This window comes from Vicia villosa, linkage group LG7 (genome assembly GCF_029867415.1).
Source record: "Vicia villosa cultivar HV-30 ecotype Madison, WI linkage group LG7, Vvil1.0, whole genome shotgun sequence".
Taxonomy (NCBI): Eukaryota; Viridiplantae; Streptophyta; class Magnoliopsida; order Fabales; family Fabaceae; genus Vicia; species Vicia villosa.
In genome coordinates this window covers 84,131,174-84,419,531 of record NC_081186.1, presented here as the reverse complement: position 1 = coordinate 84,419,531, position 288,358 = coordinate 84,131,174, and the positions used below count along the sequence as shown (strand labels likewise).

General features: G+C 34.8%; 17 protein-coding genes, 1 long non-coding RNA gene and 1 other non-coding gene across 21 annotated transcripts; 14 read left to right on the top strand and 5 right to left on the bottom strand.

Annotated features, from left to right (window-relative positions):
• The first annotated feature begins 10,144 nt into the window (after positions 1–10,144).
• LOC131619550 (protein FAR1-RELATED SEQUENCE 5-like) lies at positions 10,145–10,988 on the top strand. The gene is made up of 2 exons (XM_058890639.1): positions 10,145–10,614; positions 10,697–10,988. Exons 1-2 carry the CDS (start codon positions 10,145–10,147, stop codon positions 10,986–10,988), a joined length of 762 nt encoding a protein of 253 aa, XP_058746622.1.
• Positions 10,989–12,975: 1,987 nt separating this feature from the next.
• Positions 12,976–13,474, top strand: LOC131617639 (uncharacterized). Its single transcript, XR_009288641.1, has 2 exons — positions 12,976–13,154; positions 13,255–13,474. It is a non-coding gene; the product is annotated as an uncharacterized LOC131617639 (long non-coding RNA).
• Positions 13,475–18,149: 4,675 nt separating this feature from the next.
• Positions 18,150–19,393, bottom strand: LOC131617638 (transcription factor MYB73-like). The gene is made up of 2 exons (XM_058888896.1): positions 19,206–19,393; positions 18,150–19,048 (listed from the first exon to the last, which is right to left on the bottom strand). The coding sequence occupies exon 2, from the start codon at positions 19,030–19,032 to the stop codon at positions 18,280–18,282; it is 753 nt and encodes a 250-aa protein (XP_058744879.1). The 5' UTR covers positions 19,033–19,048; positions 19,206–19,393; the 3' UTR covers positions 18,150–18,279.
• Positions 19,394–20,563: 1,170 nt separating this feature from the next.
• On the top strand, positions 20,564–26,134 carry LOC131619549 (uncharacterized). Its single transcript, XM_058890638.1, has one exon. It carries the CDS (start codon positions 20,564–20,566, stop codon positions 26,132–26,134), a length of 5,571 nt encoding a protein of 1,856 aa, XP_058746621.1.
• Positions 26,135–35,564: 9,430 nt separating this feature from the next.
• Positions 35,565–49,181, bottom strand: LOC131621029 (clathrin heavy chain 1-like). Its single transcript, XM_058892233.1, has 30 exons — positions 48,841–49,181; positions 48,366–48,570; positions 46,595–46,683; positions 46,418–46,496; positions 46,142–46,269; positions 45,840–45,938; positions 45,621–45,729; positions 44,390–44,469; positions 44,085–44,312; positions 43,931–43,996; positions 43,237–43,353; positions 42,558–42,755; positions 42,300–42,416; positions 42,065–42,124; positions 41,791–41,877; positions 41,567–41,650; positions 41,336–41,470; positions 41,185–41,247; positions 40,989–41,093; positions 40,800–40,912; positions 40,449–40,701; positions 40,229–40,365; positions 39,868–40,146; positions 38,784–39,786; positions 38,004–38,489; positions 37,745–37,915; positions 37,479–37,664; positions 36,916–37,038; positions 36,331–36,441; positions 35,565–36,128 (listed from the first exon to the last, which is right to left on the bottom strand). The coding sequence occupies exons 1-30, from the start codon at positions 48,880–48,882 to the stop codon at positions 35,970–35,972; spliced, it is 5,112 nt and encodes a 1,703-aa protein (XP_058748216.1). The 5' UTR covers positions 48,883–49,181; the 3' UTR covers positions 35,565–35,969.
• A 10,690-nt stretch (positions 49,182–59,871) lies between these two features.
• LOC131621027 (anaphase-promoting complex subunit 1) lies at positions 59,872–84,472 on the top strand. 2 transcript variants are annotated; one of them, XM_058892230.1, is made up of 37 exons: positions 59,872–60,332; positions 60,516–60,579; positions 64,024–64,108; positions 64,738–64,976; positions 65,125–65,230; positions 65,321–65,481; positions 66,431–66,618; positions 66,695–66,764; positions 67,676–67,846; positions 68,166–68,656; positions 69,872–70,331; positions 70,677–71,015; positions 71,272–71,355; positions 72,460–72,552; positions 72,665–72,724; positions 72,832–72,930; positions 73,512–73,652; positions 74,828–74,908; positions 75,703–75,774; positions 76,122–76,193; positions 76,742–76,835; positions 76,919–76,998; positions 77,154–77,207; positions 77,333–77,410; positions 77,636–77,757; positions 77,844–78,004; positions 78,212–78,288; positions 78,365–78,478; positions 78,572–78,673; positions 79,715–79,855; positions 79,955–80,128; positions 80,297–80,360; positions 80,469–80,608; positions 80,691–80,848; positions 82,441–82,519; positions 82,876–82,974; positions 83,757–84,472. In XM_058892230.1, the coding sequence occupies exons 1-37, from the start codon at positions 60,106–60,108 to the stop codon at positions 84,132–84,134; spliced, it is 5,418 nt and encodes a 1,805-aa protein (XP_058748213.1). In that variant the 5' UTR covers positions 59,872–60,105; the 3' UTR covers positions 84,135–84,472. The 2 variants fall into 2 exon arrangements, with proteins under 2 accessions (XP_058748213.1, XP_058748214.1); XM_058892231.1 differs by lacking the exons at positions 59,872–60,332; positions 60,516–60,579; positions 64,024–64,108 and having other exon boundaries at positions 64,839–64,976; positions 65,141–65,230.
• Positions 84,473–84,574: 102 nt separating this feature from the next.
• On the bottom strand, positions 84,575–87,520 carry LOC131621028 (xylan O-acetyltransferase 1-like). Its single transcript, XM_058892232.1, has 5 exons — positions 86,595–87,520; positions 86,332–86,503; positions 85,639–85,847; positions 85,373–85,531; positions 84,575–85,247 (listed from the first exon to the last, which is right to left on the bottom strand). Exons 1-5 carry the CDS (start codon positions 87,245–87,247, stop codon positions 84,899–84,901), a joined length of 1,542 nt encoding a protein of 513 aa, XP_058748215.1. The 5' UTR covers positions 87,248–87,520; the 3' UTR covers positions 84,575–84,898.
• A 5,345-nt stretch (positions 87,521–92,865) lies between these two features.
• TRNAT-UGU (transfer RNA threonine (anticodon UGU)) lies at positions 92,866–92,937 on the top strand. Its single transcript has one exon. It is a non-coding gene; the product is annotated as a tRNA-Thr (tRNA).
• An 8,045-nt stretch (positions 92,938–100,982) lies between these two features.
• On the bottom strand, positions 100,983–103,524 carry LOC131617637 (probable 1-aminocyclopropane-1-carboxylate oxidase). The gene is made up of 2 exons (XM_058888895.1): positions 102,649–103,524; positions 100,983–101,625 (listed from the first exon to the last, which is right to left on the bottom strand). Exons 1-2 carry the CDS (start codon positions 103,441–103,443, stop codon positions 101,320–101,322), a joined length of 1,101 nt encoding a protein of 366 aa, XP_058744878.1. The 5' UTR covers positions 103,444–103,524; the 3' UTR covers positions 100,983–101,319.
• A 16,607-nt stretch (positions 103,525–120,131) lies between these two features.
• LOC131621026 (uncharacterized) lies at positions 120,132–137,966 on the top strand. Of its 2 annotated transcripts, XM_058892227.1 has the most exons (24): positions 120,132–120,388; positions 120,634–120,767; positions 121,135–121,219; positions 121,464–121,517; positions 121,663–121,754; positions 121,862–121,965; positions 122,745–122,817; positions 123,669–124,128; positions 125,698–126,033; positions 126,418–126,624; positions 126,950–127,048; positions 127,133–127,205; positions 128,023–128,150; positions 128,271–128,559; positions 128,638–128,861; positions 128,940–129,064; positions 130,828–130,945; positions 136,039–136,094; positions 136,401–136,494; positions 136,576–136,759; positions 136,852–136,917; positions 136,992–137,101; positions 137,176–137,238; positions 137,653–137,966. In XM_058892227.1, exons 1-24 carry the CDS (start codon positions 120,341–120,343, stop codon positions 137,758–137,760), a joined length of 3,330 nt encoding a protein of 1,109 aa, XP_058748210.1. In that variant the 5' UTR covers positions 120,132–120,340; the 3' UTR covers positions 137,761–137,966. The 2 variants fall into 2 exon arrangements, with proteins under 2 accessions (XP_058748210.1, XP_058748212.1); XM_058892229.1 differs by lacking the exons at positions 136,852–136,917; positions 136,992–137,101; positions 137,176–137,238; positions 137,653–137,966 and having other exon boundaries at positions 136,381–136,494; positions 136,576–136,715.
• A 6,073-nt stretch (positions 137,967–144,039) lies between these two features.
• LOC131621024 (pentatricopeptide repeat-containing protein At4g30825, chloroplastic) lies at positions 144,040–148,913 on the top strand. The gene is made up of 2 exons (XM_058892225.1): positions 144,040–146,809; positions 146,898–148,913. Exon 1 carries the CDS (start codon positions 144,131–144,133, stop codon positions 146,483–146,485), a length of 2,355 nt encoding a protein of 784 aa, XP_058748208.1. The 5' UTR covers positions 144,040–144,130; the 3' UTR covers positions 146,486–146,809; positions 146,898–148,913.
• Positions 148,914–150,547: 1,634 nt separating this feature from the next.
• LOC131621025 (zinc finger CCCH domain-containing protein 29) lies at positions 150,548–153,499 on the bottom strand. Its single transcript, XM_058892226.1, has 2 exons — positions 153,343–153,499; positions 150,548–152,935 (listed from the first exon to the last, which is right to left on the bottom strand). Exon 2 carries the CDS (start codon positions 152,923–152,925, stop codon positions 150,844–150,846), a length of 2,082 nt encoding a protein of 693 aa, XP_058748209.1. The 5' UTR covers positions 152,926–152,935; positions 153,343–153,499; the 3' UTR covers positions 150,548–150,843.
• Positions 153,500–188,020: 34,521 nt separating this feature from the next.
• Positions 188,021–189,170, top strand: LOC131619548 (putative F-box protein At3g25750). The gene has a single exon (XM_058890637.1). It carries the CDS (start codon positions 188,040–188,042, stop codon positions 189,168–189,170), a length of 1,131 nt encoding a protein of 376 aa, XP_058746620.1. The 5' UTR covers positions 188,021–188,039.
• Positions 189,171–208,847: 19,677 nt separating this feature from the next.
• Positions 208,848–209,969, top strand: LOC131619547 (putative F-box protein At3g25750). Its single transcript, XM_058890636.1, has one exon. It carries the CDS (start codon positions 208,848–208,850, stop codon positions 209,967–209,969), a length of 1,122 nt encoding a protein of 373 aa, XP_058746619.1.
• Positions 209,970–218,686: 8,717 nt separating this feature from the next.
• Positions 218,687–219,820, top strand: LOC131619546 (putative F-box protein At3g25750). Its single transcript, XM_058890635.1, has one exon. It carries the CDS (start codon positions 218,687–218,689, stop codon positions 219,818–219,820), a length of 1,134 nt encoding a protein of 377 aa, XP_058746618.1.
• Positions 219,821–220,594: 774 nt separating this feature from the next.
• LOC131619545 (scopoletin glucosyltransferase-like) lies at positions 220,595–223,583 on the top strand. Its single transcript, XM_058890634.1, has 3 exons — positions 220,595–220,750; positions 221,828–221,834; positions 222,862–223,583. The coding sequence occupies exons 1-3, from the start codon at positions 220,595–220,597 to the stop codon at positions 223,581–223,583; spliced, it is 885 nt and encodes a 294-aa protein (XP_058746617.1).
• An 11,439-nt stretch (positions 223,584–235,022) lies between these two features.
• Positions 235,023–236,145, top strand: LOC131619544 (putative F-box protein At3g25750). The gene has a single exon (XM_058890633.1). It carries the CDS (start codon positions 235,177–235,179, stop codon positions 236,143–236,145), a length of 969 nt encoding a protein of 322 aa, XP_058746616.1. The 5' UTR covers positions 235,023–235,176.
• Positions 236,146–260,394: 24,249 nt separating this feature from the next.
• On the top strand, positions 260,395–263,558 carry LOC131621022 (jasmonate-induced oxygenase 2-like). The gene is made up of 3 exons (XM_058892224.1): positions 260,395–261,091; positions 261,957–262,287; positions 263,043–263,558. Exons 1-3 carry the CDS (start codon positions 260,589–260,591, stop codon positions 263,289–263,291), a joined length of 1,083 nt encoding a protein of 360 aa, XP_058748207.1. The 5' UTR covers positions 260,395–260,588; the 3' UTR covers positions 263,292–263,558.
• Positions 263,559–264,223: 665 nt separating this feature from the next.
• Positions 264,224–265,039, top strand: LOC131619543 (uncharacterized). Its single transcript, XM_058890631.1, has 2 exons — positions 264,224–264,576; positions 264,661–265,039. The coding sequence occupies exons 1-2, from the start codon at positions 264,224–264,226 to the stop codon at positions 265,037–265,039; spliced, it is 732 nt and encodes a 243-aa protein (XP_058746614.1).
• Positions 265,040–288,358: the final 23,319 nt, after the last annotated feature.

Below are 288,358 nucleotides of genomic sequence, written 5' to 3'. Positions count from 1 at the left end.
AGCTTAGCAATGATGAGAGACTAGTATGCTATTTATAATAAAACCTAACATACTAACTAATGGGCTTTTTCCACAAGGCCCATTACACAAGCCAACTTAATAAACAAGCTAACTTAACAAATTAGGGTTTAAACACTAAAACCTAATTTAACATGCTAACAACCCTAGCATCTTCGACACAAGCATGTGAACAACCTTCGACTTCATGCTTAACCCTATTGAACCAAGAAGCTACCCTTCGGCCATACTAGAGTTCGATCCAATATCTCACAGAATTCAATAAGGTTCATCTGGTTTATTGAAGTTTTGAGATAAAAATAAAGACTTATTTCATCTGAGACTTATCTTAATATTATATTTGCTTGGTTTGTTAATCCAAAGGATTGGAACTCTCCATTGACTTTTTTATGTCAAGTATTGGTTTTTTGTTGGTTAGATATTTCCTTACCTTATCTTTTACTTTATACTTTAGGATAGTCCCTTCATCTTCTCCCATCTTCTTAAATTTTCAAAACTCCTCCCTCCATTTCAAAATCTTATGTTTGCAAGTTTTTAAAACACTTTTGATAAAAAACTTTCTTTCAAATTTTTTGCCCTTTGTGTTTTTTTTCAAAAACATTTTTTTAAAAAATTTTAGGCATGAATAATCATCATGGTGGAGATGTAATCCCCTAATCCCTTGATATTGATTGATATGATTGATTTTTTTCCACTTGAAAGAGTTAGTGGCATACTTATTCATTTTATCCAAGTTGGAGCCCTTCATTCATTTGTGATGGAAAGAATCCATCTCTTCTCATGTTCAAGTATGGTTAGCTAAGTTTTCTCCTCTGGGATGATAAAGTGTTTATTCATTTTTTTAGAACAAAACCTTTGTTTCCTTTTGAGCGAAACTAAAAATGTTCTAAATTCTCCAGTGTACTCAGGAGGTATGTGGGCATAAGATGCTATGTCTTTCCGAGCATAATTTTAAAACCAAACAAAACTTTCTTTTGCACACAAATCTTTTTTACACAGATTTACAAAAAGGTTTCTGTGGAGTACCACAGATGTGATGGGTGCTAACACCTCCCCCTTGCATGATCAACCCCCGTACCTAAGATCTCTGCTTTGTTTTTATTAGTTTTGATTTGATAAACTTCTTTGAGTTTTATTTCGCTTTTTCCCATTTCCTTTGAAAATATAAAGCGCAGTGGCGACTTTCACTAAAATAATAAATCAAGTCAATCTAATGGCTTCAATCTCAATTTTCCTCCGCTACAAAGAGTGATCCTCAAGAATATATTATTGCTATTAATACACATATGACCATCGTTGGAGCTACTAACTCCCTCAATTGCAAACTGATGACGTGGATATTGAATGATGTAACCCTCTGATCGGAAAAATAGCAAGTGTACTATTTTCACCGATGTAGTAATAATGGGTTTTACCCCAAGTATCGATCACGAGGATTGCGTAGAAAAGATAAATTATTATAAACAGTCAATTAAACAAAAGAGCATATGGGGGTTTTTATATTGGAATAATAAAATTCAAATAAATAAGCTGAAAGTAAAATAGCTTTTGTGTATAAATTTAGAGTAATGCCAAGGTAGGTGTATGATCAGCCTTCTAATGACTCTGTAAGAAGATCTCTTTAACAAGTTCATATGATGCAACTATTTATTCTTAAGGGTGTTTTCCTAAGTCCTTAGTGAAAACCTTTTGGTTTGCAATCCTAATGCCTAAGTCCTTAGAAACAAAGGTTTGTAAACCAAAGATGTAAATAATCAAGAATTTTTCAAATAACCTTACGGTATCCCTAGGCCTAGGTGATAACAATAAGATTTAATTGTTTAAAAACCTTAACAACCGTAGTCCTACAGATTGTTAACCGTGGATCAATCTTGTTTTGCCGACAAAGAAAGCAATAAGAACATTAAACAATTAAATTGCAAAATATGAAAGCTTGATTAAAGAACAACGATATTCAGAGTCATTACAATGCAAATCAGGGACACCCCCCTGGCATTGGGGGGTTTAGCCTCTCATAATATTCAAGAAACCAAAATCACAAAGTTTAGACATTTACAAAGATTAGGAGAACTCGGATCTTCAATGGTGTCCACCGTTGAATCTCTTCGTCTTCCAACACCTTGAAGAAGCTATCTTTTCTCTGCTCTGGAATTCTATCGTACGATCAAAAGTCCCTTCCCCTTGTCTCTCAAGCCTCTTTTAATCCCTCTAGGTTTTCAGATTTTTGCCACAATGCCCAAACTGCCCCCGGACTTTAAAAAATTGGAAAAACCACAAATTTAGAAATCCTACCCGCACCGCTGACACGGCCGTGTCCCTTGACACGGGCAGACCGTGTCCGCTTCTGGTCTGGGAGATCAATTCTTCTTGAGGCCTGACACGGCCGTGTCAGGTGACACGGTCAGACCGTGTCCGCCTCTGCCCATATGCTTTTTCCTTGCTTTTTGCTTCTTTCTTCACATCTTTTGGCCACGCGATCTTCCATCACTCTGAAGCTAACCTGAAACCATTACCAAACGAGATCAAAAGCACCTAATTGACAAAGAAAACGACATAAAAATACATTGCTCATAGAATAACTAGAATTAGATGAATTAAAGAAAAACACTTAAAAACAACCACAAAGTGTTACCAAGTATGGCGATCTTATTGCCGAATGTATGACGAAATTAAGTAGAAATGGTGACCGATCACAACCCCAAACTTATCTCATTTCTTGTCCTCAAGTGATGCAAGAGATCAAACAGAGGTCACCTTAAACTTTTCTTTTCCACAACATAGTCGATGTCTTTCGCAACTTACTTCTATTTCTTGATTAGGCGTTCGGGCTTATCGAACCTTGTTGTCCATCACACTTCACAACAGAGTGTATTTCACCTGCAAACTTTTCACACTTCTCACATTGTCTCTCAGGGTTAGAGTGTTTTTCGCTCAACATCACGATATGCAATATCAACCCTTGACTTTGCATGCATCCTACTTTCACTACACAAAGAGAATTAACACACTTTTGAGGACTTTTTAGGTTGTAACGGGGCTGAGGTGAAAGGAAGGATAAACAAGAGATTGATATGCAAATGGTTTATGAACTAGCACTTATGTTATTTTTCTTGTCTTTGTGTTCGATTTTGTGTGAGGGGGTTTCTTCTTAGACTCTCCTTTTTTCCTAATTACCGGGTAATCAACATTGTTTGAGTCTTTCAAATCTTTTTTAGGCAAGTGTTTCAAACTATTTTTTTTCTCTTTTTTTTTTCTTGTGCTTTACACACTTTTCTCTAAATTTTTTTTTTTATATATCACACTTGCCCTTTATTTTCTTAAGCACTACCCCAAACTTACAATTTCACACAGATTCAAAAGAAGCAATAATTACACAAGTGCCAAACAAAGATGATAGAATGATGGTTAAGGATGACATGTGCGGGTTTAACAAACAAGGGGGAATGGCTCAACGGGTTTAACGAGGGATAAAACAAAAATAAATGAAAGACGGAACGGCTCTGGGGAGAACAAACAAGTGCCTCAGTGTGTGATTTCATAATTGTACTGTGTCGGTAGGACAAACGCAAAATTAGAGAGATAAAGTCATACCTGATTTCACTCTCATGATGATACATGTGTTTGGCATTTTATGTTCCTCACCATGTAGGCTAAGTTTGCAGCTTCAACACACCCTTTATGTCATGTGACTTTCCTTTCCGGCTCGATTTCACCACTTACCTTCTCAGTCCTGTTCTTCAAGTTGCGTCCGACACTTTCGGCTATGTCCACTTCCAAAGTACCTCGAGAGATTAAGTTCAGGTTGCACCTTTCATCCACTAACTACCAATCATCATTCATTTGGCATCCATCACTCAATCTATAACACAATGTTAACACAACACACAAACAAAAACAAAAAATGGAAAACAACTAAAAGCAAATGCCACGAACCCCTCCCACACTTGAACTAAACATTGTCCTCAATGTTTTAGAACCAGCCTCAGAGAGGTTGCTTACAGAGGTATTGCATTCCAATATTCACTTCCCAGATTCCACTGGAGATGCTCTCTTTTATTTCCTGAAAATAAGACAAACAACCAGAAAGATTTATTATTAAAACCGTGGGTTGCCTCCCACGAAGCGCTTCGTTTAACGTCGCATGGCTCGACGGTCCATTACCCTCTTTTATGGAGGGTATTTCCTTTTCCAAACCTTGTTGCTTGCCACTTCCGCAACCGCGAACTCATGAAGATGAAAAGCCTGGATAACTTTTCTCTTCAATTTGCTATCCACTTTCATCTTCTCACTTTGATTTGCTTCTTTCTTTTTCTTCTTAACTTCTATAGCGACCTTAGGACTTTTGATAGAAACATGAGCTAGTTCCACCTGAGAAGCTATGCTTGAAACTTTTTCTTGGAGATGTTTAGGGCTTTTGTATTCTCCCTCACTTTCGATCATACCAACAGAAGCTTGATCATGTACACCTTCACTTTGTTTCTTGACTTCTAGCATCTTTAAGGTTAATTCTTCATTAAAGGCTTTCACCGTCAGAGTCCCTTTCTCAATGTCAAAGTTGCAACGACTTGTCAACAAAAATGGTCTCCCAAGAAGGATAGGAGTTTCTTCATCTTCAGGAATGTCCATGATGTGGAAGTCAACAGGGAATACAAACTTGCCAATCTCCACTAGTACGTCTTCAGCTATCCCATATGATTTCTTGATGGTGTGATCAGCGAACTTCAACTTTGTCTCACTTTCACTTATCTTTCCCAATTCAAGCTTTTTAAAGATAGATAGTGGCATTAAACTCACACTAGAACCCGAATCAATGAGTACCTTTTTAAACATTCTATTCTTGATAGTGCATGGTATCGCCGCCGCTCCAGGGTCTTTCTTCTTGATGGGGATCTTCCTTGCTGGAGAGACTATACTACACTTTTCTGTTGCAATTTCTGGTTCTCCCCCCATTGGCCTCTTTTTACCGATAACCTCCTTCATAAACTTTTTGTACAAAGGCATTTGCTCAAGTGCTTCAAAGAAAGGTAGATTAACCTCTAATTTTTTAAACAAGGCTGCAAACTTCTCAAAATCCTTCTCTGTTGAATTCTTCTTTGTCACTCTAGAGGGAAAAGGAAGCTTGATTGCCGGTTTAGCATCTTTCTTATTTTTCTCTTCAAGTTGCTTAACCGGTGGTATCACAATTTCGGGCTCTTTCACATTCTCTCTTATCTCCAAATCTACCTCAATCACAAAGGGGTCATCTATTTCCTCTTTTTCTTTTTCCGATTCTGCCACTTTCTTACTCCTTGTAGTAACAGCATTAATCTTCTCTAGATTTTTCTGATCTTTCACAGTTTCGTTCGGAAAGTTTCCTTGTGCCTGTAGAGTGAGATGTTGTGCTATTTGACCTATTTGAACTTCAAGATTTTTGATTGAAGCCGTGGTGTTCCTGAGGTTGGCTCTTGTCTCTTCTTGAAACTGAGAGTTTTGGGTTGCCACTTTTTCAAGAGCGATCTCCCAATCTTCTTTCTTTGGTACCTGTTGTTGAAATTGTTGAGGATGATGTTGGAATTGTTGTTGATATGGAAGTTGTTGTTGTGGTTGCGCTGGAGTTTGAAATTGGGTTGATCCTTGCTTTTGAAAGTTTCCTTGTTGGTCCTTCCATGCGAAATTAGGATGATTTTTCCAACCCGGATTATAAGTATTGGCGTATGGATTATTTTGCCTCAACATATGAATTTGTTCCACTTGTTCCTACGTTGCCACACAATGCATAGCAAAATGTGGTCCACTACATATTTCACATACAACTGAGGCAGCTGGTTCAATTTGTGCTACCTTTTGTTCACTAAGATTCATCTTCTTCAGTCTTCTTTCTACTTCAGCTGCAATTTGGTCTTCCATTTTAACTACCTGATCAGCAAGCTTCAAATCAATTTTACCTTCCGGTGGGCTCATTGCACGGTCATATAACTCGATGTGCTCATTAGCAGCAATAGCTTCTATGATCTTCTTGATACCCGTGGCTGTTGAAAAATTAGTTGAGCCACCGGCAGCCGTATCAATAAGCTGTTTTGTCTTAATTCGAAGACCATTTACGAAAGTCTGCATTTGCTCGGTTGGGTCCATATTATGAGTAGGACATGCAACCAAACATCTCTTGAACCTTTTGTATGCATCCCCCAACGATTCCCCTTCTTTCTGCTTGAAGTTTACAATATCATATCTTTTTCGGATGAAAACTGATGCGGGGAAGTATTCGTTCAAGAAAGCGGTTTCCATCTGTTGCCATGTTGTGATGCTTCCAGCTGGAAGTGAGTAAAACCACTCTTCTGCATCTTCAGATAAGGTAAAAGGAAACATTACAAGTCTCTTAGCTTCTTCAGAATGACCTTCAATCTTTAATGACGTTGTCGTGGTGAGGAATCTTTGTAGATGCTTATTTGCATCTTCATTGATTCGTCCCGCAAACGGCTTGCTCTCCAACTGTCGGATAGTTGAAGGATGAAGTTGGAAGTGTGCAACATTGACCGGTTGGTTTACAATGGTCATTCTTCCAAGCGGTGCATTGGCCCTTCCATAATCACCCAAAAGTCTCTCTGGAGGAGGTGGATCAGCTGCCATAGTTTCAGGCTCAGAATCTGACTGCTCGGACTGAATAGATATTACTTCTTCGTCTTCAGATTCTGAAACTACAGGGGAGTCTTCTTTCGATGCCAGTCTTTTTCGCTTGACTTCTCGGAGTCGTGCTCTCAATAGTCTTTCTGGTTCTGCGTTAAAAAGAAGTTCAGCTGAGGCTTTACCTCGCATACAAGATTAGAAATCGATTAGTAGATAAGTTAAAAAAAATTAAAATTAAAATAAGCAAATAAAAATTTCAGCAAAAAGAATTTTAATTGCAGAGCAATAAAATTTTAATTGACTAAAATAAAACTTATATTTTGGCAATCCCCGGCAACGGCGCCAAAAACTTGATCGGAAAAATAGCAAGTGTACTATTTTCACCGATGTAGTAATAATGGGTTTTACCCCAAGTATCGATCACGAGGATTGCGTAGAAAAGATAAATTATTATAAACAGTCAATTAAACAAAAGAGCATATGGGGGTTTTTATATTGGAATAATAAAATTCAAATAAATAAGCTGAAAGTAAAATAGCTTTTGTGTATAAATTTAGAGTAATGCCAAGGTAGGTGTATGATCAGCCTTCTAATGACTCTGTAAGAAGATCTCTTTAACAAGTTCATATGATGCAACTATTTATTCTTAAGGGTGTTTTCCTAAGTCCTTAGTGAAAACCTTTTGGTTTGCAATCCTAATGCCTAAGTCCTTAGAAACAAAGGTTTGTAAACCAAAGATGTAAATAATCAAGAATTTTTCAAATAACCTTACGGTATCCCTAGGCCTAGGTGATAACAATAAGATTTAATTGTTTAAAAACCTTAACAACCGTAGTCCTACAGATTGTTAACCGTGGATCAATCTTGTTTTGCCGACAAAGAAAACAATAAGAACATTAAACAATTAAATTGCAAAATATGAAAGCTTGATTAAAGAACAACGATATTCAGAGTCATTACAATGCAAATCAGGGACACCCCCCTGGCATTGGGGGGTTTAGCCTCTCATAATATTCAAGAAACCAAAATCACAAAGTTTAGACATTTACAAAGATTAGGAGAACTCGGATCTTCAATGGTGTCCACCGTTGAATCTCTTCGTCTTCCAACACCTTGAAGAAGCTATCTTTTCTCTGCTCTGGAATTCTATCGTACGATCAAAAGTCCCTTCCCCTTGTCTCTCAAGCCTCTTTTAATCCCTCTAGGTTTTCAGATTTTTGCCACAATGCCCAAACTGCCCCCGGACTTTAAAAAATTGGAAAAACCACAAATTTAGAAATCCTGCCCGCACCGCTGACACGGCCGTGTCCCTTGACACGGGCAGACCGTGTCCGCTTCTGGTCTGGGAGATCAATTCTTCTTGAGGCCTGACACGGCCGTGTCAGGTGACACGGTCAGACCGTGTCCGCCTCTGCCCATATGCTTTTTCCTTGCTTTTTGCTTCTTTCTTCACATCTTTTGGCCACGCGATCTTCCATCACTCTGAAGCTAACCTGAAACCATTACCAAACGAGATCAAAAGCACCTAATTGACAAAGAAAACGACATAAAAATACATTGCTCATAGAATAACTAGAATTAGATGAATTAAAGAAAAACACTTAAAAACAACCACAAAGTGTTACCAAGTATGGCGATCTTATTGCCGAATGTATGACGAAATTAAGTAGAAATGATGACCGATCACCCTCCGTTGGTACATGAGCCTCCCTAGGCTTTCCATCACATGTTACAAATATTTGAAAGGGAAATTAGTACACCAATGTTCAACCAACAAACATAGAAAGATATTCACCACCAGCCTCTTTAATGTCTGCCAAGAGTACTTGATAAGTGCCAAAAATATTTTCATGATGTTGCAACGTCCACGTGGACGTTGATTTGTAATGTTTGATTTATGTTAAAATCCTTAATATATTTTCTATGTTTATGTTATGAATTGTATTTTGAGTTTGAGATATTGGCGGTGTTCAATGATATTTTTCTGGTTTCTGTGTAGCACAAAATCATAATTACTTCTCCGGGTCAAAATCGGAAATTAAATTATGGTTCTATTTAGGGGTGGCAAAACGGGCCGCCCGCCCCGCCTTATGCCCGCCAAAAAACGAGCGGGGCGGGCATGCCCGCCAAGTAAAATGGGCATCAAAATCATGCCCGCCCCGCCAAGATGGCGGGCGGCGGGCTTACCCGCCTATTTTTATTTTTATTTTTTTAATAGATTAATATGCTTTTTTTACCTTTTAATTAAACTTTTCACTTATTTTTTAAAACAATTTTTTATAAAAGTAATTTTTTAACAAATTTACTCTAAAATATATTACATATATTTATAAATAAATGTATAAAATAAACCATCAAGAATTGCAATTACTAGAATTAACTAAAAAAAGAGTGAGTTTTGGAGGAGGAGCGGGTTTTGGCGAGCGGCGGGCTTTGGCGGGGCGGGTATGGCGGGCGGCGAGTTTTGGCGGGGCGGGCTTTGGCGAGCGGCGAGCCTAAAATCCCAACCCAACCCGCCAATTTTTGGCGGGTGCGCGGGCGGCCCGGCGGGCCCCGGCCCGTTTTGCCACCCCTAGTTCTATTCTAATGTATAGTTTATCAAATTTTGATGCGGACCGAAAATATACTTTTCGATTTGAAGGACATTTAAGAAATTTTGCTTGGTGCATAAGAAAAGCAAGAGGTGGAATAAGAAATCTTCATTCTCTATTTTAGCAGCTAAAAAAGCCGAGAAATCTACATGTCGCCTCCTTTTTTATACTTGCCACCCCCCCAATTTGCGATATTCTCAAAATACCCCTATACTATTAACTCAAACTTTTTACCATTTTAAAAAAAAAAATTATTGTTGGGAAAAATCAGCCTAAAAGTAAATTTTTGGTAGCCTTTAGCAAATTTCTGGTATCCTTTTTTGTGCGATACCGAAAATTATTTGATTTTACAAAATTTCGGTATTTATATACCAGAAATTCCAAATTTCCGGTGCGATTTACTAGGGATTTTAAAAATTCTAGTACTTTTACCAAACTCCTTACCCCATACCAAAAATTCACAAATTTTCGGTATATAACCCACTATCGGAAATTTCAAATTTCCGGTGTGTATCGGAAATTTCTTTAAACTTGAAATTTCCGGTATGGTACATGAAGTTTAATATCTTTGCGGTCCTGTATCGACAACTTTAGTTTCTTGTACGGATTCTTTAAGTGATCTTACGCAGTACTTCGTGACAGATACGGTATGTTTACCTTACTTCATACACAATTTTTTTTTTGTTTTTATAAATTGATGTAGTTATGTAATTGTACGTTTTTGTGATTGTCAGATTTTTGAATCATGAGATAAGGTTCTAGAATGGGCACGTGCTATTGGAAGAAGTCATGGTGGTGTTGTTGTTACAATCCGATATGATTTTGCTAATGGAATGCGAGGGAGGGAGGATAAATAGATTATGTGTTGTGACCGAGAAGGAAATTATAAAAGAAAAAATGAAGTTGCGACCCCTTCTGATGTCAATTCTACTATGAGGCTTAGATGCCAATTTAGGCTGAGATCTGCTTCGAGTGTTATTGGATGGAAGGTAGTGGTTAAACGTGGGATGCATAATCATATACTAGATAAGGATATGTTAGGTCATGACATCTTGGGGCGTCAGAAAGATGATGAAAGAGAGTCTGTGAATGACATGAAGAAGTATAATATGGCACCAACGTACATCGCGTCTTCTTTGAAAGACAAAGACCTAGAAAATCTCACGAGTATTACCCAGATATACCGAGCTAGAGCAACATACATATTGGGCAAGAGAGATGCACTGACAGAAATGCAAGTGTTATTGAGCCTTATTCACCAAGAGAAACACACGTGTTGGTCTATAAATAAGGAGAATTTAGATATTGTGGCTGATATATTCTGGACACACCCTGACTCTGTCAAGTTGTTGAATATGTTTTCTCTGGTGTTGATTTTTGATTGCACGTACAAGACAAATAGGTTAGAATATTAATATTAATTTCTCCTATCTTAAAAGTATAATGAGTGATCTAGTTTTTGAATGTGTTTTTTAATCGTGCAGGTACCGACTACCACTGCTTGATATTGTTGGTGTTGCATCAACAAAATTGACGTTTTCAGTTGCTTTTGCATTTTTGGAACACGAAAGAGAGGAGAACTTCACATGGGCACTAGAGAGGCTCAAGGAGTTGTTTTATTCTGAGAAAGTGCTACAAGATGTCATGGTGACGGACCGGGAACTTGCATTAATGAATGTCATTGATTCTATGTATCCAAATGCGTCTCATTTGTTGTGTGCGTTTCATATTTCAAAAATCGTTAGCATGAAATGTAAAGAGTATGTCAAATCATAAAGACAAGAATATGTCATGGATCCATGGAACAACATGATGTATTCAAATACAGAAGACGAATTTGATGTGCATCTCAATCACTTCGAGAGTGTATGTGGTGATATTCCATCATTTGTCAAGTATGTGAAAGAAATGTGGTTAACACCATATAAGGAAAGATTTGTTATTGCATGGACTAACAAAGTCACTCATTTAGGGAACACAACAATAAACAGGTACATTTTAAAAGGAAATATGTTTATGTTTTCTATTTGTGAGTTGTTTATTTAATGTGTCTATGATTTCTAGGATGGAGTCTGCACATCAGAGACTGAAGAACATGTTGACGACAAGTCGTGGTGATTTTTGTGCAAGTTGGGAGGTTGTGAACACAATGTTGAATAGGGATGGCAAGCAGACCCAAACCTGCAGGGCCCACCCGCACCCGAACCCGAGTCAACGGGTAAAAACCTAAGTTGACTGAGTTTGGATTCGGATTCGAATGCCACCCGATATTTTGGGTGCGAGTTTGGGTAGTGTGAAACACGCACCCGAAATCACACTCGTTTATATATATCTATATATTACGGAAAGGTGTAGGAAAATTGTATTTTATGTATTTGCTGCGGGTTCGGGTTTGGGTGAAAAAACCGAACCCAATGGGTGTGGGCGTGAGTGTTATTTTGCCACCCGAACAACCTTTGAGTTTGGATTCGGGTGCTGATTTCGGGTGCAAGTTTTGGTAATGCGAAACTTGCACCCGACCCGTTGTCATCCCTAATGTTGAAGTTGCAACTAGGTTCCATAAGAGTGTCGTTTCAAAAAAGTATCGTCAACATTGAGCATTATTATAACACTCCATTCTATTCTAAATTGCACAATTTTGTTTCAAGACAGTGTATACAAATCATTGGAAATGAACTAGAAATAGTCAAATTTATTGGTGCGAGCAAGCAGAGGTGTGGTTGTTACATTAGAACAACACATGGGTTACCGTGTGCGTGTCAGCTTGTCGGCTACCATATTCTAGGCATACATATACCTTTGGAATCTATTCATGTGTTTTAGACAAGTTGTTCTATGACACTGTCTCTGATGTTAGTACCTCATTACTCGTAAAACACTTGGGTGAACAGGATAAGGAGAAATGGATGTCGATCCCGGATATGGGTTACCCTATCGATTCTAGATACAGTGTTGTATTTGTTTCTCTTTCGATGTTAATGAACATAACTTTTGTTCCCGCTTCACATAGCTCCACCCCATACACGAGTTAACATACGATCATTGTTGTTGCTTTTGTCAACCGTAATTATTGGGTTCAGATAAAGTTGAGACTCAATTGTCCATTGCCTCCCGTCACTGATCGTTGGAGGAAGAACTGTTCTTATAATGCAAAAGCATGTGAATCAACATATGTGGTCGGTTCAAACAGACATTGAGAAGAATGTTTCTAAGGATGCATAAACTGTTGTGATGTTGTAATGTTGTAATGATATGTATGACATTTATTCTATTTCTATATTAAGACGGTTCGTTATTTTACCGACATTTATTATATGTTATTCAAGTTTTTAAAAAAATTAAGTCCGAGTATTACCAGAAATTTTAAATTTTTGGTATTTTTCTTTTACCGAAAACTTAAAAATTTCGATAGTTTTATACATTGAATTCATACCGAAAATTTGAAATATCTGATAAAATTTTCGGTACCGTATATTTCAAAATTTTCGATATTAATATTAACTGATGATACGTATCGGATATTTCAAATATTCGGTACCGGAAATATAATATTTTCGGTATGGGTCATCATGCACAATAATTTGGTAAATCCAACCAAATATCCGGTACCTTTGTGAAATTTCCGGTACAGAATCAAAAATTTAATAAAATCCAATATTTTATAACAGTAATATGGTAAAAACGTATCCCTTGAAGGACTCACAAATATAAAAAAGAGTGTTGCATGTAGATTCCTCCTCAAAACCTAAAGCTTAATGGCCCACGTTTTTTTCTGAAATATCTAAGCCCATTGGGCTTTTGAATTAAAGCCCTATTCATATTTGTTATCTATTAGGGTTTCTAATATCCACTATAAAACGTTGCTACCTTGTCACATCTTAATTCAGCTGCTATCAACTAGGGTTCCGGCAAATCGAAACACCGTTCACGATGAGAGCCAAGGTGAATCGCTTGTTCCATTTACTCAATTACCTCTCATAATCATCCTATTGTGTTTTAATCGTAAAGTGTTTGTCTGATTCGAATTGTTTATGATTTTCAGTGGAAGAAGAAGCGTATGAGGAGATTGAAGAGGAAGCGCCGAAAGATGAGACAGAGATCTAAGTAGAGCGCCATTCTCAGTCGATTTCGGTTTTTTTTTCCTGTTTGTTTCTGTTGTCAGATGGAACTTTTCAATAATTGTCTTTACTTTTGTTCTTGTTTTGATACATTGTTGGTTTTACTCCTTAACAAAATTAGATTTTGTTTAAACTGTTATTTCATATCTCTCTGCACCTTACAATTTTGTTATTTGCAATTTTATTCTCGTCTTGAATCTGTGGTTGTTGTTATTTTGATTTAGTATAAATAAATTTTATCGAAATTTTTATTAAATAATTGTCTTTACGATGTATTGTAGTATAATCAACCAGTCTATCTTTATCGTAATATTTTAGTCGATTTTAATGTTTTATAAGAAATCTAGCTGCTTAGTTCAGTCAATAATGACTCTCTAGTCTTCCAGCAGCTTTTAGGTATAGTTAACTGCTTGTATTGCATTCTTCTAGTTTGTTTAAGTGACTTTCACTTTGTAAGTATTGCATTCATTTTTCATTGAAATGAAAATTTGAGTTGGGTTTTTCTTGATTTCTATCTTTTGGTCATTTATCTCTAAGTCAAAATTGCAGGTTTATTAACATCAAGTATAAGATTTTTCAGTAGTCATAGTAAAATAGTTAGATAATTTGTATTTTTGCGACTTCTATTAGATCAAGATTGAGTAAACATTGATGTTCTCTTAAGTGCATGTCTCTACCATGTCTGTGAACAAACACTTGAGAAGTTTAGTTTAGGTTGAGGAAAGTCTTAAGTTCATAACATAACAAATTAGATTTGAGTAGAGGAATTTCAGCAAACACAAATTGGTGATTTTGTTCTGTAAAATCCATCAATGGTTTGTTGATCTCTCTTGTTGATCTTGTTTGTTCTGTATCAATTCTTCCACAAGTTAGGTCATGTTAGGCATTCTTTCTTGATCCACGGACTTAAAATTTACTCGGGAATACATTTTTTAGATCTCAATTTCGGTATGCAAATTCCAAAGGATCTGTGTCAAAAATGTCATAACGTTTTCCTCACTGACGTGAATCCACACTAACAAGGTCATTTCACTAGATGCCTCAAACACACAACATATTGTCCTTGTCTAGATTTTTATCAATTGCTCATTGGAAATAAACACGATTTAATTATTCACAGTAGACTTCATGCGTCTTCTATTACCTAATACTCCAAATTTCTTGCTCTTTTTATTACCAACTTTTTTTATTAATGTGGACAAGTTTGCACAACACGAGGCTTTTTACGTAGTTTCTTAAATTATTTGGACAAGCCATAGCCTATGTAGTCAAATTAAAGAACAAAGGTGATTTATATGTCAAAAGCAACCAAAATGGAAGGATAAAGACATGGTAAGCAAAAACAGAAGCCAAAGCCCCTTAGAACTGAGGCTTAACACTAACCTCTAAAAGAGGTCATAGTATGCCACTACCTAAAAGAACTGACCACCAAATGCGCTAAACATGAACAACTCTTGAGAAATCATAGTATACCCCTTGCATCTGAAGCAATTCATTTGACAGGTTCGGTCAAATTTATCCATAGTTACTGTCTTATTGGGAAAATGAGGTTGTTTCAAGAATTACAAACGTTCCAATTTACATAATGTCAAATCAAAGTCAACCTTACTCTTATCCCAAACAAAATATCAAACTAGCCACCCAAAAATATTAAAGGTGACTTGTAGTCTTTGGTGTTCTCTAAAAAAGTCACATGAGATCTCACCCACTAATAAAAGACACGAGATCCCAGCCAGATTCACAATCACACAGCGCCTAAAGATTATTCTTATTGTTTGTGGGAGCCCTATTCTAAATTAACTATCAAGAAAAGCCTAACTCTTCCAGACAAGCGATAGAATCAGAACAAAAATAAGTATAAGAAAAATAATCCAAACACAAATAACTAATAAAAAACAAGAATAAGTATAAGAAAAACAATTTAAACACAAATAACTAATAAAATATTTGTAACCAACTTATACTCTTAGACTAACTACCCCTTCTCCAAGTAAGATCTTTAATCCAAACATCATCCTCTCAACAATTATATTGCAATCAACAATATCGTGGAGCTATAATCCAAGAAGGGAGATACTATGTCTAGAAGTCCACGTGAATCTAACTTCCCTAGCTCCAACAATATAAGTGATTACTTGGGCCCCATATTTAGCATAAAAAATATGATCTCCACATACCAAGTCCATTCAAAATTAATCTCAATTACTTAATGTCAAAAATCCTTTTACTTAGGTTTACAAACATCAGACCTTTGAATACAAGAAATTTTTTACGACTCTATAACACCACCATAAAAAAACCTCCTGAGTGTGACTCTATGTAGTTAACATGTATAATAGATTTTGATAATGACAAAGGAAATAAAGTAAAACTATTATGAGCACCATCAAGGAAGAAAAATATTGAAGTAAATAAAAAAGTAATAAAGTTCTTATGTCTGGCACATCAATTACAAAGATAAACATTGAAAGAACTGAATTAGGGAAGACTCATCTGATACCACACCATTGTTTTATCAATTATTGATCAGAAGGGTATGAATAAGAAAAAGATTTTTTTTTTGAGAAACTAACACAATGCACACACTAAAGTATTTACAAATCATCATCTATTTTAAAACCTCTTGAAAAATGGCGTATGACCTTTACCTAATCGATTAGGAAGCAACCCGCCCAATTAAGAAAGTAAAGTCTCGTTGTCTAATCGATTAGAATTGTATCTAACTGATTAAGGAGAGAACTTTCCACCTAATTGATTAGGAACTATATTAATCAATTAGGGTGGGGACCTAGCTTAAATGTTTCCTCATTTGTTAGAACTAATCGATTAACGTCATAAGCTAATCAATAAAAAAGACAGGAGCTCATAGATTATTTTCTTTTAGAGTCAAATATTTTCTCCTATACAAAGGAGTCTTGTGCACTCTTCCTAAGTACTAATTTTTTGAGTTCACACTCTTGTTTTCTCTCATTATATTCTCAAAAATTATTTTTATTCACTATATATTGCTTTAGTGTTAAGAGAGTGAAATGCTTATATTGAGAGTTTTGCAATTCTTCTGTTTAATTATTGAGTTGTAATTGCAATTCAAAAGCATAGTTCTCTTGTATCTACGTAATTGACATTGAAGTTGCAAGTTAAACCTATGAAAAAGCTTGGTGTAAGAAAGATTGTTGAGCTAATTTTGATGTAAAAGTTCAAGTTGTTTCGTGGAAATCTCAAGTAAAAATTTTTGGGGATTGAGTTAGGGTATATGGTATGGTGTGCTCTTTCGTTCTCTCTTTTTTACTTTTCTGTATTTTATTTTTTGATACTTAATATCTTATTCTTCTTCTCATTTCTTAAAATCAATTGTTTACGAAAACTTTTTCAAAAATCAAATAACACAGTCCATCCCTTTCATGTGGTTGAAGTCAATTGATTTACACTCTGAACCCTAATACTCAACTTTTAAACATTAACTGACATCTTAAAACAAGATAGATAAAAGATAGGGATCAAGTTAACGACAAACTTTATGAAGACTACTCACCATCCAAAACGGGCATGCCTATTACTACACATATTTAGCCTTTTAGAGATAATTTGGATGGAAGGCTCCTAAGTTGACACTTTGCAAGAGTTTGCTCCAACTAAAAATCCTAAACCCTTTAAAGAAAGATGCTCTTGCTTTCAATGCAAAAATCCTTCAGCCTTTGACATAAATTTTTGAGCAATATTAACCCTTTTAAGAGTTTTCTGGAGAAATTAACTTGAAGGTCATAGGTTATCAGCAGCCTATCAAGCTCCCTATCATTATCTAACTTAAAAGAAACTTCTAACTATTTGTAAAATGATATGGGTTTAATTGTCTTCTCCCTATCATTTAAGCCCATGAAAATCTCCAACAAATCATCCTCCGAAGACGATCGTCGAAAAGTAGTTTGACGAGAATACTCTTTTATTTGGATGGTTATATTTAGACCTTACACGCTCTAGTCTCCTTAAGAGTAGACAACATGACTCCATTTTGCTAACGAAAACCAACATAAAATATATATCTAGAACAAGAGAGGTATAAGGATTATTGTTTGGCAACAATAAGTGGTTAGATGTGTATTTGATTCATATTAAATTAATTTTGTAAAGTTGATTATGACTAAAAGAGTTGAACATAAAATAATTTATATTTGAATAAATTTCTGCAAAAATAAATTGAATAGAAAATTCAAGTATAAAAATTATATTTAGACTCAAAATACAAATCTTATTTTCAACTATAATCAATTGTACTCGAGAGCAACAAAAAATGTTAAAATCAATTATGCCCATCTATAATCAATTTTAAGTGCTCCTCCAACCACAAAATCAAGCATACACAAAGTCGGTTTCAATCTCCCCCTTGAAATTGTTTGATACAAGTTCTAGTTAACTCAGTCTAGAAAGAATCCATCTTCAAACTGGTTAGTGTAACTGTTGTTGTGAACTTAGACCTAATAAAATTCCATCGATTAACAGCAGGTAGTTGAAATATTGTCTCTAAATCCCCACCTTATGTAAGTAATATCTACCCAAAACCTTTTGAATGGTAACAATGCTAATATACAAAGATTAACTAACCATAACTAACTGAAGCTTACAATGCAAGCAGTCTATACATCGTAGAAACTTTTTAAACACTTTTGGTTCAAACTTACATTATTTTAATCCCATTGCAATTCAAATAATATTATAAACATAACCGTTTTAATTAAGAGAAAAGTTTAACCTATGCAGAATGTTTAATTGGTTACTCCAAACATACACAGAACAGAAAACCTAAACGAAGAAAGAAAACGTGTAAATCAGAAAACAATTGTTAACTATAGATCTTAAAATAAAATTAATCATCCAAAGGAACTCCAAAAATATATAAAATCAGAAATTGTCATGACAGAACAAATAAAAGAAAAATCATCAGTAACTTTTTTTCACTTTCGATGTGTTGAATCAGGAGCATGTTGAAACCCATCAAAGCGCATGTTATCAATATAATTCCTAACTTCCTCTGCTATCATGCGCTGAATAATCGACCTCAAACTATCATTCCCCGACAACTTAACACCGTTATTCATCTCTTCTTTTTTCTCTCTTTCTTCCTTCAACAATTTCTCACCAGGCGGAAACAAACTCAACGGCGTCATAACGGCCACATCGTTACCAACGTCTTCTTCTTCTTCCGTAACCGTTTCTTCACCGTCACGTGAACGAGAACCGTTATTCTCCAAACAAGGCCGTTTATAACGATAACGGAGATCTAACAAATCGTTATAACCGCTTGGAGGACGCTTCACGATACTCACGGGGGAAGGAGTCAGCGGCGCCTCCGTGAGACGACGGCGGAGGGTAGAGTTCCAGTGGTTTTTTATCGCGTTGTCTGTTCGACCGGGGAGAAGACGAGAAATCGTCGCCCATTTGTTGCCGTGAACCGCGTGCGCTTGGATTATGATGTTATCTTCCTCGGGGGTAAAAGCACGGTGTTGAACGTCGGGACTCAGCTGATTGCACCACCGCAGACGGCAAGATTTTCCAGAACGGCCGGGGATTCCGTTGCTTATCACCGACCAGTTTCGTGGACCGTATTCCTTCACCAATCTCCTCAATGTGTCATCTTCTTGCGGACTCCACGAGCCTCTCACTTTATCGCCGCTCTCGTCATCGCCGTTGGAATTCGAGCTAATCATCGTTGAAAATTGAAACCTGTTTGTGAAAATGCCAAAGAGAAAGTGTTTGTGAAATTGTGAAATTGTGAAATTATGAGATTATGAGTCTGTTTTTATGATAAAAAAATGAATGAGAAAAGAAGAAAACAGAAAAACTGTAATTGAAAGATGTGAATTGGAAATTTGGAACGAACCTTATAAGTTAAAACTGTTTTTGTGTTGTGTGTGTATGTAACTAACTGCTTGAAGAGTTGGATTTCCAACGTGTTTTCTTCTCTTTCTGGTTTCTGAATCTTGAATCTTGAGTTATTAATTTTTATTTTTATTTTTCTATTTTTAAATGAATAGAAGTTGGGTGTTTTTTCGTTTGGACTTAGGTAGGTGGAAGTTTATGGGTGGGTTTTTATATATTTAAATTAATTAATTAATTTGAATTAAGGGTTTAATGAAATTGGATTAGGAAGAAGTGGGTGATTAATAATGGTGGAAGTTATAACTTCCACGCACCTTTATCTAACTGACTCAAAAAAACGTTTTTTATGGAAATTTTTTGACCAATTAGATTTTTTTAATTTAATTATTAATTTAATAATCTGATTTGAAGTTTATAGGTGGCAGTTAGGAAGGAGTAATCATTTATCTAGTTTTAAAAAAAATAAAAAAATAAAAGAATTATTTAGGTGGGGCCAGGGAGGTTGAAGTAACTGAATAGAAGTCAAAATGAGGAGGAAGTTGTAACGGACGTCGGTTAGTTAAGTGTGGTGAAATATAGTTAGAATGGAAGGAGGAAAGAAAGGGGTTTTGTAACTGTAAGTTGTTATTGCAGTTAGACATGTAGATGGTATTTATGCGATATTTAAGGAGTTTTTTAATTTTGAATAACTAACTGGGTTTATTATTTATTGGTAATAACCGTTTTTATCGTCTTTTTTAAAAATGGGGATTGAATAGGTTAGTTGATAGAAGCTTCTTTCGTGGTAACTGTAAACTCAAAACATGTGCCATTTTAAATTGTTTTTTTCTATTAAAATTAAAAAAAAAAAAGAGAGAAATAGGAATGGCGTATAAAAAGTATACTAGTTGTATTTTTACATGGAGCTTTTGCTAATTTGAGATCTACACCGAATTATATACCGTATCAATTATCAAAGTAAAATTTTCTTACACGCAAATCAATATAAAATAAATTATTAAAAATATAAATTTGTATGTATTATGTAGTGTTTTAGATGTAGGTGTTTGATAAGAAGCAGCCCAATAGGCCCATTAGGGAAAGGAAGCCTTCAATTTTACTTAAAGACTTTTATTATTAATTATGCTTTATTATGGATGTTTTAAGTATTGTAGAAGTTTTATTTTACTTGTATGCTGGCCCATGGCCCATTAGTCCTTAACAAAACCCTACTATATATTTGTATCCCTTTGGTTTGTAGAAGGCAATGAAAGTCTGAAAAAGTTATCTCTTATGCTTTATCTTCTTATGCAATTTTAGATCTCTAGTAGCTTAGTGTAAACCTAACATTGGTGCTTTCATTTGCCTCTCCATCCTCCCATGGCTCCCCCTAAACCACCCAACCCTTCTTCTAAAGATATCATAGAAGAAGTCATTCAAATATCCACCCTTAACCTCAACAATGCAATGCAAGAAACCCAAGAACAAATGGATGAAAGATTTGCTAAAATCTCTTCTGATCTATCAAACCTACACACAAGATTGGAAAATGACAAATCTGTTGAGGATTCTAGATATGATGCTCTTATGGCTGCCATTACTAAAATTTCTTTTCAAAAAGAATTTCAGCAAGCTCTTGCTGCATCCAGCAGCAGCACTGTTCATACTCCAGCAACTACTGCAGCCGCAGCTACTGTTCACGGAACAACACAGCACACAGATTCCGTTACTGTTCATCACTCAGGTATGGTACTAAACCCTCCCTTTAATCCTAGGGTTTCAGCACCAGTTGCTACTACTCTCTCACCTTCAAACACACCCCTTAGACATTCTGCCACTTTCTCCCACACACAACCCACACCCATGAGATACAACACACAAATTTCCCAACCTTTCCCACAATACCCTTCCATCCCTTCAATTCTATCAACTTCTCAACCGTTCAACATACCCTTCTCCCAACAACTCCCTAACCCCCAAATTTCACACCAATCAACATACCCCAATCTGTCCCATATTCCTCAACTTCCACCTATTAGAACCCCAAAACTTGAACTACCTATGTTCGATGGGTCGGAACCTCTTGATTGGATGTTTCAAGCTGAACAGTTTTTTAATTTTTATAATATGCCACCGGAAAACCGTTTATCATTGATTTCGTTTTACATGAAGGGTGATGCTTTGTCTTGGTTTAAATGGATGTACCAAAGTCGTTTGTTAACCGATTGGTTTTCTTTTCTTAAAGCCTTAGAATTACGTTTTGGTCCTTCAACTTTTGACAACCACCAAGCTGAATTATTTAAATTGAAACAAGATGGTTCGGTGGTTGATTATCAAACCAAATTTGAAAAGCTAGGGACCCAAGTGATTGGCTTACCATCGGATGCCATATTGAATTGTTTTATTTCCGGCCTAACAAATGAGATTCAAAATGAAATGGCAATTCACAAACCCACCAACATTTCTCAAGCGATTGGTTTAGCTAAATTAATTGAATCTAAGTTGAAAGATTCTAAACCCAAATTCCATAAACCCTTTGCAAACACTTATCATAAACCTTCTGCCTCCCCAGCCAACCCCATACCCAAACCATCAATCATTCCAAGTTCCCAAATCCCAAACCCATTCAAAGCCCAAACAAGTTCTGCCCCATCAAAATTACCAATTAAAAGACTCTCCCAGGCCCAACTACAAGAGCGTAGAGCTCAAGGCCTATGCTTTAATTGTGATGAAAAGTTTTTTATTGGACATAAATGCTCCACAAGAAGATTTTTAATTCTTATGGCAGATGAAGAACCTATTGGGGAACCCATTCATGTGGAAGATAGTGTCGAAACTGAAATTGAGCAAGACTTGAATGATACTTATTTTCAACTCTCTCCCCAAGCTTTAACAGGACAATTCTCACCACAAACACTTAAATTCAAAGGCAAAATTGGTGGTTTATCCGTAATGGTGTTAGTGGATACCGGTAGTACTCATAACATTTTACAACCCAGAATTGCTCAACATCTCAATCTCACATCGACACCCATTACTCAATTTTCTGTTATGGTGGGAAATGGTTCCCACTTAAAGTGTGAAGGCATTTGCAATAACGTTCCAATCACTTTACAAAAAGAACTTTTCCATCTTCCATTCTATCTATTGCCAATTGAAGGAGCGGACGTTGTTCTTGGAATGGCTTGGCTAAGAACATTGGGTCCTTTGCAAGCCGATTTTTCAATTCCTTCCATCTCTTTTACCCATCATAACAACCTCATTACATTAAAAGGGGATCCCACAGCCCACCCTGCCCACACTACTTATCATCAGCTAAAACACCTCATACACACCAATTTTGTTGCCTCTTTTCATCTCATGTTTTTCCAAAACCAGAATCCTGATCCACTTACTCCTAACCCACTTGATACTTTACCCAACCCAACCAAAACACTTTCCCCAAAAATACAAACACTCCTCACCAAATACAAAACTATCTTTCAACCTCAAGAAGGCCTTCCCCCAGCCAGACCACATGATCACCATATCCCTCTTTTCCCAAATACCCCACCCATCAATGTCAAACCATATCGCTATCCCCATTCCCAGAAAACAGCCATGTCTTCAATTATACAGGACATGTTACAAGAAGGGATTATTATTCCTAGTCGCAGCCCTTTTTCCTCCCCAGTTTTACTTGTGAAAAAAAAAGATGGAACTTGGAGATTTTGTGTAGACTATCGCGCCCTCAATGCAGTAACCATTAAAGACCGTTTCCCCATCCCAACAATTGATGAACTACTCGATGAGTTAGGCAATGCTACTTATTTTACCAAGTTAGACTTACGCTCTGGCTACCATCAGATCCGAGTTGCATCGGAAGACACGCATAAGACTGCTTTTCGGACTTTCGACGGGCATTACGAATTTCTCGTAATGCCTTTCGGGTTGACAAACGCCCCTTCCACCTTTCAATCAGCTATGAACGATTTACTACGACCCTATTTACGCAAGTTTGTTTTAGTTTTTTTTGATGACATATTGATTTACAGTGCCAATTTCGATGATCACTTAGCTCATTTGCAGGTTATTTTTGATCTATTGAAGTCTCATGCTTTTGTGGTGAAACTACCTAAGTGTGTTTTTGCAGTCAAACAGGTTAACTACTTAGGACACATCATTTCAGTTGGAGGAGTTGCTCCTGATCCAGAAAAGGTGCAGGCCATGTTAGATTGGCCTACTCCTCGTTCACTCACGTCCCTCCGCGGTTTCTTAGGCCTCACCGGTTTCTATCGTCGTTTCGTGAAAAACTACGCCACTCTCGCCGCTCCTCTCACCGATTTACTACGTTCCACTAAATTTGTATGGAGTACAGAGGCGGCCGAAGCCTTTACAAAATTACAAAAGAAGATGACCGACATGCCGGTCCTGGCTTTGCCAGATTTTACAAAACAATTCATCATCGAGACAGATGCTTCAGGAATCGCTGTTGGCGCCGTACTTTCACAGGATGGGCATCCTATCGCTTTCTTCAGCAAAAAGATGTGTCCACGGATGCAGGCTTCATCAGTTTATGTACGCGAGATGTTTGCTGTAACAGAGGCAGTAAAAAAATGGCGTCAATATCTCATAGGGCAAAAGTTTCACATCTACACTGATCAGAAAAGCTTACGAAACCTACTACTGCAACGCATTCAAACTCCGGAACAACAGAAATGGGCAGCAAAGTTACAGGGATTTAACTTTGAAATATTTTACAAACCTGGAAAATCCAACTTGGTTGCAGACGCGTTGAGCCGAAAATTCCACACCAGTGACTGTCTCTTGCTGGCATTCTCTTCCCCCATTCCAGATCTGTTGGCGACTCTTCAACAATTTTATGCACAGGACACAGCAGGCAAACTCTTAGTTACACAACACACAGTTGAAAACAAGTCAAGTTTGTATCAGTTTACTAAGGGACTTTTGTACTACAAAGACAAATTGTTCATACCTGACATTGAGGATCTCCGTCTAAGAGTCTTACAGGAATTTCACCATACTCCAACAGGTGGCCACTCAGGTGTTAAGGCATCCCTTGCACGTATTTCAGCTTCATTTTCTAGGCCAGGCCTTTACAGAGAAGTGAAAACATTAGTTCAAAGATGCACAATATGTCAGCAGAATAAGTATTTGACTCAGAAAAAGAAAGGACTACTTCAACCTCTTCCAATACCACAGCAAGTTTGGGAAGATCTCACTATGGACTTCATTACAAGTCTTCCAAACTCCTTTGGCCACACAGCAATCTGGGTTATATGTGATCGTTTAACAAAGTTTGTTCATTTTATTGGCCTGCCTACGAAATTCACTGCTAAAGATCTTGCTATGCGTTTTTCAGTTGACATAGCGCGACTTCATGGGATTCCAAAGTCTATCATATCTGACCGGGATTCTCTCTTCCTCAGCAAATTCTGGAAACAGTTTTTCAAGTCACAAGGAACCACATTAAAATACAGCACATCATACCACCCGGAAACTGACGGTCAAACAGAAGTAGTCAATCGTTCTTTGGAAACTTACCTCAGATGCTTCGTGGGTGACCATCCTCGACACTGGTTTAAGTTCTTGCATCTTGCAGAATTTTGGTATAATACTTCCTTTCATACAGCTATTCAGATGACGCCTTTCAAGGCTTTGTACGGCCGTGATCCACCCAACCTTCCGTCATACTTATCCGACCCCAACCTGGATGAATCTTTGGTCGTTTCTCTACAAAAACGACATAGCATTCTTATGGAGTTAAAAGAGCACTTAAAAAAGAGCCGCATTCAAATGGAAAAACAAGCTAATAAGAAAAGAACAGATTACGCTTTCAAGGAAGGTGATCTGGTTTTGTTGAAGCTTCAGTCATACCGACAGAGCACCGTTGCCAATAGATCTTCGCACAAGTTAGCAAAGAGATTCTTTGGGCCTTTCAAAGTAATCAAGAGAGTAGGAACGGTGGCTTATCTGTTGGATCTACCGTCTTCTTCGCGTATCCACCCGGTGGTACACGTCTCACTTTTGCGCCCTTACTTCTCCGACCACCTGCATGAAACCAACAAACAGTTAGTCATCGGAGTAGACCCACTGATCAAAAATCCAAAACAGAGTGCTGATAAAATGGAGTCCCTGACCAGCAAACGGAACGACGAAACCCTTTCTACCCTCGAACAGCCTTCGGTACCTGCAAACACCGAAAACAGAGTCATTAGTTCCAGATCTATGGCGTCTAACAACGTGTGGAACAAATCACGTAACAACCCTCTTTCTGATGTCGGTCCCTTGGCTCAGATCCATCGCAGTGAGAGGAAGAGTGTTGGTTGCTCTCAACAGACCCATAAGATTCTCAGCTGCAAAGAGTTTTGGAATGCAAATGAGGAACTTTTGAGAGGAAATATTGAAATAGAGAGAGAAGTGAAAGAAGTAGCAGATTCGGATCACAATGGGAGTTATGTACCAAATGGCTCTCAGAAAATCTTAAGTAAATCTCTGGAAGCTTCACGTGACATAGGGAGTACAAATACAGCTGTTTCCCCACTTACCCTTGGTACTTTCCGAGACCAAAACACGCTTCACAAGGCTCGAGGCCTTTTTCCCTGTTCGTGCACGCCTCCCAACCACACGTGTCACGATCCTGCTGCCTTATCACCTGCCCACATATCCCAGCCATTCATTCAAAAAGCTTTCTCTTCTGTTCCCAAGGATGACCGTTGCAATTGGCTTCCTCCCTCACCAATTTCTGCCTCCACCGAATCCTACCCCTTCCAATTGGGCTCAACCCAATTTTCTTCCCAAAGCCCAAATAATTTGGTGTCCAAATCTCACTCTTCTATGAACCTTGAGGACAAGGTTCTTTGTGACCCCATGAGTATTGATAAGAAGCAGCCCAATAGGCCCATTAGGGAAAGGAAGCCTTCAATTTTACTTAAAGACTTTTATTATTAATTATGCTTTATTATGGATGTTTTAAGTATTGTAGAAGTTTTATTTTACTTGTATGCTGGCCCATGGCCCATTAGTCCTTAACAAAACCCTACTATATATTTGTATCCCTTTGGTTTGTAGAAGGCAATGAAAGTCTGAAAAAGTTATCTCTTATGCTTTATCTTCTTATGCAATTTTAGATCTCTAGTAGCTTAGTGTAAACCTAACAGTGTTGAAAATTGATGAATAACTTTTATCTTTTGTATGAAAATAAAGTGTAATATTAAAAAAAATTACCGAAAATTGTAATGTTAACAATAACTTTCTTGAAAAATATTATGTTAATATGGGGTTTTAAAGATTTAACATACTCAGTTTAGGGGTTGGTGTGTTTTAAAATAAAATAGTTTTTTTATTTGATAATTATTTCAAAATAATTTAAAATTAGATTTATTAAATATTTTTATTCTGAGTCGTGACCCAAAAGGAGGTTGAATCATTCGTTCAAGTCACTTTACCAAAGAAAAGAATTGAAGGCACAATGGTGATGCTCTGAAGCACCACACTCGAATAACGTCATGGGTTACTGCCTGTCGTTAGATTACATTGGAAAACCTCTCGTATTTCGCGTCTAAATGGTAGAAAATGTCTATAATTGTCATTTATATATAAGACATTTCACGTGAGACTTGAGGCACTCTCTTTTCAATCTATAACTCACTTTACTCCTTATTCTCTTATTGATTTGGGTGTTGGAGAGCTAACCTTTCACATCCACTATCGCGTTGTCGTGCTGGAGATGTAGTCCGCTGTATCAAGACTATACTCAATCGTTTCACCAAGCATTTCTGACTTCCTAGCATAATAGTGGTGTCATATGTGAGAACTCAAAGTTCGCATGATGTCCCTTAGCCTCAACTGGGGGCAACAGTTCCAAGCTGACCAAAACAGTCTTATATTGCTTGAGAATCGAGGTTTAGAGTAGTTTATATAAACACTAATACACCTCAAGTCAACGATGGGCCTTTTCTAAAGGACAAAGCCATGAGAGTTCTCACACCAATAAATAGACTATATCTCGCTGTCATTGTGGCTCAAGCTTGAGGTCGAGTGAAACATTAACGTTGTATATGGGAAGTCGTCTTTCAATGACTCTTCCTCCGGAGTCAAAGAGTTAGAGGCAAAGGCATATGTTTTCGGAGCATGGAAGAAATGGTGTATGGCCTAACATTTCTGAATCTCGTCTTTACATTTCATCCTCTCTGAACAAGGTGAGCCAAATAAGGAAAAACCGCCTTCTGGAAGGATGCAAAAAGAATAGTGAGTCTCTTGACTCTAGGGGATCATCAAAAAGTAATGGTCCTTAAAGTTTGTTAGTTTCTCAAGGTAGATGTTAAACATCTTCAATGGGTGTCGAAATGAGAAGAACCTTTGTCTTTGATCTTTGTTTGCCGAAGTGAGCGTCACGTTGAAGACATGGAAGAATAACCTCAAGGTCAACATATTTTCCCAATACTCACACCAATACTATAACACTTTGACAAAGGACCAAGCTACCGGGTGCAATTGAAAGGGGGAATTCCTCAAGTGGTTTAACACACCCTCTTCGAAATTGTTGAAAGGCAACTTGAATCTTAGCCTATAAAACAGACATTCATAGAAGGTATAAAGCATCCCTCGAATGAGATACATATAATTTTTCTCAGGTCGACATGGGAAACAGACTAAGAAGAGAATGTTCTCGGGTCTTTGTATGCATCCTTTAGATTCTGAGTGTTGTTGAAGAAGGAAATTGTTCCCACTAACTCCACCTCCACCTAGTGGTAATGAGTAGCATCAACATGCATGACAAGACCTCAACGATCCTTTTGAATCATCTCTTCCCAACCGCCATGGAAAAAATAATATATATCATGAATTAGGAAATGAATATGAAATTTGAGATGATCGCTGACCTCTTTCATACTAGTTTCCCAACCATTTACATAATAAAAAGATGAGTTCCTAGTTCATCCCGATGGGACTCAACAGACTCTAGAAAAGAAGGGCCAACATCAGTATCCCTAGTAACGAGATCGAAAAAATCATTTCTACTTCGACAAGATGGGAACTTGAGGGTTAGTTGCCATCATCGATAACCCCCCCCGAGTCATAATTGTCACTGAGAGCAATGAGGTTTGCAATGGGCCGATTAACTGCTAAAAAGAAACATTTAACATTTTTAGGTCTACTATTTCAGTGTGAGATGAAGTGTCACTCGCATGACTAGATATGTGTAGAACATCTGCAATGTCATCGCCCATATTAGCCATGACTAAAATAAGGAAGGGAAAAACAACAAGTAGTAAACAAGGATAGAAATAGTACCCGAAAAAGTTGAAGCTTAAGAAAATGATTAAAGCAGAGAATAGTTTTAAGGGTGCAATGAATCAAGAAAATGCAATAAACAGAGAAGAAATAGATGGATAGAACATGAATCACTAGAGCTCAAGGAAAAGCAATTGGGGTTCGTAGAACAAGAAAAAACTTACAATTTGCGCAAAGAGTGGAAACATGGTTGTGAAGGTAAAATAACTTTTATATCATATGGTGGGACATGTAAATCAATGGTCCCAAATAAAATAAAATGGATGGGTGAAAAACAATAGTTTAATTTGCCTCGATATTATAACGATACTCTAGTACACTTGAGCACCCTAGAGGGAAACACCACACCCTAATCTAAAGAACTAGGGCAACATGCAAGAACAATCTTGAGAGACGTTTCAATGATGAGACTAACATTTAATGCACTTGTTTTCAATGTCACTCATGTCGACTCCAAAATCTTTTTCACTTTTCCAAGTAATGGACTCGGCACAGTAAGCCCAACCTCGTTTTCTTAAAGACTTCCCATTGTTGCACCACAACAAGTCGTGTGAGCGACTGTTTTGGGTCGGCCACTGGCACAAAAGAAGAAGGCTTTGTCATTAATCCAAGAAAATCCACCACAATACTTAAGGTATAGTGTAATCCTTCTCTAAAGCTTCATACTAGATCCACATCAAAGATTGTTGCATACCATTGGATGTCATCGGACGACCTCTTGTCATTTAAATATAAGACATCCCACGTAAGACTTGAGGAAATCTCTCTTTCTCTAATAAAATAAAGAGAAAAAGGTATGGAGGTCGGTTATGTAAGGGGAAAGTATTAGCACCCTCACACTCAAGGTAGTCCATGGGAACCTTTTTGAAAATTTGTGTTATGAAATAAAATAGTTGTGTGCAAAAAGATTGATGGGATGAGAAAAGAACTTATTTTATGGTTTCATTTATGCTCGACAAAACGTTGCATCTTGTGCCTTCATATCCCTTGTGTGCAATAGGGAAGTCAGAGCAATTCTGCTTACAAAGAAAACACATTAATTTGTTTTGATTGACTTTAAATGAAGAGGCATTTTGTCATCTTAAGAAGAAAACTCAACTATGTATTAAATATTTTTATGTCATTTTACATTTATAAGTTAGTTGAACAATTAATTTTAACCAAACACTTTAAGTAGCTTATCAACTATGTCATCAACATCAACCATAAAATATAAGCTATAAATCATCGGTCATCGGTCATAAACTATAAACTATCAGTTAACTTATCATAGCTTATCAGTGAACCAATATTTTTACTAAACAGACCCTTAAATAAAGTGAATAAAAAGATTATTTACAAATTTATTTGCTGACCCATTTATATTCATACAATAAAATAATTCATATACTGTTTTACACAATATTATAAAAATTACATCACTTTTTTTCTTCCCAATTTTCAAAAGTAAAAAACAAAAACATCTAAAATATATTTTAATTTTGTAGTTTTAAAACTTATAAGTAGTGAATAATTTTATAAAGAGTAATGCTATTTAGTACGAAGAAATTTAAACAAGAAATACGAGAATGTACATGTGTAATTAGTTTAGTGGATAATTTTTAATTTATTATAAATTAAATTTCCTTCTTAATAGGGATCATGGGGTGGTTGTGATAAAGAATGGTTGAGAATTATTCTTATTTTTCTTGTTTTTACTTTTTCTTACTAATAAGCATTTTCCTTTTATAAAATTAGGGGCCAAACAAGTTTTATTATTTTTAAAACATAAAAGTCAAAAAACAGTTTTATAAAACTAAGTAAAGAATTCTAAATTTATGAATTTATGATTTTTACGGTAAAAATAATCTATTATTATGCATTTATTTTCTCAAATTTTCACTTATCTCTTATAAAACCCAAACATATACTTTAACTAATCCTGGTGTGTTTTTGAATTAATTTAGACCAACCCAAAATATGTTTCTAGATTAGGAAATAAGCTCTTTAATAGTGCAAGCCTATGCGTTTAGATTCAATAACCATGGATTTGAGTATTTGATTGAAGTTAGATGTAAAAACAGGTACAACAAACTCAACCGAACCTAACCAAAACCAAAGGTAGTTAGTTACATTATCACCAAATAAATATAAGGTAGTTAGCTAATTAGTTGGAATTGTAACAAACTATCGTATGACCAAAAATGTACCCGTTTGGCTAGAAAGGGTCATAGTTGTTGAATAATGATGTTAAGAAATGGTGCATAAAACAGAAAATGAAGGTTGAGGAGGAAGGTTAAAACTTAGTTGTGACAATAAGGTAACAGCAGATAGTGATTTCATAAGCTGCCAACTATTTCATTAGTGGTTACTAACCTCCACGATATTGTAAATTAAATATTTAAATAAAAGAATTCTCACATTTTTTTTTATAATATTGGTCCTTAATATTTTTAGGTACCATTTTTTTTTCACATAAAAAATCATCAAAAGCAAACTAGTTTATTTTACAATTAGACTTATTTTTGAAATTGTACCAATAAACTCTTCTATTGTGAAAAATTGTTGGGCTAGACTATGGGTTTCTCGGTTTCCATTATGGCTCACATGTTGAATCTGGTCTTTCTTGATGTTATCCATCTTAACCTGAATTTGGTTTATCATGTAACCCAAATGATCGCGATCTTCATTGACGTTTCTCTTAACATTATGAACCCTAGCCCCTGCATGTTCGTCTTCTCCATGTATACACGCATGTTATCGTAATCCAACACTTTATCCACTACATATTTACAGTTCGTTCGAACTAGGATTTGCTCCGCTTGCATCGCAGTGGTCAAGTCTATAGCATTGAGCACCAATGTGTGCCCAGGTACGAGCACAACATTTGAAACAAAAGGCAAGTTTCCGCTCTCCAGACGAGCAGATTCTGAGCCCGGCGGGGAACCCTCAAACAAGTCCCACCGTCATCGTGCCACGATGGAAGAACACCCAGCTCGTGATGGGAAGTTCACACCGCAGAACTCGAATCACAAACGGGAACCGAGCTCCGCCCTTTGCCCGGAAATATACCCCGACCATTTCACTATTCCCACACGGTCAAAATAATAATGTTGTCGAGCAAACCCCAAAACACTTAGCAAAATATTAACGAAATAAATGTCTCAAGCAAACGAGCATACAAACATGCAAAGATTAGAGATAGTGAATCATGCACGAGCGAGATAAATAAAGGGCAAACTAGATAATAAAGGGCCACCATGGCCTGAATGATAATCGAAACAACGACCACGAGGGTCATGATTTCCAGTACATTACAAAAGGAGGGTCAGGCCCCCATCAAAAATAATAAAACGACCACAAGGGTCAAAATCGTACAAAAATTACATAAATCGGGCAAAGCCCATTCAAAAATCATTACAAAATATGGCACGCATGATGAGCACACAACAAACAAAATAAAGATCAAACAGTATGGGTTAACGGCTCCTCCTGGCTGGGTTGATCGCCACATGTATCCTCTCCCCTATCTTGAGGAAGTCTAGGACGATGATGAGGCCTTCTTTCATGTTGTGCAAGACACCGATTTCGATCGCGGTAAACTCGATCCCGGGGTTCGCAACCCTCAACTGTGCCACAGCGTTGTTGAAGGCCTCCTCTGAGGATGCAAAACAGTCCTCCTTGAGTTGTCGAATACGATCAACCAGGTCTGTATAGGTCTTTAGACTCTTTACTTATTTAGTTTCATCCTCGGCTGGAGCCACCTCTGCCTCCAGGGAATTTCTTCTTTTCAAGGAGAAGTATAGCATTGGCCTCCTTCAAACCCAACACCTCCTCAGACGGCTTGGTTTGTGCGACTTTCTCCCCCTCTACCTTCTCCTTCTTAGAATCCAGCTTCGTCAGCCTCTCCTTGAGAGCCAAATTAGATGTCTGGATCTTCCTCAGCTCCATCTCCTGAGAGGTCCCTTCTTCCACATAGACTACCTCCATGCCCAAAACCCTCATTACCGCCGCGACATCTTGCGCCAGAAGTCTTCTCTTAGTCGGACAGTCTAGCTCCTCAAGGTGTGGAGACTCTTCCCTGTGGGCTCTCAAGGAGGAGCCTTTAAAGAAATCCCTCTGATGAAAGCAGGGAAGCAGCTCATACTTGTCCTTATCCTTCTCCCCGATCAGATCTACAGCCTCCTCCTGACGACCACGCTTCATGTCCAAATTCACCGGCTTGGGGGAAGATTTGTTGATAGCAATAGAGGATGAAGAGTTGCCTAACCCCGTCATAGGCAGTACGGTCGTGTCGCCCAGACGACTCTTGATCAGCTTCTTCCCCTTCTTTACCCTGTTTGCAGCCATCCTCGTCATGCGCTCCTGTGCTAATGACATCTTGCCTGCAAACGCAACGAGCACGAATTAAAAAAACAGAAGTAATGAAATGTGTGCAAGTTAGCAAGAAAACAACTACCCAAAAGCTCCAAGGCCTCCCCGAGTGTGGCACATTCAAGGAGTTCTTTGGTGTTAATAAGTCGGGCCTCCAACACTGATTCCTCGTCCTCGTCACATATAATGTCCCTACTCTTAGTCACGCACTAAGCAGGGCCAAAACTATCAACATAATTCACCAGCTTGTCATAGCTAGCCCGATCATCCTCGCCCTAACGATCCATCCGGGCAAGATACTGCTCAGTGGGCCGATCAAAATGGTCCTGGCTCCAAGCAAAATGGAACTTCTGAATCTGGTGCCTCCTCGGCCTGTCGTCCTCGATAATGAGAAGATTCCCTTCCACATCGGTCATGACCTCCCAGCTAAACGAGGAAGCAACAACCTTTTCCAACACCGGCTGAATAACGTAGTACTTATCCTTGAATATTCAGATGGACTCTGAGAAGGCCTTGAGCAGCTTCTTCGTCTGCTTCAAGGACACCCAGTCGTACAGCCCGTCCAAACACTGGCGTTGTAGATGGAAGACAACGAAGAAGAGGGAGACCGTGGACCTAATCTTTAGATAGTCACAAACAATCTCGAACTCCCAGATGAAGACTATTGAGTTTGGATGAAGTTGTGAAGGTGCCAAGTCTAGGTGGGCAAAAACGACCACCTGAAGATCAGTAAAGGGCAAGCGAAACCCCATCTCCTTAAAAACAAACTCATACATTGGAAACCGATCGAAATCAAAGCTCGAGCAGATACGGTCTTCCTTGCTGGGAAAATGGATCAACCAGTCCCCCTCATCATCCGGCGAATCTGACGAGTCTGGCTCCTCCCCCACATCAGTAAACGCTTCGTCGGGAAAGGAAGCAAAGTACGAGGCTACCTCCCGAGGCTCGGGAGCAATCCATTCCTCCTCGGAGGTATCGTCCCGCTCGGTCATAATCTCGTCCTCGGCGTTGTTGGCCATTTTTCTACCTGAAAAGCATAAGGGAAAAAGTGAATTTGACGATCAAATCAAATCCACACATCCACTATTAGTCAAGTGAAAGGCGAGAAAAGGCATGCGGACGGTGTCCCTGGTCAAAGTCCCTACCCAACAGGAAACCTTTGAAACCCTCGCGGGGAAAGATCTCCCCGAAGAATGAATTCTGGACTTCGAAAAAGATTCATCAGAAACTTCATACAAAGCCACCGGAGACTTCATCCTAACAGCATGCATTTTAAGCAAAATCAAAACTTAAACTAGCAGAAAAACATAAGAAAGATCAGGAACTTACGTGGTTAGAGTCTGGAAATGTGCTCGATTGATCATTTGGAAACAGCTGGCGTTTGCGGTGAGGCGAAAGAACGAATAACGCAAAATAACAGAGAAAAGCTCAGCGCAAAAATAGAGGAAATGCAGGAGAGCGAAAGCAAAAAGTGAAAATACTCCCCACCCCCACACACGCACACTCTATTTATAGCCAAATCCACTGTGCACGCGCACGCACGGCCTAGGGGCCATCATTACGCCCTAGCTCCTAGCCTAGCCATCCAGGATGACGAGCACGACCCTTCTGTCCCTGCTTTCACGCAAAAATTCCTGGCAATCACCTATTTAGGGCCTGGATCCTTGATGACTATCCCAAAATAAGGACTAATAGCCATGCGTTGGGGACATTATAAATACCCACCCTCTCATTTGAGAGGGTCTTGTATTCAAATTTCACCCTAAACATTCCCACGTATCTCTGCATTCTTATTGACTTTATCATCGGAGTGTCCTGCAGGTACGCCCCCTCCTCCTTGATTCCAACATTGTATGCAAAGTCTCTGACCCACTTCAAATTTTGATCAACCGGTAAGATTAGTGTTACAAACAGATGTTGTGCTCGACTTTGATGTGCACAAAATCTCCATCAATAGAAGTGGAACAACAATACTTCTTTTTGGTTTAAAAAGACTCAAATTTATCGACTTTGATGTGCACAAAATCTCCATCAATAGAAATGAAACAACAATACTTCTTTTTGGTTTAGAAAGACTCAAGAAAATGAAACATGGCAATTTAAATTAAAATAAATGGTATCTCACTTACAATATATGTGTTGGTATCATTTTAGGCGCGTCCGAAATTTAAAATTTTTCACTATAAAAATTTTCGCTATAGTATGAAAATGGAAAAACATATAAGAGTGAAAAGAGCTACCTTCTATAAAAAAAAAAAAAAAATACACCAACTTACATGATCCAATTCATTATTTAAGTCTATTTTCTTTCATAAATGCATGGTTAATAATAGTTGAGACGACTGAACTCGGTCACTTAATAAATTGTTAATATAATAAAGGGTCATGTTAACGAGTGCCCGTGCCCCAGGGGCACTGATTAAGCATTTCAAATTAAGAAAATATTCTAGATTCAATGCATTAAATACACCTAATCTTCTTTAATAAGTTAATTATTTATATTTTTAATGCATTTAATACATATATTTTGGATAAAAACATATCTATTTACTTTATAAAACAATGCTCAACTTACCTTTTTAATCTCTTAACCAGTGCCCCCGGAGTACTCGTTAGAATTACCCTATACTAAATAATAGTATTCAATTCTATTAATAAATATAGAATGTATCACAACTTACTAATCGTCTATTAAAATACATTAACAATTATAAACTTGAATAACCACAACTTTTGAAGCGTTTAAATTTATATGAAGTTGAAAACGCCTTAAATTGTGGAGATAAATTTGGATGTTAAGTTGCGAAACTTCGTATTATACTGAGACCAAATAATTTTAATACAAGAAAAATGGTAGAATACCGAAATTTATCGATTAGCTCAAACCAGCAGCCTAAAAAATACCTCAACTTAGCTACAACCCGCGAAAGAAGAAAAAAAAATACTTAATAGAGACTATTATGACAACCTTCACAAGAAGGTGAAATTAACTAGAATGTCCACCTCCACCTGAAGCAAAGAAAGAATGCTGCATCCAATTCGCACAGAAAATCTACACAAAAATTTGAAAGCAGCAGCTATATTGCTCTCCACAAAAACTCAGATTCATGCTTTACTTGCTAACGTTGCATACTGGTTAGTAACCCATGGGTGGCATCCCAAAAGGAGGCATTTGGGGCATTCCCATTCCACCCACTGGAGGGGGAGGTGCATAGTTTCCTGCAAAACCTGGTCCTCCCATTCCAGGCATTGGTGGTGCAGGCAAAGCAAGAGGCAACAGTTGAGCATACATGTTCTGCAACAGAAAACGCATTCATATCAGTACTATAATATTCAACTCTTGAGAATGAAGACAGAGATAAAAAAAATAAAAAACAATTTATCAAAGGGAAATTACTATGAACAATGAAACTGCTGACATGGCATTGTCAGATATACTCTTCAAAGGCACAACAAAAAATAACTTTAGGGCAACAGAAAATAAGCAAGATAATTACCTGTTGTGCAACTACATCCTTTTCTTCTTTCTCCTTAGACTTCACTTCATTTTGTGCTTCAATTCTGTCTTTCACTAGTTCATCAACTTTACCTGTGTACTCACGGATAAACTGCAACAACAAAGAGAAGATGGTGAAAGAGAGCTAGATAAAATGCCAATTAACATATCCATTTTGGTCCATTGAAAAATAAAGAAATACATTTGTCAATATCAAATTCTTTGGATAACCCATGCAATACCATAATTACATAAGACCATCCACAACCTGCATTAGCTAAGCATACTAACTCGTGTTAACCCTATTTTAGTTATCAATTTTATCAATATGAATTTGAAACCCAGACGTTTATCTAAAAGCAGTCCAAAGTGCCTCTTATAAGACTGCATATCTTAAACTACCGTACTTCACAAAGACAGCCAAACTCACTTTTAAAGAGAAAAGGAAAATAACAGTCAGGAGTGGGAGGGGCAATATACAGCAATTAGTTTCTTAAGCCTGATACCAACAGAGTTGCCGTAAAAAAAAAAAAACATATATGTCGAATAGAGTGATACAAATCAGCATTATAGACAAAACACAAACCTGCAAGAGGTATGGGAAGGCAAAGTCGATCATATTGTGCATCCAAGCTAGTTCAAGAACAATGTCTGCTCGTATTAAATCATAGCAAACAAATAGACATGAGGCAAAGCATTCCTTCTTTCCCTGCATAATTATGTGAAAAGAAAAATTAGTAAACTCTATATGCTCTGTATGCTCGCGCATAACAAATCATGTCATCGTCACATGAGGACGAAGGAAACAGCTTAGACCATCAAGCAAGAATACTAAAAGACAATCCTTCCGTAAATTGTTGATTGTGAGGCTCTAATATGCAATTGCAGAACAAAATTACTAGGTTTGATGAAAAAACAAATACTAATAGGTGTCAAATTATTTCTCTACATGATTTAGAATTGCACAAGCCACAAGAGAAACCACTAGTATGCAATATACATACTGAACATGTTAGTCATGATGATTCAGATCCTCGTGGTTTTTAACAAAAATGTGTTGATCAAGAATAATAGTAAGCCTAAGCAAATGGGATATTGAAAGGAAAAAAAATGAAACGTACATGCATTTCAAACAGAACTATGTAGTACCTGATCAATGAAATAAACAAGCAACTCCTCAGCCAGTTCACGCTCGCCAGATTGTGAAGCTGTCTCCATGGCATCTTTGTAAAGGTTATCCTTCTTTGACAAAGCAATGGACTGCTTCCATCTTCCCGCCTTCTTGTAAATATAAGCAGCAACCCGTCTCATCTCAACAAGCTCATGCTTCTCAATCTGTTTCATACGTAGTTAGTCTATTAGTTTTCCCTAATTTAAACAGAAATAACTCAACATTAAGAACAGATGTAGATCACCTTTTGTGCAAGACCTATTTGATCAAAGTTATCATGCAAATCAATTGATTCACGCAATCTATCATAATCTTCCTCCTCGACATATATCTCGTTCAGGGCTTCATTAACAGCAGACACATTGTTGCTCTGAACTGCAACCATGTATGGCTTCACAAGACGCAGGTGACCAGCCTATAGCACATTACAGGGAAAATATCCATAGGTGTTATAACAGTCACATCGCAAACTAATGTCTAACAAAAATTTGCTACGATTCTACCTTACGCATTATGTCAACAACACGGGCGTGGTCCACACGAAGTGCAAGGACATTCAGAATATCATTGAGGAGATCTGGATGTTCTTCCAAATAGAAGTGAACAGCCTTGTAATACAATTCAACATTAGCAACTTTGACAGCAACATCTTTGAATTGCATGTGATCCCATGCTTCAGGTGAATGGTTCATGATGGTAGTTGCGGCATTATCAAACTCATCATATTGGATATACAAAAAGGTCAATTCTTTCCAATGCTGTTGTTCATCACATGCTCTAATGAGTTTTGGGATATTGAGGCGGGTTGAGAATAGTTTGATATGCTCCATAAGCTTCTCAGGGCGGTATCTAGCATAAAGAACTCCCAACTCGGTGAAGATGCCCATATGAGCTCGTTCCAACCCTAAACCACTCTCCATCAGAGATATTAACTCATTGAAGTAACCTCTATTTTGGTAATATTCACTGACCTCTTCCAAGTCATCCACCTACATAAATAACAAACAGTTTGACACAGTAAGCATTGGAAAGTAAATAAGCTCGCTACTAGTAATAGCAGACCAGCAAAAGGTCCAGACAACAAGTGCAAAAGCCCTCCAATGACCAATCACTACACATTTAGATATTTGCAGCATACTCTGAGGGACAGAGATTTACACTATAATATGAGCATGTTTTATTCAAGCTCTTTAAATTGAAATCAGATGGAAACATGAATCAAGAAAAAGCTTCCTAATTTATTTTTAAAAATATCTTTAGTTCCTATGAAATTAACATATTACCTGAACAATAATGTTGAGTCCACATATCTGGGCCAAGCGAAACTCCTCTGCATCAACACAAGCAAAACAAACTTCCTTCCATGTCTTTGAGCTATTAGCTTTCCTTGCTGCATCAACAGCGCCTTGGAATTGTTGTAACTTGACCAGTGTAACAGCCAACTTGGCCCAGTTAGATATAAAGGCATAAATGATTTTTGCTGCCTCATATAATGCTTCATCATACAATCGGTCTCCAACATTTTGCAAATTAGCAACATTTGGCATCAGAATGAACTCTTCAATGTCACTAAGCCTATCAATCTTTGCATATGCATAAATGAGCTCGCCGTCAACCTTTGGTTCTTTTGCCTTCTGTCTTACCATTAACAAGTATTTGACCAAGTCATGGTAAACATTGGCATCTTCAGCAGCACGGATAACATCCAAAAATTGTGTAGTATCATCTGCACGTATAAATGACTCAATTGCATCGCTAACAAGCCCCTCCCTGAGTTGAGCCTTTGCAACCTGACTCCAAACAGCGTCTTCTTCAACTCTGAAAGCAAACTCAACAGCTCTATCAACACTACGAATATTATCAAGCAACACATTGACTGCTTGAACATTCAAGTTGAACTTCTTGAAAATTGCAAATGCTTCCTCATACAACTGTGCTTCTACAGCCATTTCTCCAACTGCAGGCCCGTCAAAATTATCCAGTCTATTGATATAATCCATAACTCTGGATGAATCAGCTTTTATCGCTGTCAAAATGAGAAGATTCTGTAAATTGAAGTTCCCACTGAATGCAGAATTCTGAAGCACAATCTTCTCAAGAAGTTCAATCAATTCATGAGGCAGATCAGCTGTCATGAAAGCCTTAACAGCTGCAGAAACCTGTTCGGGGCTTGAGCTTTCAGGCAGAGCAGTAGATACAACCTGATCAATAAGTTGCCTTCTATATTCATTTTCAGGATCAAGAACTTGAGCCCACAGATCGCCATCCATTCTCTCAACAACATATCTATCACAAGTATAAGCATGTGAGCAATGAACATGAGAAAATTAGTTTGATTGAAGAAAGACCTACATATACAATACAAACCTTGCTTGAAGTTTGAACAAGGAATTTTTACTAGTGACATTGATAAGTTCTTCATCACATTGTCCTCGTCGGTAAGCTACAACTGCCAAGGTCGGGTCACGTTTCTCACAATATTTGCCCACAACTCGAGAATCATAGTATGGGTTGGTTGTGAGAAAATGTTCTGGGTTATTATTGCTATCAATGATAATTTTACCCAGTGCATTGTGAACATGGACATCTTGGCTTCCCTCACTCACAAGATGTTCCAAAAACTGTGAGAGCAAACGAAGTCGATTCCTGCATATAAAATAATAATGGATTCAAAAATCATAAATGTGAATTCAAATAAACAATACATTAGATTAAAGGACAAACCCACCTCTTCTCACACTCCTCCACAAGGGGCTCCACTGGCAGCAAGGACCGAACAGAAAGAATCAAACCTTTGATAAAATCTTCTGGGCACTCATCATCTAGTAGCTGCCCAACAACTAAAGGAGCATTCCCTGGGTTCACCTATGCAGAAAAATACAAATGTTGACAGGTGGAAAAAAAGAGGGTAGATATTACGCATGAGATAAGCAAGGCTACTTTGATACCTTCTGAACATAACCCTCAATGTAGCGAAGCATGTTGTTTGTGTATAAGTAGTGTGTAAGATCTGGAACAAACCCAAATCGATCGCAGACATTGATTAAAGGTCGGGCATCTGGAAGCTTAGCCTCCATTAGGAAGTTCTTAGTTTTTTCGGCATCATAGAAATTGGATTCTCTTGTCACACGCTCGACCTCCTTGATTTGACCAGTCTTTGCTGCTGCCTCAATATACTTGAAATGAATGTCGGGGTCCTCACTATACCATATTATTCAGAGAAGCATGCAATATATCAACATTGGAAAATATATCAGGTATAACCAAGGTCAATTACCAACAGGAAAAAAGATACAAACCTAGAACTCAAGTAGGATCCAAGAAAAAAATACAGCCCTTCATATGATCTAAACTGCTCAAAAATCTTAATGCAGCCATCAACGCCCAATTGTTCAGAATATTCTTTAGCAACCTGAACAGATAAAAGCAATCTTAGTTTTCAATTATAAGTAAACTCCAAATCATAAAAGATAATGACTTTATTATACCTGCACAATAATCTGTAAATTGCCCCTTAGATTGGCTAGTAATAAGTCTTTCATGCACTCTAATGCCCATTCCCGTGAAAGAGTACCGAAAAATTCTACAAGTGACTGCAATAACCAAATAACGAGCAAGTATTAGGCTTGTGTAATATAATTGTAAACCATAAAATAGATAAAAGCAATAAGTCAAAAAAAAAACCTGAGGCTCAATTGCATGTGTATTAACAATCACACGTTTTATATCTGGTAACTCTGTGTAATGCTGCACCGAGAAAGATGTAATCAACATAAGAACTTAAGCTTTTTGAAGTAGGGAAAGTACAAGAATAAAACATTTAGCAAGTCATTACTTGCAACGCTCGCACGTAAAGGCCAGCTTTTTCACATAGCTGGGCAATACGAGGACAGTCATAATGGCTGAACATGCCATTAGCCAAAATAGCATCAGCAACATTAGGGAAAGTGACCAGATTTATCTCCAAAACCTGAACAACAATCCACAAGAGAAATGTATCACTGCAAAGAAATAATTATTAACAGCGTAAAATGCCACATAACAACTGGGAAACAAAGGCCCTAACCTTTGTCTGAAGGAATCCATGTTCTGGTAAATTAGGTTTTAAAACATCCAGGAGAAAAGCTGTTGCCTCGCGGATCAGGTTTCTCTGAGCAGGCCAAAGTATAACCATGACAACAAAAAAATGTCAATAATGTTGAGAAGCATAATGTAATAAATTAACGATGATGAAGCTAAAACATTAAATGACTATTCGTCATAATTGCCTAATTACAGTAGATAATCAACCTGAAGAAACAGATCAGTTATGGTGTTGTAATCAATTGGGCTACCTCCCTCCATTTGAGACATCATTAATGCAAAATTAACAGCACCCTGAAGAGCAAAATCAAAAAGAAAACTTGTAGAGCTTCTCCTTGGAGAAAAAAATTATAACTTAATGTACAAATGCTGTTAAAAAAAGCAGTTACCGTGCATCCAAAATGTTAGCACAGAATGGGGAAATTACAGAAAATGTTCAGCTAAAATAATTAAACATAAATTGTAGAGCTTTCACTCAAACCTGAGGATCAGTTCGGAGAATTGTTTGCAAGAGGAAGAGGTAGTCTGGTGTGTACCCAACCTATAGCAACAAATAAGAAATGAAAAATATTCAGGACCAAATGTTTCCAGTAAAGTGGAAATGTAATACTCGCAGTGCTAATGATTACAGGCTGGGAAAAAATGTTTAGCATGCTGTAATAGCATTGAAATAGCTTTGCATCAAAGTCAATATTCTTTAACGAGTCAATAATCACCTGCTTAGAGTAGACCAGAATCTTGTCAAACTCCCTCCTCTCAGCAAAAGCAGCAACAACCTTCGGAGTAGCTCTAGCTTTGATGTATATTTTTAAAGCAAGATCGTTGTCCACAGTCTATAAAAGGGAGCATACCCATGAAAATTAATAAAAACTCACCATTTCAAGAAATCAAATGAGATAAGCAGACAATTCGAAAGATTAACATAAAGACATAAAACTAATTTGAATTCTTTAAAATGTTTAATCCAACTAAACCTTAACAAGATCTCCTAGCTCCTCGCTGCATTCAAGCTTGTCCTCTGCCAACCAGTTTTCCAACAGATTTTTCTTGTTCTGGTTCACAACCAACCGAGACAATTCTAATGATTCAAAGGCATTCAGCTTTCCCCTCGTTAAAAGTGTTCCAAAATACTGCAGCAGCGGCGGAGTTTGACCAGTTTGCACGGGAACACTCTGCCAAATAGAACAGATAATCACATTTTTAAACACTGATTAAAGTTGAGCAGAACAAAAAATATAGGAAATTGATGGAAAAAGCGAGAAAAATTAGAGTAAAAGAGAATGTTTTCAAAAACTAAAACTAAATCCATTAACTAGAGAGAAATTACAGCGATTAATCAAAATATAGAGGTCTAACTCAGATTAACTGATCTGTACTACTGAAATGAAACTGATGTCAGAATTCTTAACTGATCTGTACTACCCAAATGAAGCTGATATCAGAATTCTGCTATACAGCTTAACAGAATTACACATGCGTCCAAAAGTTAAACAAACAAGATAGCTACAGTACACTAAAAGCAAATATATTAATTTAATTGACCAAACAAAAGAACACCCATCGGCAAATGATAAACCAAAGATTACTGTATCAGTTGATGTGCAGAGAGAAAATGATAGAAAAAAAATCCTGAATAGCTACATATCAAGAAACCTGGAATTTGGCAACTGTGTCAGGAGTACGAAGGATCCCTTGTGGAGATTCAGCAGCAAGCTCTGCTGCTTCTTTATACTTCGTTTGGGAAAATAATTCATGAAAACGCTCCACCACCTGTAATGACAACAAGTATTGCCATTATGCTATAAATAATAAAAAACAAAAACACAACAGTCGCCATTTCTTAGGAAGCTAATGCACAACACAATCAAATTAGCAATTCTCAAATAAAACATGAAGAAGAAAACAGATTAAGGCTTGTAGATTGTTGGTCAAGTAAATGACAAAAGCAGCACTAAAATTGCAGCATACACCACCAAGGTCTCTCATGCAACCTCCCTCATCTCAAGCATATACATTTTATAAACATGAAATAAAATATCGAAGATAAAATGGATCACGGTGCAAACCAAATTACAACCAGTGTTAGTAAGATAAGGAAACGTATGTCAAACACTGTTGAAATGAAATGAACAACAGACAGGCAAAAAGAAACACTAGTAATTACCTATCAAAATACTGCACTTTTTATATAACCAAACTTCATGCAAGTTAGTATTTCACAGTTATGTGAAACCGCATAAGATTAAACAGTCAATACGACAAAGCTCTTGGGATTCCCCTGACCAAAAACCCTCAATAAAGAAAAATTAATAATACTAAATTTGAGTTCAACACAAAATTGACATACCAGCTTTTCAGCACCAGGAAGATTTCCTCTTTTGGCAAGACTAACAGCTAGCTCTAAATTGTTTAACTGCAGCAGTAACCAATATGAAATGTATTAAATGCCAACTCATTCCCTGCTTCACATCATACAAGTGATAAAAAGGTCAGAAACATACTTGACCGCTGACAAAATTCACAATTGTTTGTTCATTAACAGTGGCCAACAAAACTTGGCCTCTCCTATTAATGGCATAAAATCCACCAGCTGATGTGGCTTCTGAAGTCAAAAATATAGGATCTGGACTAATTCTGTTCCTATATACAGCAGTAGCTGTCTCCAAGTCGTATACAAAAAGTAGGCCAAGTTTGGTAATCACATAAATCAAACTATATTTGTGGGATATCTGAAAAACAAAAATCAAAATAGAAATCAGATATCTACAGCTTTTTATAAAATCAACAGCACTAGCAACTTATGTACCTGCATTGAAACTGGAAAATCATCAGCAAAATCTGGGGGGAAGAAAAGATCTGCTTGTTTCTTTGTAAATGATGGCTTCCCTGCCAAAAATTTCAAAAGATAAACTTCAGAAGTATGACCAATTTAATCACAGATGATACAATGATGCACACAGTTCAATTTCACTATACATCTCTTACAATTTCGGCTTTAGGCCTAAAAGTGAGGGCTATCCAAGCTTTATAAGGACTACTTTGGCCATACCTCTAGTCAATGTGGGATCTCAAAACACCCCCTCACACTTAGGACTAGACATTTAAAGGGTGGAAAAGTGCGGGTGGAATAACATGGATCATAGCCCAATTACAAATTTAGTATGTTAGATATAATCTTAGAATTTACAAGTTGGGTCTAACTCAACCTCAAAAACTCGATGAAGAAATGGGAATTACCCAAGCTTTTATAAGGACTAATTCGGTTTAATCACTAGTTAATGTGGGATCTCAACAACATGAGCCCATCTTTAGATGCCTGATTTCAATATATACAGCTTCTTAGATTTATGACATTCGTTACAAAATGGAATTGATATATATTACATGTAAATACTTACTGCTTCATCTACCTCCCACTTTCAGGACTACGTATGTTTATCACTACAGTTGAGAACTCAACATGGAGCCATTATAAATGTAAAAGAGGGGGGAGGGGGAACACATCTGTCACATTCAAATTTTCCAATCAACCAAACACATAATAACAAGCAGAAAATGATTCTTGAAGCATGAAATAACAAAAAATATTATGCATCTAATCGGTCAAATACATGGTAACAATTGGAAAAATAATCCATGAAGCCTGGTCAAACGACAACAACGATGCATGTATTCGACAGAAATCGTCAGCAATAAAGAGTAGTTTCCCCCACCATCCACAAATGAACTTTGTGAAATTCTTCTACTTCAATTAAATTATAGCAAGACAAAAGTGCCATTGTAGTCTGTAGAGACATAAAATAAAGGACCATTCTAGTCACTTACATGATCGCTCCACCTCTAGTAATAGATCAAGCATTATAAAAACATATTCATGTAAATAACTATTTTAAATGTAAGATTTACCATAAATATTAAGTTTTAAACTCCAGATAGGACAACTAGGTTGGCAGTGCAATATAGATTTATGTTGAAACCATATTGCCCATAAAATAAAAACATGAAAGATAGATGTGAATGGGATAAAATATGCAGACCTGGCTGAGCGCCCAGTTCAATGACGTGTAACTTGGATACAACTTGACCAGCATTAAGTGTCTTTGAGGCAAAAGAAATCAAAACAGAAGGATTTTCATTCCCGGGAACCTGTTCAAAAAACAAATAAAATTTGCCCAACAAAGTGGTATTCAATTAGTCAGGTAATATTTATAATAATAAATATATGAAGATGAACACGGAATGATAAGAAAACACACTTTGAATTGGGCAAATGATGCAGCATGAGCTTCAAGAGCCTGACTGCGCTGCTGATCCACAGAGAAAAGCTGCATGTTCCCTTTAACCAATTGTGGCCTCTATAAAGCAAAAGAATATGAAGAAACAAACCAAATAGATTAGGCTAGCAAAAGTCACGGTTGAGACTTGAAAGATTGAAATTGTTATATAATTAAACATGATATAAACAATTATGCTCTGAATGAAAAAGTTAGGTATGGTTGAAATATTGAAATGTGTTCCGCAATGATAGACACAACTATGACAGGAAGCAGAGATGTACCTCGGGGTTACCAGGAGCAATACCAATCAAGACCAACCATTTTTCTGTTGGGTCACATCGATAATTGATTATCTGGTTGTTTGCCAAATTTGCTGTTCTCTCAAATATCTTAACAGGTTCAGAATCACCTATGAGATATAGAAATCAGGGACCATATATCAGTCAAAAATTTACAAAAAAGCTACATACATGCACATTAAAAATGTGTGAAGCCAGAAATATAATAGTGACAAAAAATGTTGGAGTATAAACGGATTATAACCATCATTATTTTACCTTCAACTGACCAGTGGTATACAGAGGTTTGTGTCACGAGGCCCAACATTTTGGGGCTAATCCACTTCCAGAAGACTACCTATACATGAAAAATAAAGGCACTCCATATAGATTAACATTGTCATTCTTAGGGGCCTATTATGTCAATGCTTATGTATCGTAACACATTATAATTACCTGCTCGGGCATCTGATGAGATTTTATCTTCGTTTTCAATTCAATATTAAATATTTGTAGGTGATCCTGTGTAGTCCCTTGGAGTAGAGCTTCAAGAAAATTATGTAGCTTGTAAGTGAAGATAATCCAAGAGCAAAGAACATTTCAAAAATACAGCACCAACAAAAGCACATGGCACAGAAACAAACAGAAGATTGCTAAATATTAGGGAATCGGGAGACTTGTGATTTATAAATGCCATAGGTATCTAACTACTGACTATTTTTTCTTTTAACCATTCCGAATCAAGTCAAGCAATGACAATGTGAAAAATATTTTTTTCTGGTCTATATACAAGTAAAAAAAACTACCTCACCTCACACTCTTTAAGAAAAATATTTAACTACATTTAATTTACTCAAAGCAGTAGAAAATAGTCGTATTCTCTAAAATATCCATCATGGGCAGTGGGCACTTGCTCCAAGAATATTAAAAGAGTCGTTGAAAATAAGTTTTAAATTAATTAAAGCCTAAAGGGTATTTTAGTAATGATAGCATTAAATATGATAGAACTAGTCGAGTTTTGCTTACATTTGAGACCACAAAACAAGATTTTTTTGTTGCTTAAATTCAAGACAGAAGAGAGCATGTCTTATTACAGCATCTAATATGCCTAATGTGAATTGGGGGTGATTAATGCATTAGCAGAAGTAAAAAGTGTGGAGAAAATATATTTATCAAATCAGACGCATTAGGAAGAGGAATAAACTCAAAATATCTCCAAGAAATTTGACTACAATACAGTCATAGGTTAACCCTCAAACCAAATCTTTCTATTATCTACCAAAATAAACTCCTCATCTAACAGGACTTCCTTCATTGCATACCCTAAAAAAATAGCACACCTTAGTTCTTACTAAGAACATAAACCTTCCAGTCACTATTATAAGCAAACAAAAAAGTGGCATCAAATATTGGTCACTAGTAGTATAAGCAAAGGTTTACAACTTTTAAACTATTTAATGCTACTAATTTTATATATCATTGGATTAACTGAAAAACAATTAATGCCGATAGTTGATCCATTAAATATAACAATGACATTTTAATAAATTTAACTTGTGTTTTACATGAAATCTAGAAAATTAATAGCAAATAACTAATTTTCTTAATCAATGTGAATTTTTTTTAACTTAAAATAGTGACCGGGGAGTAAAAACAAAGGTGAGTTGATTATTTTTTTCAAAAAATGTTAAAATAGCTCTTAAAGACCGTTATTTTTTTTATGGCCTCTAACTTCTTTATAATATGGAATTTAAAAATAAGGAAGCCAAATGATTTCAGTTTCTCATATTAATCAACCATCCCAACATCACAGCTCTATCTCCCTACCAATCAGGGTGCCTATAACAGTTGACCAGGCAAGACACGATCCGGGTTTGAGGTAGTTAAGGTATCTTAAGTACGGGATAGAAAAATAATCAGGTGGCCATAGTCTTGCTCAAGTAAACATACTAGTATACTACAGACTGTTAGACGCACTCATGTGCTTCTTCATGTCAAGTCAAACTAGTCAAAATTAAGCAATTCGTTTCATTTCACAGTGGCATCAACTAAAAGATACAGCTATAGGAGGGGAAAAGCAAGAAGAATTCGAGTATGCTATTATAAAGCTTCAAATAAATTTTGATATCTATAATGACAAACAAACTTATCAATGTCAAAATGCTAGTAGATGAAGAATATACAAGATAACAGTATCAACAAATCTACAAACAAAAACAAATCCTACCTTTCAAAGCAAGGATTCTAGAATTAGGATTCATAAGAGCGGAATCAGCAGTAATCGGCCTCCTCAAAGGTTGATTTGGCATGCTCATATCAACGATAACCACGCTATTCTGTGGAGTTGTTTCTCTAACACATATATACTTCTCCGATTCCATAGTCACATGCGTGAAAGTGATGTGTTGTGCATTGATGCCAACACTCGGCAACTGTAATCATAAATCAGATCACACAAATCACATCATTAAATTCATGAAAAAACAATTAAAATTCTCACTCTCTAGTTCATAATTAATCAAAAAAGAGGGAAAAAACTCAGATCTGCGTGAAATTCACACTGAGCAATAAATAAACTAGTATCCAACTACAAACACAAATAATTGATAATTCAGTATTTATTTTAAGAAATTAAGTGCTAGTGTTTTCGATTCGGAAGTGGAACTGTGAATGGAAATCGAAAGCTATGAAAAAGGACTTACGGTTAGGACTTCCTTCATGGCGATCGGAGCGTTCGCCGCCATGATGGCTTAGATCGAGGAACTGGAGGTCAAGGAGGTTGATCTGCAAGCAGGTATTGAATCCGGTTATGGAGAGTGGGAGAGTGAAGGAGAGTAGAGTAAGGTTGAAGAGGATCCGAATCAGTACGAGATCTGTGAATTGAAAGGGAGAAGACTTGGACCCTCTAGAGAGAGAGAGGGAGAGGGAGTTGTTGAAAGTTGAATTGCGGTCTGACACACGAATGAGATGAAATGGGGGAGAAAGAAACGGGGTGGAATGAAATTGATTTTACTAGAAGAAAACCATAGATCTCGTTCTATTACTCTTTTCTTTTCTTTTTTTTATATTCTATGATTCTTTTGGAGCTAAAAAGAATTAGGATAACCTATTTATAAATAAACAATCATTTAAAATGATTATATAATATTATTATAATAATAATAATAATAATAATAATAATAATAATAATAATAATAATATAATAAATTAAAAATCAACTTACCTTAGTCAACATGTGAAAAGTATAAATATAAATAAATAAATAAAATATGTATTAATATTTTTTTTCTTCGAGAAACATAATTTTTATAATTTAATATAATCATAAAGTTTATGTATTTTTTCTATTTTAAGTTTTTATTAATATGAATCGGTGATAGGTTCAATTTATCAGCTTATAAAAAAAAGTTTCAATTTATCATAAATTCAACGGAAAATGTATAATTCACCTAAAATTAAATTATAATATTGTATTATTAGGGTTTATTGTTAAGTATATGGATTTCGCTCATTTGTCTTATGTATTACTCTTTTTAACCTATTAATATAATATTATATTATTAATATAAATTGAGGGTTGCTATGCATTGTAGTGTATCTAATTGACTATTCATATTCTTTATCTCTTTTCATATGGTATCTAAGGTCTATTAGGGTTTGCCATTAAAGTAAAAATTGAATTCTACCAGCAGCTTTAAAGAAGACCGATTTAGCATGCTGGAAAGGTGGAAAAAAATTGGCGGCCACTCATGGAGAAATTTACAAATTAGTGAAATTGCTCATTTTAAACATTTTTCGTGTGTGATTTGAAACGCATGTTTTTTAGCAGCATATGGGTTGTGGTTTTGGGACAGACTAAGTTTCAAGTCAAAATCGTGTGTTTTATTATGTTGTTCGTTAAACAATGTCGGCCAAAATTGAAAATAGTGTTGAAGACAACTCTAAGAAGTTTGTTACCGAGTTTGTTACTGCATTCACAAAACTCACTAACATCAAGTTTGATGGGGATGGTGAGAACTATGTGGAGTGAAAGTTAGAATCGAAGGAATAGGAAAGGATGGACATTTAACAGAAGCATGTCCAAAGTAAACAAACACGTCAACAATTGGGAATATAAAGGATAAACATATTTTGGCCTTACTTGTGAATTTTGTTGACACACAAATTCAGTTGGTTATTACTACTCATTGTGTAATGCCCCAATTTATTTAATTAATTATTTGTAACTAATTTGTGTGATTTTGTTTGTTATCTGGTGTTTTGGTGTGTTTGGGGACCCATTGATATAGGGTGACAACCTTTAAAAAATTAGAATTGGAGGTGTTGGGGTGTGTGAGTAATTGTGTAAAAATATAAGGGTGAGACGGTATGTTATTACTAGAATTATTTAATTAAAATTTAAATAGATTAAATAACATTAGTAATAATATAATTAAATAATTATTTAGTTTTAATTTTATTTATTTTATTAATAAAGAATAATAATAATAATAATAATAATAATAATAATAATTAATAATAATAATAAAAGAGAATTAGAGATTGGTGAAGTCATAATTTGATAGTACGTGAAAAGAGAAGCGGGAAAGGGAAGAGCAAGGCTAGGGCTTGAGGAATTGTCTCCATTGTTAGAGGGAAGAATAATATTGCAAGGAATTTCAAGGTAAGGTTGGAGTTCTAATCTTCTAAAGTATTATATAATAATCAATAGGTTGAGATTATGATTTGTCATGGTTATTGTGTTCTGTTCGTGTTTACGGTTGTTCATATGTGTGATTGAATCCAATCGATGAATAATGATATGTTATTTGTACGTGAATGATGTGTTGATTGATGAATGATGTGATTCTGTATGTTGTTGGGATTGAACTTGTATATTCTGATTGCTCAAGGTTATAGTAAAAATTGGGGATTTTGGGTGGGTGAGAACTGATTTCCATACTCTAAAATAGCAGAATTTGCCTTTGTCGCAGTGGTAACAAATTACTACTATGGCGTAATGGGTTACAACTGCGATTCCTTTCAAAAATTTGGGAATTACGAAGGCATAATCGATTACGCAGTGTTTTGAAAAATATGTGTTTTGGAAAATAGGCGTAATCGATTACGGCTTCAAAAATTTGAGCATTTTGTGAGTGTGTAATCAATTACCACCTAGGGTGTAATCGATTATCACCTCTGTATGCAAAATTTTTATAAAACTTCAAAAATTAGTATCTCGAGTTTCGGGTGTCTGTTTGACGTCTCGTTTGATACAATGTACTTTCGTGTAAAAATGGTTCCATGTTTCTGGAACTGAGTTTGATGGTGTGAAATGGCTTTACGTAGTGAAAATTGTATGTTGTGGTATAATACCAGTGCTCGACTACGTAAAGTCACTTCACACCATCAAACTCCATTGAAATTTAACTTTGTTTTATAACTTTCATGAGATACATTTGAAAGTCTAATTGAAAAATTACTCCGTTGAAATTTAACTTTGTCTTACCATCTAAATTTTTAGGAACCTTACAAATTTTAACGAAATCGTATAACAAAAACTACTAAAAGTTGATACATTCCCATCTTAAAATGATTACACCACATGCAGATTTCATTACACGTGTTATTTTAGTAAATGTTGTTATGTCTCCAACAAAAATGACTCTAATTGCAAGTGAATTTTACTGCCATAGTTCCTACAGAAGAGACAATCTGCAAAATACAAGATGATTTATTTCAAATTAAATACTAAATTCATATATTGTAATACCAACACAAAATGATTATATTATGTTATGTTACACCACCATGCTTTCCATCATTAGTATATTACAAAATGCATTATGATAAATATTACTTATTGAATTATGCTAAAGATATATTATATAATGTGTTGTATTATTAGGGTATGATGCTTATTAGTTCACTATTAGAATAATAACACATCATGAAAACATAATAGTGATATCAATCCTTTAACGAGTAAAGCACAGTGGCAAAAAAAACTAAGTAAGTTAGAAGAGTATAACAGATACCATATTCACACAAAGAGAAATGCTAAGAACACTCTCTTAAACACTCCCTTTCTTATTGATTGAAACAAGTGTATGTCTTACCACTTTATGTGGGACCTATTTCCAAAGTGAGAGACTCACACATGTTTTAACCAATAAAAAAGTGAGTGTTTGAGATAGTGTTGAAAAGAGAGTGTTGATAGCACTTCTCTTCACACAAATTCCTTACCCATCCACTTTAACCAAAAATAAACTAACATCAATCCAATTAAAATAAAGTCCATCAATAAACAAGAAAAATAAAGAAGGTACCTATTTATCATTAAGGGAGTAATGTAATTTCTGTTTGCACATGCTCCACCTATTAATAAAAAAAAAGTAAATTTCAATAAATTATCAATGTTATTTTTCAAACTTTATGTTATACTCAATAATTAAAATAAAGTATATTTCTTTAGGGAGTAATGTAATTTCTGTTTGCACATGTTCCACCTATTAATAAAAAAAAAAGTAAATTTCAATAAATTATTAATGTTATTTTTTTAAAGTTTATGATATACTAAAAAATCAAAAGAGAGTATATTACCTTAAGTTTGTTCCTAATCACATGCAATATTCGAAGCCAATCACCACCACAAATTAAAGCTTCGACAGTAGATGAATGTAAAGAAGCTCGAAGGTTGACTCCGAAGCCACAATAGATACTGGAATGGCAAGGACATTTGCTGCCATACGAGACAACACTTTATATTTTCCATTGTTTTATTTCCACCACTATAAGGCACAAAATGACATATGACCAGTATCTTTAGGCTTGTAAGTTAGCTCATTCAAATACTCTTTAATATTAAATTTAATGGATAGAATTGCTTGTTGTTCTTCGACATAATTCATTAATAATAACCACCCTGAGGGTTTATGTGGCTCCAAAATAAACTCATTTTGATCAACACTAGTTTTACTAAATCCATTTTCACTGTGCTTGCTAAATATATCAACATACTATTTGTACATATCATTAAGAGCAATAAGCACATTTTCTATATTTTTTATAGCTTTATCTCCCGGATAAATTAAGGGAAAACACATGTTAACACCCATCATTTTGTACATAACAAGATTACATTTACTCCGATATTTGTCAAATTTTTCCATCATCGCTTTTGCCATTTCTTTCATAAAATCAAATTTATCTTGAACAACTTTATCTACAACTAGCTTGATTCGAAACACCTCAGCAAGATATATGTTAGTAGCTGGATATTCACTGCCAGAAATAATATTTGTAACTACATTAAATACCTTTAGTAAGGGATGTGTTGATGTGCATAAGGTATATCCTTATGCACGGTGCATAAATACTAAAATATTATTTATATTACTCAAAGTATTATATTTATTATTCAAAATAACATACAAATTACTCAAAATAGTATCAATATTACTCAGAACAATGAATATATTACTCAAAATAGTTAAAATTCGATATTACTCAGAATGGTGTAAGTATTACTCAAAATAGTATACTCATTACTCACAATTAATAAATACTCATAATTAATAGATGTGTACAAATAATGCATATATTATTCATGGATTATGATATTATTACTCCTTTCTAACTAAAATGTTACTCTGAACAATTTAAATATTACTCGTACGAGACTTATGCATCGTGCATAAAGATATACCTTATGCAAATTAACCTGACCCAAATGACTCGGAAACTTTTTCAACCTTTTCCCAATCATCATCATTTGGAAGAGTTGTATAGCTTGGTTCTCGATCTTTAAAACTAGGGAAGACTTCTTTGAACTGCATTGCAACCGACAACATTTGATAGGTGGAGTTTCAACGAGTAGGGCAACCATGGATTAATTTTTTACCACCAAGCTTTAATTGTTGAACTATTTGTGAGATTATTTGCAACCTTGCTTCAGACTGATTGATGAACTTCACACTTTCAAGCATATTTTCAACTATTTTTTCTATTTTTCCAACACCATCTTGAACAAGCAAGTTTAGTATGTGTGCACAACAACGCACATGAAACAACTTTTCCATCTAAAACTAATTTTTGATGCCTTAAAATTAGAACTTTTAACTTTTTCAAACAGCAATCGTTATAGTGTGCATTATCCACTGACACACTACATATTTTATTTTCAATGCCCCGTTCTTTAAGTCATTTGAATATTAAATCAACAATATCAACACTACGCCGAGGAGGAGGAATATGAATAAAACTAAGAGAGCGTTTTTGCAAAACCCAGTCAGCATCAATGAAATGGCCAGTTGACGCCATGTATTCTATCTTCTGATTCAGGGACTTCCAAAATTATGTGGTTAAGCAAATCGTTTTTACCGTCCTCAAAGTATACTTCAACTTTTTTCCTTTCAACTTCATAAACAGCAATACAATCATTCTTCAATAATGTTTTTTCTACTGATTTTCTCATATGAAATTTAGAACATTTCATCATAAAAAGAAAATCTTCTTCCTTAACAATACTAAATGCATGTTCATTTGAAGTCCTGAAAGTTTTTTTATAAAAGAGAATAAGAAGTGTAAATTTACAACATTCTCTTCTTTGGAACCTAACCCAAAAAAAGGAAACTAAAGATTTTTTTTAAAATATAATATTAATAAATATTAGTATATATTTAAAGCCTTAAAACAAAATCAATAACAATAAAGCTAAAAATAATATAAAAAGTTATATGTTTAAAGGTAACGTAAATATTGATACAGATTTTTAAAAGTATTATTTTCTTCTTAAAAGGTAGTTTAAATGTCAAAACGTTACTAATGTTATTTTACAATACTTTTTAAAAAATATTTAATTCAAAAAGGTTAGAAGGTTTTTTAAAATTATTTTTAACATGATTTGTTACTATAACTTTTGGTCAATATTATTTGAGAAGTATTAACATTTCTATGCGATCTAAGTTGAAACATAAAAGCTTTATATGTTAAGAACGTGTACATGCTTTTTTTAAGTTAAGATTATTCTTTAAAGTATTTGATTCAATAAATTAAAAATGTTAAGTATATATATTAGATTTTTTAAATGATAAATTTAAGTATACAATTTAAAAAACATAATATATTTATAAACTCACAAAAGCGATTTAGGTGGATTAAAAATCCAAAAGAGCGATCTAGGCAAAAGTTAGGGATTTTAAAGGCAAAGAAATTACATCAGGCAACATTAACCAACACGAAAGAACAAGAAGCACCAATCCAATTGCTCTCTTCAGAAGCAAGGTTATGTGGACACATGGTTATAGTGAAAGCAGTGGTTATTGTGATTCAATGTAAACCCCATTCCCATTTCCATTTTCAATGGTCCTCTTTGTAATCATCTACACGGAGCTACAACTTCGTGTGCCACCATTCTATGAATAAAATTCAAATTTACCTATCAAAATCTTTTCAATCGATTTTTTCTTTGTTTTATTTCTTTTGTAAAATGTCATTTATTTTTTATGATAAAATTTTGAAATTAAGGGATGATAAACATATTGAAAACTTAAATGCTTTGACATTTGAAGCGATTAAAGGAAAATCGATGGTTTTCAAAAGGGAACTATTGGATCATCTTAAAAGGAATCACCTCAAAAGGAAAATCGATGGTTTTCATAAAGCACAATTGGATCACCTTAAAAGAATCTCCGTGAGACACAACTCATCAATTTTCTAAAGGGAACATTAGCCTTGTAAATAATCGGCAAGCTTGACAGAAGCGCCTCGAAGGCATCTATCATAGGCAAGAATTGGTAGAGTTCCATGTGTCGGGGATTCAAAGTTCAAATACCTCAAATTTAATCATGCTTGGCACATTAACCCAATCTTCATAAACATTAACATTATATGCATTGATCATTCATATATCATGCATGGCTTGAAGTGTGCTTCACGCTCATATGCATTTTCGAAGGTCTTGTTGCTACCAACATTTTACCCTTTGGTTAAAGTTCAACTTCGTTGGCACCTAGAAGAACAAATGTATGACCATTAAGGTTCAAATTCTCATCTATTCATCCGATTTATTTCTGGATATGCATTTTTGTTATGATGTGTTTATAGAACCAAATTTATCCGATGTATTTCCAAATGTATCTTGTCGTTCGGATGTATTTCCATAACCACATTTGTTTTCTATCTGAAGTATTTTTGGATATGTCTTTTATTTTGAGGTATTTTCAAAAGTTGTGTTCCCTTCTATCCGATGTATTTCTGGATACGTCCCTTGTTCTGGTGTATTTACAGAACTCCTTTCATTTTTATCCAATGCATTCATAGATTTTCCTTTTTATCCAATGTATTTCGAATGTGTCCTTCTTGTTCCGTTGTATTTCTAGAACATATCTTTTTATCCGATGTATTTCCGGATGTTTCTTTTTGTTTGATGCATTTCTAGAACTGCCTTTTCCTTTTACCCGATGTATTTCTGAATATGTTTATTTTCATTCCGATGTATTTCTAGAATTTGTTCCCTTTTATCCCATGTATTTCCACATATGTCCCTTGCTCTGATGTTATTATAGAAATTGTTTCCTTTTATCTGATGTATTACCGGATGTGCCTTTTTATCTGATGTATTTCTGGATGTGTCCTTTTTGTTCTAAGGCATTTCCATGACATACCTTTTTATCCGACGTTTTTTTCCGAATGTTTCTTTTTTGTTCTAATGCATCTCCATGATTGCTTTTGCCTTTTAGTCGATGTATTTTTTATTATGTTTCTTTTTCATTCTGATGTATTTTCAAAATTTGTTCCGTTATATCCGATGTATTTCCGGATATATCCCTTGTTCTGATGTATTTCGATAACTTGTATCTTTTTATCTGATGCATTCCTGGACGTGCCTTTTTATCTGATATATTTTTGGATGTGTCCTTCTAGTTCTGATGCATTTCTAGAACATACCTTATTATCCGATGTATTTTCGAGTGTTTCTTTTTGTTCTGATGAATTTTTTTGAACATATCTTTGTTTTTTCCTCGGTAAGTCTTTTTCGCCTTACCTCATTCAATCTGCAACATACCTTATTTACATGTTATCTCAATAATCCCCAGTGAATCCGCCTTGCATTTTTTGTACCTAATAAAGGCAGTTACCAAGACTCATGCCATTTCATATCCCCAATATTCTATTGCATTTCCATTCTAAGGAAAAAATTTAGGTCATTTATATTTAATTATCTTTCACAAGTCACCACAATTATACGTAGACAACCGTCATTCATACTCTCAGTTCAAAGGTAATTAAATATGTGCATCTGTCACACCCCAATTTTGTCTTTATCACCTTTTCATGTCATCTGACTATAGGAAATGAATTTTCATCTAATGATAGGATAATAAGTCCCTATGTCATAGTTTCATTAACCCATTCATAATTCATGATCATACATCATCTCGTGTTCATTGGATTATTTCCTCATTTAAAAAAAGAAGTCAAAGTCAATCATAAGACCAAAAGTTAACCGTTGACTTTAAAGACCATTTTCTATGTTTATTCCATTTCACCCATTACCATATCATTCATCTTTTTTATCAATAAAAGGTTAATGTCAACTTTAGACCAAGTAAAAGTCAACCAAAATAATGTTTCAGTTATGCATACAGTCCGATTGAAGCAATTTTTAATCGCGTGTAAAATTAGTGGGCTCAACAACTGTCTGTTTTCCTGAACTATAGTGCACGTAGATTATTTTGGTGCGCTCATTTTTTTGTTTTTGTATCAGCGCATCTGCGTTTTGATCAGTTTGATCCTTTTCATCTGTGGATTTTCAAATGCAATCTGCACCTATCTGTTTTACTAAACTATGTTACGCATAATATAGTTTTGTGCGTTCATTTTTCTCCGCATTTTGCGCATATTTGTGTTTACCTGATTTAGTCATTTATTCGTTTTTTATTCCAAATACTTAAAACAAAATTAAGTTTAGTTATTATTGTTATTATTTTGTAATTCTCTCTCTTACGTAAATACCACAACATGACAAAATAACAAAAATAAAGTAATAACAACCAAGTGCAAATTGAATTTTCATTGAATTTAAGAATTGGTTACAAATATTGAGAAAAACCAATATGCATAACATGTTGCCAAATTTCCCACGCTTTCATCCACGGTTTCATACATATCCACTCCACAAAATTAGGAGAATTTCACAACAAATTCCTCCCATCCTCACTCATTTTATCCTAACAGGTTACGATCTCACACAAACACTCGCATGAAGTTCTCACAAATTTACATAAAATATCTCAATTCTCACACGCTTGAAATCACTCCCACACACTTGCACCTAAACCTAATTGAAAGATATAAATCCTTAGCAATTTCATTGTAAGAGAGACCCACTTTTGAGAAAAAAATCCATCTTTTCGAAAGATTACAACAAGAGGCATATACGAAGAACTCTCATATTTCTTCAATAGACCTTTATTGAAGGATCCTTATCGTCTTATCAGGAAATCGATCGCTGGGCCTTTACTGAAGGATCACTGCTGCCTTATTCGACAATACATCATTGGACCTTTACTGAGGGATATTTGCCTTCTTATTAGGAAATACACTGCCGGTCCTTCACCGAAGGATCCTTTGCGCCTTAATATGAAATACATTGTTGAATATTCACTAAATGATCCTTCCCATCGTAACAGAAAATTTTATTAGATCTCATGAAGGAGTTATCGTCGACTTATTGGGCTGTTAATACCCGACATCGTTGGGAGCTAACACCAACTCGATAGGTCGTTTACTCAACGCCCAAGGGGAATCGTGCCCCAGGAATATGACTTGATTATATAAATAGTAAATTCTAAGAAAGCTATAAAACAAAGCTTCAAAAGACGTGAAGATATTCCTTAGAACCTCGAAGAGTGAAGAGCATAATTAAGAAAGGGCATGCAAGTGGTGGAATATAAATAGCAAGCAAAAGTAAAAATACCTAAAATATTAAATGCTTCTAAAGCAACACTTAGAGTGTCTCCAATGACAGTTTCTTAAGAAGTTCTCCAATGTGGCAAGCAATTTTTTTCAATTTTTGAACCATTGGAGTTGGCTAGGCTGGGCAACCGTAGTAATGCAATGTAACAAATGTTTGGAATAAAATTATAATAAATATAAAATTGGGCGTTGCTGAATGGCTAATTCTTTATTTTTAATAGAAAGTTGTGGGACCCTATATGAGTTCTTTAGATTTGCACCATTGTAGTAAAAATTAGATGAGTTGTTTCAAGATGATGTGGCTTAATGAGTCCAAAAAAAAAACGAGTTTCACCATTGAAGATGCTCTTAAGGGACTCGCCCTAAACAACTTTTCATATATTTCACTCTACCCCTTTTTAAACTTAATTATTAAATTGGGTGTTGGAGTGCTAACTTTGTTGATTCACTTTGCGTTCAACCGCTTTAGAGACTCACACTCTATTATACTTGCCCCACTTCGATGTTTTGAAGGTGCATATTATCATGAGTTTTGCAATTTCACCCTATAAGGGTGCAAGACCAGTCAGGTCCGTCCCACCCTTATTTTTCTGCGAGACAAACAAATATCTCAGACCCGCACTCTCTGATATATTCTCCCCGCCTCACCTTTTACGTGTTTTCTCAATATAAATTCAAACGGCACAAATATGCTCATTTGCTACCCCTAATTACACACAAAATACTCGATTCATAAAGAAAAATAAATAGAAGTGGTTAAGAAAAAGCAGCGGTGCAAAAAGTAACTCACTCAGACCGTAGTAGAAGCAAACAAGCAGCCCTAGGGTTTAAGAACTGAGCCGCTAAACCCAACTTCCCGGTTCGGTGGCAAACTCAAACTCAACCAAAAACAAAGAGCGGGAATTGAATGCTCCGTTCATCAACACACTTCATTTTCATCTAACTCATCTCTTTCATTTTCACCACCACTAAGCTCAAACCAATCAAATTTTCCTCCAGCTTCAACAATGTCCATAGGCGTTCGTCGCTTAACACTGCTTGGCGAGTTCAAGCCATTTGGACTCATCGCAGAAGCTCTCGACGGTAAATCCGCTGAAACTGTCACCGAGAACTATGAATACTTCCTCTTCGATCCAGAAATCGCTCGCGATAGAGACGCCGAAGATCATTGCGACGAGGTTGCTTCTGCTTTAAATAACCGCGGCGATCATGAGCTTTTTATTCGAGGAAAACGGTAACTCATCTCTTACTGAAAATTCAAAATCACTCGTTTCTCTATGTTTTAGTTTCGTAAAGAAGAATAAGTTGAATCTGAAGTTTCACTTTCAAATGTCACCGTTCTATGTTACTTTGCATTTAATTAATTCACTGATTTGGTGTACGGTTTTGTTTAACACTGTATTCTGATTTGTTAAAGGATTATATGGTCGATTGATGCAAGAGTATTTAAGAGATTTACGATGGAGTCCTCTATTGTTAAGGTTTGTGAATTTTATTTTCATGAATAGGAATAAGTTTTGCGGATTCATTATTTTATAGCTTCTGCCGAGCTGGTCTTAGTTTAGTTAAAAATAGTGATAAAGGAAGATATAGTTGTTTTTCATTTCACTCATTGCTTGAAGTTTAGAAGTTTGAGAGAATTTATTTGCAAATTGATTTAAGCTAGAAGATAAAGCTGTTGGTCTGAGTTTGCTTGGAAATTCTCTACTGTTTCTGATATGTAAGAATTTCATTGCTATACCTTTGGGTTCATGGATGTGGTAAATTTAAGTTAGGTTTAGGTTTAATGCTGCTGTCCGGTTTCAGTGTACTTGCTTTTATTAGTTGTTAGTATTAGTATCTACTTAAAGAGAAATGCTAATATTTACTTTAAGGGAAATGCTAACGAGTGCTCCAGGGGCACTCTTTAAGTGCTTAAAGTGGTAAAGTTTTTTGGAAATGCGTGTATTCAATGCATTGGAAATTGAAATAATTGACTTTTTAAAATAATATTTTCTTTATTTAGTATCCTTAAAGAGTGCTCCGAGTCACTCGTTAGCATGACTCCTTAAATTTTCTTCATTATTTACTCACAGAAATTGAGTATGGGGTCATACTATTTACACATATAGTTTGAATTCCTACAGTTTGGACTCCTACGCAAAATGGATGAGATATATAGTGGGCAATGGGTATAATATTGTGTAGTTGCTTTGTGTTTAGTTTAACTGTCAAAGCAACGTGGCCTGTATTTGCGCACGTGCCTAGTTAGCATAACTGATTCAAAGTTAGTTATACTGTGTATAGGGTTAGCCTCTTCTTGGTGTAAGTTAAGCATTCTATACAATCCCTTTGTAACTTGTTCTTTGGATCAAGATATATTCATTTCAATCAATGCAAAGAATATTTTCCCTCTCTTTTTCTCACTCTAATAGCATAGAAGCAGTTTATAAAACTGTATTTGGTGCGGGTTAAGCTTTCTATACAACCCCTTTGTAACTTGTTCTTTGGATCAAGATATTCATTTCAATCAGTTCAAAGAATATTTTCCATCTTTCTCTCACTCTAATAGCATAGAAGCAGTATATAAAACTGTATTTTAGAACATGAATGTTTAAATAATTTTCACATAAGTAGTAGGTGAAATTTATGGTCTTCGATGCTGAGATCAGGAAGGTTGGATGCCAAGGATTAGAGTTTTATGTGCAATTTTTCAGTTAAAAAATGAATTTTTTTATGATTGATCGGTAAGTAGGTAGTTACTTTAGATTAAGAAAGATGTTATGTGCTTAATTTCTAAGGCTATTGAGATTGATAGGGTTTTGGGCTTTGCTGTGTGTGTGCATCCGGAAGATCATTTTGAGAGATACCCTATGGATGCTTAATTCCATACCATGACAAAATGTCAATTTTTTTTGGTTCTATTCTTGTCTTGCATGATCTTTACCGCCTAGTTAGTTGTTTTTGAACATATCACTATAGAAAGACGGCCGATGATCAAGAAAGGTATAGGCATATTAGAGTATCAGAACATGCATCAGTATGTAGAGAGAAATGTATTTTGTCAATGGCCCAACGTACATAGTTTGAAGCAGGGTAGATGTCTGACACTGCTAAGGGTTCTCAGCGTGAGTTGGGATCGCTATCCCAATCCCATGGCCAGGCTTCTCGGTCTCAGGGTAGGCCTCATGTTGTTTCCATCTTCCAATTGTCCTTAGAAAATAACATACCAAAATATTTTCCAGAAGGCCACTTTATCCTCTATTCAATGATCTAAGCCTTGAACATTTTCCACCTTTCGGTAAAGTCCCTCTCACAAGCCTAAACAATATAACGATACCTACCTCGATTTGAGGCATTGTGTGACATGAAATGGAAACAAACTGTGGGCTTGGAGATGGATGCACTGGTTAAGAATAATACGTAGGATTTGTTTTCTTTACCAAATGAAAAGAAAACTGTAGGGTGCAAATAGGTATACACTATCATATATAAGTCTGATGGATTTATTGAGAGGTACAAGGCAAGATTGGTACCCAAAGGGTTCACTCAAACTTAGGGAGTAAATTACTCATAGACATTTGCTCCTATTGTAAAAATGAATACAATCCATGTGATATTATCTTCAGCAGTTAATTACGATTGGAACTCAGTCCAATTTATTGTGAAAAATGCCTTCCTTCATGAAGAACTTGAAGAATAGCTATAAATGGATGCACCCCTTAGATATTGCAAACATACTACCGACTAGACTGTGTGCAAGTTACAAAAGGATTTATATGGACTAAAGCAATCAACACGAGCATGATTTGAAGATTCACTGAAGTTATGGTTGGTCTGGGCTTTAAACAAAGCTAAGGAGACCGTACTCTATTTATCAAACATTTTGAGACAAGGGGGATTAACAATGTTATTGGTGTATGTGGACGACATTATAGTGACAAGTGATGATGGGAAGGAACAACAACTATAAGGAAAACACTTAGCCAAGAAATTTGAGATTAAGACCTTGAGAAAATTGAAGTACTTTTTGAGAATTGAAATTGCACACTCTAAGAAAAGAATTTTCATAACAAAAATGCATTATCAATCTTCTGCAGGAAATTGGCAAGACAACATGCAAGCCTGTAAGTACACAAATTGATCCAAGTGTATAGATGGAAACACAAAAGAAGATAATGCAATTGATAAGGAAATGTAATAAAGGTTAAGCGAAAAACTAATATACCTATCACATACTAGATAATATGTTTCTTTTACTATAAGCTTAGTCAATCGATTCATGCACCAATCAAAAGATTCATTTACAAGTTGCGCTTCGAATTGTGCAATATTTGAAAGAAACCCCAGGTAGAGGAAGTTTGAGTGAATGGAATGAAAGTGTGATTCCTGAAGCATATACTAATGCTCACTATACATGGTCAATTATGGATAGAAAATCGACTATAATACATTGCATTTTTATGTACAGGTGTGTGATTGTATGTTCTATCTTTAATTCGGGAACCTTTCCCTGATAATATCCTATAATAAACTGATAGGTTTTCTTATGATATGTTCGTGATGTTTAGCATAATGTTTCTTTTGGGGGACTTATTTGGTAGTTATGCATCTGGGTGTTGAGATGTTGTTGGCCCTATTCTATTCCTTTTTTGGTTCGTTATTTAAGAAGATTATTTATGTTGTTTTATTTTGATCCTTCTTTCTTTTTAAAATTCTCTCCTTCATACAAAAAAGTCTTACATGACTTGTTTTGGGTTTTCAAGGAGGTTGAAATTTATCCAGTCAGCCAATGGTTGCCAAGTGTCTGTGCAACCATTAAGTGCAGCATCAGAGGACTAAAAGCCTAAAATTAGAAACTTTTTCCCTAGTAGTAGCAATTGATGCTGTTTTTATGTTTCATTTATTAAACCGTTTTGCTTTAACTATTTTTTTGCAACTGTTAGGTGTGCTGGTGTCATCTGGGTCATACAGCTGAAGCTCTTTTATGTATATTACAAATTGATCGTTTGACAATCTATAGTACATCTGGTGAGTTTATTAACGGAGTTCAACTATCATATGATGGAAAAAGAAAATAAAACTTATGATATGGGAATTGATTTAATTTATTGTTGTTGATAGAGAAGAAAATGAAAAAGGCGTCTAAATGAGTCCATGTGTTTCACATAGCAGATCCTTACTGCACACACATACTTTGACTATTTATGTGTCGCTATTTTGATTTTGACAATGTGGCGAGGTGGAAAACATGTTTTTGTAAACAAGTTTTACTGCGTTCAAGTCATGGAAGATTCATTTAGTTGTTTTTAGCAAAATTTTCCGTGTAAATGCAGAACCTATCATTTGCAAAACAAACACTTAGCACCACCCCACTTAAAATATTTATATTATTTTGTACAAAACATAATATATAACAAAATATCTGGGGAGCTAAGGCTCCCGCTAGTCACATTAGGCTACGCCAAGCAACAGATCAATGGTGGTTTGTCTGAGGTTTATTTTGTATCAGATGGTTCTATATGGGTCAACAATAATGTAGGAAGTCTCATACTCCTTCACTGTATTTGATTTCGTGTTATTTTTATATCTTTACTTATCAATTTGAAATTCTTCATATTTCAATGTTTTATCAACTCAAGTTTTCTATTGTTTAATAGGTGAAGTAGTTTCAGTTCAACTTCCTCGTACAATCACATCTATATGGCCTCTTCCATTTGGTTTATTGCTCCAGCAGGAAGTTGAAGCAAGCACATCATCACGTCTTTCATTTTCATCTACAAGCCCTTTGCTTAGCACCCGTGATGTGTTGCTTAGTGCATCTAATCATATCCAAAAGAGAGATGGAAGTTTAGTATCCTCTCATTTGATCTTGATGGATCCGTTGGATGAACAGCTAGTAAGTTACAACAGTCTATGAATTGTCACTGAGATTTAGTTCTTTATTGATTATGTCTTGTGAAGTTGACATTCACTGTGATAGATTCTTATTCTGTTATTACTGGATTTTGTTTTTTGATTTCATCCTTTTTTTTATATAATTGGAGCCAACTTTTATTGAAGAAAGAGGGAAATTGAACGTTATGAAGGAATATGACGAAAAGACAATTTGGACAAGTGATCAGGTCCCGCTTATGGCATCTTATAATAAAGGTTTTTTTCATTAAAGTTCTTGCACTTAGTTCCTGGTCTTTTAAATGATTTCTTGTGTTGGTAATTTTTGTAATGGTGGCTTAAGTTCAGGCAAGATGCAGCACTCTTTGTGGGTTGCAGAAATCATCAATTCAAACTTTGATGAGGCAGCCTCTGGTTTATTGAATGTAGATCCTATGGGTTTATCGCCAAAGCACCTGTCCTTTCGTAGATTATGGCAGGGAAAAGGCGCTCAAACAGCTGCTTGTAAGGTTGAATAGGCTTCCATACAACTATCTCACTATCTGGCTATCGTTGGGGTTGTGTATATAATTAAGATTTTTTTTTTTTTTTAAATTTTAAAAGGGAAGTACAATTCATCAATTGATGACATACTTGATTCCTTTGTTCTTTTAAGCAATTAATACTCTCAAATATGGATGCTTACTGCTATATGGCCTAAATGCTGTTTTACTTGTATTTCTAGCATAGCAGATATGAATTAATAGTTAAAATTGTGTTAGCTTAAAATCTTATTAAATTTATGTACTAAAAGTACATGTAATATATTTGTTTTAAATTTATTTTAATATACTGTTTGAATTTTTATTCCTGTTATAGCAGATGGCTAGATGCGACCTTATTGTGGTTCCCTGCCTTTTATTGTATCCACACATTATTATAGTACTCTCCATTTTTGTTTTTTCTCACTTAACCCTGTATCTCCACTTTTCTTTCTTGAATTTATGACACTATGTATCTCCCATTTTTAAAACACTATTTTTTTATTTTACATTTTCTTTGGTAGCCTCTACATCATTCTGTAATTTGCTCAAATTTATTACCTTTTATTATTTGGTTTCCGGTTATATATTTACAGTTAATCTTGTTAAGCTTACTTGACTCAGATTCTGTAATTGTTAAGGAGGTTTTACTTTTTTACCACCCCCCAATTTTATTTTTTGTATTTTTTTAATACAAATTATTATGAGCACAAAATAAACTAATCCAAACGGACAAGATGATTTGTATAAATACATTGTTTAAAATGTCTGATTGTTTTTATTATCCAACTAGATTTTTGGATTTTTAGTCCAGAACAGTGAAATCCTAAGACCTTTAACTAATATCTGTATTCAATTCTTAATTCCTTATTACATTATTATCTGTCTCTACTATTTCTCCATAATATATTGTTTTTCCCCTTCAAATGATTACTAGGTCTTCATGGCCACTGGTGATGATGCAGCTCCTGTTGTATGCTTTTTTCACCAAGAACAAAGAAAGTTGTTGTCTGTTAGTCTTCAAACTGTTGAAATAAATAATGAGATTGTGTATGATGTTAAACCTGATATGAGCTGGATCATAGCTGCAGTTGCAGCTTCACCTGTGATGGTGACTCGTCCAAGGTAATATAAGAAATTTCCATTTTTCTTTATTGCCATTGTAATGTTGGACATAATTTTTTTCAAATGTGTTTTCCAGGGTCAAAATTGGACTACTTCCACATTCAGACATAATGGTTTTGACTCCAGAAAATGCTCTGCTTCTCTATGTAAGCTTTTAGTATAGTTGGGCATTAGAATCCTACTATAAATCTCGATCAATGTATTATCACATGCCTACATTTCCTTGCAAATATATTGTATTTGGCATATGATTCTTTTCTGAACTTCCTTGTGGGTTAATGGTCAAGACTTTTTTCAAAATTTTCTGTGTTACACAAATAGAGTGTGGATTAAGAAGTTCTTATGAAATGATGGCTTGTATAGTTTTTATTATGTTTCTGTCAGGACTTAGGGGGTTTCCCGATTCTCCTGCTCTCTTCTTATCTTAATTTAATTCATTTGTCTTTTTTTTTTTGAAAAATGATTTCTTTCAATTGTCTGTCCATCTTCTAAATAACTGAAATTTTAATTTTTTTTTCTTCTCAAAAAGTATTTCTTAATAGACGAAGGGGAGCCTAGTGTAACATTTGGAATTGCTGCTATGTGACCAGAGATCAGGGACTAATACCAAAACAAGGACCAAACTCAAATTTCCTATGTTTCATGGATTAAAATGGACTAGAATTTTGCTTAGGGACTAAACTGATAAAACTGTATACCACAGAGACCAACATTTATTTAAATTTTTCTTACTTATTAAGTTGTTGGCTCCCCCTTTCCTTAGTGGTATTTTACTTCTGGGCTTATTCATCTGTATATGACTAATTTTGTAGAGAGGCTTTCCCCTTGATTAGTACTAAGTGCTACATCTGATAACTTGCTCTAGTCTTTTGGAAATGTTTTTTTATATGTTCCTGTTAACCCTCTATGGACTGATCTTTATTGCTTAGATATGTTTTCTGAATTTTTCATTCTCTCTCCCCTTGTGTATATGACTATTCGTAATTTCATTTCAATCATCTGGCGTCATACTAAAGTTTGATATATCTTTTTGTATTATGTCTTGCTAATATTGCAGTCTGGGAAGCAATGCCTATGTAGATTCGTGCTACCTTCTTGCTTAAATAAAGACAAGATTTTGCATGATTTGGAGCTTCCAGAAACATCCTCTCTTTCCAATGCCTTAAAGATTACTGGCCTTTCTGATGCTGTTGAAGGGCGTGTCAATGTGATAGTAAATAATAAGCAGGTATTTATGGATTATTTCTCTGGGTGTTGCTAACCAGTGCCCTCAGGGCACTCTTTAAGCATACTTAATAAAGAGAATATTCTTTATAAAAGTTAGTATTTCAATTTCCAATGTATTTTCAATGCATTGAATACACGCATTTTTAAAAAAACTTACCACTTTAGTTACTTAAAGAGTGCCCTGAGGGCACTGGTTAGCATTTCCCTATTTCTTTTCCATTTTCACTTTGGAATTAACACATAAGGTTCTTGGCAAACACAAAATGGTTCTTGTTTCTTTGAAACTGTAAATTCTAATATTTCTGCATTTTGTGTGACAGATGTTTAGATGTGCATTACGACAAAGTCCTTCTTCATCATTAGCTAATGATTGCATCACAGCACTTGCTGAGGGGATTGATTCTAGTTTCTACAAACATTTTCTTGGTCTTCTTTGGAAAGATGATTATCCCGCTGATTTCTCAGAAGCTGAATCTAATGTCGATTCAGAATGGGATTCTTTTTGTCGTGTAATTATGAAACTCTGCAAAAAATCTAACATTGTATCTCAAAAGCGTTCTGGTTTGGTGCCACAATGCGCTTGGGACTTCCTTCTCAGCAGCCAATTTCACAATAATTTCTGCAAAGTAAACTCCTTGTTTGGAAAATCTTGTGCTGTGCCTCTTGATCAGCTGGAGTCAAGTTCTTCTACATCATCTATAGATGGTACACAAATTTCTAAAACGCCATTTTACACCGAACTGTTAATAGAATGTCTGGAATCTCTTCATGCACTCTATGAGAGCTTGAAACTGGATAATCTTCGCAAAAGGTATGTCTTTATGCTTTCTCTGATTGATTTTAAAATATTTTTTGTTGTTTTTTCATTTTAGTCTCGACCAGCTTGCTAAAGATTCATCTTTTATATCTATTCAGTTACGCGTTTTGTTTAGTTGTACTGCCCTGGTTGACTGGGTTTGGTGAACCAGCCATTAATCTCTATTACTTTTAGTTCAGTGTTATATGTAAGCTTGATACAACCAGAATGTGGATAAGCTTAAGCCAAGTAGCCGCCTATTGCTTTTATTTCATTTCTCAACTATGCACCAACATTTTTCCGTCAGTAATACTTCACATGAATATTCATGGTCTAAAATAATATCCATTTTATACCCCCTCTCCTCCTAATTATAAGATCCCTTTGGAACATTTGTTTGTTTCTAAATATAAGCCACTTTGCAAATTTCTAGATGCATTTATTATTCTTTTTCTAAATAGATCCCTTGTTAATACCACAAGTTTATATTGAAATATGAAAAGTCAACAGTGAATGCATCTATACACTAAAAAGTTTACTAATAGTCATTATACACATTAATTACACTACACAATTTTCTTAATATATGTGAAAAATGCTAGAGGGTCTTATAAACAGGGATGAAGAGAGTATTGTACTTTAGTTTTCAGGTTTATTTGACACATGAGTGGCTTAAGATGTATTCTTCTTATATTCCACTGATTTGTTGTTATTTAAGCTCTATGTCCCGGGGCAGCTAAAGGGATTTAACACCATAAATAGGAGACAAAATTCAAGAATTTCACATTTAAGATTTATTTTTTCCCCTCACAACATAGCTGCTTTCTTAAGTGTAATGATCTGGCTATTGCTAGTAAAAGTTTGAAACTGCTGCTAAAAGTAAAGACACTTCATCAGTTCATGGTCTGTCTTAGACCTCTTTTATATTGCAAAGTTTCTCATCTGTCATATTCTACTTCATTATGTTTTGCAAAATCTTTAGGTTTAGCTGTGAAGTAATGGTATTAGACTTGCTTTACTATGCTTCCAAGCCAAAATAAATTGTGCTGTGCGTGAGTTTGACCACTGTTTTATTTACTGTCATTTTGGTTGTTCCCTAATGTGATTCTGCTTTATGCAATTTATCATAATCTTTAGAATGTATTTTCCTTTGTAATTCATTTTCCATTTTCTTTTTCTGTTAAAATATATTTTGCCTTGATTCTATACGATAGTTGTTGGCAAGTGCAGGGACTTAGAGCATCTAGCAATTCTCTTATGCAACATTGCCAATTTTCTCGGCGAGGACAATTACTTGGACCATTATATCCGCGATTTCCCCCTCTCCTGTAAAAAGTTTCTGAAATCTGGAACAACCATTTCCCCTAAAATTCCTCCAAGTTTATTCCGATGGCTTGAGAACTGCTTGCAACATGGATGTAATTCTGCTAATATTAGTGATCTTCCATCTCTACTCTGCAAAGATGGATGCCATGTTGCTAGTTTGGCGCGGAAAATAGTTTGCTTTTACAGTATACTATCAGGTGCTAATTTGCTTGGAAAGAAGCTTTCATCTGGTGTTTACTGTAACATTATCACGGGATCTTATTCTTCAAAGGAGGAGCTTACTGTTTTAGCAATGGTTGGTGAAAGGTTCGGACTTCAACAACTTGACTCCTTGCCTTCCGGTGTATCTCTTCCACTTCGACATGTAAGATTGGTTTAAGCGGTGTGAAATTTTTTTGAACTTTTTGGCCATTAATTTAAATGATTTTACAATTATTTTTCATAGTGTGTATTGTGGCAACTTATCTATTAGTCCTATGTTTTAAATTGCCTATTATTTTACTTCTGCTTTCATGATTCTAATGTTCGTCAAAATCACTTAATCAGGCATTGTCCGGTGTTTCTTCGATTCTTTTCCATGTCTCACCTCACCACTATTTTCTGCGCATAATTGCATTGCTGCTGTAGTACTTCTGCTCTTTAAATGTTATCCTTGACAGAATATCAGTACTTCCCTTACTTTTAAATCTTATAAATGTTATGCTTTTAGGCATTGGATAAATGTCGAGATTCTTCTCCCAATGACTGGCCAGCTGCTGCTTATGTCCTTCTTGGTCGGCAAGATTTGGCGATGTCAACTTTAGCACGTAAATGCAAGTATAAGGAAATTGAAACACCGACCAATGTGAATGTTATCTCTATGTCCACACCTTATATGCTTAATCTGCACCCTGTGACAATATCTTCTACTATTTCTGATGCAATTGGATTGGAAGGGACTAAGCTTGAGGACACAGATTCAGTTGATGGGTCTTTGTTAGATGGTATGGAGCATATTTTCAACTCCAGCACACAGTTGCGTTATGGTCGTGATCTGCGGTTGAATGAGGTCAGTTTTGATCACATAAGAATTTTGGAGAATTATCTGATTATTTTTACTTGACATACTTTCACATCCCAGCATCAGCATGGCTTGTCTTTGGATTGTAAAAATGGGTGCAGATTTTGCACATCAGTTAATTAACAATCATTTTAATAAAAAACGCACTGCCGCTTTATTGTCATTCCAAATAATGAGTCCAGAGGATTTTATCTTTTCAAAACATAGTTATTTCTACTTAGTCTGCAGTTGCTACCTATTCTAGGTTAGACGCCTTTTGTGCTCTTCAAGACCTGTGGCAATTCAAACATCAGTTAACCATAGTGCCTCTGATCAGGACCTCCAGCAGGTACGCCTTTCTATGATATTTGACTCATTTGATGTTTTCTACTCCTTTGTTCCTAATGTAACTAATCAATCAACTGTTTTACTTGATGGTAATATTCTTAGCATGTCCACGGTCTTCCATTAATCAAAATTCTTTTATCCCAGTGTAATGATCCTAAACATCAGACTGTGACATGTGATATAGAAATTCAATGTGTAGTTCTGTACTGCCACGTTGATACTTTTGCTATCCAACATATAATTGGATTGTTCAATATTTTTTGCTCCCCCACTCTTTTCCTTAATTTTGTTGTTGTTGATGTTATTTTTATTATTATTATTATTATTATTAATATTATTATTATTATTATTATTTTTATTATTATTATTATTATTATTATTATTATTATTATTATTATTATCATTCATCATCATCATCATCATCATCATAATCAAATTGAGGCTAAGTTATGTTCTTTAAGGGCTGACAAATCATTAGGTTCTGGTGTTTCATGTTATTAAGGTAAATGAAATAATGTACTTCAAATGGTATTAACGTTGGAGCTTTTTTTAATGGTGAAGATATAATTATTTTGATTCAGTGATTATGGTATCAGTGGTATATATATGATGAAAAATAAAATATTGTTAGTTTTACTTGTACTTTTTCTCCCTTCTGAGTTTTTCTCTATATAGAAAAGCTAAACTTGCTTATTGTTGATGAATAATGATTGACTGATTGTTACTTTTTCAATCATTTGTAATTATTACAGTTAAATGACATCGAGCCTGATACTAAAGCAAACTTAGAAATTTATAATTGGTATCGTGCACCTGACTCTTGGTTGTCTTGTTGCTATTATGTAGGAAAATAGCTCCCTTAATTAAATTTTCTTCTAGCTACAGTCCAAGTATTTATTCCACAGTTTTTGTAATTGTTTTTTATCCTAATAAATTTTCAGAGAAAAATGAAACTATGTTTGTAATCAGTTCTTGCTTCTGTTCAGCACATTATTTTCTGTTTCTGTGAATCTGTGATATGCTATTTAGTCTTTACTCTTGCTGACTGAGTATACTGTTATTTTGAGAGACCATGTCTCTGACACTCTTTTTACTATTTATGAAGACTCAATTGTGGCACCTTGCCCAAAGAACCACTTCACTACCACTTGGACGTGGGGCATTTACCCTCGCTACCATACATACACTCTTAACCGAGGTGCGCTATTATATTTAACGTTTTGGTCCTATTTTTGTTTTCATTGTGAAACTTTATACATTTTTTAATCAAACTATACCGTTTCTGATAGAATATTTTTCAAAACATTTAGGCTTTTAGTGCGCCAAAGCTTGTACTGGCAGGTCGGTTGCCAGCCCAACAGAATGCAACCGTAAGTTGAGATCTTGTGATTCACTATACCTGAAATACTTGTTTTGGCTTGTGAAACTATTTAGTAATTTTTTTGTTGTTAACTGAAGTCATTCTGTTTACTCATAGGTTAACCTCGATCCCAACATCAGGAACATACCAGAACTTAGGTCTTGGCCTGAGTTTCATAATGCTGTTGCTGCTGGGCTTAGACTAGCCCCCCTTCAGGTTTAATATCAATATTTTGAGGTTACGTAGTTCGAATTGTTTAATAATTTTTTCCACTAGGATTTTATTTTAGCCGGCCACTTCATTAAAGCAATTATCACTTTAAATTGTTTTGATATAGTTGAATCTTAATATTTTCCATTGGTGTTAACAAGGATTTTTTCACACACAACACATAAAAACTAATAATAAAGGAAGAACAGTAACAGGATTAGCATACAATCAACAGATGCTACTTGTGCTGACTAAAAATTATGCTTCGTGTTAATCACTCCCAAATACCCCCCATTTTAATTTTAGTCTAATTCCGATTGTTTCAATTAAATTCAACTGAATGAGCCACTTTTGATTTGAGTTAACTATTTGTCATTACTATGTAAAAAGAATCTTTGTAGCTAATTAAACATATATGCAATGTGAATTAAGTTAAAGTGGCATCAATAACTCTTGAAGACTATTGTTAGAATTGGTCAAGTTTGAGACTTCAGTATTTGCTACCATAGCTTGCACACAGTACATTTTGGATGGTATTTTGTTTGGTAAGTAGCTTATTTCTAAAAATGCATATAACCTCTTTGCAGGGAAAAATGTCAAGAACATGGATAATATATAATAAACCTGATGAACCGAATTCTGTTCATGCCGGGCTGCTCCTTGGTCTAGGACTGCATGGATATCTGCGTGTACTAAGTATTACTGACATTTATCAGTACTTTTTTCAGGTTTATCTGGTGCTCAATGGGCTCTGTCATATAATTTTTTAGCACTCTTAATACTTATTCTAATGATAATGATTTGTGCTAACATAGGTGAAATAATTGGTTTTGAATTTCTGTTGAAACTATATCTCCATTGCATGAATTAATCGCTGCTGCTGCTGCTTTAAGTCCATTCTAAACTTTTTTGGATCATGAAAAATTATTTGGGCTTTTTAATTTTCACCTTACCAGCTGAACCCCTTCTAGTTATGTGTCTGAAGCCATGAAAATGTTACAAATAGCACTATTTTAAGATTTCATTCTTTCTTTTTCTTTTTCTGTACATATCATTGTTTTAGTGTGTAATTATTAGGACACGTTTTATTCTTTTTTTCTTCATTATCATTTATTAGGAATCAATTTTAATATTTTAGAAAAAATAGTCAATCAATAAATTTCAAATTATTCAGACCTTTTAGGTTGGTAATAGAGCCGCAGTGTGACAAAACCCTAGTTGCCTCAATAGCAGCCAATTTGGGCCGCTTTTATTGCAACTTCTAACACCTTGATTGTGCAACTTCTAACACCTCTAGAATGAATAGTTAAACCAGTTATAAAAATTTAGGAGATAAAGGGAAACTAGACAATTATATTGGCTAAAGGAGAATTAACCACTTATTAATTTTAGAACTTTAGAGTTCTTTTTCAATCAATGTCTTTTTGTGAGAATGACTGGAGTTATGAACTGAAAATCAAGGCAACTTGAATTCTTGGTAGTGGAATCAACACTATTTGATTTTAAGGGACTCATTGTCTTAGAATGTGTGGGTTGAGTCTAACTTATTCTTACAAAACTGACTTGTAATGTGAGGATTTCCCCCACTTATAAACACAACGCATGCCATATCTCTAAGCTATGTAGGACTAAATCCACCCCTTCAAACCCAACACAATGAACATGTTGGAGGCTGCAATGAAGGCAAGCCAAATGCCGCAATTTAGGCGGCTAGGGGCGGACTGCAATGAAGGTGGAAATTCTAACACATTGTAATTTATAACCGTTAAGACTGTTGATGCTGGGTCATTCATTTAACTTCAATGAACTTGGGGATATATTTTCCATCTTCTCTTACTTTTTGTTCTTATCTGTCAGCTTTTTTATTGTATGACATCATATTATTGTGACTGCATATTTTTAGGAGCATGAAAGTACTACTGTAGGATTAATGCTTGGCCTAGCATCTTCTTATAGAGGCACTATGCAACCGGCAATATCGAAGGTACAAGGCATAATTTTTTATGATAAAATTGGTTCACTTCTTGGCACTAAGGTAGCAGGTTATAGCTTGAGTGAGCTGGAAAATAATTTTCATAACTCTGCTCTATAACATTCACGATTTCGTTGTTTTCTTATTGTGAATGAAATCACTTGTTTTGTTTTAAAACTCAAAATTCAATCTAATGGAACTGAAGCAGAGGCATCTCAAACTGAAATCGAATAGAAAAAATTAATTCTTGTAAAAGTATGGTAAAATTAAACATTAAGCTTTCTCAATTGTATATCCGTGTTCAAATTGAACGTCTATCTAGTAAGTTTTGATCAAGATAAGCCTAATTTAGTGATATGATTCTGCTTGTGGAATTGGCTTTCAAGAGTGAGGGGTGTTGATTGTGCTTGGAAGGCTTGTTTTCGATAAATTCTAGAAAACTGTTTCTGATTGAATTCCATGCCCCTATCTCCTCCATCCCACTCTTTTATTGAGAAATATCATTGTCCTGTGTTTTTGTAATCATCTACTCTGTCAGAATGAATTTATTATCATCTAATAGAAGAAGGAAAAAAAAAGCCTAGACAAATTGTTTTTGTTTTACATGTGTGCATATGTATGCACATTAACCTGCAAATTTATAGAAGATTGTGTGCTTTATCTGTATCTGCTAGTTAACAAAAACTGGCCTTTTTGTTGCACAATTTGTTTGGTAATAATACCTAGTCTAATGTTTTATATGATCTTATAGTATGTTTAATTTATCAAATTTATTTAAGGAGAACTGATGTAGTACCTTCTGGCAGATACTCTATCTTCATATTCCTGTACGACATCCATCTTCCTACCCAGAGTTAGAGGTTCCAACCTTGCTCCAGGTATCTTTCTACTCTAACATCAGAAAACTTGTGCTTTCTACTCTTAACATCAGAATGAGTTTTAAGTTTCCAAAGTTGTGGCTTCAAAGTACCATATTAATAGTTTTTGGTGGTACATGTTAAGCCCTGACTAAGTGTTGGATAAATTTCCTATATAATCTGTATTATGAAGTGCATCTTCAGTTAAGAAAAAGATTCAAATGAATATATGAAATTCCAAATTCACTTTCTCTGTTTTCCCTGTAACATATCCAGTAATATTGCTATTGCCATTTCTGTGCAGCAGTATTACTTTCACCACCCTATGATTATTTTCAAGTTTCATTTTTATCATAATTTTCTTTCAGTCAGCAGCTTTAATGTCAGCAGGGATCCTTTATAAAGGTTCAGCTCATCCACAAACAATGCAGGTTTTATTGGTAGGCATATTTCTTTTCTTTATCTGCTATTTATTCAATACTTGAACTTCTACCTGAGATATTCAATCATGTAAAAATGCAATATGTGAATGTTGTGTTGTATGACCGCACATGGTTCTTATTTATAGTCACAATATACAACAACCAAGCCTTATCCCACTAAGTGTGGTCGGCTACATGGATCAAATTATGCCATTATGCTTATCAAATTTGTTAATTAGTAATAATCTCATAGAATCAATCAAATCCTTAATTTGCGTAACTTAAGTCCCTAATCCCTAGCTAGCTCCTATTTTGTATGACCGCACATGGTTCTTATTTATAGTCACAATATACAACAACCAAGCCTTATCCCACTAAGTGGGGTCGGCTACATGGATCAAATTATGCCATAATATTTATCAAATTTGTTAATTAGTAATAATCTCATAGAATCAATCAAATCCTTAATTTGCGTAACTAAAATCCCTAATCCTTAGCTAGCTCCTATTTTGTTAGTAGGTCATTTAAGTCTTTTGCTACATTTATACTATATGTAACTTTTCTAGGGTGAAATTGGGCGCCGAAGCGGAGGTGATAATGTTCTTGAGCGAGAGGGCCATGCTGTTTCTGCAGGATTTGCTTTGGGTCTTGTTGCATTGGGTATGAATGTATAAATAAATAGCAGCTTTTGGATTGTGTTTTTTTTTTTGGTTCTTTATCTAATCAATATATTTTTCTTGAAGGACGGGGAGAAGATGCACTTGGTTTCATAGACTCATTTGTCAATAGACTGTTTCTCTACATTGGTGGTAAAGCTCACAATGTATGTTAAGGAATTAATCTCCATCTCCTTTTTTTTCCTCCCTTCAAGAAATTCCTGTAATAATTTTCCATTTTGATCTTTTGTTGCATGGAAATTTGGACTAGTTTATTATGTTTTTTATATAAGACTGAAGTACTTCTGCTGTTCTGCATCAGGAGAGACCACTTTTTTCGACAATCTCAATAGATGAAAGACCTGGTTCTTCCCAGGTTCAGTGAATTCATTCAACCTTTTTTCCCATAATAAATTTAAGTAAATAAAATTCTACATGAGAGATATCATGGATGGGATCATCTTTTGCATAACTAATTCATATGTTTTTATTGTATTGTAGATGATGGATGGTACAACGATCAATATAGATGTTACAGCACCTGGAGCGATAATTGCCCTAGCTTTGATGTTTTTGAAAGTACTTACTCTGAACTCACACTACAATAAGTGATAAATGTGTCAGCAAATAAGTCTTTTTAATTTATTTTGTGCAATTTTAGTTTCTTCCTTTAGAGATTGTTTTGAACTGGTTCGGTTATAACACTGTCTACATATTTTTAGCTTCATTAAATCTTATAATTGATATGTAAGTATGCAACTCCAAGTTCAGTCATGTTAACATTGGACTGTATTCTTGTTACAGACAGAGGCTGAGGCTGTTGCATCTAGGCTCTCAATTCCCAATACACGCTTTGATTTGCAATATGTACGGCCCGACTTCATAATGCTTCGTGTCATCGCTCGAAATTTAATAATGTGGAGCAGGTTTGTTCATGTCTCTTTATGTTACTGTTTGAATTTATTTGGATCTTTGTCACTATTTTGATCTATTCCTATGTGTTCATTTTTAGTGTTCATCCCTCAAAAGATTGGGTTTGGTCCCAAATTCCTGAAATTGTCAGATGTGGTGTGGAAGGCATTGGCGGGGATGACAATGATGTTGATGATATGGATGCCGAAGCTTTTATGCAGGCCTATGTTAATATTGTGGCTGGAGCTTGTATATCTCTTGGTAAAGTGTTCATTGGTCTTTACTTTCCTTTTTATTTTAAAGGTTATCATCCAACTGAAAGCATTTGTTTAAATCCTTGTTGCTACTATTATCCCCGATGGTATGTTATCAACACAGGTTTTATTAACTTCCTTGCTAGCACAGACTCAGTGCTTGTGATAAATATTATATCTTTATCATTAAACTTGATACTTTTTACCATGTCAGGACTGGTTTTTGCTGGCACAAGAAATGGAAATGCACAGGAATTACTTTATGAATTTGCCATGTACTTTCTTAACGAGGTTGGTCTATAGAATTATGCTTCCTAACTCCTGAATCGATGTTAGTTGATTTGTTCTAATATTTTAAGTCTCACAGATCAAGCCTGTTTCCCCTACAAGTGGAAAATTTTATCCTAAGGGACTGTCTCGTTACATTGACCGAGGCACATTGGAAACATGCCTTCACCTTATTGTGCTTTCCCTTTCCGTGGTATCTGCTTCCCCTTTCCTTTCACTGTCAACTAATTAAGGATTAAGATCATGGATAACATGTGATGATTAAACTTATGCATGACATTGACAGGTAATGGCTGGGTCTGGCCATTTACAGACCTTTCGGTTGTTGAGATTCCTAAGGAGCAGAAATTGTGCGGACGGGCAGTCAAGTTATGGTATTCAGATGGCAGTAAGTCCTACAAGTAGTCTTTTTACATCATTTTTGCCAGTATAATTTAAAATATAAAATCTGGCTATATGTAGGAAATGGGTTTTGAAATTTGAATTCTTGTACAAAAAATCTGCTTTTGTATTCATATATAAAACACATTTTGTTTTGGAGATTTGCACCACTTCCATTATGGTTATATATATATATATATATATATATATATATATATATATATATATATATATATATATATATATATAGGGGACGACTCAAGTGAGAACACTTGGTTATTATGAGAAATGAGAACAATGAATCACGACCATTAAATTTGATTTTAATGGACTGGATTGGTTTCTCTTTCTAAGATCTAGTCCATTAAATATTAAGGATCTTAGAAAGAGAAACCAATCCAGTCCATTAAAATCAAATTTAATGGTCGTGATTCATTGTTCTCATTTCTCATAATAACCAAGTGTTCTCACTTGAGTCGTCCCCTATATATATATATATATATATATATATATATATATATATATATATATATATATATATATATATATATATATATATATATATATATATATATATATATATATATATATATATATATATATATATATATATATCCGAGAATCACTTTGAAGTTCATATACTTCATTTAATAAAACAACCTTTATTCAAATTTATAGAATTATGCTCGTGGAGAAAGGCTAGTTTACTTTTGTACATTTGAACATGGTCTATATTCAAACCAATTTATGTATATCCTTAAATATTACTATTGAAAGAGAGAAAATAAGAGAATACGAGAGTCATATGGAGAAACCATGTGTTAGAATAGCATCACGGAAAATTCTATTATATCGGCACTATACAATTAAGAGCATTAGTGACAAAAGATTATGCTAACAACATTCTAGAACATGCTAGAGTACATTTACAAACTATTCCTATATTATTTAAATATTATTAATTTTTTTAAATTAACTAAAACATGCTTGTTAATTAGTTTTCTTCAACTCTATTCTAACTTTTTGTTGTACAAATGTGCTGCTTTAGGTGAGCTTAGCTACTGGTTTCTTATTTCTTGGTGGTGGAATGAGAACATTTTCAACAAACAGCAGTTCCGTTGCTGCTTTGCTCATTACTCTATATCCACGTTTGCCCATGGGTCCAAATGATAACAGATGCCACCTTCAGGTATATCCTATTGCTGGAAATACAGACCCTTGTTACAATTCACGGATGCTCTATGGTTTACTCTTTCAAATCATTTTCATGAAATATGTTCTCTTGCAGGCATTTCGCCATCTTTATGTCCTTGCAACAGAGGCGCGATGGATTCAGACTGTTGATGTTGACACAGGTCTTCCTGTTTATGCTCCTATCGAGGTCACAGTCCGAGAAACTGAGCATTATGCAGAGTCAAGCTTTTGTGAGGTCACTCCTTGCCTTCTGCCAGAACGAGCTATTGTAAGTCTGATTGTCTGAATGGCACTTCGATTAGTCTTGATTAGTTAATCTTTTTTTCAGCACAATTCTTCTGTATGACTTAACTTTGTTTTGGAATAATATATTTCTTATTGTTGGGTTAAAGACAATCACCTGTAGATCTAATTTGTTTGGCTTTGATGGTTACAGTTGAAAACTATACGTGTTTGTGGGCCTCGCTACTGGCCTCAGGTAGTAGACTTTACCCCTGAAGGTAAGCACATATTATTATTCTGTTTGTGTGATCATTTACCGATTTAAGATTTTTGAAACTATTATATACTTTTTGAATAAGAACTCCAATTTATTCACTTGATAACAGATAAACCTTGGTGGAATTTTGGTGACAAGAATAATCCATTTAATTCTGGTATTCTTTTTATCAAAAGAAAAGTCGGAGCTTGTTCATATGTTGATGATCCCATTGGGTGCCAGTCACTATTGTCACGGGCAATGCACAAGGTTGAAACTGCATAGAATTTGATATTGGTATACGAGTTTACACTAGTATTATACTCCAACTTTATTTTTTTGCTTGATCTAGGTTTTTGGCCTTACAAGTTTAAAAGCATCCGATACAGTCACCGATGTCCATAGTGGATCTGGTTCTATCACCATTGATCAGTTGGTCGGTACTTTTTCATCTGATCCTAGTTTGATTGCTTTTGCACAATTTTGCTGTGATCCCTCGTGGTATAGTAGGTAAGCTCAATATCTAGATTATTTTATCATCTCATGTTTTGGCATCCATGTTCTGCTTGATTGTATCTGTAGTATTGAACTCTATTTTGTCTTCTGATTTGTGAAAATGTTTCTGAATTTTTTGATAATTAATAACAAGTTGGAGACTTCTTTAAATAAATAATAATGATATGATTGTCAAGCGAACAAATCCAAGTACACCTATCATAGGGATATTTGGAGTCTTCGAACAGCAGAAAGTAAACGAAAAAAAATGTAAGGATGGAATCACTCCGATTACACATCCTTAGTATCTAATTTAAGTAAATGTATTTGTTTTTTATTTTTTTTATTTTTTTTTATGAAAGTTAACTTATTTTCAACAAGGATGAAATAAAAGGAGAAACAACAAAGGAAGGGAAATCCTAAAAAGTAATCTGTATAGGAGAGCTGTCCAAATTCAGAGGTGAGAAAACACCTTTGAAGTTGAGGGCATTCTCAATCATTAATACCTGGAATCACCGAAGTAGAAATTGACAAGAAGATTTTATTATTCTTCTTACTAAAGCCTAAATAAGTGCAGAAGTTGAACAGGCTTTGACAAACTCAATGCAGACCAGAAATTCAAACTTTATTCCAAATGAATCGCACAACTTGTAAATGGAGTTAAAATTCCGAAACTTAGAGAATCCAGAGAGAGAAATTTAGAATTGAAAATTTGATTCTGGGACTGTATTTTGTATGTTCAATCAACTAAGAGAGCTCAAGATATATTTCTAGGGAGTGATAAATTCATCATCATCTTGTTAGAGTAGAACATTTATATTATAATTCTAACTAACCTTTCAAGAACTAGCACACCTATTCTAACTCTTAAAGTAAAAGAGAATTGAGGAAAGATATCCAACTCAGAAAACTCAATTGAGCAATATTTTCATTTATTCTTTGTTTTCTCTGTTAGATTCAATTACATCAGAACTCTAACTAAATGTTCTAGAAATATTCTGTTAGATTCAATTACATCTGAACTACAGTAGTAAGTGGAAACAACATAACCCGAGTAAAATGCTCTGTTATCATATTCCAAAATCCAAACAATTGACTATAATATTTTTCTTCTTCCCTATCCTCTCGATCTGATAAGCAAAACCTGACTGGCTTTTAAGAAAGAGACAGGTACTAACTAGGTATGGTGGACAGGCAAGACTGAATTATAATGATTCAACCACCAAAGTAAAATGCTCTTATTGATTACTTTAAGTGAGGCAGTGATTAGAAAAAGAAAGTGAGTGAGAAGTGAGGAAGTGGCATGAGAGAGAGTGAGTAGAAAGAGAGGAAGTTACATAAGAGTACTGTAATGGAATACACTACAATATATAGTGACCCTCAGTTATGTTTCTAGGTTAGGAGGGTAGTATATAAGAAAGACATGTAGGCCAAGCCCATATACTCAAGCTTAAATTTTAGTTACTTATTATGATAACTCTTAGCAGCCTTCAAAAACCAGCTAAAGCAGTAAAAGAAGACATATTTTGGTTTGTGTCCCTAAAGTCACATGCCTTTTTTGTAAAGAAGACGAAGTATCCAAATAAACTAATGAAACGTGCTTGCAGATCTGATGTTGATTTCAAGGAATTTTGCTTGCAAGTATTATTTGAGTGCGTGAGCAAAGACAGACCAGCTCTTTTACAGGTAATGTACTTCAAACTAGAAGGCTAATATCTATTTTCTAAATTCAATATATAATAATAATAATGACCCAAGTTTAAAACTTCAAATGTTACAACTGGAATCAGTCTTTAAATTTTTTCTGCGATTCAAATGGAAAGTTGTAGTATGATTGTATGCGTCTTAATATTATTTAGGATTTTCTGACACGGATGTATGATTTTGCACAAAAGCACTATTGATCATTACAACCGTTGAATATGAATATTCTCATGTTGATCATGCATGATCAACAGTGAGGCAAACTGAGACAGAATATAGTCTCATGAATATTAAAAATGAGAGAAACTGAGAAACTATACCATATGAATATTCTGCAGGTATATTTGTCATTGTACACAACAGTTGAGTCCATGGTCAATCAAATTACTACTGGTGCCGTTGTTTGTGGTGACTCACTCTCTATATCTGGTTTTAAGGTGATGTTCATGTTTCTTATTTATAATTGCTCTTTCCTTTTGTGTAGTAATCTGTCTAAATTGTTTTTTTTACTTTCTGCTGTTTATTTACCATTAGTGGTCACCTCTGATTTGGCCATAATGGGCTTTTATGATCTGTTGAATTAGGTTTTATGATTAGGACTTAAGTGATGGTTGAGGCTTGGCCTTCCATCAGTCATATTTGATCATAGATTGTTCTGTGGCAAACACCCCACGGATACCATAATATAAATATCAATTAAACATAACTTATGGCAAGAGAGTGGGCATGCACATTTTGTAAATCTTTTTTGTGATATATTCTTCAAATCAAATCAATCTTACTCATTCACTCTTATAAGCACCTGCCAGAGGGTGAGGTGAGCGTTGAAGCTTTGGTAAGATTTGTTTAACTGTGGTCATGATTTGGGGTGGTCATATAAAGCATGTTATGATGCGGACTTGTATCCAATAAGGTTTAAGATATTAACACAATGCAACAAATTTTAAAAATGTTAGTGGCGGAGCTTGGTTGCTTTTATTGGGGGTGCCATGACACCAGGCATGCTTATTAACTATTGTAGACATTTGATGCACAAACAATTTGTTAGTGCAGTGGTTATTGTAGTATTAGTTTACCCTATGTCTGAGGATCCAGGCTAAATTTTTGGGGACACAATGCAAAAGAAAAAAAAAATACAAACTGGAATACTATTAAATTGCATACATTTAACCCTTTATTTAAATGGTTCTGACTTGATGCTAGTTGTATATTCTTGCAGCTTGCACTAACTTATATTGAAGCATTGATGACTGGAATACTATCCACTCCAAAAGGAGGAATCGTGCAATCAACGTTTGTTGGTTCTCTTAGGAAGAAGGTGGAAGAACTTCTAAATAGTTCTCAGGAATTGAAGGATGATTTTCGCAAATATCTGAAATTGGGAAAATGGCCTGAAGGGGAATCACAGGATAAGCGCTCCATTCTTCTTTCTTGGTATCTTCAGTGGTATAATGTACCTGCTTCATCAGTTATCAGGACAGCTATTGATAGAGTCAAACCTAAGCGCATGTCATCGTCTTCAATTCCCTTGTTGCGACTGTCTTTACCAAGAACTCATATCAATGTTATTCATGAGATAGACAGGTGTTTGACATGATTGTAGTTCTGCTAAAAATTGTCAACTTTGCAAATATTTATGTACAGTAGCCCTCTCATTGCTGGCTGGCACAACATTTTTACTGATGATTCATCCCGTCCTAGTTTCTTGTTTCTCAAGCGAAATAGTAGTGAGATCTGATTTCAGAGAATATCCCTGGAGACATGGTGTAAATGTGTATACATACAGATGTAATCTTTTGTTGACTATGGTACTGGGGATGATAGTTGAATAGGAGCACCTAAGTTTATTCATGAATAGTATGGTATCAGATGAGTTTGCAAGTGTGTAGGATTGAGTATCATGGTATTTATTATATGGTTTTGTATTTTGTATAAAGTATTTATTATTTTTTAATAATGATTAGGATTTAAAATGTTTCTAGTTTTATTATGAAACTATGAGAATTATTCTTTTATTGATTCAAAAAACTATGAAAGTTAACTAAACAGAACCTTCGAGCTTTATTTTTTCTTCATTCAAGGAACAAGGATTCATTGTACAATTTATGTTCTTGGTGTGCTAAATTGGCTTTAACAAATAAACATGAGGCAGTAAAAGGGTAACAAAAAAATTGCCCAACTCCTAAAAACCTAGTAAAAAGTGGCTCAAAAATTACAAAAACTGACAGAAACAACAAAAGTTGAGGCGTGCAAGTGAAAAAAAATAGAGGGCAAGCTTTCTTCTTAAGCAAAAGGAGAAATAATAACAATTAAGTAAAAAAGAAAAATGTATTGTGTATGAAGATATATGTACGTTATTCGTCAAGATTGAGCGATGATTTGCGTATAAAGGAACTCGTTCCAAATGTCTGGTAATCCTGGTAAACACCAATGAATACAATCTGCATAAGTTGTTGGGTCTGCTTGTTGTTCAGGAGTTAGCATCTTTCCTTGACGTATTGTATAAACAGAGGTATGTGCATCTTTTCTATACTCTGATAAGGTTGTGATGTTAATAAAGTACACAGGAACCTTCATTGATTTTGTCACATTGTTGGCAATGACGAAAAGTCGACGATCCGTGCCCACATTCAACGGGGTCGACATATTCAGAACTGGAGTTGTTTCTTTAGCACATTTTATGCCATCAGGGTTGTTCCAGTCCTCACTCCTATAAAATCAAATGGATAATTCTAAATACTGAATGCAAAAACCAATTGTGTTAAAGGGTTAAAGCTTAAAGGTAAAAGTACTTATCATAGATTAGAAAGCATAAAAATGAGATAGAATCATTACTTGATATGAAGAGGTGACGTGCCAGTGAAGAAAACTTTGGTTCTATTTGGGTCAATGTGTTCATCCACCCATTTTGACCATGTCCTCATCACTCTCTCATATGCTTCTGGCCTAGGGACTTCATCATATTCCGTTGCGCCTTCGTCAAACGATCCTCGTCTATCGAATCACACACAAAACCACATAAGTTTCACAACTTGTTTCAAACATTAAATGAAGTAAAAAGAAAAAGGAATACAGTATATTGAATGGTCTAGTGTGCTTACAATACTTTCATATTGAAAGTGTTCATCCACCATATGTAGGTATTAAAGATAAGATAATCTGCATTCTTCCAATTCACCCCATGCTTTTCAATTGATTCAGGCATTATTATCCGGTTCAATATGCTGTGCATATTTGGATCATCTGAATTTGATTCTACAAGAAATGGGGACCAGTAGAATTCCACCGTAGTAATTATATTCCCTGGCTCCTACATAAACAACAAAGAGTGCATCCTAAGCAACATTGAATAAATCCATGTTATCCCCGACACAACATGTCCTTTCTAAACAACCAATATATTGTCTCAATCTAATGAAGCCAGATCTTGCTATAACTTAGGCAATATAAAAAGGTAACTTGGTTTTGAAACAATTCTATTTTGTCCCCAAATTTAGAGTGGTCCACACCACAAATGTACAAAATGTTTATGTTCATTCTAGCCCATAAAGATGAATATAATAGTACTTTAACATTTAAACTCTGTAGCACCAACACCTCGGAAAAAAATGTGTGTCTATGTCAGTACGAGTATTAGAAACCGACACCGACACTAATGATTACATTTCATTCATTCATATTTTCAAATTATTATCGGTCTTGACGTGTTAGTGTCGGTGTCATTCAAGTAATATGACGTGGTTATAATTAATCACCCAATTTGAGCCCCCACATGAAAAAGGAAAACAACAAACCTCAATTTTCAAGATTGCAAGAGAACCAGTCTTATACCAAGTCTTCTTATCTGAAGGAACCACAGACTGAACCATACAAACCATTGATTCCCACTGGTTTCTATTCAGAGAATCTCCAACAAACATTACTCTTTTCCCTCTTATCTTCTTAAACAACAACCTTGGCTTGAACCTTAAATAATTACACAAAAACACAATCATTAAGAACATTTTCATCAACATAAAACTAAAAAAAAAATTGATAAAAAAACCAAATTGCATACTTTGGCATAGAACAATCTCTAGGTTGCCATTTCCAGTTCTGATACAAAGAATCACGTCTTCCATTCCTCATACATGTAACTTGAGAAGTAAGAAATTCACATTCTTCTTCTTTATACAAAGGATGTGTCATGTTATCTAAAACCCATTCACCATTAAACAAGTCACAATCTTTTGGTGGCAACTCAACCTCTTCTTCATCTTCTTCCTCATCTTCTAACAACTCAATCTTCTCTTCTTTCTCTGTCATCACAACCTTTTTCACCTCAACATGTTCATCAGAATCTTCATCACCATCATCACTTTTCTCAAGTTTAGTTCTTGAACTTTTTGCAACAGTTTCTGTAACAGTTTCTTCCACAACATCTTTCTTGGTATCATCAACAACAGTACTGTCTTCTTCTTCTACAACAACTTTCTCTGTATCTCTATGTAAAGACTCAACCTTTTTGGGATTTTCTTGATGGGTTTCTTGAACTTTAGGCCTTGAGAATGGGAATTCAGCTATTGATTTAACATCTTCATTGTACATGAATATCCCAAAGAGGAAAATGGAAAAAACCACTACAAAAATAGAAAGGTTACTGTTCTTGCGACCCTTCATTGCCCCTATTTCTGAGGTGAAAAGAGGAGTCTTACGACGAAGAGGCTGCATGATAGAGAAGAAAAAGAGAAAAGAAATGATAATCAGAATAATGACTTGGCAAAGAGGAAGAGAAAAGAGGTAGAAATATAGAGGAAGAAAAGAGAGACATTTGAGAAAGAAAAAGAGTTGAATTCAAGTATTAGGTTGTGTTTGTTTAATTGGTGTTTGGTGAGATGATCTTATCAGAGAATATAGGAGGAGATTATTGGTGGACTGTTGTCTTTCTTAGTACTCAAGTAGGAACTATTTTGTGGCTGATCTTAGTTATGTTTCCTGTTATAATATGAGGAGTTATGTATGAGATCCCACCTTAGAATTTAAGCCTCCTTTATTGTTAACTCTCCTAAAATATTTTTATAAAATAAACTAAAAATATATAAATATTCCGACCGACCAAAAGTCCAATAAAAAATATGCGCACATCTGATATAAGTCATAAATCTCTGATCAGCGTTGGATATCATCTGACCTAATCAATTTTCATATATAAGGTATCACTCAAGGTTTAAAAAAACGGTCGCAGTCGCGTAAAGATTTTTGCAATTTCGATCGGTACAGGTGTATTGTGGTCGTTGCGGTGGGAATTAATGATAATTTGTTCTTCAATATAAAAAACGGTCGCAGTCGCGTAAAGATTTTTGCAATTTCGATCGGTACAGGTGTATTGTGGTCGTTGCGGTGTGAATTAATGATAATTTGTTCTTCAATATAAAAAACGGTGGTAACGGTATCGATATCGGCAACTGCCAAAACCATTTTGTCGCCGCCGTATTTGGGATCGCAGACCGTTTTTCAAAACCTTGTGTATCACATAAGAAGAGAAAGATATGATTTGAGTACTATATTACAGTTCATTTCTCTCACTGACTTAAGCGTTGAAGTTCAACCTCGCATATCATTCTCTTTTCACCATATTAAAACTTGTTTCACCAATCCAAAATCTCATCTCAGTGTATCAGTAATCATTTTTAATTCTCGAACGTAACAATAAATAAATTTTAATTGCAAGATTACCTACACAATTCAATTACTAATTTTTGTCCTTCCATAAACTATTGAACTATTGTTCATGCCAAATTTCTCGAGTCAAGTGGGTAGGTCATTTTGCTCTATTTTATATATTATAAAAAGATAATAGAACTAGACGTGTTTTTTTAGTGCTCATAAACTTTTGCTTTTTTAATTATTAGTCTCTCTACTCACTTTGTGGTCCTACTAATTAGAAAAACAATATATTATATGAGGACCAAATACATATATTTATTATTGGTAATTCCTCTTGATCTGCTGGCAATTTCAACTACTTTCAATGTTGAGGCAATACGTGAGGGAGAGGAATACAAAGGAGTGAATTCAAAGCTTTCAAAGTAGGTAGTAGTCTCAGTCAGGTGAGAGGGTTTGGTGGTTTTTGGTGGACACAATGTTGTTGTCTTACAGTTTCAGTTTGGGATTGCAAGGAAGTAATTCTTGATGGTTATGGTAAAGTGTTGTGTAGAGAAGCCCACTCCAACAGCAATGTCTAGATTCCAATATAAGTCTTTTGTGTCAGTCAACTAATTATAAAGTAAACAAATGTTTCAGATTAGTTATATGTAGGGAACTGAATCCTTTCTTCTAAGTTTCTTCTATGAGTTCTGACATTCATTTTTATAGTAAAAAAATTACAACATGTTTTAATAGTGTTAAAAGATAGTAAAATTTGAGTTAACTTGCATGGATTGATAGTGTGAAATAAACAATAGTATTTATTTGTGTCATAATATTATTTTAAAAAGATAAGGCATGGAAATTAAAATTGTAAAATATAATAAATGAATGTGCAGAACTATTTTATAATACCAACACGGACAAATTAAATGTATAAATTTAGGATCACGAGCTGGCGTGTAACTCCTATGATCCATTAACATGGTGGCAATGTTATGATGCTAACAAGATTGGTTGAGGTCAATGTTGTTACTGCGATCGCAAGTTTAAGGTGTGATCGTAGGATTATTTCATGATGAGCTATTCGTTTTGCAATGGGTCTTGTTGAAATAAATATTGTTTGATGAGATTGCATTACTCTTCGCACCCTTAGTGGTGCTCACTTACCATAGTGAATAATCAATATTGCCTCTAAAAATCAGAACTTAATCTTCGGAAACACCAAAAAAACAACACAATTCAGTCTGATATCTAGGTCAAAGAATAGAGCTGAAACAATCTGAAAGTTAATGTCCGTATTTTATATGGAGGTTAATGTCCGAATCAGTTTGATTTATATAATGGTTAGACTTTCCCTCTTCCTTCATTTTATAAAGTTTACGTAGAATCCAAAACAAAGCTCGTGAACAAACTCCATTTCCATCATTTTCAAGCTTTGTCACATCTTTGACAGCATTGCACTCAATCCTAGTACTTTGCTTAATCTTTAATCTACCTCATTCAATCTAAATCAGCCACTTCTCCCTTTCGGTAAGTTTCTCATTTTTTTTGTATTCTGATGTATTAGTTTGATGTTAAAAGCATAATAGGTTGTTTATGTTACATCAGGATACATAATAGGTTGTTTAGAGACGCATGCATTTATATCTTTTGAACTTTGAAGTTTAGTGCACATGACATGCTTTGTTTATGCATTTTTCTGGTTTTTCCTGGTATGGAAGTTAACTTCCGGATTTTTCTAATGCATAGGTTGTTTGATTTTGTATGTTTTATCCCATGAGTTTGAATTATTTAATTATGATATGATTTTACTAGTTTAATTAAAGGTAAATCATCTGACAATTAAGAAAGAATGAGACATGGTACAAAACTCGCCTCCTGTTGATTGCAATATTGCAAGGAGTAGAGTGCCATGCTTAGGCTTAAATTTTCTTTTCATTTTTGTTTAGAAATATTGAATGTAAGAACTTGTGTTGTTGTATTTCTTTTATTCATCATGAGCTAAACCTCTTTTTATGTTGAGCAATATGAAGTTTAATGAAAAGTAGTATTTTGTGTTAAATAGTTTGGTTTGAAGTGATGCATTTGACTATGTAAAAAAATATTATACATTTGTTTCTTTGCTTAATCACCTTAGAAATAGGTGAAAGTTGGTTAAGGATTGAGAACTCTATTAACTAACAGACTTCATAAGTAAATATGGTTGAAAATAGTAGGATAGACATATTAACTATATTAGTAACTTTAGAGATGAAGGACTACAACCATAGGAGAAATCATCAGATGCATATATACATGCTTTGATGTTTTTGTGAAGCCTCGAGAGTTGTTCCTTTGACTTAATGCATATGCTTTGATATTGTAGACATACCCCACTAGATCACTTTCTGTCACATCTGTCTCGACAAATCTCATCAGACACAAAAAAAAATATAAACTTCATTAGATGGATTATTTTCCAACATGCCTCTCACAATTGATTTTGATTCTTCATTATCACTTAGCACTTATTATATTTCAACTTAAATTTGTGACAAACCATTATTATTTTTATCCTATGCTCATGGCTATTCAAAAGATATTAATGTGAGAATCAATTTAAGTTATTACAATTTATGTGGGATTGATACTCTTACTTTTACATTACTTGCTACTATTTGACTGTGTATACTTGCACGTATTAATATTTTTCACAACAAAAACCCACTAAATTGCTTCCCAAAGTCAGTTTGGTGAGCTTAGCCGTCAAAAACTCAGTTTGGTTTGAGGGATCAACTTGATATAATCTCTCATCTATTGTAATAAGGTTCGTGGTCATATCCTCAAAAGCTCAAAATATTATTTTAGTGGAACTCTCAAGAAGAAATTCTTGAGGGGAGGAGTAAGCCTAGTGGAAGGATGAATCTTTATAACTCATGGTGAAATCTCTCTCCCTCTCTCTAGAGAGAGAATGTGTGTGTGTCTGAGATGTTACTCTTTCTCTTTCTCTCTCTCTCTCTGTCTCTCTCTGTCTCTCACACAGACAGACACACACACACCCTTACTCTCTCTAGAGAGAGGGAGAGAGAGAGGGAGAAGTGAATTTGAAAGCATACAATAAAGGTGTTTTCTTCGTTGCATGTTTCTATCATGTTTAGTTTGTTGATCCCTTCTTATCGCTTATGGATGATAACTTGACTCATCCCCTTATCTGGGATAGCTGAGCTCCTTCAAAAGTGTTGATATTCTCTTGCAATCTTTTGCTAGATAGATTCTCTTCTAGAGATAAGTTGTTCAAAAAGGAGATGATTACTGATCCTAGAGGGAACTCTTATCATTACCGTGTGGATTCGATTGAGTCAGTGACACATCTCTTTGTCACTTGCAGTTAATTATGTATATGGGGTATAGGATCTTCTATTTGTTGGGTTAACATTTGGCTCTTCTTAGAGATCACCATAGACTTCTTTTTTAGTCTTTCCTCTTTTTATGTGGTAGGCCCAAGTCTAGAGGTAGTTTTATTTTGATTTATCATGTGGTAATATGTACTATTTTGGAGATCTGTAATGATGTTATATTTTTAGATAATTGCATTTTAACAAGTATCATAGTTAAATAGTTAATGCTACATTATACGACCAACTTATTTATTGTTAACCTTTCATTATGAAATACTAAATAATATTATGTGGTCTGATATATTGTTTTTTATATAAAAAAGATAAGCTCCTCAACAAACAAGGTCCTAAGATCAATCTAAGAATCCACATTACTCACCACATCTTTTTAATTTGTTAATATGAGAATCAAGATTGCCAAACACATATTTATTCCAAGCTTTTATAACTAATTTGAGAGCTTTAAACTTATCTAACGAAACAAAAGCTTTCTAGCCGTAAAGCTCAATACTAATCCAGGTCAAGAGAATTAGCTCAAGAAAGCTATTATGAGATATCTAATAATTATTAAATTTAAAAGGCTTAAGACTCTACACCTTAAGACTCTACACCTGATTAGTATACTTGAGGATAATAGGATAATGATATGAAATATCCATATGAATTACCCATTGAGACACCTCACCCCCAAGATATCACAACCCATTAGAAAGAAAAACTTTATGAAGCCTGTTAGCTGCCTCATCATTGGGTTGGAACCAAGGGAGCTTGTGTCTAAGAGACATAAGTTAATAAGTTCCATCTAGAAGATAAAATTAGAAAAACCCAAGATTTACACATTCCTAATGAAACTATAAGGATCTAGCATCCCCACCATTTCTTTAAAAGTGTATATAGACTGAAAATCATCAAAAACACACTAATTGATATCTCCAAAAATTTCTTTACGAGAGCATAAATCGACCCACATAATTCTCTTGTTGACTAGAAGACACTTAGAATAAAGATTAACTACATAGCACATAGTGCTAGTAGCACCCCACTGACAACACCTAATAAATTCAGACCAGAGAAGGAGAACAACGACGTACCTTTCAAACTACATAGCAAATATTTTAACATGAAAATGCATTTTTTTCTAATATAAGATGGTTAACTTTCAATTCACGACGATTAATTTTTTTTTAAAGAAATTATTAAAAATAAAAGATAAAATAGAAAAGAAAATAGACTATACAAAAAACTTTATATATGACTATAAATAATGTCACACAAAAATTTGAAAATTATATAAACTAAAATTTATGAAAGTATGAACGAATTGCCCTTATAGCTCAGTGGTAGAGCGTCAGTCTTGTAAACTGAAGGTCCGTAGTTCGATCCTGCGTGAGGGCAATTTTTATTTTGTAACACTTATTTAAATGTAATTTTCATTCTTCACAATAATGTGTTTTTTCTATAATTTAGTTTATAATACTTGTTTTAAAGGTGTTTTTCATAAACCGTAATAATTTAGTTTATGTTTCCAAACTGTCGTTGTAATTTTTTATTGTATTTATGCTGTTCTAAGAAAACAAAGATTAAGGTGGTTTTTTTTAGTTTAAAATGACAAATAATATAAAATTGTCAAAGTCATTACCTGATGTTACAACTTGATCAATTGTTGCACTTATAATGCAAAGGCTGGTGCATTCATTTTATTAATCAATTGGTTTGATATTTAATTAGTTTGTTGGCATGCTTTGCATTTAAGATAAACATTTTTTCTATATAATTAAGTAGTTCTAAAAGGCAAACTTGTGAAAGCATCAAAGCCAAAGGTTTAATGTACTTTAGTTTCATATCATATTATGTATACATCGTATTAGCTAAACCGTACCATCACTCACTATGTTAAAACCAAACACTTTGGTTGATCCTAAAAGTATTAACAACCCTTTAGATATATAAATTATATGGAAGACTATATGGTCACCTAATCTTAATCTATAACATAGGAAAATAAACTATGAAACATTGGAAAAAGTAAGATAGAGACCCAATAGAGTAATGCATATTGCTTGGGAGTAGTTTGATTAAGTGTGGACATACATGACATTACATGACATTTTTATATAACATGTTATGGGGCAAGTGCAACAACTCTATAATGAGATAATTGTTCTTGAGGTTAACTACCCTAATTCATGGATTTTATTCAAGCGAACAATTCAGTTTAATGATAAATTTTATTCACGCAAACAATTATTTAGATTTGTAAATAATGGATGAAGTAGAATGAAATAAAACATGATGAAATTCATTCTATCGTGTTTTATTAAATCTTCACATTTTTATTTCGCCCAAATTGAAGTGTATGTAAAATAATGAACAAATTAGTTATTTTCTATCATGTTAAATTAACAAAAATACTAAGATATTGAAATAGAATACCTAATTTAATTCCGTTCAATTTCACTTTATTCAATTAAGTTCTATTTTTCACTGTTCAATTGTAATTCATCAATCTAAACAAAACTTAAAATCATGTTTGAATACACTAAAACGGACGAACGGAATGGAACGAACGAAGTTGAATGGAGCAGAGAGAGATAGAATAAAGATGTCATTCTATTGTTTAGGTATTTCAAGACGAAATAGACTAATTTTCTTATTCCACCCAAATCGAAGGTACAAATAGTGATGAAAAGTGATGAAATTGGATGAAATATATTTCATAATTCCGCTCTATTCCATCCATTTTCAAGTAATCCAAACAATGCAATATAAATTTATCTCATTCTATTCCATCTCATTTAATTTCATCAATCCAAACATAGTAATAATAATAATAATAATAATAATAATAATAATAATAATAATAATAATAATAATAATAATAATAATAATAATAATAATAATAATAATAATAATAATAATAATAATAATAATAATAATAATAATAATAATAATAATAATAATAATAATAATTATTATTATTACTATTATTATTATTATTATTATTATTATAATTATTATTATTATTATTATTATTATTATTATTATTATTATAATAATAATTATTATTATTATTATTATTATTATTATTATTATTATTTATTATTATTATTATTATTATTATTATTATTATGCAACAGAAATCAAAACTAATACTTCGGCCGCTTACTCTTTAGCTGGACCTTAATTGGGCTGAGCGTTAAAGGTTTTTGAAAGTCTCACCACACCCCACCTCGGATCAATTTCATTTTTCGGAAAAAATATATATTTCAAAAAACTTAAAACTTGAGTTTTTTAAAAATAAATTCATAAAAGTTTTATTTGAATTTTTTAGAATAATATTTTTACTCTAGAAAACTAAAAAAAATTGTTGTCCAATTGCGGACAAAAATATATATATATATATATATATATATATATATATATATATATATATATATATATATATATATATATATATATATATATATATATATATATATATATATATATATATTAGAAAAATGGGGAGGTTGAAGTACAATTCCACAGGTAGGAGAAAGAATTTTTCAATCCTTTATGGAATAATAATTTAGGCAATTTCTCATTGTATCCTTGAACATTCAATTTTCTTAAAATATATTTTGTTTTCGGAGATGTATCTCCGGACGTACTAAATCTCCATTTTAATCACAGGTTAATTCGAAGATGTATTTTTGAAGGATTTTGTAGGGTGTGTTTGGGGTTACATCTTTAGATACACCTTTTCTTAAAATTCAAAAAACTATTTTGAAGATGCATCTTCGAACTAGGTTAGCATATTTAAAGCTCATGTCAGACTCTCCCTCTTTTCCTTCTTCATTTTTTAGAAACTCAAAACTATCTCTTTTCTGTACCTCACTCTACCAATTTCCAGTTCCCACTCAAGGTCAAGTTTTGAAGCAATATATACTTGTATTTTGCCATTCCCAACTTTACACCCTTATCATCAAATTTTTGAGTAAGTTTTTTATTTATCTTATTTTAATTTTTGATTAATGTATTAACTCAAATAGATTGGTTTTAATGCATTAGATAACATTAGCATTTGAAATAGATTATGTGTAGACTTTCTTTATATGATTTGGATGATACTTGGATGGTTAGGGCAGTTGCAAAAAAAATTCTGCCTTTGAATTGAACAAAACTTTTTTGGAGATAACCGAACACCCAGACGCCGATGATCTTTGGGTTGCCTACCACAAAGAGTATGTCCTGAGGTGTTTCTTCATGTTTTTGGTTGGCACGTCCATGTTTGTGGACAAAAATGCAAACTACGTGGATGTGACTTACCTCAAATATTTCATCGACTTGGAGTCCATTCACGAGTGAAATTGGAGTGCCGCATACTTGATTTACCTGTACTCCAATTTGAACGAAAGTTGTAAATGGACGACAAAGCAAATAACAAGATCATACATGCTTACTAAATTTTAAACCACATTGACATGACTAAATTTATACATTTATAAAACTGGAGGAACTATACTTCACAAAAATTTATTTTAAATGTTTTTTTTATTAAATTCACATTAGAAAAAAAAAACTACACCCGAATATATTGAATATCTAATAGTTGTGTAATGACAACTCACTTTGATCAAATTCTAATATTAGACAAAAAATAATTATTAAAAAAATAATTGATCATATTGATTACTAATAAATTAAAATATATTTGTTAAAATAATTTTATAATTAAATAGTTGAAAAATTAATTTTATAATTTTACTAATAAATAATTTTATAAACGAAAAAAATGCACTGCTGCTACAAATATTTTTATAAACGGGAAAAATTATATTATAGAAACAAATATTTTTATAAGCGGAAAAAAGTGTATTATTGATACAAATATTTTTATAAACGGAAAAAGTGTATTGTTGATACAAATATTTTTATAAACAGGAAAAAATTTATTATTGATACAAGTATTTTTATAAATGGAAAAAGTGATTTTTGATACAAATATTTTTATAAACGAAAAAAAAGTGTATTGTTGATACAAATATTTTTATAAACGGGAAAAAAATGTATTGTTGATATAAATATTTTTATAAATAAAAAAATTGTATTGTTGAAACAAATATTTTTATAAACGAGAAAAAGTGTATTATCGATACAAATATTTTTATAAACGGAAATAAGTGTATCGTTGATACAAATATTTTTATAAACGGAAAAAGTGTATTGTTGATACAATTATTTTTTAAAATGGAAAAAAGTCGACTGTTGATATAATTATTTTTATAAACGGGAAACTGTATAATATTTGTTACAAATACTTTTATAAACGAGAAACAGTGTATTATTTATTACAAATATATTTATAGACGGGAAAAAGTATATCGTTGATACTATTATTTTTATAAACGATTGTTTGTTACAAATATTTTTATAAATAGAAAAAAACTATTGTTGATACAAATACTTTTATAAACGAGAATAAGTATATTGTTGATACACATATTTTAGAGAATCAGTTGTAGATTTATTCACTTCAACAATTTTTTAAAATATTTCATCACTATAACTGTTTTTGCTTTCAATCTGTTTGATATTGACATACTTCCTTTTTATCAGATTTGGTGAATCAATATGAAAACTGCAGTGAGACTAAGTGTTTAACTTATTGCTGCAATGACGAAGTCCGTTGTAGGAGCTACAAATTACGTTAGTTGACAAATTGATTTTGAGATATTTAAACATGTTTTCTTTTAACATTTTTAATGTAAGAAATCACAATTTTACAACATAATATAAGTAACATCTTACCTTTTCAAGTTTATAATAACTACGTTCTCATAATTTGTTCAGCCATATTTTCATTGTTTTTGAAAATACTACTTGGATCAATGCATAACAATTGGTGTATGTTATTAGTCTATATTTGTAATTTTGTGAATGTTTATGACATGTAAAATAAATTTTAAAGCTTACAAATGAGATATCGCGACGTATAATATGAATTCAGACGGAACCCGTGCGATAACACAAGTATTTTACTAGTTTCATATAGATTTCTTCTTATAATTCATCATGTAAAAAAATAGTTTTGATCTAGATTTTGTGTACCCTTAAATTATGAATATTCACAAGCGATATTAGAACCATAATTAACGTTATTATTTTGAGTGAAGACAAGGGATCAAAGAATTTTATATTTTATCTTTATCTAAAACCTTTGCCTATAAGGCGAGCCTTGTAGTTTTCAAAAGTTGCGTCATATTTTAGTTTATTTTTTAAAATCCATTTACAACTTATCAACTTGGAACCAAGAGAAAATTCTATTAAATGCTAGGTCTTATTAGACTCTAGAGAAATCATATAATCATTTTTACTTTTATAACTTTTTACCCCAAATGTGCATCTAAGGAACACAAATCTTCTTGGATGTTTGAAAGATCCTCCCCCAATGTAAATATCGTATAATCAGATATATATAATCTATAGAAACGATTGTTCTCTTACCTCTTTAAGATTCTATTTCATCTAATTCAAATTTATTGCCGCTCTTGATCACAAGAATATGATCAATTATGGGCCCCCGTTATTTCTTAATTTGAATGAGAATTTAATTTCAAATAAATCGACATTGTTTGATTTTGTGATCACTTTACCTTTTAGGTCATAAAATGTATATGTTTTGTTGTTAATTGCATAGTCAATGAATACTCATTCATAGGTTATACTAGAGAGCTTAACTCTTTTAGAATATAAAATCCAAACAAATTCTAGACAACCCTAAGTTTAAAATTAAAACAATTTAGATTATCTTTTCTTCAAAATTTCATATGAAAAAATTTGTTCTTGGACTTTGGAACTCTAATTATCACATATCAAACCGTCAATAAAATTTCCCCCTCCAATGAAGTGCATCAACAAAATTAAGCATGAATAATTCAGTTAAGTTTGGATTCTCTTTTTTCAACTTTAAGTTAATTTCAAGAGAATAAGGTTTAGTCTATTCGTGAATAATTTTATGTTGTTTATAATAATTATTAAATAAGTGGAAACCATCCTTATTGAATTATTTTTCAATTAATGTTACAAACATCTTAAACATATCAAGCACATCACTTTTATTTTTTATAAGATAGACAAAACTATAGTAAGAACAATTATCAGTAAAAGTGATGACATATCTTTTTCCATTACTAGTCAAGGTGCCATCATGTTTTTATATATCATAACGTATTAAATTTGGAGGTTCACAATCTCTTATAATGAATTTATGTTAACATTTGGTTATTTTATCTTGACTATATAAAGCAAAAATTTTAAAATCATTTAAAGATAAATTTGAAATCAAATCTAAGCCACCCAAATTTGAAATAGTAGGCTTGTTCACATGGCAAAATTTAGAATGCAAATATTAAAATCACACAAGTAAATTGAAGAAGATATCGTATTCCTTTCAAATTTTAATTTAAACCTTCCATTAGTGGTGTAACATTTCCAAATAAAGAAACATTTTTAATAATGATGTACAAATATGCCTCTATAGTTTGAGTGAACTCATCCTTAGTTAGGAGGAATTTTAAAACTTGATTGTTCATTACTTCTAGAACATGCAACACGTCCATGAGAATTAATTTATTTTTGGAAGAGAACCTCCCCCCATCACCACTTTATTATCTTCAACAACTGCGTGTTTTTAACGAAACAAAATCATAACATATATGGCAGAAAGTGTCTCAATCCACCACTAGGGATGGAAATAGGCTGGGCCGAACTAGGCTTTGCCAAGCCTAAGTCTGGTCTGTCAAAAAAAATGAAGCCTAAGTCTGGCCTGTGGCCTGTCGTAGGCTTATTTTTTAGGCCTAAGTCTGGCCTTTTCGAAGGTCTGGTTAGCCTGTTAGCCTATATAAAAGCTTATTTGTTTTAGACATATGTATATAAGCAATTAAAATAATGTTTAAATAGACTAACTAACTAAAAGATCAAGAGATTAAAAATTTGTTTGCATTGACTTATTTTAACTTACCTCTTAGCATAATTTTTACAAGACTATTTGTTTAAGAGAACTTATGAAAACAATGTTCATTAGATGTTTTCATCTTAGTTTTACAAGTTCTTCAAGATAACCAAATTTTATTTATGTATTTTAATTCAAAGTATAAAACATAACTTAATGATAATAAAAAAAGTATTCATATTTATTTAAATAGGCCGGCCTGATAGGCTTTAATGATTTCTTTTAGGGTCTGAGGCCTAGCCTTTTTAACTAAATAGGCTTATAAAAAAGCCTAAGCCTTTTCTATTTAAAAATAATGTGTGGCCTGGCCCGAGCCTATATAGGCTAGCCTGTAGGCCCCTGTTATCGGCCTAGCCTATTTCCACCCCTATCTACCACCCATTTAATCGACCAATTTAAAATTAATAATCATAACAATAAATTGTTTTTCATGCTAGCATGTGAAGTAAATGTTGGTTTGCTCCTATATCTAGGGCTGGACATGCAACCGAAGCCCTCCCAAAACAAGTAAATCCATGTTGGAATATGGTCTATCGAACAAGTCAAACCGAGCTGTCAGTTGACAGTATATGGTTTTAGATGAGTAAATTTGATTAGGTTCGGATTTTATAACTAAACCAGCGGAAACCGAAATCTCTCATGTATTATATATGTATTAAATATACTAGTATTATAGTAATATTGATACAGACTTTCAACACAGTGATGTGACAAGTCACAGTTGTTCCGCAGAGTAATTCCGCAGAGTAATAGCCCTGTTATATTCAGGTTCTTGAAAATAAGTGAGACATCACACTAGCTTATTATTTCTCATAAACATTAGCAACAACTATAGTCTATAAGGTTGATTCAATGCCTTTTATATTCTTATGTATTTTTTCTTATCAGATGTGCATAAGCCCCGAGCCTGAGGTATGATAAGGACGGAACACTTAAGTTATCTGGTGTCTTGGTAAATTATCTGAGATATACATCACAACACTTAAGTTATTTGGTGTTTTGGTAAATTATCTGAGATATACATCACAAACGTATATAACATCCTAGATATATATAAACTCCCAAATATGAGACCTAATAAAGACAAAACGCTTAAGTTATTTGACGTCTTGGTAAATTATTCGAGATATACATCCCAGACGCATATAGCATCTCAAATGTACAATGATCACATAAGAAATGAAGAATTACTAATTAAACAAACATATCAAATATTTCTATAACTTTTTTTATAAGAAGCATTTCTCCAACCTTTTTACAACCTAAGTTGTAAAAAAAAAACCATTCGACAAATATTTACATTAATAATACAACATTAATTTAGGTTTATTCTTCTAATTTTTGTATAAAATTAATTATATTTTTTTAAAATTATATAAAATAAACAAAATATAATTTAAAATAACAGCTATAGCTGATTTAATAGAAGAAGAAAAAACAATCTAAAATATTTGAAGCCGCTTCCTATTAAATATTGTCACACGTGTTTTTTTTCCTGGGACCAAATTGGCGTACATATGCCGAGTTGCTCATAAACTATACTTCAACAAAAATGGGTGACAATGTTCTCAAAAAGCTCTTTAAAATCAATCAAATCAATAAATGGAGCATACACAACTCAACTTACTCCTCTCAATTCTAAATTCTCCCCTCTTTATGATCCAAATTTAAAAGCTCTTAAGTCAAACATTCATAAATCTCACCCAAAAAAAAAACTTACATATAGCTAGAAAAAAAATATAAAACAACAACATTATGAGCTAGTGAAGTGCAAAATCCATCGATTAAGTCACACGGTACCTATCCAATGGATCCTTGAATAAGAAATTTTCATGATAAACTCTCCAAGCATAGTCCTCAAAATCAATGGAGTTGAATACCCTCTTATGGACTTCACCACCAATGTTGATTTCTTCTTCTTCATCATCTTCAACTTTGTCTTTGAAGCCAATGGGAAGAAGTGGAGCTACATTGCTCTCTGTCGGAAGAGTTATCAACAATGACATTGTTATGCAACGTGAATCATTTTCCTCTCCCAGTGTTGCCATTGGCCTGCCTCTCACTTTCTTTAGCTTTCCATTGCTCCACACCTACGCAATTCATATATTGTGGTAAACAAACATATCAATATGCATGAATCTTAGGTTATTCATGTTAACCTTGAAGCTTAATTTGTTTAAAGGATACATGGCGTTTCAAAATTGGATTGTTCAAGCATTCAACATGCTTTTATATTATTTATCTTCTGACACTTTTGATTTGCTAGACATGTTAATTTTCTAGAGAGTTGATCTTTTACCGAAAAAGACTCATGCATAGTCATTGTGTCTTCAAATCAATGAAAATAGGTTTTTTTAAGAAATTATAAAACCGATCGCCTTGTAGGTTAAGAATTTCTCTCACTTGTAAATACATATTCAAACGATATATTATTCAATGTGAAACTCTTAACTCACCTCCTCACGCTTAGGACTGAACATCTGAAGCGTGAAAATAAATGATGGACTATTAGATAGCAGAAACCTAATATCAGGTGGCTTATCGAATTTTAAACGAAACTCTTAATATTATATTAAAAAATATGGTTGAACCTGACTCAGACACTACAAAACCGACTTGTAAGATAAAAATTAACCTCATCTATAAAAACATATTCAGACTATATATTATTCGATGTAGAACTCTTAACCGTTTTTAAAAAAATTGACTTTATCATTAAAAAAAAAGTCACACAACTTATACAACTTAATATGCGTTTAGCTTCTATTTCTTTCAATATAATCTTTATTATAAAAAAGAGCCTCCAAATTTGTATCATATCAAATTGAATTGAATTATTTCTAAGGTTATCATTTCAAAATTGAATTTTCTTGTGCTGATCATTATCAAAATTGAACTATACATGTACCTAGGTGGCAAAATGGTACTTGCAAATCATAAATAATTCTAAGCTGACAACCCATAAGCTTTTCCCCACAAATCAATCCACTAACTAAAACAATAATTTTCTGATTAGAAAAGTAGACCGTACAACAAAAATTATAAATTATATTCTGACATCACAAATTATATATTATTAAAATAAAATATATTTAAAAAAATATTAATCTAACCTGAGCAATATCACCAACAGTAACTAAGATGGAGTCCACGTGTGGCAAAACAGAAACCCATCCACTTGAATCCGACAACAAAGAGTGCTTCTGGCACCTTATCTGATACTGCAACCCAACAATAAACGGGTAAAACCCACTTCTTGAACCGGGTTTATTTCCCTCGGAAATCCACATAATCGAACTGAACCGGGTTCGGTCCTCTTCAACCGGATTCACAACTCCCAAACCCTTTGTTAACATGTCAATGATATTCAAACCCACCTTCTCAAGCGCGCGTGCGAACTCGTTCACAGAATCCAGTTTTAACTCGTCCGAGTCCGTAGAGCACGACGAGTCCAACCGGAACGACTCGGAGATTCCGTCATCGTCGTCATTGTCGCCGCCATCATAACCTAAAGGCCAGTTTTGAGGGAAGAGCGATTCCTTCTGGTCACGAGAAAGGTCAAATAGTTTAAGCGATTCCGACTCAGCCGAGTTGGCGAGTTCGGAGGAGACCGAGTGATCGGTTAGTTGAACGTAACCGAGCTTGGAAACGGAAGAGAGAAGTTCGTTGGGAGTTAATGAAGGAAAAGAGAGTGACGGAGGAGACGTGGCGGATGAAGATGAGCGGCGGTTTGGGAGAGAGAGATTAGGCGGGAGACGGTGGAGGAGGCGTGAGAGTGCGTCAGCGGCGTCGGGAGATGAGAGGAGGTTGTTGGTGTTATTTGACGGTGTTGGTGGTGGTGCTGACGTGGCACCACCGTGAAGGTTTGATAGTAGTTGATGTTGTTGCTCATGCGTTGAAAATGCCATGAGTGAAAAATAACTGAAAACTATGACTGAAATTTTGGGTTTATGTGTTAAGCTCTTTTTGATGAATGCGATGCGAGCGTGGGAATTTAATAGAACATGCGTGTGATAGGTTTTGATTTTTTTCTTTTTTAAATTATTTTTTGTCTAAAATATATTTCCTTGTTGGTTGATTTGCTTATTAGATAATATTATTAATATAGTTAGTGTAATGTCTGAATTGGCAGACAATCAAACCATATTAGGATATTTTGTATAAGAATAGGGAAACTAGATTATGAATTTAAGAATTTGTTAAAATAGTTATTTATTTTCTAAATTAATAAATTTGAAATTATAAAAATCACTTTAAATGGTGTATCCCGTCAAATTAATAAATTTAAAATTATAAAAATCATTTTAAATGGTGTATCTGGTCAAATTAATAAACCTGAAATTATAAAAATTACTTTAAATGATATATTCGGTCAAATTAATAAATCTGAATTACAAAATTCACTTTAAATGGTGTATCCGGTCAATTATGTAAGATGAGTTTAATGATTATGCACCGAAAGTGAAAAATAGTTTTATACTATCAATCAATAGAAATTAATTATTCTTACATGTCATGTTAGTAATTTACAATTTACAGTATCATGTGGCGGGCAGCCCTGAGCACGGGTTTGCGGGGCGGAGCCCAGAGCACCATAATTTTAGGTGTACCAATTTTTTTTACCCCTATATATATTAAAATAAAATTTTCTATTAAAAATATACTGGCTAACAAAATTATAAAGGTACTACAAAATCAAAATTAATAAAAAGAATGTAATTTCTCAAGAATAATAACATATAAGGGTACTATAAGATTCAAAATGAATTGATTAACATGTTTGATAATGAAGTCAAAAATGCAATAATCAAAAAAATCAAAGAAGCAAAATATTTTTCATTGTTTCTTAATTGTACTACTAATGTAAGTCATCAAGAACAAATTACTCTCATTATACATTGTGTGGATGTCTCTACAAGTCCAATAAAAATTGAAGAGTTTTTTGTAGAATTTTTGAAAGTCTATGAGACAACAGGTCAATGATCATTTGAAGCATTACAAAATGTATTAGAAACTCTTGATCTAGATATTAATAATGTGAGCCGAATCTTTAGCAAACTCATGGGATTGGAAACTTTGAATTTTTAGTAGCTATGATTATTTGGTTTGAATTGTTAATTGTTGTTAATGAAATTAGCAAAAGCTTGCAAAAAAAAAGACATTCGTATTGACGTGGTTATAGAACTAGTAAAATGTTTGATCAAGTATTTGAAAAAATATAGATAATATAATCTGGATTCGTAAATGCTAAGGCTAGTGCTGAAAAGATTGAGAATGAAATGAAGATTGAATGTGTGTTTATTCAAAAACGTCAAATTCGTAGAAAACAACACTATGATGAAAATCTATCTTAACCCACACAACTGAATCTTGAGTCTGTTGAAGAGTCTTTTCGAAATCACTATTTCTTATATATTGTAGATCAAACAAGTGACTCACTTGATAGAAGATTTGAGCAGTATAGCACATATAAAAATATTTTTGGATTCTTCTTTAGTATTGAAAGGCTTAGATCATTATTTGATAGAGACTTGAAAACATGTTGTAAACATCTTGAAACTTGTTTAAAACATAACGATTCTCTTGATCTTAATGGTGAAATTTTGTTTGAAGAATTGAAAGTTATTAGAGAAGTTTTAACAGTTGAATCAAAATCAAGCTATATTATATTGAGTTCTTTAAAGACTCTTAATTGTTTTCCTAATGCAAACATAGCTTATAGAATAATATTGAGTATTCCTATCAATGTTGCATCTACTGAAATAAGTTTTCTAAATTAAAATTATTAAAATCTTATTTGAGATCTACCATGTAACAAGATAGATTAAATAGTCTTGTTTTGATTACAATTGAAAATAATTTTTTGAAAAACCTTGATTATGACCAAATTATTAATGATTTTGCAACAAAAAATGCTAAGAGAATGATATTTAAACAATTTTGAAGGTTTGGTCAATTTTTTTATAGGAAAAATACCGGATCAAGAAGAAGAAGAACTCTCTTTATAGTGGTTTATGTTTTGATGTAGTATAAACATTGATTCATAGATCCATACTTGTATTCTTTTTGCACAATGTCAAATGAAAATGTGATTTTAGCCAATTATTTCTTTTATGCATATGTATTTATTGTTAAAAAAAATTATATGGGCACTACTCTTTTGATTCGCCCAAGACACCCAAACTCAAAAGACCGACCCTGGTGGCGGGATACATGGTGGTGATTGGTTGACAGTGTAAAATGTATATCCTATTTTTTCTTAAAAGATTTATAGTTGTTTAGTATGATCAATAATCTAGTAATTTTTATCTTTTAAAAAATACATCAATTCTTGGTCACTATTTTAAGCAAAAGTCATTTATTACTAAATCATTTAATGTTGTAATTCTTAATATACCCATATATTTCATTTTCCAACACTTCATTTTATTTAATAAAGAGGACATTGTAGTTAATTTAATCAATATTTTGTACAAAAATTAAAAAGTTATGTTAAGAGTCCCACATCAGACAATATATGGTCTGAACATGTTCTTATAAGTGGGGGCAATCCTCACCCTACAAGCCGGTTTTGTAGGGATGAGTTAGGCCCAACCACATTTCTTAACATGGTATCAGAGCCTGGTTTAAGTTCCGGTGGGCCACCTTCTATGGTTTCCGCTATCGGGCCACCCACCATTTATTTTCACGCTCCCGTTGTCTAGTCCTGGGCGTGAGGGGGTGTGTTAAGAGTCCCACATCGGACAATATATGGTCTGAACATGTCCTTATAAGTGGGGGCAATCCTCACCCTACAAGCCGGTTTCTTAACAAGTTAACTATTTTAATTAAATTTTTTAATAATCTTGAAAATCATTTTTTTCTTATAAATGTGACCAAAGGATGTACATCACTTATCCGCATAATAATTTATTATAATTTAAAATAAATAAATATATTTTGAATATACGTATAAAACAAGTTAAATTTTATAATCATAAAAAATATCATAAATATTTTATTATAATGTTTTTTCTTTATTCTTTTTCCATTGTTTTCACTTCACTTTCTTTTATTCCTTTGACCATCGATCGCTTTCACTATTGGGAGAAGCAATAAATTGCATCAGTTGCATGTACATAAAGTTGATGGAAGAATAAAGACTTGAAAAGCCATGCATGGTGAAATGTTATGTAGTGCATGATATAATTGAGCATGCATGATGCCATAACCCATCCGACTCTATAAATAACGGTCTCCTTCCTGGTGTAAATTTAACTAATTTAATACAAAGTATAAATGATGATCATAATCAATATTTTAGTACGGTATCATTAGTAGTGTACGATTCCTTCTGCTTTTTAACAACTCTAATTGTTTTGTTATAGTTTTCATCCTCTTCTTAACTGTAACTTCTTCATCGTTCTTCTTTCGCCATGATTGAATCTTTGGAGGTCACTCCTACTGTATCTCTAAGAACTATGATGTCGAGTTTTTTGGTTCTCTCAACTAATTTATCGTCCACTTCACATCACTTTGGACCAAAACTCTCCATCAAATTGCAGGAAAACAACTACTTATTGTGGAACCGACAAGTTGAGGGTGTGATTCTTGCATAAAGAGTGCTTAAGATTGTGGTGAATCCACATATTCTGCAGCAATACAAAACATAGCTAGATTATATTCAAGGAAAACTCTCGGGTGAATATGAGGCGTGGGTAGTGCAAGATAGAGTCGTCTTTATTTGGCTTATTTCCACTATTTCTGAAGTCACGTTACCTTCGTAGCCCGCTACAGCTCACAAATACTCTCACAAAACCTCTTGGTACTTCTGCTTTTCAGGACCTTAGAACCAAGCTTAAGGTCATCATCTTCCTCCCTCATTTATCTTGCGGGGGAGTAATAGGAGAAACGGTAAAAATGCATGTGTTGCATGTACATAAAGCTGATGGAAGCATGGAGACTTAAAAATCCATGCATGGTGAAATTTTATGTAGTGCATGATATAGCTGAGCATGCATGATGCCATAGGCCATGCAACTCTATAAATACTTGTCTCATTCCTTGTGTAAATTCAACTTATTTAATACACAATATACATGATGTTCATAATCAATATTCCAGAAAGAAAATAAAATTCCCCTTTAAATCAACTCACTTAAAACTAAAGGACCGCATCATCCAGTACATTCAAACTAGAATCCTCTTTTCAAGAAATGCGGACCACAATTATATCATTTTAGAAGATGTTGTATCCCTTTGGATTTTAAATCCATAAATTCTAAAAAAATGGTAGAAGGCTTTTTTTTACCACATGATTCGCTCCAAAGAGAACCAGACAACATAACTTTCTTAATTCTGCAATTTTTTCTCTGTACTTTGAACTTTAGTAATTTCAAATTAATAAAAGAGTGATGTCTATTTCCCTTTCCTAAATGTTATTGTGCCCATGCCTGCATATTTAAATTATTGTAATGCATCTTTTACCCTATTTTTTTAGTATTGATAAAGGATGTGAAGTATACTCTCATGGGGAGTGGAGTATACTCTCTACTTAGTTAGGGAGAATTGAATCACTCCAAACATATATATGTTGTTTCATTTACCACCTCCAATTGAGAGATGAGTTGTCATCATAAAAAGGGGGAGAATGTGGAACCATGTTTTACAAATTATAATTAAGGAAGTTCTTTTGAAGATGAACATGATTTTGGAGATGACAATTAGTCTTTGATGATAACAACTAAAGTACAAGCATAATAAGCAGTTAAATATGCAAGCAAACAAAGCCAATGTTTAATGATCACTACAAAGATCCTCTTATGGTGGAATTCAACTAGAATAAATCTCAAGCCTCGTATCCAAGAAGAATTCAAGCAAGTGTTTGTATGATTGATTTATCTGACAAGTGTAACACCCCATATTTTCCGTTTATTAATTTAATTGGATTTAAATTAATTAATTGGAATTTTGGTATTTTAATTTGGATTTAACTGGAAAATTATGGAATAGGAGCTATTGGGCTTATGGTGTAATGTTAGTAAAAGAGGGGTGCTATTTGGTTAGGCCTTTTACTAATTTGTGTTTATTTTATTTTATTTTTCATAAAATAAGAAAAGAGTCATTTAGGAGAAAAAGAAGAACACGTGTGTTGAAAGTATTTTTGGGTAAATATTTTCGGTAATATATCGTATCCACGGGGATTGGTTAATATCACTGCCGTTCTATAGTTGTTTATTTTGAGTTAGGAAAATTGAGTTGATTTATTTTATGATTTTAATAATAGCAAAAGTAAACAATAAATTAAAAGCGAGTAATGAACTGTTGTTAACGATTAGAGAAATATGTTGAACCTTAGGGTTCATCAACCTATTCCTATACAATTATCAATTAATTCACAATTGAACAATCTTTTGAATCATTATCTTCACTTATCCTCAAATAAGATTCCATGTCTGCAAATCAAATTAGATAACTTTTACCGGTATGAGATTCGATCTCTCCAAATATCAATATCGATAATAGTAATTAAGAACGATAATTATGAAAACTCAATCCCAATTCCATCTCTGCGAATTGGTATTGAATCAATATAGTAACCTATGGCAAAAGTTAAATCCTTTCTTTCGATCAAAGATTCAACGATAATTTAAGAATAAAAACAAGATTTCTTATTGATAATGAATTCAAACAATTGTTCACAGGAATTAATTAATGGTATTGTATATTCATAGGTTAACTACTACCTTAGATTCAACACGAGGGGTTTAGCTCTCCATAGACATGAAGAACACACAAAGATTAATGGAAGAATTCATCTTCATCAAAGGAATGTCTTCGCTTGATAGAGAATTGGTCTTCAATTGATGATTGTGGCTGCACCTTCAGATTGCTCTCCTAATTTCGCTCTTCCCAAAAAGTTCTCTTTCTCTTGGAAGCTAGGGCTTTTAAATAGAAGTTTGGGGCTTTTAACGCCGAGGCCGCGGCGCGGTATCGGACTGGCGCGGCGCGCTTCAAAACAGAGATATTTTCGCGGCGCCTCACAGGACTTCCGCGGCGCGCCCTTTGCAATTTCCATCTTTTTCTTCTGCCTTTGAGACTTCCAGCTCTCTTTCCTCCTCATGTTCTTCTCAAGCTTCAATTCAGCTCTAAACCTGCAACAATAACACCCACAAGTGATTCGATTTGCTTTACGCACGAACTCAACTTGTTCAGTTCAATTCTTAATAAAAACCTATGGATTTATCACATTCTGCATTGGTTTGGAGACTAAATTACTTCTATTAACACATGAATTTACCATTAATTTACTCCTAACAACGTGAAAGAGAAAAGGAGAGAAGAAGAAGAAGAGGAAGAAGGGAACCTTCAAGAACTCCGATCGAAGGTAAGGGGAGACTCTTCCTTTTAGTATCTATTATGTGATTATAGGTAATAGGACTGATTAGGATATTATTTGATTCAATTGGTTGTATTGGGATTTGGATTGTTAGGTTTAGGGAGGTTATAATTGATGAAATTGCATAGATTATTGGTTGATAATGTGTTGTTTTGATGTATGATGATGTATGATGATGCAATTGATGATTATTTCGCTGTATATGATGCTTAGAATCGATTTTAGACCTTGAATGTGTGAAATCGCAGGGTCTGTCGCAGACTTACGAATCTGCAAAATCGCAGGTCCGCTAAGTGGAGGATCTGACCTGGTTAGCTTATGTCAAGGGTCGCTAGTGGTCCACTGAGCGGAGGTCTGAAGGACGTTCGCTTCTGCCTCACGTCGCTAGTGGTCCTCTGAGCGGACCCTGCTGTGCAGAAATTTTTCTAAACTTAGAATTGCGTATCTTTTGATCCGTGTACTCTTTTTATGTGCCGTTTTGGGCGTTGCAAAGCTAATGAATTGTTTTATAGTATACAGTAGAAGTATGGGCAATGGCCCGACTTATTTTTAAAATTGATTTAATTTCTTTGTGAAATGAAATATTGTGCATATGTGTGATTGTGTAAATATGAAAATGTTTCGGTGTGATGACAAATGAATGGTGGTTATTGTTATGATGAATGTGTGAATAATTGAATGATTGTGCAAACATGTACATACTTTGTCGGTGATGAAAATGGTGAGTTATGGTGAGACGATGCGGTGCATCGGATCGGTGATGTTTTTAGGTATGTTATATGTATGCATTCATTCATATGCATTCGGTGATGGATCCCTGTGATGATTTGGATCAATGGTGGACATAATTTCCATTGTGTGGTATTTGTGTCGATTGGGCCGTATCTTGGTGATGTTTAGATCGGTCGGATGGATTAAGTCCACTGATTATTGGTACCACATGCATAGTGTCAGTTGGTCCATATGCATATTGATATAACATGATTGAATGAGTTTCAGTGTTATATTTTGGTGATGTAATTGTTGGTATGGTTACTTGATAATTGTATGAAAATCTAAATATAATGCAATTTGGATGAATGGTATGCTATGATGTTGTGTTGCTTATGAATGCATAATATTTATTAACTGTGAATGAGACTCACCCTTACATGTTGTCATTTTTCAGATTGAGGATAACGGCTTTCGACTTGGTGAGGATTAGCTCATAAGTCAGTGTGTTTAGTGTAGCGTCAAGTGTCATGCTCTGATATTGTAACACTGGGGAACGCTAGTTTTGAGCTTATAACTTTAATTGTTTGTTTTTGGGTTATTTATGGGATATGGTATCAAAGATGTTGTGCCTATCTGTTTGATTAATTTTCCGCTGTGTTGACATGAGATGTTGTGAACTATTGATGAATGTTCCTTAGTTGATGCATGACAATAAAGTACGTTATTTTGTATTTTAAATCGAATTGTGGCACCCTTGTTTCATGTTACTCTGATTATTTAATTAATTGTCGCGGGGTTTAGAAGGGTGTTATAACAAGCCTTGAAGCTTTAAAGTGTGAAAGAGATGAAGTATGAAAGCTCACTCTATCGCATCTAAGTGACCGATATGTTGTAAAAGCTTAAGGGTTTTCTCGTAAAGTTATACCACTAATCACACACACACACACTAAAACAAGTATTATAACTTATTTTTTTAAGAAAATATTTCTAAGAATATTTTAAAGTCATGCATGTTGAATTGGGAGCTGTCATAAAAGTTTTGGGATTTTTTTTTTGTATTTGTCAATTGATTTACACTTATACACAACCGATTGGGTTAGTGCAAAAATGCATCCTAAATGATTAGGATTGTGTCTTAATGAATGATAACAACTATATATCTTTTATTTTCTTTTAAAACCTTATAAATGATTAATTTTAGGCCAACCAATCGATTGGAGCATAATACCAATCAAGTGACTCATTAGTTTTGGCCACAAATTTTTTCCTCTTTTGTATTAACCTCTAGCCTATAAATAGAGGTCAATTCCCTCATATTTTAACATTCATAATTGTGAGCTCTCATATCTCCCACTTTCTCTCACTTAGAAATTCAGTCGTAGTGCACTCGAGAAAGGTCTTTTGCATGTCAGGCATCTTTGTAATTTTAGAAGGGTGATATTGTAAATTCACCGAGGAACATTTTTACCTTGGTTGAATAATTTATCCAATTAGATATTATTTATTTAGGTTCGAATTAAAACCCTTTAAAAGCTTTGGTTTGTGGATTTAATTAGGAAGTCGTTGGTTCTATTCAAATGTTCAGCTCGTTCAAAAGCTTTCATCGATTCGAGATCAACCCGATATAAAATCTCTCAATGGTTTGTGGTTATCTTATGTAAAACCTCAGTTCACTTTGTATGCTCAGCCCAGTTAAAAACTTGCTAAGGTTGGAGATAAGTCATATATAAAATCTCATAGGTTCATGTTCAGCCCGTCAAAAGCTCGATTAGATTTGTGAGTTCAACCTGGTTCAAAAGCTCTCTTTGGTTCGAGATAAACCTGTGTAAAATCTCGGTTTAGTTTGGGGAATAACCGCTTCAAGTTGCTGTTTGGAAGGAAGATTAACCACTTATTTCCTCTATTTGCTGTTTGGTTAAAAGGTTAGCCAAAATTATCATTTTCTTTATATAAGGGGGTTCAAGAGTTCAACCTTCTAAAAGCTCTTTAAATTTACTAGATACTCTCAAGAACAAATCTTGGGGAAGGATTATGTAGATTTAAAGTGCGCCTAAGAGGGGAGGTGAATTAGGACTTTGAAAATTTATCTGATTTTAGAATACTTGTTCTTATTTTGTTGGTTTGGTGCAAGAGTTTATACACATGTTTCTTTCTTTTCTTTTGATTTGTGATGAAAATGGTAAACGTGGAAAAATAAAGAACACAATGATGTATACTGATTACCCTTACAGTCCGAGAGTACCCCAGTTCCCTTTCAACATGAAAGAGATTTCACTATTGTTAGATATTTATACAAGCCTAAACTCAAGACTTCTCCTTCAATCTTCTACCAACAAAACCATCAAGAACAATCCTCTTGGATCAATCAAGTTGAAATGAGAACAATCCTCTCACTTTCAACCTCTTGCTTCCAACAATCCTAGATAGCAAGGTACAACCAAACAAGTAGAACAAGAAAACAATTATTTTTTCTACTATTTTGTTTTCAACAATTTTGGACAACAATGAATTACAAAACAATTATGAAAAGTATTTGAGTAATAAAGTTAATGAATATATATATATATATATATATATATATATATATATATATATATATATATATATATATATATATATATATATATATATATATATATATATATATATATATATATCTCACAATGATTGATCTTCTCTTCAAGCAAAAAACTTTTTCAATGGTATACAAGTGTTCAATGAACGATATGAAGCTTATGATAATTTTCAATGAAAATTAAGTGCAGAAAGTTTCACTAAAATATTATGGTTTCAAACGCTTGAAAATATGAAAGATGAGATGATTTAGAAAGTTTTAATTATTGTTGAAAAAGGTGTTTTGAAATATGAAATAATAGAGTTTATATAGCCTCTATACACCTTTACAAAAGGGCATAATATATGAAAGAATGCAATGGTTTAATTTCAAAAGATGCAAATATTTTAAAAGAAATGTTTCAGAATTTTTGTCACTATTTCGTGTGTACCCGGTTCCCGCATATAGAGTATCCGGGTACAGCCTGTAACGTTAGCCAATTTTTTCAAATTTTGTCTACTGTACGCCTGTACCCGATTCCCACATATAGGGTACCGGGGTACAGCAAGCCCAGAGGCACAAATTCTTTAAAAAAACATGATTTGCAAGATTTTGATACGAAACTATTTTAAAATATTATGTTATGGATGAATGATTATTTATGAACACTTCTATGCATATTTGAGAGTTGAATGCTATACCTATATAATATGATCATCCAAACTAAGATTCTTCGAGACTTGAAAAAATATTTAAACTTTATGCTAGATGTCTTGAGCCATTCTCTTTTGCAATCCTTCTTTGTAATTAGCTTGTCTTCATTAAAACAAGTTGGGAAGCTTGACTTCACAAATTATGTCTTTTCTTTTTTACCGAACCTCTATAATTCGTAGTGTGATTTCTGTATCCCTTAACTATTTATTTTCCGCTGCAAATTTATAAAACATGTTTAAAATGATTTTAAACTTTAAAAATGATCCTAAAAGTTTTTCAAACTACCGTTTTTTAAAACAGACAATTCAACCCCCTCTCTTGTGTGTGAAGTCATATGTCCAACACATCATGCTTCCAAAATTGTGATTTTTGATAAATCTTTAAAAGACTATCTAGAAAAATAGTAAAATGGGTCGGGTTACCTCTAAACAAGCGTTTATTTAATGCCAATAGCTTGACAGTTGTCAATGTTACGTCGAAGCTGGAGCAATAACATTTGTATCAACCGGAGAGAGTAACCTCCAATGCATTTTTATCAAAATTTTGAAAATATTTGTTAAGAATGCATGAGAAACATGAGTTTTTACCATACATTTCTAAAAAATCGATAAAATACCCCAGAGAAACATTATTTTTTATCGGACATTTCTAAAAAATTGGTAAACATGAGTTTTTGCATCAAAGAATTTAACCTGCCACCAAAAAATTTAAACCTAGGACCCACCCCTAATATTTTCATAATTCAAAAAATGTCCCCAATAAAAAAAGAACAAAATGGACGAAAGAAATTTTCGACAGTTCATTAAAATTTTAGGAAATATACATTTTGAAAATTTTGGTAAAAAATACACGAGTTTTTATCAAAATTTCTGAAATTTTTAATAAAAACGCATACATTTCAAAATTACTGATAAATTGTTATGAATTTTTACCGGAAATTTCCGGTGTTTTTTTTCTTCAAAATTTCCGATAAAGTTTAGAAATTTTCAGTAAGAACTTATGGAAATTTTAAAATTTCCGATAAAAATTTGTGGAAATTTATGATATAATTTTAAAATTTCGGATAAAAACTTATACTTTTTAAAATTTAATAATTTTACATAAGGATATAATAGTAAAAAGACGCAGGTGTCAGAAATAAGTCAAGTTAGCAAGTTAATTTCGAAAAAAAAATCCAAATAACCATGTTTAATAAATAATAATTTACACCAAAAATCATGTTTTCGGCAAAATTACCTGTATGACCAGGTTTCAGAGGTGGTCTCCACATAGGAGCCACCTCTGGCGGCGCCAATGACCAAATCTCCTTAACCAATGCGCCACCCAGGGTGGCGCCATAGTGTATTTTGTTCATACAAGCCACCTGAGGTGGCGCCATAGTGTAGTCCCTTTTTTTTAAAAAAAAAATTTTTTGTTTTTTTTTAATTGTTTTTTTACATATTTTTTTTTTAATTTTTTTATTTATTTATAAAATTGTTTTTATTTTATTATATTTAAAAAATATATATATATATTAAATTACAGCAGATAAGATCAGTGAATCAACTAACTCGAGCGTTCATGGAAAACAGTAGTTCATTCATTAATTAAAAGGTACATAGAAAATAACCAACAGAAAAAGATAAACTAAAACATCTAAGAAATCAGTACGGTTAAAACAATGTCATTGGGTCCATGCATCATTTGAATGCAATCAATGTCGTATTCCACGTTATCCTAGAAACTTATCGTTGCTCCAGTCACAGCATCGACCCTTGTTTTAAGCCTCTTGATGCTTCTTATCTGTTCGCCGGATTCGTACTCCCCCTCTAAAAAACTCATGAGAGTCCTCTTGAGTTGCTCGACGGAAGAGATATTCCAAAACATAACCGGCATGGGAGGTTTCACGGGTGAGAATATGACATGTCCGTTCCTTTTGCGATACTCCGGTTCAGGTTCGATACGCCATGTTGATCTCCGGGGTGGCGGCTCTGTTGTCCGGTGACATCCATCTGGCCGAATGCGAGACATTGATGTGTCTGTGTGTTGGTGTTTGTGTTTATTTGTGTAAACTCAACCATGGGAACCCTAATTTATAAAAGTAGCGGGTAGAAAAGTAGTGATGTTGCGTACTGTTTACAAGCACGCCTAACCTGTATGATAAATGCAGACACACTGATCAATGACTGACTTGATGGGACTAGACGAAAGCATGCGTATTTGACTGTCCAAAATAAAGAGTGGCAGTATGGGCCATGAAGACAATTTCACTACGAGACAAATACATAACTAGTTGATTTAATAAAGGATAATACAAATACATAACCAATAGAAATACAAATACAAATACAAATACATATACAAATACATTATCAATAAAAATACAGATACAAAATACAAATGACATACAACTAATTGTTGGTGGAGTTTGATCCACGGTTAGGACAGGTATTTCTATTGTGCCCGACTTCACGACATATGCTACACTTTCGTATCATTTTCTCATGATCCATCTCGGTTGTGATCCGGGTGCTGTTCGGGCGACCTCTTTTCTTTCTCCGTATGTTGTCATTATGCCAAACCACGTCCCCTTCATACGCAGGCCAATAATCCTCCTTTGCCATCACTTGAAATGTGTTGTTGTACACTCCGAGCAAGGTATCCGCCTTGTAAATGGGAGATAAAAGTGCTAACGGATCTTGATGCGCATACGAACATGCTACAATTACATGAGAGCATGGCATGCGAAAGGCTTGAAACTTTCCGCAATCGCACCACCCTTCCTCTATAAGAACCCTGTATTGTTATCTAGGAAGGCCCTCGTTATGGTCAATCGTTTCTTTAACACTGAAGGTTCGGTTGAATCGATCGAAAGATGTCACAATGTGGCTGTTGGCTTTGGCAGATTGCTCTTTCATGAATTTGACGCATGTTTCGCTGAATACTTGTCCGGATTCTAAAACTGCACTCCAACGCTCACCTCTTCTTGCGAAAAGAGAAGCCATCCTATAGTATGTTGCTTCCACCAAGGCAGTAATCGGAAGGTGTCTGATGCCCTTAAACACCCCGTTCATAGACTCCACAAGATTCATATTCATGTGCCCCCATCGCTTCCCGTTGTCGTATGATCTGGTCCATTTCTCTCTAGCAAGATTGTCTACCCATCTGCCTGCATCTGGATTTGCCGCTACAATTTCATGTCGATAATATTGGAACATCGGTTGAGTCAATGCATATCCGGTATTGACAAGAGTCTTCCGAAGAGCCCTGTCCTTTATCTCTCGCATGAAATTTTGTGCAATGTGTCAAATACAGTAAACATGCGTTGATGTTGGGTTTTGCCACCCGTTTGCTGGATTGTTGTACGCACTCTCGATGGAAGCATGTCTGTCTGAAATCAAGCAAAGTCCAGGTTGGGGGGCAACGTGTGTCCGAAGATTTCTGAGAAAGAAACCCCAACCTCCAACAGTTTCTCCTTCCTCAAGAGCGAACGCAACAGGAAAGATGTTACTATTTCCGTCTCGAGCCACACCATCAACATGGTGCCTTTTTATTTTCCGTACAACCAAGTTCCATCTATTTGAAGAATTGGTTTGCAATATGAAAATCCTTGAACACATGGGCGGAAAGCCCAGAAAAGCCTGTGGAATATCACATTTCCTTGAAGGCACGTTCCGTCTGGAGATTGCGCCGGAAGGGTCTCTAAAATAGTAACGGTTCCAGGAGCATAAATTTGAAGCGCGTATAAGAAATGTGGGAGTCATTTGTACGAATCCTCCCAATTTCCATACACAATTTTGATCGCTTTGGTCTTCGCCAGCCACGCCTTTCTATAAGACGGAGTGTAATTGTATGTTGCAACGATATGAGAGATTATCGTTTTCACCTTTAACGATGGATCTTTTTCAACTAGAGGCAAGATTTCTTGACAAATAATGTCATAACTTAGCTTACGGTGATCTTGTGAAACATTTGTGTTAACACACGCGTGATCTTGGGAAATATATCCTATAACCCATGAATCACTTCTCTTCCTGTATGATGTATGCAACCTGAATCCACAATCAGTGTTTCTACAATAAATTTTGTACCTCTCAACATTGGCGCGATCAACTCTAAAATCAACATTGTTTGCCATATGAAATCTTTTTATGGCCATGATACATGCCTCCTTAGAACGAAATCTGTCTCCTACTTTTAACCGTTGATCTGTTTGAGTGTATGGATCATAGAAAATATCAGTTGATGGTTCGTCACCCCCATCAAAATTCAAGTTCCTCATGTGCGCTGGAGGCATATGCACTTGATCTGGTGGTACAACAACTTCCGGTTCGTCTTCACTTTCCTCGTTGACCAAGTTATCAACTTCTATTTCCCGTGCTTCTTCTTCTTCTCCTTTTTTATAGGTTCTGTGGTCCTAAATTGGATTACAGTAAGAATCCGAGGGGGAGTGTTATTTTGTATCGGGACCTATTGGATCACCTCCGAGCTGAAGATGTATTACCACTAAACTTATATATGATCATATAGATGTATTACAATCCATCATCTTTTTTAATAATATATTATTTTTTTCTCCTACGCAGTTTAATTGGAGACCATACTTGATGCTAGACCATGAGCCAAACGAGAGTGACCAAGAAGTTTGGACTGCAGTGACACCTATAATAAGGTTCAACATCGTGGAGATGCACCAATATGACCGTGTGAGACTACAGTTTGGCATGCATCAATCAATCCCGGATCCCCCCACTGATTTGGGTCGCTGGCATATTAAAAGAGTCAATCAACAATGGGATCACACAGATTATCGTACATTCGCACCTAAATTTTGTGAGATGTGGAAGCAGCGTCGCAGTCGTCTGCTACAATTCCCTGTTGCCCAACTCCCCATGTTTCCAACCGCGGACTACGTTGCTTGGTTTAGAACAGTCACAACCCCCGATATGTATGTGTCCGACCCCTACTACCTACACGACCCCCGCCAACATCAATACAACCAACAACCACCCCAACAACGCCAACAACGCCAAACCTCCGAACAACCTTACCACGAAGAATATCAACAACACCAACAACGCCCTACCAAAGTCAACCCATCCAACAACAATCATGGGGCTTCACCCAACAACTCCATGACGCCGACCCCTCCACTAGGCTACCCGTCCAACAACAATCATGGGGCTTCACCCAACAACACTACGATACCAGCCCCTCCACCTCCACTAGGCAACCCATCCAACAACAATCATGGGGCTTCACCCAACAACACGGCGACGCCGGCCCCTCCAACTCCAATAGGCAACCCAGTCCCGACATGGGTCTAAATGACGAATACGACCCAAACGAGCAAATGATCACTCAATCGTCACAATACCAACAACATGGCTACTCCACACCCCAACTTTCACAACACCAACAATATGGGTACACCACACCCCAACAAACAATGCCATTTTTCCAAGGCCAATCAAGCGCTGGGTTTTACCGACCATATGACGCAACTCCACCGCCAAGACCAATCTTTGAGGGCATGGGGACCCGACTATTTGACAGCAGCATACAAGAATACATGTCCAACGAGCGCATGGAGGGGCTAATCCGAGGCCCACCTACCCAGACACAACAAGAACAACCAAGGAATAGGGGGGATCGTGGAGAAGTGGGTCGTCGAGATCCTTCCAACCGGATTCGAACAGTTCCAGATTGCAGAACTGGCGGTCAGAGGGGTCATGGTCCGGGTCGGAGGGGTCATGGTCCGAGGGGTCATGAATAGCATAATATCCATGTTTTAAAAATATTCTCTTTTTTTTTTTCGTATTTGTAATGTTTGTCCCGTACTTTCTGTATTTGTAATGTTGTTTCTGCATTTCTCGTATTTGTACTGTTTCTTCCCTAATTATATCATTAAACACTACGTGTCTAATTATTTATTTAATTGTTTTTTTAATTATGTTAAAACAATTTTAAAAAAATCAAAAACAAAATATAATTAATATATAGAAACAATTAAAAAAAACAAAAAAAAAAAAGGACTACACTATGGCGCCACCTCAGGTGGCTTGTATGAACAAAATACACTATGGCGCCACCCTGGGTGGCGCATTGGTTAAGGAGATTTGGTCATTGGCGCCACCAGAGGTGGCTCCTATGTGGAGACCACCTCTAAAACCTGGTCATACAGATAATTTTGCCGAAAACATGGTTTTTGGTGTAAATTATTTATTAAACATGGTTATTTGGATTTTTTTAGTTAATTTCTCCTTTCATCACCGTCCGTTCTGATATTCCAATCTGAAGCAGCATCCGTACACAATGCGTCATACTGGTGATTCACACGGTACCTAACGTTCAACGAAACAGCTAAATCAGAATACACATTTCTCCAACAGAAGAAGCAAACTGCAAAAGCTTAAAGCTCTCACGAATCGGATCATCATCATCATCTTCATCTTCTTCATCAACGATGTTTTCTAGATTCTTCCACAAATCATCACCACAACAATCTCCACAGGTACGCGCTCAATTTTCTCCACAGCTAAATGCTATGCTCGTTACAGTTACAGATTCTAATTTCTTCCAAATTTTCTCGTGCTTATGAATATCATTCATCGAAGAAATGCTACGGAACTTTTTTAGTTATTTCTTTGTACTTTTATTTCATCGAAATGTGTAATGATGTGAGTTTAGAGTTTTCTTTTCATATGTATACGAATTCTGTGACTGATTTTGTTTATGAACATTTTGTTCGGTGTTCAGCAACAGAACGCGGTGCAAAGTAGTTTTGCATCGGCGAAATTCGATCCGCGAGTTGTTCTTCACTATGGAGTTCCATCAAATGCGTCTATTCTTGCTTTTGATCGAGTTCAACGTCTATTGGCAGTAGGAACACTGTGAGTTATTAATGGCTTGCTATTTGCTTTACTTTTGTTCTTAATTGGGAATTTCCATTTCCATCGACACCGAAGAGAAGTATATTCATAAAACTTTCTGTTTTTTAAGTTCAATTAATATATTGATGCATGCTTTTCGTGGTGTATAAATGAGATTCATACTTATTGAACTAGATGAGTTTTTCCCTCTTTGAAATTGTATTTTTATTAGCTTCATTAATTGTGATTTTTTATTTTATTTTAAAAGTTCGATAGTTCATTTATTGCATTGATTGATGAGTAGCTTAGATGTGAGAGTGTAGTAGATTTCTACTGAGATTGTTAGTGGCTTTAAGAATTGACTTTTGCATTTTTTTCACTCTTGTAGTGATGGTAGGATAAAAGTATTTGGCGGTGACAATATTGAAGGGATTATGATCTCTCCTAAGCAAACATCCTTCAAGAATTTAGAGGTTTGCAATTCTGGATTCGTGTTGATACTTAAGTATATCAATTGTTTCCCTCTTGACATTTTTGTTTATTCGTTAACTGTGTGCGACTTTGTAGTCCATGTTTGTGTAGTGATATGTGTATGTGGTAATGTGTGTGTGTGTTTATGTATCAAACGACACATATTTATTGAACTCCAGATGTCAAATTGAAATGCTTTTGAAGAGTTTCATCTGTGTCTCTTACCTTCTTACATCTGTCTCACAGTTCTTGGAAAATCAAGGTTTTCTTGCTAGTGTTTCAAGTGATAATGAAATACAGGTACTTTATAAAACTATTCAAGTTCTTCCATACTTTCTATGATTAAGCACTCACCGTATGTGCATATGATTATTTTAAAAAAATTTTAACTCCCTTTCCTCTGTTTCATTTACTAAGCAGTTCAATATTTTTATGATAATGACAGGTTTGGGACTTGAGAAACAGGCAAATTGCTTCTGCTATGCAGTGGGAATCCATAATAACTTCTTTCTCTATTATATACGGCACCAGTTACATGTAAAATACTTGTTCAAATGATTTAGAATCTGCTTCACAATCCAATTTTTCAAATGAAATCTTTATAATTGAGTCTACAACATTTTTGCCCTGATGGTGTGATCCAGGTTAGTTGGAACTGAGCATGGGTTGGTGTATGTGTTAAAGTTTGATTTGGAGGACAGACAAGTTAATATATTACCTTATTATGTTCCCACAAATGTTATATCCGGTAAGTACTCATTCTTAACCAGGACAGTTTTTTTGCATTGACCAAAACGGCTGGTTTAATTAGCATCGACTTTTTCCTTTGGTTGAGTTTGGAGTGGGGAGAGATACTTTCTCATATAAACCTCTGATTAGATGTAAATGTAAGGCAGCTTTCCTTGGATGGAAATAGATAGTAATGTTCTGACCACAAATGGAAACAAACCCTAGGCTTAGTAGTACCCATGGAATTTGCCTTTTCTTTTATGAATTGCTCTGATCTGAAACAGAGAGTCAGAGATCCTCTCTGGAGGAGTCTCCGTTCTCAGAAGAAATATGCGGGCATGTCTAGTTTGAATGACTAAGGGCCCGTTTGGCTACTTTGGACCCATCAAACAACAGATAGATCATGGCTGGAACTGTATGACCGGTCAGTTAGATCGGGAATATATTATACAAAAAGTCTTGTTAATTTATTCATGCATTACTAATTTATCAATATTCTAACAAATAGAAATTCGGAGTTCTAGGTTATTAGTGTATTCCTACATGGGCGATGTTTATTGTGTACCCATTTTCATATATTGCCCCACATTAATTCTGTGTAAATTGCAATAGATTCTCACTATGAAATTCCCATATTAGTAGAGAAGATCATTGTTAGAAAAGTGGTAGGTCATAAATGTAGTATAAGCTCCTACAAGATAAATGTTCCATATTCTATTTTTCTTTTCATTTGAGAAGTCGTACAGTTTCTCCAAGCTTAACCTCTAACTTAATTCAAAATGTTGCACACCTTTGCAGAAGCTGTTGGAATGCCACTTGATCATGTTTCAGTTGTCAGAGTTCTCCATCAACCCTGTTCTAATGGAAAGAGGCAAGATAAGAACAAATTTAAAACTTAGGCATGGATTTTGGTTATTTTGGATCTCCATGGCTAGGCTAGTTGGGTGGTCATGCCTATGGGTTTCCTGTGAAACTATGAGTGTGATACTGCATTCTAAGTTTATAAATATGAGACAAGTTCTTATAGAGTGAAATTTAATGGAGTATATGCAATACTCTAGCCATGTTCACTGGTTCAATAGCTTATAGACGGGTTTTCTTATAGGTCACGGGTCCTTTGTGTATAACCCTTTACTGCTTTTCATGCATATTCTTAAGAGAAGTGCTAGGAACACTCTTTCTAACACTCACTCTCTTGTTGAGGGAAATTGATGTGGGTCCCACCACTTTATGTGGAACCCATTTCTAAAGTGTGGCATCCATTGATTTTCACCCAATAAGAGAATAAGTGTTATGTGAGTGTTGAAAAGAGTGTTTCTAGCACAACTCCGAACTTAATATTCTAACTCATAGACCCCCCTAAGTTTTGGTAAAAAGTGTATTCCCTAACAAATGTAACTGTCTCCGGCTGCCCGTAAAAAGAAAGTGAAGTCCTAACACTTAAATTTGTCACGCGTCTCATAAAACCCACACTGTTACTAAGTTCTACATTTCTTAGTTTAATCTATTTTGATTTTTTATTATGACATTATCACTAATCACTAATATACAAAATTTTGAAACTAGGAAACAGAGTAAAAACAAGATTATTTATTTGTGATTAACAATGAAATATAGAAATGAAAGCAAATAATTTCTTGAAACCAAGTAGTTGCTGAGCTTTTGTATGATGTGTGGTTGTTACTGTGTTTTTTTTATTTACTTGAAATCATCGCTTTGCAGACTGTTGGTGGTATATGAGAACGGTGTGATGGTACTATGGGATGCTTTTGAAGATCAAATTATTCTCACCAAAGACCATAAGAACATCAAATTAAAGATAAAGCAAGTGTCTAGTTATCCAGATGAGCCTAAGGATCAACATTCTGATGATAAATTAGAGCTCGAAGAAGAAGATAAGGAAATAAGCTCTGTTTCTTGGGCATCTAATGATGGATCAGTTGTCGCCGTTGGTTATGTAGATGGTGATATAATGTTTTGGGATTTGTCAACTGCTGACTCTCCAATAGATCAAGAAGATAAAAAAATGTCAAATAATGTTGTCAAGCTTCAATTATCATCGGCAGATAGAAAGCTCCCTATTATTCTTCTTCACTGGTGCGCCAATAAATCTTTGAACAGCAGTGGGGGTGAACTTTTTGTCTATGGGGGTGATGAAATTGGGTCTGAAGAAGTTCTGACAGTAAGCTTCATACGCATAATAGCTATTTGACAGTGATGTTTTAATAAGTAATAATAATTAAAGACATCTATGATAATATTAACATTCACCGGAGGTTACGAAAAAATGAGATTAATTTTCCTTAGTTTTGGTCATAATAATAAGAGCCACAAATTCAAACTGTCATAAAATCTTGCCGCAACAAACCCTCTTCTAAGTGTTTTAGAGGATGTTTAGACGAAAGAGGAAATCTCCTGGAGTTTCAGAATTTAGATTGGGCCTAACTCATCCCTATAAAACCGGCTTATAGGGTGAGGGTTGCCCCCACTTATAAACACAACACAGGTCATATCTCTAAGCAATGTGGGACTAAATCCACCCCTTCAAAGTCAACACAATGAGCATGTTAAGGCCTGCAATGAAGGAAAGCCAAAGTGCCGCAATTAAGGCGCCTAGGGGCGGACCACAATTAAGGCGGAGAGTCCAGCACACCTCGTCACGCTTGGGCCTCAATGAACCCGAAGCGTGGACGGTGCGGGAAGCCCAACAATGAATCTAGGATAGGCTCTGATACCATCTTAAGAATTGTGGTTGAGCCTAATTCATCCTTACAAAACTGGCTTTTAAGGTGAGGATTGCCCCACTTATAAACACAATAGAGGTCATATCTCTAAGCAATGTGAGACTAAATCCATCCCTTCAAAGCCAACACAATGAAGGTGTTAGGGACTGCAATGAAGGCAAGCCAAAATGCCGCAATTAAGGGGGAAAGTCCAACACACCCCCTCACGCATGGGCCTCAATGAATCCGAAGCGTGGATGATGCGAGAAGCCCAACAATGGATCTACGATAGACTCTGATACCATCTCAGAATTTGGGTTGGGCCTAACTTGAGGCCCAAACATGAGGGGGTGTGTTGGACTTTCAATCCTCATCCTAGAAGTCGGTTTTGTGGGGATGAGTTAGACTCAATCCAAATTCTAATATGGTATCAGAGTCTATCAACCGGACCTTGGGCCGCCTACCGTTTAAAAATCCACGCACCAAGCCCAAAGAGTGCCGGGCATGAGGGGGTGTATTGGAAAGATTCCAATATGGAGGAAAAAATCTTCTTTTCAGTGGGATAATAATGCCAATGTGAAAATTAATGTAAGATTGGCCTCTTTGTATTAGAAGAGTTTTCCTGGAGGTTTTAGATGGTAGAAGAAATATTGCCGTAGACGAGTACTGTAAATTAGTATCTGGTCTATACTTCATCTTCATTCTCTTGGTGCTTTGATTTTGTTATATACACTCGGTGCACATGCGGTCATCCAAATGAAGTTGTGTTTTGACTTAGTGAGGAAAGAAGAAAACTGATCCCATGAACAAGTTGAGAAAACATTGTACATCCTCTGTGCATTATTACTTGGTTATTATATTTATTGAAGAATAAATAATAAGTAGGTAGGAATTGGAATTGATTATGGCTATAATTAGTTTTTCACTTTTGCTATTTAAGATATAAAAAACGCTGTGTCAATGGCCTAGTAAGTTTTCACTACTTCAACTCAGGTAGATAAATAATGTGGCTTTTCTCTTGTTTGTAGGTTTTGAGCATTGACTGGTCTTGTGGGATAGAAAGTCTCAAGTGCACTGGCCGCGTTGATGTTGCACTTCGTGGTTCTTTTGCTGATATGGTTTTGTTGCCTAGTGACGGCCATGCAGAAGGAGATTGTAGTATGCTATTTATATTGACAAATCCTGGACAACTGGATCTTTACGACAATAATTGTTTATCTTCTTTGATGTCTGAGCAAAAAAGGAAGACTTCTTCTCCCACAATGCAATATGCTGTCGTCATTCCCACTCTTGAACCGCAGATGACAACATCAAGGCTTGATGTTGTATGCCAGGATGTGAAGTCATTTACGGCCCTGTCTGAGGTAGCATAACTAACATTTATTACTTTTAAGTTTTAAGTCCTTTTTTCCTTATGGTCAGTTGTTATTCTTATGGTAACTGTTATATAGGTGTTACTTTGGCAGTACAAACATTATTATTATTTTTTAATTATGCAAGCAATACCATGGATACTGTACTGTTCTTACTTTTCCCCTCACAAAGATTAATTTTTTTGTTTCTTCAAGAGGCTGTTTTTTTCGCACGCTTTCAATTATTTTTGTGACATTTATACTATATGTTTAGTTGAGAACAGTAGGATCTAGGAACGGTCCCTATAGCACTGTACTTAAGTTTTAACCTTTTCTTAAAAGATTACTGGAAAAAAAAAAAAATCAATTGAGTAATGGGAAATGATACCTGTGTAGATTCTTGTAGCCGCAAAGCAACATTCTTTACAAAATCAGACAAGTATGGAAATGAAGTGGCCTTTGACCGGTGGCGTTCCAGGCCAGCTTTTCAAAGAACATCATCTTATCATTCAAATATACATAGCAGGTTACCAAGATGGATCTGTTCGGATATGGGATGCTTCATATCCTGCTCTGTCACTTCTTTACAACATAAAACCTGAGGTTAGTCGTTAGCATACTATACAAATTTTAACTAGGGGACTCCCACTCTCCCCCGTATGTTGCTCTAATATATTAATCAAAACTAGTGTTATCCTTGGCGGATGGCGGACCTTGGCAGAAAGCAAAAACTCCGCCATATATAGCTGCCTTGAAACCCCATGGCACTGCCATCCCTCACAGCTTGACCATAGTGTTTGTCAAAAAATTTGTCACCGCAATCTTCCTTGGCGCCACTTTTTTCGACATTTGATAACCGTGATCAAAACTCATATATTGAAGACTTAAATTGGTATTCATGACACACAATCAATTCTGCAATTGTCAGGTGAATGATGTTAAAATGGACAGTGCAAGTTCGCCAGTGTCAGCATTGGATTTTTGCCCAGATACTCTACATCTGGCTGTTGGTGATGAAAGTGGTGTTGTGAGTTATTACAATTATGATGTATTATATTTCATTATCTTCTCATTCAAAAAGGTCTTCAATTTAACCAATTATATTATGTAGGTTCGTCTATATGGGCTAATAAGGAGTTCAGATGACACAACTTTGCATTTTGTAACAGAAAATGGAACTAATGGTTGAGTTTTCTTTCTTCATTTCAAGTTCTGTTGGAATTGCAAACAAAATCTCTATTTTTTTCTGTTCAAGAAAATTGGCTGTCAAAATCAGAAAACTTGCTAAATGGGTGTTTCAATTTGGAATATTTTTATTTAATGATTGGGGGAGTTTTGTTTGTCTTTTGTCTTGAAATTTACTTGAAGGTTTGACCAGAGCCTAAACTTTTGAAACTTAATTAGTTTGCATATTAATCTGTGAGTTCTGATAAATAAAGAGTGCCTTCTAAACTCACCATAAATTTTCACATATAAATATACGAACTTGTAGACAACTTAAAAAGTCAGCTACCACAACTCTGTGGAAGGCTGAAGTTCTGTACAAGACCCTTGTGCATTTGGCAGATTATGGTGCATTTGGTTTGCATGTTATGTTGGAAGGGCAGAATATTTAGCTATAACTCTTTGTCTTCCTTTCCTATCATGTCATGGTTTATTTACTTAATCAATCATAATTTTATTGGTAAGAAAAAGTAAAAGCATTTAAGAAGTATTACTACCAACCCCAACTCCCCAAGCTTATCATTTCATATTTTATGCGGCGAATGCTTCCCTTTACCTATAGGAATCTAGACAAGTGGGAAGCAATAATCTAATCATGATGCGGATCTTGTATACTTCATCGGTAAAAGGAAAGCGATTTACTCCCCAATCATCATGGGGAAATAAGATAGTTTTATTTAGAATGGCTTAAGTTATTTTTCATGAATCTCTTTATATTGAAAAACGATTTGATATTTCTAATATCTGATTTTAATCTGTTCTTATATTATGAGACAGTTCATAATGTGAATCAAGGGGATGGACCTTATTGCATATCAGTGTTTTCCCTTCAAAATTCTGCTGTTCGTAGTCTACGGTTTGCAAATCTTGGAGGGAAGCTTGCAGTTGGATATGAAAATGGGCAGGTGAGATCTTCCATTAACTCTTTTTTTTGGTTGAAAGAAATGGTTTATTTGTTGTTTGGAGATGTTGAATGGCAATTTGAACTAAACTTTCCAACTTATATTTTCTAATCTACTTTGCAGGTGGCCATGCTTGACACCATTACATCATCAATTCTGTTTCTTACAAGTGCTGAATCTGACACATCTTCAGCAGTAGTTTCTCTGAAAGTAATATTTTCAGACATTTCTAGCTTAAACATTCCACAGGAATCTGTATCTGATATTCCTGACAACTCTGGAAAGGGGCTAGTTTTTGTTATGACAAGGGACGCACACTTTCTTGTGATAGATACTGAAACAGGGAATATGGTTTGTAATAGGTCAATATACCCAAAAGTAAAGTCAAATGCAATTTCAATGCACATTATAGGCAAGTATTTGGATTAAGCAAACTAGATATTATAATAGGTCAAAAGTTTAATTAGTTATGCTGCTGTCTTTTTTCCAGATGGTACTTCTGAACTATCTGCTGAAAAACTGCAATCCCAGTCGCCTCAGAAGAATGGTTCTGAAATGCAAGCCAACATGCAATCCGAAAATACACAAGACATAGTTGAGACTACTACTACTACTACAGAAAATTCATATTTTGGGAAGAAAGTATCGAGCTCGCTCGTTTTATTTTGCTATGAGAGTGAATTGAGCTTACACTCTTTAAATTGTGTGATTGAGGTAGCATCCCCCATGTCCATTATCCTTCAAATATTACTTTATTCCTTTCTACCGATTAATCAATTTGCCTTACTACAGGGTAGCAATGAGTACATATTGAAGGTGAATCTTGTACAGCAATGCTGCTGGACTACCATCTTCAAAGAAGAGGACAAAGAATGTGTTCTAGTTGTTCTGTACCAGACTGGGGACATTGAACTAAGGTGAAATGCTTAGAAGACTAAGTGCTCTTATTCATTATAACAATATCTGTCATGCATAGCTCAAGAAAAGGTCAGATCCATTATGACAAGTAATGCACACTTTGTTGCGATAGATACTGAAACAAGGAATATGGTTTGCTCTAAAAAAATGAGCACAAAAGTAAAATCAAATACAATTTCGATGCACATATTATAGGCAAGTATTTGGGTTGAGGAAATGAGATACTGTAATAGGTCAATAGTTTAATTACTTTTGGCAGTGTTATTTTTCAGATGGTAGTTTTGCACTCGCTTTAGAAGAATGCTTCTGGAATGCAAGCTAACATTCAATCTGAAAATACACAATTGTCTAAGTTGAGACTACTTCTACAATAGAAAATTCATATTTTGGGCAGATAGTATTAAACTCACTCGTTTTACTTTATTATGATAGTGAATTGAGCTAGTACTCCTTACTCAAGAACCCCTCACATTAAAAGTAAAGTAAACAGATCCCCAAGGAGTAGCTCAAGTTTTTGAATTGGAACACCTGAAGGAGTTTGAGAATGGTATTTAGTGTTCAAACTCTGATTACTAACATATTTGCTTATAAAAATAATAATAATCAATCTCTGAAACAGGCCTTTTAAAACTAAAATACTATCCTCCGAATAATTAGCATTGAAGAATATGTAATTTATGTGCATCTAACTCTTATTACACAATTCTATTTATAATGGTGTTATAACAAATATATTGAATGCCTAAATGATTAGCACTAATATGAAGATCCATACTATAGGAATATTAACAATAATATAGGAAGCTGTACAATTAAAGGAACATGAACATATTTCCTTAATTCTAGCACTCCTCCTCAAGCTAGAGCATACATGTCATATGCACCAAGCTTGTTACAAATAGATTTAACCTGAGGTTTTCTAAGAGACTTGGTAAATATATCAGCCAATTGATCATTTGAACTAAAAAAATCAGTTGTGATTTCTTCTAAAAGAACCTTGTCTCTTACAAAGTGGCCATCGATCTCTATGTGCTTTGTTCTTTTAAGCTAGAGTATACAGAGACCTTCTACCTAAATTGAGTTGCTAGAGTAACTGACTTAGCAATGTAAGTTTACTGGTTGTTGCTTCCATAACAAGATACTCTGCTTTTGCACTCGTACTTGCAACTATATTGTGGTTCTTGCTCCGCCATGATATCAAATTACCTTCAACAAGGACACAATACCCAGAAATGGATCTTCTATCGGATGGTGAACCAGCCCAATCAACATCAAAGTAGCTAATACCATGAATAATATGCAATTCATGCGTGTCTAATTTAGATCACAAAACTTCTACTTATTATGGTGTTACGATATATAGATTAAATGCCTAATTGATTTGCACTAACTTAGGAAGCTATATACTCAAAATATTAACAAGTAATCTAGGAAGTTATACAGCTAAAGGAATATCAACAGATTCACTAAATTCTAACAAACCAATAAACTAAGTTATGGCTGGAACTTGGGTCTTGGACTCTTCCGTCCCAATATTAAAGTCCCAGTCTAGCTGCATCAGCAATATTTTTTGTTTTTTATTCCTGATTGTTTATAAAGCATTAGATAAATCATTACCTTTTTCTCCGAATCTGTATCATTTATTGTAGTGCTATGGTGATGTTGTTTTTGTATATGTTTGACATTATGGTCAACTTCACTATATTTCTCCTTGTCACTCTTCTTGATAAGCTTTTGATGGATTTGATGTCCCTTTGAGCAGGTCCTTACCAACTCTGGAAGTGTTGGGCGAAAGCTCTTTAATGTCACTCCTAAGGTGGAACTTGAAGACCGACATGGAGAAGACAATATGCTCTTCATCAATTGGACAAACAATTCTGGTTTGAATATGTTGGAATTATAAAATATTGGAATTATAAATTTGTATTTAGGAGTCAATACATGTACCTAGAAGTCTATGCCTAGAAAATTACATACATGTATCTAGGAACTAGCAACATCCTTGAAAATCTTATCTTGTATTTACTCTCTAGTGTGTATATAATCAAATTACTTGAGTGCATTAGAAACTCAAGCATTTCACCAAATATTCACTTCTCTACATGGTATCAAGAGCTCTCGATCCTGAGAGACTTGTTTCCGCATAAACCCTAGCCGTCTTCATTTCGGTAAATCCCAAGTCACCTTCATCGTGACAATTTTTCTGCCTTTATTGCAGCCTTGTTACCCTTCATTGCAAGTTTTTTTTTTTCTGCCTTCATTGCAGCCTTGTTACCCTTCATTGCAGCCTTGTTACCCTGTCCAGAAACACCTCACACAACCCCTCTTTATCCCTTTCATCTGTCAACCCTTCATTGCTGTCTTTTAGGCCCCTCTTGAGGAATATTTCATCTTCTTGTTGTTATTTTTATTTTTAGCTTGCTACAAATGGCTAAAAAAAATTATGTTGATTGCTCTTTATCATTCACCGAGGATGAGGTGAATCGTTTAAAGGTTATACTTGACTCTGTCGGTAAGCCTTTTGGAAGTTGTTCTCTACCGACGACCGGCTTGAGCGTATGCTCTCAATCCTTTAGTGTTTGCGATAAAATACCTAAGAATGCTTGGATTTTGGACTCTGGTGCCACCGATCATATGACATTCAATCCCAGTTGGATTTCATCTTACACCTCCTCTGAGAAGAACCGTTATGTTACGGTTGCTAATGGTTCTTATGCTCGTATTGATGGCTCTGGGAGAGTTAACTTGCAACCTTCACTTCAATTACAGGATGTGCTACATGTTCCCACACTCTCTCACAACCTAATATCTGTTCGTAAACTCACCCGTGATCAGAATTGTAAAGTAATATTTTTCACTTCTTATTGTGTTTTTCAGGATCTTACCACGGGGAAGACAATTGGAGTTGCTAAGGAAAAGGGAGGGTTGTACTACCTATCTAATGAACCAAATTGTTCGAAGGTGTTGGCTTCCTACTTGCAGACTGAGTCTTCCGTGTCCTCTTCTCATTCCGCCGCACAAATTTGGCTTCAGCACAAACGTCTTGGTCATCCACCATTCTCTTTAGTTAAGTCTATGTTTCCTTCTTTATTTTTACATCATTCAGTTGAGTCTTTTAAATGTGACGTTTGTGAGTTAGCTAAACATCATCGTGTCTCTTTTACTCCTAGTTCCAATAGAAGTGCTGAACCTTTTGATCTCATACATTCTGATGTATGGGGACCTGCACCTATTTCTAATATTTCGGGTGCTAAATGGTTTGTATCATTTATTGATGATTGTACTCGAGCAACTTGGATTTTCTTGATGAAGGATAAATCAGAAGCACCAGAATTGTTTATTAGTTTTTTAAATATGGTACAAACACAATTTGGCAAGGGGATTAAAAGAATCCGCTCTGACAATGGCAAAGAGTATGCCAATCACATCCTTTCAAATTTTACCAGTCAACGGGGAATAGTTCATGAATTTACATGTGTCGACACCCCACAACAAAATGGTGTTGCAGAAAGAAAGAATCGTCATTTACTTGAAGTTGCTCGAGCCATTCTCTTCCAAATGGCAGTTCCTAACTCATATTGGGGAGAAGCCGTTCTGACAGCTGCCTACTTGATTAATCGGGTTCCATCTCGCATGTTAGGTAATGTCAGTCCTGTTCAGTTTATGACTTCACGGTTTCCTTCTGTTTCTATTTTGCAGAGTCTCGAGTCTCGAGTATTTGGTTGTGTTGCCTTTGTCCATATCCATAAACAACACCGAAGTAAGTTGGACCCCCGCGCAGCCAGATGCATCTTTGTTGGCTATCCCCCAAACAAGAGAGGATATAAATGCTATCATCCTCCTAGTCGTAAGTACTTTGTCTCTAAAGATGTCACGTTTCATGAGAATTTAGCCTACTTCACTCGTCCTCAGCTTCAGGGGGAGAGCATTCAAAATGTAGAATCTGATTCCGAATTTTTAGTCCTACCTGAGTTGCCCATGACTCCTCTTATAAGTCCTATTACCGGTCCTACAATTGAGTCTCCCGAGTCGACTGTGAATCCTGTGTCAAGTCCTATTACTGATCCTCCTATTATTGATCATGCTTCTCCAAATACAGAATCTGAGTCGCCTGCTTCTATTTTTGTCCCTCCTTTATCGTCTGTTTTGCAGGAACCATCATCCTCCATACCAACAAAAACTAAGGCTAGTGAGCCAACCTTGGTGTATCAAAGAAGAAGTAAGCCCGACCTGCTCCAAACACAACTCCAATTGCCAGAACCGGAGGTAAGTGTTGAAACTCATAATCCTATTAGTGATTCCCATAGCTCTGACACTTGCGATACTAATACAGATGATTTGCCTATTGCTTTAAGGAAAGGGAAAAGGTCATGTGCCAAATACCCTATATCTCAATTTGTCTCCTCTAAAAATCTTTCCTTGCAGCATCAAAGTTTTATTTCTGCAGTTGACTCTGTGGTCATCCCATCATCTGTTCAAGAGGCATTGAAAGATAGAAATTGGGTCCAAGCCATGGATGAGGAAATGAAAGCTCTTGAAAAAAATGGAACTTGGGAGATTGTTGATAGACGGGAAGGCAAGAAACCCGTTGGTTGCAGGTGGATCTATACAGTCAAACACAAATCAGATGGTACTCTTGATCGTTACAAAGCCAGACTAGTGGCAAAAGGATACACACAGACATATGGCATAGATTATGAGGAAACCTTTGCTCCAGTTGCGAAAATGAACACTGTTCGAATCTTATTATCTCTTGCTGCTCACTCCGGATGGGAATTACAACAGTTTGATGTCAAAAATGCATTCTTGCATGGAAACTTAGAAGAAGAGGTGTACATGGAGATCCCGCCGGGATTTGGCCCTTCATGTGGATCCAACAAAGTGTGTCGATTGAGGAAAGCCTTATATGGGCTAAAACAATCTCCTAGAGCATGGTTTGGAAGATTCACAAAAGCAATGGTGTACTTAGGCTACAAGCAGAGTCAAGGAGATCACACTCTTTTCTTTAAGCACTCGCATGAAGGAAAACTGACTATACTTCTTGTTTATGTTGATGATATTATTATTACAGGAGATGATCAGGCAGAGAAACAATTACTAAAGGAAAAACTATCGGCAGAATTCGAGATGAAGGACCTTGGACAACTCAAGTATTTTTTGGGAATTGAGGTTGCTTACTCAAACCAAGGCATTTTCATATCTCAAAGGAAGTATATACTCGATCTCTTGCAGGAAACTGGGAAACTGGGATGCAAACCATCAAGTGTTCCCATAGATCAAAACCACAAGTTAAGCCTCGAAGAAGAAAGTGCCAAAGTTGACAGAGTCCAATATCAGAGGTTGGTAGGAAAGTTGATTTACCTGGCACACACTAGGCCTGACTTGGCTTATGCAGTCAGTGTAGTGAGCCAATTTATGCATGACCCGAGAATGCGACACTTACAATCTGTTGATCGCATCTTGCAATACCTCAAGGCTACTCCAGGAAGAGGACTATTGTTCAAAAGAGGTGGAAGCTTAACTATAGAAGCCTACACCGATGCTGACTATGCAGGATCAATTAGTGATAGAAGATCCACTTCGGGATTTTGCACCCTCTTGTGTGGGAACCTTGTCACATGGAGAAGTAAGAAACAAAATGTAGTGGCTCGATCAAGCGCTGAGGCAGAATTTCGAGCTTTGGCTCAAGGAATCTGTGAGTTACTTTGGATGAGGATCATTCTAAATGATCTGAAAATACAATGTGAAGGGCCTATGAAGTTGTTCTGTGACAACAAGTCAACAATCAGTATTGCTCATAATCCTGTTCAGCATGACAGGACCAAACACATTGAGATTGACCGCCATTTCATCAAGGAAAAACTAGACAGTGGTTTAATAGCTACATCCTACATTCCTTCTAGGCATCAACTAGCAGATGTGTTAACAAAAGGCTTGCCACCTGATCGTTTCAATCAATTGACTTGCAAGCTGGGAATGATTGATATCCATTCACCAGCTTGAGGGGGAGTGTTGGAATTATAAAATATTGGAATTATAAATTTGTATTTAGGAGTCAATACATGTACCTAGAAGTCTATGCCTAGAAAATTACATACATGTATCTAGGAACTAGCAACATCCTTGAAAATCTTATCTTGTATTTACTCTCTAGTGTGTATATAATCAAATTACTTGAGTGCATTAGAAACTCAAGCATTTCACCAAATATTCACTTCTCTACAGAATATTTTCTTATTGTTATAATGAAGTTATTTTGTTAGTATTTGCTGCCAAAACTTATTTTACTGGTCTGTGGCTATCTTAGTTTGATAAAGTCACTTTATAAATCTCAAGTACTGATTTCAGTCCATATCACTTAGCAAATGACTATTCACTTAAACCTTTCTTTTTGAACAGTTAATCATGCAAGAAATTTAGTAGCCTAGACTTTTTCTATTGAAATAGTGGTGGGAAAATGTTCCATTTTAATCTCTTTCTTTATTGATCTTCTTAGAATTTGGGTTGGGCCTAACTCATCCCTACTTGGACATCTGGAGCATGGACATAAATGGCTGGTGGTCCAATAACAAAAACAACCTGATAGCAGGTGGCCCAACAGATTTTGGATAGACTTTGATACCATATTAGAATTTGAGTTGGGCCTAACTCATCCCTACAAAACCGGTTTTAGTGGCCCGACGAATCTTAAACCAAATTCTGAAACCATCTTAGAATTTGGATTGGACCTAACTCATCCCTACAAAACCGGATTGTAAGAAAAGGTCATATCCATTATTAGGCTGCCTTATTTTCATTGCACGGCAATAATTTCAACTGTTGTGCCAAGACTTCCCTTATCACTTCAACTGAAAACTGTAAGAAAATACATTGCATGAGCCATGAATAATTCTTCAATCTCTTACAGATAATGCGGGTTCCAATAGCTTTTGGTTTTAATCATAATTATACTTGTGGCTATCTTGTTTTATAGGTCAACGGAAATGAAGCTGCTTTCTTATCACTGTTGTCCTGCAAAAATGAGCTCTGGTAAGTTTTTTCGTTCCTTCTTTTCTAGCCATGTATATTTCATTTAGCCATCAAATCTTAGCCCCATAATTTAGATCACTATATTTCATATTCATAAGTATTAGATAAATTATTTTGGCATAACACAACATCTTATGACATAAAACAACCAAATCTTTAAGAGCTCCCATAAAAGAGAGGCCCGGACAACCCACAGGTGGTCGCTGAATCTATCAGCTTCTCTATCAAAATCTGTGATAAAATTATATGTAATCTCATTAACTATTAGAGTTTTGATTTCTAACAGGAACTTTCAAAATATTGTAGGAGTCCAGAGTCTTTTCCTTCTCTTCATGATGAAGTTCTTGCAGCCGCAGTAGATGTTACCGAGAGCATATCTCCAACCCAAAATGAAAAACAGGTCCAGTTTGTTCACGCTTGTTGCGCTTCTGTTTCTCAATTAAGTTTTTCTGGATCCGTGATTCAACTTATATTACCATAGGGAGCACCTGCTATCTTCCTTAATATAGCTAAAAACTTCAAAGCGAGGAAAGCCAATCACGATACAGATCAAGCAGTTCATGATAATTATTTGGAAAATTTAGAACGATGTTTCTCCAGTCCTCCATTTTTAAAACCTTCTTCAGGTACCGAAGATAGGTTGGATGCCTTTGAGCTTGACATAGGTTTGTCCTTAACATCTACTACCAGCTATACCTAACTTCTTATACTACCAACTATTGTTTATATTTTTTGAAGTATTTTCATTCTCTCGCAGATGAAATTCATATTGATGAACCTGCTGTCTTTTTATCTCATCAGAAAATCCATGTTGACAAGAAAGGCATGTCTTTATTTTATTATATTTTTCTAAAAAATATTTATCTTTTAAGCTATAAATGAATGATTGCCTTGCAGAAAAAGCAAAAGAAACTGACAGACAGAAGTTACTTGAGGAGTCAACCACCGACTCAAAACCAAAAGCTAGAACAACAGAAGAAATTAAGGCAAAATACAGAAAGACTGGGGTAAATCTTAGAATTGAAAATTATGTAGTTTACCCATTATAGCTCACACTTGTTGACCTATTCGCTTGTTTCAGGATGCCGCTACGGCAGCTGCACTTGCAAGGGATAAGCTTGTAGAGCGGCAAGAAAAACTCCAGGTAAGATTATTATTGTATTCCATTCTTCATTACCCAAATCTTATCCTTACACAATATCTAGCCCCATCTCCTACTTTTCAATGAATATGATAACCTAAATCACCGAAAGACAAATCTCCATATTTAAGAAGTTTGATTTTTCATGTATGAGATAGGTAGAGAGCATATATGTATTCAATTTCATCTTGATTATAATTGAGGTCCAATTGAAGTTCATAAATTATTGATTTATCAAGCTGCATGAGTTATAACACATCCCTAATAAATAAAAAAATTCACTTTAGCTCCTTTAACATAAAAGTTCTCTCGTGTTCTTAGTTACATCTTTTAGTAATGAGAAAAACATATTCTGGCATTCTTCAAATTTGTTTATTAGGTTTCTGTCTAACGATCTCTTCTCGTTATGTTTACTAGTTGCTCAACGAACGTACTGAAGAGTTGCAGAATGGGGCACAAGACTTTGCTTCCATGGCAAGTGAACTTGCTAAGCGAATGGAAAATCGTAAATGGTGGCAGCTATAAAGTTGCATGATTTCCTGTATTCATCGACATGTTCCGCCGCTGCGCTCCTTTAGAAGTTGAAATTCTGTCTACACTAAGGCCTCACTTAGCTCTGATTCCTTCCCTTCTTTAAGCATGTTAGTGTAATTTTTAATCTTTTTAAAGTGTAGTTTTATTATTGTCATATTTTGTACAGCACATTATTCTGTATATATCAACCTCAATAAGTTGAGCATATATAGTTGTAAGTTTTTTTGCAATGTAAAGGTAACTTGGGATCTGAATCACTAATAAATTACAAAGTACCGAGAATATCAATAATATTAATAAGGACTAGATTATAACATTCATTTATGGATCAAATTATGGCCATCTTTATTTTTCTGTTAGTTTTTTTTTCCCTATTGGTTCACTCCACTAGAGGCGATTCTCTTATTTGCTACATTATGAGAGTTAGCATCATCTGCTAGGCTCAACTACTGTGATGGTTATTGTTAGAAATATAGTTCGTGCCTGCCTTTTTCACACAATGAGATTATTTACAATATACTCCCTCCGTTGAAAATGATTGTGATTTTGCACACAAATCAAGAAATGCAATAACATTGTCATAAGGCATTACACTTTTACTAACTTAACCTTATAAATGAAAAGGACAGTTATTTTGAAATAAATTTTATTTACTAAAACAATAGTTATTATGAAACGGAGGGATTATGGGATTATGAAAAGGAGGGAGTACTACTATTTACAAATTTTAAATAATATTTATTTTTATATTTACATAGTTTAATACACTTGCATGAGGATGTTAACTAGTACTCGCTGGTGGGGATTTTCTCAGAAATTTTTCGGTGTGGGCCCTAAATATGAAGAATTTTTCTCAGGAACGGAGATGGGGAATAAAGTCCTCCCGAAGGTCCTTTGGCGAGACAAATTGGCAACATAAATCTTCCACATGTGAAGGAAGAGATTGAAAAAGAGGAAAAGTAGATCCAAAAGTCACCAGGCCATGATTAATTTAAGAGACTTCCCAAACAGAATGGAAGACGACGCAAAATTCTGCAACTCCAGGATTTATGTGAAGATGAGCACATAAATGCTAGAAAGATGGATATAACTCCCAGAAAGAGGACAAATTATAAAGGGGCCTAACCTCACACTCGACAACAATTAATGTCAGAAAGTTCCTTCAAAATAATATAACACATGAGAAAACAACATGATAGAAAGTTCCCAAAAATCTGTTTAATTGGGCTAGGAAAATCCATACCACATCCTTGGCCCCTTCAAACAAAATTGAAGAATCAAATTGGCGTGATAATCTAGAAGTCAAACAAATGAACTGACACCTTATATACAATCTATTTATGCTACCATATACATCGTCTAATTCCTTGGGGTGATAAAGCCACCAGAAGGAAACCATATAAGTCACCCATGATTACTTGCTCAAAGAAATAAGATATCAATTGGTACAATACTATCAAGCCTTTCTTAGACAACATTCCATAACAACTATCACAAAAAAATGCCACAAAAGAAATACATTTTATTGTGTATTAATTCAAACTTAGTTAGTTAGTTAGTTACATGTTGACTGTATAGTTAGTCACTCAATGTATATATAGTAACTATTTGTGTAGTTTTGTAACAAGTCTCTTAGACTCCTTCTTATTCAATAATCAATAATATCGTTCTTCCCTCCACGTCTCCCTCTCTCTCTCTCTCTCAATTATCTTCCGCATTGCCTCGTGTTTGATGACACCAACATATGGTATCACGAAATTGGGTGAGTTGTAGGAATCAATAGTGATTGAAGCTCTGGTTGGAATAGGCGACAAGAACTTCAATGTAAATCTTCCAATTATTGATGGCAAGAATTGGGAAAATCGTGTATCCAAATGAGAGTCATCTTCAACTTTTAAGATGTGTCAGAGTATGTAGCAGAAGGGTTTGTAACCGGTAGCAAAGATACTACTCATGCTCAAAAACTAACATACAAGGAATCCAATAAGAAGGATCAGAGGCGCTATTTTACACTCACGAGTGTGTTGAGGCGAAGGTGTTTGATAAAATATCTCACGCTGCAACATCGAAAGAAGCATGAGACATGTTGGAAAAATACTATGGTGGAGATGCGAAAGTCAAGAATGTGCGCCTCCAGTCTTTTAGAAAGCAATATGAAATGCCGCATATGAAAGAGGGCGAATTGATAGCATAATTCTTCATAATGGTTCAAGAATTAACCAACCAGATGAAGAATTCTGGAGATACGTTGACAGAGCAAATGAAGGTCGAAAATGTACTTAGAAGCATCACTCTTCAATATGATATGATAGTAATAAAAATTGAGGAAGCCAAAGAAATGGCCAAAATGAAAATGGAGGATCTGCAAGGCTCTTGAAGCTAGAGGGGTGAGACTAAATCAAAGAGAGACAAAAAGAGATTTTGAACAATCCCTGATTGCTCATTTGAAGAAATGAGGGTTTGATGACACGAAGAGAAGGTGGAAGCAGGAAAAAGGAAAATAACATAAAGAAACCACTCAAAATAGCTGAGAGGAGAAGAAGATTGAAGAAAAATATGAATCCTCTAAAGTAGGAGGAGGGTCTAACAAATTTCAAAACAAGAAGAGGTTCTAAGACAAGGGAAATATTCAATGCTTCAACTATGAGAAGTATGATCACTTTTCAGCTGGTTGCTGGTTCGAAAAGGGAAAACAAACCAAGACTGGTGCAAAGGAGGCTAACATGGTGAAAGATGATTCAAATTCAGATCCTATTATGTTGATGGTAATAACCTGTGAAGGAGCTCCAATCTGTGATATATGGTAATTGGATTCTAGTTGTTCTAACCACATGACTAGATACAAGGATTGGTTGATTGAATTCAACTCAAGCAAAAAGACAAGGGTGAAGCTGACATATAGCAGAAGCTTAATGGCAAAAGGCATGGACAAGATTTTCATACAAAGAAACGAAGGCAAATTTTTTTTTATAGAAGATGTGTTATTTATCCATGGTATGCAATGTAATCTGTTGAGCATTGGTCAACTGGTTGAGAAAGGGTTTTCAGTAACCATGGAAGGAGGATCACTCAAGCTGTATGATAAGAAGAAAAGAATTGTGCTGGAATTAACTCTGACAAGAAACATGATTCGGAAGTCTGTTTGAAGATCTCTGAATCACAATGTCTTTACTCATCAATTACTGATGAAGAAAGTTAGATCTAGCACCAAAGGTATGGGCATCTTAACTTTAGAAGTCTATTCAAGCTGAATACTACGAAGTTAGTAGAAGGATTTCCTAAGACAGTGACACCTGAGGAAACATGTGACATTTTCATGTTTGGGAAGATAACTAGGTTACCTTTTGCGAAGTAGCTATCAATGAGAGCTAAACATGTACTGAATGTCGTTTCATCTGACATTTTTGGTTCATTTGAAAATTTCTTGTGGAGGAAGCAAGTACTTGATACCATTTGTAGATGAATCCAGTAGGATGATGTGGGTGTACTTGATAAAGACCAAAAGAGAAACTTTAAACATGTTCAAAAGGTTTAAAGCTATGGCTGAAAAACAAAGTGGAAGATTAATTAAGATACTCAAAACAGATGGAGGAGGGGAATACAATTCCTATGAATTAAGGTCTTTCTGTAATGAAAGTGGCATCTTGCATGAAGTAACCCCTACACACCTCAACATAATGGTATAGCTGAAAGAAGGAATAGAAGTTTGGTTGAAATGGCTATGAGCATGCTGAAACCAAAGTCATTGGCTCATAAATTATGGGGTGAAGCAGTGTGTAATGTTGCTTATGTTTTAAATAGATGTCCCACCAAGATCCTAAAGAATCAGGTTCTAGTTGGCCAGGAAACAAACCTTGCATCACTCATCTCAAAGTATTTAGATCACTAAGATAAAGACATGTGCCAGATGAAATAAGAACCAAAACTAAAGATAAAAGTGAACTTATGATCCTGATTGGTTACCATCCAACTGGAGCATAAAGGTTCTAAAATCCAGTTATTGAGAAATTGGTTGTTAGTAGGGATCTGAACATAAAAGAAGCAGAATCCTAGGATTAGAACCAAGGTGGAGAAAGAACAAGAGTGGTTCCGATGCAGGATTCAATGCAGTTTGACCCTGGTGAAGTGAATCTAATCATTACTGAAACTCCAACTGATGCGGTGAATCCTACTCAAAATATAAGACCAACCAGAAATAGACAGATGCCTACATTGGTGAATGATTATGAAATCATGTTTGACAATACAGTGAATGAGGAAGGAGAAATAATACACTTGGAAATGTTGGCAAGTGCAGAACCTTTAGACTTTCAGGATGCAATGAAAGACAAGATGTAGATAGATTCAATGAAGGAAGAACTCAGTTCAATTAAAATGTGTGGCACATAGAAACTGACTCAACTTCCAAAAAGAAAGAAGTCAATTGATATGAATTGGATTTTCAAAGTAAAGATGAATCCAAAAGGAACAATAGTGAAGCACAAAGCACGACTTATAGCAAGGGGTTTTCTTCAAATACAAGGTCTGGATTATTCTGAGGTGTTTGAACTAGTGGCAAGACATGAGACTATTAGGCTGGTAGTGGCACTGTCCTGCAGTAGAAGGTGGACTTTGTCACACTTATATGTAAAATCTGCCTTCTAAATGGTCCTTTTGATGAAGAGATATATGTCTCTTAACCTCCAGGTTTTGAAGTAAAGGGAAAAGAGCACATGGTGTATATACTTAACATGTCTTTTTATGGTTTGAAGCAAGAACTAAAAGCCTGGAACACTAGAACATGAGAATTGATACATTCTTCCTCACTCATGGTTTCAAAAGGTGTTTAGTTGAGTATGGTGTGTATGCAAAACACAAGCAAGATGAAATATTATTGCTGGTATGTTTGTATGTGGATGACTTCTTGGTAATTGGAGAATCTTAATTGCAAATTGAAGAACTCAAGAGTACAATGAAGTCAAAATTTGAGATGGAAGCTCTAGGTAATTTGTCCTACTTCCTTGGTATGAAGTTTCTATACAAAGAAGATGAAATGATCTTGCATCAGGAAAAGTATGTTATAAACTTGCTGAATAAATTCAAAATGTTGAACTGTAATCCTGTTGTGACTCTTGTTGAATCCGGTCAAAAGCTTGAAGGATATAATGATGAAGAAAATGTATATGCCACCCTGTACAAGCAGATGATTGGATCATTAAGGTGCTTATGTAATAGTCGACCAGATATCAAATTTACTATAAGAAAGTCTCATTTATTGGATAGAAAAAGAGTATTAAGATACATCAATGGCACACTAAGGCATGGTGTATTATTTTCATATGGAAGAAAGGGAAGCAAGGAAGAGGTGATATAATTTTCTTATTCAGACTAGTGTGGTGACAGATTGAACATGAGAAGTACCACATGTTATGTTTTCAAGTTTCAAAGAGCTCTAATCTTTTGGATCTCCAAGAAGTAACCTATTATGACTCTGTCTAGCTGTGAGGCAGAATATATTGCTAGTTGTTCAGCTGCTTAGATTGAATCTGTTTTGACTGAACTTGGAGTAAATGTTCAAATACAAATCAAGCTCCTTGTTGACAACAAATCTGCAACAAACCTAGCAAAGAATCCAGCCTCGCATGAAAGATCGAAACATATTGAAAAAAAGTTTCATTATATAAGGGAGCAAGTGAACAAAAGAATGTTTGCATTGAGATATTCTCCTACCAAAGACCAAATTATTGATATCTTGACTAAAGATGTAAAAGGAGAATAATTCTCTGAGCTGAAGATAATAATGGGAATGCTGGAATTTGATTCAAAAGTTGGAACTGCTTATGGACCACTAGGCTCTAAACCGTTAATAGTTTCTAGACCATCAGCCTCTGAAGGCCTAAGAGAAAGGAACAAAATAGTCATTACATAACAAAATAGTACAAAATAACGTATCTAATAAAATTAATTCTAAAAAGTGAAAATTGTTCCAAATAACTTTCGAACAAATTATACTTATTAATTTTATTTTTTAAAAAATTTATCAAAATGACGTCTTTTTGTCACAGAAACAAAAAAACAAGCATTTAACCCGTCGATTTTCTAAAACTTTCGATTATCTGACTTTTACCGTATTTAACTAATTATGACCCATTCAATAAATTATCCGGTCCAATAATCAAACCAAATCAATTACATCCGATTCTCGATTCGACGGCCGGTTCTGTATGATTTTTAAAATACTTGTATAAGTTTTTGCTGACTAAAAGAAATAAATTATGAAAGAAAACCCACACCACATAGGAGAGGACAGGATTGATTACATGATCCCCATAAAACAAACTCTGAAGCTATCACCACTCAACAACACTATTCTCCACTCTCCATGGCCTCACTCATAAGACTCTCCATTTCCCTCGACCCCTTCGACTCAACCTCCATCCCCACCCACACCCGCAACCGCACCATCACCTCCATTTCCAAATCCCACCTTCGTCCCCTCAAACCCGACTCCAATTCAATCACCACCTCACTCCGTTCCTTAACCAAAACCCAAGACTGGAAAACCGCCGAAAAACTCGTCCGTCAAATGATCCTATCTCCCGACCCTTCCCAACCCTTAACCCCCCACGTTTTCAACACACTCATCTACGCTTCCTCAAAGCGCGGCTTACTCAAACTATCCTCCAAATGGTTCCGAATGATGCTGGACTGTAGCGTCCCTCCGGATATAACCACATTCGGGATTTTAATGCGGCATTACCAAAAGTGTTGTGACATGAAAGAAGCGGAGTTTGCTATGGCAACGATGAGAAGGTTTGGTGTGGTGTGTGAGTCTGCTTATTCTTCTATGGTTACTATTTATACTAGGTTAGGGTTTTATGAAAAGGCTGAGAGTGTGATTGAGTTGATGAGGGTTGAAGTTCGCGTTTTGAATGTTGAGAATTGGTTGGTGGTTTTGAATTGTTATTGTCAGCAAGGGAAGATGGTGGAGGCTGAAAAAGTTTTTGAAGAAATGCGAGAGGAGGCGGAGTATGCAATGTCGAATGTTGTTGCTTATAATACTATGATAACTGGGTTCGGGAAGGGGTCGAATATGGATGGTGCGGAGAGAGTGTTTAATAGTTTGAGTGTTAGAGGGGTTGAGCCGGATGAAACGAGTTATCGCTCGATGGTTGAGGGTTGGGGTAGAGCGGGGAATTATGAAAAAGCGAGATGGTATTATGAGGAGACGAAGAGGTTAGGGTATAAGGCGAATTCGTCGAATTTGTTTACGATGGTTAAGTTGTGTGCGAATGAGGGAGATTTGGATGGTGCGGTTGGGGTGCTTGATGATATGGTGAAATGTGGATGTCATTATTCGTCGATAATTGGGACTCTTGTGAGTGTTTATGAGAGGGCAGGGAAGGTTTATGAGTTACCGGGTTTGCTTAAAGGTTCGTTTTATCGGTATGTTTTGGTTAATCAAAGCTGTTGTTCTACTGTGGTTATGGCTTATGTGAAGAACAAGATGGTGGATGATGTGCTTAGAGTGTTGAGGGATAAAAAATGGAAGGATTTGAAGTATGAGTATAGTTTGTATCATTTGTTGATATGTTCTTGCAAAGAGGAAGGTTTGCTTGAGGATGCGGTTAAAATATATAAGCAGATGCAGAAAAGTGACGATGACAACGACAAGAAGAAGCTCAACAAGCACGTCATTTGCACGATGATTGACGTTTATAGTATGATGGGGAATTTGAAAGATGCAGAGATGTTGTATCTCAAGCTGAAGAACTCGTCTTCGTCAAATTCATTGGATATGATTGCGGTTAGCATTGTCGTGAAGATGTACTTTCGAGCTGGATCTTTGAAAGAGGCTTGTTCTGTTTTGGATGATATTGACAAGCGGCCTGATATTGTTCCGGACATGGTTTTGTTGCGTTATATGTTGCGGATTTATCAGAGATGTAACATGGTCGATAAATTAGAACAACTGTACTCCAAGATCTCAAAAGATCGGTTGAATTGGGACCAGGAATTTTATAACTGTGTCGTAAATTGCTGTGCTCAGGCTCTGCCGGTAGACGAGCTTTCCAGGCTTTTCGATGAGATGCTGCAGCGAGGTTTCATGCCGAACACGGTAACATACAATGTCGTGCTTAATGCTTTCGGTAAAGCGAAGCTTTTCAAGAAGGTTAAGAAGGTTTATCTTATGGCAAAGAAACAAGGCTTGGTAGATGTCATCACTTACAATACTATTATAGCTTCTTACGGGAAAGATAGGGACTTCACCAACATGTCAAGAACCGTTTGGAATATGCAATTTGATGGCTTCTCGGTTTCTCTTGAAGCCTACAATTCAATGCTGGACGCATATGGAAAAGATGGTCAAATCGACGCGTTTAGATCTGTACTGCAAAAAATGAAGGAATCAAATTGTGCTTCTGATCTCTACACATACAACACTGTGATCAATATCTATGGTCAACAAGGATGGATTGAAGAAGTCGCTGATGTGCTCGCAGAGTTGAATAAATGCGGACTTCGTCCTGATTTGTACAGTTATAACACATTTATCAAGGCATGTGGAATTGCGGGAATGGTTCAAGAGGCTGTAAATGTGATTAAGGAAATGCGAAAAAATGGAATAGAGCCTGACGTGAAAACATACACTAATCTTGTCAATGCACTGAAACGAAACGATGAGTATTTAGAAGCTGTTAAATGGTCTTTATGGATGAAGCAGTTGCAATTATGAATTTCATAAACCTATTGACATTTTTTATATGGATACTATTATATCATACTTTGAAGCATAGCTTGACCTTTGAGTCCCATTTGAGTATAGCCACTAACATTCTGCTTGCTTTGTACAATATTTCTGTATATTCTGAGAAATAAAATAAATGCAAGTTATATGTGTTTGTGCAGAGGAAATTCATTTATGTATTTGCTCTCTATAACCGTTCTTTGTCGCGGTAGAATTTATGATATGGTGATTATAAAATGTGAATCTGAGTCGAGGTCCTGGTTTTTAAGATGGACCCCACATGATGTTAAAAATTGCTGTGTCAATGGCCTGGTAAGTTTTCATAACTTCAACTCAGGTAGATAAATAGTGTATCACTATAATGTGACATTTTTTTTTCATGTTTGTGGGTTTTGAGCAGGTCTTGTGGGATAGAAAATCTCAAGTGCACTGGCTGCATCGATGTTGCGGTTCTGTTGTTGATATGATTTTGTTGTCGTCTAGTGTTTGCGATGCAGAAGGAGATTGTAATATGTTCTTTGTATTGACAATTCCTGGACAACTGGATCTTTACAACACGATTTGGCCATAGCTGATGTCAAAAAATCTGCTTCCCCAATTCGCCATGGCACCGCCATTTTTCGATATTTTGTAACCCTGATCAAAACTCATATATACTGAAGACTTAAGCTGCTATTCTTGACAGAATCAATTCTGCAATTGGCATGTGAACGATGTTAAAATGGGCTGTGCAAGTTCAGTGTCTCAGCATTGGACTTTTGTCCAGATGCTACATCAGATGATCTGGCTGTTGGCGATGAAAGTGATGTTGTGAGTTATTAGAATTGTGATGTATTTATATTTCAGTATCTTATTAAAAAATGTCTTCAAATTAACCAATTAGATTATGTAGGTTCGTCTATATGGGGGCTAATAAGGAGTTCAGATGACACAACTTTGCATTTTGTGACAGAAAATGGAACTAATGGTTGAGTTTTCTTTCTTCATAATATAAAATTCATTAATATTTCAAAGAGCTCGAACAAAAAATTAGTATCTGAATTAGATGCATCAACCTCACACCATTGATTGACTTTCTTTGATGTCTTCGTCGATGTTATGCCAGAGGTTTATCAAATTACCGAACATTGAAAAAACATCATAAATCTTATTCTTTTTTAGACAATTAATTAAACCTTTTGACAAATGTTTGAATTAAGAGTTAAGACCCTCACAAAATAAGGATGTGATTTTTTTCCGTAATCTAATAAATTTTAATAAAACTGTCAAAAGACAAACAATCTTTTTGAAAAACTCATCCGATGAAAATAAACAACATTAAATTGAATTGGTTCAGATATTTTTTTTATAAAATTATCATCCAAAACCGAAGCAAGTCACATGTTTATCTTTGAATTTAAAACCGAAACAGACCATATATTTTTATCAATGAATTTGATAAAAAAAACCTCAAAATTGATTTATTTTTCATTACGAACACCCTACATCAAATTTTCCACGCTTATAACTTGACTTTGAATCATGGCTTAAATAATGATTTCGTCCCTGTAAGTTAGCGTGTTTTTGGTTTTAGTCCCTGAATCTTTTTTTTTCGTTCCAAGTCCCCATATGTTCAATTCGCTTTGGCTTCAGTCCCTCATGTGAATGGAACGTTAAAAAAAAGGATTAGGTGGCAAACGTTGCTGACATGGCTAACGTTGTTTCATTTTATATATTTTTTTCATTACACATGTGGACATCTTCTCTTTGCAATATATTAAATAGGGACCAAATGAAAAAAAATAGAATTTGTTCTTCTTCTCCTTCAAGGTCATTAACTCCAAAATCCCTCATCTTCTTCGCTGCACCTATTCATTCCCTTCTGCCATGGCTTCTAATTCGTCTGCTAAATCTCATCACGTTGAAGCACCGGTTTGTGGTTGCAATAGAAGCATGAAAATATTTATGTCAAACTCCATTGATAACCCTAAAAGGAGGTTTTGGAAGTGTCAAAATGTAGGGTTAATGTATGGTTGGGTCATGGGGGTTCTTTGAGATTGGCAAAAAGGAAAAATTGAAGATTAAGTTGGAGAAGGAGAAGATGAAGGTAACACTGTTGAAGTTGTTGTTGGTTGGGTCATGGGGGTTCTTTGAGATTGGAAAAAAGGAAAAGATGAAGATTAAGTTGGAGAAGGAGAAGATGAAGGTGACACTGTTGAAGTTGTTGTTGGTTGGGTCATGGGGGTTCTTTGTTGCTTGTCACAAATGGTGTTGAACCCAGTTGTTTGCAGCTTGTCACAAATGGTGATGAAGATTAAGTTGGAGAAGGAGAAGAGGAAGGTGACACTGTTTATTTTTTTTTAGTTCAGTCCCTGTAACATATATGTACTTTGGAAATGGTCCATGTACCATATGATGAATGAAAGTATAAAACTAATATCCACGTGTGTTACAAAAAAAATAATAAAAAATTGTTTAAGGAGTATGCCAAGTCACCAACGCCTGCCACATAAGCTTTTTTTTAACGTCTCACTAACAGCAGGGACTAACGCCAAAGCGAATTGAACATATGAGGACTTGGAACGGAAAAAAAAAAAGATTCAGGGACTAAAACCAGAAACACGCTAACTTACAGGGACGAAATCATTATTTAAGCCTTGAATCATTTAATTCAATTCTTAATCCGATTTGCCCTTGCCGCGTGATAGCTGGTTCTCACCAAGGTCAGTCCTATCACAAAATTTGATTTTTTTTAACCACACTCTACTTGGTGAGGCAGAGCCCTCCACACTTATAACTTGCCGTTGAATCGGATTCCTAATTCGCCTTACCGTTGTCACATGATAAGTTGGGTCTCACTATGGTCAGTCCTATCACAAAATTTGAGTTTCTAATCCCACTCTACTTGGTATATGGTAGAGCCCTTCACTCTTATAATTTGTCTTTGAATCAGATTCCTAATCCGTTTTTTCCTTGCCACGTGATAGGAATGTTCTTACTAGGGTCAATTCTATCACAAAATTTGAATTTCGAATGACTCTCCTTGGTAAGGTATAGTCGTACTTTACTCAAATAGGCACCCCTGATTTCTTAGTAAACTCATTAAGATGAAGTTTAGTGGGTAGCTTATAGCTATTTTATCTCTGGGATCTAGAATGGAGCAACTAGGGGTGATGCGGAAGCCACCCTGGTGGGGCACCCATAATTTTTTAGTAAACTCATTAAGATGAGGTTTGGTGGGTAACTTATAGCTATTTTAGCCCTCGGGGATCTAGAATGGAATTACTGGAGGTGGCGCGAAAGTCACCTCGCTGGGACCCCCTAATTTCTTAGTAAACTCATTAAGATGATGTTTGGTGGATAACTTATAGCTATTCTATTACCCGGGGATTTAGAATAAAGCTATTCGAATAGGGTTCTCCTACTTATAAACACTCAGACGTGTCTCACTCGGGGTTCTCATATTACTCACACTTGTAATTCTTTTTCAACAGAAACCACCCGAGTGAGACACGTCCGATTTCTTAGTAAGCTCATTAAGATAAAGTTTGGTGGATGACTAGAGTTGACGCGGGAGCCACCCACTAGGGTAAGATATGATATAAGTGGCCTTATGCAGGTAACCAACCGGAGTGAGAAGCTGAAAGATTTCCTCCATTGAAATCTCATACCTCTAGTGTTTCGCACATCCCTTTTGACTTGTCTCTGCCTCTAGTGTTTCGTACAATCCTGTTGATGATAGAAAGGAGAAGGAAATAGATGGAGAAAGAAAGATGAAGTTAGTGCTCGACAAAGATATGAAGTGGGGGTGAGGGTGTGGGGCAGATGGGATAGAGGAAAAGTCATTGCTAATGTATAAGACATAATCATAACCACAAGATTATCATTTTTCCACTACAGTTGTCTTTATATATTAACACAGATAAACTAATCATAACCACAAGAAATCAATTATATGCCCAAAGAATACTTTCTCAATAACAGATATCACATAACAACAATCTATTTTAAAAAATGTGCTGCTTAGCTTAATCAATGACAATGACAAGATTTCCAAAAAAAAAAAATCAATGACAATGACAATGACAAATACTTTGTTCCCTTGCTAAAGAAAATACATTGATTGACCCACTAGAGAAAAGAGGGCAATAAATTATATAATACAACAAAAAATTCAGCACAATTGCTTCATCCAAGGACTCTTCAAATCTCTGGAAGATTAACTTGAACTTTGTTCTTTGACACTAACTATACTATATATGTAAATGTTGGATAACAGTAAATGTCCAAATTAATTAATAAAATAATAAATAAAAAATACTGTCAGAATGACCAAGAAGCTTTCCTTTGCCATGGTTGCATTTCACTCATGCAACCATCTGTTCCTGCTCTATGTACAGCTGCTCCACCCATGGTGGAAGCATTTCTCTATTCAGATCGTACTGCTGCTGTTGCTGTTGATGCTGCTGCTGCTGCTGTCTCGTCTTCTCAGCACCATACATGTTAGAATTCTCAGAAGGAACATCCTTGACCAATGAGTTAACCCAAGAGACATCAGGCTCACTCTGTTGGGATGATATAGTTGATGGTGCCGGGTTGTTTCTGAACCCGAAAGAAGCTGATTTCCTTAGCTTGTTCAGCTCGTCTCCGTTTACGCTCCAGTTGAGTTTCCCGGTGGGGGAACCCCAATCTGAAAGGCCGGAGGAGACTCTGCAGGAAGGGTTGGAAGGTGGAGAAAGCCCGAGATGGTGAGTTGATGCGCCGCGGTCAATGAAACTCTGGCTGCGTTGCTTTGCGAAGGCGGCAGACCTGGAGTTCATCACTGCAGCAGCCACGGCAGCTGATGAATCAAATCCGTATGCTGAGGGTTTTCTTACTGGAGAGGAAGGTGTGTTGTTGGATGGATAACTAGCGCGAAGGTGGTTCATGTTCATGTTCTGGCTCATGTTCATGTTTTGACGCATCTGCATGGCAGTTGGAGATTGCATTTGTTGTGTGGGTGTTGAGGGTTGCATGGAAAGTCCATGTAGTTGAGATAGTAAATTAGGATCAGCAGATGCTAATAGATCATCGAGGTTAGTTGGATTCAAATCAACAATCCTGTTGAATTCGTTGCTCCGGAAAGATGGGGAAGAGATTCTCGCAATCTCTTCAATCATTTGCTGCTGCTGTTGTTGTTGGTGCTGTTGTTGACGGCGAGGACTATCTAGACCGAGCAGTTCCATCTCGAGATCTAGATCCCTGGCGCTCAGAGCACTCTTCAACCGACTACCGGGGAGCTGCAACGATGGTGGAGTGAGGTTTAATTTGTTCTGCCACAAGTTTCCGCCCTTGGGAGACGATGAACCTGCCAAGGGAGACATGGGCGGCGTTGACACGGTTGACATAGGCATAGATGAAGAACTAAGAGACAACGGACTCATCGATGTCATGTCAAGTGCACTAGCTGAATAAGATTTCGGTGAGGGCATAGCGGACCCAGTGGAAGCATACACGGGACGAAGCTCTTCAGGCTTGTGAGCAAAGAAGCATACTTTTCTGTTACAGCCAGTTTCATCCTTACAAAGCCTTGTTCGGTATTGTGCAGGATGAAGCCATGACTCAAAAACACCGTGAGCATACTCGCAAGAATCGCCTTTCTGGCAGGAACCTTTGCGAAACTCTGGGCAAGGAACACAGCTGTAAGGGTATTTCCTTGGGTCTCTCCTCCTTGCGTTCTCACCTGGATGAACAAAAGGACACTCAGTCCAATCGTGAGAATAAGCCCTCGAACACGGTTTCACCTTGAAACTATACATCCTAAACTCATCCGATCCATATACACCGTTGTTTATATCCGGCAACGATATATCAATAGGATACTCTTTCTTATCACCACCATCTTTTTTCAAAGGAACATCCATCTCCCCTTGGACGAGTTCGGCACTCACCTCACCTCTCAGAAACAGCTCCAACACCTTCCTACGCGATTTCAACAAAGCATTAAAAGCAGGCACAATCAAATCAACCGGCTTATTCCCACCAGCATCAACACAATCGGCATCCGCCCCAGCCTCAAGCAAAAGCTTGACAACCTCAAACGATGACTCCGAACCACCGGCAACAGCACAATGAAGAGCAGTAACCATATCAGAACCACAAACTCCATTAACATCAACCTTTCCTGTCAAAACAATATACTTAACCACCTTAATACTTCCAAACAAAGAAGCAATCATGAGCGGAGTCCTCTTCTCAGCTCCCATCTCCTTCAACCCAATTCTCCTACCATACCAAAACCCTTCTTCATTCAAATCCAAACCCTTCTCTTCCACTTCTCGTGCGAAAGCATTGAAATCATCAGCAGCAGCCAATTCAAGCAATACTGATGAGTTGTGAATACCCTTCTCAAGCTTACTCTCCATGGCGTAATCCGATGAAGAAATTTTACTCTTTGAACCACTGCACATAATCCAAATCCTGTACAAAAAACCAGCAAAAAATCAATAAAAACTTCATCTAAAAAACTTCACTATTTACAAAAACCCATAAAAAAAAAATCCAAGTCATAAACAAAAATTACCCATTTCTATCCATATCTAAAAAAACAACCTTTGTTCCAAAATCCTAAATTTTAGATCCATAAAAGTATTTTCAACTAACCAACACAACAACAATCTAGTATTCCAAAACCCAATCATGGTATTAAAAAAACATAAATAAAGAGACATAAAAATGATACAACACAAAAAACAAGTAACAACCTTAACCTAAAATAAAAGCTTGAATCTTTGATCTACCCAAAAAAAAAAACCCACAAAATAATTACCTCAAACCCACCAAAAACAACCTAAGATCAAATAAAAATACAAAAAAAAAAAACATACCTTAGTAAAACAAAACACTGAAACAAGCTTTCGCTGTTGTTGTTGATGATGATGTTGGGAGTAAGAGTAATGAAGAAAATCGAGAAAGAAGAGAATGGATATATATTGTGAGTTGAAGACAACAACAATTATGTATATATGAGAAGAAGAAAAAGGAACAAGATAGGAAAGTGTGACTTTTCTTCCTTACTCTTTCTCTTTGGTCAAAGTCAATTATTCAATGCCAAGGGTAACAGTGGGACCCACAGGCAGCGTTTGCTTAATGTCTCTATCTTCCTCTAAATGCAAATGAAATTCAAATGAAACTCAAATTCAAATGCAAATGCAAATTCAAATGCAAATGCAAATGAAATGCATCGTGTGGACCCGTCTTGAATTTACAATATTATCCCTTAAGGAGCCTATGGCTCAACGGGTGTTTTTCACTTTTTAATAATTGTTGTAATGAAAAAAGGAAATTCTAACTATTGGTCAAATTGAAAATACTATGTTTATTAAAGTGTTTTTTTTTAATTGATTTTTGTTATTGGTGATTTAGATGCTTTGTTTGTTTTTTAAATTGTATTGATGGAAACAAATTCTAAATAATTAAGATTGTTGAATGTGTTTATTTCAATCTCTTCTTTAAGAGGTGATTTCTCTTCTTTGCCAACAGGACAAGGTTTGAGAACTTTCGTTTGTCACCAAGGGACACTCTTTGAATAGTCTTGATTGGATTTTGTTTGTTTGTATTTTTTATACTTTAATAATCTTTTAGAAAATGATGTAAGAGGTGCTAGTTTGTTTAGTTTGATTTCATAATATGATTGTATTTTATTTTTAAAAAAATATAATTCATATATAAAAATGGAAATTTAAATATAAATATAAAATGAACAAAAAAGAATATGATATTGAATTAAATAATTAATTTATTAAAACATTTTAAAATAAAATTATCATTTAAAATATTATAAATAAGGATATTAATTTAAATTGTAAAATTAAATATAATTTAATTTTTATATCACATTTCTCACCAAACACATATTTTAGAGTTTATCTAGTCAATATCATATTTTGTTCTTATCAACTCTTTGTCACAACTTATTCATATTTTATCATTTAAAATATTACAAATAAGGATATTAATTTAAATTGTAAAATTAAATATAATTTAATTTTTATATCACATTTCTTATCATATATGCATCAAACACATATTTTGATAAGAGTTTATCAAGTCAATATCATATTTCGTTCTTATCAACTCTTTGTCACAACTTATTCATATTTTACCATGTCCATCAAACAATTTATAACACTATGTAGATTGGTCAAATTTTTAAAAATGATATGCAATTTGCAATGGCATCGTATTGATAACTTGGAATGGACATCACAATCATATAGAGTCTGCATTTTAGGATAATGGTGCATAACATTTATTTGTTGAATTATATTTGATATTCTTTTATGATGTCATGTTGTGCGTCATATTTGTATTCAAATAATATATGTTATTTTTAGATTGTGACCATCTACTTTAGCATGTGTTTGGATCACATGTTCATGATAGTCTGGTGGATGATGGTGACGAGTATGAAGTACCATAATTGAGCTTTATGTCACGTATGGATGTTTAATTTGGCTTTACACCATAAGGAAATGAGAAGAAGTGGTTCATTAAGCAATGATCATTGAGAAAATTCCTTATTTGATGCCCATAAATATGGTATTGGATAGTTAAAAGGGCGCATTTAAGAGAGCTGGAAGACATGTACTAAAGGTTTTATTATCCCTATAGTTGGGTTTTGAGGGCCACAGTCTAGTCGGAGTGAGTATATGGAAGCTCATCGGTGCCTGTGACAGGAGTGGTTGGACGAGCTGGAGTATTAGACACTTATTATGAGAGGGATAATGTATATTTACCCAAGGTACAATGGTTGTTATCTTCTCCTAGTGAGGATTAGGTACCTTTGTGGAGAAAGGTATTAAGTGTGGGGGATTTTTATGACTCTATATACTTTTTTGTGTCATCACTTAAGGGGATTCCACCGACATAAGTAGTAGGCATGACAACTGAGCGAATTGGAGAAGGTTTTTTTACCTCCCCTAAACTCAAATCCGAATTTTCAAACAATCTTCGTTCCTCGCCCCGATCCCCAACGGATGTGGATAGCCGAGACCCAAATTCGTCTCAAACAAGTTCAGCTTGGGTTCGGGTATCCCCGCCCGCCACCATCCATTTAGTGAAATCCATTTTTTAAATAGAAATTTTTTTTCCAAAATTAAATTACATTACAAATAATAAAATAAAACAGTCTAAAAAAAATTTATACTTACATTTCAAATATTTTAAATAATAAATCTAAATCAAAATATCAAAATATTGACCGCATATTTAATATTCTAAATTATAAAAACTAAATAATAAAGTACATAATGAAATAAATGGGGCAGATACTAATGTCCTTATTACCCAACTCATCCTTATGTTTTGTAATCGGGGAAAGCCCAAACTCAATCAAAATGAGTTTTCCCCATCAATTTCGGGGCGAGTTCGGGTGGGTTTTTATAGGTGTGGGTTATATTGTCATGCCTAAGCAATATATTTGGTATCAGGGTGATTGAGAGTTACTTATGAAGTGAAATCGAGCGAAAAGTTTCTTGGTGTTAAGATAACTGTCAAATTTACTTCAGTACAATATATGTTTATAGGTCATTATCAACATACTTAAATAGAAAACAATCATATTTTTCATTATTATTGTGCATATTAGTAATTTACTTGAAAAGATAAAATTGATTTGCATAAGTTTCTATATGTTAGATAAATAAAAGTAAGTATTCATGAGGCAACAAATCACAATGAACTAAGGAAACTAGAAACTAAGGCAATTTCACTTATGAATAAATGATTCAAATAATGAATGGAAGTCGGGAACCAAACTTCAGAAAACAATATAAATTCGTTAATCAAAGAAACATATGTGTACTGGTCAAAAATTACATGTGTACATGTTACCCCTGAAAGGGCATGGGTACTTAGAGGCCTTAGTAGGTTTTTAACAACTGAGGGTGGTTATGGCTTGCTCCCAACAGTGAGAAACCTTGTATGGTGATGTTATGGTGGTTTTAGAGGATCTGATCGTGTGAGGTGAGAGGCTATGCATCTCAGTGTGGTGCTTAGGAGTGTTTGAATTAGGATATTATCCCTCTCCCATTAGGGAAGAAGCATATATAGGGGCCTTTTGGGCCTAGGTTTTAGGAAACCCTTGGAGGAAGTAATTGCTTCCCTATGACTAGGGGAGACTGTTGACTACCTATACCTCAGGGAATCATGGTATGACTCCTTCTCATATGACTAAAAGATTGGTGAGAGTGTCGCCTAGGCGACATCACTTTAGGCATGGATCCTGAAGTCGCCCCTATTTAGGATTCTTACGAATATTACATTACAATATGATTAGTAAATTCAAGGCAATTTAGACATTACTTAGCACCAAAGAAAGCTCAATATGTTAGTCGAGCTTTCCTCCAATTAGAGAATAAGGCCCAATACTAAATTTCAAATAAATTATCTACGCATATCCCACTCACTTATCATTCATACAAATATGACCCTTTTTTTATTAAACAAGTGATTTCAAACACAAGAGGGGGTAAATTATGATTTAATTTTTTTAGAAAACATTCAGAAATAATGGATTTATAAAACAAGTTTTACACATAAGGTAGGAGAAGAAGATAAAATAAATTAGGAATAAAGGAAAGCAGACACCATAATTATCATGGCTCGACCCAAAACCATGAGGTCTACGTCTAGCCTATAAAGATAACACCTTGAGAATTTTCAATATTAACCAAACTTTTAACACAGGTTCAACTCACAACCTTTACACCAATATTTATCACGGGTTTATCTCATGAAGGAGATATTCGTCCTCTACCAAATGTAGTTTTGATATAAAAAAACAATTATTTGTGAAGATTATCAAAGATGAAAGAGCTTAAAAAGACACATGATATATCTAAAGTATTGCAATGCTTCATGGTTTGTTTATAAAATTGTGCATCTTTCCATAGCAATGTTACATGATGTATATAAGCATGCATACAACAGAAACAAAACGCCTCTTTCTAAAAAATAAATCTTCATATCAATTCAAACAAATCATTAAATGTTTATTCATTTTCAAAATGTTGAAACTTTGTGCATTACGTTCAAATCATGAAAAAATTTCATAAACATATTTTCATCACTTAAGGTTTATGTATTATTGAATTTTAACATTGAAAAGGATGATCAATTTTCATCTTAGAAATCATTCAAGATTCAAATACTTAAGATTATTCAAAAAGTGCATATTGAAACTTAATTACCAAGTTTGTGGTGATAAGTTGTTTGTTGTAAAAGGCTTAAGGCTATTCGAATTGGTGTAATTCAAAGTCCACCATAGTGTTTGATGTTTGTGAAAAAGGTCTTTTGAATTAGGATGATTCAAAGTCCGCCATAGTGTTTGGTGTTTATGTTAGAAGATTGTAAGAGAGGTATTGGTGCAAGACTTGTACAAAGAACTAACATAGTGGAGGATTCTTCAAGATGTGAAGGGACTAGATGTAACTCTTAACTTGGAAAAGGGAACTAGTATAAATCAATTTGTCATTTATTTTATGCAATTTATTTTCTTCACTATTCTCTCTAAGAACCGTAGAAAACAAAAGTTACTTGTTTTAAGTTAAAAATTAAGAATTCTTAATTAAAACAAGAAAAATCCATAAAATCTAATTCACCTCCTCTTAGATTTCACTCTAAAGCTACAATTGGCATAAGAGCAAGAGTTGGGTAAATTGCTCCTAGATTCGGGATAAAATGTCTTCTATAAAAGTGTTCTTAGGAAAATATGGTAGTGTAAATAGACCCCCATGTTTTGTTGGTGAACAATATAACTTTTTGAAAATCAGGATGCAACAGTTTCTTGAATCCCAAGAGGCTGAAGTTTAGAAATCCGTGAAAAATAGTTGCTTTATTCCAACCGTTGTTGTAAATGGTGTAAATCTACCAAAACCTAAAGATGCATTAAATGAAGATGATAATAAGAAAATTATTCATGATAAGAAAGCCAAAAATATATTGACATATTCTTTAGGAATGGATGAATTCTTTAGGGTGACAAATTGTCAAACCGCTAAAGAAATGTGGGGTACCTTGCAAGTCACACACGAAGAAACCAAAGAAGTTAAAGAAGTTAAGAGATCAAAATTGAACACTTTATCATAAGAATATGAAATGTTCAGAATGCTACCCCATGAAAATATTTTACATATGCAAATAAGGTTCACTGTATTGACAAATCACTTGATCTCTCTTAGAAAAGTTCTCAGCAATGATGAATTAAACTTGAAGGTTCTTAGATAAAAATCATGGCAACCAAAAGTGATGGCCATTTCAGAAAATAAAGGATTATAAAAAATGACATTGTCGGCATTATTTGACAAGTTACAAGAACATGAAATGGAACTTGAAAAATTAGAGAAGTATGAAGGGCGTGAAGATAAAGTTAGATCCCTTGCTTTAAGTCTAAATATGAAAGTTCACAAGAAGAAAAATCCTAATCCGATTATGAAGATGTTGTACTAATCAAGAAATTTAAAAAATTATTGAAAAAAGAAAAGACAAAGAAAATTGGTCAAAGAGAAGCACCAACTTCAAGAAAGAAAATTACTTATTTTGAATGTGGAAGATCAGAACATGTCAAAAGTGATTGCCATACCCTTCATAGAAAGAATGACTTCAATGGCCAGATGAAAAAAAGGTCAAAATGATCATACTAAGCATGGCAAGTCAATGAAGTAAGTTCATCTTCAGATGAAAAACAAGCACACATGACATTAATGGTTTCACATCATTTTGATGATGATAATAAGGTTAGTAATAATGAACCTTCTTATGATGAATTGCATTTTTCTTTTCATGATAAATGTCTAAAGTTTTATAGATTATGCGCTAAGCGAAAACGATTTCATCTCTAGAAATTAAATCTATTGCCATGCAGGTAGAATTGGACCAAGTTAAAACAATTTCATCATATGAAAAATGTATATCTCTTGAATCTTAAATTATTGATCTAAATCAAATTATATGTAATTATGAAAAAGGACAAATTGGTTTGAAAAGTGTGAGATATTGGATCGAACTCTAGTATGGTCGAAGGGTAGCTTCTTGGTTCGACAGTTTGACAGAGTTAAGCATGAAGTCGAAGGTTGTTTACATGCTGGTGTCGAAGTGTGCATGTTGTAGTCGAAGATGGGTCTAGCATGCAGATGTCAAAGATGCTAGGATTGTTAGCATGTTAAATTAGATTTTAGTGTTTAAACCCTAATTTATTAAGTTGGCTTGTGTAATGGGCCTTGCTGAAAAAGCCCATTAGTTAGTATGTTAGGTTTTATTATAAATAGCATACTAGTCTCTCATCATTGCTAGGCTGCAAATCCTAATTTAGGGTGAGAGAGATTATTTGTTATTCTTGTAAACTTGTAATCTTGTTTTAAGAGAAAGTAAAAGAATAGCAGTTATAACCAATTCTTGTGTTCTTCTTATCTTCCCTAATTCCTATTATACTTTGTTATTGGTATCGTTTTTCACAACAAATTGGTGCGGTGAGCGTGGATAAGATGCCTTCAACAAAGTATGAGATTGAAAAGTTCACCGGAATAAATGATTTCGGTCTGTGGCGCTTGAAGATGAAAGTCCTACTGGTTCAGCAGGGTTGTTTGGAAGCGTTGAAGGGAGAGGCAGCCATGAATGCTGAATTAACGGCAGCGGAGAAGACAACTATGATCGAGAAAGCACACAACGCAATTCTGTTGAGCCTTGGTGATAAGGTTCTACTACAGGTATCAAAGGAGACGACGACATCAGGGTTATGGGTGAAACTTGAAAGTTTGTATATAACCAAATCACTGATAAATCGACTCTACCTGAAGCAAGCTTTGTATTCATTCAAGATGGTTGAAGACAAAGTGTTAGCTGAGCAGTTGGATATGTTTAACAAGCTGATTCTTGATCTTGAAAATATTGATGTAAAGATCGATGATGAAGATCAAGCGCTGTTACTATTGTACGCTTTGCCTCGATCACATGCTCACTTCAAAGAAACTCTCCTGTATGGAAGAGAGTCCATGTCCTTTGAAGAAGTTCAATCAGCCATGTATTCAAAGGACTTGAACGAACGAAAGGAGCATAAACCTTTGACTGTTGGTGAAGGTTTGGCCGTTAAAGGAAAACTCTTACGAAAGGATGGTAAGTCTGACAAGAAGAAGGGCAAAAGCCAGTCGAAGTCTTACAGTGGCGAAGCATCTGGCATTCGATGCTATCGTTGTAAGAAGGAGGGTCACACAAGAAAGGTGTTCCCTGAACGCCTGAAAGATCATGGAGGTAAGGATAATGGCAACGCTGCCATTGTTCAATATGATTTTGAATCATCTGATGTTCTTGTGGTTTCAAGCAGTGACTCTAAGAAGGAGTGGATTATGGATTCAGGTTGCACTCGGCACATGACTCCAAACAAAGACTTGTTCGAGGAATTATGTGATCAAGATGGTGGATCAGTATTGCTGGGAAACAACAAGGCTTGCAAGATTGCAGGTGTTGGATTTGTGAGATTCAAGCTCCATGATGAGTCAATAAGGTTGTTGACTGAAGTCAGGTATGTTCCTGACTTGAAGAGAAATCTGCTTTCTCTTGGTGAATTCGACAAGAAAGGATATGTTTTTCAAGGAGAGAAAAGTATCCTAAGAGTCATGAAGGGGTCGACGGAAGTCTTGAGAGGCGTGAAGAAACAAGGCTTGTATACCCTTGAGGCTGAAGTTGTAAGTGGTTCGACAAATGTTGCATCCACGAAACCTTTGTCGAAGACAGAAATCTGGCACATGAGATTGGGCCATGTCAGTGAAAGAGGTCTGGTCGAATTAGGGAAACAAAATCTGCTTGGTGGAGACAAAGTCGAAAAGCTGAAGTTTTGTGAACCCTGTGTATTTGGAAAATCTTGCAGAGTGAAGTTCAACAAAGGCAAACAAAGAACACGTAGATCCCTTGACTACATCCATTTTGATCTTTGGGGGCCTGTAAGGTGTCCATCACATTCAAGAGCAAGGTATTTTCTATCCATAGTAGATGATTATTCCACATAATTATGGGTATTCATCCAGAAGACTAAGGATGAAACTTTTGAGAATTTCAAAAGTTGGAAGACTCTGTTTGAAAATCAGACTGGCAGAAAGATCAAGAGGTTGAGGACTGACAATGGCCTTGAATTTTGCAACGAGGCGTTCAACAGTTTTTGTGCTGCCTCTGGTATTGAAAGGCATAAAACTACTGCAGGTACTCCACAACAAAATGGTTTGGCTGAAAGGTTTAATCGAACTATTTTGGAGAGAGTCAGATGCATGTTGACTAGTGCGGGGTTAAAGAAGGTGTTATGGGCTGAGGCTGTTTCGACAACAACATATCTGATAAACAAATGTCCTTCGACAGTGTTAGATATGAAGACACCTGAAGATGTTTGGTCGGGACATCCACCAGATCTCGACAAACAGAGAGTATTTGGCTGCGTAGCCTATGCTCACATTAGGCAAGACAAGGTCGAACCTAGAGGTCTGAAATGCATGTTCATGGGATACCCTGAAGGAGTCAAAGCTTATAGGCTATGGTGCCTAGAGCCATGTCACAGAAGGTGTATCACCAGTCGAGATGTAGTTTTCAATGAAACTGAAATGGCTTTTAAGAAAACTGATGATGTTGGTCGAAGTACAGAAACATCTAACGAAGAGCTGGAACAGGTAGAGATTCCTGTTGAGGTGGAGCATGTTGATGCTGAATTGCATATCCCTGATGAAGTCGAAGAAGAAGCAGAAGATGCTGAGGAAGTTGAAGAAACTGACGATGACTACCTATTATTGAGAGATAGGTCGAGAAGAGTCATCAAGGCACCTCAGAGGCTTGGGTATGCAGATCTTATAGCTTATGCCTTAATCTCTGCAAGTGAGGTTCTAGACGAAGAACCTAGAGACTACAAGGAAGTTATGAGGAGTTGAAATAAGACTGAATGGCTGAAGGCCATGGATGATAAGATGAAATCTCTTCATGATAATCATACTTGGGAACTGATCAAGAAACCTGGTGGGGCAAGGTTAGTCAGCTGTAAATGGATTTTCAAAGTTAAGGAAGGAATTGAAGGAGTGACGTCGAAAAGATACAAGGCAAGGTTAGTTGCAAGGGGTTTCACTCAGAAAGAAGGTGTCGACTTCAATGATGTGTTTTCTTCTGTTGTGAAGCATAGGTCCATTCGAATGTTGCTTGCCATGGTGGCACAGTTCGATCTTGAACTGGAACAGATGGATGTGAAGACTGCGTTCTTGTATGGTGATCTAGATGAAACGATCCTGATGAGGCAACCTGAAGGGTATGTCGAAAAGGGGAAGGAAGATTATGTGTGCAAGTTAAAGAGATCTTTGTACGGGCTGAAACAATCTCCTCGATAGTGGAATAGGAGATTCGACAAGTTCATGGCACGCATAAGTTTCATTAGAAGTCAGTTCGACCACTGCGTTTACTTCAGATTTCAACCTGGTAATTCATTTGTTATTTTGTTGCTTTATGTGGATGATATTCTTATAGCAAGCAACAATGTTGAAGATGTGACGAGGGTGAAGGTTGAACTCAATAAGGAGTTCGATATGAAGGATCTGGGAGCTGCTTCCAGGATTCTTGGAATTGACATTCGAAGAGATAGAAAGAAGTCGAAGTTATGCCTATCTCAAGAGGCATATCTACGAAAGATTCTCGAAAACTTTGGTATGTCGAATTCGAAGCCAGTTGTGACTCCAACAAACCCTCAATTCAAGCTGAGTATTGATCAGTATCCCAATACTGATGTCGAAAGAGCCTATATGAACAGCATCCCATATGCTAATGTAGTTGGTTCTTTGATGTATGCTAAGGTCTGTACTAGACCCGACATAGCATACGCAGTAAGTCTTGTAAGCAGGTACATGGCGAATCCTGGAAAGGCTCACTGGCAAGCATTGAAGTGGATTTTAAGGTACATAAATGGGTCTCTGAAAAGAGTCCTAATTTATGGTGGAGCCTTGGGTGAAGATAGTAAAGCAGCAATTGAAGGATATGTCGAATCTGATTATGCAGGTTGTATGGATTCCAGAAAATCTATTTCTGGATATGTTTTCACTATGTTTGGCACTGCAATTAGTTGGAAAGCAACACTTCAGAAGGTTGTTGCTCTGTCAACCACTGAAACGGAGTATATTGCCCTATCTGAAGCTGTGAAAGAAGCATTGTGGCTTGAAGGTTTTGCGAAGGAGCTGAAACTTCAAGGTCGAGGTATCACTATTAAATGTGATAGTCAAAGTGCAATACACCTGTCAAAGAATTCAGCCTATCATGAGCGAACTAAGCACATTGATGTGAGGCTGCATTTCGTCAGAGGAGTAATCGAGCGTGGAGAAGTCCAAGTGCTGAAGGTTTCGACTGAAGACAATGCTGCTGATATGATCACCAAGACATTGCCGAGTTGCAAGTTTTTCCACTGTATGCAATTGATAAAGCTGCATGAAGAAAGCTAGTTTGTTCCCTTGATGTTGTAGAGTTAGATCCAAGGTGGAGATTTGTGAGATATTGGATCGAGCTCTAGTATGGTCGAATGGTAGCTTCTTGGTTCGACAGTTCGACAGAGTTAAGCATGAAGTCGAAGGTTGTTCACATGCTGGTGTCGAAGTGTGCATGCTGTAGTCGAAGATGGGTCTAGCATGCAGATGTCGAAGATGCTAGGGTTGTTAGCATGGTAAATTAGGTTTTAGTGTTTAAACCTTAATTTATTAAGTTGGCTTGTGTAATGGGCCTTGCTGAAAAAGCCCATTAGTTAGTATGTTAGGTTTTATTATAAATAGCATACTAGTCTCTCATCATTGCTAGGCTGCAAATCCTAATTTAGGGTGAGAGAGGTTATTTGTTATTCTTGTAAACTTGTAATCTTGTTTTAAGAGAAAGTAAAAGAGTAGCAGTTATAACCAATTCTTGTGTTCTTCTTATCTTCCCTAATTCCTATTATACTTTGTTATTGTTATCGTTTTTCACAACAAAAAGTGTTCTAAGTAAGCAAAGGAATACAAATGATAGAAGTGGTCTTGGATATTTCAAAATTTTACAAACCTACTTCAAATAAGACTATCTTTATAAAGTCTACCAATGCTTATGACAATTTTCATACTAAGAAGGTGCAAGATTATTGTCAAAGAACTTATGTGAAAAACAATTTCTATCATTATAAAGTAACAAGCCTTTTAAGTATTCTTAATTTTTTTATTGCAATCATAAAGGCCATACCATTAATATATGTTACAGTTAACAATTTGGTAACCAAATGGAAAGTATGTATAGGTTGAGAAAGAAACTAACCCAAAAGGATTAAAATAATTTTGGATACCTAGAAAGAGCAATTTTTTTTTGTATATGTGCTTGGAGACCATATGCTAATTTTGTTAAATAAAGATTGGTTGTTCAAGATACAAGCTTTAATTGGTTAAAGATGAATGAAAATGTCTCACACTTTCAAAAGAGCATCAACATTTGTATCAGCTCATCTATATCATGATTGACATCAATATTGGTACTTACAATTGTGAAGAAGATAAGTGTCTAAATATATGATATTATATTCTTTGATCTAATCACTTCATCTATCAAAATGCATCTTTCTATATAGTACTTTGCTTTAGATTTTATTCTCTTTCTTCTTTTTGATAATATCAAAGGGAGGGAGAAGATGTATGGTTGTTTTTGTTCATTTTATTTCAGGATACCAAAGCTTGAAAATCAAAACAAAAAGGGAGATATACAAGATAAGCGGAGTATCAAATGTCAAATAGAAACTTCTCATCCATATATTTTCTCATCATCAAAAAGCGGGAGATTATGAAGAAGATATCCATCATCTACCAAATGTAGTTTTGGTGAAGACAAAGACTGATGAAAACTATCAAAGAAGAAATAGTTTAAAAAGACACATGATGAATGCTAGCCAATTATGAAGCTTAAATCATGATGTCCGATCAAGTTTAAAGATTGATAAAAATATATAGTGATCAAAGAAGGTATATTGTTGGAAAAGCTTTAAACTATGTGCAAAATGATCAAGCTAAGGACCAAGAATGCATAAGTCATTAGATGTCATAAAATTTAAGGAAATTGATCATGATGTTAAGGTCCTCAATTGCAGTTCATCGTGTATAAGCTTTATATGCTTAGAAAAACTATCTCTCACTTCATCTAAACTCTTGTATTATCATTCATATTCATACATTGAGCCATACTTAAAAAAATAAAGTTTTAAGCAAAATTTTATGGTATTTGGATACCATATTGTGGTATTAGAATACCAATTAAAAACACTTAAATTTTACTTCTGGATGAAGTGGTATTCGATTACCACTAATTGGTATCCGGATACCAATATTTGAAATTCAATTTTATTTACCGTTTGAAATGGGGTATTTGAATATCATATTATGGTATTCGATTACCATACTGAAGCAATGCATTTTTTCAAATTTAAGATGTTTAGAAAACATTGCAATGCTTCATGGTTTGTTTCTAAAGTTGTGTATCTTTTTATAGTAATGTTTCACGATGTATAAGCATGCATATAACAGAAACAAAGAACACCCCTTTCTAACAAAAACTAATCTTCATATAAATTCAAACAAATCATCAAGTGTTAATTCATTTTGAAAATGTTGAAACTTTGTGCATACCTTCAAATCATACACAAGTTTCATAAGCATATTATGAGTACTTGAGATTTATGTATTATTGAGTTGTAACATTGAAACGGCAATTTTCATTTTAGAATTCATTCAAGTTCAAATACTTAAGATTATTCAAAAAGTATGTTGTAACATAATCACCAAGTTTGTGGTGATAAGTTGTTTGTTGTAAAAGGCTCTTTGAATTGGTGTAATTCAAAGTCCATCATAGATTTTGGTGTTTGTAAAAAAGGTAATTTGAATTAGAGTGATTCAAAGTCCACCATAGTGTTTGGTGTTTATGTTAGAAGATTGTAAGAGAGGTCTTGATGTGAGACTTGTACAAAGATATAACATAGTGGAACATTATTTAAGATGCGGAGGGTATGGATGTTCCATTAAGTTAAAAAAGGGGAACTAGTATAAATCATTGTGTCACTTATTTTCTTCGATTTATTTTATGTAATTTATTTTATGCAGTATTCTCTCTAAGAACCATAGAAAACCAAAGTTAATTGTTTAAAGTTAGAAATTAAGAATTCTTAATAAAGCAAGAAAAACTATTCAAATATAATTCACCCCTCTTAGATTGCACTATAGAGTTACACAACTTGCAATATTTACCAAGCTTTTATCAATCGTTAAACTTGCAACTTTTGTAGCTTACAAGTTTAAGAAAATAAGACTTTACTGGTTTGACAATAAGATAAAAATAACAACATCGATTAAAATTAGATTCTAGATAGTAGTTTCTCTATCGATGCTAAAATATATATGAAATGTGTAAATTTTATAAAATAGAGTGAGAAAATAGAAAAAAAACTTTTTTAATGGTTTTTTCACATTTCTTGTGAGTTCCAAAATGATCACTAATGCTCTTTATATGATTGAGCAGTCATAAGGATTCACAAAAAAAAAAAACAATGGGAAAAGCCCTAAATCGGTCCATAATTCATTATGTCACGTCTATAATCGAATAAGCTAAGGAATTTTAGAAAAGTTTTATTCAAATCCACACCATAATTGATTATGTGTAATCCATGGCCATAATCGATTAGTCAATGAGATACACCTCGTCATTGATTATACCACGTCCATAAATGAATATAGGGTAAGAAATACTTCATAATCAATTAAATTCATGTCCATAATCAATTATGCAAGTTTAACACTATTTTTCTTTTTCCAAAGAAGTTTTCTAAAGTTGTATTTGAAAGTGAATGATTGGAAAACAAATTTGTGTGTGTCAATCATAATTATACTAATTTCTTTGAAATTTCTCGCAAATATTACGTAATGACCGAGTCCCATCACAATCCCAAACTTACTTTTTTTTATTGTCCTCAAGTAAACTATCTTCATAGTCAAAATTTCATCAGAAATAAAATGCTTACCCTTACCAATGAACATCAGCTTTAATTTTTTGATCAACACACAAGTTCCATGCTTCATTGCAATTAACTGCGAAAAGTTTTTCGCACAACACAAATACTTAACTTATCTCTCATCTCACCTTTATTCGCTCAATTTGACAATGTAATCACACAATCAACATACATCAGCATTTAACAAAGAGTTTGTAAAATTTCTAACAAAGTCAATCAAAGTCATATTCAAACACACTTTTCTTTCCTTTGATCAATTTCTCTAGTACCCCAACCTCAAATTTAAACGTTTCTAACTTCCAAGAGCAACCCCAAACTTTTTCTTTTGCATCAGACAAGGAAAATAAATTATTCTACCTAACTCTAAATAGGGTGGAAATATTAAACCTTTCAAGTTAAATGGCTGTATAACACGCGATGTCACCAAAAGAATAGCTAAGACTCAAAATGGTTAGAAAATAATATAAATCAATTCAATACTGGTTGGCATAAAAAACTCAGAGTTTTCTCAAACAACTGCCTCAGTGTGTATTTATCAAACAAATATACTCAAATAGAAAAAAAAAATCAAATTTTAGAAAATAACTAATGTGCGGATACTCTCATAAGATGGAAAGATGAACAATGGAAATATTTAACTCAAACCTTACTACTCGAGGTATCTGGAGATGAGTACAAGTAGTCATTTTATCTTTTATTCATCAAATGTCAATCTGGAAGGGAACTTCAATGTTAATACTTTTGTTCATTATTTTTCTAGTGACTTTTGCTTTTCTTTTTTATATTGGAAATGGTAATATAGAAAACTATAACTGAAATAAATTACAATAGAAAACATATTCATTACTTTACAACATAGAGAAGTACAGAGAGGCAATATCATTCTTGAGATCTAGCTATTACTCTTCTTTGGATCGTCGTACAAAAATGGAAATACTGAAATTAGAAACTAAAACTAAAAACTTATCAACAATATGTTGTTGGAGTTGAAGTAGTTATTCAGATCATTCATTCTATTTGGAAGCTTTGGTTATGTCTGGACCAGGTGGTCCTCATCTCATCTCTCTTTGAGCTAAGGCTTGATCTTTCTTTGACAAATAAGTCTCCATATTTGCAACAGTGGTAAAATGCTCACGCAAGTTCTGGACCGGTATATAATCTCAGTGCTCATCGTAAAGGCTAATAAGTTAGTGAAAATTTTGGTGTTCAACAAAAAAGTTGGGTGTAATTTCATTTTCCCAACTTGTCATGCCAAACACATATTCTTCTAGTCTATGCATACAATTAGGTGTTTGTTATTGTTGTTGTGGGGCTCCTTCAGATTGATAGATTTTCATATGCTAGAATGGATGTGGCTCTTCTTGTTTACTTTGTAATACCCCATATTTTCCATTTATTAATTTAACTAGAACTTAAATTAATTATTTGGATATAATTGGAAATTTTGTGAATTAATTGGAGAAATTTTGAAAATAGAGTAATGGCCCAAGGTGGTGATTAGTAAAAGGGAGGTGTTAATGGTTAGGCCTTTTACTGAGTTGAACTCAAATTTTCATAAAACAAGGAATTTGGGAAAAGAAGGAAAAGTACAAGCAAAAGAGGAGAAAAGGAGAAGAACGAAGAACACATGGAAGAGCAGAGGAAAAGAAAGAGGAAGATTCAAGACTTTTGGCTAAGGTAAGGGGGGACTCTTCTGATTATCATCTTTTATTAGTTTATAGATAATAGGATTGAATTGGTATATTGTTTGTTTCAATTGAGATGTATGTTAGGTTTTGAGTGATTTTGATGAAATTGGATGATGATGATTGTGTATGATGTTAAATGACTCCTAAAACATGTTAGAATTGTGCTATAATATGTGAATTGGTACTATTTTGATGTGGTAATTGTTTTGACACGAATTGGTTTGAGTTAAAAATGGAAAAGTGCTATCAAAAGTGATTTTTTGGGTTGCAGGTACGTGGTAACCGGTTACCTGAGGGTGGTAACCAATTACCCGATGTTATGTAGGAGAGGGAGGCCTATTCGTTGCGAAGTAACCGGTTACTTGAGGTGTGGTAACCGATTAGCTCTGTTGCATTTTGTGTTGTTGGGTTGTCTGGGAGGCAGTAACCGGTTACTCCATTTGTGGTAACCGGTTACCGCTGTTACGAATAGGATTTTTGGTTACTCCGCCAGGCAGTAACTGGTTCCTCTATTTGAGGTAACCGGTTACCGCTGTTGTGTTTTTGAAAAAATACTTGTTTTAATTGTAACTTTCAAACCGTGTATCCGTTTTAAGTGCCGTTTCAAGCACAGTGAAGATAATTAAATAATTTATGGGATAAAATGGTGAAATGGGCAGAGGCTCGATTATATTTTTAAAACTACGATTTAATATCTTGGTGAAATTAAACATGGTGTTCATGTATTGTGAATTGTAACAATGTGATAATGTGATCATGATATGATTGTATTGTCACTGTGATGATTGTTGGAATGAGGTTGATTTATTTTTGAATGATGCAGGGGCATGTACGTACTAAATTGGCGATGATAACAGTGATTTGTGTTGAGATGATATTATTCATCGAATCGGTGATGACGGTGAGTATGTTATATGTTGCATGCATTCATAATCATTTTGGTGGCTGAATTTCGGTGATGTTTTGGATTAGTGATGGCATAATTCCCATTGCGTAGAATTAGTGCTGGCAGGGCCGTATTTCGGTGATGTTTAGATCGGTTGGATGGGTTAATCCCATGATGAATTGGTACCACATGCGCAGTATCAAAGCATTTGCATATATGTTGTTATAACATGATTGGAAGAATTCTAGTGTTATTTCATGGTGATGTGATTGAATATAATTGTTGTGATTGATGAATGTTGCTGTTAATCTGAATATATTGCAATTGTGTGAATAATATGCTTATGAAGTTTTATTGTTTATAAACTTATAACATTTGTTATAACATTTTTAAGATTGAGGAGTAGCATAATTTATTTTGGTGAGGATTGCTCGTAGAGTAGTTCTTCTAGTTACGTCGTGTCGGTGTCATACTCTGGTCTTGTAACATTGGGGAACATTTGTTTTAGAGTTATTTTTATGAACTCTTATTTTCAGTTATTTGGATTATTCTGATTGGATTACGAGTCGATGACTCTTTGGTGATGAATATTGATTGTTTTGAGTTATTCGGATTTTGAAACTATTCCGCTGTGTTAAACATACTGAATAATGTTGTTTTATGTTCCTCAAAGGCATGGCATGATTGAATGTTTTCAGATTATTTGGAGTTGTAATGCCCTTGTACATGTTTTACTCCGAACTTATTAAATATTCCGCGGGGGTTTAAAAGGGTGTTACATACTTCATGTTGGCCATCTTCATTAATTAGATGTGTGGGGATATTCTCATAGCACTTCAGTTGATTGGCAGCATATAGCTTACCATCACATCATCAGGGTGACTAGGAACTCCAGCTAACCTTCATAACTCATTAATAACTCAAAAATACCCACAAGCTCGTCATGGTGCGTCAACCATGTATTTGATATTTTCAACAATTAACAACCCAACATTAATTGTCTCATAATTTAGAATTTCCATCAAAGCTTTGCAGTTTTCACAATAAAGGAGACCCGTGATTTTTGTATTAGGCTAATTTGTCTACTACACAACATCAATGGTTTCCCATTCACAATCACCCACTCAGCCCCAGGTTGACAAAATTCTTCTTTCCTCCTTTCACACATTCTCTCGGTGATGCTAACACCCCTTATATTTTGAATGCTACACTTAGAATGAGGTTATAGATGAAGTAGAAAATTAATTATAGAAGGGCTATATTAATCAATAATTTTACCTCATACATAAGAAATATAGTCTTTAAACAGATCCAAGGCATATTAACATAAAATTTCAACCAAGTGGATTGGTTGGTTTCCTTGATCAAGCTATTGAACCTAGTCCATCCATTCTTCTCCAGCATAACCATTAATTCTTCATAACCTTCCAAATCTTGAACATGAAAAGCTATCTCGCTTACCCCTTTGTAATCTTTGATTTTGAGGTACTTTTCGGTGTTAACTTGTGTCCAAAATTTGTAGTTTGGGAAGAGTAAATCATCTTGAGTAGGTGGTGCGGATGAAGTGGAAGCTTGAGAAATTCATCTTCTTTTTGGTGCCATAGCTCTGCAACAAATAAGACACAAAAATAAAAAATAATGCAAGAAAAGTAAGAATAATTTTAGTAGAAAGAGTAGCAAAAGGTGGTTATATAGACGAAATATCAAAATTGGAAATTTATAGATCATATAATGCTTCTGTCACGACCGTGTTAAATTTAAATTATCTCAAACAGTCATATGATCCAACAGAGTATAATTAGGTTCATCTCTAAATACATAATCTAAAATAACTTAACTACTCATAATGAAATTAACAATTACCATGAGTTGATAAGAAGTATTTTTCAAAATCAGTGGAAAATAAACTCTCCAATGACTCCAATGCTCTCCAAATTAGCTCACAAAAGCTCATGACTGTCACTTTTCTCTAACATTCGGAACCCTAAAAAAGATCTCCATTTTTTGATTTAAAGCTGTAAAAAGCGTGTCAGAAAATCGCGTCATTGCGACCATGTTGAGTTGCATCGCGATTGCGATATTACTTCATTAGGATTACTATCCCAATTTGAATCATTGTAGTCCCTTAGAGAAAATTTCTTTAAATGATTGGTTGGAGAAACAAGCAAGCCATGATGAGCAATACCACTTAGGTGTCGAAGAATGTGTTTGATTATGCTCCAAAGTGATTCCAAAGGTTTAGCCATGAACTGACATGTTTTATTAACCTATAAAGCTATATCAGGTCTTTTTAAATTACATATTAATGCAGGGTTCCAATTGTTGACCTATATATGGAGGGATCAGTTAAGATGTCAGTTTCATGTTTACTCAATTTAAAATGGATGAACATTGGCATGCTTACTCCATTTGCATCAATTATGTTTGCCTTGGCCATCAAGTCTTTGATATAATTGGTATGTGTTAGCAACATAGCTCCATTAGGTTGATTATGTACCTTAATCCCTAGAAATTACTTTGATTTGTCAAGTTTCATTAATGCAAACTGGTTGTGAAGCTTTGAGATCATACCATGAAAAAGCTTAGGAGAAGTCACGTTGAGAAGAGATCATCAACATACGTCAATGCATATAAAGTTATATCTTGATGCTTGTAGACAATGAATGAATGTTCATATTTGTTGGAGGAAAAAGCAAATTGAATTAAAGTTTGACTGAGTTTTCCATACCATGTCATTGGAGCCTTTTGAGACCATAATTTTCCTTATTTAATTTGCACACAAGAGTTTAATTGGTGTTGATAAACTCATGTGATTATTGCATGTAGACTTCTTCTTGAAGGTCTACATTTAGAAAAGCTTTATTGATGTCAATTTGCTGGATCTCCCATTTGAATGTCAGAGGAAAAAATTTCATGGAAATTAAACTCTTGTTTATGGTAACCTTTTTCTACAAGCCTATCATTGTATTTATTTATGGTCACATCTGAATTTTTCTTGACATTGAATACCCACTTGTAGTCAATGAATTTTATATGTGGTAGGCCGATAACCCATAGGGTCATGGATCGAATTAGACTCTGATACCATAAAGAATGAACTATGCATGGAGAGAGAAATTTCACAAGATTTTCTTGTGTTTATTAGAATGAATTCATTGATTTGTACATGAGAGATAACTAGGGTTGTGAATAGGCTCAACCAAGTTACTTGCAAAAAATATTATAGCCTAAGTATGCTATAAGCTTATTTTTAGGCCTAAGTCAGACCTTTTTGAATGTCTGATTAACCTATTTAAAAGCCTATTTAATTTGTACATACGTAAATAAACAATTCAATTAATGTTTACGTAGACTAAAAAACTAAAAGATAAACGATACTAAAAATATTTTTGCATTTACTTATATAAGCTAACTTAGTAAAATAAATTTTGTGAGACTATTTGTTTAAGAAAACTTATAAAAATATCTTATGACATTGTTCGTAAGATGTTTTCAACCTCTTTTCATTAGTTCTTCAAGATAACTAAAAGTATAATTTTTGTATTTTAATTCAAAGGACCATATAAAATATAATAATAATAACAAATTTATTTATATTGTTTAAATAAGTTGATATGATAGGCTTAAAAAGTATTTATATTGTTTATGGTATGAGGTCTAGCTTTTTAATTAAATAAGCTTATAAAAATTTTAGGTCTTTTCTATTTTTTTTTGTGTGTGACTAACTTGGACCGATGTAGACTAAATCGAAAGTCTTTATTAATTGAGCGGACTCATTTTCACCGCAAGAGATATCAAACTAGATATACAAATCTATGCTAAACTTACTTACTGTAATTAGTTACACAAATTAAGAATTAGTTAATCTAACTGATAACCTCTAACCACCGTTCTAACTAACTTTTTAAAGTAATACATACTACATTTAGTATACTCCAATACTACATTTGGTTCTTAGTGTTTCTTTTTTATTTTGAAAAAAATATTCATATTAAAATTAATCTTTGTAATATTCATTTTAATTTTTATTTCAAAATATTTAAATCAAATATTCTACATATAATATGTATTAAATTAAAATAAAATAATAAGATCTAAAAAATGATATATTTATTTAATTATACTACTTCCTCAAATCTTTAAATAAAAATTTAAAAAATGAAAAAAATCAATGCAATTATTAATTCTTGTAACTATAAACATTTTTATAAATTTACTGACAAAAAAATTGTAAAATATAAAATATATAAACTAATATTTTAAAAAAATAAATAAATCATAGTATAAAAGTCTTCTGAACAATAAATTTACTTTGAATTTTGTATTTTTTTCTGACAAACAGGACTCAAAAAGTCTAAAAAATCTTTTACAATAGTAAACATGAAAGATAAGATATTATTTGAACTATCACATACATATTTCAAACTTAATAAATAAATTTTGGAAAGTGAAACAGAAAAACAGTACAGAAAGAAAGGAAGGAGCCAATGAAGAAGGGACCACATGAGAGAATAGCATGGCAGTCGAATTGAAAAAAGTCCAAAAATAGTTTGAACGCGTTTTTGTGGTGTGTTTGGATTTTTTCTATAATGTTTTTGTTTGGTTAATAAGTGCTTAATTCTGAGTGGGTCGTAGTTGGGTGACAGACAGCAGGATATGTTTGTTTCTGAGTCATCCTTCAATTATTTATTATACCTTTGAAATTCTAACCTTACTTTTCTTCTTTTGTCACACGAGGATGCCACTTGAGTTGAAAAAACAACTCAACTTAACTTTACTTTTGACGTAGTCATACATGTTACACTAGTCTACTTGTTGTACTACTTTTCTTTCATCAATCTATGCACTTTCTTAATCTTTTCATAAAATAATCTATCTAAAAAATGTAGCTACATTGAAAATCTAAAGAAATTAATCCTAGATATCACTAAAAGTTAGTTAAAAATGTGTGATTAAAAAAACTATTATTTCCCTCTTTTATAATAGGTATCCTTTTTTTATTTGTTTTTATCTTAAATTATTTATCCTTTTAAAATATTAATAATATATATTTTTTCCTAACTTATGTTTTCATTCATTTATCTACTCTACTATCTATTATTAATAAAATTATTTTAATAAATAACATTAATTTTATCATTAAAATTAATATAATTAATTATTATCTTAAAAAATTTAAAAATCTCAAATTATAAACTTGTATGTATGTATTACTTGAATTGTGATACGGAGGGAGTAGTATGTATTACTTGGATTGGATTAAGTAGATATAAATAGGTGATTTAGAGTTTAATATTTATTTATATCTACTATTGATATTTATAAATTAATAATATATTTTTTATATATTTATATTTTTATATAATTTATATAGGATAATGCTAATTTGTACTTTAAGAGCACAAATTAAAAAATTTACTTATAGAAACTTTGTTTTGAAAAAAATAATAACAAATTAATTTTATACGTTTATTAAAATTAATATATAATTTCTAAAATATTATTTATTTAATTAATTCATAACTTAGGTCTTTAGAAAACAAGTTAGCATTATTCTTATTTATATTTTCTCTATTTTTTATTTTATTTTGCACTCTAAAATTTGAAATAAACATGTTCTAAATTCTATTATACGAATAAAATATCTTTTTAATTTTGAGCGGAGCACATAGATTTGGTAGGAAGGGAGGCGTATAAAGAATTTCACCACTAATAATAGTCTTTTCTTTCTTTTTTTTCTAATCAAATATAAAACCCAACTTTGACACACTGGGCTGGCCAAGAAATCAATCCAATTTACAGATTCTATAGCTAGCTTAACTTTGAGATTTTATATTAACACGCTCATACTTTGACATGACACTCCATATGAGGTTTGCTATTTCAGTTATGTTCTTATTAAAAGTTTTCGGTTTTTTAAGTATATGAAGTTGTCGGATTTTTTTGCAAATTTTTCCATTTAAATGAAGAAATATCAGATTTTTTCAAAAAATATTAAATACTTTATAATTTTTTTGATGAAATATCAGACATTTACAAAATTGCACGTAACAAATCATGAGAATCTGCAAAAATATGGATGATATACCGGTTTTTTTTTTTAAAATCTGGTGCATATTACCAAATTTTTATAAAACTCCGGTAACCTATAATACATACCAGATATTTTGAAAAATCCGTTACATATTTAATTTCTTGAAAATTTTAAAAAATTCGGTAGACAGTGGTGAATTTGAAAAAGTCATAAGTTTTGACATTTTTAACAAACTATACCGATAAAATATATACATATAATGTAAAAAGTGCTCAAATATCATTACAAAACAAATTATATTGACTTTCTAATTTCTTCTTTCCAATACCTAATACGTACTGCATATGTTGATTCCCGTGCTCCTGTACCTTTACTATAGTTCTATCTCTATTGATATGTGACAAGAGGCAACAAACAATTGAGTTTCAACTTCTCCGGATGGGTTTTAAAGGTTTTTTATGGTCTGTGGCCTAGTTTTTTAAAAATAAAATAAAAAGTCTAAGCCTTTTCTATTTTAAAAAAGTTTAGTCTGATTTGAATCTGTGTAGGTTAGTTCGAAGATCCATGTTAGTTGGCGTGACTTATTTCCACCCATCCTTTATATATATATATATATATGACTAAAATGAAAAGTTTATTGTAAATACTCCAACTAATTCTCCTAACCTAATCATATTAACATGAGAAAAAAATATATATCCAAAAATTAAAGTAATTTTACACTGTTAATTAATCAACGACCTGTATTTCATTAAATTATATTTTTATTTTAAAATTACGTTGATGATATAATAAATTAATATAGTATTTCATTAAATTACCCTTTTATTTAAAAATTACGTTGATGACATAGTAGTATATTGAATTTCTATTTAGTGTCAATTTAAAATTATTTTACACATTGGGTGTACTACATTTGATTCAACACTTTGTAGAATTTTAATAAAACTTACCTTTATTTTTATTATCGGTTTGTTTTCTTGAGCATGATGCTTCAATAATTTATTGAGGAAGAAAATGAAGAAAAACTTTTTAACAATTAAATATCTATCTGTTTTTCTTGATAATTTAAAATTTTGCTTTTGGCTATAGATTTATAACCCATTCTCTCAATATTCTACAAGTACATCAACACCTTTAGCATAATTAACATTTTCTAATTCTTAAAATCAAATCGAAATCATTATTATGTGGAGATCAAGTAAGTTATTTATTTATGGTGTGTTTGGATTGACTAATTTAAATTTTTTTATTGACATAAACTTTGTGTACTATTTAAGAAACTTTATCAAAACAATTTATAACACTTTTGTAAATATTTTTTAATTTATTTTTATAACTTCTTCAAAATAAGTTTTGAAAACAATTTATAACATATATATAAAAAATTAAATTTAAATTTATTTTTGTTAAAAAAATAGTTTATAGAAATTTATTCTTAAGCATTTATTTTAATAAACATTTGTGATATAAGTTCCAAATAAGTTGTTTATCAAAACAGATTCTGTTGAATGTTTTACAAAGTAACATACCAAGCACATCAATTATTCCAACACACTATTTCATTTGAATTGTAGCAGTAGCAGTTTTCATTATGTAATGTCTCACTTGTATTTCTATCATTGTCTTGTGCTGGAAGTGTATCTTGAATATAATATCCCTTTGTTTCTTAAAAATACATTTGAATAATTCTACTGTTTATCTTCTAATATATTTATCTATTTATGATTTATTAAATAATTTGCACGTCACGCATGTTCTAATTTATTATGTTCCGTTTGGGAATAAAAAAATGCAGGATGAAGTGAAGGAAAAGAGTTTTGATGAGGTGGTTCAAATATCTGTTTAGTGAGCGAGTAATAAGACAGCAAAATAAATTATGATTAGAACATACCTCTCATCTTATGTGAAATAGTTTATATATGAGAGATGGTTAAAGGCGCCCCATGCTTCCCGTTGTGGAATATGAGTGTTTTTTGGATAATATCCAACAATGATCAACTACATAGTCCGATGAATATATTACTTAATTAGTTGAACAATTTATTTACACATTTCAATAAAAATAATCTAATGTTTATTATGTTTTTATTTAAGATTGTTGTATGACAAAGTGTTGCGCGGGACTGAATTGTCAAACAAATTCTATTTCGTGTCTTCCGCCATTGCAGCGGACAGACAATTGCTACGGAACCGGATTCAGTTAGACAACACTTAGTCGATAGATTCATGACCACCGGCAATACAGAAAACCCGTTTCTTTGGGCGTATAATACCCGACCAGTAGGGTTAGTTTTTCATTCTTGGTTCATCTAATCTTTGTTTCTTTTGCTTAGCAAAATTTTCATATAAACTTTTGTTTTAATTTATAGAGCACACCGGTTGTTGCTTGCTATCAACCCTATAGAAGAAGTGGTATATTTTCTGAATTCGGTAGATGGTGAGTGGACCAATTATCCGGCTATGAAGTCAACGATTGATAGGTAAGTGAGATCGTTCTAAATATTTGTGTATATTTATATATTTAATTATTTGTGAGATTGATCTAAATATATGCTTTTATATTTTTGTTAGATCAATACAAGTGTTTCAAAGTCAAAGAGACGCACAGGTATCCCGGACTAAATCAAACAACATTACTTGGATCAAAGTGCAGGTACATTAATTTTCATAATTTTGCTTATAATAGTTATGCTACTTGATAAAACAAGACAACTATAAAATCTTATTTGTTTTTCTATGTAGTGTCCGCAACAGCGAAACAATACAGATTGCGGATACTTTGTTTTGAGGTTTTTGAAAGAAATCCTTCAAACGAATCAATTAGAGATTCCAATCACGGTATGGATTTATAACTTAGGATAATTTCTTATAATTTATTACATTTAACTAAATCATGCATATTATGTTTTTGTTATGTAGTACTTTGATGACTTCTATGCTGCTTCTTACACGAGACTTAAGTTGGAAGAAATCAAAGAGGAATTGTGTCAATTTTATATTCAGCGACTATTCATATAGGTATGAATACATTATTGTGTGAAAATTTTTATGAATACATTACTGTGTGACGGATTTTGATAATGACTTTGTGTTTGAGTTTCTTTGGTGGATGTTGGTTCATTTTGCTTAATATTAATGACTTTGTGCTGATAGTTTGATTTGAGACTGGATTGATGACACATTACATTGGTGGATTGAGTTGCAAATCACATGAAATTGTTACTAATAATATTGTTGATGTTTCTGAATGACAATTTGTTTTCTTGGAAAATTTGAAGTATAGATGTTGTTGTGGGGTCTGTTTTGAAACTTTGCTGTGGTATAGAATTTTAGTATTGTTTTCATATTGAGGAAATACTATTAGAACTCTTAATTTTATATGAGGGGATTGGGTTGTTCTGTGTTGCTTGCTCATTATTGTGTGGCGGATTTTGATAATGACTTTGTGTTGGAGCCTTTAATTGTGTTTGAGCAAAGTTAATTTAATTAACCGTGTTGTTCTGTTCATACTTTGCAGGACCAGGACCGTGCGCTCGTCGGATTTTGAGAATTTCGGGCTTATATTATGATTTAGTTATTGTTAGAGATGATTTAGTTATATGTATATGTTGTAAACATGTGAATTAAACTATAATGGTGTATATATTTTATTTTGGATTATAATGGTATTATAATGGATTATAATTGGTATATAATGTCCTATCTATGGTTGAAAATATTACAGGTCGAAAATAAATATAGGTTGAAAATATTACAGGTTGAAAATATATTACAGGTCGAAAATATTACAGGATGAAAATAAATATAAATTACAGGTCGAACTGGGAGGCTTAAATTACAGGTTGCACTTTAAAATACTGCGTTTAGCAACGACAGCGCTTTCAAAAACGCTCTTAAAGGCATACCTACGAAAGCGCTTTCTAATTAAAAGCGCTGCCTAAGATAAAAAAAACATAAAAGATAAAAAAATGCAACCTACGAAAGCGCTTTATGGAAAAAGCGCTTCTATAGGGGATGCTACGAGAGCGCTTTTCTGGATAAATGCGCGGCTATAGGGGAACCTACGAGAGCGCTTTTCTAGAAAAAGCGCTGCTGTAGGGGATGCTACGAGAGCGCTTTTCTGGAAAAAGTGCTGCTGTGGGGGATGCTACGAGAGCGCTTTTCTGGAAAAAGCGTTGCTATAGAGGATGCTACGAGAGCGCTTTTGGCGTACCAAAAAGCACTGTCTTTACCTAAGGCAGCTCTGGCTATGGCAGCGCTTTTAAGCGCTCTAATAGCCCAAAAAAAGCGCTGTAAAAGCTGCTGTTTGGCATAGTGTACCTAGATTGAGGATTGATTGTTGGGCTCAATGTTATGGTTATATTATACCTTCAACACTTTGGTCGGATAAGAATGGACTTCGTCCATATTAGATGATATTTTGTCCGATTAGCCCTGGTTATACATGATACCTTTTGGAGTTATACTTTTACCATAATACCCTTTATATTTTATACGTTTTTAAAAAGTATTTTATGTTTCCAAAAATTTTGTGCAACACATCAGATTTTTGGGAATTTTCTAAGTTTTATCAGATTTTCATGAGTTATTACTGGATTTTTAAGAAATTCATGAATATCTACCGAATTTTTAGAAAAAGCGATGCAAAAACATAGATTTTACACATATTTTTAAAACAGGTGTAACATCATTTTTTTTTTCCAAAAATCTATGATTTTATACCGTATAAAATCATATTTTTTATATCGAGTTACTTAAATATGACATATAAAATCATAGACTTTTGAAAAAAAAATTATGGTTTTATATCGATTTTTCTAAAATATACATCGGAAAAACTACAAAACATATAAGATTTACCGGATTAATCAAAAAATTGTTAGTGTTAAATTTGTTTTTTATAGGAATATTCGATATGATCTACCAGATTTTCAAAATTCCGATAAAAACTCATACCGATTTTTTTAAAATGCGGTAAAAATTTGCTTAGTATCAGTCCAAAAACTATTTGATTTATTAAATATGCTTGTGATTTTTTTTTTTGAATTTTACTGTTTTTTTAGAGTAATTTTTTGGTCCAAATGTAATTTGAGATGAGGTCAATAATAAAAATGACATTTTGGTTAATACAAAAAATCATGGGGGTATCAAGTATAACTGGGGGTGGTAGGACAAAATCTCTTATTAGACCTATGGGAAACCCAAAACAATTTCCGCCAAGGCTTGTGGTAGCGGATCAACGAGGAGTTTTTCAAAATCCCGTGTTCAATTCTTCATGACGTATTTGTACTTGCTAGAGTGGAAACGATTTGGGAGCCTATATGAGTAACCTTGGAAATAAACGCATTAAATGTTAGTCTCATCATTGAGATATTTTGGAGGATTGTTCCTAGATGTGTTCCTAGGTCCATGTAGTAGGGTGTGACACGTCCCTCTAGGATGCTCAAGTATACTCCAGTGTCGTTGTAATTTTGAGACAAATTCAGCATTTGGTTTTTCATTTGTCTGTTTTCTCTTATTTTGGATTGTTGAATTGTTTGTCTCATTCCACTATATATAGGATAAATAATATACCTCAAACAAAGTGCCTCAAGATTGGACAATCGCAATGATCATGCGTTAGATCAAATTCTAGGAGATATCAAAAGAGGTGTAAGTACTAGAACCTGTTGTGAAAAACGATACCAATAACAAAGTATAATAGGGAATTAGGGAAGAGAATAAGAACACAAGAATTGGTTATAACTGCTATTCTTTCACTTTCTCTTAAAACAAGATTACAAGTTTACAAGAATAACAAATAACCTCTCTCACCCTAAATTAGGATTTGCAGCTTAGCAATGATGAGAGACTAGTATGCTATTTATAATAAAACCTAACATACTAACTAATGGGCTTTTTCAGCAAGGCCCATTACACAAGCCAACTTAATAAACAAGCTAACTTAACAAATTAGGGTTTAAACACTAAAACCTAATTTAACATGCTAACAACCCTAGCATCTTCGACATCTACATGCTAGACCCATCTTCGACTACAGCATGCACACTTCGACACCAGCATGTGAACAATCCTTCGACTTCATGCTTAACTCTGTCGAACTGTCGAACCAAGAAGCTACCCTTCGACAATACTAGAGTTCGATCCAATATCTCACAAATCTCCACCTTGGACCTAACTCTACAACGTCAAGGAACAGACTAGCTTTCTTCATGCAGCTTTATCAACTGCATACAGTGGAAAAACTTGCAACTCGGCAATATCTTCTCCGCTGCCGTCAAATCTGCATTCATGGCTGCCTCTCCCTTCAACGCTTCTAAACAACCCTGCTGAACCAGTAGGGCTTTCATCTTCAAGCGCCACAGACCGAAATCATTCACTCCGCTGAACTTTTCAATCTCATACTTTGTTGAAGGCATCTTCTCCACGCTCACCGCACCAATTTGTTGTGAATTCAATGCCAAGAACAAAGTATAGAACAAGGGATGAATAATGGACAAGGAAGAAGAGGAACACAATAATTGGTTATAACTGCTATTCTTTCACTTTCTCTTAAAACAAGATTACAAGTTTACAAGAATAACAAATAACCTCTCTCACCCTAAATTAGGATTTGCAGCTTAGCAATGATGAGAGACTAGTATGCTATTTATAATAAAACCTAACATACTAACTAATGGGCTTTTTCAGCAAGGCCCATTACACAAGCCAACTTAATAAACAAGCTAACTTAACAAATTAGGGTTTAAACACTAAAACCTAATTTAACATGCTAACAACCCTAGCATCTTCGACATCTACATGCTAGACCCATCTTCGACTACAGCATGCACACTTCGACACCAGCATGTGAACAATCCTTCGACTTCATGCTTAACTCTGTCGAACTGTCGAACCAAGAAGCTACCCTTCGACAATACTAGAGTTCGATCCAATATCTCACAGAACCCATGCTAATAATTTCTATAAATACTATGCTTTCATTTCTTAGATTAAACCTTAATCGATATCTGATGCCTTACTTGACGAGGAATGGTTACTTGTTATGCAAGAAGAACTTATCCCATTTAAAGGGAACAACATTTCAGACGTTGTTCTGTGTCCAGTTGATAAAATTCTCATTGGCACTAGATGGGTATTTAGAAACAAGATGGGTGAAAATGGCGTAATTACTATAAATAAAGCAAGATTAGTGGTAAAAGGATATAGTCAATCTGAAGGAATAAACTACAAGGAGATCACAACCCCCAGGTGTATCTCTCACAACCCCCAAATTTTGAAGATCACGATAATCCTAACTTTTTTTAAACTTAAAAGAGTCTAGAGCTAGGTATGAGTGATTGAGTGGATTTTTCATTAAACAAGAATTGAATCGTGGTAAAGTCGACAACACTTTTTTTATAAGACGTCAAGGAAATCATATTCTTTTAGTTCAAATATATGTAGATGATATTATTTTCGGTTCTACTAACAAATTTCTTTGTCGAGAGTTTGCAAGTTTGATGCAAGGAGAATTTGAGATGTCTCTTATGGGAGTGCTGATATATTTCTTAGGGTTGCAATTCAAGAAAGCCGAAAAAGGGACCTTCATAAGTCAAACATAATACTGCTTAGAGCTTTTAAAGAAGTTCAATATGAAAGATTCGAAAATTATCTCAACACCTATGGCATCTAACATGCTTATTGACAGAGACAAAAGAGGAGTGGACTTCGACATTACCAAATATATTCATTAGTTTGCTTATTACCTTCTTTATTTTACTCGTTCATGTAGAGCAAGTTTTTATTGCTCTTGTTGACATCTAAATCTATTAAATGTGTGATGTTAATTATGTGCACTTAAGAATTTGTATACTTGTTCATGCATTATTTATGTTTTTAATAGATTCCTTTACATAATAGTTTTAATCACTTAACTGTATGTTGTTGAATGCTGAGGTTGCATATCTATTTGCATTTGGTGGCATGTAACATGTTTATATTTGTATTTGTATCCGATCTCTGTCGTTGTAAATTCTTCTTAATTATCTAGCTCATATGGAATTATTTGTTTGTCGTTGGTTATTTGGTTTGTAGAATCATTTGATATATTTGTTTTTAATGTTATCAAAAAGGGGATAAAGTTTAATGGAGTCTAGTATTGTTTCATGCGTTTTGTGTTTTGGTTTGAGTGCAATATTTTAGGGGGAGCATGAGCATTTTTGTGCTATTCGACTCAATTCCAAGTGAAAACTTGCCAAGCATTAAAAGGTTGGAGAATGTAGTTGCATGTCCCTAACACATTTAAGAGGAGCACACCCAATACGATTATTTTGCCGGTTGTACTTTTGCTTTCGTTTATTATCATTTATTTAGTTTCCTTCATGATTGCACAACTTCTAAATCAAATTCGAATCAATTAGTTTATTCATTTTATCATGCATAAATCAGTTGTTATATTTGAGCTTGATCACGATGCTTTTAGTGAATTTCACGAGTTAGTGGAATAATAGCCATATGTGTTATTGATTCAAGTTAGGTGGAAAGAAAAATCTCAAAGTATTTTGAAAACTAAGAAAAATTGATATTTTATGTGTTTAATTTGAAATAAGCACACATCCTGACTAGAATCAAATTAAACAGAGACAAATAAAGGTTTCAAACACTTTGATTTGAATCAGAATTCACACTTAATTTGAATCAGGTGTCTTTTGGTTATCTTTGTTTGATTTGATTCGAATTAGACTTTACACCTGATTCGAATCAGATATTTTTTTTTTAGCATTTTCCATTTGGCTTTGTTGGAGTAGATTTGAATCATGATTTACACATGATTCGAATCACGGGGTCTTTGATTTGAATCAAACTTTGTTCTTGATTCACATCAGATGGAAAATGGGTCGAAAATATTTATCCTTCTTATTCTACTTCACTTGCTCATTTGACTTAAATCATTAAATGTTCTTCATTCGAATCTAATTAATTTTTCCATCCATTTTTGTGCTTAATATGAAACACTTATAAAAACATTTTATCATCATTTTCCAAAAACAACTTTGGGGAATCTCATAATCAACATTGTGATTTTTTGTTAAACAAACTTCCTCTAACTTTTGAAAAAGTTCAAAACCGTTGTGACGAAATTCTTTCTTCTTCAATCTTTATTTTGATTTCAGATCTTGATAATGAGAGATTTGTAATTGATTGAGGGAGACACAATTTTGAAACTAATTTTATTTTGAAGAATGGGTAAAGTTTTTCAGGTTTTTGTAAGATTGAGTTTGTTGTCATTGATGATGACTAATATTATTATAAACCAAGTTGGAAAATTGAGATTGTATCTTGATGAAAAACAAAGTAAAATATCTGCATGAAACCCCAAGTTATAATTTAATAAGGGAAAATAAAACCTAGATTTGATTATATAAAATCAAAGGTCTTCCTTGAGTAAAACAGGACTAAGGTTTATATCTGGTAAATCACATAATTAAGGCTTTAATAGGAAGAAATTGAATTGCCTTGTTTATACATTCTTTTACTATGATAGATTTGGGAACTTAGAGCCATTTTGAAAATTTAAGAAGATTTAAAGGTACCCAAAAAAATTAGGATATCAAAGGTGAAAATCTAATGTGTTTTGTTGGGGTGCTTTGCAACTTTAATGATGTCGTATTGCGTATTTACTGAATTCGTGCAAAGTAAGATGTATACCTTTGAGTATACATGATGTGCATGGCACCACACATGATTGTGATCCAATTATGTTCACTAATGGAAGATATCAACAGTCGTGATCAAAGAAATTTTTTCGTTGAGGATGGTCTCAACACTTATGATCTATGATGACCAGTTAATCTCTTAGTAGTTAATCTCTTAGTAGGTTAAGAACATAAGTTTGTATTGGGTCTATCTATCCCGTGGTTTTAACCAACTCTCATATCACATAATTCCTAGAGAAGAATCAACAATATTGTCATTCCTCGAAAGGGGGAGTCATTATAAAAAAATACTTGATATTTAAGGTAGTACACTTTTTAGAAATTGATAATCACAAAAAATTGATTAACGCTCTAAATAATCATTTAAAAATTATTATTATTAATAAAATGTTTGAGTGTTAAGCACTTTTGAAGAAAAGGGAGCAAAAGGATGAAAATGGTGTAAAAAGCAGGGTGGCAAAGTCAAAACCCCAATCAAATGCCTAAGGAGGTTGAAAACAAGGTAATAATCAATTAGGATCATCGATTATATAGCCTTACACATTCAAATTTCAGACAAAATCAGATTGAATCTTTGTCTCCAAAGCAAATGAGGAATCAATCTGCCACCCCTTTTTTTATACCTGACACCTCCCATATTTTTTTAAACCAATTTTATCCTTGTTGAAAAATGTTGAAATACAAAGAATTTTCGTTATATCGGAAATTTGAAATTTCTGGTACATACCCGAAATTTCAAATTTATGGTATTATAGTTTTTTTTTGACAAAAAATACCGGAAATTTCCAATACATCATACCGACAATTTTAGTTAATTTGAAATTTCCGGTATATCTGAAATTTCAAATTTCCGGCACATATATTATATAGAGACATATCAAATAGGTGAATTCAAATTTCCAGTACATATATTATCAAATTATATAGACATATATTAGAGATAGAATAAATTTCCGATACATATGTTATATAGAAATATTATTTCCGGTACATATCAAATTTTAAATACCGAAAATTTTGAAAAATTCGATAAATTTTTCAAAATTTTCGATATTTTTTTTTGAAATTTCCGATAAAATCATGAAATTTTTTAAAAATCCAATATTTTTTAAAATTTCCGATATACCCTCCAAATTTCTGATAAAAACGTATATTTTTTGAAAATTGATAATTTTAAGCAAGGGTATAATGGATGGTAAAAACATAGCTTGGGTTGGGGTTGGGAAGGATAATTTTAGGGGTGATGGCTAGAATTCTCAAAGCAAATAAATTTATGATGTGGCGACCGTATCACTATTGTTTCGCTTTTTTATTTTTTTTTTCATTCAAATAATATGATTATTCTTATATGCTCCGTAATTAATGCGGTCCTTTTTGATTCATTCAAATAGCCGGATATGACGTATCAGAATAAATGGAAATAATAAGGGGACAACTTCTCTACCCATCACAAAAAGATGGGTAGTGTACATTCCACCAATCAGTTGATACTATTTAATTTTTATGTATTTAATTATTTATCATATAGAACAATTGTTTGATGTTTTCAATGCATTTTACACTAAAGGTAATCTTACCCACTTTTTTGAGGTGGGTAAATAAGAATTCACCAAATAATAATACAAATATATGATATTATTTGGAGATATCTTTTAATTTCTTTCTTTTTTTTCGACTGAGATTCTGAAAGCTCAAAAGTATAAATTAGAGGAATTCACAACAAACAGGTATAGTGGCAGTGATAAAAAACAACATTCAGGCATTGAAGAGGTAAATCACATTTACTATCAATTCTTTTTATATTCCATTCATCAAATCATGAAATCTTTCTTCTGCGTGTTAGCATCTTTAGTTTTTTTTACATTGTAGATGGCGATTGAATTTAGACTCATTATCATTCCATCCCAAAACTCTCTTATCAGAATAACCACCAAATCATACTTTTATATAACAAATGATTATTGTACAACTCATTAAAACTTTAATCTAATAAAAGACAATTTTCTTTTTATAAATTCGTTTTAATCACTTTATTTAGGTTTATAATTAGGTTTAGTCATTTTCAATATATTCATGTTACGTATTTATCTTGATTTTTAAAGCTCGCAATAGCGTTCATAGAATCATATTACTAAATTATTTTTGGAGTCTGACTCGATGCATATATTTATTATCTTAGGGTTAGTTCTTGTATTCAACGGAATGGAGCCAGATTGGGCAAATTTAGAAGCACTTGCACTCGGATTGATTTTAGATAAATTGGAATGGGTAGATCATATTTGGTTTGGTGCTGTGTGCAAGAACTGGCTATCAGTTGTAAAGCTTAACCATCAAAATCAACAATTAAGAACTAGTATTTTACCCATGCTTATGATCCCAAAAGCAAATCTATGTTTGTATGGCATTTCAACCAAGACAACATATGAATTTCAATTACCAATTCCTTATTATGATAATTGTTGTGGATGTAGTCATGGATGGATTGCAACATTCGATAGAAAATACCATGCATACTTTGCTATGGATATTGTCATAACTATGGTTAATTCTTTTAAGAGTGTTTCTCCTATTACTCTTCCACCTCTCACAACATGTAGTGAGCGTCATTATGAAGTACAACAATTGCCCAAGGTTACTCTTTCTGCCGATCCTATAACAAGTCCAAATGATTACGTAGTTGCAGTAATTTATTCAAAGTGTAACCGTCTTTCTATTTTAAAAGCGGGACAAACCAGTTGGACATCTATAGGTAAGTTCAACTTCAATCTTTACTTTATGGATGTCATATTCTATGGAGATATGGTATATGGTTTGACTAATCAGAAAGGTGTATTATCCTTCAATCTTAGTTATTTAGACGACCCTGATAGCGCAAAGGCGATAAGTCCAATTCCTGGTATACGGTTTCATAAAGATTTGAAATGTTATCTTGTGAAGTCATTAGAGGGAGATTTGTGGTTGGTAAGGAAATTTTTAGATGACTGCAATCATAATGGCATGATAAAATTTGAAGTGTACATGTTGGAATTCGATGTTCGAGGAAAAAAGATTAAGCAGTTGGTAAAACTTGAGAGTCTTGGAGACAATGTTATATTTGTGGGAGACTGTGATTCAATTTCTGCATCAGCTTCTTATTTCTCTGGTTGTTTGAAACAAGATTCTATCTATTATATTAACAAGGTTAAGCATTATACGCCATTTCATGAATATTGTGAACCATACAATGTAGAAATATATAATGTAAAAGATGGAAGTATTTGTCATCAGGATCCAGAATATTCTTTTGTCAAACATATGCCCCCTCCTTTTTGGATTTTATTGCCTCTTCAATGAGAATAGTAGTTTAACATTTTTCTTGTAATTTATGGTTTTCTATGTTTCTTAATTATTTTAATTATATGTTATGAGCAAGGACAAACATGTGAGAGGGGAAAATATGACAGTTGTAGGAAAGGGACAAAACAAAATAAATCAAGGACAGATGGTGAATGATCCCCATATCATGGAACCAAGGAGAGGCCAAAGTGTGAGAATTCCTAACAAGCAAATATTTATTTTTGTCAGCATAAATAGGAGGATCGTGCGCTATCTATTTTAAGGGTTAAATATGTCAGGGGTCCCTATAAATATGCGACCCTGCAATTTTAGTCCCTCTAAAATTTTCTTTCAAAAAATGATCCTCGCAAACTTTTCCGTCCTGAATATTGATCCCTTCCGTTAGTTTCCACTAACGGAGGCTGACGTGGCACGCCACGTGGAAGACACCTTGACAAATATCTGAAAACATTTGAAATTGTGGGAGTTTTAAACCTCCCCTAAACTAACCCAAAGAAAAATCTCCCCTCTGAACTTTTGTCGAATACCTTGCGAACAATAATCTTCATAGAAAAAAAAAAAAAAAAACAGTTCTTCAAACAAAAAGCAAATACAAAACCTATATTTTCTTGCAATTAATGAAACTAGTAATTAACTCATCAATTAATCATTCTCTTCCATTAATTGGTTAACACAAAAGAGTTTTGTGCTTAAGAACATCAAAATGGAGTTTAAAGAAATCAGTTAGTTTCTAATGACGTACATGGTTTTTCTAAAACTCATGTTAGAGTTCTAATAAATAAATTCTCCCTTTCGTTTTATTCTAACATTACTCCCTTTAACAAATGGATACTAAAAACATTTGACTAGGAAAAAAAGATGGATTATGTTGGCTAACAGTAGCTTATAACTACATTTTGTGAATTTTTCATTTGGTTCAGAGTGACATAAGTTGGAATCCAATTGATAATGCTGGCTACATAGGTCTTCTTATCATTGACAAATTCTTCATATATACTATAATTGTTGGGAATTGTAATTACTCCAAGTTGCACTAACAATGTCATAGCCAACACGAAATTCTACTAACGGAAGAGTGATATGTTTAGTGGCGAGGTTTAAGAAAAGAAAAGTGAGATACCTCTAATTTATTGAACTTTCTAGATAAGCAAATTTTATTAGGCATGTCATGATTGTTAGAAAAATCTTCTTACATGATTTCGATGTCGTTCACCTCTTAAACTACTTTGAACGGAACATAGGATACTTATAGGAGGTTCATAGCATAGTGTTCCCTTGCCCTCCTTTTCTGTGTGCATGTTTGGCCTTTCATCGGTTGGATAACAGGTTTGCTTAATATCCCTCATTACTGCACTATCTGTAGCATCAATCCAAGGAGAATTGGGCATGTCAATGGCAAAGTTAAGTTATCAGGTGCACTGGAAACAAACTGCTGGTCCTCAGGCTCAGCAGAATGTACTGGTCGAGTAGATTGGGAGGATGCCATCCCTTTAAAATTTTAGAGCACTTAGGACAAGTTAATGGTAGAGTTAAGGTTTCACAATTTTCGAAAATTTGAAAATGACATGATTGACAAACAAATGGTGGGTGACTAGAAAATTCAACATTAGCAACATCTTTAATATAATCTCCAGGGATAAAACATCTTTTATTATTGTATGAATCTGACTTGTTTGGTTTTATAGTGACAATGGATATTACTTATGGCTTGCATAGTTTTTTCAAGAAAAGTTCTTAATTTATGTGTTGCTAAACTTGCTTGCAAGGTGTTTGAGAAAAGTTCACAACCATTAGGGGGTTTAAAACCCCCGCAATTTCAAACGTTTTTAGATTTTTGTCGAGCTGTCTTCCACGTGACGTGCCATGTCAGCCTCCGTTAATGGAAACTAACGGGAGGGACCAATATTAGGGACGGAAAAGTTTGCAAGGATCATTTATTGAAGAAAAATTTTAAAGGGACTAAAATTACAGGGTCGCATATTTATAGGGACTAAAAACGTATTTAACCCTTATTTTAATTCCTAGAAGTGAAGTGTTGTGTTGTAGCATATCACAAAGTTTATTATCTGAATTTTTTCCTTGTACTAGACTAGTACTCAGTGAAATATAATTTTGAGATTTCAATATTGTTGCTGTAATTTATTCGTGACTGTTACATTATATTAATCTTTACATTTAAAACATGCAAAGTATCATGCAGATAATACCTCTACAAAAGCTACTTGATCGAACAACACTGCCACCATTTAAATTTCCCTACATCTATAGTGTAACAACCCTTGTTTGCCTAACCATGATTAATAGAATTAAGAACCGATTAGTAGTGATGTAATGAGAATTCTTCAACACTAATAAAAGTTGATTAGTGGCTAGTGTCAAAGTTAGTAGTTATTCCTCAACACTAATAAAAGTTCATTAGTGGCTAGTGTGAGAGTTAGTAATTAAGAGTAAATGGGAAGGATTTGTGGTCATTTCACTTTGCACATATATAAGCTCCATTTATGAGATTTTCACCATGTTCATCTCATTGGTTTCACTTCACAAAATCACCTTGATCATCCTTGAAGAAATGTCATTGAATTTCTAGACTTTTGACTCATAAAAGATGAAGCAAGCTTAAAAGTTGGATCATCATCTCTTCCAAATTAGGTTTCGTTTTGATGTGGGGTTCCCTCTTAGGTTTTGATTGGGTTTACACCTCCTTATTATTGTATGATAAGGTTAGAGTATTGATTTGCTCATTGTTTTCTTGGGTGTTCCATGCATAAACTCTTCATGATTATGAAATTTCATGTTGGTTGTTACATGTTATGAGTGTACCTGTTTCTAACTTGTTAACAATTATACAAAATGAGAGGTTGAAATTTCTGAACACTACGGGCCATAGCAGCCACTAGGCCATAGCCGATCCCTGGAATTTGTATGGGGGAGAATCTGGTTTGGGCTAAGGGTCGTAGTGCCTGCTACGACCAACGGTAGCTGATAAGTTCCAAAGTATGGTAACTTTGTTCATTAAAAAAGGGCGCTTGTTGAATTGGTATTCAAGTTTCTTGTGAAAAAATTCTCAACCATTGATAAGTTTAGGATTAAAATAGGATAGTAAGTGTGTTGACCATTTCATTACAAATTTCATTGTTTTTGTGTAGATATTTTGACTCTGGAGGAAATATGGTTTCTCAAGCACAAGGAAGAACAAAACTAAACTCAGGAGGCGAGACTCTGGTGACACCGCACCGAGCGAGCCAACAGCAAGGACCAAGCGAGGAGAAACAGAAAGAAAAATCATCATGCTCGCCAGGCGTGCTCAAGCGAGCCCTCTCGCCCAACGAAGCTTCAACGAGCATCAGGCGAAGCAAAATAGAAACTTTATATAGAAAGGAAAATTTTCATTCTTGCCCAGCGAGGAAGCTCGCCAAGCGAGCCATTTGCTCGCTGTTAAGGTCCAAGTTGTGTATATAATCAATAGTATTTATTGACCCTTTTCACTTGGTTTCAGTGGAATTTCATGGAAAAACCTTAACTTTAGCGTAAATAATTGGTTTTTAGCTTTATCATGTAAATATCGTATAGTTTGATCAATATCATTTTGTAGGTTTCCTTGCATGGTTGAAGCATTGAGCACTTAAAAGGCAAAAGAAAAGCTTCAAGATGCATTTTTAGATGGAAATCAAGTTTTCTCCTAGGGCTTAGCGTGCTCATAGCGCGCTTAGAAATTTAGGGGTAGAGGGGTTTGCACTAAGTGCCCATTTTCTTCGCTTATCGCCGTTTGAGGCGGTTTAAGTGCTTTGTCTAGTAGCTGCGCTAAGCGCGCCCATATGGAGCTTAGGACGGTCTACTTTTTTAGCCCTATATATATATATATACATTTGTACTTCACTTTTCTAGGTTACAATCTTCATTTCTAGAGCAAAACACACCCCAAAACTCAAAAAACTTCATAATCAATTATTACGAGCATCAATCTTCGACTTTTCAATATTGATGCCTGTGAATCCTTTCTCTTTACTTGTGAAGTAATCTACCTTAACGAGAAGCTAAACTTTCCTGTGTAGAGATTGGAGGTAGTTAACCAACACAGTATGTATTTCTTTTGATCTTTTGTATGTGAACGAGTTGATGATCAATATTAGAGCTGTCAAAATGGGCTTGGCCCATCGGGTCAGCCCACGAGCCCTATATTCTAACGTGGACTGGGCCACAGAAAACCTTTAAAAAACACAACCCTAACTTTTTGGGCCAACCCACCGGGCCGGTCAAGCGGACTTTGGGCTGCCCCATTAAAAATAAAATTTTAAAATAATTTTAGTTAATTTTGGAGAAAAAATATTGAGCTAAGATATAATTGCATAAGTGTATTTCAAGTGAAAAATAAAAGTTAAAGAGGAGGAATATATGTTTCGAGATAATATGATTAAAAAAATAGTTGTGAGATAAAGAGAAAGTTTGATAATTATTGGAGGTATTATTCAGTTTCTCTCTACTTTTACATGGATATCTTTGTGAGATTCATATATATGGATATTAATTCGATGAATATTTTATATATCACTTAACTAAATTTATCATTACTCTCTACTTATGTTAGGTAGCTTTTATCTATTACATCTTTTTATAAATTAAAATTTATAATATTAAAATAAATGACTGACTGGTCCACCGGGCTTGCCCACCAGGCCACAGAGCCTATCAGTGACTAGGTTGGGCTCATTTTTTACTGCCCATGAAGTAATCGGGCCGACCCACTTCATCCCCTTTATATGTTATAGCCCCATAGGACGAAGCGGGCTAGGCCGGGCCGGCCCATTTGACAACTCTAATCAATTTAGATGATTCTTTTTGGTTTTATGTTATATTCATAATTTGAATCATTATTGAGAAATATATTCAAGTCTTGACCTAAAATTTTCATCTATCAAAGACCAAATGCTATAAATAGATTTGGAGTTGAAATTCACTTGTATCAAAGCTTAATGTTATTGTATTGTTTAATATATAGAGAGATCATCGATTAAACTCTACAGTAAAACCAGCAACACCGTCTAAACATAAGCAATGTTGATGAGTGATACATGATTATATTGATTAATAACAAGTTCACATGCTAGATTATTTGAATACATATGATATAGGTTAATAAAATTTAATATTGACATGTTTCTTTAACCATTAAATTCTCAATATTTTACCTTTGTTACATACTTTTCATGCAATCTATACCTTTCATAACCAAACCTCTTATAAACCTTTACTTAAAATAGTTTTAACTGTGGAACGGCGGTGACATCACACTAATCCATGTGGAGATGTTATAAAATACTTTACCTTCTAAAAATACTTTCATCACTCGCCAGGCGAGACAAGGAGGTTTAAGATGGTCATGTGGCAGAAACTTCACACTGAAGAAACGTTGCTCGCTAGGCGAGGCAACAGTTCACCAGAAGAGATCATCAGGGTGCAACCATTATAAATAGGCTTAGAAAAACATAGTAAGGGAGATTCACTTGATTAGAAATATTACCATCTAGATAGCCAGAGAGTAAAAGTGAAACTTGAAGAGTATAAGCTGGATACACATCAATTGTCGAAAAATCACTATTGATGCCCATTCATCTTTATTCTTCTATTTTGTAGCAAGCTACCATGATAACCACACAAATTTGATTAACGCTCTAAATAACCATTTAATTTTTTTATTATTAATAAAATGTTTGAGTGTTAAGCACTTTTGAAGAAAAGGGTGCAAACATGATGAAAATGGGTGTAAAAAGTAGGGTGCCAAAGCCAAAACCTCAATCCAATGCCCAAAAAGATCAAGGAGGTTAAAAAATGTTAATTTGTAATTCCTTGTGTTGAAGCAGGTTGTTGCTCGAACACAAGGTGTGTCGAAGTGTGTAACAGTTTGTTACATATAAGTTTGTTTTAAATCTAGATAGATTTGATATAGATTTAAAATAGATTAGATATGATTTAGTTCCAAAATAGATATTTTGGGCTTTTATAGTTTTGGGCTTTGAATTAGGGAGAAAGCTAACCTAAATCTATAAATAGGGAGTAACCCTCATTATTTTGTAATCAATTCATTAACCTGTATTCACAGAAGTTGCAATTGCAAGTGAATGACAGAATTTTCACAGATCGTGGGCAGAGAGAAACTCTACAGAAAATACTTTCTTCTTCTCTTTTAATTTCCGCAAACCCTAATCCTACTTTTGTTCTTATTTTCTTCATTGTCATCTTTAACGATAAGGAATTACTCAAAGGTTAGAGAGTCTAATTCCAACATATGGTATCTAGAGCTCCGGTTAATCGATTCAAGGCAAGAAGAATGGCGATGGCAATGAATAATCCGAATGGGAATTTTCCAGCAACAGTTCCAATTCTGAAAGGAGATAACTATGAGAATTGGTGCAAGCAGATGAAAGTTTTATTATGTTGTCAAGATCTTTGGGATCTTGTAAAAGAAGGGATAGAACCGCTTGCAGAAGGTGCGAAGGAGGAAGAAAAGGCTGCACATAAAGAATTGAAGAAGAAAGATTATAAAGCTCTCTTTATAATCCATCAATGTCTGAGTCCAGATAATTTTGAAAAGGTTAGTAATATAGAATCTTCAAAAGAAGCTTGGGAGATTCTTGAAAAATCTTTTGGAGGTGCAGAATAGGTGAAAGAGGTGAGGTTACAAACTCACAAAAGAACACATGAATTGCTTCAGATGGAAGATAGCGAAAGCGTAACTGATTTCTTCACTAGGGTTACGAAACTAGTGAATCAAATCAAGACATGTGGAGAAGTATTAACAACAAGAGCTGTTGTTTCAAAGATCTCGAGGTCGTTATCCCCTAAGTTTGACCACATCGTGGTAGCCAAAGAGGAATCGAAAGATTTGGCAAAATTAACAAAAGAAGAGCTTCAAGGGACGCTTGAATCTCATGAACAAAGAATGGCTGAAAGAACTGCAGGCAAGTTGAAGAGCGATGTGGCTCTGCAGGCTCAGTCGGAAAACGAAAAAGAAAGGCAAAGGAAGCTGGACTCAATGTGATGGAGCACGAGTGCCTTGCAACTGCAACTAGCAGAGATGAATGGATATGGCACTATCGACTAGGCCATCTCAACTTCAATGATATCAGAGACTTAAAAAGAAAGAATATGGTTTCAGGACTGCCAGAAATCGACATTCCAAACGAGGTATGTGAGGAATGTGTGCCGGCAAAGCAGCACAAGAATAGCTTCAGCAAGGATGCAGGAAGTAAGTCGAAGGCTATTCTCGAAATCATATACTCTGATGTATGTGGTCCTATCCAGGTGGACTCGAATGGAGGTAACAAATACTTTGTTACATTCATAGATGATTTCAGTCGAAAACTATGGACTTACCTGATCAAGAAGAAAAGTGAAGTGATCGAGGTATTTGTCAAGTTCAAATCTATGGTCGAAAGACAAAGTGGTCGAAAGCTCAAGGTTTTAAGAACCCATGGTGGTGGAGAATATGTGTCGAAATACTTCGACATGTTATGTGAGAAAGAAGGGATTGTGCATGAGGTGGTGCCACCCTACACTCCATAGCATAATGGAACTGCAGAAAGGAAGAATCGAACCATCATGAATATGGTGAGAAGTATGTTGAAAGGAAAGCATTTACCTAAAGAATTTTGGGGAGAAGCAGTGTCGACTGCAACATACATTCTAAATAGATGTCCGACAAAGAAGCTAGAAGGAATTACTCCAGAAGACTGTTGGTCTGGTGTGAAGCCTAGCTTGAGTCATCTGAAGGTATTTGGATCTATAGCACATAGACATGTGCCAGATCAGTTAAGAAGAAAACTTGATGATAAGTCGAGTTAAATGATTCTTATAGGATATCACTCGACTGAAGGATATAAGTTGTTCGACCCAGTGAACAAGCAAGCAGTGATCAGCAGGGACGTGATCATATATGAGCTTAAAGAATGGGATTGGACAGAAAATGTCAAGAAGGATTCAGTAAGAATCTTTTGTGACGAACCAACTACTGAAGTCGAAAGAGAAGAAGTTCGACAAGAAGAAGTCAGAGGTAATGAAGGCCCAAGCAGACCTCAGAGAACAAGACACATGCCTGCAAGGTTGCAAGAATGTGTGATTACATCAGATGATGTAGTCAATGATGAAGGTGAGCTGGTACATTACGCTTTCTACGCAGATGTCGAACCTATCAATGCAACTGAGGCATTGAAGGATTCGAAGTGGGTGAAAGCTATGAATGAAGAATTGAAGTCCATCGAAGACAACAATACTTGTTCACTTGTCGAATTGCCTCAAGGCAAAAAGGTAATTGATGTGAAGTGGGTATACAAGGTGAAGTGTAATCCCAAAGGTGAAGTGACTCGACACAAGGAAAGGCTTGTGTCGAAAGGACTTCTTCAGAAGGAAGGAATTGACTTCGATGAGGTTTTTGCACCTGTTGCCAAGATCGAAACGATCAGGTTGGTTGTTGGTCTGACGAACATGAACAATTGGCACATGTGTCAGATGGACGTTAAATGTGCATTCCTGAATGGACCCTTGGACGAAGAAGTCTATATTGCATAATCAGTTGGGTTTGTGAAACATGACGAAGAGAGAAAAGTGTATAGGCTGCATAAAGCCCTGTAGGGACTGAAGCAAGCTCCAAGAGCTTGGAATAAGAAGATCGACAGTTTCCTAAGGGAGAAAGAATTTGTGAAGTGCACAACTGAACATGGGGTATATGTAAGAAGAAGCAAAAGTGAATTGCTTATACTATGTCTCTATGTCGATGACTTGTTGATAATAGGTAGTTGTAAGAAAGAGATCGGAGACTTCAAAGGTGATCTCAGCAAGGAATTCGAAATGTCGGATTTGGACAAAATTTCATACTTCCTTGGCATCAAATTCTACAAGAGTAGTAAAGGCTTGATGATGCATCAAAGAAGATATGCAAGTGAAATTCTCAAGAGATTTGAGATGGAAGAATGCAATTCGACTTCGACTCCTGCTGAAACAAGATTGCAACTGTCAAAGAACCCAGATGAAGAGGATGTCGACCCAACCTAATACAGAAGTCTTATTGGGTCATTGAGATACCTTTGTCACACAAGGCCTGACTTAGCATACAGTGTAGGTATGATAAGTAGATTCATGCAGAAGCCAAAGGTATCACACCTAACAACGGCGAAGAGGATACTGAGGTATCTGAAAGGAACTCTCGACTATGGCATTCTGTTTCCTACAGCTGATAAGAGAAAAGAGTGCAAATTAGTGGGTTACACCGACTCGAGTTGGTGTAGTGATGATGAGGATCGAAAATCCACAGCAGGATATGTGTTTATGCCATTACAAAAAAAGTCCTTCCCAGCGACATAAATTAGCGACGTAGAAGTCACGTGGGTAATTATTGCCTCTAGCGACGTGACAACCACGTCGCAACATGTTTTTAAATTTAAAATAACTTTATAAACATAAAGTAATGAGGAGTCAGACGTTGGGTTACGTGAATAAAGTTGCGACGTGGATTGCACGTCGCTATATTAAATGTATAAATTAAAATTTAAAAAGCTATAACGTTCACATGGGGGGAGGATTCAAATTTTAAAAAATTCAGTTGTGACGTTATAAACACGTCGCAACCTTTAGAGGGAAAATTCAACATTCCAATGAAGTGACATGGTGGCAGCATTTATGGCAGAGACATTAATTAAATATTACCGTTGCTTGTTGCGACGTATTTTGCACGTGGCAAATAGCGAGGTTCAATTAACGTCGCTACATTGTGTATTAATGAAAGCAATTCACTTCACTCCACCACACCTTCGTTTCAGAAACCCAAAACCATTTTCGTTTCAGAAAGCTTCTCTCCCAAAACCAGAAATTGAAACCTTCTCTCCCAAAATCCAACTCCAAATTGAAACCATTTTCGTTTCTTATATCAAAGGTAATTAAGGTTGCATCACTATTTTCTTATAGTTTCATTCTATATTATGTTTTTAATTTTTGATTTTTTTTTGGTATAGATTTAGTAGATTGAAGAAGGTGGAGTAGATTGAAGAAGGAGGAGTAGATTGAAGAAGAGGTAAGTAAATAAAATAGATTTTTAATGTGATTTATAATGATTTTTGGTATAGATTTATGGTATAAATTTTTGGTATAGATTTATAATGTGATTTTTTTTAATAGATTTATTAAGATATTTTTAATAGGTTTTTGTTTTTTTGTATAGATTAATAGATTTATTATAGTAAATAAAATTTTTAAACAGAATATATTAAAACTAAAAACGAAATATTAAAACTATAGATTTATTATAGATTTAAACAGAATATATGTTTTTAAATAGAATATAGATTTATTATAGATTTAAACAGAATAGGTTTTTAAATAGATTTATAATATATTTAAACAGAATATAGATTTAAATAGATTTATTATATATTAAAATTATTATATATTAAAACTATATGTTTTTACTATAGATTTAAATAGAATATAGTAAATAAAATAAAAACGAAAAATTAAATATATTTTTTATTAATATTTTTAAAACTATTAGAAAAAAATTGATATATTAAAACTATTATTAAAATTATTATATATTATTATTATTAAAACGAATTTTTTGTTTAATATTTTACAATATATAAAATAGATTATTATAAATATTAATATAATTTTAAAAAGAATATAATAGTTATATATATTATAAAGTTTTCATTTTTAAGAATATAATATAGATATATATTCTAAAGTTCTCACTTTAAAAAATAGATTATTATAACTTAAACAAATTTTATATATTCAAAACTAATATAATAGTTATATATTATAAAGTTTTCATTTTTAATTTTTATTATATTATTTATTATAATGAGTAATATTATACTATATTTAAAAAGAACAGAATATATATTATATTTATATATTTTAAAAAGAATTTTTATATATGTAATATATATATATATATATATATATATATATATATATATATATATATATATATATATATATATATATATATATATATATATATATATATATATATATATATATATATATATATACATATATATATTTAATAAAAACATTTTTTATTTTTATTTTTTATTTTGTTCATATATAATAGATTTAAAAATGAATTTGTATATATGTTATAAAAACATTATATGTATGTGTTTGTATATTTCCAAGTATAATAGTAATATTTCTTATTTCTTATTTTTTATTTTTATTACTATATATGTAACAAAAACATAATAGTAGTATTTTTATTAAATAATATTTCCAATATATGTAGTTTAAAATGTGTAGTTAAAAAAATAATTACTTTATAGTTAAATATGTTCAATATAACGTGTGTAGTTAAAAATATTAGTAGTATTGTTATTAAATAATATTTTTAAGAATAGTAAATATTAACTAGTATACGTCTAATAATAATATTAAGTTGATTAATATTCTAACTCAAAATGACAATGATTGTATAAATGTGAAGTATGGAATATTATCGGTATTATCGTAGTTGGATGTACGATAGAACATTTCCAGGAAGAATGGGACTTAAACCCAATTTTATAGTAAGAGTTGAAGGGTTTATCAGTTGGGCGTTTGCTCAGGAATTATGTCGAAGCGAAGGAGGAGTTAGGTGTCCCTGTCTTAAATGTGAATGTAGACCAATAATTAGTGACTCACAGGAAATAACAGCTCACTTGCATAGAAGGGATTTCATTGCAAATTATTGGGTTTGGACATTTAACGGTGAAGAACTGCCTAGTAACGTACCAGAGACTAGCAACTCGCATGCTTCAAGTAGTCGGCCGCCTGTGGAATATGAGGAAAACTTTAATCTGATTGGTGACATGGTTGAGGATGCTTTTGGTGTGAACGTGACCTATGATGAACCTGAAGATTTTGGTGGGGAAGAGTTGCCGAATGAGGAAGCGCAGAAATTTTATCAGTTGTTGAATGAGATGAATACGCCGTTGTTTGATGGATCGTCTGACTCAAAGTTATCAATGTGTGTGAGATTGTTGGCCGCCAAGGCAAATTAGAATGTTCCTGATCAGTGTTTGGAATTCTTCGTAAAAATGATGTTGGACTCAACTGCAATGAAAGACAACTTGCCTACAACATTTTATGAAGCAAAGAAGTTGGTGTCGAAGTTGGGGTTAAGAGTAAGAAAGATTGATTGTTGTATTAATGGTTGTATGTTGTTTTACGACAATGAGTTTGGTACTCAAGATGGGTTGTTAGAGGAATGTAAGTTTTGTATGAGTCCAAGATATAAAGTTCCCAGTAGAGCTGTTAACACTAATCAAGACCGCGTAGCAGTAAAGTCCATGTTTTATCTTCCGATAATACCAAGGTTAAAAAGAATGTTTGCTTCAATGCACAGTGCAAGTCAAATGACATGGCATCACACAAATAACACAAGTCCAGGCACTATGCGGCATCCATCTGATGGCGAGGCATGGAAGCATTTTGATCGAATACATCCTGATTTTGCCGCAGAACCTAAAAATGTCAGGCTTGGATTATGCTCAGATGGTTTTACTCCTTATGTTCAAGCGTCGGGAAGTATGTATTCTTGTTGGCCAGTTATTGTAACCCCTTACAACCTCCCTCCTGAGATGTGCATGACAAAACCATACATGTTTTTGACGTGTGTCATTCCAGGACCTTCGAGTCCAAAAGTAGGAATTGATGTGTATTTACAACCTTTAATTGATGATTTGAAGAGATTGTGGATTGGAGAATGGACTTATGATATATCACGTAAAGAAAACTTTATAATGCGAGCTTCATTGATGTGGACCATCAACGACTTTCCAGCATATGACATGTTATCTGGTTGGGGTACGCATGGCAAAATGGGTTGTCCGCATTGCATGGGAAACAACAAAGGGTTCACGTTGGATAAAGGTGGGAAAAGCTCGTGGTTTGACTGTCACCGCAGATTCCTACCACGAAATCACTCCTATAGAAGAAACATGACAAACTTTAAAAAAGATGTACGAGTGAAAGATTCGCCTCCGCCTCGATTGTCACCATGGGCTATATGGGAACAAGTTAGTGAGCTACCAAAATTTACAAATACTGGCAAAGAATGCCGAATTGAAGGATACAGAGTCACGCACAATTGGACAAAAAAAAGTATATTTTGGGACCTCCCGTATTGGAAAGATAACTTGTTGCGCCATAATCTAGATGTTATGCATATTGAGAAGAATTTTTTTGATAATGTATTTAACACAGTGATGGATGTGAAAGGCAAAACAAAAGATAATGAAAAGGCCAGACAAGACATGGAAAAGTGGTGTAACAGAAGACAGTTGGAGTTGAAGCCTCTACCGAATGGAAAGTTATTAAAACCCAAGGCTTGTTTCACTCTGACTTCCCAAGAAGCTAAAGCTGTTTGTCGATGGCTAAAAGATTTGAGAATGCCCGATGGGTATTCATCAAATTTATCAAGGTGTGCTGATCCTAACACTGGGAAGTTGCATGGAATGAAAAGTCACGATTGTCACATTTTTATGGAACAATTGTTACCAATTGCATTTGGCTCGCTACCCAAACATGTTTTTGATCCACTAACTGAAATTAGTCAGTTTTTTAGAGATATTTGTGCGTCAGCTTTAAAAGTGGAAGACATCATGAAGTTGGACCAAAACATTGCAATCATTCTTTGTAAGTTGGAACAAGTATTTCCGCCTGGTTTCTTTGACTCCATGGAACATTTACCTGTGCATCTTGCATATGAAGCTTTTCTTGGTGGACCAGTTCAATATAGGTGGATGTATCCGTTTGAAAGGTTCATGGGTGATTCAAAGCGATCAGTGAAGAATAAAGCAAGAGTTGAAGGTTCTATATGTGCACATTACCTGCATCGAGAAACATCACATTTTTTGAGTCATTATTTCAATCACTTGATGTTAACTCCTAGAACCATACGGAATCCGGTAAATGTCAACCAGAGGAGTCAATTCACCTTATCAGTATTCGGTCTTCCAGGTCGACCTTCTGGAAAGAAGAGTGTGCATTGGTTGACCCAAAAAGAAATGCAATCCGCACATGTCCATGTCTTGATAAACTGCGTTTAAGTTAAACAATACCTTGAGTAAGTTTACCCAATTTTTTTTACCTTTGTTGACAATGTCTGTATACCAAACTTATTTAACTTATGGTGTATATTTTGTAGGGATTTTAACAATGCCTATTTTCATAGTACCGGTGTACAGTCAACATCCGGCATCATTCATGCTCAATTTCCCTTATGGTTCAAGCAAAGATTGTCTACCGTGTTTCCACCAACTCCAGAAATACTCCATTTGAGAAACTTGGCAGAAGGCCCTATCCAAAGCGCAAATGATTGGCACACATACTTTGTGAACGGATATAAGTTTCACAGAGGCATGGACCGAAGGGAAAAAAACCATAAACAGTGGTGTATTTGTAAAAGGAGTTACAGATGGTGGTGAAGATGACTTTTATGGAGTTATTAAACATATCTACGAGTTGGTCTACCATTACTTGGGTTCAGAAAATAAAGTTGTCTTGTTTTATTGTGAATGGTATGATCCAAGTAGAGGCACAAAAATAGACAAGTCATACGGTACTGTTGAGATTCAAATGAACCGAAAATACAAATAGTATGATCCTTTCATAATGTCAAATATTGTTAGGCAAGTTTATTATGTACCTTATCCTTCATTTGTGACACGTAAAAGAGGATGGTGTGTTGTTATAAAAACAAAACCGCAAGGTCATATTGAAAATGGCGATCAAGTAGAAGATGTTGCCTATCAAGTTGATGATGTTGATCAAATTAATAAAGTGGTTGCAGCTGAAGACATTACAAGTTTGTCTGATACAATTGTTGAGGGACATCAAGTTGATGCATCTATATTGTTGGTTGAAAATAATGTGGATGAAGAGAATGATGAAGAGTTTGAATCCGATGACAACAATGAAGAGAATGACGAAGAGAACGACGAAGAGAATGATGAAGAGAATGATGTGGATAGCGAAGATGAAGAATAACTAAACATTGAATGTATATTTATGTGTTAATGAATATTTATTTATGTGTTAATGAATATCTATTTATGTGTTAATGAATATATATTTATGTGTTAATGAATATCTACTTATTTGTTAATGAATATATATTGATCTTAATGAATTTATATTGATCTTAATGAATTTATTATCTTTGTTGATGAATAATAAAATAGGTAAAATGCCACCTAAGAGTAAAGATAGTGGTAAGAAGTCCCAACGTCCGAGGATAGTAGTATGTGACGCGCCTCACATGGCCGTGTTTCCCCGCCCTCAGAGTGTTGATCCTATGTCTTTAGCCAGTACTCAGGCTTTTACCCCATTACTCTCCTCCCACACATTCCCGTCTGGGGTACCTGCATCTTTCCAGTACTCAGCGGTACAGCCATCCTTCCAGCATCCTGGTGTGCCCTCGTCCTTCCAGCAGGCGGGAGGACCTAGCTTTCCATTCACACATACTGGTGTGCCCCCTCCCAGCTTTCCATTCGCCCATACTGGCATGCCTTCATCCTTCCAGCAGATTGGAGGATCTGGTATTTCATATCCCATGCAGATGACTTCATCCTTTCAGCAGAAGGGAGGATCCAGCAGTACACATCCGACACAGGTTGGACGATCTCCTAGTCCACGCCCCACACAGGCTGGACGATCTCCCCGTCCACGTCCCACACAGGCTGGACGATCTCCTAGTCCACGCCCCACACAGGTTGGAGGCTCACGCACCCCACATCCCACACATGTACCAGCCCGTGAGGTTGATGAGGCAGTTGATGAGATAGATGGAGCTGATCTTCGTGGGAGGGATGATCCCGATGAGATTCATGTCGTTGACGGTATATTTTGGATTCATCCCGAAGGAAGCAAGTAAGTTTCCTATTTAAAAACTTTTATAGTATGTATACATTTTTTGTATAAATTTATATCTGACATTTTCATTTTTTGTTTCAGTTTTACGCCGAGTCGGACTGCTGCTAGGATTGTTAACTATATAATTCAGCAGATGTATAAATCAACTTTTAAGAGCTATGGGGACGTCGAAAATAAAGATGAATGATTTAGAATGTTTAAGGTATTGTTATTTATTTAAGTTGTGCATTTAATTTATTTTTTTAGTTATGGTTATTTAAATGAAATTCTCATTATAATTACTTAACATTTTATTTTAATGTCATACAAAACATTATTGCAGGAGAAATGTGTGTGGGATCCATTGAGTGAAAAAGCCGTTCAGAAAGTTTTCGATACCAGATGCTCTAAAAGAATGTCTGATATGCTGCGGCGAGTAAGGGAGAATTATGAGCTTCACGGCATCCGTCCTAGCTGGATAGGCGAGGAGGTTTTTCAGGAGCTTGTAATATATTGGAGGACTCCTGAATTCCGGGCTAAATCAGAAACTTTTAAGAAGATGAGGGCATATGAAAAGGGCGGTTGTGTCAACACAGTTGGAAGTATTAGCACCGCCGAGCATGCCGGACGATTGGTAAAAATTTTAAAATTTTTAAGTTACATCTTTATTCATAATATATTTTACTAATTATTTTTAATTATATTATTTAGGCTAAGGAGTTGGGGAGAAGACCATTGATGCCTGAGCTGATTTCGAGGACCCGGACAAGGAGATCGGGAGGTGTTGTCGACGAGCGCACGAAGATGTATCATGTAAGTCAAATTTGCGTTGTTTTTTTTTATATTAATACAAAATTTGTGATGTGAATTTCATGTGGCAATTGATAAATTGCCACGTGAAAATCATGTGGCAAATCATAAGTTGTGGCGTGAAAATCACGTGGCAACCTTTTAATATATTTTAATTTATAGTATGTACATATTTATTTAGTATCATTAAATATGCATTTAAATATTTAACTTAAATTTTTTTATTGAATATGTGTGCAGGAAGAATATGATAGACGACTTGCCATTTTTCTGGAAAATAATCCTCAATTCATGTCAGTAGAGGGGGAGCCACTTAACGCGGATGTTGATCACTACATTTGGTGTGAGGTTATTAAAGAAAAAGGGCCTAATGGTTGCTTTTTTGGGGCTGGTAATTTAACGTCCAGCTATAGACGTGGTGACCGCAATCTGTTTCAAAGAGTTCAGGATGGAGAGGGTGGATCGCGTCAACCAAATCTGACACAGGAACAAACTGAATTAATAAGGCAATTGGCGAGACGCGAAAATGAGGCCCAGTTGGAGATGATGCGGAAGAAGCAGTCTGATATGGAGGAGCAGCATGCGCGACAGATAGAGGGCATTCTGAAGAAACAAGCTGAGATGGAGGAGCAGATGAGACGGTTTATGCAAGGAGGTGCAAATTACAGTAATGTTCCTCCTCAAGAGCCGGAGGATGACGGAGTGGCTGATGATTTTAATCCGGATAATTATTTTCCGGATGATGATGCCTCTAAAAACATTTTGTATTTTATTTGTTTTTAATTTATTTTTATGTAACTTATTATACATTTTAATTCATTAAAATATTAGTTTTAAATTTTTAGTTTTATTTAATTGAATTTATTATATAAATTTATTATATGAATTTATTTTATAAAATTTTATTATATAAATTTTATTATATAAATTATATTTTATAGATTTTATTATATTAATTTTATTTTATATATTTTATTATATAAATTTTTTTATATATAAATTTTATTATATATTAATTTTATTATATAAATAAATTAATTATATAAAATCAAATAGCTCATGCGTATTAAATTTTTAAAAAAAAGAAGCATTTATTGTAGTGACAAACACACTTCTCAACACCTGCCACACCTGCTATGTGTGCAGGTAGCTGTTCCCCATGTAATCCTGGTTCAACGTGGGAGTCACGTCGCTACTTTCTGACTCCACGTCGCTACAAAGTTGCCACTTTGGCTCCTGCGACGTATTGACCCACGTCGCTGTTTTTTGGTTGCCACGTGATGTTACATGTTGCGACGTGCTTTCCACGTTGCTGCAGAGCATCTTTTTTGTAGTGTGCTAGGTGGTGCACCAGTTGCTTGGAGTTCGAGAAAGGAACCAGTAGTGACACTATCATCGTGCGAAGCAGAGTACATAGCTGCTTCTCTTTCTGCATGTGAATCAACATGGATGGTGAACTTGGTCGAAGAGATAACAGAGAAAGATCGTGGAGCAATTACCATGAAGATCGACAACATGTCAGCTATCAATCTGGCGAAGAACCCGATAACACATGGTCGAAGCAAGCACATCGAAATGAGGTTCCATTATCTTCGAGAGCAGGTAGCTAAAGGGAAGATGAATTTGGAGCACTGCAGAACTGAGAATCAGATTGCAGATATCATGACGAAGGGAGTGTTGGTCGAAATATTCAAAAGACTAAGAGCTATGATGAATGTAGATAGCTTAGACACAATGAATTAGGTGGTGTGTTAATTTGTAATTCCTTGTGTCGAAGTAGGTTGTTGCTCGAACACAAGGTGTGTCGAAGTGTGTAACAGTTTATTACACATAAGTTTGTTTTTAAATCTAGATAGATTTGATTTAGATTTAAAATATATTAGATTTGATTTAGTTCCAAAATATGTATTTTGGGCTTTTATAGTTTTGGGCTTTGGCTTAGGGAGAAAGCTACCTAAATCTATAAATAGGGAGTAACCCTCGTTATTTTGTAATCAAGTCATTAACTTGTATTGTAGTTGTAAGTAAATAACAGAATTTCCACATATCGTGGACAGAGAGAAACTCTGCAGAAAATACTTTCTTCTTCTCTTTTAATTTCCGCAAACCCTAATCCTACTTTTGTTCTTATTTTCTTCATTGTCATCTTTAACGATAAGGAATTACTCAAAGGTTTGACAGTCTACTTCCAACAAAAACAAGGTAATAATCAATTTGGATAATCGATTATATAGCCTTACACATTCAAATTTCAAACAAAATCGGATTGAATCTTTGACTCCAAAGCAAATAAATTTATGATGTGGCAACCGTATCACTATTGTTTCGCTTTTTTTTTTTTCATTCAAATAATATAATTATTTCCGAAATTAATGCTGTCCTTTTTGATTCATTCAAATAGCAGGATATGACGTATCAGAATAAATGGAAATAATATTGCAAATATATGATATTATTTGGAGATATCTTTTAATTACTTTCTTTTTTCGACTGAGATTTTGAAAGCTCAAAAGTATAAATTAGAGGAATTCACAACAAACAGGTATAGTGGCCGTGATATAAAACAACATTCAGGCATTGAAGAGGTAAATCACATTTACTATCAATTCTTTTTATATTTCATTCATCAAATCAGGAAATCTTTCTTCTGCATGTTAGTATCATACTTTTATATGACCACTGATTATTGCATAACTCATTCAAACTTCAATCTAATGAGAGACAATTTTCTTTTATAAATTTGTTTTTTAGGGTTGAGTTCTAGGTTGTCGCTAGCACCCTTAAGCCCGTAGCTAGGCGCGGATGTGATTTAATCACTTTATTTAGGTTTATAATTAGGTTTAGTCATTTTCAATATATTCATGTTAAGTATTTATCTTGATTTTTAAAGTTCGTAATAGCGTTCATATTCTAAATTATTTTTGGAGTCTGACTCTTGCATATATTTATTATCTTAGGGTTAGTTCTTATATTCAACGGATGGAGCCAGATTGGGCAAATTTAGAAGCACTTGCACTCGGATTGATTTTAGATAAATTGGAACGGGTAGATCATATTCGGTTTGGTGCTGTGTCCAAGAATTGGCTATCAGTTGTAAAGCTTAACCATCAAAATCAACAATTAAGAACTAGTGTTTTACCCATGCTTATGATCCCAAAAGCAAATCTATGTTTGTATGGCATTTCAACCAAGACAACATATGAATTTCAATTACCAATTCCTTATTATGATAATTGTTGTGGATGTAGTCATGGATGGATTGCAACACTCAATAGAAAATACCATGCATACTTTGCTATGGATATTGTCATAACCATGGTTAATTCTTTTAAGAATGTTTCTCCTATTACTCTTCCACCCCTCAGAACATGTAGTGATCGTCATTATGAAGTACAAAATCCCAAGGTTACTCTTTCTGCCGACCCTATAACAAGTCCAAATAATTACGTAGTTGCAGTAATTTACTCAAAGTGGAATCTTTCGATTTTAAAAGCGGGACAAACCAGTTGGACTTCTATAGGTAAGTTCAATTTTTACGTTATGGATGTCATATTCTATGGAGATGTGGTATACGGTTTGACTGATCTAAAAGGTGTATTGTCCTTAAATCTTAGTTATTTCGATGACCCTGATAGCGTTGAGACGATAATAAGTCCAATTCCTGATATACGGTTTCATAAAGATTTGAAATGTTATCTTGTCAAGTCATTAGAGGGAGATTTGTGGTTGGTAAGGAAATTTTTAGATGACTGCAATCATAATGGCATGATAAAATTTGAAGTGTACATGTTGGAATTCGATGTTCGAGGAAAAAAGATTAAGCAGTTGGTAAAACTTGAGAGTCTTGGAGACAATGTTTTATTTGTGGGAGACTGTGATTCAATTTCTGCATCAGCTTCTTATTTCTCTGGTTGTTTGAAACAAGATTCTATCTATTATATTAACAAGGTTAAACATTATACTCCATTTCATGAATATTGTGAACCATACAATATAGAAATATATAACGTAAAAGATGGAAGCTTCAGTCATCAGGATCCAGAATATTCTTTTGTCAAACATATGCCAGCTCCTTTTTGGATTTTATTGCCTCTTGAATGAGAATAGTAGATTTAACATTTTCTTGTAATTTATTTAATAACATGGTTTTCTATGTTTCTTCATTATTTTAATTATATTCATATTTATATTAAGAGTAAGTGGCAAGGATTTGTGGTCATTTCACTATGCACATATATAAGCTCTATTTAAGGGATTTTCACCATGTTCATCTCATTGGTTTCACTTCTCATTGGTGTCACAAAATCCTTGAAGAAATCTCATTGTATGTCTAGACTTTTGACTCATTAATAATGAAGCGAGCTTAAAAGTTGGATCATCATCTTCATCATCTCTTCCAATTTAGGTTTCATTTTGATGTGGGGTTCCCTCTTAGGTTTTGATTGGGTTTACACCTCCTTAGAATTATTGTATCATAAGGTTAGAGTATTGATTTGTTGCTTGTTTTCTTCGGTGTTCTATGTATAAACTCTTCATGATTATGAAAATTCATGTTGATGGTTGCATGAGTGTACCTGTTTCTGACCTGTTAACAATTATACAACATGATAATATTGATGAATAGTGGTTGTTATTTAGAGATAAATACGAGTTAAAGACCCAAAATGAGAGGTTGAAATTTTTGGACACGACTACTGGCCATAGCAGCCACCACTACGCCAAAAATGATATTTAATAGCAGCCACCTTAGAATTATTAGCCAGAGTTTTTGAGATTGACGAAGTGAAGGAGATGGTGAAGGTTAGATAGTGAGATAGTTAAGTAACAAAACAAAATAACAAATTTGTGCGTCATTTTTATTATATTTTTTAACAAGAAAAAAAATATCATAATTTTTTAACAATAAAGTGAAAAATACTGTGAGTGTGGATGGATAGAACACACGCGAGCGACCTTCATACGTGCGTCATTTTTTAATAATTTTATTGAAAGACTTGTAATAGCGTTTCATATAAAAGCGAGACACCCCCTTTATTAAAAAAGCTCTATTAAACTTAAATATTAAATTTTATTATTTGTTGCTAGTAATCTATGATAGGAATTATAAGCAAAACGCTATGATAAGTTATGCCTATAATAGCACTCAATAGAAGAGCGGTATTATTGATTTCCACTTGAAATTTGTAATAGCACTTTAGAAAAAAGCGCTATCATATTAGTGTTATTAAAGAGTAAAATTGTAGTAGTGCACTAGGCCATAGCCGACCCCTAGAATTTGTATGGGGGAGAATCTGGGATGGGCTAAGGGTCGTAGTGCTTGCTAAAGTCAGCGGTAGCTGATAAAGTGCTAAAGTATGGTAATTGTGTACATTAAAAAAGGGCACTTGTTGAATTGGTATTCAAGTTTTTTTTTAAAAAAACTCTCAACCATTGATAAGATTAGGATTATAATAGGATAGTAAGTGTGTTGATCATTTCATTGCAAATTTCAATGTTTTTGTGTAGGTACTTTAGCTCCAGAGGAAATATGGTTTCTCAAGCACAAGGAAGAACAAAACTAAACTCAGAAGGCGAGACTCAGGCGACACCGCGCCTAGCGAGCCAACAACAAGGACCAAGCAAGGAGAAATAGAAAGAAAAATCATCATGCTCGCCAGGCGAGCTCAAGCGAGCTCTCTCGCTCAGCGAAGCTTCAACGAGCATCAGGCGAAGCAAAATAGAAACTTTACGAAGAAAGGAAATTCTTCATTCTTACCCACCGAGGAAGCTCGCCAAGCACGCCATTTGCTCCTTGTTAAAATCTAATTTGTGTATATAATCAATAGTATTTTGTGGCCCTTTTCACTTGGTTTCATTGGAATTTCATGGAAAAACCTTAACTTTAGAGTAAATAATTGGTTTTTAGCTTTATCATATAAATGTCGTGTAGTTTGATCAATTTCATTTCATTTTGTAGGTTTCCTTGCATGGTTGAAGCATTGAGCACTTAAAAGGGTAAAAGAAAAGCTTCAAGATGTATTTTTATATAGAAATCAAGTTTTCTGCTTGGGCTTAGCAAGCTCAGAGTGCGCTTAGAAATTCAGGAGCATAGGGGTTTGCGCTAAGTGGCCCTTTTCTTCGCTTATCGCCGTTTTGGTGGTTTAATTGTTTTGTCTGGTAGCCGCACTAAGCACGCCCTGACGGGGCTTAGCGCGGTCTACCTTGATGTGTAGCTAAACACTCTTGTGTCAAGATTAGATGTAGTTAACCGACATTATATGTATTTCTTTTGATCCTTTGTGTGGGAACGAGTTGATGATCAATATAGACGATTCTTTTTTCTTTTATGCTATATTTATGATTTGAATCATTATTGAAAAATATCTTTCAAGTCTTGACCTAAGATTTTTATCTATCAAAGACCAAATGTTATACATAGATTTGGAATTGATATTCACTTGTATTAAAGCTTAATGTTATTGTATTGTTTAATAGATAGAGAGATCATTAATTAAACAATACGGTAAAACCCTCGACACCATTTAGACATAAGCAGTATTGATGAATGATACGTGATTATATTGATTAATGCTACACACGAATGTTTGTTAGTGACTATTGAATAATGCACATATGAAATGTGAGCACGAATGTTAAAGCACTATAAATTCTAGTGTCTTCTCTCTCTCTCTCTCTCTCTCTCTCTCTCTCTCTCTCAGTCTTGCATTTAATTTTTATATGATATTGCTTGCTTAGGTTCTTAAATTCTTAGAGTAGTTTATCGTTTATTCAATTGGTAGCGATTTATCACGTAAGGTTAGGTTATTTTAGAATTGGATCCTAATCGAGCTTTAGTGGTGATTAAATTCTGAAAAATTGTCGAGTTTAGAATTTGTTGAAATTAAATCGTTGTATAATCACACTTTGTGAAGTATACAATTGGTATCAATCGAGTGCCTTTGTGTATCATTATTAAATCATCTTTGATATTTGTGATGTGATTAAGTGTTAAGGTGATCAAGTTTCAAAAAAGTATAATTCTCATATTTTAGCTCTAAAATCTTCCAGCACAAACTCTGAAAAACCTCTGATAATCCATTTTGAAAAATCGCTTGTATGTGGGTTTTAGTCTATTCACCCTCTCTAGACTATTTTCCTACTCCATATTTTCACTCAATAGGATTTTCTTTGCACCAGATCATGTGGTTGAATATGCCTTTCACCTAATTAGTTGAGATATCTTGGTTTAGGACTCAAGGGGCTACTACATCTTCCCTAATTATATATCCATAGTTTATGATCCTTAGAAAGAGAGTTCTAGTGAGGTAATACAAGATTCTAACATTAGATTTTAGGTGAGTATATTTGAATGGAAATTTCTTCTTTTTCATAGAGTTGATTTCTAGGTAGTTGATGCTAGTGGAATGTTTAAAGTTCTTGAGACCTAAAGGTTTATCAAGAGTGTAGGTCATTACTTCTGAGGGCACCTTAAAGGTTTTCCCAAAGTGGGCTATATGAATTACGATTTCCACTCCTCTTTCAGATGTCCTTAGAGAGGAACCTACAAATCATAGGTTTAGGTAGAATTCTTTTCAATAATTTGGATGAAGAGCTCTTTGAGGGAAGCATGATAGATTTGGTGATAGGGCTTGCGACTTTTCAGGAGGCTTGAATCAAGGAACCAAGGTTGGATTACTCTCTTGGATAGTAATATCATTTGTCTTCTTGCTTGTAGGTTATTAGCAAGCAGTGAGGGGATTTGTTGTGTTTCTGGATTTTTGGCTTGAGGAGGCCATGTTGATGCTTATAGCAAGAGAAGAGTTTACACAAAAGAGGATGAGAGAAAATATGAGATGCCAAAAGAATTTAGCGAATGTACCTTCTTTTGTGTGGCTTTTTTCACCATTGGTATAATCTGGTTCGGGGGTTAGTTCTGGCATCAAGTAATTACAGTCTCCTCCCGATCGCAGTTGCGGGGGATCGAATCGTGGTTATCCCTACCAAATCCAACGCCAATCACCACTGGGCCAACTAACGATTGGTGGGAGTGTACCTTTTTATAGCATGCCATTTGAGGATTTGATTGTGTATTACTGGAAAGTATTCAATGCAGCTTACGGTGATCGAAAATCAAATCAAAATTCTTCATTTTTAAGTCTCCCAACCAATTGGCTAATGAGTCTAATCGGTTAGAGTTTCTAATTTCTTAAGATTCTATGAAATCTTCATTAATGTTGGGATTTGATTTTCTTGAGACACAAGTTAAGCTTGGATTTGATATGAAAATATTTGTTTTAAAATTTTCTAATCGGTTATCATCATGTGCCAACTGACTAGGCTTGCGTAGCTCAGCCTCCTTTGTGCATGTTAGGCCTTATGTTTGATTTTTGTATTTTCAACACCCCTGTTTGTTATTTATTGCACCCATTTGCAAAAAAAAAAAAAAAAAACTAAAATACTCACTTGTGGGTTAGAAAAATATTTTATTTAGATGATCTTAAATTAAATTCATTATTTTAAAGGATTTAATCAGAAATTCTTGATTATTTCAACCTTAAAATAATATATACCTCTTTTATCAAACTCTCATATCACATGATTTGTAGAGAAGAATCAACGATATTGTCATTCCTCGAGAGGGGGAGTCATTATAAAAAAAATACTTGATATTTAAGGTAATACACTTTTTAGAGATCGATAACCACAAAAATTTGATTAACGCTCTAAATAATCATTTAAATTATTTTATTATTAATAAAATGTTTGAGTGTTAAGCACTTTTGATGAAAATGGGTATAAAAAGTAGAGTGCCAAAGCCAAAACCTCAATCCAATGCCCAAAAAGATCAAGGAGATTGAAAATAAGGTAATAATCAATTTGGATCATCGATTATATAGCCTTACACATTCAAATTTCAAACAAAATCGGATTGAATCTTTGACTCCAAAGCAAATAAATTTAGAAAATTTCTTTGCCAACCTCCCAACTCTCTAGCCCACCTCTGGTGAAAAACCCAAACTACCCTTGACTTCGGAAATGCATTTCCTAAATGTAAGAAAAAGGTGTTTTCGGAGATGCATCTCCGAAAGCGCCTTTTTTTTTTGAAAAATTTAACTTATTTCTGAAATGCATTTCCGAAAACACATTTTCGGAAGTTCATTTCCGAAATACTGCGCGTTTTGCAGATTAAGCAAAACAGCCCCCTCCCCCAAATCATTTACCCTAATCTTCTTCAAACTCAACCCTAGAGAGACTTTGGTGCAAACCAGTTCCAAGCTACCTCAAAGGCTCCATCTACTTGCTCTATCACATTCTAAAGTCCTCCAATCTATTCAATAGGTAAGCATTTTGATATTAAGATCTATGATTAAAATGTATATTAGGGTGTTTACAAATAGCAAAAAATGTATTAGGTTAGGTTTATAGTGATATTTAGGATGTTTAGAATGTGTATACATAGGTTTGAATTTTGATTTTGGGGTCTGCCATTGAAGGTTGCAGAAAAGCTCTGCGCAGGGGTGTTTCGGAAGTTCATTTCCGAAAACACCTCCATCCCAGTTTCGGAAATGAACTTTCGAACCGTATCAGAAGTGCATTTTTTTTTGTTTTTTCATTTGTCTCGCATATTAATCGATTTCGATTGTTTACAGGAACATGTCAGGCAACCAGCCAGCACGCATCAGACAGGGCAGGGAGTCCCAGACAGCATCGGCTAGACGCGAGCGGGCGGCGGCGCAGATGGCGTCGATCCAGGGACGGGGCCGGGGACGCCGTGTGCGCGTTCCACAGGACTTGGTGGAGAGTTCATCTGCTTCAGGCTCTAGGAGTAGGCTGGCTCGGGTATCTTCTTCCCGCCAGCGAGAGGAGGAGGATGAGGATGAGGAGGAGGTGATACCGGATGTTGACCCTCCAGTCGGGGAGGAGGAGGAGCAGGAGGAGCAGGAGGTGGATAGCTATCCGGGAGGGCCTTTTGACACTTCCCTGCTGATTCACTACCAGGATCACGTCGCTCGGCGGATCTGGGAGGGAGAGGTATTTTTTTAACTTAGTCGTTTATTTGTCACCATTTTTTATAATTTTACCGTTTATTTCTCGCTTATTTGTTTTTTTTTTGTAACAGGAGAGAGAGCCATTGAAAATGGTGAACCACTCCAGGAAGATTTTTGGTCTGTTTAAATCATCAGCTCAGTGGTTTAACGACCATGTGCGAGGTTCAGGGCTTAGCGGGCTCTGCATGACCGGGTACACCACCATCAGCACCGGCATGCAGGGGGCATTTGTGGAGCGCTGGCACAAGGAGACGTCTTCTTTCCACTTGCCGGTGGGGGAGTTGACGATCACCTTGCATGACGTCCAGTGTCTTCTCCACCTGCCCATCAGGGGGTGGCTGTTGGACCACTCCAGGATCCAGAGGGTCGAGGCCATTGAGTGGATGATGCACTATTTGGGCATGCCGCACGAGGTTGCTCACCTGGAGTGCGTCTCGACTTCTGGGTGTCATGTCCGGTTCAACACACTGAGCCTCTATTTTGAGTTCCACCTGGACGCGGCGGCCGAGGCCGAGCAGGAGGGTAACGACCTATTCAGGGAGTACCATCGCGGCTGCGCTCTCCGGTGCTGGTACATGCATGTGGTAGGCGCTGCATGCTTTCTGGACAAGAGTGCCAGGTACGTCGACGTGGCCTACCTCCGCTATTTCATGGACCTGGATACCGTTCACCAGTGGAACTGGGGGTCAGCTACTCTGACATATCTCTACCAGAAGCTGAATGAGGCCTCCAACTGGAGGACGAGGCAGTTGGTCGGATCCTGCACACTGCTTACGGTACGTTTTATTTTAATACATTATCGTATTTATTTATTTATATATGTTTTGTATTTAATTTTAATACATTATCTTGTTTCTGTTTCAGAGCTGGATCATCTCCTACTTCTCCCGCATCCACGGCTACCACCTCGATCCTGCGTACGTGGACGCCTTGCCCAGGGCCGCCAGATACGATCTCCAGAGGTGGAACGATGCGGTGGGACCATACCGTGGATACCTGGACCGCACTCTGCACGACGGCGTCACCTGGAGGCCGTTCATCGACTACGCTCAGATTGTCCCCTTTGACGGCATTGCACTTTATTCTGGCTGGTTGGCTTGCGTGACCGGCATCATGGTTCGATATCTCCCTGAGCGGTGCATGCGTCAGTTCGGATTCGTGCAGCGGATACCCAGGTCACCCTTTGAGGCTACTCCCGACACTGTGACCCGAGTGCAGCTCACTGCCATATGGGAGCATTGGGAGGATCATGTGGTACCGCTTGAGTACCGTCTCACTCGGGTCACCCAGGACTGGCATAGTGAGGAGGGATACGTCACATGGTTCTACCGAGTGTCACATCCTCTTCTGAGACCCGACATTCCCGGCGCTCCTAGGCCAGCACACGAGGAGATCCTGGAGAACCAGCAGGCCGAGGATGATCACGCCATTGATCTCATGCCGATCTGCCAGCGGATATCGATGCTTGGGCGGGACGCGTTGGGTCGAGGTATCGTGGAGCGGGGCGGTCCAGAGGCAGTCGCCGTGATGGAGATGATCGTCACTGATGCGGACCGTGCGGCGACATACAGGCGGCAGAGGAGGTCTCAGGGCGAGAGGTTTAGGCACACCCAGTAGTAGTCGGGTTTATATATTTTTTGTTATCGGATTGTATCTTTAGCACACTATTTTTATTTTTTTCGGTTTGTATATATTATTTTCATCGGATTAGTATTTTTTTTTGTTTATTTATCATATTAGTATTTTCAGTTTATCTATTGCTTATTTTATTTGGCGTTTACGTTTAATTAAAATGCGAGACTGTTTTAGAAAAAACATAAAAAAAAAACAGTTTCTGCATAATTCGGAAATGAACTTCCGAAACCCCCCAAAATCTGAACAAAGGTGTTTTCGGAAGTTCATCTCCGCAGACACCCCCCATGAGGTGTTTTCGGAGATGCACTTCCGAATTAAGGAAATTTTTTTAAAAAAAAAGCGCTTCGGAAGTTCATTTCCGAAGCAGGGGTATTTTGAGATTTTCGCTGGGGGTTACCCCATAGAGAGGTGGCCAAAGAAAAATTCTAAATTTATGATGTGGCAACCGTATCACTATTGTTTCGTTTTTTTTTTCATCCAAATAATATATTATTCTTATATATGTTCCGTAATTAGTGCTGCATTTTTTGATTCATTCAAATAGCAGGATATCACGAATCAGAATAAATGGAAATAATAATACAAATATATGATATTATTTGGAGATATCTTTAATTTCTTTCTTTTTTTTCGACTGAGATTTTGAAAGCTCAAAAGTATAAATTAGAGGAATTCACAACAAACAGGTATAGTGGCAGTATATAAAACAACATTCAGGCATTGAAGAGGTAAATCACATTTACTATCAATTCTTTTTATATTCCATTATCAAATCATGAAATCTTTCTTCTGCGTGTTAGCATCTTTAGTTTTTTTTACATTGTAGATGGAGATTGAATTTAGACTCATTATCATTCCATCCCAAAACTCTCTTATCAGAATAACCACCAAATCATACTTTTATATAACAAATGATTATTGTACAACTCATTAAAACTTTAATCTAATAAAAGACAATTTTCTTTTTATAAATTCGTTTTAATCACTTTATTTAGGTTTATGATTAGGTTTAGTCATTTTCAATATATTCATGTTAAGTATTTAACTTGATTTTTAATGCTCGCAATAGCGTTCATGGAATCATATTACTAAATTATTTTTGGAGTCTGACTCGATGCATTTATTATCTTAGGGTTAGTTCTTATATTCATCAGAATGGAGCCAGATTGGGCAAATTTAGAAGCACTTGCACTGGGATTGATTTTAGATAAATTGGAATGGGTAGATCATATTTGGTTTGGTGCTGTCTGCAAGAATTGGCTATCAGTTGTAAAGCTTAACCATCAAAATCAACAATTAAGAACTAATGTCTTACCCATGCTTATGATCCCAAAAGCAAATCTATGTTTGTATGGCATTTCAACCAAGACAACATATGAATTTCAATTACCAATTCCTTATTATGATAATTGTTGTGGATGTAGTCATGGATGGATTGCAACATTCAATAGAAAATACCATGCATACTTTGCTATGGATATCGTCATAACTATGGTTAATTCTTTTAAGAATGTTTCTCCTATTACTCTTCCACCTCTCACAACATGTAGTGAGCATCATTATGAAGTACAACAATTGCCCAAGGTTACTCTTTCTGCCGATCCTATAACAAGTCCAAATGATTACGTAGTTGCTGTAATTTACTCAAAGTGTAACCGTCTTTCTATTTTAAAAGCGGGACAAACCAGTTGGACATCTATAGGTAAGTTCAACTTCAATCTTTACTTTATGGATGTCATATTCTATGGAGATATGGTATATGGTTTGACTGATCAGAAAGGTGTATTATCCTTCAATCTTAGTTATTTCGATGACCCTGATAGCGTTGAGACGTTAATAAGTCCAATTTCTGATATACGGTTTCATAAAGATTTGAAATGTTATCTTGTCAAGTCATTAGAGGGAGATTTGTGGTTGGTAAGGAAATTTTTAGATGACTGCAATCATAATGGCATGATAAAATTTGAAGTGTACATGTTGGAATTCGATGTTCGAGGAAAAAAGATTAAGCAATTGGTAAAACTTGAGAGTCTTGGAGACAATGTTATATTTGTGGGAGATTGTGATTCAATTTCTGCATCAGCTTCTTATTTCTCTGGTTGTTTGAAACAAGATTCTATCTATTATATTAACAAGGTTAAACATTATACGCCATTTCATGAATATTGTGAACCATACAATGTAGAAATATATAATGTAAAAGATGGAAGCTTGAGTCAGCAGGATCCAGAATATTCTTTTGTCAAACATATGCCAGCTCCTTTTTGGATTTTATTGCCCCTTGAATGAGAATAGTAGATTTAACATTTTCTTGTATATGTTTCTTCATTATTTTAATTATATTTGTCAAACTGATATGATAATGAGATTTAAGAACCAATTAGTAGTGATGTAATGAGAATTTTTCAACACTAATAAAAGTTCATTATAAGCTCCATTTATGATATTTTTACCATGTTCATCTCATTGGTTTCACTTCACAAAATCAACTTGATCATCCTTGAAGAAATCTCATTGTATGTCTCTAGACTTTTGACTCATTAAAAATGAAGCTTAAAAGTTGGATCATCATCTTCATCATATCTTCCAATTTAGGTTTGATTTAGATGTGGGGTTCCCTCTTAGGTTATGATTGGGTTTACACCTCCTTAGAATTATTGTATGATAAAGTTAGAGTATTGATTTGTTGCTTGTTTTCTTCGGTGTTCTATGTATAAACTCTTCATGATTATGAAATTACATGTTGATTGTTGCATGTTATGAGTGTACGTGTTTCTGACCTGTTAACAATGATACAACATGATAATGCTGAACAATGGTTGTGATTTTGAGATAAATAAGTTAAAGACCCAAAATGAGAGGTTGAAATTTCTAGACACGGCTACGGGAAGCTGCCACTAGGTCATAGCCGACCCCTTGAATTTGTATGGGGGAGAATCTGGGTTGGGCTTAGGGTGTAGTGCCTGCTACAGCCAGCGGTAGCTGATAAGTATCCAATGAGAATTTAATTTGTCACCCCCAAAATTATACATGTCATCCCCTAATTTGTATGAAATGATTCAAATGTTACCGGAGCCACTCGAGGAACTACTGCTGGAGCAACATCCGGATTGTATTGTCGCAGACATGTTTTTCCCATGGGCAACTGATTCGGCTCTCAAATTCGGAATTCCTAGACTCGTGTTTCATGGAACTTGTTTCTTTTCCTTGTGTGCTACTGTTAGGAAGCAAAATCTAAACCCTAACAAACTAAGGAAAAGCTGTAAAATAAAAGAGACATTAAAAGCTAACTAAGAAAATAAACTTCATTTCTTTTCATTGATTGCCTTTCAAGTGTCAAAGACATTACATATATATAATAATACTAATGGATAGTAAACTAAAGGCCCAATACTAATTAAAGCCCAATTCTACATTTAAAGATCCTAAGAACATTCTAGAGAACATTATAAAATAAAATACTAATATAAATTCTACTCCTAATTTAATATCTAAAATATTTATTTTATCCTAATTCTTACTCTATCATTACTCACCTCTTCAAAAACAACCTTGTCCTCAAGGTTGTAAAATAAAACTATTAAATACTGGAATTTTTTTCTTTTAAAGATAATTGAAATGAAATTGGAGTCTTACTTATAAAAATGTGGTAGAGAAATTTGAAGGAACATGTGATGTGAGTGGTCATGAAAAAAAATGGGTTGTGAATTTCAAAAAAAGTTGTCAGCTTGTCTTTCAAATTGAATTCACGTGATGGCCAAAGTGGGTGTATTCTATTCTATTCACGTGATGGCCAAATTGAATACCACATTAACTCAATTTTTTTTAAAATGAAAAGATGCAAAATGAGTATACGTGACATGACCAAAGTGGGAGGGATGGTGTGCAGTGTGCACCTTAAATGACACATTTAATTCAAAATGAATTAAATAAATGATGATGAATGATGTATTGGATGAAAGGAGTATCCAATGAGAGAAGGGATACAGCTGGAATTGCAGGCGCGTGGGAACGTTTTACAATTATTCTTTCTTCCTCTTTATTATTTCTCTCTCCTCTTTTCTTATTCTCTCTCACTCCCGTACTATTTTTCTTTTTCTCTTCTTCTATTTCTCTGTTCCTTTTCCTTCTTCTTCCAAGTAAAATAAAAGATGGTGGTGGTTTCGGCGGTGGCCGTTGAAAATATGACGGTATCTCCGATGATGACGGTTGTAATTTTGATGGCGTTGTTTTTGTCGGTGGTTGTTTCAAATCGGAAAGTGTTGCTCGAGGAGATGATACCGGAGATGATTTCAGAAGTGTTGTCTGAGCTTTCATCGAAAGAGAAGATGACAGAAGTGTTACCGGATTTGTCTTTGAAATTGTCGTCGGTGGTGTTGCCGAAAATGTCACCGGAAAAGACGCCGGAGTTCGTAAAATCGCCGAAGAAGATGACAGTAAAACCGGAGTTGTTACCGCTGTTTTCGTCGGGAGTGGCACCGTAGATGAGTTTTGTGAATCACATACCTTTTCTATGCCTTCTTTTTCTGCTGGCTGTTTTCCATAAGTTCGCATAAATGAATATTTTTCTTTCAAAAACTTTTGTGAGTTTTTGAATGAATCTGAAAGATTTTGAATATCTTTCTTCAAATCTTCTCTATATTTGTTTGAAATCTCATGAGACTCAATCAAATATTGTTTTAGAGTTTCTAACTCTTGGTAAAATGTTTCGGATGGTGAAATGAAATTCTGAGAGTGTTGATGTTGAAAATGGTGCTGGTGATGGTGGTGTGAGTAATTCTGAGGTTGTTGTTGGTGTAAAATGTATGGGATAGGTGAAGGGTATGAAATGTGTGGGATATGTGATGGTGGATATAATGTGTATGGGTTAGATGATAAAGGTGGTGTGGTTGAAACAATGGAATAATAAGGATGGGTTGGAGGAATGCTCCATTGATGAAATGGGGGTGTGCAGTTGGAATACTCCATGGGAGAGATTGAGTGCAAGAATGAAAGCACCAAATGTTAGGAAGCAAAATCTAAACCCTAACAAACTAAGGAAAAGCTGTAAAATAAAAGAGACATTAAAAGCTAACTAAGAAAATAAACTTCATTTCTTTTCATTGATTGCCTTTCAAGTGTCAAAGACATTACATATATATAATAATACTAATGGATAGTAAACTAAAGGCCCAATACTAATTAAAGCCCAATTCTACATTTAAAGATCCTAAGAACATTCTAGAGAACATTATAAAATAAAATACTAATATAAATTCTACTCCTAATTTAAATATCTAAAATATTTATTTTATCCTAATTCTTACTCTATCAGCTACTTAGTGCATGAGACTCTATCTATCAACCTTTCAGGAGTGTTTCTTCTGATTCAGAACCTTTTGTTATTTCTAATCTTCCTGGTGAGATTAAAATAACAAGGTTGCAGACTGCACCTTTTGAAGACTGGAAGGAATTAGAAGGGATGGCTAAATTAATGCATGAAGCAAAGGATTCAGAAATTAAGAGCTTTGGAGTAGTTGTTAACAGCTTCTATGAACTTGAAAATGTTTATGCAGATTATTATAGGAATGTACTTGGAAGAAAAGCATGGCATATTGGTCCTTTGCCTCTTTGGAATAAAGAAGCTTCTATTTCTATTGATCAACATCAACATGTGTGTTTAAAATGGCTTGATACGATGAAAACAAACTCGGTTGTTTACGTTTGTCATGGTAGTATGGCACATTTTTCTAACTCTCAGCTTAGAGAAATTGCCATGGGACTTGAGGCTTTGGAACAGAAATTTATTTGGGTGGTTAGAAAGAGCGAAGAAGACGGAGAAGAATGGTTACCGGAACAATTTGAGGAAAGAAAGGAAGGAAATGGAATGATTTTAAGAGGTTGGGCACCACAAGTGATGATTCTTGAACATGAAGCAATTGGTGCATTTGTGACTCATTGTGGATGGAATTCAGTTTTAGAAGGAGCCATTGCAGGTGTGCCTATGGTTACATGGCCTATGGCTTCTGAGCAATTTTACCGAATTTTTAGAAAAAGTGATGCAAAAGCATAGATTTTACACATATTTTTAAAACAGGTGTAACATCATTTTTTTTCAAAAATCTATGATTTTATACCGTTTAAAATCATATTTTTTATATCGAGTTACTTAAATATGACAGATAAAATCATAGACTTTTGAATTTTTTTTATAATTTTATCGGAAAACTACAAAACATACAAAATTTACCGGATTAATAAAAAAAATTTTTTAGTGTTAAATTTGTTTTTTATAGGAATATTCGATATGATCTACCGGATTTTCAAAAATCCGGTAAAAACTCATACCGATTTTTTTAAAATGCGGTAAAAATTTGCTTAGTATCAACCCAAAAACTATTGGATTTATTAAATATGCTAGTGATTTTTTTTTTTTGAATTTTACTATTTTTTTAGAGTAATTTTTTTGGTCCAAATGTAATTTGAGATGAGGTCAATAATAAACAAGACATTTTGGTTAATATAAAAAATCATGGGGGTATCAAGTATAACCGGGGGTAGTAGGGAAAAATCTCTTATTAGACCTATGGGAAACCCAAAACAATTTCCGCCAAGGCTTGTGGTAGCGGATCAACGAGGAGATTTTCAAAATCCTGTGTTCGATTCTTCGATTTGTACTTGCTAGAGTGGAAACGATTTGGGAGCCTCTATGAGTAACCTTGGAAATAAGCGCATTAAATGCTAGTCTCATCTTTGAGATATTTTGGAGGATTGTTCCTAGATGTGTTCCTAGGTCCCTGTAGTAGGGTGTGACACGTCCCTCTAGGGTGCTCAAGTATACTCCAGTGTCGTAATTTTGAGACAAATTCAACATTTGGTTTTTCATTTGTCTGTTTTCTCTTACTTTGTGTTGTTGATATGTTTGTCTCATTCCACTATATATAAGATAAATAATATACCTTGAACAAAGTTCCTCAAGATTGTACAATCGCAATGATCATGCGTTGGATCAAATTGTAGGAGATATCAAAAGAGGTGTAAGTACTAGAACCCATGCTAATAATTTCTATAAATACTATGCTTTCATTTCTTAGATTAAACCTTAATCGATATTTGATGCCTTACTTGACGAGGAATGGTTACTTGTTATCCAAGAAGAACTTATCCCATTTAAAGGGAACAATATTTCAGACCTTGTTCTGTGCCCAGTTGATAAAATCGTCATTGGCACTAGATGGGTATTTAGAAACAAGATGGGTGAAAATGGCGTAATTACTATAAATAAAGCAAGATTAGTGGTAAAAGGATATAGTCAATCTGAAGGAATAGACTACAAGGAGATCACAACCCCCACGTGTATCTCTCACAACCCCTGGATTTTGAAGATCACGATAATCTTAACTTTTTTTAAAATTAAAAGAGTCTAGAGCTTGGTATGAGCGAGTGAGTGGATTTTTCATTAAACAAGAATTCAATCGTGGTAAAGTCGACAACACTTTTTTTATTAGACGTCAAGGAAATCATATTCTTTTAGTTCAAATATATGTAGATGATATTATTTTCGGTTCTACTAACAAATTTCTTTGTCGAGAGTTTGCAAGTTTGATGCAAGGAGAATTTGAGATGTCTCTTATGGGAGTGCTGATATATTTCTTAGGATTGCAATTCAAGAAAGCCGAAGAAGGGACCTTCATAAGTCAAACATAATACTGCTTAGAGCTTTTAAAGAAGTTCAATATGAAATATTCGAAAAGTATCTCAACACCTATGACATCTAACATGCTTACTGACAAAGACAAAAGAGGAGTGGACTTCGACATTACCAAATATATTCATTAGTTTGCTTATTACCTTCTTTCCTTTACTTGTTCATGTAGAGCAAGTTTTTATTGTTCTTGTTGACATCTAAATCTTTTAAATGTGTGATGTTAATTATGTGCACTCGAGCATTTGTATATTTGTTCATGCATTATTTATGTTGTTAATACATTCCTTTACATTATAGTTTTAATCACTTAACTGTATGTTGTTGAATGTTAATGTTGCATATCTATTTGCATTTGGTGGCATGTAACATGTTTATATTTGTATTCTGTATCCGATCTCTATGGTTGTAAATTCTTCTTAATTATCTAGCTCATATGGAATTATTTGTTTGTCGTTGGTTATTTGGTTTGTAGAATCATTTGATATATTTGTTTTTGATGTCATCAAAAAGGGGAGAAAGTTTAATGGAGTCTAGTATTGTTTTATGCGTTTTGTGTTATGGTTTGAGTGCAATATTTTAAGGGGAGCATGAGCATTTTTGTGCTATTCGACTCAATTCCAAGTGAAAGCTTTCCAAGCATAAAAAAGGTGGAGAATGTAGTTGCATGTCCAATACGATTATTTAAGAGGAGAATGTAGTGAATTGCACGAGTTCATGGAATAATAGCCATATGTGTTATTGATTCAAGTTAGGTGGAAAGAAAAATCTCAAAGTATTTTGAAAACTATGAAAAATTGATATTTTGTGTGTTTAATTTGAAATAAGCACACATCATGACTAGAATCAAATTAAAATAGCGACAAATAAAAGGTTTTCAAACACTTTGATTTGAATTAGAATTTACACTTAATTTGAATCAGGTGTTTTTTGGTTATCTTTGTTTGATTTGATTCGAATTAGACTTTACACCTGATTCGAATCAGATATATTTTTAACATTTTCCATTTGGCTTTGTTGGAGTAGATTTGAATCATGATTTACACATGATTCGAATCACGGGGTCTTTGATTAGAATCAGACTTTGTTCTTGATTCACATCAGATTGAAAATGGGTTGAAAATATTTATCATTCTTATTCCACTTCACTTGCTCATTTGACTCAATTCATTAAATGTTCTTCATTCGAATCTAATTACTTTTTTCATCCATTTTTGTGCTTAATATGAAACACTTATAAAAATATTTTATCATCATTTTGTTAAACAAACTTCCTCTAACTTTTGAAAAAGTTCAAAACCGTTGTGACAAAATTCTTTCTTCTTCAATCTTTATTTTGATTTCAGATCTTGATAATGAGAGATTTGTAATTGATTGAGGGAGACACAATTTTGAAACTAATTATTTTGAAGAATGGGTAAAGTTTTTCAGGTTTTTGCAAGATTGAGTTTGTTGTCATTGGTGATGACTAATATTATTATAAACCAAGCTGGAAAGTTGAGATTGTATCTTGATGAAAAACAAAGTAAAATATCTGCATGAAACCCCAAGTTATAATTTAATTAGGAAAAATAAAACCTAGATTTGATTATATAAAATCAAAGGCCTTCCTTGAATAAAACAGGACTAGGGTTTAAATCTGGTAAATCACATAATTAAGGCTTTAATAGGAAGAAATTGAATTGCCTTGTTTATAATTTCTTTTACTATGATAGATTTGGGCACTTAGAGCCATTTTGTTTTGAAACTTTAAGAAGATTTAAAGGTACCCAAGAAGATTTGGATATCAAAGATGAAAATCTAATGTGTTTTGTTGGGGTGCTTTGCAACTTCAATGATGTCGTATTGCGTATTTACTGAGTCCGTGCAAAGTAAGATGTATACCTTTGAGTATACATGATGTGCATGGCACCAAACATGATTGTGATCCAATAATGTTCACTAATCGAAGATATCAACAGTCGTGATCAAAGAAAATTTTTCGTTGAGGATGGTCTCAACAATTATGATCTATGATGACATGTTAACCTCTTAGTAGGTTAAGAACATAAGTTTGTATTAGATCTATCTATCCCGTAGTTTTAACCAACTCTCATATCACATAATTCGCAAAGAAGAATCAACAATTCTGTCATTTTTCGAAAGAGGGACTCATTATAAAAAAGTACTTGATATTTAAGGTAGTACACTTTTTAGAAATTGATAACCACAAAAAATTGATTAACGCTCTAAATAATCATTTAAAAATTGTTATTATTAATAAAATGTTTGAGTGTTACAGCACTTTTGAAAAAAAGGGTGCAAAAGGATGAAAATGTTGTAAAAGCAGGGTGGCAAAGTCAAAACCCCAGTCCAATGCCCAAGGAGATTGAAAACAAGGTAATAATCAATTATGATCATCGATTATATAGTCTAACACATTCAAATTTCAGACAAAATCAGATTGAATCTTTGCCTCTAAAGCAAATGAGGAGTTAACGTGCCACTATTAGGAGTGAATTAGTAGTATTTTCATGTGTTAAATTAACTACCTTTTGATCTGAAGTTAAACATATCTTATGATTTTTAAGGATTTTATGGTTAGAATTGAACTCTAGAGGTTTGATGCTAATTGTAGAGCGACTTGCATCACTTTGGGTGTTATTTGTGCAGATTTTAATGTTGAAAAGTAAAGACGAAGACACACGAAGGCGTAGAGATTCTGGAGAAGAGAAATTAGAAAGAAGGAGGATGAAGCAGAGGCCGAGCCGCGGTGATAAGGGGAGAGACACGCCATCACTTCTGACTTTGGCTCGCGCCTCGCCAATCCGTGCCGCGCCGCGGTGGTTGCGTTACAAGGATGAATTGTTATAAATAGAAGCCCTAATCCTCATAAGAGAGGAATCTTTGGTGAACGAAATTCATAGAGCAATCCTATTCCAGAGCATAAAGCCACTTCCGACGGAGAATTCAACACCAATTGAAGACATTCCCTTGATGAAGATGAATCCTTCCATAAAACTTTGTGTGTTCTTCATGGCTATGGAGAGCTAAACCCCATTGTGTTGAGTTTAAGGTAGTAGTTAACCTATGAAGACGCAATTACTTTGATTAATTCCTGTGAACAATTGTTTAAGTTTTATTATCAATGAAAAACCTTGCTTTTATTTTATATCATCGTTGAACTATCAATCGAGAGATAGGGTTTATACTTTTGACCTAGGTTTTTACATTGAATTGTTGATTAATACTCAGAGATGAGATTTTGAAGAAGTTTTCATCAATCATCGCGGTTAATTCCCTTTATCTTTATCGTTATTCTGAGAGATCGAATATCATACCGGTGGAGGTGGTTCTAGATTGATCATTAGACATAATATCAGTTTTGAGGATGAATGAAGATAATAACTTAGATAATGTTCACTTGTGGATTAATTGATTATTGCATATGAATAGGTTGATTAACCCTAGAACTCAACATATTCATTCACCATTGTTATTCATCTTTAAGCTTTTTATTTTTCAATTATTATTCTGTTATTTGCAATTTGAGATCAAACAATCAAAACCAATACTTTTCACTAACTCATTATAATTCGACTATAGAACGGCAGCAATATTACTCAGTCTCTGTGGATACGATATATTAGAAAATATTTACCCAAAATACTTTCAACAAATTGGCGCCGTTGCCGAGGACTGTGTCAATATTGCACGCATTGCAATAGTCGTATTATTTTTAGTTAGTTACTTAATTTTAGATTTTTTGTTTTTTTTTTTACTAAAAAGATATTCATTCATTCAAATTGAAAAATACATCGATCATTACCAATTCAAGATCGCTAAAAACGGAAAAAGGTGAATCTGCAAACAATCTTGCAACACCTAGGTTAATAGCATACAACGGCAAACTGAAAGTGCCTACAAATATGACAAAATAAAAGTCACCAGAATATTCATACTTCTGGATCTGCAACATTGACGCCCAAGTCTTCCTCAAATCTGCAATGATTTAAAGTAAATGTGTCAATCTGAACCAACAAACACCGTACTAAGACGGAAAAACCAACAAACACCGTACTAAGACGGGAAAACCAACAAACACCGCACAAGACGATGAAAACTTAAAAACACACAAAAGAAGAAGCAAATTTATATGGATAACCACTTATTTAAATAAAAAGAGAAAGAAAACGGTGTTGAGGGAGGGGTGATTTCTAGCCAAAAATGGCCAAAAACCACCCCTACGTTGGAATAATGAAAAGAGAGAAAAGTTTAGAGGAGGGAAAAGTTTAGAGATCTTTGATTTCTAGTTGCTTATTTTTAGAGATCTTAGAGAGAAAAGTTTTGATTTCTAGTTGCTTATTTTTAGATTTTTTTGTTTAGTTACTTTATTTTAGATTTTTAGTTTAGTTCCTTTATTTTAGATTTTTAGTTAGTTACTTTATTTTAGATTTTGTTATTGCAATAGTCTTTTAATTTTGATTTTTTTATTATTATTATTTTCTCCTTCTTATTTCACTTGTTTGCTAGTTTTGTAGATTTTTGTCTGTCGGAATGTTCGATCCAAATATAAATGTTGCGATTTATGCTCAAAACGAGATCCTAACTCAACAAATGGAGTATCTCCTTCGAAGTGTGTCACAGTTCACACCTCAAGTTAATGAGTTTCATGATATCGGATGGTGCACACCGGAAGATGCGATGGAGTATCATATGGATAACCATGAATATCAAAAACAAAGGCTTTCACACTTTAATCAAGGTTATCAATGAGGACCCTCTGAGTTAGAGAAAACCATGAATCAATTCATGCAATTCTCTTTAGCCATTCAACAAAACCGGGAAACTCAAGATGTTCAACTTACCAAATTCTTAACCGAGCAAAACGTAAGTCAAAACTCAACTTTTCAAAACCCTACGACTTGTGTAGAAACTTGCAACACTACTTCTATAAGGAGTGTAAAAGTGATTGGTGAGGATGTTGGAAAGAAGAGAGTGGAGGAGGAAGTTGATGACAAGGAAGATGTTGTTGAAAAGGATAATATAGATTATGTAAACATCAAGAAAAATATAGAAGTTGAGTATGAGCTCTCAATGAAGCCACCTTATCCAAGACCTCCTAAAAAAGTAGATGATGTGTTAGTCGAAGGAACAAAAAAAGAGGATATAATCAAAGAAGTCGTGAATGAGTTAGAAACTTCAAAAGTTGAAACTTTTTCAAAAGAGAATATGGTTGACTTAGAGTTGAAGAAGAGTAGTAATGTAAAGGAGCATAAAATCTCATGGGAATTACTTCCTCTACAAGTTCCTAATAAAGAAGGGAATGAGAGTCATTACTTTTGGCTAATGGAAATGTTTAGCCGTTCGCAAATCACCATCCCATTTTTAGAAGGTTTAGAGTTAAAGCCAAAATGTGTCAAATTCATCAAGGACAGGTTCTCACAGAAGAAAAAATTAACGGATAGGAGGTTATCTCTCTTGAGGAGAGGACCAAAAAAATGAAGGAAGAGAGATCGCGAGTTGAAGTGGTAAGAATTAAGGATGAAGAAACCAAACAAGCAAACATTAAATACTTTTGGGGCTTCACATTGGTAAGAAAAGTACCAAGAAAACGAGACAATGGTTGATGATTCAACCATGAACCGTCGAGCCATGCGACGTTAAACGAGGCACTTCGTGGGAGGTAACCCACACTTTTAATGTTTTATTTTGTTTTGTTTATTTTTATTTCAGGAAATAATAAGGAGACCTTTCCGGTGATAGCTAGGAAGAAGCAATTGATATAACAATACCCTTTGTGAGTCAACCCTCTCGGGCTTGTTCTGAAATATTGAGGTCAATGTTTAGTTCAAGTTTGGGGGTGGATTTACTCTTTTGCATTTTTTTTTAATTTTCTGTTTATTATTTGTTTGTTTTATCCCCAGTTTTGAATGAGTAGTCCCACAACATAATGAAAAGCTCAAGAAAGACAATGAGAGTACCAACAATGGAGCAACATGCATGAAAGTGGTAGTGAGTGGAAATTTTTGAAAAATTAATTTTTCCCTTTCTTTTTCAATAAAAGTGACAAGGCAGGTATGAATTTTCAAATTCAAAATCTTAGTGTGTGCATGAAACATAGGTTGTTAGTAAATACTAATAGAAGTTCTTTATGGTACACAATTTTTGTTGGATCGGCTTAGCCTTAACCATTGTGAGGAAAACTTTCCATTGTTTACTATATGCAGGAGACCATCAATTACTTTGACATGTTTGTATTTTGCTAAACCGTTTGTCGCATCGTTTTGTGGAAATCTGTGAAAAGGACTTAGGCACTTGTTTGAATCTGAGAGTTTCTTTGAGCCTATCCCATCTTAAAACTTAATTTTTTTCTGGGAGAGTGTGATCCTTTGCTAACCATTCTTTGAGACTGAGGTCAAGAAAAATTTCATACTATGCACCAAGAAAAACATATGGTGAGGTTTTGATCCCAATAGAAAAGTTTTGTTTTGGACCATCAACCATAAACTTTGGTGATGTGTTTTCTCTTTTACCTTTATAGAAAGTAGGGGAGCATTCATAGAATCTGAATACAGGTTGATCTCCAAGTTGGGGAGAGTCATAATCAAAAGAAGAGTACGTACAAATGGTGATTTGTAAAGAACAAAAGAACTTCGTAGCTTGAAAAAAAAAGAGAAGAAACAAGAGAAAAAAAACAACGTGTGAACTTGGACAGTTGTTGAAAATAAAAGAAACATCGAGCTACGAATGAAAAGATGAAGGGTGAGAAAGCTAATGGTATAAGAGAAAAAGGAATGAGTTGTGTGATTCGGATGCTTCCCTAATAGGAACAACCCTTGAATATCTTCTTTTCTTTGAATCTAAACCACATTACAACCCTATAAAGACCTTCCGATTCTCAGATTCCACAGGACTTGATGCTAATAATAAGGTGGACGTATGATATGGATATTTGTTGATTTAATTGTTTGGATGAGTGTTTAACCCCTCTTTTATTCATCATACTTTTTTATGAGAGTGATTAGTGCTGATTCAACTGCGGTTGTGTAGTGTTTTGAACTTCTGGAGGTAATTTCCTTTCAAAATCTGTTTCATGTGCATGTTCTGAGTTTGCAGGGAGATGAAGAGTATCTGAGTTGGTCACTGAATTGAACCATTTGAAAAACTTTTTGAAAAACTTGTTGCATGATTGTTGGTATGTGTTGTTGTAATCACTGAGGTAAGTAATTTTGTTTAGGGACAAACAAAACTCTAAGTTGGGGAGAGTTTGTTAGGAGTGAATTAGTAGTATTTTCATGTGTTAAATTAACTAGCTTTTTATCTGAAGTTAAACATATCTTATGATTTTTAAGGATTTTATGGTTAGAATTGAACTCTAGAGGTTTGATGCTAATTGTAGAGCGACTTGCATCACTTTGGGTGTTATTTGTGCAGATTTTAATGTTGAAAAGTAAAGACGAAGAAACACGAAGGCGTAGAGATTCTAGAGAAGAGAAATTACAAAAAAGGAGGATGAAGCAGAGGCCGAGCTGCGGTGATAAGGGGCGAGACGCGCCATCACTTCTGACTTTGGCTCGCGCCTCGCCAATCCGTGCCGCGCCGCGGTGGCTGCGTTACAAGGATAAATTGTTATAAATAGAAGCCCCAATCCTCATAAGAGAGGAATCTTTGGTGAACGAAATTCATAGAGCAATCCTATTCCAGAGCATAAAGCCACTTTCGACGGAGAATTCAACATCAATTGAAGACATTCCCTTGATGAAGATGAATCCTTCCATAAAACTTTGTGTGTTCTTCATGGCTATGGAGAGCTAAACCCAATTGTGTTGAGTTTAAGGTAGTAGTTAACCTATGAAGACGCAATTACTTTGATTAATTCCTGTGAACAATTGTTTAAGTTTTATTATCAATGAAAAACCTTGCTTTTATTTTATATCATCGTTGAACTATCAATCGAGAGATAGGGTTTATACTTTTGACCTAGGTTTTTACATTGACTTGTTGATTAATACTCAGAGAGGAGATTTTGAAGAAGTTTTCATAAATCATCGCGGTTAATTCCCTTTATCTTTATCGTTATTCTGAGAGATCGAATATCATACTGGTGGAGGTGGTTCTAGATTGATCATTAGACATAATATCAGTTTTGAGGATGAATGAAGATAATAACTTAGATAATGTTCACTTGTGGATTAATTGATTATTGCATATGAATAGGTTGATGAACCCTAGAACTCAACATATTTATTCACCATTGTTATTCATCTTTAAGCTTTTTATTATTCAATTATTATTCTGTTATTTGCAATTTGACATCAAACAATCAAAACCAATACTTTTCACTAACTCATTATAATTCGACTATAGAACGGCAGCAATATTACTCAGTCTCTGTGGATACGATATATTAGAAAATATTTACCCAAAATACTTTCAACAACCACCCACTTTTTTATATCAGACACCTCCCATATTTTTTTAACCAATTTTATCCTTTATGAAAACTGTTGAAATACAATGAATTTTTGGTATACAGTAAATTTCAAATTTACGGCACATACCAAAAATTTCAAATTTATGGTATCACAGTTTTTTTTGACAAAAAATACCAGAAGTTTCAGTTATAAGAATATTTTCGGTATATCATACCGGAAATTTTAGTTAATTTAAAATTTCCGGTATACGAGAAATTTCAAATTTCCAGTACATATATTATATTATATAGAGACATATCAAATAGCTGAATTCAATTTCCGTTACATATATTATCAAATTATATAGACATATATTAGAGATAGAATAAGTTTCCAGTACATATATTATATAGACATATCATATCCGTTACATATTAAATTTCAAATTTCAAATTTTAAATATCGGAAATTTCAAAAAATCTAGTAATTTTTTTAATATTTTTGATATTTTTTTGAAATTTCCGGTAAAAACTCGCAGAAATTTTTAAAAATCTGGTATTTTTCGAAATTTCCGATACACCCCCCAAATTTCTGATAAAAATGTATATTTTTTTTTAAATTAGTAATTTTAAGCAAGGATACAATAGTAAAAGCATAGCATTTGAGAGTGGGAGGGATAATATTAAGGGTGGCAGGTAGAAAAGAAAATAAATTTATGATGTGGCGGCCGTATCACTATTGTTTCGCTTTTTTTTTTTCTTTTTTTCATTCAAATAATATGATTATTCTTATATGCTCCGTAATTAATGCTGTTCTTTTTGATTCATTCAAATAGCAGGACATGACGTATCAGAATAAATGGAAATAATATTACAAATATATGATATTATTCGGAGGTATCTTTTAATTACTTTCTTTTTTCGACTGAGATTTTGAAAGCTCAAAAGTATAAATTAGAGGAATTCACAACAAACAGGTATAGTGGCCGTGATATAAAACAACATTCAGGCATTGAAGAGGTAAATCACATTTACTATCAATTCTTTTTATATTTCATTCATCAAATCAGGAAATCTTTCACTGATTATTGCAAAACTCATTCAAACTTCAATCTAATGAGATACAATTTTCTTTTTATAAATTTGTTTCTTAGGGTTGAGTTCTAGGTTATCGCTAGCACCCCTAAGCGCGAAGCTAGCGGAACCGGACGTCACCACGATGCTTTTGGTTTGCTAAGTGCTATGTATTTAGGTTTATAATTAGGTTTAGTCATTTTCAATATATTCATGTTTATCTTGATTTTTAAAGTTCGCAATAGCGTTCATATTACTAAATTATTTTTGGAGTCTGACTCTCTGCATATATTTATTATCTTAGGGTTAGTTCTTATATTCAACCGAATGGAGCCAGACTGGGCAAATTTATAAGCACTTGCACTCGGATTGATTTTAGATAAATTGGAATGGGTAGATCATATTTGGTTTGGTGCTGTGTGCAAGAATTGGCTATCAGTTGTAAAGCTTAACCATCAAAATCAACCGCTGCTGAGAACTAATGTATTACCCATGCTTATGATCCCAAAAGCAAATCTATGTTTGTATGGTATTTCAACCAAGACAACATATGAATTTCAATTACCAATTCCTTATTACGATAATTGTTGTGGATGTAGTCATGGATGGATTGCAACATTCAATAGAAAATACCATGCATACTTTGCTATGGATATCGTCATAACTATGGTTAATTCTTTTAAGAATGTTTCTCCTATTACTCTTCCACCTCTCACAACATGTAGTGAGCGTCATTATGAAGTACAACAATTGCCCAAGGTTACTCTTTCTGCCGATCCTATAACAAGTCCAAATGATTACGTAGTTGCAGTAATTTATTCAAAGTGTAACCGTCTTTCTATTTTAAAAGCGGGACAAACCAGTTGGACATCTATAGGTAAGTTCAACTTCAATCTTTACTTTATGGATGTCATATTCTATGGAGATATGGTATATGGTTTGACTAATCAGAAAGGTGTATTATCCTTCAATCTTAGTTATTTAGACGAACCTGATAGCGCAAAGGCGATGAGTCCAATTCCTGGTATACGGTTTCATAAAGATTTGAAATGTTATCTTGTCAAGTCATTCGAGGGAGATTTGTGGTTGGTAAGGAAATTTTTGGATGACTGCAATCATAATGGCATGATAAAATTTGAAGTGTACATGCTGGAATTCGATGTTCGAAGAAAAAAGATTAAGAAGCTGGTAAAACTTGAGAGTCTTGGAGACAATGTTTTATTTGTGGGAGAATGTGATTCAATTTCTGCATCAGCTTCTTATTTCTCTGGTTGTTTGAAACAAGATTCTATCTATTATATTAACAAGGTTAAACATTATACTCCATTTCATGAATATTGTGAACCATACAATGTAGAAATATATAACGTAAAAGATGGAAGCTTCAGTCAGCAGGATCCAGAATATTCTTTTGTCAAACATATGCCAGCTCCTTTTTGGATTTTATTGCCTCTTGAATGAGAATAGTAGATTTAACATTTTCTTGTATATGTTTCTTCATTATTTTAATTATATTTGTCAAACTGATATGATAATGAGAATTAAGAACCGATTAGTAGTGATGTAATGAGAATTTTTCAACACTAATAAAAGTTCATTATAAGCTCCATTTATGATATTTTTACCATGTTCATCTCATTGGTTTCACTTCACAAAATAACCTTGATCATCCTTGAAGAAATTTCATTGTATGTTTAGACTTTTGACTCATTAAAAATGAAGCAAGCTTAAAAGTTGGATCATCATCTTCATCATCTCTTCCAATGTAGGTTTCATTTTGATGTGGGGTTTCCTCTTAGGTTTTGATTGCGTTTTCACCTCCTTAGAATTATTGTAAGATAAGGTTAGAGTATTGATTTGTTGCTTGTTTTCTTGGGTGTTCTATGCATAAACTCTTCATGATTATGAAATTTCATGTTGATGGTTGCATGTTATGAGTGTACGTGTTTCTGACCTGTTAACAATGATACAACATAATAATGCTGAATAGTGGTTGTGATTTTGAAATAAATACAAGTTAAAGACTCAAAATGAGAGGGTGGAAATTTCTGGGCAAGGCTACGGCCATAGCAACCACTAGGCCATAGTCGGCCCCTAGAATTTGCATGAGGGAGAATCTGGGTTGGACTACGAGCCGTAGTGTGTTGAAGCGGTAGAGCGACAATCAACAAAAGTTTTGAAAATATTTATCCGGGAATTATTGTGTCCACATAGATGGTCGTTAGAATGCCGTTCAACGGTTTCTATGTTTTCGAGCTCGGATTTAAATGGGTTGAAAGTAAAAACGGTAAAACATATGAACAGAAAATAAATACATTCTTCGGATAGAATTAGTTTATCAGGCATACAAACATACTCACTAGTCACAGACTTAAACCTATCAACCAGTTATACCCAACCTACAATACTCGTCAATGTCATCTGGCATTGCTCAAACCCTAAGTCATTTCTAACTTAAAGTAGAGAGAACTACTATATCATCTCAGCGACAATCTCTCAGCACACCTCAACAACATAGGAGACATCCATATCAATTGTATCGATAATCTCTCAACCGACACAACCAACACAGAAGCATTAAGCTTTGACACCCATAAAGATTGTTAGCTCTAAATCTATCTCTAGAATTCAAAAACTAACAGATAATCATCCTAAATAAGGACTCGAGCAGTATATGTCTATAACAACCCAAAATCCCTAGCATAAAGCAAAAATCAATGATATTAATACCTTTCATAACCAAAACCCTTATAAACCTTTCCTTAAAATAGTTTAAAGTGTGGAAACGGCGGTGATATCGCACTAATCCCTATGGAGATGATATAAAATACTTTACCCACTAAAAATACTTTCATCACTCAACAGGAGAGACAAGGCGGTTTAAGATGGTCACGTGGCAGAAACTTCACACTGAAGAAACGTTGCTCGCTAGGCGAGACAACAATTCACCAGAAGATATCAGCAGGCTACAACCATTATAAATAGGTTCAGAAACATACAGAAAGGGAGATTCACTTGATTAGAAACATTACCATAGAGATAGACAGAAAGTAAGAGTGAAACTTGAAGAGTACAAACTGGATGCGTATCAATTGTCGGAAAATCACTCTTGATGCTCATTCATCTTTATTCTTTTGTAGTAAGCTACCATGATAATGAATAGCTAATTCTTCTCTCTTGTTTGAATTGAATATTATTCATCGTAATTGTATGTACGTTTATTGATCAAAGCATTATATATAATTTATTTATTCATGATTATCGATTTTATCTTTGTTTTACCGTTTAACTTTATAGATTAAAATTGTTATTGAGAACACTATAATAAATAACGTTTTTTATGACGAGGTTTTCACCTCAGCCAGAAAAAAATGAGGTATTATGCCAAGGCGCACCATGTTTTATTTTTTTTTATAAAAATAAACACTGCTACAGAATACACCTTCGGTGACACAATATTACCACAGTCATATATCCATTATAGTCATATTACATTTTCTACATGCATGTTTGTTTTATTAAGATTTTTTTTATCACGGATCCTATAAAGAACTGCTGTCATATAAGTTTGGTGACAAGCATCGATTCCGAACATAACGTTTTTCCATTTTTACAGTAAAAATAAGCATGCGTCCATTACTATTTTTTATTTAAAAATTGAAAGTATAACAACTACGGTTGATTTATTCAAGAATGGTTATAATTTTCATTTATCACTACGGTTGAAGCTCGCAACCGTTGTGAATTTTTTCCCACAAGACTAAAACATAACAGGTACTTTATTTTATTCATAACACACATGGGTGCCCTAGCGAATGAGACGAAAGCGGTCGTGAAATCTTCACCATCCTATTCGAATATCATTTTTGGTGCATCGTCATTCTCTTTCTATGAAGCTTATGAATGTTTAGGTTTATCGCATTTGTTTATGTTCTTATGAATGTGTATTGTTCATGTTTTAGATTTTTGTGACATTCACATTTTCTTTATTTTCGTTTTGTTGCAACCGTGTTTTGGTTTTATTCAGATTTTGTAGCATATGACCATATGATGAAAGTTGATAGATTATTGTGTATGAGAAAGGATTTCTTGAGTTCCTTGAAACCATAGGATGAAAGCCCCAGATTAAAGTGTAACCTTAAGCTGACAGATAAGAGACGTTTATAAAACTCCTTGAATACAACTTTCATTCAATAAACCTTAAGCTAAAAACTTACAAAAAGGTCAGTCCTTTTTTATTAATCATATATAAATGCTTTGGCTGAGAGAAAGTTTGACCAAGTATAATCTTCATTATCATCATCAGAATCGATGATGTTTGGCTTTTTCACCCTTCTTCTTCTTGATCTTCTCTTCCTGAGAGCTCTCGTAGATCTCAAAGGTTCGCTATAACCACCATAAACTTTCAACAACTTGGACCTCTTCTTGACTCTGAGGAGGGGTTTGCACAGGAGATTCGGCCTCTACAACCACAAAAGGTTCTGTTATCTCAACATTGTTGGAAGTTTCAGCATAAGTACTCATTTTAATTCTACCTCTTGTTTGATTCCTTTGGATGAAGTTATTTTTTCCTTTTGCTTCAAAGAGGAATCCCGCTTTTATATTGGTTCTTATGATTCTTTCTCTTCTCTAAAATTTGAAAGTCTAAAAGTCAAAAAATTTCACGCATGTCAACTTTGCTCATTATTACTTCTTTAATTCTCTACATTTTCTTCTCTTGGAATTTGAAAACCTCGGGCTGTTGAATGATTACATCTCTTTGTATTTTCAAATTTCTTTTTCCCTTCTTTGAAAGTTTTGATATTCCTTCTTACGCATAACAGATGTATTGTTCTTTCTTCTCTGATCTTTGTAGGTTGTTTGGTTCCTAATAGAATTGTGTCATTGATATATTACAAGTTTCAATTAAATAATGAGTGTATTGTTGTTTCTGGTATGATATGATTGAGAATTATTTAGAAAAAATATTACAATGGTTGTTTGTTTAATCGTTATTATAAGTAAATAATAAAACCAAAAAATAGTGTTGTAGGAGTTGAACCCTGGACCTTTCTATTATAACACAATGGTTGTTTCCATAAGAAGTAGTTATAAGTAGTCTGCTATCTAATTTATAACAACGGTCACACGCCCGTTGTGGTAACCAACAGACATACAATCACATGCTACCTAACAACAGACGTGCTACCGTCACTATATGTGTTTCGCAACCGCCATTGTTTGTATTTTCGTAGTAGTGAAAAATAACATATTCCATCAATTTTTAATAAAAATGAGGGGAAAAACAAATCAGGGCGCGCTTTGAATCTCAATTATTGCATTTTATGTTTTTATTTGTTAATAAGTGAATACTAAATGATCTATCCCTCCAGCTTTCTTAAAAACCAATGAATAACATAATCAAATTTTATTATAAAATCACTCATTAAACATATTTTAACTTAATCCTAACTTATATGTTGCCGCCCCAAACTACTATGCATCATTCTTAGGGATGGATTGTAAGACAGAAGAAATATTCAATGTTCTTCTATCCTTGAAAATATATATTTTTTGCCCTTCAAATCTATCTCACATAATGGTGTTGATATTGTATTTTGGAGTAAATCTCTATTAATGAATGTTGGAAAAGTTTCCTATGATAGACTGCAAGTGCATAAAATTATTTTTACTTCCATGTTAAACAAAAAAGGTTACTCAAACTTTGAAAAGATATATGTAACAAAATCTGAAATTGCATCAATGATGATGAATCTGAATTTTTAATATTTTGTGTAAATAATGTAATGTTAAAAAAAAAGATATTATTCACATCGGTTTTATTCTAAAATCGAGGGGCCTAATTATTTTATTTTTCTATTTAAAATCGAAAATATTTTTCCCCTCAATTTTTTTTAATAACCGAGGGAATACGATACACAGTTGTAACAACGAATCTCTACCCTACATTCTTAACGGAACAACACTCGAGATATTTCCAAGACATCAGTCCACAACAAACTAACTACATCCACCACTATATATTTTCCATGTGAAAGCATTTGCCTTGATAACATTTACTCAAAATAATAAAATTTTGGAATTTAAAAAAACTTGGAAAAGTTCTCAATGATGGATTGTAAGTGCAGAAAAAATATTTCCAATGTTTGGAACTGATATTTCCTTACTTGGAGTAGATAGCTCTTTAAAAGATGATTGCATGCAGTCCATATAACTTTACAATAATGAGCACAAAATGTATCCAACAGGATCTAGATTAGAGCAAAGATGTGTTTTTCTCTGAGAACAACAACTACTATAATAACACTGCATTTGTTGTAATAATGTAACTTAATATTTTGTGTAAACAATGTAATGTTTAAAAAAAATTATACACCTTTTACCTCGGTTTTTGTCAGAAACCGAGAGTATTATTTTATCGTGATAATTGAGAATATTGATCACCGTCCTTAAACAACTATGTATCGTCCAACTCATGAGTATCAACGCTCAAGACACTTTCATTAGTGATCCGCGTGAAACTTAACAGACATTCATTATAAAAGCATTCAGAATATCAATAATTGTTAATGAAACATATAGCATGAAAACTTTGAAGTATAAAAAACTCGGTAAAATTCTCTACGATGGATTGCAAGACTAGAAAATTGATTGTGTTTAAGGTTTGTGTTCTTCAATGATCAATTTGTTTGACAATGTTCTTCAATAATCATATATTATTCATTTAACTATCCCTTTTTTTGTTTTACATCAGAAACAAATAAATGCGAAAGGGATCTGGAATACATTGCATCCAACATTTTATCTTTCTAGATATTTCAATGAAACGAGGATCCAACATGTGATTTTCACCAACATTGATGACGAAAATTTGTTATATATATTTATAGAAATATTAGGTGTAAACAATGTAAGAATATGCGTATACAATTAATTGATAAATATTCTATAGTTTGTAACAAATTTTAAAAAATATCAATCTTACCCCTCGGTGTTATTGATAAACTGAGAGGTTAATTAGATGCACTAGTTTTAAAAATATTACAAGTCCAGAAATTAGGGTCCGAATCCATGTGCATAAGCATAGTCATCAATAACAACAACGATCTTGAAATTGGTAGATTGTCGTGCCATGGCAATCCAAGACGTTTGGCTCATATTTTCCAATCTCTAATCAATATCAGACAAACAAAGATGAAGACTGGATTGCTTCAACTCATTTATGCAAACCCCTTTATCGGACTTGACCTTGAAGATCCATACACTCATCTCACTAAGTTCTATGAGCTTGTTGGTACATTTGGAGCATCTGAAGCCAAAGAAAAACCAGTGTTTATGAGATTATTTCCTCATTCTTTGATCGGTAAAGCGAAAGATTGATATCTAGACCAACTGGTTCAGACTATGACCAACTGGAATGTTCTTGAGGAGAAATTTCATAACAAGTTCTTTTCGTACAAAAAAATTCATGGATGCCAAAACGACTATCACCGTATTCGCTCAATGATCAATAGAAACATTTTGTGAAACATGTGAGCCTTAAAAGGATAAGATATATTCACCTAAAAACTAACACATGATTTTTTTAAGGAAATTTATCTTAATTTTTAAGTTAATAATAATAAAGAGATTTTGTCAAAAAAAAATAAATAATAATAAAGAGATAGGATTTGATATCAAAGTTAATATTTGACACCAATGTCAAATGATCTTCCCATTAAATAATATACAAATATAAAATATTCCAACAATTTTTACATCGTCATCTCGGAGATTGATGCGACTTTACAACCTATACACAATTGTTACAATTTAAAGAAAACTGGATTTTTAAAGATTGTTTTAAGAAATGTTTCATAAACTAAAAACATAAGTAACTTTAAACAATGATAATATATTATGGTTATTTTTTTAAGCCATCAAATTATATTATCACGTATTGTTCGACAACATTATTCATATTTAACATAATATTTCAATATCAATCATAATTTTTATTCGACGATCTTTCGGTGGAATAAATAATATGATTCTATTAAAATTCAACACTAATCTTTGTTGAACAATTTGCACAAGTAACCTATGAATCTTGGGAATACATGAGTCACCATGTTTGGATTGATCATCTCAGGACCGACGCAATACATAGGGAGGCTTAAGGCGGATATAAGTAAAATCTTATATAAAATATTTAAATTTACTTTTAATTTTTTAAAATTTAAAATTATGTATTAAATTATCATAAATAATTTTATTTAATACGTTTTTTTATAGATACTAAAAGAAATTCATTCAATATTTATTTATAAATTTTAATTTAACTATTATTATTACTATTATTATTATTATTATTATTATTATTATTATTATTATTATTATTATTATTATTATTATTATTAATGAGGGGTAATGGCATAAAGTGGTAAAATAAAAAATGATTAATTTTTTTTTTACAATCAAAAGTCTATTTATACTCCCTCCGTTTTTTATTATAAGTCGTTTTAGACTTTTCACACAGATTAAGAAAAAATAATAATTGTTGTATGAAAATGAGAAATTATGAAGGTTTTTACAAAATTATCCTTCATTAATGACATGTGGAGGATAAATTTATATAATTGAAAGGAGAGAGAATAATAAATATTTAAGGATATAATAGGAAAAGTAGCATTAATTATTCATTGGAATTGTAAAGCGACTTATATTTAAATACAATTTTTTTCCAAAACGACTTATAATAAAAAACAGAGGGAGTATTATATAAAAAGGAGTATATATTAAATTAATGGTAGCCGCTTATTGCTGGATGCATATTATTGTCGTTAATAATAATAGTTGATTTAAATAATAAAAATGCGTAATTGCGTTCTTCCATTACTATTCTTTGCATGATTTTTTTTTTGTTGATTCTCCTTCTAAAGTTTGTTTCAACTTTTAAAAAATAGATTTTTTTCTTTATATTTTACAAGTTTTTTTATACTCGTTTTTTCTAAAATGAAACACTAATTTTGACATTCTATAACATAAACAAACATTATGAAGAACAAAACATAGTCAAAATCGCAATTTTTTCAAAAAGTGGTATTTCAAAAAGGGTTAATACCTATTTTCACCCCTGCCATATGGGGTTGGTTTGAAAAAAACCTGCCAAAAAAATATTTGCAAGAATTTCCCTAACATTTGAAGATTCTCTTGTTTTAAACTTTGTAAAATTTTTGTTTTTATAATCAACCTTGCCATTTGAAGATTCAGTCATTTTAAACCCTATAATCTTGTAGATTATGTCATTTTAAACTCTCTGAAATATGAAGGGTAAGGTTGGTTTTACTAAAAATAATAATTTACAGGGTTCAAAATGATAGAGTCTTTCAAGTGGCAAGGTTGGTTTTAAAAATAAAATTTTTACAAGATTTAAAACGAGAGAATCTTCAATTGTTAGGGGAATTCTTGTAAATTTTTTTTGATAGGGGTTTTTTCAATCCAACTCCATATGGCAGGGGTGAAAATAGATATTAACCATTTCAAAAATGATTTTTATGAAAATCTATTTAAAATAACTTCAAAATTAAGTGATTTTTTAAAAACTTGATATCCAAAATTTTTTTTTCAATAAAAAGATAAAATACCTAAAATAACATTTTAAGAATAACTATTCAAACACAATTTTCATTTGAAGTTTTTATGAAAAGTTTCTTTGTAAAATTTTTTTACACAAAATTATGTAACATTATAAAAATCATTTAAAAAAAAACAAAACAAAAGGGTCCTAAATACAAATATTAAATTATGCTATCTATATTTTTTTTATAGCTAATAAAAAGTGTAAAGTAATCCTAATATAACACAACCTAGTACTAATCCTAATGTACAAAAGGAAAAAAATAGAGGCCCAAGGCAGTGGCTTAGGTGCCCTATCCTTGGGCCGGCCCTTCATCATCTCTCATTCACGATACTTTTTATTTCTTGTATCCACCTCCTTAAAGATGTAACAAGAGTTAATTGTTTTATTTTTGGTACAAGAACATGCTTATATTTTATCAATTTTAAAGCGCACTTAACTAGAGTTAAATAAACTATTCACGTGTCTAGTGTTGGCCACTCTACTAGCATCTTCTCAGAACTATGTATCTAAACATTTAGTAGGAAAAAACACATATGAAAGCAGAGTAGTGGTTGTTTGGATTATTGCACATAATTTCTAGCATGTAGAATTAGATAAGCATGAATAAATGAAGAAAAATAAAGTTGTTCACGGCGCCGGAATATATAGGTAATAAATCCAAATCTGTCGGCATTACTTTGGATTCTTTATAGCTATTGTTTTTAGGCCGTCTTAAATAATTTAAAAATTCAACCAATCGTTAGTTGGTTCAGTGGTGATTGACGCTGAATTTGGTAGGGAGAACCACGGTTCGATCCCCCGCAACTGCGATCGGGAGGGGGTTGAAACCACTTGATGCCAGAACTGACCCCCGAACCGGACTAAACCGGTGGTGATAAATCAAATAAATTTTTTTTTAAAAATTCTACTTTAATTTTAAATTTTGAACTTATTATAAAAATATATAAAAAAATCTAAAAATAACGTAAATTATAAATAATACTAAAATTCAGAAAAATTACATAAAATCGGATTAATATTTATTTTTCTCTGTTATATAAGTAACTAGTAACAAACCCGTGCATACGCACTATTATGCGGATTTGAATACATCATTTATTTTAAATAAAAATGTTTAAAAAAATTAGATAAATAATTAATTATTTCGTATATAAAAATATTTAGATCAAAAATATTTTTTTTCCCGTATACCATTTTTGGATTAAAAATATTTAATCATAAATATTATTTCTCGTATATAAAAATATTTAGATCAATTATAGATTCTTTTTCCATATACAGAGTTCATTTTTGTTTAGGTATCATTTACAAAAATATTTGGATCAATAGTAAATTTCGTATATAAAAATATTTAGATCAATAATAAATTTTTTCTCGTATACCATTTTTGAATAAATCACAAATACCATTTTTCATAAATAATATATTTTTTTCCGTATACAAATATTATTTTTGTGTAGGTATCATTTACAAAAATATTTGGATCGATATTAACTTTTCGTATATTAAAATATTTAGATCAATAACAGATTTTTTCCCGTATACCATTTTTTGATAAAAAATATTTGATCATAAATATAATTTCTCGTATATAAAATATTTAGATCATTAATAGATTTTTTCCCGTATAGAGACTTCATTTTTGTTTATGTATTGTTCTGGTCTGGGCCGAGCAGGCCCAACCCTTGATTACCAGCCGAGCAGGCCCACTTCCCTTGGGCCCAATTACTGAACAGATAGGGGCTGCCCGTCGCGAGGACCCTGGCCGAGCAGGCCCAAACTTTTGGGCCCACGTACTAGATAACCGTCAAGGAGTTATCCACGCACGAAGATCACGCATCACGTCCCAGCGAAGGATTCGGTCAACCATCTCCGAACCCTACGCTATGTGCATCCAGAACGTGAGTCTCCTGCTGACTCAGCCCTAGCATGGGACGTTCTGGCAGTTCCCTAGCACGTGGGCCTCCAGTTGGATTTGGCCCAATTAGGGAACCTTGGCCCAGCGCTGGGGGCTATAAATACCCTCTTTCACTAGAGGGTCAGGTATTCTATTCTTAACTCTAAACCTCATTCTCTGATAGCTACTGACTTAAACATCGGAGAACCTTGCAGGTACCCCCCCCCCCATCTTGCTCTTCAAGCCAGACATTACGCCTTGACGATTCTTCTGATCAGGTACGATCAGTGGCGCCGTCTGTGGGAACCTTGCTCCCCCTTCTTTAACAAAGATCAAAGCATAACCTTTCACCATCGTCATGGCCAACAACAACACACCCAGTCCTGATCCCTTTGTCCTGGAACAACTGATTGAAGATTCCAGCCGCGAACTGACGAACCGCCGTCAACAGGAACGTGCTTTTGCCGGACAGAGGCAACAGACTCAGCACATTCAACATGTGCACGACCTTCAACAAGTCCAGAACGTCGAACAAACCCGTCCTGAAGGACAGGTTCAGAACGGGGAAGACGGGCAGACCCGGCCCCAGACTGAACCAGACCAGCTCCAAGTGGTGAATGAAACTGATACCCGAGACGGGAAACACGCTTCCTCGTTCACCCACACCTCTGACAGACGAAGAAGCCGTAGCCCGGACGAGGAGGAACAGATCAACATTCCCGAGGGCGCTGATCCGACCGCCATTCTCCTACTCAAAGAGCTGCAGAAGACCAACCGCCTCATCCGCCAACAGGGCGACCGCATCCACGACCTGGAAAGGAGGCGACGATATCGCTCCCCCCAACGGAGGCGCCATCGGTCACGTTCCTATTCCTCTTCGCGGTCTCCCACGAGGAGAAGTCGCAAGCGCAGTCCATCTAGGTCTCGCTTCCCCTCGAGGAGAAACCGGCGCCAGCGGTCTTATTCCCGCTCTCCACCTCGAAAGACGCGGAAGAATCAGAAACCTGAAACCACTGAAGCCAAAGGTCTCTCACCCGAGCAGGAGCACCAAGGCCCCTCCAAAGCCGTGCAGAAAGTCCGCGAGCATTCTCCAAAAGACAACCGCAAAATCTCGGGCAAAGCACGCACTAAGCCCCAGCGGGGCAGACATTCAAACTCCCCTGAACCCAGCGACGAAGAGGATTTCCGCAGTCCCTTGTCCGAGCAAATCCGGCGTGTTCGTCTTCCCCGGGGGATGGAAAAACCACCAGCCTTGGACCACTATGACGGGACCACCGACCCCGATGACCACATAAGGAGCATCGAAGCTGTCATGGACTACCACGTGGTACGAGGATCCATCAAATGCCGCATCTTTCCGACCACACTAAGGAAAGGCGCGATGAATTGGTACAGGAATCTGCCCCCTAACTCCATCCACTCCTGGACTGAACTGAAGGATCTTTTCCTAAGCCACTTCACCGCGTCTCGTCGGCAACCGAAATCAGAAGCAAATCTTGAGGCAGTAATCCAAGGTACCAACGAATCTTTGAGAGACTACCTCGACAGGTTCAACAAAGAAACTGTCCAAGTGCAGACCGCGGACTACATGAAGAGGTACCTACTCGAACGAGGGCTCCTCCCCGGAAGCGACTTCAAAAAGGCCATCAACATTGAGGAGGTCCACTCCATGAACGCCCTCCTTCGCAAGGCTCAGGCCTTCATCAGATATGAGGAAGCAGAGGCTGCGACCACGAGAGCGTCACGGGACAACGATGCCGCTCGCAGTTCCAACCATGAGCCCTCAACTTCCAGGCGCGGGCACGAGAGGAGGAAAGACGACAGGTCTCTCGACATCAAAGAACGCCGGGGACCTTCTGGTCGTTTCAACGAATATACCCCGCTGAACGCCTCACGGGAAAGGATCCTAGCCGAATGCCAAAACACTGACTTCAAAAAGTCGAACATCAGACCCCCGAAGTCAAACCCCGCGAGGCCAGGAACCGACAAGTCCAAGTACTGCAAATACCACAGGAGCCATGGACATATGACCGAGGATTGCATTCACCTCAAGGACGCTATTGAAACACTGATCAAGGAAGGTCGCATTTCAAAATACACACAGAAAGGGGAACCTTCCCGAAGGGACGACCACAGAAACTCTGACGAAGGGAATTCGCCGGACAACAGGCCCCTACAGGTAGCCCTGTCAGTGACCCGACCTGAAGATTTCGTACCATCGGTCGGGGCACCTGCTGCACTCAGCAAATGGGAAGGATTCCCATTCGCCATGGTCGTCTCCAACGGCGGAGATCCGGGCTCTCTCACCATCAGTTCAGTGAAGAGAAAGTTCGATGAGCTGCTCAGCGCCAACACAGACCTCGGCCCCACACTGAGAAAGTTCCGAGGGAAATCTGAACCAATCACCTTCTACCTGGAAGAACAACCCGGCGGAGCTCCAAACGCCACGATTCCTCTGCTCGTCCGAGCAAGAATGGCAAACTTCGATGTTCGACGGGTCCTAGTCGATGAAGGCAGCTCGGTCGACATCATGTACTCTCATCTCTTCCGGACACTCCAGCTGGACGACTCACACCTCACTCCCTACGTGGGTTCAGACCTTCAAGGCTTCAACGGAGCTACCACCAAACCATGGGGTTACGTCGAGCTGATTGTCACCTTCGGAGAAGGGGAGGCTTCCAGGCAAGTCAAAACTAGGTTCTTGGTGATCGACTGCAAAACCCTGTACAAGTGCATCATCGGACGCCCCACTCTGGCCGAACTGACCGCCGTACCCTCCACTGTCCACCTGAAGATGAAGTTCTACACGAGGACCGGACGAGTGGCCACCATCAACGCCGATATTGAAGCAGCCAGAAGAATATTCGACGCCTCCGTTAAAGGATTAGAACTGATCGCTCCGCCGACCAGCTCCAACAAAAAGCCAAGGGCCGAAGACAAGCATCCTCGAGAAGACCAGCATCAGACAACCAACGTCAGCTCAGTCGACCTGGACGCCCGGTTTGCAGAAGAAGAACAAAAGACTAGGGAAGAGTCGAGGTCTAAGTCACCTCACCCCTTCCGACCAGTTCCGGACGGAGATTTCGAGCTGGTCCCCTTGGGCGAAAACCCTGACAAAGCAGTGAAAATCGGTAAAGGGATCCCAGACCTTCCGAGGAAGCAGCTCATAGCTTGCCTTCGAGCCAATGCTGATCTGTTCACCTGGAGCGCCGCGGAAATTCCCGGACTCGACCCTGAGGTCGCCTGCCACCACCTCTCCATCAATCTAGCCGCAAAGGTCGTAGTTCAACGTAGGCGTCGGCAGTCTCCCGAGAAAGCGGAGGCCGCCGAGAAAGCTGTAAAAGACCTCTTAGAGGCAAATTTTATTTCCGAGGCCAAGTATTCAACTTGGCTCTCAAACGTTGTACTTGTTAAGAAATCTAATGGAAAATGGAGAATGTGTGTTGATTATACTGATGTTAACCGGGCATGTCCAAAAGACGCCTACCCATTACCAAACATTGATAGACTGGTCGACAACTCGGCCGGCTATAAATTATTATCTTTTATGGATGCTTATTCAGGTTACAACCAGATCCCGATGGCGAGGAGCGACAAGCAGTACACGGCGTTCATGACCGAGTCGGGCAATTACTACTACAACGTAATGCCCTTCGGTCTCAAAAACGCGGGCTCCACGTATCAACGGATGATGAACAAAGTGTTCCAAGGGGAGATCGGCGACACCCTCGAGGTATACATGGACGATATGATCGTCAAGTCTCGGGGGGACACCGACCACACCTCCCATCTCGAGCGCGTATTCGAGCGGGCCAGATCCTGCAAGATGCGCTTCAACCCGGAGAAATGCACATTCGGCGTCCGAGCAGGAAAATTCCTCAGTTTCTATCTGACCGAACGGGGAATAGAAGCCAACCCGGATAAATGCCGAGCGTTCTCCGAGCTCCCTACTCCCAACAATAAAAAATCCATCCAAGTATTAAACGGGATGCTCACTGCACTATCACGTTTCGTCGCGAAATCCGCCCAGCACGCCCTCCCTTTCTTTAAACTGCTACGCAAAGAAGCAGCCTTTGAGTGGTCCGAGGAGTGCGAGCAAGCACTAGCACACCTCAAACAAGTACTTTCCTCGCCGCCCGTCCTTTCTCGACCCGACGACAACGAGCCTCTGTACCTTTACCTGGCCGTCTCAAACGAGGCAGTCAGCGCGGCTTTGATCCGAGAAACCGTAGACGGGCAAAAACCTGTGTATTTTACCAGCAAGGCCCTACAGGGACCCGAGGTACGATACCAACAGATCGAGAAAGTCGCCATGGCCCTAGTAATAGCGGCCAGGAGGCTACGATACTACTTCCTCGCTCACACAATCTTCGTTCGGACGGATCAACCCATCAAACAACTCCTCAGCCGACCAGACATGGCCGGCAGAATGTTAAGATGGTCCCTCGAGCTTTTGGAATTCGACGTACAGTATGAGAGCAGGAAGGCGTTAAAAGCTCAGGCGCTGGCGAACTTCGTAGCCGAAATGACCTCTATCGCCGACTCACCCTACGCAACTAAAGACAAGTGGACCATCTACGTAGATGGCGCCTCAAGCAGCTCGGGCAGCGGGGCTGGCATTATCTTGGAAAACGGCGAGGGTCTTATCATAGAAGTATCTTTAGTCCTCTCCTTCAACACGTCGAACAACCAGGCCGAGTATGAAGCCCTCCTCGCGGGACTGCGACTCGCCGAGGACATAGGGGCACGAGAGGTCAAGATCTACACTGATTCCCAACTCGTCGCATCTCATATCAACGGCGAGTACCAAGCCAAAAAAGACGTACTCGCCGAATATCTCGCGCTCGTCAAAGATAAGATGAAAAAATTCGCCAAAGCGGAAGTTGAGCATATCCCCCGAGAACACAATTCGCGCGCCGACATACTGTCCAAACTTGCGAGCACGAGAAAGAAAGGGGGAAACAAATCGGTTATCCAAGAAATTCTGCCCAGGCCAAGTGTAGGCGAAAACACGCGAGCTCCACAGATATTCGCCATCGGGGATGACCAATGCTGGATGACCCCAGTGTACAACTTCCTCACAAAAGACGAGCTCCCCACCGACGCGAAAGAAGCCTCAACAATTAAGAGACGAGCGTGCTCATACACTATCCTCGAAAACAAGCTATACCGACGAGGTTTCTCCATCCCCCTCCTTAAATGCATCGACGCCTCGCAAGCACTAGAGGTACTCCAGGAACTCCATGATGGAATCAACGGCCAGCACCTCGGTGGACGGTCACTAGCTAGGAAAGCCCTCAGAGCCGGCTATTATTGGCCGACCATGCAGCAGGACGCCAAAGAGTACGTCAAGAAATGCGATAAATGCCAGCGTCACGCCGACATGCACCTGGCACCACCGAACGAGCTCAAATCTCTCTCCTCACCTTGGCCTTTCTCTACATGGGGAATGGACCTCCTCGGACCTTTCCCAGTCGGCTCCTACCAAAACAAATACCTGGTGGTCGCTGTAGATTACTTCACAAAATGGATAGAAGCTGAAGCGCTCGCCAAAATCACATCCCAAAACGTACTCCGATTTTACAAGAGGAACATACTCGCTCGATTCGGGGTACCACAGGCGATAATAACCGACAACGGCACCCAGTTCACGAACAGAAAATTCCAGGAATTCGTGGCCAAACTCGGGACAAAGCAGCACTTCACTTCAGTCGAGCACCCCCAAACCAACGGACAGGCCGAAGCCGCCAACCGGGTCATCCTCCGTGGATTGAGGAGAAGGCTGGGCGAAGCGAAAAAAGCTTGGGTCGAAGAGCTACACAGCGTCCTCTGGGCATACAGGACGACCCCGCATTCAACCACGGGCGAAACACCATTCAGGCTAACCTATGGCACTGAAGCCGTGATCCCCGTGGAGATCCGAGAACCGTCTCGTCGGACTGAGTCACCTCTCGAGGAAGAGCTCAACGACGAAGCCATGAGAGAAGAGCTCGACATGGTCGAGGAGATCCGAACAGGATCCTCCCTGCGAGAAGCGAAACTGAAACAACAAATAGCGTTAAGACATGACACCAAAGTTATCAAGCGCTCCTTCGAAGTCGGAGACTTAGTGCTCCGTAGGAACATGAAAGATTCACGCGAAGGCAAACTAGCCCCAAACTGGGAGGGTCCGTACCGAGTGTACGATAAAACCGGAAACGGTGCGTATTACCTCGAGAACCTTCTCGGCGAAAAACTAGCTCGACCTTGGAATGCTGAAAAACTCAGACGCTACTACAGTTAGAAACAACCTAACGCTACCCGGCCGCTCGTGACGAACACGAGGAGAATCTGGGCGAGGACTCGCGCCATGGTACAAGCGCGTATGCTCCACGACAGCTTCAGTCGGATAACCCTACTAGGAGGCAAAGCCGACTACGCGGCGGGCCTTACACACAGACCCCCCGCGGAAGTACCTGCACGGCAGAACCCCAGCTCGCGATGGGATCGTTCACGCCGCGAGCACCTGGCCCCGACCGCGGCCTCGAGCTCGCTTATAGCGCACACCTGCTCTGCGCACCCGGACCGTTCCCCACACGCCCAGGCCATAAAACTCGGTCGAGCACAAACATAATTCGAGCATAAACACGAAACATACATCAGATAAGCACAAATAAACATTGGAGCATAAAACGGAATATTAAAAACCGACCAAATTGGCCGGAGATATCCAAATATTACAAAAATTATCCGGGCATCACCCAACTAGCTACCTTGGCACGCAGGCCACAAAATGCTGGCACGCAGGCCACAAAACATCGGCACGCAGGCCATAATAATAAAAGACTGGTCAAACATCGCCATCTTCGTCCTCGGCACCATCGTCCTCGCCCTGGGATTCCTCCTCATCTTCCCAGTCCTCGAACTCCGGGTTCGGTTCAATTCGCCCGTCCACGACCTTATGGTATGGACCAATGCCCTTCGTCACCAAACGCGGGTTGAGGACTTTCAGCTGATCCACCGCAGCTTTAAAACCGACCCCCAAGGTAGCGACACAGACGATCTCCAGCTCCCTCACCTTGCCCAGAATCTGAGAACGCGTCACCAAGGCTTTCTCGTCCTCATCTTCCTCGGCAGCAGGGAGATGAGCCCTCTCCAACTCAGCAATTCTCTCGCGGAGCCTTTTTTCCTCGGCCTCCAAGTCCGCAACCTTGTTACGCTCTTTGACGAGATCCTCCACTATCCCGCTCTGGACCTCATACTTGTCCTTGTACTGTTCGAACTCGTGCTCCAGCCCATCGTACTTGATCTGAAGAGCATCGTAGTCCTTCTGAGGACAGACATTCTGAGCGTTAAGAGCCAAGGCCAAGGCGGCCACCCTCATCATCCCTTCGAGGTCCTCGGACAAATCCTTGTCTCGAGCCACCCTGTCACGCTTGACGATGTGCCTCACCTCCTCCCGCTCGAGGAGAACATTTTTCTTTGAGAAGATCCCCCTATGCAGAGTACAAGAAGGCAGCACAATGTCCTCCTCGGAGGGGTTGTCGATGATAAGAGGACGAAGCTCCTCGGTCCCGTCATTCTTTTGTTTCTTTCCGGCCGGAGAACCACGCGAGCTCGTCCCGACTGACGAAGGAGAGCCACTGTCAGGGACACTCGCGGCAGCCGCCTTGACCTCCTCGACCCGCGATCGCTTCCCAGACACTTTGGCGGCCCCCTTGTTCTCGGCCCGCATCTTCGTAACTTTGTCGTGCAAGTCGGCCATTTTTCCTGCAAAATAAAGAGTTAGAACCAAAAAGGTGTTGTTTGAGCAAATAATAGTTATCTCACCTAACAAAATCATAGCGTCCCCGTAACTTCCGCACTCGAGGACAGCTTTGGTGTTGATGTGCCGAGGCTCCAGCATAGGGCCTCCATCCTCCTCGAATAGGGGATCCCCGTTGGGATATGTGCATATTGCCGGTCTAAACCCGTCCACAAAAGAAGCGAGCCGCTGATACCCCCCTGTATCGCGCTCGTTGAGATCCTCGTCTTGGAAGATGTAATAGTCAGTCCCACGCTCGAAATGGTCAGGTTGCCACTCTAACGGGAACCGAGCAGCTGGGCCCACTCTCCTCACCCCATCCTCAATATACTCGCGCTCCTCGAACAAATGACTCTCGGCATCAGGAGTGAGCGGCTTAATTATAAAATATCGGTTCTTAAAGTGCTTGACAGAGTCCTGGTAAATAGCGAACAGCTTCTTCGGCTGCTTAAACGACACCCAACTCCACTTGCCGTCCCGATCACGCAACCTCTGCAAATGAAAAATTCTGAAGAAAAGGGGCAGAGTCGCTTCGACCTCCAAATACCCGCACACGATCTCAAAGGCCCTTAAGAACGCCAAAGCGTTGGGATGAAGCTGAGACGGGCAGAGCCGCAACCAACTGAAGACACTCCGTTGCAAATGAGTGAAGGGGAGACGGAGACCAGCCTCCTTAAAGACGAACTCATACATTGCGAAACGGGGGCCGGGAAATCGCGAGCAGATCCTCTGGTGAGATTTGGGCACAAAGGCGCCCCAAGAAGGCTCCTCGTCTTGGTCAAGGTCCTCGATGACGTTAAAGGCTTCTTTGGGATGACTCGTGAAGCGCGATGCAATCATCCTCGGCTCAACGGCCACCCATTCTTCAAGTGCCCTAGGGGAGGTCTCTACGACGGGAACGTCATCTTGCGCGCCAACAGCTTCCTCCCCATCTGAAATGTCGAAGACGACATCATCCTTGTTCTCGTCGGCCATTTACCTGAAAAGCAGAGGAAACCGTGAATTCGACTGGTCAAATCCACCCTTCCACCGCAAGTCAAGTGAAAGGGCGAGGAAAAGGGACGAGGAAAACTCCCCCAATTGTCAAATGGCCGACGAGCTAAAGTGTTCTCCGAATATATACGCCGCACGCAGCGGAGGTCGGCAAACTCATGCCCTCACCGAGACGTGCAACCTCCACTGCTCGTGGCCTTCATGCCACTCTCTAGTAATCCTAAAAGCTGGACGTCTCATTCAAACGTTCTAGCCCCGTTCACTCAAAACTCACTCGGCAAACGCACGAGAAAAATGGTGTATCTTCTAGGCTTACTCGGCTAATTAATAAACCTTCCTCGTCACGCTCATCAATCATGCTCGCCTCACTCAAAACTAATGCATAAAACTTAAATAAAAACATGAAGGAGACGAAGAACTTACTTGGAGAAAGCGAAGAAGATATGAACGAAACGAGGAGAAGAGCAGTGAGCGGATCTTGAAGGCTTGGGAAATGTTAAGTGCTAAATGAGTGACCTCCTCACTCCTTATATAGGGAAAGAAGGCCAAAGGGTGTCATGATGGCCTAGGCAGCCTAGGAGACGCCATCATTTCCTACACCCCAAAGACGGCTCCCTCCACGAAAAGCTGCCACGCGTCCCAAAGGTCTTGAGAACTCCAAAAGACGCCTTCTACTTTCATCCCTAGAAACGGCGCAATAATGATTACAGCCTGTACAGCTGGCACCTGTCAATCACGCTAATGAGCGACAACCAATAAGGTTAAAAACCAAAGACAACTGGCGACCGACCTAAGCCCTCGAGGAGCCCATGATTTGGAACCGTGCTCGGCTAAACCTCCTCGTTAAAGTCATCACCCTTATTAGGCTAATGACTTGGGGGGCTCCTGTTCTGGTCTGGGCCGAGCAGGCCCAACCCTTGATTACCAGCCGAGCAGGCCCACTTCCCTTGGGCCCAATTACTGAACAGATAGGGGCTGCCCGTCGCGAGGACCCTGGCCGAGCAGGCCCAAACTTTTGGGCCCACGTACTAGATAACCGTCAAGGAGTTATCCACGCACGAAGATCACGCGTCACGTCCCAGCGAAGGATTCGGTCAACCATCTCCGAACCCTACGCTATGTGCATCCAGAACGTGAGTCTCCTGCTGACTCAGCCCTAGCATGGGACGTTCTGGCAGTTCCCTAGCACGTGGGCCTCCAGTTGGATTTGGCCCAATTAGGGAACCTTGGCCCAGCGCTGGGGGCTATAAATACCCTCTTTCACTAGAGGGTCAGGTATTCTATTCTTAACTCTAAACCTCATTCTCTGATAGCTACTGACTTAAGCATCGGAGAACCTTGCAGGTACCCCCCCCCCCCCCCCCATCTTGCTCTTCAAGCCAGACATTACGCCTTGACGATTCTTCTGATCAGGTACGATCATGTATCATTTACATAAATATTTAGATCAATAGTAAATTTTGTATATAAAAACATTTACATCAAAAGTAGATTTTTTTCCGTATACCATTTTTGAATAAAAAATATTTGGATCGTAAATAACATTTTTCGTAAATAATAATACAAATATTATTTTTATTTAGGTATCATTTACAAAAGTATTTGGATCAATATTAAATTTTCGTATAAAAAAATATTTAAATCAATAATAGATTTTTTACCGTATAGCATTTTTGGATAATAAATATTTGATCATAAATACTATTTATTGTGTAAAAAAACATTTAGATTAATAATATATTTTTTTCCCGTATACAAACTTCATTTTTGTTTAGGTATCATTTACAAAAATATTTGGATCAATAGTACATTTCGTATATAAAAATATTTACATCAATAGTAGATTTTTTCCCGTATACCATTTTTAAATAAAAATTATTTAGATCATAAATAACATTTTTCGTAAATAATAATACGCATATTATTTTTATTTAGGTATCATTTAGAAAAATATTTGGATCAATATTAAATTTTCGTATAAAAAATTTTTTAGATCAATAATAGATTTTTTCCTTTCTACCATTTTTGGATAAAAAATATTTGATCATAAATACCATTTATCGTGTATAAAAATATTTAGATCAATAATATATTTTTTTCCGTATACAAACTTCATTTTTGTTTAGGTATCATTTACAAAACTATTTGGATCAATAGTAAATTTCGTATATAAAAATATTTACATCAATAGTAGATTTTTTCCCGTATATCATTTTTGAATAAAAAATACTTGGATCATAAATAATATTTTTCGTAAATAATAATACAAATATTATTTTTATTTAGGTATCATTTACAATATTGGATCAATATTAAATTTTTGTATAAAAAAATATTTAGATCAATAATAATTTTTTTTCGTATACCATTTTTGGATAAAAAATATTTGATCATAAATATCATTTCTCTTATATAAAAATATTTAGATCAATAATAGATTCTTTTTCCCGTATACAGACCTTATTTTTGTGTAGGTATCATTTACAAAAATATTTGGATCAATAGTAAATTTCGTATGTAAAAATATTTAGATCAATAGTAGATTATTTTCCCATATATTATTTTTGAATAAAAATATTTGGACCATAAATACCATTTTTTGCAAGTAATAATTTTTTTTTACATATACAAATATTATTTTTGTTTAGGTGTTATTTACAAAAATATTTGGATCAATATCAAATTTTTTGTATATAAAAATATTTAGATCAATAATAGGTTTTTTTTGGCATATTATCTTTTTGATAAAAAACATTTGGATCATAAATAATATTTTTCGTATATAAAAATATTTAGATCAATAATAGATTTTTTCCGTATACAAACTTCATTTTTGTTTAGGTATATTTACAAAATATTTGGATCAATAGTAAATTTCGTATATAAAAATATTTAGATCAATAGTAGATTTTTTCCCGTATATCATTTTTGAATAAAAAATATTTGGATCATAAATACCATTTTTCGTAAATAATAGATTTTTTCCGTATACAAATATTATTTTTATTTAGGTATCTTTTACAAAAATATTTTGATTAATATTAAATTTTCGTATATAAAAATATTTAGATCAATAATAAATTTTTCCGTATATCATTTTTGACTAAAAAATATTTCGATCATAAATATCATTTTTTTGTATATAAAAAAATATATATCAATAAAAGATTTTTTTTGAGGAAGAAAGAAGTGAAAGTGATGGAAGAGAAAAAAAATAGAGAATGAAGTGAGATTTGATAAGTTTGATAAAATATAAGAGTTGTATTATTTTAATAATAAAATTAAGAAATTTATGGTACAAAGACCAAAAAACCACCATTTTAATGTGGTGGTAAAAAATCAAATAATGGTATTTTGAACTTTTTCACAACCATTAATTTTCTTATATTATAGATTGATAGATTTTTTTTTTGGAAGAAAGAAGTGAGAAAGTGATGAAAGAGAAAAAAAAAATAGAGAATAGGGAGAGATTTGATAAGTTTGATAAAATATAAGAGTTATATTATTTTAATAATAAAATTAAGAACTTTATGGTACAAAGACCAAAAAACCACAATTTTAATGTGGTGGCAAAAAATCAAATAAGGGTATTTTAAACTTTTTCACAACCATTAATTTTCATATTATAGATATTTGAAAAAAAATCTGTTAAAAAGTTTGATTTTCCCTCAGATGATGATGTGGTGGATGATGAAGGTTAGTTGGTACACCATGCTTTCTACGCATATATTGAATCAGTCAATGCAACTGAGGCATTGAACGATTCGAAATGGATGAAATCAATGAATGAAGAATTGAAGTCCATCGAAGTCAACAACACTCTGTTACCTGTCGAGTTGCCTCAAGGCAAGAAGGCAATGGATGTGAAGTGGGTATATAATGTGAAGTTGAATCCCAAAGGAGAAGTAGCTTGATACAAAGATTTGTGGTGAAAGGATTTCTTCATAATGAAGGAATAGACTTTGACAAAGTTTTTGCACCTGTTGCTAAGATTGAAACAATCAAGTTGGTTGTTGGTCTAACAAACATGAACAACTGACATAAGTGTCAAATGGATGTGAAATGTGTGTTCCTGAATGACCCTTAGATGAAGAAGTTTATGTTGCACAACCACTTGAGTTTGTGAAACAATGCGAAGAAAGAAAGGTGTACAAGCTGCATAAACCTATATGGACTTAAACAAGCTCCAAAATCTTGGAATAAGAAGATTGACAGTTTTCTAAGGGAGAAGGAATTTGTGAAGTGCACGACTGAGCATGGAGTATATGTAAGAAGAAGCAAGAATGAATTATTTATACCATGCCTCTATGTCGATGACTTGTTAGTAACAAATAGTTGCAAGAAAGAGATCGAAGACTTCGAAGGAGATCTTGGCAATGAATTCGAAATGCCTGATCTGGGAAACATTTCATACTTGCTTGGTATCGAATTCTACAAGAGTATAGTAGAGGCTTGATGATGCATGAAAGAAGATGTGTAAATAAAATATTCAAGAGATTTAAGATGGAAGATTGCAATTCGACTTCGACACCTGCTGAACCAAGACTGCAACTGTCGAAAGACTCAGATGAAGATGATGTCGATCCAACTTAATACAGGAGACTTATTGGATTATTAAGGTACCTTTGCCATACAAGGTCTGATCTAGCATACAATGTAGTTACGATGAGTAGATTCATGCAGAAGCCAAAGGTACCACATCTAGTAGCGACCAAGAGGATGCTAAGGTATCTTAAAGGAGCTCTCGACATATAGCATTTTATTTGCTGCAATTGATGAAGGAAAATAATACAAGCTAGTGAGTTACAATAATTCAAGTTGGTGTTGTGATGATGATAGAAAATTCACAGTTGGTTATGTGTTTATGCTAGGTGGTGCACTAGTTTCTTGGAGGTCGAGAAAAGAATCAGTAGTAACATTACCGTCGTGTGAAGAAGAGTATATGGTTGCTTCTTTTTGTGCATGTTAAGCAACATGGATGGTGAATTTGGTCGAAGAGATTACAGGAAAGAATCATGGAGAAATTACCATGAAGAATCAGCAACATGTCTGCTATTAATTTGGCGAAGAATTTGATAGCACAAGGAAGAAGCAAACACATTGAAATGAAATTCATTACCTTTGAGAGCAGGTAGCAAATGAAAAGATGAACTTGAAACAGTGCAGAACTTAGAATTAGATTGCAGACATCATGACAAAATGAGTGCAAGTCGAAGTGTTCAAGAAGTTAAGACAGACACACAAATAAGACATACACTACATATTCATTCAAAACATTAAGTCCACACAACCGTCGAAAAAACACTAAGTTGTCTCATCTATTCATTTTGGATTTAACACACTATGCATGAAATCCACGTTTATTTTATTATAGTCCCTACCACGATTCACCCTATTTTCTTTGCCCATTTAAGTCCCACTCTCAACCCATCTCCCACACCTACTAACCCACCTCTCTTTATCTCTCTTTCCCAAACACACCAACTCTTACAACAACAAAATTAATAACTTGTTTCATACTATATAGTATATACACTTAGTGTGTCATATATTTATATAAGATGAAGAATAAAGTATCTTAGAAAGCAATTAATCATCTTGATGCAAAAATGATTAACAATAGTAGCCCACAAGATTGGCCAGAACCAATAATCAGAGTTCAAACTTTATCCCAAACTTGCAAAGATTCAATCCCTCAAAGGTACATCAAACCTCTTAATGATCGTCCATCTACAAACTCTCTTTTTGAATCAACCAATATTCCAATAATTGATCTTGGAGGTTTATATAGTGATGACCCAAATGAAAAAGCTTCAACTCTTAAGAAAATTTCGGAGGCTTGTAATGAGTGGGGATTCTTTCAAGTTGTTAACCATGGTGTTAGTCATGATTTGATGGATTTGGCTAAGGAAACTTGGCGACAATTCTTTCATTTGCCTATGGAAGTTAAGCAAGAATATTCAAATTCACCAAAAACTTATGAAGGGTATGGTAGTAGACTTGGTGTTAAGAAAGGTGCTATTCTTGATTGGAGTGATTATTATTATCTTCATTATCTTCCTTTGAGGTTGAAGGATTATAATAAATGGCCTTCTTTGCCTCCCTCTTGCAGGTTAGTTAGTATTCATATTATAACAATATAAATTTTATAATATACTTATTTTTATTTGATACATAAACAAATATATAACTATTCAAAATTCATACACAATTATGAGTGTCAGAAACCAAACTTTTATGTTAATATTTAACCGAAATAGTTATAACCACTAAAAATTCACCCACAACTACGAGAACTAAACTCTTATGTTATTATTTAACCGAAATAGTTATAACCATTAAAAATTCCCAAACAACTATAAAAGTTAGAGACTAAACTCTTATGTTAATATTTAACCAAACAATATAAACTTTTGTAATTGAATTAGAATTTATCAATTATCAATATACTTATTATTTATGTGATTAGTTATAATCTCTATCCTTCACAATTTTATTGTGTACCTATCTATTAAAAGAAAGTCTAGAACATAAGACCATCAAGACAATCACTTTAAACCATCAAAAATATGATATTTTAATTTAAAAAACCCTCGTATTTTAATATTTTAGAAACAAAGTTAACAAATTATTAAATAAAATTAATATTAAATTAATATTGTATCAATTAAATTAACTGAATTTATTATTAATCATAAAAGAAGTATTAAAAAAAGTTGGGTATATTAATTTATTCAAAATAATTTTTATTTTAAAACATAAGAAAAAATAATATTTAAACTAAAAAATTTAGTAATATTGCTGAAATATTATTATAGAATTTTAAAAGGTTTCATAGGTTTCCTTAATATATTGGAACAAATATGCTATAGATGAGTTCACTCAGTTTAAATTCCTCACCAACTTTTGAGGTTATTAATATATAATTTAGTTTTATTTTTTTTTCAATAATTTAACTTTATTCAATGTGAATGCAGGGAAGTGTTTGATGAATATGGAAAAGAATTAGTGAAATTATGTGGGAGATTAATGAAGGTTCTATCTACTAATCTTGGATTAGAAGAAGATTATCTTCAAAGTGCTTTTGGAGGTGAAGATATTGGTGCTTGTATAAGAGTAAATTATTACCCAAAATGCCCTCAACCAGAATTAACTCTTGGATTATCATCACACTCAGATCCAGGGGGCATGACAATTTTGTTACCAGATGATGAAGTTAATGGTCTTCAAGTTCGTAAAAATGACAATTGGATTACAGTGAAACCTGTTCGCAATGCATTTATTGTTAATATTGGTGATCAAATTCAGGTGAATTAATTTTATAATTCTTCATTTCTTTAACAAATACTTTAAACTTTTTTTAATTTTTAATACCAATATTTTTAATATATCTTTTTATTAAAAGAAGTTATTTATTAAAATTAAAAAATATTTAATATAAATATTTTAGTATATATTTTTACAAAATATTATTCTAAACCTGTTTTCTTTATCATATATAAATAACTTTATTTGTTTATAATTGTGAGGAATACTTATCTTTATAGACACGTGAATAAAGTTTTTTTTTATTTTATATTTTTTTTATTTTATTAAAGTTTTCGTCAAATTTTTTGGATGGTTGTCGCCATTTGAAAGATACTACTCATTCTCTATTTTATTTTATTTATTTGTTGAGGGATGTTATATTTTTTTAATTATTGTGATTTTATCGTAACTTATTAACTGTATTTTTGTCACTAACCTATTTGAATAAAAATAAATTTAATAGTTTGATTGAAAGAGACATTTATGATAAAAAAATATTATTTTTCACTATTGCAGAATCAGCATGCACACACAATAATAAAAATGGATAAACATTTATCCTCGTGGTCACGGGGCTAATTAAGGATAGGGTCGTTAATTTATTTATAACATGTCAACATTATGAATATTAATGACCTATTATGAATAGATTATGCAAGACACTTTTTCTACAAGTGGGTTCTCAAAATATATGGAATCTTTGTTTTGATGTAATAATCATATATAATTAATTTGTTTGTTTTGTGTTTGATAAGGTTCTAAGCAATGCAATCTATAGAAGTGTTGAGCATAGAGTAATAGTAAATTCACATAAAGAGAGAGTTTCTTTGGCTTTCTTCTACAATCCCAAAAGTGACATACCAATTGAGCCAGCAAAAGAATTGGTAAAGCCAGAAACACCAGCACTTTACCCTGCTATGACCTTTGATGAATACAGGCTCTTCATTAGAACAAGAGGTCCATGTGGAAAATCTCAAGTTGAATCTTTAAAATCTCCAAGATAATATGCAAGTTTCAAGTTAACATTGACATTGTGATTTTGTTAAACTCAAAGAGTATTTGTCTAATTGTGTAAATCTTGCCATCAATTGTAATATTTCTAATATATAAATGAACGATTAGATGTTGTAATTTATTGTTTTGTAGAAAAGTCTATATTCAACTTAGGTGTGTTCAACCTAGTCGAAGTAGTAGAAGTCAGTTGTATTTGACAGAGTCAAAGACATCATATAACTGTTGCGTCGAAGATAAAATATAACTTTGTAAGTTTTGGGTTTTGATTGTATGATTTGCGCTTGGGCCTTGATCGCCTATAAATTGGCATGACGTTGTAAAGTTTTATACAGTTAACAGTTTTAACAACTTCACAACCTTTCAATATAATTTTCTCTCATTCTTATTCTCTCCTTTCTCTCTTCAATCTTCTTCCTCATCTTTCTTGAAAACCCTAATTGTTCCAACAAATTGGTATCAAAGAGTTCAGTTGCAATTTAGAGAGTTTGTAATGGAAAACAGAACAACAACATCAACGCAATATCCATCGAATCTATCGATTTTCAAAGGTGAGAACTACGAGAGGTGGTTTGCACAAATGAAGGTCATCTTCAGATTTCAAAATGTAACTGAAATCTTGAATAATGGAGTAACGACATTGGAAGCAAGTGGAGATGATGAATAAAAGGTTGCACACAAGGACAAAAGGAAGAAAGATGGAAAATTTATGTTCTTGATTCACTAGTGTGTGAATTCTAACGTGTTCGAGAAGATAATTGAAGAGGAAACGCACAAGGGAGCGTGAGAAAAGTTGAAGAACTTCTACGTCAAAGATGATAGTTTGAGGAAGGTGAAGTTGCAAACGTTTAGAAAGCAATTCGAGATGAATCAGATGAAGGAAGATGAATCGGTCTCCGAATATTTTTTATGTGTGGTGCTATTAATGAACCACATTAAGGTGTGTGGTGAATCAATCAACGATTTGCAGAAGATTGAGAGAGTGTTGAGATATTTGACTGCACATTTTGATTACATTGTAGTATCAATGGAAGAGTCTAAGAACCTAGTTGAGATGAAGTTGGAAGAACTTCAAGCTCTATTGAAGGCTCATGAGATGAGGCTGAAGCAGGGGAACTTAGAAAGGGATAAGGTGACTGAACAAGCACTGCAAGCAATATTCATTAAGAAGTATGGAAAAGAGAAAGCAAAACAGAGAAAGAATCTTGCTAATGATGAGAAGTCAAGCAAGAATTCAAAGAATCACTCCACTTCAACAAAGAAAAACATGGGTAACAGGTATTTGGGGAAGATAGTTGACATGAATGATGTACCGTGCTACAACTATCAAGGATTTGGTCGTTATACTCGAGACTGTTGAAGAAAGAAAGAAGTAAGAGCAAAAGATATTGATGAAGCACAATATGCTTATGTTGGAGATAATGATTATGATGATGTGTTACTAATGGAAAATATTAAGTCGAGTAACAATAAAACCAGCATGTGGAACCTAGATTCAGAATGCAGCAACCACATGACTGGAAATAAGACCTGTTTCACCAAGTTGGATGATTTAGTCAAGAAAGTGATCAAGTTTGCAGATGGAAGGCATGTTACATCATATGCAAAAGGAAACATAAATGTGGTTAGAAAGGATGTTCGAAAGGCCAACATCCCTTATGTGTTGTATGTACCTTCGATGACAAGTAAATTGATAAGCATAGGTCAATTACTTGCTAAAGGGTACAACATAAAGCTATAAAAGAAGCAGATAAAGGTATATGATGATGATGATGATGATGATGATGATGAAAGGTTGATTATGAAAACACCATTGGCAGAATATAAGACTTACAAACTAGATATCAATATAATTGACCACAAGTGCCTTACTTTGACTACAGAAAAATACAAGAATTGGCTATGGCATCACAAGTATGAACATCAAAATTTCAGAAGAATACAAGAATTGGCTATGGCATCACAGGTATTCATATAGCTCAAGAAGTTTAACTTTCATGTCGAGAAACAAAGTGGATGCTAGTTCAAGAAATTGAGAATTGATGGCTGTAGTGAATACACTTCTCAAGAATTTGCTAGATTTTGCAATGAGGAAGATGTAAAGCATGAGGTCATTGCACCCTATACACCTCAACACAATGGTATAGCTAAACAAAAGAACAAAAGTATATTGAACATCACGAGGAGCATGTTGAAATCTAAGGATATGCCAAAGAGATTTTCGGGTGAAGCAGCTTCGATAGTAGTGTATTGAACCTCAAGAGTATCATCTCATTACAATAAAAATAGTGTTGAGATACATAAAGGGTACGAATGATCATGGTGTGATGATGCCAAGATAAAAGAAGACCAACATAGATGCAGGAGTATATGACTACACTGATTTTGATTTCAGTGGAGATCAAGACGAGAAGAAGAGTAGTGCATGCTACATATTCATGGTCGAAGGTGCTCTAATATTTTGGAGCTCAAGGAAGCGAAGTATTATGGATTTGTCATCATGTGAAGCTGAGTACGTGGCTACATCATATGCAATATGTCAGGCATAATGGATAGAGATGTTGCTAGAAGAGCTCAAGATCATGGAACCTAAGAAAATGAAGTTATTTGTAGATAAAAAGTCAAATATCTACCTAGACAATCATCATGTGTGTCATGGTCAAAGTAAACACATAGAGAGAAGATATCATTTTCTTAGGGATCAAGTAAATAAAAGGAAGTTTGAACTTGAGAATTGCAAGACAGAATGGCAAATAGTTAATATACTCACTAAACCCCTGAAGAAAGTCAGGTTCCATGAGTTACAGAAATGCATTGGGATGAGAAGTCTCAAAAACATGAATTAGGAGGTGTGTTAGATGTTGTAATTCACTATTTTGTAGAAAAATTTGTATTCGACATAGGTGTGTTCGACCTAATTGAAGTAGTAGAAGTCAATTATATTCGACAGAGTCGAATACAACAAATAGTTGTTGCATCGAAGCCAAAATATAACTTTATATGTTTTGGGTTTGAGTTGTATGCTTTAGGCTTGAGCCTTGATAGTCTCTAAATAGGCATGGCATTATATAATTTTATACACTTAACAGTTGTACCAACTTCACAACCTTTCAATATAGTTTTCTCTCATTCTTATTCTCTCCTTTCTCTCTTCAATCTTCTTCCTCGTCTTTCTAATTATTCCAACATGAACAAAGGTATAGCTTAAATTGTATAAACTAATTCACTATAAGTTATATTTGATATTTGTTTAGCTGAATATTAGATAATAATAAATCATCTTAGATATTTTTCTTGTTGGATATTTTTGAATCTATTAGAGAAAAATTTCTAGTATAATATTTAAATTTGAACACTATTAATATTATATATTTTTTATAATATTATGAAAAATTAAATTTTGTAAATAAGTAATTTTTTAAAATATTTTTGCATTTTTTATCTACCCGATCAATCCAACCCAAACCAATTCGTTGTTTCTCGGATCGGTTCGGTTTGGGCTTTATCGCAAAAATTTGTAAATCCAATCCAAACCAATCCATTTAATTTTAATTAGTTTGGGTAACAGATTCTCTCAAAACCGAACCAAACCGGTCCGCGAACACCTCTAAACTAGCATCCGAATAACCCTCTAACACCGAAGGAAATCCCATATATGACAACCCATAATTCATAGTACCCTTCAAGTACTTGAATACCCTAGTTATCGCATGCCAATGATGTCTACTAGGATTACTAGTAAATCTGCTCAACTTTCCAACCGCATAAGCAATATCTGGTCTAGTGCTAATCATAGCATACATCAAAGAGCCTATAGCTCTTGAGTATTCGAGTTGATCCACAGGTTTACCTGTATTTGGCATAAGCTTTTCTCCCGGATCCATGGGAGTACTTACTGGAGAACAATTTTCATAATTGAACTTCTTGAGTATTTTCTCAATGTAATGAGATTGCGTAATTACAATCCACTTATTCTCCCGTTTAATCTTAATACCAAGAATAACGTCCGCTTCTCCCATATCCTTCATGGAGAACTTTGATGACAAGAAATTCTTTGTTTTATCAATTTGATTTTGGTCGGTGCCAAAGATCAACATGTCATCAACATATAGACAAATGAAAACTCCTTTACCAGATGTATCAAATTTTCTATATACACATTTGTCTGCTTGGTTTAGAATGAAACCATTAGACAAAACAACCTCATCAAAATTTTGATGCCACTACTTTGGAGCTTGTTTCAGCCCATACAACGACTTAACTAGCTTACACACTTTATGCTCATTACCAGGCATTACAAATCCTTCAGGTTGCTTCATATACACTTCTTCTTCCAAATCACCATTCAGAAATGCTGTTTTGACATCCATTTGATGAATCACTAGATTATGCATAGCCACCAAGGTAATCAACAATCTAATAGTAGTGATACGGGCAACTGGAGCATAGGTATCGAAATAATCAATCCCTTCTTTTTGTTTGAAGCCTTGGATAACTAATCTAGCTTTAAACTTGTCAATTGTACCATCGACTTTCATCTTCTTTTTGAAGATCCATTTGCAACCTAATGGTTTGCAGCCTGGTGGTAAATCAGATAATACCCAAGTATTATTTTCCATGATAGAACCAATCTCTTCATCAATTGCTTCTTTCCAAAAAACAGAATCTCGAGATTTCACAGCTTCATCATATGTTCTTGGATCCTCCTCTATACTATAGCAATAATAGTATTGAGTCTCAATCTGATCCTTTAATCCCTCAACTAAATATAGTTGAAAATCAGATCCATAAGATCTAGATTTTCTAGCTCTTTTGCTCCTACGGGGTTCAAGAGTCTCACTTGGCACATCATTTGAATGATCATCCCTTAGAGATTCATCTGAATTAGGTATAGATATCTTTGGTCTAGGTATAGAAAAGAAACAATTCTCATCAAATATGGCATCTCTCGATTCTATAATCGTGTTAATAGAAATTGAGTCATTAGGTTCTATAACATAAAACCTATAGGCCTTGGAGTGCTCAGCATATCCAACAAAGATGCAAGCTACACCCTTTTCACCCAAAGTTTTCCTTTTTGGGTCTGGGAGTCTAACCACGGCCCTACAACCCCAAACACGTAGAAATGTTAAGTTGGGTCGTTTCTTATGCCAAAGTTCATATGGGGTGGTCTTGTTCCTTTTATTAGGAACCTTATTTAACAAATAATAAGCCGTTAACATAGCTTCTCCCCAAAACCCTTCACTCAAACCAGAGTAAGATAACATGACATTTACCATTTCTTTAAGAACTCTATTTTTCCTTTCAGCCACACCATTTTGTTGAGGTGTATAAGGTGCCGTAGTCTCATGAATGATTCCTACGGATTGGAAAACTACAGGATCATAATATTCACCATCTCTATCGGTACGTAATGCTTTAATCAGCACATTCTGTTGCACTTCAACTTCAGTTTTATAAATTTTGAATTTATCCAAGGCTTCGTCCTTAGCATGCAACAAATAAACATAGCAGAATCTAGATGCATCATCTATGAAAGTGACAAAATATTTTTTATTCCCTAATGATGGAGTAGCATGCAAATCACATAAATCACTATGTATTAACTCAAGAATGACAGATTTCCTTGTTATACTTTTAAAAGGTTGCCTAGTGATCTTTGTTAACATGCAAGTTTTACACCTTTCGTTATTTTCATCAAAAACAGGGATTAAATCGTCTTTAGACATTTCATGCATTCTTTTATAATGTACATGTCCTAGACGAGCATGCCATAACGAAAAATTGATAACATTCGAAGAGGACATAAATATAGAACCAAAATCATTAGGAACTCCATTCAAATTCATCTTAAACATACCATTATTATAATATCCAAATCCTACAAACACACCAGACTTCGATGATACATATTTATCGGATTCACACACTTGCTTGTATCCAAGCTTATTTAATACAGGACCAGAAATTAAATTCTTACGTAATTTAGAAACATACAATACATTAAACAAAGTAATAGTCTTTCCAGAACTGAATTCTAGCACCACGTTTCCTTTGCCTTCAACGGGAGTGAAGTGATCATCTCCCATGTAGAGAACAGAACCATCTTCCACTGGAACAAGAGTCTTGAACCAGAAACGATCCTTGCAAACATGTGTTGTGGCACCAGAATCAATCCATCACGCGATAGCATCATCCTGCACATAAAATGCTTCAGAAGTTAGTGAAACCGAATGTTTAATCAAACTATTCAAATCACAAATTGATTTCAGACCTTGGTTTTAGGATTGGTCCTTAGACCCCTTTCCTGAACCACTTGCGTTCGCGTTGTCGTGCTTTTTGCCGAAACGGCAATCCTTCTTGAAGTGGCTTGTTCTGCCACATTTCCAGCATTCTAGTTTCGGTTTCTTGTTACCACCGAAACTGCTCTTTTTGTCATTGAAAGCACGCTTCTTTTCTTTGTTTTTGTTGTTATCGTTCTTACCACCCTCTTCGATCATATTAACCGAGGGTCCAGCAATTTCGTTGCGCTCTTAGAGATTCCTCTATGCGCAAGTGACTTCCAAGTTGGATCAAAGACAGTTCGTCTTTTCCATGTTTCATATTGTGTTTGAAATCCTTCCATGAAGGAGGCAACTTGTCTATGATGCTTGAGACAAATATTGTTTCATCCATCTTCAATCTGTGTTGTGTGAATTGTCCAAGGATTCGAAGGAGTTCATTGAATTGTTCCATGACAGACCTCGATTCAACCATTTTGTAATTGTTGAAATCGGCTACCAGGAACTTTTTACTAGATGAGTCCTCTGCCATGTACTTGGCTTTGAGACAATCCCACAATTCCTTTGCAGATTCCACGTTTTGGTAAATATCAAATAAGGGATCAGACATACCGTTAAGAATGTGCCCTCTGCATATGTAGTCGTCGTTCTCCCACTTTGATCGGCATCTCAGATTTTCAACCGTGTCATCCTCCACAAGTTATGGAATCGGTGTAGACAGGACGTGCACCACCTTCAACGTTGTCAACATGAAATGCACCTTCTTCTGCCAACGCCTGAAGTCTTATCCTTGAAATTTGTCCAATTTTGTGAAACTTTTAGTCATCTCATTGACGGTGCTTCCTCCAACCATGATTATCAGAGAATACTTTGTTCGTTTGTTAGAAATTCGGGTATGATAATCCTGGATAACTTCGAAGAATCGTGTTCGTACACTTTCCGAACAAAGTATTTCGACCCTATTCTTGCCTGGGTTCACGAAATCTTTGTGGGGATAATTCTCGAAGAGCAATATGTTTCTGACAATAGAGAATAGATCAGGAAAGTAGAGAGGAAGTATTATTTTCGTATGCCAAAAACGAGGCCAAATGACTCCTTATATAGGAGATCAATAACAGAAAGCGAAAAGACACACCTGTTCATGTAAAACGGTCATGTCTGTTGGGAAAGGGTACAACTGTTCAGCGGGACCCCAGCCAGGGGCTCTGCCCCTTGGACCCCGACGGGGTGCTGCCCCGCACCCCGCTAGGGGCTACGCCCCTTGGAACCCCGTTTCAATTATTCAATTACATGTTTGACTCGACGAGCGTGCACTCCGCACTACCCTAACTCGTTTCAAACTTAACACATAATTGCATCGGCCTATAGCAAATCACATTACTACCAAAATACATTGATGATACTAAAATCGCCAATAGAATGATGGGTCCATGTAGAAAATCTCAAGTCGAATCTTTAAAATCTCCAAGATGACATCCAAGATAAATGATGTTATAGCTTTTTTAACAAACCGATAATATATTAAATAAAAATAAAAGAATATAAAATACTAAGAAAAGGTTTCTGTGGGATTTTATAATTTTTTAGAAATGGTGAATGAATCTACCACCAACAACCAACTCACGTATCAATAATTCGTTGCAATAATCACAGCAAACATACAAGCTTTTTCAAGCTAAACAAACTTATACCATAGCAGACTATAACAAAGTACAACACGACAACGACAAGATTATGAAACAGAACAAAATCGTTGTTGTGGTAGCGTCAATCCAAACGCTCTGATAACTCCAGATCTCAACAAATCTGAAATGAATTAGGAATCAAAAGTAAGGCACACCACCATCAACAATGAAATCATAATTGAAATCGATGAACGATTTAGATTATGATACAACAAGAAATCAATTTGATGAAATCGAAAAACCCACACAACAGTGAATCTGACACTAGTCGATATGTCTGCAGCGAACGTTTTCCAGAACCAAACTGCCAGAAACATGGGGATCGTTCCATCGGAACAGGGCAAAGTTTCTAAAGACCATCGATGCAACCTAGAGATGATGATGTCGCATTGCAAGTTTAGAGAACCACCGTCGACGAACTCATACCAACCGTCGTTGGAAAACATTGGAAAACGCCGGAGAAAATATTGAAAAACCGCGTGGAAAATGCGAGGAAGAACAACCATGCGGCTAAAATGGTGGTGCGGAAAAGAGACCTCATCATACCCCAAACAATTAGCTACATGATGAATCATAGTTTCAAATAGAACTGTTTTTAATAATGTGTAAAGTGGAATATAATAGAATTTAAAATTATCACTGTTAAACTACGAATAATTAAGATGTCATAACAAATTTGTCACAGTTAAACAGTAGATAAATAAGATTTAAACAAATGAACAAGATGAACAGTGACTAATTTGTACATAAACAAACAAAATTAAAGACGAATATGACTCTAAAGACATATGTTTGATTGTGTAAATTTTGTCAGGAATTATAATATGTTTGATGTATGAATTGACAAGGATATATTTTTTTTGTATTTGACTTTCGAGTGCATGATTTGGTGAAATCTCTACGACTCTTACTGAAAGATGAGTAGAGTTTTCAGTATGATGTTGGACTTATATGATATTGGATTGAAGTATCACTTATATTCCAATATATAAATTTTATATTAAAAAAAAAATAATCACGAGTATATGATATCCTTCTAATTGACAATAGATAATGATAAATCATGTTGTTAGATAGGGACCTGTTAATTTTGTACAAATTGAGTTAGTTACAAAGATTGGATATCGTAATGCATATACAATTAATGGAAAATAATGTTTTCCTTTTCTTGATAGGTTTGTAACTTTGCCCCCACTTTTCAACCGATGATTGGGGTGATGAATGCACAATAATTTAGGGGCAACATTTGTAATATGGCTATGCCATGTGATTATTGTATTAAAATTATGCTAAGCTTAGTCCTTCTTCAAATTCAATGGATATAAATAATTATTGAACTTCCTTTATTTTTCATTTTTTTCATCTTGATTCTCTAATTTTTAGTTTAAAAGGTCTAGAAATTTTAATTTATGTTTAAGAATAAGTAAAATCCGATGAATAATAATTCAACTTAAGATTTGAACTTAATTACCCAAAACAAAATCTATTAACAATATTTTCAAGATTATAGATTTCTACTCAGATGCTAATTAAATTTTTTAAAAGTTAATATATTGTTGTATCTTGGTCCCTCATATTTCACTCGAAATAACAATTTTTAGTAAAAGAATTTAAAAATAAAAAATTAATACTATCATATTGTTTGATAAATCTATTTATTGTATGGTGTTGTTGATTTTTTTTTCCAAAATAAGATATGTCATGCAGAACCACTAAGTGTTGGTGTAGTGGTGAAGGTTTGGGTTTTAAGAGTGTGTTCTTCTCAAGATTTTAAGTTTAAATTCTATTAAGTAGGCTCCCGTTAGTGGATGGTGAAATTAATCCTTTTAGATTAGTCGGTCGCAAGGCTGAATACCAAAATTTTAAAAAAATATATATGTCATAGAAGTGTACATTTGAATTTTAAAAAAAAATATATTTGATTTTTTTTCCACAAACAAAAAAACACAAAGATAACACTATCAAAGTTATTGATAAATCCGATTTGTATTTTAGTGTATCCAATTTTTTAAAAATTAGTTTAAAACCAAAGTTTTCTTCAAAATTGATGATGATACTGTGTTTTTTTAAATTTCAAAAGAAAGAAATTAATCTTTTTTCTTCTTAAAGAACAAAATATTCATTAAGATTAATATGGAGTATCAGAGGGATGTGGGTTATAATGTTTGGGGATTATTTTTGGCAGTCTTAATGGTGCTCATGCACCCTGGTAAAAAATCAATAATGTTCCTAAAATTAGAATTTTGACTTCGAACACACCACAATACAATCAAAGTCGTGTCTCATACCCATGTCATAACATAGAAGAATATATACGAAGGTTAAGTTTTGTATAATTTACGGAGAGTTTCGAACGCATCTGGTTGTTATAATTCGTCAGACCTTCCCTCTTCCTTCTTCTTCATTCTATTTTAGATTTTATTCAGAATCTAAAACAGAGCTCGTGAGAAAAATTGTCTTCCATCATTTTTCAAGTTTTCTCGCTACTTGTATTGCATTGCATTGAAGCCTAGGACATCAATCTTCCTTTACTCCACTCATTTCAATAGAAAAACGCCGACTTCTCACATTTGATAAATTTATCATTTTCTTACTTTTTTAGATTTTGATGCATTAGTTTGAAGTTAAATGCATAATAGGTTGTTTAGTGAGGCATACGTGTTAATTTTTTTAAGTTTGAAGTTAGAGCATTTGGATATGCCATGTTTCTTTGTATTATGGGTTGAGGAGGATACGAAGTTAACTTTTGATTTTTGTTGTTGTTTTGAAATGCATAAGTTAACTTTTGAATTTTGGTATTCTGATTTTTCCTATTCTGTCACCTGGATTTGGTTTTTCTAATTCTGATATAATTTTTCTGGTGTAATTACAAGTAAAATGTATGACAATATAAACGGATTGAGGCATGGAAGAGTCGCCCAACATGCTTTCGATCGGAGGGAAAGAAATATACTCTCTTGCCCAGCCATTGGTACCACTCCATTTGATGTTGTCGTAGTCTGATGAACCATGGTGAGTCGTTGAAATGTATCAACCACGGTAAGAAGATTGGGAAGCTTCAGTAGCCTGATGAACCACAGTTTACAGATGGCGTGCAACTATCTAGGCTGCAAGATTTATCCTGGACTAGTTATAATTTTATTAACCATAGCTTGTTGTCTACTTCCATCGAGAGATGACACTCAAAGATTTCTTTATTCCATCTTCCGATCAGTGAGATATGACCATCACACTTGATGATATGTCATCTCTCCAGCATCTTTCGATTAGGAGAAGATTTTTAAACTATTCCAGACTAACTAGATATGAGGCACTGGATATGATGTTGCAATATTTGGGAGGTGACCATGGTGATGTCCAACAAGATGAATGACACCAAAAAATGTCATGTCATGTTTGGATTTTTTTAGAGGCTACAGAGATATCACATAGATGAGGTAGTTGATGCTGATGGCGATGATACACATGTAGCATGTCATAAAGTATGTGCATTGAGGTCATACCTCTTGTATCAGGTTGACACGTCTATATTCATAAATAAAATTGTATGATATGTCGATGTTATCTATCCGAGATACTTCGTTGCCTTGGAAATAATTAATGAGCATAATTGAGGAGCCATATCTACTCTAAATTAAGTGATATTTGTCAATGAAAGACTACATATAACAGCCACCAATACGCTATATATAATATATTTGCACATTTGCTGTTTTTAATATTTCATAATATTCAGTAGTTTGTTTGAAAAGCCCAGGCCTAATTTTTAAAAAAAATAATAATAATAATCAAAATGGTCCATTCCCAAATCGTCGTTTTACTTGTAAACAAGTTTGCTAAGAAACAGAACTCAATTAATTTTTTAAAAATCCAAAACAAATTAATTTTGAATGTTTATGACTTTATGTTATAAGATAACTGTATCTAGCTATACAACAAAATATAACTGTATGAACTTTCTAAACCCAATTAATCATGCTTCAAAAGTCAGTATTGGCCACTATATATTAATGTTTTCATCATAAATTAATAAATTAAATATTTTTTTAATCACGTGCTTGAAACTGTACAATAATTAAAGGCTTTTCCTCTAACTTATAGTGCATTCTAGAACTGTATATTTAAAGGAAAATAATCTGAAAGGCCACTCAAGTTGTCTTATAGTTGGCGTGAGTCATCCGAATCTAGTACTGAATATTTATTTGTGTTACATTTGTTGTTACGTATGCATAGTATCTACTATCTAGTCAAACTTCAGCTGCCATAGAATTTACGATATCTACTACTGAATTTGATCCTCTATTCTTTCTACATCTACTTTTCTTCTTCCTACCATCATTGAAGGACCACTCTTTAATAAATGATAAAGAAAATGTTGTTATTAGGTCACATATGACAATATTACTCTCAGAGCATGATAAGAGTTGGAATAAGAGTATAATGTGTACGTAGTGTAATTCCCCTTTTCAATCATTTTTGAACGTTAGATTAAAATGAAACGGTCTTGTATTAATATATTTTTGTAAATGGTCCATAAGAGACAACACAAAATTCATCAAGGGTAGATGAATAACACACGCGGTTAGAAGTAAATCTCTCAACCGCTCATTTATGACAACATGTGTTCATTTATAATAATATGTGTCCATTATCGTAACGTGCGCACTTTGATCGAGTCACTCGCTTTATAATGGGTTTAGATAAAACCATATGCTGCACATTCTCAAAATATATGAATTAACGTGTTCTAGGACATTAAAGATATGAAAGCTCGAACAAAGAGGAAAATCATATTGTCTCAAAAGAATATGAAGAATAACAGTTTCATGTTCCTAAGAGTGAAAAAATAACCACCTCATGGTCCAAGAATTTAGGTCCAATAAACTTCTATAAATACCTCAACAACGAAGTTGAGGGAACATTCAATTCATAGAGAAATCACTTAGACACAGGTTTTTCACCATCATTGCGTGAACTTTCTCTACACCAACAACAACCTTAAACGCTCAGACAACCCTATACAATTAGGGGTTATCACTCACTACACTTTTAGCAAGTATAATTAGTGCCCACTGAGAGGCTATAGTAAAACTGACTTGAGCCACCACAACATCATACGTCAAGTTTTTTTCCTAATATTCATCTCCTCCTTCAAATATGGTGAAAAAATAGGTAGCAACTTCAACTAATAATAATTTTGGGGGCAATGAAGATGCCATAACAGAAATGTGTGCTGCCATGGACAATTTACGTCGCTAGAATTAGACTCTTAAGGAAAACATCCCCCTCATCCAGAAGCGCCAATCGGAGGCTAACCCTCTTGAGGAGATAGAGGTTTTAGACCATCAACCTCTCTATTATAAAGTATAGGGAGCACTCATGCCTGAAAATTTCAAGTCTGCATCTCTAGCTAAGTTTGATTGACGTAGCGACCCCTAAGAGCATGTCATCTCCATCAACACATAGATAGCAATTATTGAAGCCTATGATTCCCTAGAATGCAAGCTTCTCTCATGAACCTTTAGGGACAAGACATTAAGGTGGTACATGAATCTACCACGAATTACAATCATCAACTATTAGGACTTAGTAAATAAGTTGGTCCTTCAATTTGTGGCAAGAAGATATAAAATAATGTCTACCACTAGCTTGTCCCATGATCGCCAAGACCCTATTGAATCTTTGAGGCAGTATCGAACTCACTTTAATGAGACGACTGTCAAGGTCGTCCATCCCAACTAGTAGATGTATTTGGGAGCATTCTAAAACGGATTAAGGGTATGGCATTTAAGTGAATCGCTCGTCTAGAAGCACATTGCTTCCCTAGCGGAGGTAGTGATGTGCGCAAAGTGTTACATAAAGGACGATGAGAGAAAACCTAAAAGAAGGCCAAAGATGTTAAGGAGAGGATAGTTTGAAACCTAGATAGTTTGCAACAATCTTGCAATAATCATTATACCTCGCCTATTAGAGACATGGCGGCCTTCAAACGAAGTGTGAGGTCTGTGGAATGTTTCACGCCCTTAAACACTTACCATGAGTAGATATGGCGTGAGGTCCTCCATATGCACAACATTCCTCTTCAACTAGCCCCCAAGTCAGACATCATATGGAGCCTAAACCCAGATTGTGGGGCAAGTTTCACAAGGTCAAGAGCCACCACGCGAAAAATTACAAACAACTTAAGAAGGAGATATAATGTATCATTCTAGAGGGCCACTTGAAGAAGTACGTCATAGAAGGGTCTAATAAGACCCTAGAATGATCCACCTCTCAAGGGCGAGATGCCTCAGATATGGATTTATGTGCTTGCATATATGAAGCTCATGATCTTGATGTTGGTGACCTTCATGGTGTTTTGATGACGACCACACTAATGGTTGTTGAATTCGGTGGTAATATATTTCTAACTCTTTAATGATGGTGATTAAATTGAAGATTTCACAAGTCTCATCAAGTAGAAGATTCAAAGTTATAGTGAAGTGCTTATATGATCGATGTAAGAGGAAAAGAATTGGGAAGCTTCAGAATTGTTAAAGAGAAGAAGTATGAAAGCACACCTGGTGTTTTATGCTTTAGTGACCAAAGTATTGCAAAAGTAGGAGAGTAACTCCTAAGATACTAAGACAACTAACACACACTTAAAAAAAAATTTAAACCTTCTTTAACCTAACAAAACACCTAAAAATGTTTGCAACCCTTAGCCTGTTGATTAGGAGACTGTCTCCTCGATTAGAAGAAAATTTTGAACAACCTAATCAATTAGATCCTAAAGCTAACAAATTAGATGAAAAAAATCGATTATATAATTGATTATGACAAATTTTTAATGATTGGTAACAGCTCTTTATCTAAACTTTCCATGATTGGAAAAAATAACCAATTATTTATGGTACCTACTTGATTGGACTTAGGACCTGATTGATTATGTGAGTTAATTGGCCCATGGATCATTTCATGTTTGAGCTAATTCTTATCCTATATAAAGGAGGTGCCTCATCACATTATTTCACACTAGAATTCAGAATTTCACTAATTCTTCTAAATGTATCTCTCTTCTCTCTTTCTCTCTCTCTCTCTCTCTCTCTCTCTCTCTCTTAATATTTTTTATTTTTTTCCAAAGTTGGCTTAATTCCTTGTGAGTGAAAACTACCAATGGGGAAAGAGTTATAATGGTGTCGTATCATAGTTGTTTTTTGAAGAGTGTGATACTCTTGAAGAATTGTGTTTGGTTCTAAAACTAAGTATGGAAAAGTTATGTTTGGTTATTAAGATAATCATATAAAATATCTAAACGATTCATTAGCTCGACCCACGGAAATTCTTTCTTTTGGTTCGGGATAAGCTATTGTAAATTCTCTTGATTCACTTGTATCAAAGGTTTTGGGGCATAATCTATAAAAGCTCGATATTATAGTTAAATTACAAGATGATCGCTTAGGGATAGGAGTAGGCTAACGTTTGGTCGAACCTAGATAGTTTTCTGGTGTCATGTCTCTAACCTTTACCTTTTTTATGTTATTTACTTTACGAATTTTATATTTGTCTTATGATCTTACAAATGCTAACACAATTTACTACTTATGTATTAAAACTTATGAATTAGTTGTGAATCTTAAATGCCACAATCCCTCCTTGCACTTGGAGTCACTTGTTTAAAATCAGGAAGCCTTATATCCAAGAAGGATAAGGAACAAAAGAAGGGAGGCAAGGACAAACATGTGTGCCACGCCTTTAACACTATAACAGAAGGTTTCTCTGGAGTTAGGGAGACTAGATCCGCCCGCAGAAGGTGTGCACATAAAATTCTGACTATAAAAGGCTCTCTATCCAGTCTTGGATCAACACGGTTTCTTCAATCACGTGTAGAGTGGGGAAGTATTTGATGACGTGTCCTCGAGTGAGGGGAACATGCTCTTTACTGGACCTAATGGATTGATTCAGCGCTTTGGACCGTCCTCAACGTAGATGCGGATTGGATTAGATTGTGCTCGCCACTGAGTCAGCCACATACCAAATCCAAAACAACGGTAAAATACATAAAAATAGGTTCCGATCTTTTGAAAATTTAATAAAACTGTATAAAATGCATATACTTGAAATCCACATAAAAGTTTATATATATAGTTTTTTCTATGAAAGTTTTTTCTAAAATTCGCAAGAAATTCTACGGTAAAAGGTCTAACAATTAAAAACAACTAAAAAATAATTAAAAAACTGCCTAATACTTAATTTTTTTTTTGAAAAATCCAATAATATCTTTATTTAATATTTTAAAACTTTACGTATCGTTTTTGAAAAATTCAATAAAATGCATTTACTTCGAAAACCGTTGAAAAATACGCAGATAACATATTTGTAACAAAAGTTTTAATACAATGTGCAGTAAATTAGCAGATAATAGAAATTCAGTACTTAAAAAATTCCACAATAATCTAACTTTTTATTATAAGAATCCTTTGGTTATATTATCCCAATTTTGGGGTGCCAAGATCAATTTAAGAGTGCCAGGTAGATTCTCGCTATCTTGAAGCCCCAAGCCTGAAGATCAAGGTTCAATATTAGAGTCCATAATTGAAATTTTGAACAAGTTATCCAGAAAAAAAAATTGGAAGCCCAAATAACGTGAGACACGTATAATTATTCTTCTCACTATTTTAATCTTGATTGTATTTAATGAATTTAAAATGAAAAAAATTATTCTAAAAAAGGTATTAATTTAATTGTAACCTATCTATCTACCAATTGATAATTTTGGAGTGTGTAACATTATTTGTTTCTAGAGAAATATATTAATTAATTATAACAATTAAATACAAACAAACACCTATAATTTTCCTATTCATGTTATATCAAAGTAAATAAGCTAAAAAATCATCTAATTCAGCTCAATCCGTAGATGGAAATATAAATTCGAATCTGCGAAAATTTACTTATTCACCTTTAAATATTAATTAATTAATTAAAAAAAATGATAATGAGTGTCTCATGGACACTCTTTAAATATTTAAAAGAGCAAAAAAAATTAAAATACATCAATACATTAAAAATTAAAAATTATTATTTTTTAAATAATATCTTTTTCATTTAATATTTTAATGAATGTTCTGAAGCACTCATATAATTAACAAACAAATTGCTACAATTACATTTATAAAAATAATATACTAAATATGAAGTATATACATGTTGACTCATGTTTGTATTTGATTTAACTTTTTTTATTACTAACTATTTTAAATGAGAAAATATAAATTAATACAAATTGATGTACTATTTTCTTAACGAACAAAATATTCACTATTCTTAAGTCTGGATAATTATGCATCTTTATAATTGTACGAGTCTAAGTCATTCAGTCTAAATGTATTATGGATAGTCTGTGAAGAAAATTTATCTATAAAAAAGAAAAGAGAAATATTTCTGTGATACTTAAGTTGAACTTGACACTCATAAAAAGAGGATATGATTACGTTTTTGTTCTTGTTAAAAATTACAGGTTTTTGAAAAAATTTGGTAAATATCGAATTTTTTCTAAGATATCGGATTTTTACAGGTTTTTGAAAATTTTTGGTAAATATCGAATTTTTCTAAGATATCGGATATTTCTCGTAATTTTTTTCGTTTGAATAAAGAATTATCGTATTTTTTGCAAATTAATAGAATTTTTTAGTAAATATTCGATAAAAATTCAATTTTTTTGAAAAAATTATGAAGAAATATCGAATGTTTGGAAAATCCGAAAAAAATTTGCCGCATATTTGAAAAAATCCAGAAACATATAAGAGACCTACCAGATTTTTCAAAAAATCTGATATGCACCGAAACTTCCAGAAATTCTAAAAGTCCGATAGGCGGTAATGAAATTTTTTTTAAAAATATTTTTAACAAAGTATAGCCGATAAAACATATACATATAATGCTGAAGTGTTATATTATCATTACAAAAAAATTTTGTTGACTTCCTAGCTACTTCTTTCCAATACCTAATATGTCTTGCATATGCTGATTCTCATGCTCTTGCAACTTTACTACAATTTTGTCTCAATCGGTCTATGACGAGGGCAAAGGACAATTAGGTTTCAACTCCAGTTGAACCTATTGACTGTTGTCAACAAAACCAAGTGCAATCATTTTGTATCTACTCACTAGTGGGAATAATGTGATGTTAAGCTTCATGGACAACGAGACCAATATGACATTATATCTAGAAGCAATAGCGTAACCCATATTAAGAATTATCATCCACTTTCTCACGACCCTGCACACCCAAGTTAGCTACCCGTTACGCACTTCAGACTTCCAGTATTGTGTCATAGAACAAATTGGAATACAATTGATTGTGTGGATTAACCTCAAAATCTAACTTCTCCCGAACCAAAGGCCAGGACCCTTCTCCCATTTACGTAAGACTGCAATAGCTCGAAAACCACAATTTCCATCTTTACCCACATCAACAATGTCATCAATGTATTGATATAAGTAAACAGGAAATTGAGATAAATATTTAAGTTTTGAAGATACGTTATACTGTTAACTTTCAGTTGGTTTTGTACATGTTCTCTTGGTGTACTCTGATTTCCGTGCAAGCCCTTGGTATACTCCCACTATGAAGAATCACAATGCACATCACACTCTTCATCATTTTTACTCTTCTTAGTTCCCTTCTTTGGCTTATACTTCACTAATGGCGGACACATGGAAGTTGTGGATAGAAGTGCTAGTTCCCAAACTTTTTTCTTCACCGATTTCTTTGCCTAAAAATATCCAGGGTACCGAAATACTTCTTCAGCTCTTCACACTCTTCTTCTAAATCCAACTATGTCTCACTTTCTTCTTCGGTGACCTCATGCTCTTCAATGAATAATTTCTTCCAAAACACATGTATAGATTCTAATAGAATAAGCTCTCTATGTATTTGATAACCTGCAAGTTTACATGAACAAGGTAACCCATGTGTTATTTTTATGAAGCAACCACATGTTATTTTATACACTGTCTTGAAACGAAGTAGTGCAATCTGGAGTAAAATGGAGTATTATACCGATGCTTAATGCTGCATACACTTTTCGGAAATAACAATAATTGAACCTAATTTCAGTTTCAACATGGTGTTAACAACATCACAACTTCCACATAAATCTTTCCTGCTACTTGTCAACATATTTTTTAGTCTCTAGTGAGAAGACTCAACCCTAAAAAACATATACATAATAAAATGTCACTCTTTGATAATTAGTACTGTAGGTATATTTATATTCACGTCGATGTATATGTTGGTTGTTGTGTTCTCTATATGAGTGACTCTATTAGTCCAAGCACTAACAAATCTTTCTTTATATGGTGTCAACCAAGTTTCATGCCCATGCTAAACAAATTTGGGAATATCTACACATAGAATTTACAAATACTTTATGTGTACCAAAAAATCAGTCTCAGTGTTCGAATACATGGTGTTGTTCCACATATCCATAACATGCTCATGCATATGTGATTCAACATACTCCTTACATTTCAGACTATTTTTTTTTTAAATATGGAACAGACACAACAAATGATTTGAGTTTGGAGACACAACTTCCATAGCATTCATCAACGCCAGTTCATGGTTGGTAACCAAAACATTTGGTAGCAACTTCTCAGAAGTGGAAAACTCTTTTAGCTTTTCTAGTGCCCACGTGAATTTTTCCTCCCTTTCATGTTCCAAATATGCAAAATCAACCGAAAATGTCAACTTCGTGGATGTGACACCAACAATCTCAAGTAGTGGCAACCAGTACCTTTTTTATTTCGTACGTACATTAAATCATCAACAACCCCCAACAACTTCCAAAACAAATAAATTCAAATAGAAGCAATTGGCATAAAAAGCACCTATTTATTTTTTATATGCAATCCAAAATCAACACAAGATGAAACATGTTCGACAACTTCACCGAATCAGGGTGCGTCCAAAAGATATCGATAATAACATTGTAAATGTCCATGTTTCTTGTCCAGTACATGTATTTATCTTCATAAATAAGACTCGGTAGATGTTGCATTTCTTTAAACAGACTTCTCTTGCTCGCATTGTATGTAAACCTAGGTAACGCTCGTTAGGATTTTCGAATCTCTATATTTCAAATTGGTAACTATGTATCTGGGAGCCATATTGTATTTGGTCATTTCATTCACAAACTTTCTTTCATGATCTTTTAAACGACCTAATATGACATTCCCGTTTACATTCTTAGATAGAATATGATTGTGAAACCCACACCTGACCGTAACCTTCCAACCACTTCCACTTGGCACAGATCTCAACATAAATGGATATTTCACTTTCATAGTATAATTACCTACAACCAAAGAGCTCTTGGGACTTGCTTAAGTCCATAAAAAGCTTTATGCAGCTTGTACACCATCCCTTCTTTGTTATCTACCACAAATTTAGGAGGCTGTAACACATACAATTCTTCTTGCAATTGACCATTCAGAAAAGCAAATTTTACATTTAAATGTTTCATAGGCGAATTCCTATTTGCGGCTATAGCAATCATCAGTCTGATTGTTTCATGTCTACCTACAGCTAAAAGCACTTCAAAGTAGTTTAAACTAGTTTTCTATAGAAATTTGCTAGCCACTAACCTTGCGTTATGCTTGACAATTGACCCATCTGGCTTCATATTTATTTTAAAACCCCATCTAATACTGATGGATTTCTTGTTCTTTGGTAGAACAGTCAGTTCCCATGTCTTGTTTCTTTCAATGGCCTCATGTTCTTCCTTCATGGCTTTCACCCACACTTTCTTCTTGAGAGCCTCATCAATGTTGACTGGTTCAACATCCACCATCATAGCACATTATATGACTTCTCCTTCAGAGTCAATCTTAGTGTCATGTATCAACTTAGAATCTGCAAGTCTCCTTGGTATCTGTCTAATTTTCTATCGCCTATGGAATTGCACAAGTTCACCTTTAAGTTAGGTACACCGTCAAAAGTTCCATATTTAGAGGTTGGACCGCCTTCAGAGGCATGATTGCTATCAGAGGCCGGATTAGCATAAGATACTAGATTACTATTAGAGACTGAATTACTATCAGAGGTTAGATTACCATTAGAGGCTGGAATACCATCAAAATCTAAGTCCCCTTCAGAGTCTGAGTCACCTTCGGATTCAAAATCACCTTTAAACTCATATTCTTTGTTAGTGTCAAAGTCTACTTCAGAGACAAAATATCCTCCAGAGGCAGATTCTCCTTCATAGGCATCTTCAAAAACACCTTCAGGTCTAGAAATAGGATCAGACTTGTTCCAATCCCATGTTTCAGATTCTTTCACTATCACATCTCTGCTGACAACAATTCTATTAGTGACTGGGCAATAGAGTTTATAGGCACCTATAGAGTAGTAACCTATAAGAAACATGACATTGCTTCTATCATCCAATTTCCTTCTAGTAGCATCTGGAACATGTTTGTAACAAACAGAACCAAACACCTTCATATGGCTCACACTTTGTTTTCTTCGAGTCCATTTCTCAAGAGGAACTATTTAATTTAACTTATTAGTTGGACATCTGTTGACCACATAAGATGCATTAGCAATATCTTCTCCCTAGAATGTGTGAGGCAAACTCTTTTCTTTCAACATGCTTCTGATCATGTCAAGCAGAGTTATGTTTCTTTTTTCAGCAAGACCATTATGTTGTGGAGTATATTGAGCAATCACCTTATACCCAATATCATTCTCCTCACAAAACTTCTTGAACTCTCTAGAGTTGAACTCACCTCCTCTATCTGTTTTGAGGATCTTCAACCTTTGTCCAATTTTATTTGTAGCCTTCACTTTGAAATTCTTGAACTCAACAAACATCTTACTGAATTTTATAAGCGCTACCTATATCATTTTGGTGAACTCATCCATAAATGACACAAAGTATTTGTTTCCATCAAGTGAAGGTACATCAAAAGGATCAAATACATCAGAATGCACAACATTTGAAGCATGATTTGCTCTTGGAGGTAATTCTAATGAGAAAGGCAATATTGGTTGCTTGCCTCTCATGCATATGGAATATGATTTCTCTGGTGGCACAATCTTAGGAATTACAAGTACCAGATTCTTTGAATAAAGATTCCCTAAGCTTTTGAATTTTAGATGCCCTAATATCTTGTGCCACAACTCACTCTCCTTTACAATACTTGTTGCACTAAGGCATTGTATGTATGATGTTTCAACATTCACCTTGAATGTCTTATTTCTTTCTAGTCCAGTCTGCATAATCAACTTCTATTTACATTCATACAACTTCAAGAGATTGTCCTTCATGTTTAGTGAAAAACCTTTTTCAATTAGCTGACCAACACTCATCAAATTGTTCTTCATGCCAGGAACATACCATACATCCTTGATCAGAGAAACTTTTCCATCCTGCAACTTCACTCTGACATTTCCCATTCCTTCAACATTTAGATACTTATCATCCGCACATGTGATCTTGGTCTTTCTACTAGAGTCAAAACAACAAGCCATTGTTTGTTTCCAGTTAGGTGATTTGAGCAGCCAGTGTCCATATACCACCAGTCTACCATGTTTTCACCTGCATTCTCATATGCCATCAATAGTACAGGTTTATTCTTTGAATATGAAGGTGCGAGAAACACAAGAAATGGGGGGGGGGGGATTGAGTTACACCAAATATAATCCTTTCGCAACTCAAACACAAAGCTAGCAAGTGAATAAAAATTAATAAACACAATTATTTTTATTCTGGATCACTGTTAACTAAGTTACTTTAGAGCAATCCGCAAGGTGATTTGCCTTATCCACAAGTATTTAATCCACTATAATCAACCGATTACAGACAACCATAATAAGTCTTATCAACCTCGTTGACAACCCAACAAGTCCGTCGATCCTTATTGCCAATCCACGATGAGCACAACCAAAGTCTTCTTGAGAATCCTGACAACATGTAGTCTCTCAAGAAACCTATCAACAACTGTTGATTACAAAGATGTGTATACAGAGATGCTTCTAACAAGCAGATTACACGGTGTTTAAGTACAACAACACAAAAGTGTTAATAGTAAGATATGAACAAAAGCTCCTTGCTATGAATACAAAACTATACAAAAAATATCTCAAAAGAGTTTGTGCAGCGCTTTAGCGTAGTTTTGTAGAACAGTAAGCGTTAAGTTCCAATTCTTCCAAGTCCTCCTTTTATAGTTTGACGGTAAAATAGGAAACACAAAACCAGTTGTTTTGTCCCCAACGATCATAGTGGGAATGGTAGACAACAAGTACAAAAGGTATGTCCTTACACGACCCTATTAGAGTAGTGATCACAGTGTAATTTGTACTTCATCTCACGCAAGCCAATCTTGATCTTTATCTTCTATTTCTTCAGAGGCTTCTGATGTACGTTGATAAAGAATGTTGTAGAAGTATAAAAATTTGAGTCTTCTTAGCCTAAGTCTTTGGAGTCTTTAGAACTTGTTCAGCAAAACCTTGTCTTCAGAGTCTTTAGCCCTTGGTCTTCAGAAGTAATGTCTTCAGATCTTCAGAACTTGTTCAGCAGAACCTTGTCTTCAACATCTTCAGAACTTTGGACAACACAAGTAAAGCTTTAGAACGCCTCAAAAGCTTCCTTATAAATTCACGATCGGAAGCTCTTTAACTAACATTCCATAGAACCGTTGCATAAGAAGCATTCCAGAATCTTGACTTAACTTTGTAACACACCAAAGGTATTCTTCCAGAGTGTTGAGTTCAGAATCTAATGAAGTCACATGCCTTCTTAATAGAGTCAGAACCTATTTAGAAAAAGCTACACACTAGACATAAACCATTAGAGTACACAATTATTCTCTAAGATACCATGTATAGTTATCATTAAAACTCAAGGCCAGATGCAGAACCAATCTTGTTCTTACAAAACCTCTTCTGCCTATATTGGCTTATTCATACTTGTTTTCCTAATTTTACCAATAGTCAGAGTGAAAGTGGCCAAATCGGTTACAATTATAGCATTGAACCTTTCTATTATCAAACTTCTCCTTTTCCTTCTGAACATTATTATGTTTCTTCTCTTCTAAACATTATTTTTCTTGTTCTCTAGCCATGCTTCCTTCTTGTTATTCTTAACAAAAGAAGCCTTCAGAGTCTGTTCAGACTCCCTTTCAAAGTTTCTTTTAGTCAGGCGCAACTATTGTACCTTTAAGCTATACTTTGAAGTTCTTCAATTCTTATGGTGGTAGTGTCTTTAGAATGTTCTATGGCTACAACTATGTAATCAAACTGAGGAGTAAGGGATCTGAGTACTTTTTCAATGATTACTTGTTCAAAGAAAGTTTCGCCAAAAGCCTTCACCTGATTCGTGATCGAAGTCACTCTGGATATGTAATCTGGTACCTTCTCATTGTTCTTCATGCTGAGATTCTCATATTGCTTGTGTAGAGACTGCAACTTCACCTTCTCCACTGATGTGTCACAGATATAGCACCGCGCCAGTACCTCCCACACAACTTTCGTTGTTGTCACAAATACCTTTGGATCCACAAATTGATGGATATAGAACAAAGCCTTATGATCCTTCTTCCTCGTATCACGTTGCGCGTTTCTTTGCACTTTTGTTGCGTCTTTTGCAACCGGCGTGTAACTGTCATTAACGAGATCAAGAACATCTTCAGCTCCAAACAACACACGCATCTGAATCGACCGCCAGTTCCAATTTTTCGTCAAATATTGGAAGTTTTGTGTTCAAGCTACCGTTTCCGCCATTCTTCTTCGATCTTATGCAAATAACTCAATTCTTACCAACACTCATGTGTTTCAATCCTGCATAATCAAGAAATGTGATTCTTCTTCTATTTCAAACTTTAATTCAGTGTGAATTTGAGGAATGAAATCAATCACACTCCTCATGTACACTCATGTGTTCCCTAAACCAGAATCAGAGCTCTAGATACCAATTTATTGGAGTTAACACACAAACTTCATTGATACCAAGAAGAAGAAAATGAAGATGAAAGAAGGGAGATAAAATTTTGTAACTAACTTTCCTTCTCAACTGAAATTGTGAAATCTCTATTCTTGTTACAAATGCA

What these genes read in the sequence shown, in the direction of transcription:
- LOC131621025 (XM_058892226.1), bottom strand. Translation starts at nt 152,925, where the DNA reads ATGTGCAGTGGTTCAAAGAGTAAAATTTCTTCATCGGATTACGCCATG.
- LOC131619544 (XM_058890633.1), top strand. Translation starts at nt 235,177, where the DNA reads ATGCTTATGATCCCAAAAGCAAATCTATGTTTGTATGGTATTTCAACC.
- LOC131621028 (XM_058892232.1), bottom strand. Translation starts at nt 87,247, where the DNA reads ATGCAGCCTCTTCGTCGTAAGACTCCTCTTTTCACCTCAGAAATAGGG. An exon ending in AGAGATTGTTCTATGCCAAA is followed by an intron (nt 86,504 to 86,594) that starts GTATGCAATTTG and finishes TAATTATTTAAG; the next exon opens with GTTCAAGCCAAGGTTGTTGT. An exon ending in ACTTTCAATATGAAAGTATT is followed by an intron (nt 85,532 to 85,638) that starts GTAAGCACACTA and finishes GTGATTCGATAG; the next exon opens with ACGAGGATCGTTTGACGAAG.
- LOC131621029 (XM_058892233.1), bottom strand. Translation starts at nt 48,882, where the DNA reads ATGGCGGCGAACGCTCCGATCGCCATGAAGGAAGTCCTAACC. An exon ending in ATACCACTGGTCAGTTGAAG is followed by an intron (nt 46,270 to 46,417) that starts GTAAAATAATGA and finishes TATATCTCATAG; the next exon opens with GTGATTCTGAACCTGTTAAG. An exon ending in TTCTCCGAACTGATCCTCAG is followed by an intron (nt 41,878 to 42,064) that starts GTTTGAGTGAAA and finishes TTTGCTCTTCAG; the next exon opens with GGTGCTGTTAATTTTGCATT.
- LOC131617637 (XM_058888895.1), bottom strand. Translation starts at nt 103,443, where the DNA reads ATGGCATTTTCAACGCATGAGCAACAACATCAACTACTATCAAACCTT. An exon ending in CTGTTGGTGATATTGCTCAG is followed by an intron (nt 101,626 to 102,648) that starts GTTAGATTAATA and finishes TGAATTGCGTAG; the next exon opens with GTGTGGAGCAATGGAAAGCT.
- LOC131621026 (XM_058892227.1), top strand. Translation starts at nt 120,341, where the DNA reads ATGTTTTCTAGATTCTTCCACAAATCATCACCACAACAATCTCCACAG. An exon ending in TCCTGCAAAAATGAGCTCTG is followed by an intron (nt 136,095 to 136,400) that starts GTAAGTTTTTTC and finishes AAAATATTGTAG; the next exon opens with GAGTCCAGAGTCTTTTCCTT. An exon ending in TGCCTTTGAGCTTGACATAG is followed by an intron (nt 136,760 to 136,851) that starts GTTTGTCCTTAA and finishes ATTCTCTCGCAG; the next exon opens with ATGAAATTCATATTGATGAA.
- LOC131619545 (XM_058890634.1), top strand. Translation starts at nt 220,595, where the DNA reads ATGTTACCGGAGCCACTCGAGGAACTACTGCTGGAGCAACATCCGGAT.
- LOC131621027 (XM_058892230.1), top strand. Translation starts at nt 60,106, where the DNA reads ATGTCCATAGGCGTTCGTCGCTTAACACTGCTTGGCGAGTTCAAGCCA. An exon ending in TATCTCTTCCACTTCGACAT is followed by an intron (nt 70,332 to 70,676) that starts GTAAGATTGGTT and finishes TTATGCTTTTAG; the next exon opens with GCATTGGATAAATGTCGAGA. An exon ending in TCTCTATATCTGGTTTTAAG is followed by an intron (nt 82,975 to 83,756) that starts GTGATGTTCATG and finishes ATATTCTTGCAG; the next exon opens with CTTGCACTAACTTATATTGA.
- LOC131619549 (XM_058890638.1), top strand. Translation starts at nt 20,564, where the DNA reads ATGGCTCCCCCTAAACCACCCAACCCTTCTTCTAAAGATATCATAGAA.
- LOC131619550 (XM_058890639.1), top strand. Translation starts at nt 10,145, where the DNA reads ATGAGGCTTAGATGCCAATTTAGGCTGAGATCTGCTTCGAGTGTTATT. An exon ending in TGCACGTACAAGACAAATAG is followed by an intron (nt 10,615 to 10,696) that starts GTTAGAATATTA and finishes TTAATCGTGCAG; the next exon opens with GTACCGACTACCACTGCTTG.
- LOC131619546 (XM_058890635.1), top strand. Translation starts at nt 218,687, where the DNA reads ATGGAGCCAGATTGGGCAAATTTAGAAGCACTTGCACTGGGATTGATT.
- LOC131619543 (XM_058890631.1), top strand. Translation starts at nt 264,224, where the DNA reads ATGAACCACATTAAGGTGTGTGGTGAATCAATCAACGATTTGCAGAAG. An exon ending in AAGAAAAACATGGGTAACAG is followed by an intron (nt 264,577 to 264,660) that starts GTATTTGGGGAA and finishes AGACTGTTGAAG; the next exon opens with AAAGAAAGAAGTAAGAGCAA.
- LOC131619547 (XM_058890636.1), top strand. Translation starts at nt 208,848, where the DNA reads ATGGAGCCAGATTGGGCAAATTTAGAAGCACTTGCACTCGGATTGATT.
- LOC131621022 (XM_058892224.1), top strand. Translation starts at nt 260,589, where the DNA reads ATGATTAACAATAGTAGCCCACAAGATTGGCCAGAACCAATAATCAGA. An exon ending in TCTTTGCCTCCCTCTTGCAG is followed by an intron (nt 261,092 to 261,956) that starts GTTAGTTAGTAT and finishes ATGTGAATGCAG; the next exon opens with GGAAGTGTTTGATGAATATG. An exon ending in ATATTGGTGATCAAATTCAG is followed by an intron (nt 262,288 to 263,042) that starts GTGAATTAATTT and finishes GTGTTTGATAAG; the next exon opens with GTTCTAAGCAATGCAATCTA.
- LOC131617638 (XM_058888896.1), bottom strand. Translation starts at nt 19,032, where the DNA reads ATGATTAGCTCGAATTCCAACGGCGATGACGAGAGCGGCGATAAAGTG.
- LOC131621024 (XM_058892225.1), top strand. Translation starts at nt 144,131, where the DNA reads ATGGCCTCACTCATAAGACTCTCCATTTCCCTCGACCCCTTCGACTCA.
- LOC131619548 (XM_058890637.1), top strand. Translation starts at nt 188,040, where the DNA reads ATGGAGCCAGATTGGGCAAATTTAGAAGCACTTGCACTCGGATTGATT.